The sequence below is a fragment of the Calypte anna genome, chromosome 2 (assembly GCF_003957555.1).
Source record: "Calypte anna isolate BGI_N300 chromosome 2, bCalAnn1_v1.p, whole genome shotgun sequence".
Classification (NCBI taxonomy): domain Eukaryota; kingdom Metazoa; phylum Chordata; class Aves; order Apodiformes; family Trochilidae; genus Calypte; species Calypte anna.
The window spans coordinates 117,243,129-117,462,769 of NC_044245.1; the positions used below are offsets into that span (position 1 = coordinate 117,243,129).

Below are 219,641 nucleotides of genomic sequence, written 5' to 3' on the forward strand. Positions count from 1 at the left end.
GAAGTGTTTTAGTCATCAGTTAGAAACCCAACCAAACCAAATACATTTTTTTAAAGTAGATGGTTCATTTCCCAGACTAGACAGTGCTGCAAGACCTATAAATAACACTGGATGTGTCCCTCCCTCTACTGGGAATCAAGTAATGTTAAAGTACAAGTTGAAGAGCTGTGATAATTGATATTTAGAATGTTGTAGGTTTAGTTCCTAGGCCATGTAAATCAGTCTGCAAACTGAAAAATGTGATCAAACAGCATCTGATACATACCTTGTAACCAGAAAGAGGCACCATCACCACTTCACTTATTTTCAGTACTTAAGACGCTCTTAAACATTATTCTGTCCTACTTACAGTTGCTAAGACAATATTACAATACTGGCAGTGGATCGACTACATTTAAGACATATTTTCCAGTGGCATATCAATGATCTCTTGTTCCTTCAGTTGTGTTCCACAAAATGACTCAACTTGTTCTGTGATTTACTCAAATGTTCCTTCTGAACATTTCTCATAGTTCTCATATTTTTAGTTTTGTGAACTGTGCTGGTGAGCATGATGGCTGTTTCAGAGCTATTCTTTTTGTGGTGCTGCATTAGAATTCCTTAGCTTTTGCTTTTTTTCTTTGGCATTTTTTGCACAGAAAGGAGTCATGTTTAGATCTTTCAATAAGAATAAAAATCATTGCATTATAAGAATTGTTGTTTTCCAATTAGCTGGTAAATGACTATGAAAAAAAATGCCATGAAGAGATGGAATGGTACTCTGAATAATTATTCTGCTATCTGCCATATGGAAATTTCTTACCATGAGGTGGACTGAACACTGGCACATGTTGCCCAGGGATGTTGAGAGTCTCCATCCTCAGAAATACTCAAAAGACATCTGGAAACTGTCCTGTGCAGCCAGCTCTAGGTGGCCCTGCTTGACTGGAGGCAGCTGGACCAGATGCCCTCCAGAAGTCCCTTCCCAGCTCAGCCATTCTGTTAAGAAAAAGATAATTCCTGTATAACCAAAATCCAAACCAAACAAAAAGCTCCATCAAAATAAAAATGAATTTGTTCAGCATAATTGATAATATCAACTATATGACATTATAGAACAATTTGTATTATTTTAAATTACCTAATACTCTAATCTTGGAGTTGAGCTTTGCTTCTCCCTCAGAAATATCCCTCAGCATAAGTAACTGTCAATTACATAGGTAAAGTCCATGGCTTCTTCTGGAACCCCAAGATGACTGCAAAAATTTATCTTGATAATGCCTTAAACCCCCCCAATTATTAACCTTAAAAAATACTTTTTATTAATAAAATTCTATTTATAATATATTTAGTAATAAATAATATTGTAACTTCTTTGTCTTGAAGGCAGTGACTCTAAACACTTAAGAAAATGCTTAGGATTTAACTCTAGTGTTGCTAAGTATGCATTCAAGGATAGTTTAATAACTTATTTAGGAAAGTGATGGGTAGAGGAATGATATACATTTAAATAAATCACTCTTGTTGACTTCATGGTGCTTGCTATATATGTTAACAGCAAAAGGAGAGCTAAGGAGGATCTCTGTCCTTTATCGGTTGTAGGGGAAACAATGACAAAGGCTGAAGAGAAGGTTGAGGTACTCAATGCCTTCTTTGCCTCAGTCTTTCATAGTAAAACACACCAGTTGTTCTTGGGGTACCTGGACCCCTCAACTGGAAGACAGGGATGGGGAGCAGAATGAAGCCCCCAGAGCCCAAGGGGAAATGGTTAGGAACCTGCTGCACCACTTAGACATACACAGGTCTATGGGGCCAGATGGTCTACACCCATGATTCTATCCAGACGACTTTCAACAAGACAAGAGGACATGGTCTCAAGTTGTGCCAGGGGAGGTTTAGGTTGAATATTAGAAAGAATTTCTTTACGGAGAGAGTGATCCGGCATTGGAATGGGCTGCCCAGGGAAGTAGTGGATTCTCCGTCCCTGGAGATATTTAAAAAGAGACTGGATGTGGCACTCAGTGCCATGGTCTGGTAACTGCAACGGTGGTTCAAGGGTTGGATTCGATGATCTCTGAGGTCTCTTCCAACCCAGCCAATTCTATGATTCAAAAGGTACTGAGGGAGCTTGTGGCAGTGCTCACTGAGCCATTTTCCATCATTTATCAGCAGCCCTGGATAACAGGGGAGGTCTGTGTTGAGTGGAGTTTAGCAAATGTGATGCCCATCTCCAAGAATGGCTGTAAAGAGGATATGGGGAACTTCAGGCCTGTCAGCCTGACCTTGGAGCCAGGGAAGGTTATGGAGCAGTTGATTTTGAGTGCCATCACACAGCACGGCCAAGGCAACCAGGCAATCAGGCTCAGTTAGCATGGGTTCCTGAAATGCAGGCCCTGCCTGTCTAACCTGATCTTCTTTGACAAGGTGACCTGCTCAGTGGATGAAGGAAAGGCTGTGGATTTTCTCTGCCTGGACCTTAGTAAATCTTTTGACACTGTTACTTGCAACATCCTCAGGAGAAAACTGGCTTCCCAAGGCTTGGGCTGCTGTTCTCTTTGCCAGGTAAAAAACATGTGGATGGCCAAGGCCAGAGAGTTGTGTTAAATGGAGTTAAACCCAGTTGGTGGCTGGTCACATGAGGTGTTCCACAGGGCTCAGTATTGGGGCCAGTTCTGTTTCAATGTCTTTATCAATGATCTGGACAAGGGGATCGAGTGCACCCTCAGGAAGTTTGCAGATGACACCAACTTGTCAGCCTGAGGGTAGGAAAGCTCAACAGAGGGATCTGGACAAGCTGGGTTGGTGGACCAAGGCCAATTGTATGAGATTCATAAAGGCCAAGTGTCAGGTCCTGTGCTTGGGCCCCAAGAACCCCAAACAGACCTACAGGTTTGGGGAAGAGTGGCTGGAAAGCTTCCCAGAGGAAAAGGACCTGGGGGTTCTCTTCAACAGCCAGCTGAATATGAGCCAGCAGTGTGCCCAGGTGGCCAAGGAGGCCAACAGCATCCTGGCCTGTATCACAAATGTTGTGGCCAGCAGGACTTGGGAAGTGATTCTTCCTCTGTGCTCAGCACTGGTGAGGCTTCACCTCAAATACAGTGTTCAATTTTGAGCCCCCCACTCTAAGAAGGACATTGAGGTGCTGGAGCACATCTCAAGAACGGCAGCAAAGTTGGTGAAGTGGAGTGGCTTAGGAAACTGGTTTTTTTTTCAAACTGGCAAAAAAGAAGATTGAGGGGAGACCTTAACATTCTCTACAACTACCTGAAAGGAGGTTGTAGCCAGCTATGTGTTGGTCTCTTCCCAAGTAGCAAGTGATAGGAAAAAAAGAAATAGATTCAAGTTGTGGCAAGGGAGGTTTAGATTAGATATTAGGGTAAATTTCTTCATGGGAAGGATTGTCAAGCACTGAAATAGGCTGCCCAGGGAAGTGGTTGAATCACCATCTCTGGAGGTTTTTAAAAGACATGTAGATGTGGCTTCTAGGGACATAGTTTAGTGGTGGAGTTGGCGGTGCCAGGTAAATGGTTGGATGTGATAATCTTAAAGATTAGATTTTTTCTGATCTAAATGATTCTGTGATTATAAGGGTTGTGTGGCTGGGTCCATACTGACTTAAAAGAATCATGGTTAGGTAGATCATACAAGTATTCATTCAGAAGTTTTACATTTGTTTTTGTAGTACTATTTGAGTTATTTTTACCTTATTTCATTAGCGATTTTAAATAAAAATTGAGATCTGGAGGATGGTCTATGTCTATATAAAGTGATACTCCTGTTTTCTCCCATTTCCTGCGCATGAGGAGAACAGCAGTATGCAGGGCTGCTGTGGTACAGCTCACAAGAGAAAAATCTTAATTTGACAAATAGCACATTTGCCTGTGTTTATAAATACAGGCACAATTACATTTTTAGAGTGGGAAATCGTTGACATTTTTGGCAGATACATGAGCAGCAGGGGAAGCAATAATTATGAAAAAAAAAATTCTAGAAGATGAAGTATGGTTAACAGCAAGGTAGAATCTTCATGCAAAATTAGGCTGCAAGAAAGGTGATAAAGACATTCTCACTCCAAAAGTGAAAAAAAAAAGTGATGAGCCTCTATGTATGCCCCTAGTAACTTGCCACTTGGACTTTGTGACACTTGGACCTCTGAGCCTGGTAATTCACAGAATCACAGAATGGCTGAGGTGAGAAGGGACCAGTGGAGGTCATCGGGTCCAAGCCCTCTGCTCAAGCAAGGTCACCAAGAGGCAGTTGCCCAACACCATGTCCAGGTGACTCTTGAAAATCTCCAAAGATGGAGACTTTAGAGCCTCTTTGGGCAACCTGTGCCAGTGCTTGGTCACCCTCACACTGAAAAAATGTTTTCTGATATTCAAAGGGAATCTCCTATGTTTCAATGTGTACCTATTGCCTCTGGTCCTGGTACAGGGCACCACTGAGAAGAGTTTGGGGCTTTCTTCTTTACAGCCTCCCTTACACATCATATATTTGTATATATTGATGAGATCTGGCCCTCCTCCCATCCCAGGCCTTCATTTCTCCAGGCTGCAGAGTTCCAGTTTAGGCTGAATAGTCCTAGATACATAAAGTAATGATAACAGATAAAGTTCCTGAGTTACCAAATGGTTTCTGAAAGAACGACACTGTAAAAAGTCTATTTTCTACCAAAAGGAGTGCATGCCTTCTGTTTTGAAGCTGTACATTGAAAGTGGCTCAACTTTGTCATCCTAAAAGCAAAATGACCATCCTAGGCTTATTGCCTTGAATTATGTAAAGATTTTTGAATATAAAAACTACTGCTTAGCTCCTCAAATCAGTCTCTGCAATAATTCTTGTCATTTGCTGGATAAACCTCAGTTCACCACTCCTTGCTGGAAGTCCAGGTACCCCTTCCAGCATTATTAAGCATTCATTGAGCTGTATGCCACTGTCTCACTGAGAAACCAACTGCACTAACAAGTGGTCTGCAAATCTGTGATAATGTGCAGGGACAGCAGATCTTACAGCTGTGTATAATTCCTTTGTAAAGTAAAAATAAAAGCTTATATATTGCAGTAATTTGAAAAATAATGGGAATTATAAATACCGAGGCACCATTATTACTCTAACAGAATAAATCTGTTTCCAAGAAGGGAAAACATATTAGATATTACAATTTACACTGATGGTTATGGGTGTTATGGTTTTATCTCCTACAGTGAAATCCCTGTAGGTATGAGAGTTGCCTTACACTGATACTTTTAGTTTACTATAGCAGCAAATTTGAGTCTCTTTTCAGTGGGAGGCACTTTATGGAAATACTACCAGGAATTGTTGACATTAGGGGAGCAAGGAAGTGAGTTATGAATGCCTATGAAAACATAACAATTAAAAAAAAGCCAAGCAGCAGCCCATATAGGTTGGAGGGTTAGTGGCAGTCAAGTATGAAAATGGAGCTAATAGTTGTTCAGAACCCAGATATTCATGTAATGGTATGACTTAATGGTGCTTACACAACAAATTAATGGTAAACTCCAGATTCGGTTCTTAGCTTACTGCTTCCTGGCCAGTAAGCCAGGTGTCTTCATTAATATATTGAAACATTTTTTTAATTATGGTTTCACATTGGTGACAGAATGTGTTTATGTGCTGTTTAGCCACACATACATTTCTGCTGTTCCTTCCACATTCCTGAAGCACCTGTACAGGAAACTTTCTAGATTCCAAACAACATCATAGTAGCTGAGTGGGAATTCTTACTGTGGAAAATAAAAATGCTACTTCCACAGGAAATTCCAAATCACCCGTTCTGATGGCTGCCTTACTGCACTTACTGCTACACAACCTTTATGGATGGCCCTAAATGTTCACTTTTCCGAGCCTAATTTTTATTCAGATTTTTTCAGTATGTATTACTCAGTGTGTTGTCACTGGCAGGCACTTCTATATCCTGCACCAAGTAAGCTTTTGTCTTAGAGTGGCTTTATATTGCTGCTCACCTTTAACACTTCTGTTAGCCATAAAATGATGCTAAACTTAGCTAATAACCAAGAGGAGATTAATATTGCTAAAACACTTGGCTCTTTTTCAGGGTGCATTGCTTCTTGGCAGAAAAAATGTATTTTAAAATCAGCATAGTCAGCAAGTCCTGCATTACCTTCATAAGGAGAAGCTATTCAATGACAGATGTCATGCTGGGCTGAGTATAAGAACAAGACTGTAGCCAGCAGGTTGAGGGAGGTGATTTTTCCTCTGTTTCTGACACTTCAGAAACTGGTGCTTGAGCACTGGTACCCAGTTTTGGCCTCCCCAGTACCAGAGCAACATTGATATACTGGAATGAGAGCCAACAGGAAGCTTAGAGGGCTGGAAAACATGATGTTGGTTGCTCAAAGACCCATCTGATCTGACCTTGAATGTCCCCTCCCTGGCAGTGCTCAGGTGTCCATGCCCATGGCTGAGGGTTGGGACTAGGTCACCTTTGAGGTACCAAACCTCACAAACCATTTTATAATTCCACATGTAGGGAGGGGTTGAGAAGAGCTGATGGTGGTGACAGAATCTTCTCAGAGTTCTATGGTGAAAGAATGAGGGGATGCAGACACAAGTTAGAACAAGGAAAATGCTGACTCTACCTGGGGGAAAAAACCCATAGGAGCAGAGGAACTCTGGAACAGGTTACCCAGAGTAGTAGATATTAAAACCTCATCTGCATAGCCTGCTAGAACATTACATGCTTTGAGCATGATGTTTGATTTGGAAGTGTTCCAGAGGTCCCTTCTTCCTATATGGTTTTTTGGTTGTATCTTACTGTAAACAGTTCTTGTGCTTTCTTCCAGACCTCTGATATGGGGACCAGGCAAGAAGGATTTTAAAGATCAGAACATGCTGATTAGAGGAATCCTGCCTGATTTACTTGGCTGGATCTGGAGCTGGTTGTTATATGGTCCTAAAGTGCAGGAAAAAGAAACATATCCTCAAAGTCTAGTTTTACTTAGCCAAAGGATGTCTTAAACACTTGTATTATTAGTTATACACGTTAAAACAAAACAAAATAAAGCAACAACAACAACCAAACTTTTGATAGTCTCAAAGGGCTGCAATTATCTTGCCCCAAACCTTGGGACTGTTGTTATCTTGAGCAGTTTCTGCCTGAAGTTCAAGGAGTGCAAGGAGTTGCTTCCTCCATTATAAACAGCAGTATTTGTGTGCTTAACAGGCTTAACACAGACCCTTTTTCCTTAATGAAAGAGTAAGAGAAGAAACATGTACCAGATCCCAGTATTGTTGCTTAATGCCCGACTCGTAGTCACTTATTACAAAGATCAGGTAAACATCTACATAAAAGAGGCTTCTTCAAAATTAAACGTAGGAATCTCAGAAGTGTATAGTTAGTGTAGAAAACTCTGGAAAAGTGGAAAGATTTGTGGTCAAAAGATACCAATTTTGTGTATCAGAGGCTTCTGGAGGAACATCAGCCAAGGAGGAAACCTGTGATTATTTACAGGCTGAGATCCTTCTATTCACAGTGTAACCTGATTTTGTAGTGTCACATATGAAAATTCTGGGAAAAAGAATTTGAAAATAACTTCCAAGTTTAGTCAGCAAGACTTTACTGTAAGACCTAGACATTTGAGTTAAACTGAGGTAGAAGTAAGCATAATACTAAATCCTTTTCCTTTCTACTGCATAAAATTAATTTGATATTTCCATCTTAATTCTTCATTTTTAAATTAAATATAAGCTTTTAAAGTGATATATCAAAATGGTTGTTATGGAAACAAAATTATACAGAGGAGCTGAATAAAGAAGTTTGGCTTCTTAAGAAAAAGAGTTACACATCCTCATGTAACCAATCTTGTCTGAAAGACATTTGTACTGGTCTAGTTGGCATTTTGTAGCTCACTGGAGCTATGTGAATGATGTGAATGTATTGATAAAATAATACACCTTATTATGATAGGTAGAAGTGAAAGCGAATGTTTTAAAAGAAAGTGATTCAGAGCAAATGATCATGTTTTATTTGAAATATTCTACAAACATTTAATATTAATATGTAACCCTTTTATGGCTGAAGAACAAAGAATATTTATGAAGAAATCTGAGCGTTTTTATTTAGCTAATAGAATTTGTTCTAGTAGTGTTCTCTATTAATATTTAATATTAATATTTAATATTTTCTATCCTTCTCCTCCCTTGCCAGAGAAGAAAATTATGTTAGGAACCTGCTGTAAAATAACAACATTTATGTTTGTCCTTTTTCATGCTTATAGATAAAATAAAGGAGTGATAGTTCAAGAGGGTTAGACTGCTAGTCTGTATTCCACTCGAGTCTCTTATGATCAATGAAATTAATGAAATTATGGTTATTTATGTCAGCTGATGATCTAACCTTGTGTCATGTTATTTTGTGGTTAAAGCACAAGGCTTGGTCTGTAAGGCCTTGGCTTGTTCCCTGTTTGGACAAATGAACAGAGAACATCAGAACACACAAATTATACTTTGTTTTGTCAAATATCTTGCTATAAAATAGTAAGTTGCAACTGTGGTAAACTTACAATTCAGATTTAAAATAAAAATATTCTTTTATAAATGGAACTGTTTCAGTTCTTCATATAAACACCTTGTAGCAAATCAGTATTGTAATAGTCCGCTGCATGGCTAGTGCTTTCTGGGCATATCCAGTCTTTCTCTGCTTTTCTGGTAATAACTTCTAATAGCAAAAGGTTTTTCAAGAATTCATTTTGGCAGAAATTTAATTTTCTGATGGTAACAATCCTACCTAGGGAAGAGCATCTTTAGATTTCTCTGTAGTAGTTATCATTTGTTCAGCTCCTTAATAATAAGAAAACAGCAACTATAAAAAAATTAACATTTTCAGTTTAAAGCTTATATTTTCTTGATTGATAGGTCTTGCTAGAACCCTTAATTCAGAATGCTTTCAAAATGCTACTTTCTTTGCTTTCCTACTCTCTGAAGGGTTGGAAATATGAAATATCTGCTTTGGGTACCATCAGCATTAAGTCTCCAGAGTATAATGGCAATCCTTTCTACTTTAACCACTAAACTCAGTATCTCAGCTGTTTTTTAATTATCTATGCAAGTTGTAGCAGGGCAAAAGAAACTAGGAGAATAAGGAAGCTTGGCTGCCACATACTCAATAGCACAAAATTTAAATTGAGTAATCTGTATTTACTCTTGCTTTGGCAGAGACAAAGAGATACACTGCAAGTATCAGTTAAACTTAAAACAAAAAAGAAATCTTGAGACCAGTCAAATGTTGTTGAGTTTGTGTTGGTATTGCTAGTGTTACTTATGTTCTCCTTACATGTATGTGTAGCTTGCTTATAAACATCTGCTTTATGTTACCTCTCATTGCTTGCTCCCTACCCTCCCTCTCAAACTCACATTTACAAACATAAAAAAAAACCAAAAACAAACAAACAAAAAAAACAAAGTAGGAACTGAGGGTTTGGGTTTGGTTTTTTTTTTCCTGTCTTGGGCTTTTGAATGATTAAAATTTAGCTAATTAGTAACCTTGAAGTATTTAAGATTAAGATGAATTTAAGAATTTCAACTAATACTGACAGTATTTTACACTGATCATACAATGACTAGACACATTACTCATCAATTTTACACTTTGAAAAAAGATGAAAAAAACCTCTTCTGAGTCATTGTACAAGAGTAAAAAACATTAAAATGCTAGAGAAATATTCACATTCTGAACAGCAAAATGAAGATTTAGCCTCTGGATAACAGTAGTGAGTCTTTGCACTTCAAGGTTCAAATGTTCCTTACTTAGATGTGATAAGATCTTATCAAAGATATTTCAGGCTGAATGAAAGAGTGCCTTCAGGTGGGTCTACTTGCCATGTACTCACCCAGGTATTATAATATATCTGTGAATTACAGTTACAGATGTCTATCTTAGAGCTCCTGCCACTGGATGAATCTCCTGTGCTTTCCACCTTCTAAATCCTGCAGAATAGTTGGGAGTGTTTATGTAATAGTTCAACCTTTAGTGTTGGAAACTTATTGATGAGTTCCTGTACTTTGAAATAACTATAAACAAACAAATATGCTTCTGTCTTTGGGGAATTCACTGTGCCTCAGCTAACGTTGCTCCTGATAGCAAATAACTGGTTTCATATAATTAGAATATTGTTTTTCTTTTTAACTTAAAGTAAACCAAATGGAAATTTGGTTTCCTTCACATTGAGTTTTTGTTTACTGTCTGTTAAGCTAAAGTCAAAGAAGTGGCTGGATTGTTTTTCTGTCACTATTTCGAAGTAAAGGCTCACTCCTCAATCTGTTTGGTTGTCAAACAGAGCTCCCATGAGCAGATCAAAAAAGGTGTTTCATTGGATCAGTTATGGTTTCTTTCCCATGAAGAACCCAGAGTGATGTAAGTCAGGCTAGCAACATGAAAGGCCTTGGATAGTCTGAAGTTATTTATTTCTCTCTAAGATGTGGGAGTTTTGTTGAGATTACTTGTGTAAATTATATTCAGCTTGCATGGTTTATAATGATTTTTTTTTCAGTTTCCTCTCAGCTTTTGAAAAGTTTGCTAAATGTCTAGTGTAAAGAAAATGTAATCAGATATCCTCTTGAAACTGAGGGGGAGTAATTGTCAGCAGCTGTCCATTCTGTTTTGCTTAAATACTAAATAAGGTGGGTTTTCCCTTTAAATAGGTTTCATCAAGGTACACTTAGCTGGTGTTGAACCTTGTAGAGACCATTTTTTCTTTGTCCTACTGACTCCATGTAAGGCCAGTTTCTTCCTGGGCTAATCAGAGTTTCCAGAAGAGATTTTGCCATGCATTTGTTTTGGTTCATGTTTTTTTAATACCAATTTAAAAATCAAAATTATGTGAACTAACTGTGCTCCTGTCAAGGTTCTGGAGATGTGTTGGCTCACACTAGAATAGCCATCTGAAGAACAGCCATCTGTAGTGATCACTTGTAATTATAAGACATAGGTATCTGCCTGCTGCAGGATTTCTTAAAAGTACAACTGATTCTTACAGAGTAAGTCAAATACACTCCTTTAAGTAAATTACAAATCACCTCTTTTCTTAGAGACTTATAGTCTATATAATCTTTTCAGATTTATTTTTTAAAAAGTAATATTTGGATTGTGCAGTAATTCTTTATATGCTAAGTAAAGTGGAATGCTAAGATTTTGTCTGCTGTTTGCCATGTCCCTTGTGCTGCTGGGAATACAATGTCTGAAGGCCTTGCAGGTAGATAAGCACCATCATTAGAAGCTTGTGGAAAAACAGCCTGGTGAAGCCCATTACATTCATACTTATAAAGTAACACTGTAGCAGTTTGGGGTTAAAAAGGTCTTTTTGGGGGGACCAGCTGTTATTCTGAGTACCTGCAGAAATCTTTTGATTATATGAGCCCATTTTAAACGTTATATTAACGATAATATTACATTGCCTCCACAAACTTAATGGTGCTTGGGGCCACTTAAATGTCTTCATGGTTAAAGTACATCCATCTTCCTTTGAAAATGTCATAAAAGAAGATTACAGAACTGATTATTTTGGTCCATTCTATACAAATAATGAGTTCTCTTTAAAACCTGTGGCTGCAAAGCTGACTTTGTATAAACTCTGTAGTGAATGGACAAACAGCAGTATGTCAAAATGAGCTCCTTGATTTACTCACTCTCCAACACTTATTTCATAACTAGTCCTGTACATATTGACCTTCTCATTGGCCATAGAGGCACCTGTAAACAAACTGATTTTATTCATGTGAACTTCTGAAGTGCTATTTGTTAAGCACATTGCTTGGATTGGTCTCTTAAGAATATTTTTTTAATTCTGGTAAATTCTGGTAGTGAAGATTGCTACAGGAAATGGCTTATTTTAGCTTTGATAGCTATTTCTGCATTGCTTGGACTGTTTAGGGAGGTTAGAATGGAAAAAATTGCTGCATTATCACTATTACCTGGAGAAAAGTGCCCCCTGGTAGTGTTGTTTTACAAAGGGAGTAGAAATGTCTGACTTGTGTTAATTTGTCCCTCTTTTTCACACTTGGGCAAAACTAACTTTGGAAATAGGAAAGCCTTCAGTGTGGGTGAGTGGCCTGCAAAGTAAGCTATCCTGTCTATTGAGACAGCTTCAGAAATGTATTTCAGCTCTCCCTGAAGACACTTTTAAACTCCCAGCCTGACTGAACTGTCCTTTACAGTGTTGTGATACCAGATAATAATGTCCTGCAGAATGTTTGATTTCATTCAGGTGTAATATTCGAGCTGCCTTGCTCTGATAGCCATTGTTCAGGAGCAACTCAGAAACAAATCCATGTGGTTTTCCCACAGAGGACACAAGGTCCTGGCAGATCCTAGAAGTTTAATTACTACCATCTGTGATACATAAGCCTATCTGGAAACTTCTTCCAGGTCATCAGATAGGACCATGAAGATGATTAAGGGAATGGAGGATATTGCATATATAAGGAGAGGTGAGAGAGGAGAAGGTTCATGGGCAATCTCATCCATGTTCCTAAATTACTGATGGGTGGCAATGAAGAACAGGGAGCCAGACTCTTCTCAGTAGTGCCTGCTGACAGGACAAGAGTCAATGGGCACACATAAAAAACCCATGAAATTCTGTTTGAGCACAAAACTTTTTTTTTTCTTTTTCTTTTTCTTTTTTTCCTCTGTAGAGCACTGGCACAGGTTTCCCAGAGAGGCTGTAGAGTGCCCATCTGTGGAGATATTCAAAACCTGGCTGGACAACCTGTCCTGTTTCCTGGGGCAGTCTGCTACAGGTGACACTGCTTGAACAGGTGGGGGTTGGAATAAATGATCTTGAAAAGTCCCATTCATCCTCAATTATATGATTTTGCAAATAGGCCAAAAGTTGTGTGGTGCCCTGTTTTTTCAACAGGGCTCTTTAAACAGAGTTCAAACTTGGGCCTCAAATACCCTTGGCCTGAAATAGCTCTTGTTGCATTCCAAAGTTATAGCATCCCATGGGAACAATGTGATTTTTTTGCAGTTTATCCCAAACCTGTTACTTTTCCCTTAGGGAAAAAGAATTGTTATGTCTCATGCATTAGCATAATCAATATACTATTTTACATTATTTGTATATAAGACAAGTAATGCTATATAATAGTCAGGTTCCCTGACACATTACAGTATATAATCTGCTCTTTATTTGCTTAAAACATTTTCTTTGGAGCAAAATGTTTCATCAAGTGTGTATGTTGTAGCTTTCTTTCATTTTATTCTTTTTTCTCAATTTTGGTGTTGTGAAATCTACAATTTCAGCAATTCAGCTTTTTCCTGAAATGATGGGAAAAGAATAATTTGCCCTTGTCTTTAGTACTTCAGACAGGTTGTCAGGAAAATTTGCTAAACCTGTATGCACGTATGTTTTCCATAGACTGCGTGTGGTACTTTGAACTATTCCTATCATTGCACATCTGCTGTGGGCTTCCCTGAGTTTGGTGGCCTTAAGTGAGTCATAAAAATCTCTTCTCTGCTGTCAGTAATGCTTTTGCTATCCCAAATATCTGGAGCTGCTTGCCTGAATGAAGAAGCAAGAATCAGTTGTATGAGCGCAGCAGGAGTGTCAACTGGGACTTTGGCTTTAAAGTCTCCTGGCAAGGACAAGGCAAACATGTGAAGGGAAGAGATTCTTAGTCCTACAGATGATGGGGAAGAAAAAGGTCCCCCATTTCTGCTCTCCTAAAAGAAATAAGGTGTTTCCTGGCAGGAAATTTAACTAATTTGAGGTATCTGGCTATGACTGCCTGAGAAAGGGCACTCACATTAATTTAGGAGTGGGAAAGCAACAGCATGGTGTTCAGCTTCAGTGGTTTTGGATCCTCTTGCTGATTATCACTTGAGAAAACTTCATCATGCAGTTCAGTGGATACCTCTTTTTTTGTCTTTCCACTATAGCATGAGCCTGCCTGGTGCTACTGCAAGCAAGTGTGAAGCACTTAATCTCCCCTGGAGGATTGGAGCAGATACCACAGAGCTTTGGGTCTTTGGTTCTTGTGTTTCACTGCTGAAGTGAATCGAAGAGGGTGAAAAATTTCAAGCTAGTCATCAGTTGTATTGTCTAATTTAGACAGGTTTCCTAAGGGAGCAAGCTTATTGATGGAACTGTGTTGGCTTTTTCTGCCCCAGTCAGTTTTAAACTCATCAGGCCACTTGAACCAGTTTTGGCAAGGAAGTGACGCCCTTCAAAACACGGAGTTCTGATTTTCATGAAAATCAGTGTCTGGTTTTGGAATGGACTAGTGTCCCATTGAGGTTTAATGTCCCACTGAGGACAGAGCTACAGCTGAGGTCAGCAGGTAAGTTTGCAGGCTCAGCCTACATCCAGAAATGGCTGACCACACATTTTGTAGGAGAACCAGTCCCAGGAGCTGCTGCTTCTTGCCTTGGTTTTATGTGAGGAAGCTGCATGTGTTTGGGAAGGGGAGGATGCAAAGGGAAGTAGGGCACTTCCAAGAAACAAAGCCTTTATTTCTGCTCTTTGAGAAACATCTTGTGGGAACTGTATTCTCGATTTCCCAAAAGATGTCTGAGGCAGAGAGCTAGATGATGTCTATCTATCAGAACACAAAAGTCTTTGCTTATTCTCTCCCAGTATGGACCCTTTTCACTGACTCAGCTTCTATGGAGGATGAAGAAGAGTTTTAGACTCTGGTTTTCATTTTACTCCTTCTTCTTAGGATGTTGCAGGTTGAGAAAGATACTTTGATATGGAATCTCTGAGTTCAAAACTTGTATTTTCTTTCCAGTCACAGATGGAAGAGCTAGTTGGAGTCTTGAAATTCTCATGTATTTCAATTTTCAAGGAATCAGTTCCTCTCATATAGAGTAGTTACACAGTTTTTGTTGTTTTAAAAGGTTATTGAATTATATTTTTAAAACTCTTTATAAGTATCATGCAAATCTAAACTTCCAATACAAATAGGAAAATCGCTTTACCTGGAGCTTTTACAGCACTTTAATAAACAAGAAGACCCTAACCCCTATCTCAGGAAAACTTCTCAGTACCTATTGTAGAATATACAGTTTTTATTTTCTTAGCACATGCTCAGCTGCGTTTATTTGCGGAGTATCAAAGCACATATTTGTAATACACATCAGCTACGACATACATTGTAATAGAGGTCCCGTGGAAAGGTGTGGAAGGAAGGATTGAAATGGCTCTTTTGCTGATGGTTAAACCAAAACAAAACCAACTGCCGACTCTCTGGGCAGCCAGCTTGCTGGGACATTTTTATAATTCTTGTGCTCTGTTGTTGGAGATCTCCAATTAACCTCAAACTGGAGCTGGGAGCTTGTGTGTGAAACAAGCAGCTGCTGGCACGCAATCTTCCTGAAGTTGTTTCCTTTCCTTTTTCCCGAGATTTAGCGAAGGGGAGGGTGGCGGTGGGGGGGAAGGGGTTGGAGTCACATGGATACAAAGCTTTTGATTAATGTCCAAGTCTGTGCTGCTGCGGAGGCTTTCCAACCTCTCAGCTAACAGGGCGAGCTGGGAACCAGTGACCGCTCGTTTCCTCCCGGCTGTGTCCCCTTCCTGACGGGAAAGGAGCACGCACTGGGGTGGCTCCTCGCCTCCGGACCTCGATCCGCTGCTGCAGCTGGGTGAGAAGGGGCAGAGGCTGCCGGGCGGCTGGGGACCGGCCGGAACCCGGCCCGGCCGCGTAACTTGGCGGGGTCTTTTGTTGTCCTTGTCCACAGCGCGGTGCCGAAGCGCTCAGGCAGCGCTGCCTGCGGCCGGGAAAGGCGCCGGGCTGGGAGCACCGTTCCTCTTGCTTGCACCATGACAGAAGAAAGCAAAGGGGAAGGCAAGGGGGAAAGCGGGAAGGACTTGGAGAAGCAGCTCCGGTTGCGCGTCTGCGTCCTCAACGAGCTGCTGAAAACCGAGCGGGACTACGTGGGAACGCTGGAGTTCCTGGTGTCGGTGAGCAACGGGGTGCCGAGCGGGACTCGGGGGGCTTCGCCTGGGGGACGGGGAGCGGGGAGCAAGGAGCGGGGCGGGCTCCTGCCGGCCGCGGGGTACCGGGGACCCGATGGGGACCCGATGGGGACCCGCAGCCTGCGATCGGGATTTGCGCCCCGCGCCGGGAGGGGCGGACGCTTTTGCTTGGAAGGGTGGAAGAGTAACAGGTCTTGAAATGGTTGGGGAAGTAAGTGGTCCTGTGCTCCCCTTCCCCCATCCCCTCCCCGGTCCCCCTGCTAGGAGAACCTTAGACCGGTGATGCCGCTTGAGCATGGATGATCTCGTTTCTCTAGGCATGGGAACTACAGGGGTAGTGTGTCTGGGTTCGGGTCTGCCTTGGTATGAGGGCTTGTGTTCGCTACAGGGCGCCGCGGTTGTATTGCTTGCGATAGTCCTCGAAACAGAGCAGTGCGAGGGGGGATGAGGAGGAGAACAGAGGGGGTGCTGGTGTGCAGCAGCTGCTTGGCATTAAAGCCACATGTGGCATTCCCTCCTGTCTTGTGATACAGGGTCAGCTGGGAAGGTAGCACGTTTTGAGAGAGCTGTGTTGCAGTAGTTTTAGCGTCCTTCTATATCTGACTATCACTGTTGATGGGACTCTATGTGCCAGGTAATACCCTAGGCAGAAAGGCGGATTTTTTCACTCTCTTAAAAAAGTAGAAGTAACAAATTTTAATGGAAGAGATGTGGGCTGTGTTTCATTTGTACGTGGCCTCAGCAGCATCACCTTGGGACCCTGTTAAGTATGTCTAATCAGCTGCAAAAGTTTGCAGAAGATTTCATAGTAACCCCCTCGAACTTTTCTTTCCACCCCTGTCCAATGAGGAGGGGAAATCCTTCAAACTGCAAACTTCCTGCCTTGCTGCCTTGAGATCTGTGAACTTTCTGCTTATTATCATGGAAGAGGAAATTCTCAACTTGGCTGTGACAGGGAGAATAAAAGCACAGACACTGGAGTGAAACAAGATCTACAGAGTAGCTTATTTTCTCCATATGCTTATCCTCAGCAGAACCATGAAAAACGATAAATGGCCCAATGTGTTTTCGATTTAAAAGAAAATAAAAATTAATGTGTTTTAGAAAGTGGCTGTGCGATTGTGTTTCACTTGCTTCTATATAACAATCAGATTTTACCTGTTGTAAGAAAAATACCTGTCCTAAGGGAACGTTCTTCAGTATTTTATCATAAACCCCAAATTTTGTATATGTCAGAATCTTAGGCTAAATTTCTGCAAATTTAAGGAATTTATAATATCTTTAATTTTGTATTCTACTGATTAGGATATAATAGATAGCAGTGTTCAAGCTGTTTTAAAGAGCAGCCTGTACATCTTTCAAATTGTATCCAAATACTGAATTCAGTAATAAGTATTTTTGCAGTTTGGATCAAGATGATCTAAATAAATCATATGGAGAAAAGGAGGAGGTCTGGGGTTAAACATCTGGTTTTACATCACCTTTTTAATGTTTGTTGATGGTTGTGAACAGAGTTCAAGTAATGTTTCAGAGATGTAAATCCTTCACAGGGAAATGTAATGCATTTTAACTGTACCTCAGCGTTAGCTTAAGGACACAAGTTCTGAGCTTTCCTTTGGTATTTCTGCTAGTGCTGCTGTTGAGAGCAGCTGTGATGGTGGATTTATGGTGGCCAGTAGACCAGGGTCAGTGTGGAGACTGTCACGTTTATTTTACATAAGCCATCAAAACCTCCTTTTACTTGTTCCTATGGTTACTTCTTGTTCTGGAGGCCAGATCTTCCCATTTAGGTGTCCTAGGCTTCTTGGAACCATTATGAGTGCTAGGATCACCTCTTCTGAGATGCAAACTCTATCCCAGCTTACTTTTTCTGCATCATGAGGTGTGACAGCCAGGGGCACACAGCCTGGGTTCCTTTTGGATGGAAGAGAACTGAAAGGTTTTCTGTAGGAACACTGTAGCTGCTAATGAATGTGCAGTTTCTGGGACTACATTAGAGCTAGCCTGAAGTATCCCCTCCTTTGCCAACAGTGTGGGGTCCCAGCACTGAGTGTTCCTCTGTCCAAACCCTATCCTGTTTCCCAGGACTACTTCTTAAAGGAGAGGCAGCCTCAGGGATTGAAGTTCCAATAAAAGTTAGGAGTTAGGCTTCTGGGTCACCTCAAAACTCTCAGTGGAACTCATTGTGGTATAAACCACATTTCCTTTATGAGTGAGAAGCTGAAGGCATTTATAGTTCTTCTTACAGCTTGCATGGTGTACCTGGAGTTTACACTGTAGTTTACAGGAACAGAGTATTCACTTACATAAATAAAAAACCCCCAAACCTATTGTTTCATGGTTAGTGCCTATTTATTCTGCCAGGCTACAGAAAGTATTCTTCTACGATTTCTATGGTTCATATGGAAACACACATTGTCACTTGTGCAGTAGTGATGGCAAAGGGAGTTAACTTTTCACCCATTTGGACTGCAGTTTCCATATTCATAGAATCATAGAATCATAGAATCGGCTGGGTTGGAAGGGACCTCAGAGATCATCGAGTCCAACCCTTGACCCACCGTTGCGGTTGCTAGACTATGGCACTGAGTGCCACATCCAGTCTCTTTTAAAGTATCTCCAGGGACGGAGAATCCACTACTTCCCTGGGCAGCCCATTCCAATGCCGGATCACTCTCTCCGTAAAGAAATTCTTTCTAATATCTAACCTAAACTTCCCCTGGCACAACTTAAGACCATGCCCTCTTGTCTTGTTGAAAGTTGTCTGGCAAAAGAGACCAACGTCCACCCGGTTACACCCTCCTTTCAGGTAGTTGTAGACAGCGATGAGGTCTCTCCTGAGCCGCTTCTTCTTTAGGCTGAACAGCCCCAGCTCTCTCAGCCTCTCCTCATAGGGTCTGTGCTCGAGTCCCTTCACCAGCCTGGTTGCCCTCCTTTGGACCTGCTCCAGGACTCGATATCCTTCCTGAACTGGGAGGCCCAGAACTGGACACAGTACTCGAGGTGTGGCCTCACCAGGGCTGAGTATAGGGGCAGAATCACTTCCTTGGACCTGCTGGTGACGCTGTTCCGGATACAGGCCATGATGCCATTGGCCTTCTTGGCCACCTGGGCACACTGCTGGCTCATGTTCAGCTTCCTGTCGATGCAGACTCCCAGGTCCCTTTCTGCCTGGCTGCTCTCCAGCCATTCTGTCCCCAGCCTGTAGCGCTGCATGGGGTTGTTGTGGCCTAAGTGCAGGACCCGGCACTTGGCCGTGTTAAACCTCATCCCATTGGAATCAGCCCAGCTCTCCAGTCTGTATTTTATGAGAATGAGAATGGAGACTCTCCAGTCTCCATTTTATGTGTGTGTGTGAGGAGGCAGTTAAATTATGGACCAGAAAAATCCAGTTTTCTTCTGTTGATTGTTCTTGCATAGGAAAGGGGCAGTATATAAGTGGGATTTGTGTGGAAACATAATGTACACCATACCACACCTAACTCATGTTCCTAGGTACTTCAGGAGATCTTGTGAAGTGAATTGATAAAGTGCATGACCCTTTTGGTTGAAGCCAAGTTACACAGTATGCAATACAGAAAGGAGTGGAAATGATTTATCTGAGTGGTGGGAGGAGGAGACTTCTGTTGCTCATGTGGCCATGTTGAAGAAATGGGGCTTTGCCTGGTACAGTTTGAGACTGGCTCAAGAATGAAGAGATTTTGCAGAGAAAGGGACTTTTTGGTGTGTGACAACATGGCCAATGCTTTGCTGGTTTCCCTGCATTGGAAACATGGTAGATTTATTTAGGTTCTTTTATATTGGAATTAAAGAGTGTTCACCAAGAACAAATTTGTGGTTGGTCATTTAAAGTATTTTTGTTCCCCTTCTCCTCTGGGATTTTTCATCCTCCAGCTACCATCAGTATAGTGAGAAGCTGCTTAGTTTGTGTAATCTGCAAAAAATTCTACAAGGCTATTAAGAACAAAGGAGAAGATTTAATATATTCATTCTTTTATTACATAAATGTAGCCAAGTAGTTGTTTCCACCTGAGTTTGTCCATCTCTTCTGTTTTGTCCTGTGTAAATACTGTGTATTGTTTTAAATCTGCATTCCTCACAGATCAAATCTTAGTGAAAAGGTCTGGTCATATTAATATTATTCTTTTGGATCTCCTGAATCTTGCAGTAATAAACTAGAGTAGCACAGTATGTTGCGACATCAGGAATACTGAGAAAAACAGTTTTGGGCCTGAGTGAGGTATGTAAACAGAGATGAGGTGGATAAACTTAAGTCCACCAGTAGTCACAGCAATGTCAGAGACAGGAGACATGCAGAGGAAATTATGAAAAAAGGCTTGCACTTCTCCTTCAGACATTTCATTATAACATTTGGAGTGCCATGGCAATACCAGAGTTTTTGTTCTTAACATTTAGCATTTCTTAAAAGAAGTACATCTAGTGTTGGAAGAATTTACTGAAGACTTTTACTGATACTTTACTGGCTAAATTAGCAGTGGAGATTTTTCTTCTGCTGGGTGATCTCTTTTGTGATGATATAATCTTCCTATAGCAAGATCTTTATTTTTGAATGAAAGAGAAGCTGTACTTGGAAGGAGACAGGAGAATCTTTTTTTTTTATCAAAATACACTTTCTATAGGCGTAAGAAAGCAACAACTCGGGAATATTTATCTGTCTAAAATATTTATATGCCATACCACTGGACAATTAAATAATTGATATTATCACAAGTATTCATCGTGAAGACTCTTTTAAAAAAAAATTGTTTTTATCAAAATGTAACTTATCTCTTTCATTCTTTACAGCAAATGACAAAGTATCTGTATTGAATGTGCTCTGTGTAAACATAATGAAAATCTACTACTTAGCTCTCTAAGCACAGTTAGCTAACAAGTAAGCTGACATAAATTTTTCTAAAAATTTAAATGGTCCATGACTCTGTGTTGGGGAATATACATGACTTTTTAATGAATGTTTTTTTTAAAAAAAGTTGTTTCATTTTTTTTTTTTATTTTTTAAATTAGCTTAATGTGTTCATGTAAGGTTTAATTTTTAATAAACCAGGGTACTCACCTGAACCATCAACACAACAATAATAAAGAGACCAATAAAACCATGGGTAGAAGTTGCTGAGAAATTAGAAAGTATTTAATAGTAAAGAGTTGCCAGAGAGTGGCTGGCTTAATTTGTCACCTTGTAACCTGGTGTAAAGCTTAGTTTTTATGACTGTACTTTACACTAATTGACCAGTGAAGGCAAACAAGGCCATGAAGAACTTCAGGATGTAGGTACACTGTAGGGAAATAGTCTAGGTACAATAGTAGGTAAATATATATACATATATATATGTCTCTGTGTATATGTAAATATATCCACGTTATATATGTTGGGGAAATACATTTTATTTTGGAATAGAAATTGAACATGTAATGGATCTGCTACACTTGGTATTTCAGGGGATATCCATGGAAGTAGGGTTTATTTTTCTGTGAAAGGGATTGTTTTTCTGGTGCGGTTTCATGTTCTGACAAATTTGACGTTGATGGGAATAGAAGCAGATGTTGGAACTTGTGTAAGCCTTCCAAAACCCCATGGCCTCAGCTGGGGTTACTAGTTAGATCTTGAAGCAGCTGGGGGACAAAAAAACCCTAATTTATTATGTGGACTACAGTATGGTTTACAGAGTCTGTTCCTAGAATATATAAATTTCTGCCAGTTAACTCTCAAATATCAGTTTAATGCTATTAGATCCCTACTGGGCTATCTTCTCTCTTCTGCTTGCACTCAAGTGGTAGAGTTAATTTTCTTTATATGTGTGCCTTGCTAAAGGAATCTGAATTCTTGCTTTTCAACAGGCATAAAGAGATTTTGTTTATAAGGTTTATTGCCCAGTGTTCTCAGTGGCTATGTGGCTCCTCAGGATCTGAACCTTCCTTTTCTCTTGGCTCAATAGGTATTTCTGTGGTTGTTAAGCAGACTAATTAGTTGGACAAGTGATTAATTTGAGATTCATCTTCAGGTAAACCTCAATCAAATTCAGTGTTACAGACCCCAAAGTTAGGGAATTTGTGTCCTGGATTGGAAGCCTTCAAAGGGTTATGCTAAGTGATGGGTTTAGGTGTTGGGCCTTTCACAAAAGAACCACTTTTAAATGGTCTTCTGTGGTTTGATACAGTAACAATGTGTGGTTATTTTGTGTGTATGTGTATATATCACAGATTCATAGCATATCTCAAGTTGGAAAGAACTTGTAAAGATCATCCAGTCCAGTTCTTTAAATAGGTTATATGTACATCTCAATTACAGTAATGATTAGTAACTTCATAATAGTTTGCACTGTTTTATAAAAGGGATTTAAATGAATGGAAGGGAAGGATTTTAGCTGGCTGCATTTTTTGATAAGGTTGTGATTTCCTTTCTCTTCAGGAAAAGAAAAACAATATTCTATGGCTCCCTCATCATAAAAAGTCAAAAGGAAGTTCAAACACAATTACCATAGAAAGTCAAGATCTTTTCCATTCACTTCCAGTTTCTGCTCTTTTTAACTCACTTAAGTGTTACCAAAAACCTGAATGTGTTATTCCGTTCTTATTTGACTTTGCATGTCTATATCAATAGCACCACCTGTGGTCTTTATCTGACTGAGAGTAAAAGCTTAAGAGCTATTTATTTCTTTGTAACTCCTGCCCAAAGGTTGAATGCTTGCTTTATAAGTGGATTAGCAAGAAAGATTATTCACATCTCTACTGGCTGAGCACAAGGTATGACAGTGGTGAAAACCAGAGGTTTTTCAAAAGAATTTTCAAACACATATCTTGTTTGGAAGTGTAGGAATTACACTTTACTAGTTACATTCTGGATATGAGATTCACAGGAGAGAGATGTTTCATATTTTTCAATGGATTTCCTCTTACTGCTCTCAGATATACTTAGACTGTATTTTGAAAAGCTGCTCTTTATGGAAAAAGGTTTTGTTAGCAGCTCAGTGAAAATTTAAAACACTGAAAGGAGAAATCTTTGTGTCATAGCATTTTTCTGAACTTTTCTGTTCATGTAGACCAAAATATATCATACTGCAGACCTTGATATACCTGGGGGTGTTGCACAACTTCTTGATTGAGCTATATTTATAAATGCCATTAGATTTGCAGTGTTCTGTTATTCCTTTGCTTTTTCTGATAGCTCAGGCCTGTCTCTCCTGCCACATACATTTCACAAGTTTGTAATGCGAGCTGCTAATTTAGAGGAGACTATTTGGAGAGGACCATCAATCAATATATCCAGACTTAAGTTACTCCATGCAGCCCAATGATGTTGAGTAGTATGCTGTTTGCAGTGATTTCAGACATTTATGCAGGCACATTTTTCAACCTCTTCAGTATAATTTTTGTCACTGTTTTAAAACACCAAGTGCTTTGAAACTACTCATTCCAAAGTTGGTTTGTATTTTTGGTAGGGTTAGAATGCATAACAATTATGTCAAAGAGGAATTAAAAATTTGTATTAATATTATGCTATAGGGGGAACTGAGTTCTTGACAGTGGAAAACAAAAGGAACTGTATTTTGGCCAAAATAAACAAACCCAAACAAGCTATAGTTGACATAGGATACAAAGAGGGGGGAACAACTTGCAGTGTGTAGAAAGCTATGATTATGCATCTGTGTGTTAAGTATGTGTCACTATTTGGAAAGGAACTGGGCTACCCATAAATGAAGTGTGGACCTGAATAAGATAATAATTTAGATTATTAATTATAATAATTTAAGATCATGGGGTTTTTTTTATATGGGTATCTTGAATAATATTGTACACTTTACTACAAGTTCATATTCTTCTCCAGGAATTTTAATTATTTTTGCTTTGACTCTAAACTACATGTAATGCTGGTTCAGTTTTCTCTTTTAGACTGAGCAAGATAGTCCCTTTCTTTGCTGAACAGATTGTGTGCATTCATGTGGGACTTAAGAGACTGCTTAGGGACAGGCTAATCAGGAGGAATATAAAACCATTCAAGACTGGAGATAGCAAAGCCAAGGCTCAGCTGGCATTGAAGTTAGGGATTGAAAGGGCAACAGAAGGGAATTCTGTAAATATACTGATAGCAAGAGGAAGGCTAAGGAAAATCTGTACCCACTGCTCAGTGGGGTGGGGAACCTTGTGAAAAAGTGCATAGAAAAAGCATAGGAAAAAACCTGCATGCTCTTTCTCCTGGAGTTTTCAATTATAAAAGTTTTCCGTAGGCTTCTTGGAGTCTACTTGCAGGTTTTGTGAGAATGTATCACTGCCCACAGTAGAAGGTGGCACAGTTACAAAGACTTAGGGCACTTGGATATCTCCAAGTGTGAGAGCAGATGGGATACCTCTGGGGAAGCTGTCTGCTTTCAGTGTGGGGCCTGTCTGTCATCTCTGAATGGTCATGGTGCTCATGGGAAGATCTTTATGACTGGGGAAACACAAATGTCAAACAGTTTCAGGAAGGTCAAGGAAGAGGATCAGAGAACCTCTCCTGAGTCTTTAGGGAGGTGATGCAATGAAACGTCTTTAAAACCATTTCTATGCAGCTGATGGAAAAGGAGCCTCAAGGAAGCTACAACGGGTGAATCATTCCTGATCAACGTTATTGCTTTCTGTGAGCTGAACTTCATTTCTGTTGCTTTCTATGACTGAACTTCATGAGAGCTGTGGATTTTTTTTTACCTGGATTAATTGAAAGCCTTTGGCATTGTCTCGCATACTGTTTTTACACCAAGATCTCAACAATTTGGCCAGGATAAATAGGCAGTAAAGTGGGTGGGGAACTCGTGGGACTGTCAGACTGCAGTGTGAGGTGTCAACAGCACAAAGTGACGGTGGCCATTTATGAGTGATGTCCTTCAAGAAACAATGCTGTGTCATGGAGTCAGTAGTGTCCTGAATGGTGGGATTGGAAGGGGCACTTTCAGTAGTCAGAGGGATCTCAACAGCTGCAATACTGATAGTACAGACAGGAGCCTCATGAAGTTCAGTTCAGGTAAATGCAGAGTCCTGCACTTGCAATGGAATAACCCTGTGCAGCAGTAGAGGTTGGGGGCGAGGGAGCTGCTTTACAGAAAGAGTTCTAGAAGTGTTTGTGGACAAGAACAGGAACATGAATTAGCAGTGCACCCTCGCATGGCAGCACTCCAGGCTGTTTTAGCCAGGGTGTTGTCAGTAAGTCAACGGAAGGGATTTTCTTTTCCCTCTTCTCTACAGTTGAGACCTTTGTGACTTAAATGTCTAGTCAAAGAACTAAATTTACCTAGTGGAGGGCCAGCAAGATGATTAGAAGCCTGGAACATACTGCTTTGAAAGAGAGGCTGGCAGAACATAATTTCTTAGACCTTAAAAAGAAAAGGCTCAGTGGAATTTTTATTGTTGTCTGAAACTCCCTGATGGGGGGCTATGGAGCTACACTTTTCTTAGATCTCCACAGCAGAAGAAGGAGAAGTAATGGAAAATGAGAAATTCTAACTCATTTGGAGGGGAGAAAATATTATTTACCCTGAGGATGATTGAAACCTGGAATAAGTTGCCCAAAGGCTGAGCAGTATCTAAATTCTGTTCAGAACTCAACTAGGCAAGATTGGGCAGCCTGTTCCAGTTGACACTGCTTTGCTTAAGTGATTGGGCTTAATGACCTCTGGAGGTCCCTTCCAACGTATAAGACTCATCAGTTTTGTAATTTATTGATGGAAGAAAAGGCAGACTGTCTTGAAGTTTCAGCTTTTCAGGAGAACAGATTTTTCAGGGTTGCACCTGGAGTTTGTTTCCTCTGTCTGCTTAAATTGTAGTGGAAGTGGCCAGGCTATACTGTTCAACAAACAATTATTCAAAATACAAGAGGAACCTCAGATAGATCGACTTTTTTGCTCCAGAGTGTTATATTTGTTTGGGAAATGTAGATGATATGGTGCTTCTGTAATATTTTCTATGCAGAGACCTCTCAATTCATTGCTGTCATTAATAAATCAAATCTGAGTAGTTCTACAAATGAGAAACTCTGAGACAGATCTTGATTTTTGGGTCCCAGTGGAAATTTATGACAGAGCCAGATATATCATCTGATGCCTTGAATCAGTATGCTGAAAGTAAAGCAGTCCTTTCCCTTTATATGGAACTGCTGCTAGAAGACTGGGTTTCTATTTAAAATGTCTGAGAAACTGCAAGGATAATTCTTTAAAGTCAGCTTTTTGTGTGAGCCTTATTGATCCTGTGATTTTCTCATAGATTGTTCACAGCTGGTTATCTCATTGTTGGGACAAAACTGAGATATTAGGGTTGCTAATTTTACGTCCCATGAGACCTTCTGATTCTCCTTAGTTCTTTTGGCAGCCTGGCTGCCAAGTCATCTGGTATATCTCTTGGGCTTTCTGTACATTTCATGTTCAAGGCTGAAGAGCATTTTGGTGTTGAGGAATGGGAAGGAAGCTAGAACTGAAGAGTAGTATAGAGAACAGTAATGGGACGTTGTAGGTTGGTTTTCTTTATTTCAGTGTCACTTGTGTGATGCAGCCCACCCTGACAAATTTGGAATATTGTGCTGAATGAAGCAGAAAATTATGCACTCCTTGGCTTTCCTGGGGACTTTTTGTAGGGATTCTTGCTTGCAAATGAAATTTGGCTGTAGCTCTTGTTTGCACCTGAAGTTTAAATACGTTTTATCCATTGATATGTTTGCTTTCTAACTACAGTTTTAATAAAATAAGCTGGAAAGTACCAGATACAAAATGTAAGAATGGCAAGCAGGGTTTTTCTTCCACAGCCCTTTATACACTTTCAGAATGGTCTCAGGTTCTTCTGTAAACTCAGTCATGTTTTAAGTTCGTAATCCCTACTGTGACATTTGAAAAAAAAAATCAGGCACTAAACCCACAAAGCTATAAAGTTGAAATGATATATAACAAAGTGATTGATGCCTGAGATGCTATGCATTTGTGTAACAAGGCTGGAAAATCACTTCATTTTATTGCTGAGTAGGTGCTAAGTTACCTTACCCTAAAAGTTTAAGCAGATGGTATATCCAGATGCCTAAGGAAAATAGAATATGGTAAGGTTCTTTGAGACAATATCCTCAGATTCTGTAGTGTCAGCATGGTAAAGGGACTTAGCTGTTAGACTCACAAGGGCATTTGAGACTTTAACAGACATGGCAGCAACTGAAGCTCCTCAGTGTATAAGCACCACTTTCATTAAAATGATCCCAAAGCCTTAGAAGGTAGAGGAAAGGAAAAGTGGCACATCCCTGTAGAGTTAGTGTTTTGTAATCTGTAAAATGTGTATGGCTGAATGGTTCCTATTTATCCCTTTATTATCTGTGGGGGACAGTTATTTTGCAGAAAACATATAAGGAAGAGAGTAAATATGTACTGATTCATAGAATTCAGTCTTTGTAAAAATGCCACTCTACATTTCTAATTATACCTGCTTCCTTCCTTCTGGTGCCTGCTGGTTTTGTTCTTGAAAGCTTCTGAAATATCACTTGAAATAGACTTGCATTATAAAGACCTAAAATGAGAGGTGTTGGAAGGAACCTGTGAAATGCTGTGATAGATTTTACAGTAGGTCTATCACCATAATTTTATAAAAATAGTAGCATTGCTTAAGGAGGGTATACTTCAGGCACCTGTGATTTGGGGCAGTCTGTATTTGGATGTAGGGCCTGAATGCAAACTAAGTGGTTTCTGAGTTTGCCTGCTTTATTTTTCTGCAGTTTCTATTTGCTTGGCACCAGTAATTTCTGCATATATGTCCCACAAAATAATTCTTTTTGCTGTTTTTTAATGTCCTGTCTGAAAAATTCTCTTAAGTACTTGTGTCACTATTTTTCTTGTGAAAAGTACAAGTCTAATTATTCCTGTTATGAGATCTCTTTCATACTTCCAGTCATCTTTCAAACTCCTTTCTGGTGCCAGTATCATTGATCTTCACTCTGGTTTTGCTCTTAACCTTTTGCACAACAGTTTTTAGAGTGTAAAAATAAACCTCATAATGTGTGTAATAGGTGTTTGATTTTCTTCTACTTAAAGATGTTAAAAGAATTCTGCTTACACTCTTACAAACTGTAGTTAGCACCTTCCTTAGGCCCTGCTTTGTTCTCTTAATTTTCCTTTGAAGATCAAAAGTGAAATTTTTACAGATTTGGGAAGATGCTTGAAGGTGAGTTGTATCTGCAATTTACTACTTCTCACCATTCTGTTTCGCAGTGTGAAACAGTGTGTGGGAAAAATGTGTGGAGAGAAAAGTGAAAGATAAAAGTAGCCAACAACAGGAATAAATATGAGATGATGTGATGAGAGATGTGAGATTACATGAGAAACTCTGTGCACTGAAAATAGGAGGGAGAGAATACTGGAAATAAAGGAAAAATGCATGAACAAGGCAGAAAAGGAAGAGGGAATACTTACTGATTCTTCTAAAGATAAAGCACACAAAAATGCCTTTGAAACATGTCAAATATGTGATGAGGTTTTCTCATATTGTAGTGTTTGTGTTAAGAGAACAAGCATCACAGGCTTTTGCAGTGTTAAATTAGGTTCCACTAATGATCCCAGAAGCCAACTATGTTGTTGGATGATTGAAGTGAGTGTGGCTGGCAATAAAATAGAGATGCAGTTCCTGAGACACCTTCAAATATGGTGAGCTTGAGGTGTGAAAATACTATTTGCATTTGGTTCTCATGTACTTATTTTAATATATATTTTATATTTATTTTATGATAGGAGTTCCAACAATTATCAAGAGGTAGTTGAGAATTTTGTAATTAAAGAGTACAAAACATGAGCTTTATCTGATCTTAAGCTTACCATTAGAAGAGACCTCCAGGTTTTAGTATGATGTAACTGATGTACCATTTTGAAAGTGAAAATTGCTTCATAATGTTGGAACCTTCATAATGATGGAAACAATATATAACCACCATTAATAATAATATCGGAATTAGTGAATGGAACTTAATTGGATGAAAATTAATTGGATGTGATTACCACAATTAGATACATTGTAGTATACCTGGAAGAATTTTTATGTGGGCAGAGGCAGGAGAGTGAAGACTTCATAGCAATAACTTTTGTTTTTGTTTACTTTAAGGTTATTCCTCATTCATTTATCTCTTTGACATGGTGTGAGATCCTGTTTATTAAGAATAATGCCTGGAAGTTGGCAGTTATATTCTGTATGAGTGTGTTAATTTCTTCCCATATGCTAGAAGTTTGTTCCTCACAGGAAACAGGAACTTTTTCCCAGGTTTAGTTATACTGAACTGTTAGAATTGTCAGACTGGACAGAAACAATGGGAAGGAAAGTTTCCTGTTTTCTGCAGATATTGAAGGGGTCTTTGGCCCCAAGGAAAGTAAAGCTTTCTTCAGTTCAAGTGTGAATGCACAAAGTTTTTTGCAAAGCAGTGGTTACCCCTCTTAAATGGTGTACAGGTAATTTATTGTCTATTTTACCCATCTTAATTATATTTCAGTATTTGCATTTAGCAATAATAAATAATAACAGCAGGAAAAACCTAAAATTCCTTCTTTACAGATGGTCAAATGTACTGTGCTGTGGTTAAAATGTTTTTGGATAGCAGATGAAAAAAAATATATTCAATAAACCTCACATACTTGTATCTACTATTGCACAAGTCAGTTCTTGTATCTGACTCCAACATCCTCAAACAGGAAGCAAAGAAGAGTATGAATATAGTGGAAGCTTTTCAGTATAATAAGGATTTGAACTACAAAAAAAGAGTCAAGTTTCGTTTTTGTGATTTTTGTCTATGATACCAGGGCAAAATTGGGAGAGGCTGGTAAACCACTGTCTCTGCAGATACACTGATGGAATTTTCATGAGAAACTGAGGATAAATTATATTGATATTGCTACAATATAAACTGTGGTTTTCCATAGGCAGGGAAAGACACAGGATCTGAATCTGTCACAATAATTGCTGCAAAAAACCTTTAAATCAAGATTCAGTCTGAGTTCCTAAGAGATTGCTTGTCTTTAAATTTCAAATGCATACATTACAGAACACTCCTGTGAGTTGATGGTGATGACTTTTAGCCACAATTAAAGGTTCTTCTAATTGGAATACATGAAGATAAAAGTTTAAAGAGGAACTTTTGTACTGGTACAATTAATTCATAATTTAATTCAATAGTTCAAGTGAAGAAACTTTCAGTAAGTTGAAAACTGTTTTGTAAAAAAGTGGAACTCTGTTTTATAGCTAAATTAGTTTATCATCTGCTGTAGTTATCAATTTTTAAGCCAATAAGTTGACTATTTGCTACTCAGTCTCTAACTTTTTAAATTGTGTAATGCAGTTTTCGGCATGCATAATGCAGTAAAATGTAGGTTTTCCAGATATATTTGCAAGACACCTCTTCATTACGAAATGTTTTTGATAATGGGATCCTTTTGGATGCATTTTCTTGGGTATGAGTTAAAATATTCAGGTAAATGGATAAAAGGAATTTTCTTCTTCTTTTTCTGTGGCAAACCAATTTTATTTACAACAGTCAGTAATGGTGGTACTACATGAAATACTTCATTCTTCTGATAGTTAAACTGATTTTGTGTAGTTTACTGTATGGAATATGTGAGCAAATGTTGCTCTGCACTAGCAATTGCTGTGCTGTAAAAAATGAAGTTAATTTGGGCATCTTTTGAGACGTGTGCTGGGAATACACTGGATTAATTAGTTTTCATCTGCAGCTTCCAGCAAAGAAAATAACAATGAATTTTTGCACTTGGAGCTTTTGTTAATAGAAAAAATTAATAGCAAGTGGTATTACAAGATAAAAAAAAAATTAAAATACGACTACCATGGCTACTATTAAGCATTTGCAAATTATGCATCCTTGTACTGAAAAACTCTGCATTCTTAACTTGCCAAGCATAATTTGTCTTTTGTCTGCAAGAGCTCTTAGATGTAGAACAGGATTTTGGCAAAATGTTATTTTGTGTCTAAACTGTTTGTTCTTTGTATTTTGTTGTCTGCCTTAATGTGCCATGGCAATAAAGGCTGTAATGGCTATTCCATCCCTTTTCCTGTTGTTTTCCAGTCACCAAACAGTTCTGGGTTAATATACTTCATTGGCCTCTGACTTTCTGATGTATTTCTAAAACCTTTAATTTCACAGAGTAAACTGGCCACTAATAATGGAATAAAACACTCCCTATAGCCATCCTATGACCTTTCAAAAGGAATTTACCAGTGTATCAGCAATTCTGATCCTTTATTCTCCCATTTGTTCAAATTTTATTTACTTATTTTCATCTTGCAGGAGATGGTTTTCTTGATAGATAACTGGGTTTAAGAAGTAGGTGCAACATTCAGTGGCAGTAGGACAGCTGTAGCTTTACTAAGCACTATGGATGGGAAGCAAATATTTGTGAATTGGGTATTCATATAGTGATATGAAGTCTTGTTCAGTGAAAGATTTGAGGGTTTTTTTCTGGTTAATGGAAAATGTAAATGATCAGCAGATTTCTCACATGGAACCAGATTTCTAACTTTCTAAAGCTTTGGGAGAAAATGAAGCATATAACTGGTGCAGGAAAAATTTAATTTTGTTCCTTTTAGTTTATGTCTGTTGTATATTATGTGCATATTTGCTTCTCTGGAAGCTTATCTTTAATATTTTTGTTTTCTTATTTTTCTGGGTCTTGTGGGGATTTTTCTTTTTGACATTTGTGTCATTTACTAAAATCTCATTGGTAATTGAATTCAGGTCTCATACTTTGAATCTGTGGGAAAAGAGTGTTGTATTGTAAACCTTCTCTTTTTATTTAGAAGTGTAAAATTGTTCAGAAAGCACTACAGACCAATGGTAACTCGTAGCGGGATGAGCCTTTCTTGCTCCTGAGGCTCGATGAGCTGCTGGCCTCTCCATTGCCTTGCACAAGAGTGAGCTTCCTCTCTGTGGCTGTGTGTCCCACCTTTATTGGCCCCCTGGTAATAGGGGGCCTGCCCTAACCAGGCACAGGTGGACTCACACCCACTCTTTGGCAACTCGAGGCACCTGGTTTATCTTGTTTCTCTACAGTAGCTAATCTATTTGAGCTTGAGAGCTAAAGGTAGTGGCTCAAAATGTTTAGAGGAAATAGCCAATCTTGGAAAAATCTTTTCTGACAAATGGTATACAGAGATTTCAAACTTTCTGTGAAATCCACAGTAGGTGTTTCTCATGCCTCCAGTTTTCTGTATATGTATAGGCAGAGTCTGGGGTCCTGAGAAGGAAAAGTCAGCTGTCCATGTGAGTCTGCTGTTTCCAGGAGGTGATTTATATCCTGGTAAAAATGGGTAGTTAAATTATGATGTAGCCTAATGCTGTGCCCCAGGTAAGATAAAGACCTGGGGAACCAGACTGCTGGTTAAATTTCAGATCTTTCTCAGATCTTTAGTGCTTCTGGTGCAGGGTGAAGCAATTCATCTGCCACTACTGATGCTACTCCCACCTATTCACACAGGGACAGGGAGGGCAAGGCACTCCAGCTCAGCTTTGTGTGCTTAACATTTGATAATTTTATCTCATTTATAATGCTCTTTTAATGACTACTGTTCAGGACTTTGCCACCTGACCTTGGGGAAATAGATACTGCTGCTCTCGGTGCACAGAGGCTCTGACTTTTTTTAATTAAAAGTTTTTCCCTCAGTGAGAAAGAATGGCTTCAGTGATAAGTATTTTGATAATGCAAGAACGAAAATACGCTCATTTTCTGTAAATAAAATTTTGTACCATAAACTTGTAAGTTTGCTCATGCTTAGGAATGTCCTGTTAATTGGAAATTACAGGAAAACAAATTTAGCTTAGATTCTGGGGTGAGGTAGAGAATGGGCTGTTAATCCCATTCTGTCTAATACCAATTTTATTTCCAGGTTCTTTTTAGACAGAGGCATACAAAGCAATGCTAAAAAAGATTAAATGGAGAATTATGGTTGGATAGTATGGGTATATGAGATACAGACAGGGGTCTGTCCTAACCTGAGGCATCTACTAGACATGCCTATTTTAGGAGTCATTTATCTAGGGAGTTGTTAGGGAAAGAGAAACTGCCTCAAGGACTAATTTGGAGCACCTTTAAGAAGTTTTTTCTGTCTTTTTTTCCTACTAAGTTACCACATTTAGTTAAATACCTTCCCTAAACGCTGACCAATAGATTTTTTTCTCTTTGTGTGATTTATTTTTCTTTATTGGTGTTACTTTATCAGCCAGGATTTCCATCAGATTTGTCTATAAATTTTTAGCTTTAGATTTCCCTTGAAGTGCTTTTATGCTGCAAAGATTCTTTATTCCTTTCACTCTTTTCTGTCTGTCCCTAGTTATGGGTAGAAGATGACAAGTTTTGTCACTTCTCTTTGGTAGCCACAAAAGGAATTAATTAAGTGACCATGAATAATATATTTAAGTTTCCAGAAGCATACTTTGTGTCTGTGTTTCTAAAGCCTTTTAAAGGAGGTACTGTACGAACTTGTAGCTCTAAAAGCACCAAGAAATTAACATTATCCTGGAACTCTAGTGTCATAATGGAAGTGCTTTGCCTTAGTTTAAATAAATATTTACTTTGAAAGTCCAAATTTACATTAGCCAAAAGGACTGTTAATGTGTATTGTAGATTGTGTATTCTGATAATAGTGCTGGATAACACATAATGGCTTCTCAAAATACCACAGTTATTTTGAGATTTGCATGTTATTTACAGTACATTCAGGCTTTTATTATTTGGAGCAACTGGAACTCAAACCATGTTGTTCTTCTCAGTGGGGCCACATCTTGCTCTGGGTGGGTTTTCTGATGACTGCATCTGGAGTTGTTGCTGAATGAAATACAGGGAGGACCAGAGACAGAGACTGATGAATACTACAGCATCTGCTAGCTCTGCCAGTAATAAATTGCAGAAGAGGAGACTTGATTGTCTGAAATTTTATATTCTAAGCTCAAGCATTTTAAAGATTATGGGTAACTCCAAGTTTATCATAGAATTGAATCCTAGAATTGCTCAGGCTGGAAAAGACCTTGGAGATCATTGAGTCTAGGCTTATCCTAGCCCTATTCTCCATGACCCACCACAACACATGTGAATCACCACATCCAGGTGATTTTAAACACATGCAGGGATGGAGACTCAACCACCTCCCTGTGCCAGTGCTTAACAACCCTTTCTGTAAAGAAGGTTTGAATGTGTACTTATGATTGCTGGAAGCTTTCTGAAGGTTTTCTGGATTTGGTTAGGGAAATAGCATGAGGGGTGAGTGAATTTAGCTCTCTTGAAGTGATGTGTCTGAAACCCTGGACCTCCAGCTACTTCTGCCTAAGGTGGATGCCATAGTGCGAGGAAACTTGATGTGAACAGGATCACTGGTATAAGAGAGCAGCAGTAAGAGAAAGAGCAGTAGGCATTGGGAACCTGGCTAAATATTTTGGAAACAGGTAAAGGAGGGAGCAGGTTAATTTGGAGGCATTGCAGAGAAAACACTACAGCAGCATGACAGAAAACACAGTACTTCAGGTGTTAACAATAGTTTAAATATAAAATGCTGCCTTGCAGTAATATGTTTGTGCTCCATGTTAGCAAAAGGTATCTAGATAGTGGTTTATTCTTTTTAATTTAAAAGCCCCCCCTCCTGTTTTTATCTGATGATGTAGTATTTAAAGTTCTGAGGGTGAAAAGAGGTATTTAAATTTTTATATTTTAATAATTTTATAGTATAGAGTAAATATGATCATAATTTGGTACAGCACACTGTGTCATAACTTTGTTCTGTATTCAAATATTGAACACTAATGAAAAGCTTATCTTTTTTATTTATGGCCAAGTCAGTAAAGCACACTAGATTTGCTTTTAATAAGAAGATGAGATGCAACAATAGAGTTCTCTATGTGTTTGTTTAGGAAACTGGCACAATTCTATTCCCTAAAATTTCATTAAACATGAGAGAGAGGGAGGCAAAAGCGGAGAATGTGATGAGGTTATTTTCCTAACGTTGGAGAACTGGCATTTAACGTTGTGTCCAAATCCAGGCAGTTCAACCAAGTGAAAAGCTGGGAAGCTCTCACTGGAGGCTAATTAGAAGCCTCCACCAGCACTGCCCACAGAATCTGCTTGCACTCACTGTTCTTGGCACCCTGCACACTGCTGCACTGATTTCCCTCTTCCTCTGCCATCTCTCTGCAGCTGCTGCTGAACCTGTTCCACTCCAGACCCACTGGCCTGAGTGGGATTTTCCAGTCAGTTACATCTTTGATAGCCTGGACCCTTTTGTTACTGAACCTTAAAGCTACATCTGGAAAGACTTTGTGCCTCTTTTCCCATGTGATGAATGTGTTGATAAATGCAGAATCAGGAAAAAGGAGCATAAAACCAGAAATCAACAGAATTATGAGCCAGGAGAGAGGATGGTGGGAGTAGAAATGGCAAGCAAGCAAGGACTAGTAGGAAAAGCCAATAAACTGTAAGCAGAAATCAATACATAAGAACACTTAAGTGCACTCTGCATAAAACTTGGACTGAAACTCTGGGTTCCTGGGTCTTCCTGTTTGTTCCTTGTCTATTTAGAAATACTTATGAAACACTGGGAAAGTGCTATTTCTTGCTCTGCTAAACTCTGAGGATTGCTTACTTTATTATGACTACCAGTTAAGTTTACTAAAGCAGTAGAGATTTCTGCTCGGAATGTAGAGGCTAATGACTTATGCAGAGATGAGTATCACTTTACATGACAGACCGTGTACTTTTCGGCTTCAAAAATACTAAAATGATTCTTATAAGATAGCATATATCACATTGAGTGAGTTATATCAGGGCAAGATCAATCTCCACTGCAGTGGGGGGTGTTTGGTGAAGTTCTGATAACCCTATTACTCCTCCTCTTTGTTGTTTTCATGGTTGTCACATGAACAACTTCTTTTTCCACATAGGATCTTTACTTGTGTAAAGACATAATTTGTGTGATGCTTTTATGACATCGGGGACATCTAGACCGGTCTCTGCTCCTTCTGTTAGCCAAGTTATTAATCCTTACTTGGCTTCTTATTATATCATATCTTTGCTTGGCCAACCCCATTTTCTTGGAGGCAGGCAGGAAATTGGTTTTACTGAGGATCTGTTGTGTAAGGAGGAATGGAATGGAATTGCTGGCAGTAGAAGCCGCTTGCTTTTACACTGCATCCTTTGGTATGAAATGTTCTTCTGAAGATAGTTTTGAGTCCTGTCTCTCTATTTTTGACAAAGAACCTCACAGTTCTCCTGGAGATTTGCAGTCTGATGCAGCTTTGACTATGAGACAAGAATTGCCATTTGTGTTGGATGGAGAGAGGTGATGGGGGAAGCTGCTTCTGGTCCTCCGGCTCCCTCTGGGAAGCACAGCTGGTCCTGTGCTTAAGAAAGGTTTTTTTACATATGGTGAAGGTCAGTAGCCTTCATTGCACCAGAAACTTCCTTGATAGTTGGGAATTGATCTGTTGAGGTCTTTGTATCTTAATGCATGTTATGTGAGATGCACTAAAGTATAACTTTTTTTTAGTAAAATGGGTGATTTAAAAAGTTTTTTAGGAAAGTAGAAGCATTCATTAATTAAAAACGTAAAACCCCAAGGATTTGGTAATATTTATTAACTGAATGGAAACATATCTGCATAAATTCTTTGGGTAGGTACATAAAAAGAACTTTTCTCCTGGAACAATAAAACTTGGATATTATGTCTGAAATTTATTCAGAAAAAGAAATTTCTGAGAACTTAAGTGATAAATTTGTATTACGTACTTGGAGGTTTAATAAATTCATGTTATAAATGAGAGAAAAAATGGTGATATTTTGTAGTCATGCTTTTTAAAGTATATATATTTAAAATTGTCTGGAGAAGTGCATTATTGAAGTTGTTCTAAGTAGTATTTGAGCATAGTTAAAGACTACAGAAGAGAGCTAAACAAATACATATGACACAGACATTGTGTTTGTTGTTTGAAACTTTTAGTAGCCTGTTCTCTAAGTCTGACTCAGCTCCTCAGTTAATTAAATGAATCACTCGACAGCAGCTGGTTCTTTATCCAGATTCAGCAATATTTTATATTTAAAATTTAGCTTGTTATGAACATCTTTGGTTAAGCAGCACATCTATCACTGATTTTGAAACAAATGTGAAATTTCTTTAGCCTAAATCGATTTCGTATTATTTTCTACCTCCTGAAAACTCAGTGGCTGTTGTACTTTTAATCAAAAGCATATGGGAGTTGATAGGAGTGAACAGAAGAATAGAAACTTTGCTGTTACAGTAGTTGTATGGTAGTAAAGTTTTTTGGGGGGGTTGTTTGATATTTCTTCTTGAGCAGTATGTCCCGATACAAACCCCAAGTCAAACCTGCATACAGGCAGTGGGGTGCAGTCTCAGGGGTCAGCAGTAACTTAGGAAAAGTATGCAGAGAGGTCAGAGATCAGTCCTGGGGCCTATTTATCATGGGACTGAGTCAGGGGGGCTGGCTCACCGCTGGTTCACAAGTTGATTTAGAAATCAGGAGTGTTAAGCCCCAGGATGGAAAGTGCAGCTGAGATCTCTCAAGCGAGTGCATTGATGGCACCGAATGCCTTTCTGGGTCATGGTTGTCTCACCAGCAAAGGGCTGGTTCACTGGTCCCCTCAGCAAAAGGAAGGGTGAAGGCCCCAGCTGGAGGGGGAGGAGGAGGAGGAGGGCATGTGGCTCACGCCATTTCATTCACAAGCAGAAGGATGGCAGAGGGCCCAGACTCTTCATAGAAGTCCTGCACAGCAGCTTTCAGTCTAAATTCATGCCACTGATTAGATGCAAAGTTTCTTTTCATTCATAGCAGCCAATTCGTTCCAGCAACCAGAGAAACATAACATAAAGTATAGAAAACACAGTTAGTGGTTGCCAATTTCTGGGCAGATTAAAACCTTTTTTTTCTGTAGCCTAAGTATGCCTACCATGTAGATTTCCCTCATCCTGACTTGTTTTAAAAGTTAAGCACAATAGAAGTGTGAGCTCTAGTAAGCATTTGGTATGCTTTGAAACTTTGCTGCCTAGCTAATTAATGAGACTTCAGTTTGGAGGATGGGCCATGATGCTGTTGTTTTTTTAAAGGAAAAACTATAGAGAATTTAAAATAAAGCTGTCATGTTCAGTGTGAATGTGATCTGCTTTTTCTAATTTTTTTTTTAATCTCGAAAACTGTCCATACCTGTATCACATGTAACCTTTTTGTGTATGTCTCTAACATCTTTAGAACTGTAAAATTTTTAGGTTTTGGGTTGGTTGTTCCTCCACAAGTTATGTTAATGAATGAAAACTGCTAATTGGAAGATGAAAGTGTTTCCAGTGAGGACAAAGAATTCTATGGGTAGCTGAAGAAATTACAAAAAGTGTTTCAATTTATTAGCTATTCTTGCTCAGAAGAGGGAAGCAGGCCCTATGACTTAAGAAAATCAATTTGCTTACTAGCTCTTGAAGTATGTGGAACAAATCTCCTCTGTAGTGTCATAGCTTTGCTGAGTTTGAATAGGTCTCCAGAACTAGAAAAGTTAACAAACTTTTTCCCTTTTTTTACTTAGTTGCCCAGGTAACAGTCACTTTTTAAATGCAGTCTTTTTCTAGTTTTGTGGCTTGTTTTTTATGACCAGTGTGATGTATACAGTCAGGTTTTGGGTTAGTGCATATTTTGGCTGTTTTGTAAAATGAAATTAAAAACCATGATAGATTATTTTTTGTGTGTGGAATGAGCCTGGACCATCCTACTGGCTGGTAGTAAAAGGTTCTAAAACTTATTCCCAACTACAGTCAGAAATATTCAAGTAGTGATACAGTTATGTATTCAGTGCATGAGAAGAAATTAAATCTTTCAAGGAATTAAAGATGACGATGAGTCAAAATAAAAGATCTTAGTGATTTAAATTCAGAGGATGAGCTAAGTACTGTCGTGCCCAATCGTTACGAGGTCTGACCAGAATAAAGGGGTGTTTGTTTATTATTGCCATCTGAGGACATTCTTCTTCCCCTCTATTGCACTAAGCTGTCTGCACTTCGTTATAATGCTTAAAAATGGAATTAAGTCTTCATAGTTCAAATGTTTTATGTAGCTGTTTTGTTTAGTCCTTAAACATACTAAAATGTTTGGGCATAAGGAGAGGTGATATTTAAATTGTTGGCACATAATAGAAAATATTTAGGAAAAGAGATCCCCAAATTTTTTTGAAAACAAAACAGTGATTACAGCAGTGCCTTGTATGATGATGATGATTAGACCAATATTTCTGCCTTATTTTTTGAGTGGTAAGAAGTGTTCTCATTGTTAATGGGACCCAATTAAAAATAATTATGCTTTGGCATTTCCCTTTCTGATACAATTTGGACTGCAATGAATCTGCATTTTATCCCTTGAAGTTTAGGAGTTTGGGTTAGTTTTGTTTGTTTGTTTGTTTTCAGATGTTTAAAGATATTTCCAAAATGTTAATAATGTATTAGAAATGTAATACATTACTCCTCTCATTCCATGAGTCTTCAGTTGAAGGTCAGAGATTTCAGCAGCCATATATACTGACTTATGAAGCTTAGTGTGTTAGTAAAATTACTTGAGTTCTTTATCCATATGAAATTTAACAGGTAGTTGCAGAACCTCACCACTTTTTTAATTTTCAAAAAGTTAGACTCCATAAATCCAGAACTGTTTGAAGGTTTTTTTTTTCCATTTCTTCATTATACTTGGAGAATAGATTCTGATGCAGTATTTTTTTTCCTAGTGATGCTTCAAAAAATGTAACTCATTCTTCTGGTGCTGCACAGATTACCTATCTTCTTACCTCTGGATTGGGTAATAAAATTGCCCATTTTCAATATCTGTAAAACTTTTTGACCACTGGAGTATTTATTCAGTGGAGCACCTTGGGATCTGAGAAAGAGAAAATAATAATTATTCTGGAAGACAAAAATGGATTTCTTATTTTATTAAAGGAATACTGTAATTCCCTAAATTTAGTTTAATTGCTTCTGAGCGAAGCCTTAGGTTTTTCAGAGATGGTCAAGAGGGTCTGAAGACTGTATCCCACTGAAATTCAGTGTGAATTAGAGAGAAGATCCATAAGATGTCTGGCATGTCTAACAGGAAGACTTTAAGGCATATGTGGCTTATCTAATGAGACTTCAGTCTGGAGGATGGGCTGTGATGCTGTTGTTTTTTTAAAGGAAAGACCATAGAGAATGTAAAAGAAAGCTGTCATGATCAGTGTCATCTGCTAACAAATTACTCCAGCACAGAGGTCCCATGCTGTACGGTTGGTATAAATAGGAGTGCAGTCTGTTGCTGATTTTCATGCTCCTTGTAAGTACCAAACCTCAATGGTGTGAGATAACAGCTTCATTGTAATGGTATTTCCAGATAAACCCAAACCCTCAACTGTTTTTCATGCTACCCCACAGCACTTTAAATACCTATGAAAATGAAGGAAAGGCTAAGAATCCTATAGTGCTTCAACATGCTGAAATTTTATTTTGCTTCTGCAAGGATTTATTAAAAAATAAAATAGGAAGTAGTACCTCAAATATTATACTTAGATTGTACTAAAAAGTTATTAAGTTGTAGAAATCGGTGATCAGACATGATGATGTTATGTGGATGCCCTTAAGTTTATCCTGTACTGTCCAGTACAAGGAGTATTACATTCTCTGTGCTTTAAGTTGATTTTAAACAACAAGAAACTCTGATGCTAATTATAATATTACTAATAAATAAATTCTGGCAGTGCTATGGATGTGTTCCTTTGGTTTCTGTTGTACTGTCACAGCTGTTTGCATTAGTTATAAGTTCAGTCAGAGGGATAAAAACTGGGAGAAGTTTTGAACCTTCAGATTCTGAGGCTATAAAGCAGTGCACACAGGCAGAAATATTTCCGTAATGAAATACTCTAATCAGTACAGTTAATTGGAAAAGAACTCACAGGAGGGAATTTGTTTTTATTTCAAGGATCAGTTATTGCTATGGTAAATGAAGGAAATCCAAATTTATGGTTAAACTTAATAATCTTTGGAATTTGGTCTGTAGGCAGAATATTAATGTTCATATGTATTTATTTCCTGTCCTAATCTTCCTGTAACTTGTCTTACAGTTTTTTTTGTTTTTTTTTTAATACTATAAGTGCTCTTAAATAGTGTTGCTCAGGGGGTAAATCCTTCCACAAAGTTCCTTAAACTGATGGATTTGCTTACCATTGCAGTCTGTTCCAGGCATGTGTGGTGCCTTTTGGACTCTGAAATTTCTGTCTTGTATGTGCTTACTAATTAACTACTAACTGTAGATACTGCAGGTGATGGTGATTTTAGGAAACAAGACATTTACATAGCAGATGTAGCTAAAAACGCTCTTTATACAAATCTGCTGTTATAAATAAATTCCCTTTGTTCTCAGGTGGTAATAATGTAATTTCTTTTTCGTTTAGATTGCAAGAGAGTATGAAAACAATAGTTTAATAAGAAAAGAATTTATTAAAACTTCTCATACTGTAATTATAAGCAACAGTAGTATATGTTATAGCTCTTTTTATTATACAAATCTCCCCACTAGTAATTAAAAGATGTGGCAGGCAGCGGTCGCAGTACTTCATGAAGATGTCTTGGCAGCACTCTCTTCCAGTGTAGCCAGGGGGCTCTCCCATAGGGGGTTATATGTGAGATAATACCAAAAGATCACATTGCTCTCAGAAGGAACTACTAGTGCTTGAGAGTATGTTAATAAATGGTATAGAAAGTTAAAGGCTGTGCTGCTCTTCAGAAGACCTAAAGCAGCTGCTGTTAGACCTTGAACATCATCAGTTGTGAACTAACCACCACTTTAGCCAGTTCTTCAATCCCTGTTGAAGAGATTGGCTTATGCAGGTTAGCAATCATCCTTTTGTGAAGCAGACTGACAGAATTCTCCAAGGCTCTTTATAGGACAGATGATGACACTAGTCATCATTTGACACATCCTTACGAGTGCCCCTTTGCAGAGGTTAAGAATGCCTTTAAAAGCAACTTCTTCCTTTTGAAGAAATCCCATTTTATTCATACAGATGTTTTGGAAGTGAAAGAAAGAAACCAACTTACCACAATTCCCCTGATTTTTATAAAGAGGGTAGTACTGACCTGGTACCTGGCTCTCTGGCTTTGATTGCAGGGTTACTGTGAGTGGTTGGTGTTAGAGTTCAAGCCTGAACTGTCTGCACTTTTCCCTTAGGGCACTGAATTTCTGCCTTGTGTGGAGAGGGCAGATGGTTAATCTTCCTGATATGTCTGGGGTGTTGTCCAGTGTTGTAAAGTGAATAGGTAAAGTAATTAGTCTTAAGATTGTTTGACTCACTTAAAGGAAAGAAACCTCTTCACATCTCAGTTTCATTTACTTTAACAAAAGAGTAGATTTTTCTGGAGACTTTGAGTGAATTGTTCATAGGAAGAGGATAGGCTTTAGCAGCAGGCTCAGAAATGCTTCTTAGGTAGTGTCTCTAAAATGGTGAATTTCATAGCTTCATGGCCTCGTGATTGGGAATGAAAGAAAGATTAATTTCCTTCATTTATTTCTGTCTTGTTACATCTAACATATTATACACAAGAGAAAATTCTTACTATGGTTATTTTCCTTTTAGATTTAGGGAGCATCTCTCTCTTCTATAATCATGTGTCAAATGTAATCCACTGCAGCCTGGTGTCTGTAGCACTGTGGTCTATAAGTTCAGGAAGAGTGCACCATTCTGCCCAGTGCTCCCAGTGTTCCATGGAAGCAGTTAACTGGTAGTGTGGTTAAGGTTCATGATTCTGTGACTCTTTTTTTTTTTCTTTTAAACTGTGACGTTTTAGTGTAACTTAGTAATTATTAAAAAAAGGGGGAAGGAGGACATGGGGGGAAGTTAAGGGTCTCTTCCTGCTAATGACATAAAAATTTCCGTAGCTCAAAACCTAGCTTAAAAAATCTCATTTCTGAAGCAAAAAACTTCATACAAAAATTCACTGTAAAAGCTCAAAGAAGGCCCTATGAGGAGAGGCTGAGAGAGCTGGGGCTGTTCAGCCTGAAGAAGAGGAGGCTCAGGGGAGACCTCATTGCTGTCTACAACTACCTGAAAGGAGGCTGTAGCGAGGTGGGAACTGGACTCTTTTCACAGACGACCTTCAACAAGACAAGAGGACACAGTCTTAAGTTGTGCCAGGGGAGGTTTAGGTTAGATATTAGAAAGAATTTCTTCACGGAGAGGGTGATTAGGCTATGGAATGGACTGCCCGGTGAGGTGGTAGATTCTCCGTCCCTGGAGACATTTAAAAAAAGACTGGATGTGGCACTCAGTGCCATGGTCTAGCAACTGCTCCGGTGGGTCAAGGGTTGGACTAGATGATCTCTGAGGTCCCTTCCAACCCGGCTAATTCTATGATTCTATGAAAATAATGGGTTATTTAATTTTTGTCTTTTATTCATTTGAAAGGAAAAAGCAATTGGTAGGAAGTGGACTGGTAAGTTCTGTATTTCAAGCTGCAAATTTTGTAAAAAACATACCTAGAAACCAGATGCAAACAACTTAGTTCTGATGCAAGAACGAAGGGATGGATTTCTAAAATTAACTTCTTCCAGCACTTAATGCATGAACACTTAGACACAGGTTTTAACAGGTTTCAGAGCTGTATACTTCTGAATAACTTGGGCACCTCTGTGAATTCAGTGTGCATCAACTTCAAAACTATTTGTTATAAAATTTTTCTAGGAATGTAGGAGTGCTCTCAAGCTGCTAACCCTATGTAAATTCTTGTGTTGTGGACACCAGGATAAGTGTCTTCCATTTATATACTCAGTGATGTGACTAACATTTGTCATATAATTTGTGCTTTTTCATCTTTTCTGCAGGGGTGAAAAGCATGTACAGTTGAGTGCTTTGTTCAGGAGGGTTATAGGTTGTTTTTTAATTATTATTATTTAAAAACTTTTGTTGCTATGTTTTTGTTACGGAAAGATGAAATCAAAGGAATGTGTTCTGCACTTGAAGCGGAAGGTGACTGAGACAGGACAAATAAAACATGCTTTATTTCCTGTAAGGACATCAGGAAATGTTTCTTGTACAACCAGTGGCTAAGCTCTAAGTTTCTTCTGCTTATACAACTTAATTAGACTATTTCTTGCAGACAGCTGCAGGGAGCCAAGATAGCAGAAATGTCCATCATAACCATTATGCTGAAGTTTGAAACTCTGTTACAAGGCCTTGTTGGTGATTGAAGCCATATTAGAATTATGTAGAGAAGGTGAATAGGCTTTCAGTTTCCACTTTAGTTTGCTGCAGAGTTGAGTCTGTGTTCTCTGCTAGTTGGAGTTATTAGGCACTGAAGGCTTCCTGCCAGGGTACATTTATAGATATGTGGATCTGTTATGGGACTATGGCCTTAATAATTATTCCAGCTGAACATAAATGGATTTAATGAATTATGTGGCTTAACTCCTGTCAGTTTTGATTATCCTTCACTGAAATCAAGCACTTTTCAAATGTGTCACTTCAGAACTCATTTTTCTTTGTAAAGAATGCCAGTTGTGTATATATATGCAGGTGTGCTTTGTTGCAAATGTGTGGTAGCATCCCTTTTTCGCTTTGAGCTGCTACAGCTATGATGTGCCAAAGTTATTTAATGTTGGAAGGATGTTGTGGAAGCTCAGGGTGATTATGCAGTAAACACTGAGTACAGGATATGGATATATATATATATATGTATGTACATAGAGCTGGCTGAACGCTTACTGGAGCTCTTTCAGAACAGAAACCACAAACCTCTTTTGTCTTTGTAGACTCCTTAGAAGAGCTAAGATGTCATGTCCCGTTCTCACTGCTGGTGTAGCAGAACCCGGGACAAGTGCAGGCTCAGGTTCAGCCCTCTGAGGTATGGGCATGCTTCCCAGAGCATGGCTCTCAAGTCTTAGTTTAAGGATTCTTTTTTTCATAGGAGTTAGTATGTTCCTTTTAAGATGTAACGTAGATATTTTATAAGACTAGATCCAGAATTCGATATTTCTGCAAACATAATTGACAAATGCATGAAAGGAGCTGAAAGTATGGGTTTTCTGATTTTGCATCACTAGCATCGAGTGTGTGGCTCAGCAGGGACTGTCCTTGACATTCACTTGTCCAGAGTTTGCTACCAGCCTCTTACCTTTGAGGTCTGTGACTTAATGCCTTTTTGAGAGGCCTGTTCCTATAGCATGGAAAAAAGGGCTGAGTTCCTGGCTTGCATCAGCACATCCTTATAGTTTTGGCTGTCTTCTCCCCCTCTCCCCTACTTTTTTTTTTTTTTTTTTTTTTCTGTGAGTGGGGTTGAGTGCAATGATTGTCAGGGCTTTGTTTTCATAGAGCTTAGAAAAGAATACTGGAACTTGAAAGTTCTTACAATATGTGTTGTGGTGGGGAAATAAAAAAAAGGCAGAAACATGCCAGTGGTTGCAAGTTAAATTGACTCTGTCAAGGTTTTATCTTTCTCCAAAATTCTACATTAAATTCTGTGGAAAAACAAATGTCTAATTAACCAATACTTTTATGAGCTTTTGAGATTTAAGTCTAGTATGTTTACCATACAGTCATATGGATAAGGAAAAAGCTAGAATAAAACTTTAGTGCTGGACTATGCCTTGCATAAGTTTTGACTGAAAGTTCATGCTTGAAGACTTTCATTAAGATTGTCTGTCCTTTCTAAAAATGACAGTATACCCAAACAGCAAAATAGCTTGATCCTGAAGTTCTAATCCAGTATGAACCCGTCCAGACACTTGGAATCATGTAAGAGTACTTTAAAAGATGTTATAATACTACTGTAATCATCTAAACCAATCTAAAGTGTTACCATTCTGTCTGTGTGTGATGGAGTGCTGCGAGTGACAATATCCTGCTAAAATCCAGCAGTGACATTTTATTTTTGCTTAGAATAGCATAGTTTAGCATCACACATCATGCTTTTAATGGGTAGCATGGCATACTTATAAAAAATATGTGACTGAATTCAATTATTTTCCCCTGAGGTTCATCTCGGAGAACTGCAGGAGTAGGACTAGACCACAGGTAGAGTAAGTGATTCATCAGGAAGGCCAAACAAGGGAACTCACCTGTTTTCTGCAATGGCAACCATACCACAAAAACAAAAACCAAGAACCCAGAACAGAAGATTCTCTCAATTATGAATAATTTTACTCATATCCTGACTGGTTGCATCTATAGGGCCTGCTCACATGAGACAGTGCATTTGTAAATCTGGCCTCCATGTAGGGTGGCTTAAGCCAGTGAAAATTTACTTTACCTTCTAACAAGCTTGGTGTTTCAGGTTGTGGAGCTAGTGTCTTATCCATCAGTCTTTGCTCTTCCTGCTTTATACTATTAATTTTTAAAGAAAGTTCATTCAAAACTGTTCGATGAGGAAGTCTTTACATGTTATATAAAGAAGAAATTCTAAAGAAAGCACTTCATGTTTATAATTTCATGGGTTTAAAGAAGTGCCTAGGCAGGAAATCTGCTGTGGGCCTCTGAAGCCTGAGTAATTGTTACCTAGATATTTGTCTTTCTAACATGTCCCAGGCCACTTTTAAACAAACCTGTTATTATTTTGTGCTTAGAAAGTGTTGATTTTATTTACCCTGGGAACAGCTTTCTTGTATCTACCTGTGAATGTGAAGACTGCTAGCAAAGCACTTTGGAGTGACATTCCTGTGAGCATACTCTGAGGCACAGTGAAAAGTCAGCTTGTAGCAAAATCTGATTCAAGTGTGTTCATGAAGTGGTCAATAAAGGAATTTGTAAACTCAAGATAAAGTAATTTCAAACCGGTGACAAAATGTTAACTTTTTCAAAGTCTCTTTTTGCTGAAATCAGTGAGTAGGAATGTAGGTGTGTAGCACTTTTGTGAGAGCAAGGCTTGGTTCATGAAAGTAAAGCAAAAGCAGATGAGTGTAGATCCTGCTCCCTATCAAAGTTGTTGCAGTTTTGCTTTTGCTCCAACCAGAGGCAAAGAGTAAAGCCAGGGATTTTTTCCCGTGGTTGAAAATTAATCCATTGGCATTCATGTGGATTGCGAAGCACATAAATAGTCTAAACATAGGAGCTGGGTGGGTCGTGTCTGTTAGGCTTGTCTCTAGTGCCCAGGAAGCTCAGAAACCGGACACATTGGACCTTTGTGCAGATTTTCCCAGCACTGGGAATTGTGAGCCTGAATAGGTTGAAAGAAATGCTGAGAGTTTGCTTGTTGTGGTTATGGGAGGTTTCACATGACCATTGCACCCACTGGTCCAGTACTGTGGGCCAAGCTCCTTAAGACTTGGTTATTTTATCTAATTTATGCAAATATATTTATGCAAATATATTATTATTAATAATTATATTATAATATTATATTATAATATAATTATTAATATAATAATAATAATAATAATAATAATAATAATATGCTAATAGCCCATTGCTCAGCAACCCAGCTTACCTATGAAGTACCAGGAACACTTCTCATGAGAAGAACAGTATTCACTGACTTCCCACCTGATACAGAGGGGCTTTGAACTTTAAGAAGCTTCCATCTGCCTATCCTACACTGTCTTGTGTGAGTCAGTGGAAAACCAGTGGTCCAGTTTGTTGCTAAGAAGGAAGAATTGGGACACAAGATGTGAACTTGAAAGAGTTTGAGCTAAATTGTGGAATTCATGGAGAAAATGAGAAAAGGTGCAGAACTTCACCTCAGTTCCTTCATTATGCAGGATGTGAACAAAACAGGACAAATACAGTATTGCAGGCAGGTCCTTTTTCTCCTGAGTGTGGTGCAGGGAGGGGAAACATGCATTCAAGTTCCAATAAATTATGAATAGTCCAGAGAGAGACAAGAATTGTTTTGTTTTCATGTGTTTTCTCAGAAGTTTCCCTGATATGGTAGTCTGAGAGGAACATGTGAGAAGCTGATTGTAGAAGTGGGAAGCTGAAGTCCTTTGCATGCTGCTCAAATGCAGAAGGTTGAGGAGTTCTAGGGATGGATGCCAGCATTGCACAGAGACCTGTGCAAGGTGTATTCAGAAACCCTTCTGGTTTTCCAGTGTGCTGTATATCCGGAACATTTGCTGCTGGAATTTTTCATATACAGAAGGAATTTGACAAAAAATGGATAATGTGGGAGAAGCTGACTGTACAAGTATAATATTCTTCCCATTTATGAGAGCATATTATGAAATCTTTTCAAATGTATGTCCCATTTTGGAAGAGAAAATAAAAATACAATGTTGTGGGGTATTTACAGAATGACTTACTCTGCTTTCTTGAACATAAATAGCAGTGTAGGTAGATATTTATGTAAGTCTGTGCTAGTCACCCTTACCTGTTTACGTAACAGCTGTGTGACAGCTGGGTAGGTACTTCTGGTTGACTCCACAGTCCCATCTCACTGCTAATCTGATCCTTTCCTTGCCTTAGCCCCTGAAAAATGGCCCATGGCCAAGCTCCCTTTCTGTCTGAAAGTACACAGTTCTTGATACTATCACATGACCAGGGAAACTACACTGGCTGTTAAATTTTCTGTTCATTTGCCTTGCAAAGTGTGCCGATGTATTGAAGTTCTTAGGGGTAGCTCAGCCAGGAACAGCTCTCCCTTTACTGGGGATTTGGCTTCAGTTTGGTCCACCTTTTCTACACATGAGGAAGGCCTTTTCCTTTTTTTTAATTCGTCTGTCAGGCATATTTAGTTTATCGTGATCTGGTTGCTCTAATTTGGAGTGCTGTAAGTGTTGCCTATTTCCGAGCACTTATTCTAGTCCAGAAGGACTCAGTATGTTGGAGCCTCCACCCTCCTTTGTTCCTTAGGTGAACTCTGATTTTTCAAAACAGGCAGGAAATTGTGCTCTTTTCCTTTGGTCCATTTCTTTGGATGACAATGAAAAAGAAGTGTCCTTGCTGTCTAAAAGGACAGTTGAAAAACAATATCTGGATGCCACCCATCCCTTTGGAAAATGAGACAAGCCTTCTGGTGCTTCCAGAAGCATCTATGAGCTCCTTGTAGCTCTTCAGATCTGGAAATTTCCACCCTCATATATGACAGCTCCGTGTATTAAAGGCTTGTCATTTTGTCCTTAAAACTAATTGAAGACATCTCTAGAAGGCGTTTCTTTTACAAGGGGTGATGTATGTCTCTATTATATGTAATCAGGATATCTGTCCTCTCAGGATTAGGAAGGAAAATATTTGCCTTGTTATCAAGCTTCCTTGAAATTTTATTTCTGTTCAGTCATCTTGATCTTGGATGCTGAGTTTTCTTTACACACAGAGTGAAGTGTGATATGTTCTTATTGTGCTTCATAGATAATGGCAGAGGCTACAAAGGAGAGAAGGAAATGTTCCTTAATACCAAATAATTTTTTCTCTCATGCTAATGTTTAAACTAATTTTGTTCAGCTGATTTCTGTGATGACTATTTTATATTAAAGTTGCTGCTTTTGAATTGGTCATTGAGAGAGAGCATACAAAATCACTGATAGGGATTTAATTTTTTCTTGCTGTTATGTGGTAGAATTAATCCCATTATCCAGACTTAGATGAGAATTTGCAAAAAAACGTATAAGTGATAGGAAAGGTGTACTGAGCAGTATCCCATGTTGGTTGTCAGAGTTATCTTTGTAGCAGAAACTATAGTGGCAATATTAGGAAGAAACTGTATTATGAACTTAGGCTTTTTTTCTGCACATTGTTGCTGGCAGTTCCGGTGAAGTAGTGTATTAATGGAAAGGAAATCCCATAAAAATAATGTTAAAAATAGGATGAAAATACAACACACAAATAAAAACACACAAATAAAAACCTAATTGTAAACTGTAAATCTTTTTGTTTGTTGGACCTGCAGTGGTTTTATCTTTAAATGACATATCCGATTAACATCCTGTTACCTAAATATTTGCACTGGGTTTCGTAAGTTAATGTCCAGTACATTTAGAATACTTTCACATAGATGTATTTTTGTTACCGCTCTCTAACCAAATGAGCCATAGTTCAGCTATTTCCCTCGTATTTGAGGGAAGTTGTGAAGCTCTTTCTGTCCTACAACACTCTACGTTATCATTGGGATGAAAAAGTATATGGGCTGGGTGTGTTTTTGGAGTACAGGCAGCGAGACTCCAGTGCTTGCCTTGTTAGGAGGACATGAGTTGAAGGAACAGGAACATGGTATCAAAACACAACAAACCAAATGACAGCAAACAGGATGATAAACTTCCTGCAAGCTTGTAGCTTACTGCTCAAGTTGATGTAAAGATAGGTTGGTTTGTGCATTTTTTTAGCTCTTCTTTTTAACTGGTTTCAAAAAACATATTTGTTAGTTTTAGTTGTATCTTTTATTCTATTTAGTTTTACTCCCTTGCAAACTTGAGAAGCTGAGACTAGAACTTAGTTCCATAAAGCACTTAGTTCCATAACTCAGTCAAACATGTTTTAAGGATGTGAGCTGCTGCTGCTGCTGTGTAATTGGCCATACTATTTTCGGATGGAAGGTGAAGGTCAAATCTCCTGGGAATGATGGTTTTGTTTGTCTATAGAGATAGCATCCATTCAATAAATCATTGCACTGCAGTCTTCACAGTAGAAGAGGCTAGAAAAATATTTTGAAATAAAACTCTGTCTCTTCTAAAAAAAATAAATCAACCCCCCCCAAGCTTATGGAAAGTTTCTAACTCTGAATTTGGCAACTTTTCCTCTGTACTTATCCCTTTCTCTTTCAGATACCACTGGAAAAAAATCAAAGTCTACCAATTAGTAACTTTTCAACAGGCAGTTTCGGGAAAGTAAGATTAAACCTGAATGAACAAGCCATCTACTTTCTTTTTTCACTTCCTTCTGAAAGGATTTCAGCCTGTTAATGTAGTGTCCACCTCATTTATATGTGTGAAGTATTAATTCTTCCTTTGAACTTGTGCTTCCTAGTTTGAAGCAAACTTGTCTTCCCACAAGTTTTGCTTCTTCTTCCCTTCATTTTTGGTACAATTGTGAGTACTGCACATTTAGAGTGACATTTAATAGAGAACATCTTGCCCTGGCCTTGCATGCTTGTGTAACTCCTTGCTGCTGGTCCTTCCCACAGGCAGGATCTAAGAGAAAAAGGAAGATGATGAGCTTTCTACTAGGATCATGTGTAGATCTGAAGACTGAAAAACTTTGTGTTAGCTCTTCTCCTAAAGCTGTTCCTTAGCCATGATATTGCTTCTGAAGCTATTTTGCCTGTATTTTCAAGCTAACTCTACCCGTACATTTATGGAGTGCCGTGGATGGGTCATCTCTGAGACAGCCATAGCCTGTTTTCCTTAGTAGGGGTAAGTAAGGCTCTGTGGTGGAAGAACAGAGCCTTGTAGTCAAGATATGAATCTGTGGTCACGAGTGGCTTTTACTGCCCAGTGGCTGGGCCTGGGCATGGCTTGCTGTCTGCAAGTTCAGTACATTCAGTTTGCCCAGGTAAAGCAAGTGATCTCTTATGGACTGAAAGGAAACTTGCAGAGCAGTAATTTCCTCACCCAGAGGAAGGACTGCAGGATCCAAATCAATCGAAGATGTTAGAAAACAATACTTGATATTTATTTATGGTTTCTTGATTTCCTGGTCCCACTGACACCATTGTTCCCTTGTGCTGTTCTTAGAAGTCTGGTATCTGGGGTATTGAGTGGTTTAGATAACTATTTCTTTTTTTTGAAGAGTGGGAGCTGAAAATACATTCCTCACAGCGGATTCATGAATGAAAAAAAAAAAAAGAGAAGTTTCATATCCTTGTATAACCTCATGAGGAAAGACTCTGTGAGACTTCAGTTTGTGTAATCCATGTGGGTGTCTTGGTAAGCAGCAGTGTGTCCTGGTACGAGCAGTATTCAGTGCTGTCAAACTCCATTTGAGTATTAGCAGATAGCACTTGCCACCAACGTGCTCTGCCGGTGCTTGTCTGCAGGGATGGTGGTGAAGGTATTTTGTGAGGAGGCTGATTTATGAGATGTTGTGACAGCTGAATTTTCTTCTTTTTTATTTTGAGTAGTGTTCTTACAAGCTGTCCCTGTGGACTGACTGGGAGGGGCAGTTTTTCTTGTACTATTTTTTACGGAGTTTATATCTAAAAAAAAAAAAAGAAATCCTTGGTCTTCTCTCGCTTCAGCTGGAGGATGGTGTATAGCTTTTGATTATAACCTAGAAGAATGAGGCTCTTATTTCAGGGACAGGTAATGATAAGCTCTCTTGTCTTAAGGCCCAGCATTCAAACAAAAAGATTTCATTATGACGACAACGAAAACTGTACTGTAATCAGGTTTTGTTTTCTGCTCCCTTATAAAAATTAATGAAAGAAGCAAGAATAGCCATGCAGTCTTTGTGTTGTTGAAGAACACATGCTTCACAGATGGCTCAGGGAAATTGTGCAATTATGCTGGAACTCATCAAAGCCAAAGACAGGCTGTAGACCTACATAAGACCTACCAAAAAAAGAGTCTGCTTGAATAGGGAAAGGAGAAAATGAAGGACAAGGCAGAGAAGGAAAGCCTGTGAGTGTGTATGTGGTTATTTCTCCCTAGAATGCACATAGAGTTCAGGTCTATATTTCTTGAAATTTCCATTTGACAGTAAGGCAATGCAGCTAATGTGAGTGAATTCAAATGACATGGGTTTATTCCTGCAGCTCTATTCTGGTTGCGCATATGCTCCATACATTTTTCTAAAATCATGTCCTTGGTGATCATTGTATCCTTCAAGAAATTAAACTTTTTTTAAGGATAAAAACTGAGATTAGCATCTGAGTATCTTGTAATATATCTCTTCAGCAGATCTTTAGATGATAACATAAAAGAACATAAAGAAAAAGAGTCAGAGAACTGAATTTTTAAAATCACATACTCTTCCTGATAGTTTTCAAGGCAATAAAATAAAAGCCCAAACTATTCTTTGCATTTCCACAGTTGGAGCATCTCATGAAGCAAATAATAGCCAGAAAAAATATTAATTATTGCATTTCCATGGATATTGGCTCAAAACCACATAAGCAGATGAAAATTCATGGGACTAATTCATGGCAAGCAGTAAAGACATGTGATAACCTTTTGTTTGTATGAAGCTCTGTGTAAAATAAAATAATTTAATTTTTTATTTGGTTGAATTCTTGTTGCAATGGACTTATGACAACTAACACTGGCATCTTATATTTAGAATCCAGTACTTTCTTCATTTACTGATATTATTCTTTATGTTCTGGTTCAAAGTGAAAAATCAGTTTGTTAAGCCATGTTGCAAGAGTTGCATAGCTGTAATCATAGTTTTTTTTCTATGGATGATACAAGAATTTTTTTTTTGCCAGCACTTGAAAGTATTTGTTCAGAAGTGAGCGCTTAGTCGTGGATCACATAAACATACATGTGCCACTGCAGTGTTCTTTAAACACTTAAAAAAAAAAAAAAAAAAAGTTAAAATTTAGGTCATTAAATAATGAACCTAGCATTGGTCAGCCTTGCTTACCAGATAGAAGTGAATTCCCTGTTGTATTCAGCCTGAGGAAGAGTTCATTGACCACTTGACAAGCAGATCACATTCCAGCTGAGAAATCCTTTAGTCTGGTTTCATTTCCAACATCTGACAAATAGGGTATAAGGTGCAGGTGTTCTATAAGCTGCCATTTGTAGCAGTTAAAGCAGCTTGGGTTTTGTAGACTGGCTTATTTCTGGTTTGCAATGGTGAGGGGCATCCATATCACAGTGTTGCATTGCATTTAAAATTTAAATATGTGAAACCTAGGAGTGATAGTAGGAGCTTTGAGTTTTAACAGGTATTCCATTTTTTATATACAAATGCAAAAGGACTTCATTTGGCCGTGACATTTTATATTTTTATATATATATATATATACTTTCGGTAGTAAAAAATATATATATTATTTCTGTAGTAAAATGTATATATATATAAAGTTCTCTGTAAGTTATTCTTTTACATAAAAATAACCCTGTGTATGTCTATGTTTTCTTAAATATCCACCACAATCATTAATGCTGTCTTTAAATAGATCTATCATAAAATTTGCTGCTGGATAGAGGAACACATTGCTGTTGAAACTACTTTGACATATTTATAAAGCAATCCTGCTCCATGTTTGTGTTCTCTTGTGTGAAAGATGCAGTTTGCTAATGGAATTTTGAGAACTTCATGGCATAACAAAAGGGAGTGGGGAGAGGAAGGAGGTGGTGGTGCTGTGGAATAAGAAGACATTGGAACTGCAGACCCATGTAATTTTACCTAGGCAGGCATATAGGACTTGTGGAATTCAAATACGCCCTTGAATATTTGCAGCAGAAAGTAACAGCACATGTTAAGACAGTCAGCTGTCAGGATGGTTCTCCTGATGCAAACTGCGGGGTATATCGTCTTGGATTTCAGATTTAGTAGCAAATTCATTAAGATGCTTCAGCCACTTTCATAGGAGCTATTGTCAAAGCCCACTTCAATAATAATTTTTGCTGCTTTGCCTGTTCTGCTAAGTTGTTTCTCTGAAGTTGTAATTGAATTGATTTATGGTTAGTGCCACACACCACTGGTTAGGCCAGTGGACAGGTTGCAGGTTAGTATTCTCTTGGAGGTCAAAATTGCAGGAGATATTTCCCCCCATCATTTGCAAAACATGAGTGCAACCAAAATATTTGAATTTATGAAAACTTCTCCAGTGAAATTGTTTCAAATGAATCTTGAAATGTCATATTGTCATTATGAGGCACCTTGCTTGGGATAACTATAAAAGTGTGCATTTGTTTTAGGTTTTTTTACATTTTTTGGGAGCTCAACCTCCTTGATCTTTTTTTGTTTTACCTTAGCTTTTATTGGCAATAGTAAAGCCTTACTTTTTGGTCTGGGATTCATTGCTATGTTTTCAAGGCCTTACGATGACTTACAGTTTGTATTTATTTAACAATTCTTTAGTACTTTAACAATTCTCAAACTAGTGGCTGAGATGTGAAGAACATCTTAATTCTTTGTGAAATAAGTAATTTAAAGTATCACTTCTTAAAGTATCATTTTCTTAAAACCTTACTTTGCCCTGAACTTTTTTCACAATGCATTTAATTAGCAACATTATCACAGACCTGTGTATCTTTGCATTATGCAGATCTTCAGTTCAGTTTCTAGAAGAACCCAGAGTAGATATCATTGTCTGGGAGTTTTACAAAATAAGACTTTTGTCTTAAAAAGGCTTAGAAATGGGACATGTGATTGTTGCATGAAATGAGACGTATTTCCATACAAGCCTGTGGAGTTAGGTCCTGGGATGATCCAATGGTCCAATGTAAATGACAAGGGGTAGGAATTAGGGATCCATATCCCAGAAATTGCCCTATGTGGAAAGCATTCTGGTCTCTACTCTTTGGAAAAGAAGTTAACTAGGAAGTTGCTGCTTCTTTCCTGTTATCAGGAGGCCACATTTAGCAGTACTGTGCTCACTACAGCTTCCTGAAGGTTTTGTGAAGGATTAAAATTGGGATAGAAAACCACAGTTTCATACTCTCCTCTGCTTGGTGTTTTTCTTGGCATACGTTTTCTAATGCAAATGGCAGCCAGAATTGGCACTGAGTGATGTTTGAGAAATACACTTTAATTATACAACTTTGGCAATAAAAGATGTAGAATTCTCAAAGACTCTAATTCCTAATTAGCATCTAACATCATTAAACATTCAGTAAGCTCAGAATTAAGAGCTGTGCAGTCCAGTATTAGAAAAAAAACGTTGAAAACTTGAGCATATAAAAAAGGTTTGGTGGGCTTCCATTGTGAATGCCTGTTAGTAGTTCTAAGCTTTCTTAGTTTATAGGTAAGAAAAAAAATATATATTTAATCATCTGCTTGCTCAGTCATTAAGGATTCAATAATTAATTTTCATTGGTGCTGAGTCACCATTCTTCACCTATTCAGATGAAGTCAGAATTAAGCTTTAAATTTGAATTCTGAAATGAAGATATGTTATTTCAGTTTTCTTATAATTGGTGATGATGTCTCTGTTAATTCTGATGAGCATTTTTGCATCAGAAAAGGCTCAAACTTGTTTTCAAGTATGTTAATGAACTCTGGAAAGATAAAGAAGGGAGATGAGCAGAAAATTACTTTCTTGTAATATTCAGAATTTCTAATTTATCTCAGATTGAATCAGAAAATCTAGAAGATTCTTTCCTAAAAGTAATGTTCTTACAAATGCCTTTCTCATCTTGACCATTTTACACTTTCTGAAACTCATGAGGTTTTTTTAAACTAAATAGAAATAAAATTTGATGTGTAAAATTTAGAAGTTATTTCCAAAATGCTTTGGAAATGCTGAATTCTTTAAAACCAATATTCTCCTACAAAAAAGAAAAATTAGAAAAATCTGCATTTTTTTGAGTAAAAATTATATACAACTTCAAGAAAAAGAAAATGTTTTTACTGATTAAAATAAGTAGAGACATGCATAAAAGGAGCAGAAACTATTCTATGAAGTATAAGGCTTTCAAATATATGAATTCTTTTCTAATGATGATTGCAGTTTAATAGGAACATACTGTTACTTCCAGATCTGCAATTGCTTTGAGGTTTCTTAATTTTTTGTTTTGATTTGCTAGTACTGAACACAGCTGAATTCACTGAGACTTCCCAGTAAGAACCTTGCGTTCTGTAAATTCAGGAAACTGCTGACTTTTATGAGAGGTAAACTTTGTTTGTAGTCGTCATTTCTTTTCCATTCCCACTTGAGTGATATAAGATTGGTTGTATGATTAGTAGCATATTACTCACTTTGCAAAATGCACCAACAGGAGCATATGATGTACTACCAGGGGAAATTCTACACATGTGAATATTTTTCAATCCAGTCTTTTTTTTTTTTTTTTTTTTTTTTTTGTCAGGGCATCTTCAAAATACAATAAAGATTAGCTTTGTACTTCTTCATAAACATGCTGGAAAAAATGTATTCATTAGTATGAATGCCTCTTGTTCAGTTGATTTATCTGTTGCAATCCCAGCAGTCAGTTTGGAATTTGATGTAGAATAAGACAAATCCCTCCTTTTCCTCTTACAGTTCCAAAACCTCTCTGCTGGAGATGCTGAGTCTGGAATCTTACCTGTTTGCGTATTTACTAGGATAAAGGCCCACTTAGCAGCAACCCATTTTGCAGAAAATATTTGCCAAAAATAGTAGACTCTGCCTTCTGCACAGCTTGCAGCTCTGTGTTCACCCCTTACACCAGTGTGTTGCATTTCTCTAAAGCTCTAGTTAAGCTGGCTTTTAAGAAAGGAAAAATGTAGATGGTTTTCTAGCAGCTTTCTGCATGTGGCTTCAGATTGCAGCAGTGTGTGTAAACCAGCCTGACATCCAGCCTCCAGTCTGGCAATTCACTTACTTGGGCTCTGATCTTCATGGAGATGGTGTGTGAGTTACTGCATCCTTATTCCTCAACCAAACCCGTATCAATGAGCAAGAGCATAGCTAAGCCTCAGAAAACCAGTTTCCCAAAATGAAGAGCTCAGATGTGGGTGACAGGATTCTGGACATCTGGGAAGAAAATGGAACAGGTATCTCCTGATTTGGGCCAGGAAAAGGTTGTACTAAATCTTTCTGAGAGTGGCTTCAGTACAAGGAAGAGGGTGGGGACATCTGACTTCCCGCGTGGCTGAGGGGAACTGGACTTGGACTATAAATCTCTTTATTTCATCTGCTGTGGAGCTGAAAGGAAAGAGGGGATCAAAAGTGAAAGCACAGTCACAGCTCAGAAAGGTGACTATAGAGATGTGGGAGATCAGTTTAAGAGGCAGTTCCTTGTCAAAGGAGGAAACTGAGTTAGGAGTCTCAGTGGGCATGTAAAGATTAACAAGATGTACAGTAAATGTTGAAAAATATTGTCAGTGACTAGGGGAATGCAGAAAGGGTGATCAGGACAGGACAAGGTGAGAAAAAGGTTTCCTTGCTTTTCTCTTGGAAGAAAAGATAAGTTAGAGAACAACTTTAGCAGAAAATAAAAACCTGTACATGGGTTATGACTATCCCAAAATTTGGCAGTATAGTCACCTCGTATGAGCAGTTGATGAAGATCTATGTTTCTTCAGTGCAATCTTTTTTTGTGTTTGTGGGTGTTTATTTCTGAGTTCATGTTTACTTTAAGAAATACTTTGGTCAGTTGTGGGAAGGAAATTAGCAATAGAATGGAAAGTATTGCAGATGTGGTCCATCTATTCCCCTGTCCTTACAGGCATCAGAATCTGAAGCCAGCTTTGAAAGTGGCTCTAGGTACAGCTGGGAGAAAAGAAAATATGTGACCTTGGCTGATGGTCTCTCTGCTGCTTGTAATTCATCCAGTCCTGCAGGCAAGATGGAAGAAACAGGTGGTGCCTCAGCTGGTGAATTGTTGGAGAGAGAGGAGTCTTTTGTTCAGTAGCAGGAGCCAGCCTGAGCAGCCACTGCCACTGCTTCTGGCACAGGTTAATGGGACAAGGAGGGGGAGCAGACAGTGTTTACCACAGCTGCTGGTGCTGCTGGAGTCTTCTCTATTGTGTTTAGCTTTTGTTGGGTTTTTTTTTGGTGGCAAAATCAAGCAAAAGTGCTTGGAGAGAACAGCCATGGTGTTCTTCTGGGACCTGGAAAGTTATGTGTATTAATTAGAGTGTGCAAAAAACCTCAGAATCCTGTGCAAATTACTACCTTGATGTCTGGGTGCTCAATTAGTCATGATAAGAAAATACATTTGGCTGGGCACTCATAATCCTGAGCAGTTTTCTTCCCAAGTATAGGTCTTTGGGTTCTCTCTGGGATCATCTGGAATATTGTGACAAGAGCCAAATATATTTTCCACTATCTAGATGCCTACACGTTAAAAATGTATTGAGAAAACACAGAACCCACAAATATTTTAGCTTTGTGTTTCTAAATTTGTGAAGATAAGCCTATTATCATAGACACTTACAAAAATGGTAATATATGAACATTTTACTTGTTGTGGGTTTCTGTCTTTAGTCAGTGTGCAGGAATTTGTCTCTCTTGACAGTATGTAAAATAAAATTTTGTTCAGTTTTAAAGTGCAAAACATCTTGCTAGATTTATTCAACAGGCTTCAATGTAATAGATAGGATGCTTCATTTAAACTGCTTTTCCTAAAGTGAAAGGATACAGAACGTGATTTTAATGAAAATATATGTTTTTGCAGTCTACCTTGGTTTTGTTTATGACAGTATAGATTCAAGGGTAGAAAAAATGTGAAAAGAAATCTGAGGGGAAAAAATAAGTAACTTCTTTATTGCTTGTTATTTTTTTCAAATCAAGAAGAGTATTTCTTTCTAGGCTTACAAAAGTAGGATGATTGCTTTCAGAAAAGTGGTTACATATATTGGGTGATCTAGGTGCTCTGACATAATTCCAGGACTTAATTTCTTATCTGTTGAGAAGGCAAAAACTCTTCTTGCCCTGGGAATCTTCTTCAGACAGACTTCTTTGTTTTCCCTGATTTCATTCCAGATGTCAGGAGTCATTTGTGCTGTTGGCAGCCTCTTGTGCTATCTGTAGCTGTGGTTTGGTTTTTGTTTATTTTTATTTTTTTTTCCCCAACAACACACAGAGCAACTATGGAGAAAAAGCTAACAAGCAGCAAACCACTCAGCACTGCTACTCTTATTTTGATAAGACCAGAAGTAAAACCCCTGTAAAAGGAACTCAGTGTGTGTTCTCTGTGAAACAGGCTGCCTTGCAAAATGGCAGCAGATCAACAGATAGGCAAACACTTCGTGTTTATTTGGCATAATGAACAGATTCTTTTATAATTCTTTCAATTTGGATAGTCATACTTTATGTTTGGATTTTTAGTCCTGGTGTTTCTTTTAAGTGTTACAAGAGTACCAGTCAAAGGGTAGAAGAGTGATAAGAAGCTAGTACAGAAAGTATATAAAAATATCTTGCAAGTAATAAATACACAATCATGAAAGAGGATCTTGTTATCTCAACTGATATTATTAGTATGGGATTTTCTCCAGATTTTCCGTGTAATTCTTTGTCACATTTCTCAAAGGTAGAGGTGAATTCCTCCTTACCGTCATGGTAAAGAAACTGTGTCATAGCCAGAAATAGAGTTTTTATGTCCCCAGGAGGACCCAAGTGGAACATTAATCCTAAAATTCCATCTTATATATTTTATGTATACCTTATCCCCTATTCCAAATGGTCCCATATTTAGGTCTGCAAGTTCATCAGACTTCTAAAGATTGTTAAAGATGTGCCTCTTCATGTTGAGTACTTTTTCAGCATTTGTGGGCATTTCTTCTCCTTCTAATAAACAGCTACACGTTAATCATTTGGATGCCATTTTGTGTTTCCAGAAGGGTGCTTGAGGAAGTTTAGGTTTGTATTTTGAATTTTGCATTTGGTGGAGATGGGTTGTAGCAATCTGAGTGACTCAAGGATATTCCTAGAATGAAAGAAGTTTTCCATAGACAGTTCTAAAACTTGGCAACTGAAAAAGGTTTATTTACTTTTTAATGTAAATAGCAAACATCCTCTCTTTATCTTTCCTTTATCTTTCCTATCAGTCATCTGATCTTTCAAGTTTAGATTGCTTTTCATGGTGTCCAGCCAACTTGTTCCTCTGAAATCTTTCACAGAGATCTCTTTTAACTGTGAATTCAGGAAATGGTCAAGTCTGGCTGGCAGAGAAGCTCAGGGGACCTCTGTTTGCAGTGCTGCAAGGCTGAATCCCTGTACTATAGCACTGTAGCTAGAATGCTGCTAGCACAAGATGAAAATCTGGAACATTATGTTATGTTCAAAACATACAGATCTGCTATTACTTGAGAAAACTAAGATTTGAATGTCAGTTTACAAAAACTCTGGAATCCACTTGAAAAGCTAAGAGAAAGTTGAGGATCAATGACTAGGTGACAAAGGTGGAATCCTGGAGTGCACAGAGACACCTGTATTCTCTGTACCTGGTGCTGTCCTAAGAAACATCTACACTAATACAGATGCATCTGGAAGTAACCTCAGCAAGGCATGCAGGCTACTCTAGGAAACAGTGAGTCATGATCTACTGACGTGTGCCTGATAAATGAAATTTCATTAAATTTGAGCTGGTTTTTTTGCTTTGAGTTTATTTTTTTTAATTGGGGAGGGAAGGATGAGCATGCCAATTGAATTTTCCAGTTGCTCATTATAGGAGCAAGGGCTATTTAACTGTGTCCTTGTAGTTTGTAATACTTTGCTCCTTCACGTAAGGTGGTGCTCAGTAATGAGTCTGGATTTTGAGCACCAGACATAAAGTTCTGGCATTTTTTTTAGAAACCACTCAGGGCTATTTGAAAGGAGTTTCTGACTATTTGTCTCTGGTTCTTGAGTGACTAGTAAATTAGCTGAGATGCCCATTTTAATTTTCTTTCCTTTTTTTACAGGTGGGTTTTTTTTCTATTGTTATTAATAGTTTATATAGTGCATCTTCAAAAGCTTCCATCAACTTTTTTCTGTTAGCTCAACAGCTGTCAACTCCTGAACAGTTTCTGAGCATCCTTATGTATTTTCTGCTTGTGTGTAAGAATGATCTGCTTTTTCATTGTATATTAACTTCTGAAGAACTGTTCTTGGTTGTTGCCAGCTGATGATCAAGTAATTCTAGAGCCTTTTAAATAGTCAACTGTCCAACCTACTGTATGTTCATACAAGTTGGGAGACTTTTGTTTTTCCGTAGCCAGTGCTGGATTAAGGTTATTTTACACTTTAACAGTGGTAATTCTCCATCCTCCTACCTAAGAACAGCTGATTTGTTCTCCCTATCAGAGTCCTAGAGCAGAGGTGTTGTGTGTATGGAGTCAGTGGTCTGTTTTTGTTCCAGGAAGGGAGTTGATAAGAATGTTTGCATCATGGAAACCTGAGTTTCATCATTGCTTTGCATTACTCCCACTACAGCAGGTGAAGTCATTGAAGGGATAGGTCTCGGTGGCAGGTGGATGGAGGCTACCTGCACTCCCCTGAATCTTGTACTCCACTCTTGTACAAAATGTGAGGTTATTCCAGTTATTTTGAGATTGTGGCTCCGTAGTGCTCTCATGTAGTTGCCCTGAAAATTTCAAATGGTCACATCCATTGATTTTTAGGGAATAGTGGTGAGACTTTTTTCAGGAAGTAAATCAGTTGGAAGATCTTTAGGAAAAACTGGCATCATGACCACACCACCCCAGCCATGTAAGTACAGCAACATATCACATGGGCTGCATCACGTTACTGGGAGGGTCTGAAGTCATCCAAGGCCTCCCTGCCTTTATTGTTGACTTGTGTCTGGGTTCTGTGAGAGTTTGTATTTTCCTGGATTCAGTTTCTGATAACCTTCGCAGATGTGGGGTCTGGGATAGTGCAGTTTGGACAGCTCTGTTTATTGCAGCTGATGTATACTGGTTTTGACCTCATGGCTCTCCTACTAGCGTCTTGAATCACTTGAGAATAATTAATGTCCCAGCTCCCAAATCATTCTCAGTTTTTTCTTCAGCCAGCTGAATATTTACCTTCCCCCACAGTTACAGGAAATTAAGATCTTCGGGGATAACATGAGTGTGGATGAGCTGTGTGCTTGGGCAAATAATGTGAACAGAGAGCTAACAGATAGTAAGAAGAGCCATGAGTAGTTCTTGTGATTACTTTCAACCCCTCTCAGTTCTAAAGTATATTAAGTACTGTTGTCTGGTTTAGGGAAAACTTTCAAAAATTAATAGTTAATCAGTTCACTCCATGTGGGCTTGGTTTTACACTGAACAGGCAATGTGCACAGCAAATTCATAACAGGGCTGCTTTATAGTTAAAATGCTTGTTTTAAATTCCAAATAATATTCTGATGTGACTCTATATCCAAAGTGTAAGGCATTTAGGATGCAAGTAGTAGGCATAAAATACCAAAAATTGTTTGGGTCTCCCAGAAATAACTTTTTCCTTATTTGTCTTCTTTCATGCAGGCTTTCCTTCACCGAATGATCCAATGTGCTGCAGCCAAAGTAGATAAAAATGTCACAGAAGAGACAGTTAAGGTTAGTCCCCTAATTTCATACTTATTCTGGTTTGTATGTTCTGTTTTACTTATTTATGTTTTACTCTTTTGCAGTTGTTGTTTTCAAATATTGAAGATATTCTTGCAGTTCACAAAAACTTCCTGTCACTGGTGGAGGAATGCTTACAGCCAGAACCTAACGCACAGCATGAAGTTGGAACCTGCTTTCTTCATTATGTATGCTGTCTTTTATTATAGCCTTACTTCATTTTTGTTTGTTTGGTTGGGGTTTTTTGGTTGTTTTTTTGTTTTATTAATTACGTTTGTGATAGTGAGTGTGCATAGTCATGAGGACAGAATATGACTTGACTGCATAATTTAGAGTACTTTGAGATCATCTCTCTTAGTTATTATCTTTCAAAAAAAAAATAGAGGAGAATGAGGAAGGAACATATCCAATTGACAAAGTTTTGTTGTTTCATAATTTTTGTATTTGGTAAATTAGCCCAGGCTGACAAACTGAGTCCTGCATCATGGGCAGTGCTGGTGCCCGTATGTGACATGGCAGTAAAAGGATCAGATTGGCATGAAACAGCAAAAGTAATGATATGCTTCATTTTTATTCCCCTTTGCTGCTAGGTGAAAAATGTGAATATTTAACAAAGAATTACATATGCTGGGTAAAATATCTGCATTGTTCTGGACTGCAAACACATTTTGCTTCTCACTACTGCAGTACTTCCACAAGTATGTTTATATGTCCTGTAGTAATTGTTTTCTAGGACTATTATTTTTTCTTGTTGGAGCAAAACAATGCCACATAGTTACAGGGCTCTGCAAAATTAGGGCAAGTGAGTTTGCTTTCAGCTGTAGTCCTGACAAGAAGTCTAGGTTTCATTGTTTTTCTCTGGTTAGAGTCCCACTTGTTTGCTATGTCTTTGTTTATTCATTGTGGAAAGAGAAAATTATTAATAGATTATGGAAACATTGTACAGAGGTTGAGTAACATCATTTCTAGTCTGCACAAGTATGGATCATATTTGTAAGGAAATGCTTGCACACAGAATTGGTAATGATGTCAGCAAACAAGCCAATAATTTTTCATTTTCTTCCTGTTTTGTTTTGTTTTTTCTGTACTGTGTTTCTGTGATAGTCCAGCCTCTGCGTTTTTTTAGCAAAACATTCTGAAGTTCAACAAAAACAAATGTAAGGTCTTTCACCTGGGAAAACATAACCTAGGCAGTGCAGCACAGGCTGGGATCTACCCAGTTGGGGAACAACTCTGTGGGAAGGGACCTGGGGATCCTGGTGGACCACAAGCTGACCAGTAGTGACCAGTGTACTGCAGAGGCAAAGGGAGCCAAGAGGTTGCTGGGTTGCATCAGCAAGGGCAAGGATAAAGAAGTCATCATCCCACTTTACTCAGTGCTTGTCAGGCCACACCTGGAGTATTGCATTCAGTTCTGGTCCCTGCTGTACAAAAAAGATGCAGACAGGCTGGAGAGGGTCCAGAGAAGGGCCACAAAGGTGATCAAAGAACTGGGCAGCATGCTGTATGAGGGAAGGCTGAGAGAACTGGGTTTATTCAACCTGCAGAAAAGAAGGCTTAGGGGAGACCTCGTCATGTGTTCCAGTTCTTAAAGGGTGGCCACCAAGAAGATGAGTCTCATGGAAAAGACATGAGGTATTTGGTACAAGTTACTCCTGAGGAGATTTCCATTAGACACAAAAGGAAGAATTTTCACAATGAGAACAGTCAACCATTGGAATATTCTCCCTAGGGAAGCAGTGGATTCCCTAACATTGGACACTTAATATTCAGCCGGATAGGGCGCTGGGTCATCATGTCTAGACTGTGCTTTTGCCAAGAAAGGTTGGACCAGATGGTCCTTGAGGTCCCTTCCAACCTGGTATTCTGTGCTTCTATAACTGAAATTCCCAAGTTATGCTTCCAGACTGTTCATAATTCTAATTTGAGGCTGGACTTGAAATGATAAATGTAGGAAGAAGACCTGATCTTCTAAAATGAAGACTGTGTTAGCTATTCAACATTTAAAAGTGTTCATTCTGTGTTTTATTCATTGGAAAAAAGATCAAAATGGTAAGTGGAGATCAATGTATTTCTTTCTTTCTGCAGAAGGAGAAATTCCGTATCTATGATGAATACTGCAGTAACCACGAGAAGGCACAGAAAGTTCTTCTTGACCTTAACAAAATAAGAACAGTGCGGGCATTTCTTTTGGTAAATAAAATTTAAACTGGTTTTCTAACTCTGTATTTTTTGTCTGGACAGTGAATTGCTAGCAGTGTCATCTTCACCGTGTAACAACTACAAGCACACCTGCAAGGGGTTAACAGGAAGTTTCAGCTGGGGTGTTGTTGCCAGTGGAAGGAGTTGTGAACAGATTTTCACTGCTACACTTGGATTTGTGCATAATAGAGTAATAGGCAGTGTGCCTTGAACTTGCTTGCCAAGAGACAAGGGTGTAAATCCAGCTGTAACTGTAGAAAGGAAAAAAGAATAGGATAAGATTCGAGTAGAGATACAAAAAGAAATTGTAGAAAGGAAGTTGAAGGACTCATCAGAACTGCTGAAGGAGAACATTGACACTCTGGTACTGTAGCCACAAGCTATGCCAGACAGAAAAAATGTTTGGTTATGGATCATAAAGCAGCCACCGTGATTTTAGACACTGACTTAATCTTAATCCCTTTATAAGACAAATAATGAGGGATTTTAAAATTTTAAGTATGACAGTCCTCATGATTTTCTTACAGCAAAGCCAGTTTAGAGACTCTGTGTGGAATGATTTTTTACTGTTTTCTTCATGATGTCTGTGATAACAAGGACATAAAATGTGAGGCATACTATATTGGAACTTAAAAATACCTGAGAAGGTGTCCATGGAGGATAACACATTTCAGAGTGATCAGATCTGATTATTGTGTTTTGGGACTGGGGAGCAAAGCACCACAGATGTGGTTAAAATAAAGATTATTCCAGTGTTGGTAGTATCACAAGTTTTATTTAATTTTATTAACTATTTTTAACATGCAGTATGCTTTCATTACTGCTCTTGACAGTGTTCTTAGTGAAGCTGTCCTATTGCAGCTCAGTAACTTTTTGAAAGATACTGGATCTGACTCCCTTTCCTAGCTGCATCCACTTAACAGCCAAGTTAATGAGCAGTGTGGGATTACTTTATTGTAGGGGGGTGCTGGATGACATGAAGAGCCATCTGCTGTTTTGCTAAGAGTCTCTCATTCAGCAGTGTTCCATTCATACTTAAAAACAGCTTCGAAGTTGTCCTATTTTTTCTTGTTGTTGACACAGTATCCTTCACCTTGCCCCAGACTGTGCAGCTTCACATGTGTGGTTCTTGTACTGGGAGCAACATGACCAGACTCCAGAAGGGTGAATCCAAAAACAAAAACCCCAAAATACTTGAGAGAAAGATTGCAAAGATTTTTTTTTTTTTTTTAATAAGCAAGGATGCCAAATGTGCAGTTGTGGCAGTTTGTGATGTGTCAGCATTTTTTACTGCTGGGCACATGCACAGGGCTTTCACATTTGCTTTGAGCCCCTCCTAGATCAAGTGGCAGAAATCTGACTTAGAGAATAGGAGTTCTCTAAGTACAGTTTGAAAGTACAAATGAAACTTTCTAGCCAGACAGAACAGTTCAGGTCATTAGAGGTATGATTATCTATAAATAATTGCCAGCTGACACCAGACCACTTAGTCTTTTAGTACAGACACAGTTGTTATACAAACCTATGGTCTGCATTGCCATTATCTTTCTTGGCCTTTATCAGAAAAGCTTTTTCAAAGTGAGATCCCTTAGGATAAGAGAAGCTGGTTAACCTGACTACAAAGCAGTGACTTTAAGAGTGGGCGTAGAGATCCCCATAGCAGCACTGGTTCTGTATCTGTGCGTTGTGATTTACGTGTGGACTGGAGGAGCCACTCAGGTGTGGCTGGAGCCTGTGCTCCATCAACGATGTGGCTGCATCCAGATCTGTGGCCTGTGTCCACATACCATCTGGCTGTGTTAAACTACTTTAGTTTAGTGTTCTCATTGAGACATCTTGCTCTTTGAAGCTCTAGATTATCTGATACCATTGCATCACAGTTCCTTCTGATGTCTCCATTAAATAATTCTCATTGCTGTTTTAGGTCCTTATGTATTTATACTTTAATTCCAGAAATTCCAGATATGTGCTGTGACGTCCCTTGCATACTTTGTTATTCCAAATAGCCCTTATTCTTTTCTCTCTTGGTTGCTTTTTCATGTATGCTTCTACCTACTATTTCATGTATTCTCTGCTTCTGTAGTTGGATGTCCTGTCAAAACATACATATTCTTCATCCCATGACTAAGGATATTTTATTCATTGCACATCATGTTTAAATACAGAAACATATAAACAGAATACTTATTTTGGGGAGGAGGGTGTGTTTTTAAGATGGCCATGTTCAAACCTTTCAAATCATCTCTGATGCTCAGTAGTATTGCGAACTGACCTTTTGGAAGGAACAGAACCTATAGTGGTCTGCCTGAATTATTTTTATTTTTGTTTTTTTGAAGTATGAAGCATGTTTCTAGCATTTTTTTTTAATTGATTTTTAAAAAATTTTTAAAAGGGGCCTCTCCCAATCCAACTGGAGGAGGAAGGGAGATGCCTGCATAATGCTATCATGGCTTCCTTGTCATGTACCATAGTCAGTGTATCCACCCATGAATGTATTCAAGTCTGGTCTTTTGACGGTCTAGCAAACCTCCATTCTTAAATATATGTTTATACTTTATACGTAGCTTAGCCAGTATTGGTGTGTACTTATGTCCTTGCCTTTGCTTCTGATAATTTCCTCAGGATTTTTTAATAAATTCTGAAACTGTTCACACTCTAGAACTGCATGCTCCTTGGAGGACGCAAGAACACAGACGTACCACTGGAAGGATATCTCGTAACTCCAATACAGAGAATATGCAAGTATCCCCTTCTTTTGAAGGTACCTACAATATTTTTATTTAGGTCTTTATACTTTCGATATAAAACTGGTTGCTAAGCATACTTCCGAACTGCAGGAACAATTTCTCTACACAGTGAATGATCTCCTTATTATATTGGACCCAGGCTTGCTCTCATTAAAGCTAGTGGCAAGTCTTCTGAAATCAGTATTAAAAGAACTAAGGGGTTTGGCTGGCTCAGGATGATTAGCTCCCTTCTGCATCTAGTTGTAAGGTTGTCTCTCCGTTGTTGAATGGAACTGAGAGAGTTTAATGAGTCAGATTTCAGCTGGGTTTCATCTCATACCCTTGTTTAAAATGCTTGGGATAGCAGAGTTTGTTAGTGACATGCTTTGATGATTCTAATATACCAGCATCAAACTGTAAATGAAAAATGAAGATGAAAATATTTTGTAAGAGAAACTAGAGAGTAATAGCAAGATGATGAAGGTTGCTGTGTTTTTATATGGTTTTATATCTTATTTTACTGTTACAATATAAAACTTAATGAAAAAATGTTAAATGTGCTGATAAGCATTAGACATTCAAACCTCTGATCTACTGAAATTTTTCCATGTTAGGAAATAAAATAATGGAATCATCAGGGAGGTAGTCATTTAAAACAAATTTTTCCTTAACAATATTGTTTATTGTTTCAAACTGTGAGAGAAAATCCAGAGCAGATTCTCCTCTAGAAGCTACTTAAAACTTGATTATTGGAGAGTATTTTGCACAGCGCATGAGTGAGTTTTTATCTGAAACACTGCCAGTGATGAGGGGTATGTGTTTCACTGCACTGACATAAAAACCTAAAAGTAAACATGGTAAAATAAAGGTTTTGAAAACAGGGTAAAGAATATAGTATTTGCAGTGAGGTTTGAGTCATCCTAGGTATATCTGTGGTTTCACAGTTCCCCGGCCTATTTTAGTATTATTTTTATATTCTGCTTTGAACAAAGTATCTACAGACGAAGCATGGGGAAAGGGCTAATGAATTACTGTAGGGGGCAATTACATTAATATGTTTAAGAAATTTAAACACAGGAATTTAAATACACAGGCTTAGAACTCCAGAGGACCATACCCACACCTCAGTCAGGAGATGCACTCTCCATAGTCAGTCTGGTTGTTAATGGGGAGGTTTTTTTGGTTTAGCATGGCTGCCATTACCAGCAGCCATCTGAAACCAGTGAGTCACAGAAGTTATTGTTCAGTGCTCTGGTGCATGGCACTGCATTAAACAATAGTAGGGAGCTAAAGGAAAGTGGGTTTTGCCCTGAGTTGCAGGAAGGGCAGGTGTTCATTTTACATGAGTAAGCCTAACATTTTTAAGCAGCATTGTTATCCTTGCTGTTGAACAATTTCATCCTGTGGAATATAAAAAAAAACTGGGAAAAACACAAAACCCAGAACCTGAAGCTCAGCATGAAGAAGCATTGCTAGGGGGGAAAAGTAGCTGAAATGCACTTCTTTCTAAGTAGTTATTATTTTTATTTTTAGTAATTTATTTCTCTGAGTTTTGGTGTCTGACTAGGACAAAATGCTGGAGGGTTTATTACGTTCACCAGAAGTCTGGTTACTTTCTGATTTTGTATCCTATTTGATTTAAGCCTCTTAAAATGTACATTGAGAGATCAAAGATGGGTTTCTTTTTTTCCTTTTACAAAAAAAAATATCTGAATAGGAGTTACTGAAGCGGACTCCAAGGAAGCACAGTGACTATGCAGCTCTAATGGAAGCCCTCCAGGCCATGAAAGCTGTCTGCTCCAACATAAATGAGGCCAAGAGACAAATGGAAAAATTAGAGTTTCTGGAAGAATGGCAGTCTCATGTTGAAGGATGGGAGGTACTGTCATAGGATTTGTCACTTTGTATATTGAGGAGGGCGTTACAGTTTTCAACAAACATGAATTGCACTGTTTTTTATGTTTCTGAAGTACTGTCAAGTCCCTAGTTCTGTGAAATCACAGCTGGTTTTTTGGGATCTACTCTGTGTTGTCCATAACTTAACACTGCTGTATGAAATAGGCTTCCAGGGAAGAGGGCAGATATCTAGTGTTTGACTTTTAGGGTATTGATCATTTATATAAATGTGTATGTGTGCACACCTACATATCAATATATTCTAATTTAACTCCTGGTCTAATTTTACTGCTGTCAATGCCTGCCTAACAGCATTTTGTCTCGATGAAAAAAAATATTATTATTTATAATTGATTAAGCACTGGGTCCATTAATTTTTGTCAGCTTGTAGGTAGTCCTTTACCAGCTGAGCTAAACTAACATAAATGTGTTTGATGTGTAAGATTTGCTGGATTTTTGTAGTTGGCAAACGGGAGAGCTTTAATGCTTTGGTTTTGAGAAGAAACCATAGATCTATTTTCAGCAGTAACCAGAACAGCCACCCTTTCCCCTAGATACCAGCAAGATGAAGTAGTTGCAGCACCAAAATCTTCCTTTTCTATTATTTTCAGCACTATAGTTTGTGCAGAGAAATAGCTGTAGATAGAGTGTATCTTTAAGTTGCCTTAGGTGTTTTGTGTTGAAATGTCTGAGCTGCCCACACTGAGGTATGAGGGAAAAACAAGTGAAGTCTTATTAAAAAAATATAATCAAGCAAGGTAAGCATTTTTTTAAAAAATTCTGTTTTGAAGTCAGTTTTTTTCAGACAGAAATTTCAACATGGAAGTAGTTCTTCGATTTTTGAGTACTTTTCTTGAAAATACTACTTCTTTTCCTAAGAGAGATGCTTAAAGACTAGAGGGGGCTTTGTGGAAGGCTTACTGGCTGGAGAAGGTAGCAAGAAAACTGTATTTTTTACATTTTAGTTTGATCTTTCAGCTATGTCCTAGGAAATTACCTTTGTATGGTGCAGAGAAGAGGAAGGGTTAGAGACATCATTGGGACCCTGAATCAGGAAAAGCCTTGAGACAGACCTGTCTGAGCTTTAACTGACAGTACTCCCCAAGAAGTCTGACAACTAAAAATTACAATATTCACTAGAAGATTCAATTTTAAGTAGATATTCATAATAATCAATATAACAACAGAAACAAAAAATAATTCCTGCACAGTTCTGTTCCCCCCCCCCCCCTTGAATCTCCTGCTTCCCACAGCTGCTGTTTTCTTGAACTTGCTGTGCCTAAGGATGCCCTCTGACTATCCAGCAGAGGATTTGGTGTCTCCCTGCCTTTCAGCAGACCAGGTCCAGCAGAACAAGCCACTATCTGAAAGGAGCATAACATTTACAGTGAACAAAGAATACCCGTGACACTGCAGAATTATTTCCTGTCTGCTCCATGTGAAATCTCCTGATCCGTGGACTTACGCAAACCTTTGATTTGTTAATTCAGTAGTGTGGGAAAATTTGATTCACTCCAAATGTGAATTAAGGACCTAATTTTACTTTAATGAAAATTCTTTGTGTTTCTTCAGTGCATTGTGGGATTTGATTTGATTGTGGGGTGTTCAACCTGGAGAAGAGGAGGCTCAGGGGAGACCTCATCACTCTCTACAACTCCCTGAAAGGAGGGTGTAGCCAGGTGGGGGTTGGTCTCTTTTCCCAGGCAACTCTCAACAAGACAAGAGGGCATGGTCTTAAGTTGTGCCAGGGGAGGTTTAGGCTGAATATTAAAAACAATTTCTTTACTGAGAGGGTGATCAGACATTGGAATGGGCTGCCCAGGGAAGTAGTGGATTCTCCATCCCTGGAGATATTTAAAAAGAGACTGGATGTGGCACTCAGTGCCATGGTCTGGTAACTGCAGCGGTAGTGGATCAAGGGTTGGACTTGATGATCTCTGAGGTCCCTTCCAACCCAGCCAATTCTATGATTCTGTGATTCAAGGTCAGGTCAGATGGGGCTCCGGCCAACTTGATTTAGGTGAAGATGTCCCTGCCCACTGCAAAGAGGGGTGGACTAGATGACCTTTAAAGACCCCTTCCAACCCAAACCACTCTATGATTCTTTTTGTAATTGGCTTGAACTGGCTGACATAAAAAATAACTTGAAAAAATGAGTGTATGTGAACGTAAAAACTCATTAGACATGCCTGTGCTTGATGATAGAAGCAATAACAAGCTGAGAGCTTACATTATTGCATATTTTGTGGCAGGAAAATTTATTAGATAATCTTTATTGCCTGTCACTGATTACTTTATTATTTTCAACTTTTCAATTAAGTTTTTTACTGAACTATACTGATTAAAATTCTTTCACTTGCTCTCAGTGCCTGAGTCTTACAGATGTTTGTCAAATCCATCTTAATGAACACACTCAAGTATAAAGTTAGAGTATTATTAACTCAGTGCATTATTAGTCAGATAAATTTGTTAAGAACTGACTGTTCTCAGTCCTCTAGCCCTGAAAAGAGAATCCACTTTCCAGCATTAAGTTTCTTCTGGATACTTAGTAGAAAGTTCAGCAGTAGATTTGTTTGTTGTTGGGAATAGCAAAGGTAACAGTATGGAAGGGTAACTATGCAGACAGAAGCATGCAATGCATGGACATAATCCCTCTGTGCTCAGAATGTATTTTGTGAATCGTGACACAATAATTTCCTTCCAAACTTGGGTTTCGTGGTTTTTTGTTGTTGCTGTGGATTTTTTTTGGTTTGGTTTGGTTTGGTTTTTCTTGTTTTGTTTTGATGGGGGTTTTTTGTTTGTTTTTTGTTGTTTTTGGTTTTTTGTTTTTTGTTCTGATTTTTGTTATTTCCCCCTCCTCCTAGATTTAATTTTTAGGATTTCACTTGTGCTTGAACTCTGAAATAGTGATGTTTTATTAAAATAGTTTCTTTTCAGTACAGTAATGTGTTGTTTATTGCAGTTTCTGTGATCGTGTTTGATGTTATATGGCAACCTAGCAAAATTGCTGTGATTTTAATATGCTCATCCTTTTCAAACATAATGCACAGTTAGTCCTTGACATATTAAGAATTCCAGAACATGTATTCTGAAATACTGACCTAACAGTATTTTGAATAATTTACAACAACAATGACCAAAAAAAGAAAAAAAAAAATCTCTGAATGCAATGTATGAGAGTGGATTTAATTAAATAAACATCTGGTTTTCTGCATTGCCTAAAAATAAAGAAGCAAACTTGTTGGAGATTTCCTTCCAGAAGGAAATGCTTAGCACATTGCTTGGCCCCAGCTAGAAGGAAGAAAAAAAAAAAAAAGACTATTTTTAGAATCTGATCAAAGCATGACTTGAATTCTTATACATAATAAACACAAGCTTCATTTTGTGACAGTTATGGTAAAAATACAGATTCATGGAAAAATGGAACATCTGTTTCAAGAAAGAAAATTTTGAGTTTAATGACTTTCTCACTCTATTTCCTAAGTGGTTAAGTGTATTGGCCTGAATTCAGAACTTGTGTAGGTGGCTGTCTCAGCTGGAGAATGGCTCAGCAGCTGAAGGAGTCTGTCAGAATTATTTGTGTGGATGTTTTGGTGAGAGAAGAAAAAATAAATTTGTTGTATTTGTTAGCTGGAAACCTAACAACCCAGTCTGAGTCACAGCCCTACACAGTGGCAGTAGCATGGGGTGTTCTGTTTGATTCCATTCCACCATACCATCAAGTAGTATGTTAGTAGTGGTTTATATTTTAAAGTCCAGAATTTCTAATCCCTTTTCCTATTTTATTTCTCTTTCCTATGGTCATGTGAAAGTATTGAAGAGTAAGTGAGATCTGTAAGAGTAAGATTGGTAATTTCTGACCTTTGTCACTGTGTTAATGTGCTGGTAACTAAATCAGTATGGTTGTGCCTCTGTGTTTGACGGAAATTTGCACAGAAGATGTAGATAAGTAGTCTGTAGAAATGTAGTTTTTTTAACAAGTTAAACAAAGGCTGGTTTTCATCTCAAGGCAATAAAGGTAATTTTTCAGTGTCCCACGTGGGTCTTTAATGACTTAAAGATGCGAGGGATATTGTTTTAAATTTCTTGCATCTACTTCCAGTGGATTTTAAATGCATTTGTTTTGTGATACGGTCATGGTAGCCCACATTTCAGACCTCTTGCCTGAGCTATTGCCTTAGTAGAATGGTAGGTGACTGGTTTGTCAGCCAAAGATTGTTAGAAGTCAGTTTTACCTAAATAGCCTGTGGGCTCAGATCTTACAGGCTTTTAATTTCCACACCAGCTGTCATGAAAAACCACAGAGGCCTTGGCCCCAGTGCTACTGACTGGAGAGGACTTGATTCCACTTAGATGTTTGGAGTCTTCAATAACTCAGTAGGATAGATGGAGGAAAAACTAGTCTAGATTCATAGTGTAAGCCTGCTTTACAGGTCAGTTTTTTTCTAACCTGAATCCTTTTTATGTTTTGTTGGAAGATTATTGAAGCAGGTTGGTTTCTACAACGGAGGGCATTTTGTAATGGACATATTACAAAGATGTTGGTTTCACTGAGAACAGCCCACCAGGTACTTTTAATGTATAGAACTATGAATTGCAGCAAAGTGCCAGTGATTTAACATTTAGGTTGAGCAACTATATAATCTGTCCTTGCAAACACCGAGCATAAATGAAAGCTATGAGGTAGCAAATTGCTTTCCAGGTTCAGATTTGTCATATTTGAGATTTCCCTGGTAAAACATTAATGAAAATATGTTTATATCAGAAAGTTTTGGTAATATTTGTTCCAAAAGTACTGTCTGCAGTAGATAGCCTCACCTTGTTCTGGAACAAGGCTGACCTCTCATCTGTTACTGCACTCTTGAACCTTCCTCCATGAGAGGGACAGCTTGGAGTTGGATAAATGAATTACCTGCCTGGGATGGATATCCAGTGTAGCTTGGTGCTCCTGCTGGAGATCTGTGTTGGAGGTTCAAGGTGTAGCTGCATCCTTCACAACAATGTTCAAGTTGACAGTTCTCTGCTGAATTGCATGGTGGATATGGCAGTACTTGTGTGCTCTCTGCTTTATCCTTCTTCAGGAATGTTTTTGACCCATTAAGGGATGCCATGGAGATGGTTGTTCAGCCCAGATGTAGAGACAGCAGTGCTTACACATGAAACATCCTCTCTTTCTCTTTTGCCCCTTTCAGCTCCATTCCCACTGAAAGTCCAGGAACAGGCTGACATTAACAGTTTTACCCAGGCAGGCAGGGGCAGGGGATTTTTCTGCACTAGCAGTGTTACATAGGACAGCCAGATGTGACTTCTGATCCTGTTATCTTATTCCCATGGACTTCAGCAAATAAAACAGCAATAATAAAATTCTCTGACTTGCAGCCACACCAGCATGGGTTGTGATCTTGTCAAAAGGTATTCAATAAGTGAAGTTAACACTGTTCAGTATCTGGACAGGAGGTCTCCAAGGGAAAAAAACCTATCTCTGTAATGTTTTTTTCACCTAGCAATTTATAGTAGAAAAGGAGGAAAATGAAGAGGAAAACAATAGCAGAGTGGTTATGTCATACAAATAATAATCTCTGCTCTATTGTGATGTTGAACTTGAATACTGAATGAGTCAAACCTTGATAACTGAGGTAGCCTGCATTATATAAATTTAAAATATGAAATACTGTATTTTTATATATAACTTGGTGCTGCCATGGTAGAGATCTTGCTAGGGCTTTTGGGAAAACGTTATGTTTTTCTACAGTGAAAATGAAATTTTTCAACAGAAAAAACCAAAATGTTTTCATAAAACAGTTGGTGTCAAAAATACACCCTTTGTAGAAAGCTGCAAATCTTGAAATGATTTTGAAGCTTTGAGCTGAAACTTTTGGCTGCCCATTAAAAATGCTATTTTCCATCAAAGCTTAAGTTTTCTGTAAAAAAAAAAACAAACCCAAATAATTTTTTAAAATTGAGCTTGTTAAAATGAAAATAATTGGTAATATTTGATCAAATATTAAAAGTAGCATATTTATTGTTTACTCATTAATATACAAAGCAATGACATAAAATGGAAGAAAACACCTGCTTTTCTGCAGTTGTGTTCAGCAAGCAGTGAGTGTAGCCCTAATTTATGCTTAATTTGTATTACTGATTGTACTTTTTAGGATTTGTTAGTGTTTGCTCTAGAATAAAATTGTAATATTAGAATGCCAGCTTCAGGTGCTGATGCTGTCTTAAATGGTGTAGTGACTATAGATGACAAATTTTTGGCTCAGTTGATCCTAAATGGAAACAAGAGTGGGTAGTTAATACTGAAGCTGCTTTTTTTAGAGATCTGAGTTGTGTTTCAGTGTGATGGTTGTGCAATTTTCTTATCATCTCAGTAAACAGACTGCATTCTCCTTAGAACAGTCTGAGGTATTGCTCAATATTCAGGGTGATGACGTACAAAGGATGAACGGACAGATGAAGAGCTCAGAGCAGAATCCATTATATTGCTTCTTGGCTCTTATTAAATGCATTTTTCTTTGCACTACTGTGGTTAGATCAAGAGGAGGAAGTAAATAGTGGTATCACAGGCATAAGTCATTAAGAACATGTGTAGATGATGAGAAAGTTCTGGCTTTTACAGGTTTTCCAAGCTGACTGTTGTCTGCCTCAAGCTAGGAAAGTGGTGATAATGAGTAGGACCACATGGCTGGATGTGCACTTGGACAGGAGTATGGGTGTTCAATATAGCAAAATACTCCTGGGAATTCAAGGCAAGCTTCCTTCAGTGGTAAATTTCTCTGCATAAGGCATAGAAATGTCAGGACTTTTTCACATTAAAAATGCAATATTCTTGGTAAAATGGCCTTCTTTGTTGCATTGGCTTCTTTTCACATAAAGGAATGATCTGCCTGAAGCAAAAATGAGGCATGAGAAGTTTCATCCCAAACATTTAAAGCTCAGCAAAATTCTGATGTTTTCGGAATCAGTTAAGAGGAAGCACACTAGACAGTCTTAGTTGCATGTGCCAGTATTAGCTTTGCCTGTATTTTAAATCTTGCTATTTTTTGATTTTGTGTTTAGCTTTATTTAGTGTAGAAGTATATAAACTTAATGATGTTCAGGTTCCAGGTTGCTTCAGCTTCCAAGTTCACCTTGGCATAGATTATGTCTCGTAAAGTCCTATTTCCAGACATTTCTGACTAATAGTAAAGTTGCTGAGGAGAAAAATTATTGTATAAAGTTGGCTTGATTTTTCAGGAGATATATGAAGCACAGATGTTGTATAATTTGGAAACTTTAGTAAATAAACTTTCCTTCCCTGAGTTAATAAAAATGCTAAATGAATACAAGCAAGTGTTAAGAGTCATTAAGTAAACACTAGACAGTATTATTTAATTACAGTGTAATGAATGTCCATGAGTTTTATTCTTGCTGTTTCCAGAAAATCATTATGATTGGATTTTGTATAAGAAACTTTTCCTTAATTGGTGTAGAATCCTTCAGTTTTTACAGATCAAAAAATAATTTATCTCCAATCAATTTTAGGGATCCAACATCACAGACACGTGCACAGAAATGCTGCGAAGTGGACTACTACTGAAAATTTCTGCAGGAAATATCCAAGAGAGGATATTTTTTCTTTTTGATAACCTTTTGGTCTACTGCAAAAAAAAGCACAGGTACACGATTAATATATACTTTGAAAAAAAATGCATTTTTCTCACAGTAGAGCTAATCTTTTGTATGCTGTTTCATAAGAATATTTGAATAACACCAGTTTGAACAAGTTTTTACTGCAGCTAATTGCAATATAAAAATCAGCATTTTTAGAGGAGACTTATCATCCAAAGAAAATTCAAATGTTTGAAAAATATGGTATGAATGCAGAAGCCAAATTGTGAAGTATAGGAGAGAAAGAATCTGTTTTGTCATCCTTCCTCAATAGGTTATATGTGACAGGCTCACTCTCTTCTGGGAAGAAGAGAGTTAATTTTTAGTTCCTTCAAGTTAGTATTGTAGCATATGGTAAAAAAATCAGTGTCTTCACATTCAAGTGTTTCAAGCCTTGTATTTCTAATCAAAGAAAACAGCCAGAAAGCTATTGCTTGCTGCATTGCAAGAAGCAATTCCTTAGTTCAGCAACAAGCTTCTGCAGATAACGTTTGGTGCTCTTACGCTTCTGAGAAATAAGGGTTCTCCTATCTATAGTGTTCCCTCTTGAAACTGCTTGAGTTTTCTCTTTGATCCATGAACTGTTTTTTAGTAGCCACAGAATACATATTATGGGATAGATCCTTGTTAAATTCGTAGTACATGATAAAGCTTAAACATGCTCTCTCATAGCACTGCTGGATACCATTATATTTGCCTTTGCCTCTACATACTTCAGCACAGTGTCAGAGGAAATGCCACCACTGTAACCATGGATTGATGGACTAAGGTCAATTGTATGAGCTTCGTTAAGGGCAAGTACTCGGTCTCAAAAACCCAGTGTAATGATACAGGCTTGGAGAAGACTGTCTAGAGAGCTGCCCAGAGGAAAAGAACCTGAGGGAGTTGATCAACAGTTTCTGAACATGCGCCAGCAGTGTGCCCAGGTGGCTGACAAGGCCAACAGCATCCTGGCTTCTGTCAGAAATGGTGTGGCCAGCAGGACTGGGGAAATGATTGTTGCCTTGTACTGTTGATGCTACACCTCAAATAGTGTGTTCAGTTTTGGGCATCTCAATGCAGGAAAGACATTGAGGTGCTTGAATGTCCAAAGAAGAGCAACGAAGCTGGTGAAGTGCCTGGTAAACAAACCTCGAGAGGAGCGGCTGAGAGAACTGGAGTTGTTTAATCTGAGTAGAGAAGGCTAAGGGGAGACCTCATCACTTTCTACAACTACCTAAAAGGATGTTGAAGCAAGGGGAGAGTTGATCCCTTCTCACTAGTAACTAGCAATAAGATGAGGGGAAATGGCTTCAAGTTGTGCCAGGGGAGACTTAGGATGGATGTTGGAAAAATTTCTTTACAGAAAGGGTTATTAAGCACTGGAATGGGCTGTACAGGGAAATGGTTGAATGTGTTTTAAAATTGTGTGGATACAGTACTTAGGGACATGGTTTAGCAGTGGGCTGGTGGAGCTAGGTTAGAGTTAGTTTAATGTGGAATGGATGGATGGAATGGATGGAATGGGTGGAATGGATGATCTTACGTGTCTTTTCCAAACGGAACAGTTGTATGATTCTAAATGTGGATTGCTAAATTTGAGTCTCTAGGTGCAAAGGTCCCTGGAGTTAATTGATTTACCTTGCTAGGGAGAGAATAAACATGTGATATGAACCCTTATGCTTGCTGCTGTTTAGGTTTGTTTTAAAAAATATTTTATTCAGTTTTTGATGAGAAGCTTATAGGATAGTAGAAATCCTCATTAGACAGTCATGACTGAGAGGCAGGTAATTTTCTGAGGATTAGCACTTAACTGGAGTGAGTGAAGGTCAGAATTCAGATAATCATTGATTCTCAGGAAATGACCTTTGTTTGATATACAGTATTGATTCTGATTATAGGCCAAAATGGACAGAAAATCATCCCTGATGATTTATCTTGCCTTATCCGAGTTTATCTTAGCTTATGTGAGGTGGGAAAATCTACCTAGAACTGGGATTCTCAAAAGCTGTTGACTTCACTCGAACAGAGTTGTAGCAATGCTAAGTGCTTTGGATTATGTCAGTGTGAAACTTACTCAATTTCAGCAATTCATAGTTATAATCCTTGGTTAGCCCTTATGTCTGGAAAAAAAATGTTTGCCGTTCTTCCATGCACAAATCTCAATTGCAAGGCTGATGTGTGTAGATCAAGATACCTGAAGATGTACTTATTTCATTTTTTTCAATCATGCTACCCTTATGTTGAATTTCTCAACTAGCATAAGGAGGCTTAAAACAGTTGCCAGGAGGGATCCTCCCAATGCAGTATTTTGTCCTTGATTGCAGGCAGTAGCATTGTCAAGGTTTAACTCTGGCAATGAGATAACTGACAGATGCTCTCTATTAACCCATCTCCCTTCCCCAAAGAGAAAGGAAAGTGAGTAAGTGAGAGAGACCTATGAGTTGGAAAATAAACTAAGCAGCTTCGATGAAAGAATAATATGGAAAGAAAAAGAAAATAACGAAATAGAGACAAATATTTACAAAACCAATATTGCACTCTCCCCTCTCCAATAACGCTCATGCCACCACCAAGGCTGCAGGGCAGGCCCTGGGAAAATCCTGGGCTGAACTCCCGGACTCAGCAGCAGATGTGAACTGGATTCAGAAATGCATGGATTCAGGAATGTGTGGATCAAGATCAGAGGCAGAAGAATAGATGGAGTCCTCCCAAGATGCTGATCATGGACAAAGAAAGCTTGATCCCTGTGATTCCTCAGCTTTATACTGAGTATGACATGTATGGGATGGAACACTTTGGTCACTTTTGGGTCGTGTGTCTGGTCTGATCTTCCCTGCAGGAGTGACACAGATGTGACCCCTTTTCCTCCCGTTTATTTCCAAGGCATAAAAAGTTTAGTAGAACCAAGCAGTAACCTTGATTTATATATGAAGTGTAAGTAAGAGCCTTTCTGTGTAACATCCTCCAGCTGTAACTAAAACCATCAAACCTTATCAATGCTAGAAGCAGACACTTACTGAAAAGCATACTGTTAATTTCAGAAAGTGTAGTTAAATAGACGAGACCTAAATTAAAAATAAAATGACTAAAAAGAAATTTTGTTCTATCCTGGCTCTAGCCTGGACAAGCATCTGAGTACCAGTGTCAGAACAGGGCATTTACAGAGTGATACTTTCCTGATACACTCTCGTATCAATCACTAATTTGCAGCTTACTCTTATGTCTTAGAGATAGCATCTCTGTCTTAGCATGAACAATTTTCCTTTCAGCAATGGTTTCCACAGCTCAATTGCAGATGTATACATGGTAACATTGCAGAAAATTAGCAAAAGGTGGTAGGTGATCTCCTCTGTTCTTTCTTTTATCAGGCGACTGAAAAACAGTAAAGCATCTACAGATGGCCACCGGTACCTTTTTCGGGGCAGAATAAACACAGAAGTTATGGAAGTAGAGAATGTAGATGATGGAACAGGTGAGTGTATTTTTGATGCTCATTTACAGAGCACTCTTTAAGGGTGCTGGAATCAAATTCAGCTTCATGATTTCTTTGAGAAAGGAGGATCCTCCTTGTACTCTAGAAAGAAGGAGTAAGATGCCACTTTAAAGGACTGCCTACTCATAAAAATTCTGCTTCTGTCATTGCTTTCATGCATTATTAGCTGGGCTGTCATAGACAACTAGATTGTGCTAACATGAACAGAGAAGTAAAATAAGGTGACATTTATTGCTCATTGAAACTGCATATTTAACTTCACTTTACAGCATTCCAGCACTCTAAACAGGTTACTCCTAGGTATATATCTGTAAAAGCAAATGAAAAGGTTACTTCTGCTGAAATTAAACCTCAAACACTGAAATGAGACATAAGTCTTTAAAAAACAAGGTTTGTTGTGGTTTTTTTTTTTAAATACCTTTAGAGGCATCATCCATAAAACTGCATGAAATTTTCCTGACATATTAAAAAGGTGAAAACCAAAAGTATTTCTACACATGTCAGTTTTTGGTTTAGAAACTTGAGTTTAACTTCGGAAATTAAGAATTATTATTTCCTTACCATTAATAAAGGAGACCTGAAATGTAATGTAAAACTAATGTAAAACTTTAAAACTAAAAAATAAATTATAAGAAACTGAAAGCTGCACTGTAAATAACTAGGTCTGGAGGAAATTTCTGTGAGTTATGTATTATTTCTTCCAATTTTAAAATAACATAAGCTTTGCCCTACGTCTACTATGAACTCTCAGCATTTCTTAATGTAATCTCTTTATGAATTAATGGTAAGGATTGTACTGTTTAAGTAAGCTTCATAGAAGACGAATATTTCTTAAAAATTAAGATTTTTTTTTCTAATCTTGAGTTCCTTTTTTTCCAAATACTTCACTTTATTGTGAAGTAAAGTTGTTCCACTTTACTTTAGACTTGGAGAACAGTTTGACTATTGCTTTTATTGCAACAGTTGATTTTATTGTAAGGCTGTTACGTCTCTTGCCCATCTCTTCTTTTTAAGACTTTCAACCTTTTGTCATGGGTTGTGGGTTTGTTTGGGTTTTTTTTGTGTCTATTGGAATATTTTTTTTTTGGGGGGGTGGGCAAGGGTGGGGGGAGGGTGTTAGTGTTTTTGCATCTTTTGTGGTATGAAGAATCCAGAGCTGGAAGTTTGTTGGTGCCAAGTAGCATAGAATAATTACCACAGTGATGCATGTGGGATGTCTGTTGCTGATCCTAGGAGTGGCTTTCCTTAGAGCATTATTTTTCAGTTTTTTACTTTGTATTTGGGAATACCGGAGCCTTTTGTGCAGTACTGGTGCTTATCCCATTGTGTTAATATTTGAAAGTGTGTCCTAATAATTAATTTCTTTTCTATACTAAATATTATCTTACTATTTCCACAATTTGTTAAGCATTCAGAAGCCCAATCTTGTTCCCCAAAACTCTTGCAATGCTTCTTGCATTCTCGGTTCTGTGAACAACCAAAAGTTGTTGTTCATCAAGTATTATTACTGAACCACATAAGCTCTTGATAAAAGTATTGGATAGAGCACTGTGTTGTCTCTCTTGATGCATTCTCTTTGTTTACTAGACATTTCTTGTAAGAACTCCTTGACATCTCTCACGGACTATGTCCTTCACCAGACCCACCAATTTAGTATTTAGAGAAATCAATGAGTACACTATAGTGAATTTCATCAAGGCTTGTTGACTTGTGTATAATTTATCTTGCTGTTTCCCATTTCTAGCTTGGATTCCTGACCAATTAATAGCTTTATCTATATGAAATCGTAGCACTTTGTTTATGCAAAGAAGACAGTTGAGCGTTTCAGTCTTTTATGTCATTTATTTGTATTGTTTGACTACTTTTCAAATGTTTTTTCTTGGTCTTCCTTATATATGCTTTTGAAATAAAAGACAGTTTTACTGTTTTGATTTTCTAAGATTGTATCTCTTTACTTTCAACTCTGAACATTACTGTGGCTACAGGGGCTTATACTCACTCTCTGATGAATATTCTGAGAATTCTGGAACTTCTTTCTTTGGTTCCAATCCTACATATTGCCATGCTTTTAGCATTGGCTTTAACAAATATTTCTACCTTCCTCCTTCTATGTCTCTCCTTTATTTCTCAAATCTGCCTTAGCTTCCTTCATTTGCTTGTTCCGAGCTATCTAGTCCTTGATCTGTTTCACACTGTCCATTTTTCTTCCTGCCATTGTTTTCTTTCTCAATGAATTTACACGTATACTTTTGGTAAGCACAAATTATCTTCCTTTGCACTCCAGACACCAGTAGTCTAATTTCCTCCAGCCACAGGAAATTTTGCTACCGTCCCCATTTCCTATAATCTCAAACACAGTACTGGAGGCTATCATGCTTCCTCCCTGCTTGCTCTCCTGACCCATATCAAATCTTGTTGCTTTTACGTTTCAACATTTCTAGAATCTGTCCTTCTTTCCACACTTCTGAGACATTAGTTAGACTTGTGCATTTCAGGTTGTCCAGTGATCTTAAATTATTTTTTCTTCTAGATTTTGCTGTTTCACTCCTCCTTTCTCTGATATGGCAATGTTTGTGTTATTTCCCTGGTCTGTGGCACCTTTTTGTTCTCAGTTGTTGCACTCCAGGGAATGCTTCTCATTCCCTGTAGTCATCCACCTTTGCACTATTCTTCTGAAGGTTTTTCTGACTCATCTCATTCCCAAGTGTAGTAATCTGGTCATCTGAACCTCATTCACATTAACTGTGCATATGCTTTTACTTTGCTTTTTTGCTATTTTATTCACCTTAATCATCTATAACCTATCACTTTCTATAATTTTTAATTTAGAGTGTAAGCTGCACAGCAGAGTGCTTGTGTTTTTGTATCTAGACATGACTCTCATGTACTCTTCATGAGTCTCTTCATAGGCATTAAAGACTTGAGTCTCAATGGCACTTCTGTCCACAGTTCATTACTCTAGATTTTGGGATAGTTTGCTCACAGTATAAGGAACCACAGGGCTCCAGGAAGCAGGGTAATAGAGTGGCTACTCTTAGCATTGATAGATGTAGGAATGTGGTCTTCATTGCTGTAAGTAGATGTGCAGAAATAGGGAAACAGATTCCCAGTATGGCTCATTGTAATGCTAATGACATGCTCACAGGAATTAAAAAAGCTTTTTCTGAAAAGTAATTTTTCTTTGATGAAATTAGGGCTTGGCTGAGCAGTACAGTTGGTGAAAACTTTGTTTCAGCATTGTGAAGGACTCTGCCTTTTAATTGTGCTGATTAAATTGGAATGAATATTACCTATCAGGGTGGACTGTTTGTGTTCTTAAAACAGCCACTTGCAAGTATTAGAAAGGTGTCTATATTGTTATGGATTTTTTTTTTCTTTATTCAGTTTTTAAAATTCAATTTTGAGGGAAAAGTATATTTCTAAAGGCTTTCACCAGCCATTAAGTGAATATTACTTAGTTTGTGAAGACAATAACTTCAGACTGAGGAATTACAAGAATTCTGATTACTTATACTATGTTAGTTCTGTCCCCTGTTGTCTTGAAATGGGATATGAAATAGAAAAAATATGATAATAGACTACATTAAAAAGTATACAGAAAGGTAATTGATCCTGGGGGTTGGTCTCTTTTCCCAGATGACTTTCAACAAGACAAGAGGGCATGGTCTTAAGTTGTGCCAGGGGAAGTTTAGGTTAGATATTAGAAAGAATTGGGTGATCAGACATTGGAATGGGCTGCCCAGGGAAGTAGTGGATTCTCCATCCCTGGAGATATTTAAAAAGAGACTGGATGTGGCACTCAGTGCCATGGTCTGGTAACTGCAGCGGTAGTGGATCAAGGGTTGGACTTGATGATCTCTGAGGTCCCTTCCAACCCAGCCAATTCTATGATTCTATGATTATGCAGCAATTATTTCCTTGATATTTCAGAGCATCAGTGCTCCTAAGAGCCTTAAGTCTGAGAAAGTTAGAAGTAATTCTATACAGAGGTTTCTGTTAGGGTTCAGGTTTTTTGTGTTGTGTTTTTTTTTTTTAAGGGAAGAAACAAATTCTAGTGTATACGCCTACATCAAATTGCTTGTTACACATCTCTCAAAAGTCAGTCTTGAATTTTGAACAATATATTACAGTTGAGATCAGAAGCTTTAGTGGATTACCAAGTATCATTACATGATGATGTAATCTTTCATCACCTTTTCTTGGGAAAATGGAAGCTTACTTCTTTGTTAAGCATGCTTGTACAGACTTTACATGGAGCAACTTGAAGTCTTTTTCATTCTCATACAGTTATGCTGGCTTTGTAGATCAGCCTTCTAGCCTGACTGGCAGCTCTGATTGCCTTCCAGTGAAGGGTGTGCATACATCATGTGCAACTGGTCAACCAGCATGACTTTTGTCCAATAACCAGTCCAAAAAAGCTATGAGTCTATATGGGATGATAATGTAATGCTGTCTCTTCAGATATACTACAGGCATGAGGGTACTGGGGAGAACAAGCTGCTCAAGGGAGCCTTGAAGGATGGAAGTCATGAGGAATACGGGGAGCAAAAGAGGAAGCAGGAGTTGCAGTTAAAGGCAGGGCTTGGGGTCAACCTGGGCATCCCAGGAGTGGGTTGCTATTGCAAAATTGAGCAATAACTACCTAGTCTCATCCATCTGAACTCATTGCCACCTGCCTATGTTTAGCAGAATTAGTACCTAGCTAGGTGACTGAGCTTTTCACAGAACTCAGGGGGTTTTTTGGTGGCATGAGATTAATAGGATCAAATTGCTCGTGCTCTTGACCCTGCAGTTGTAGAATTTGCCAAAGAATTTTGCCTCATATGCTAAGGAAGCTACATGTTTAAGATGTCATCTCCAAATTGAAATATTTAAGTGGCTAGATGAACCATTTTTTCAGAATTAAACTACTAAGCTGACACCAAATTTCTATTCAGAGTGAAATGAGAGGATCTAAATACATTTGTGAATCTGAGACTTAATTTTTAAATTTTTTTGCCACAATTTTAACTTCTCTAACTGCATTTGAGATCATATATCACTGCCAGACATGGGTGTTGTCATGATGGAGGAACAGTAACAGAGTAAGACCACAGGAAGAATATCATCTTGTAGTTTTGGATGTATTAACCTCTTACTTTATAAATAAACAAAAAAGGTGCAGCTAGTGCCATCCTGCAGGCTTTGTAAGTTTACACTTATATAATACAAAGAGACCTTAACTTTCCTTCCACCAGTAATCGTCCTGCCTCTGATCTCCAAACTGGTGCAGTCTGTCAGCTGATAGCTTCTGTCTGAGACTTCTTTCTTTCCTCTGACTTTTCACTGATTTTCTGATAGTGCATGAATGATTTAATGGCTACTTTTCAGGGAACTCTTATTAAAGGGACAAAGGATATTATTGTGCATAGGTAGGTGATACAAACATGATTTTGCAAAAATAACTTGATTTTTTCTCTTGTCATAAGACTAGTTTGAGCTGCCTTATACATTCTGAATACTAGAAAGTTTTGTTGGTTTAGAAATTTGCCATCAGTCTCATGATTTTCTAGTAGGTCCTGACATTTCCCAGCCCAGTGTACAGAGCTTGGCTGCTTTCCATCTAATTAAAATGCAGAGTTATTGAAAGGATGCTAGCATGTCTGTTGAGATTTATGATAAATCGTAGCAGGCATTTCAGCAAGGATTTCAGACTTGGAAAATTCCATATCATTACACAAAACAGGGTTGAGTTATGAAAAAGTATATACAAAGTAAAGAGCTCTGAAGTTATTACAGTACTCTAGGGCTGGCTCTAGGACTTTCTTGGCTGCTAATGAAAGCTCATAGTTACAGAAGGCTGACTTTTTTTTTTTTAATATTTTTTATATTAGTTGCTAATCCTACTTTAAATCCATATTTTATGCAAAAAAATTATATTTTTTTAAATCATGGGACACTTATGCCTCACAAATTTCCCCCCAGGAAATCCATGTAATCCTAGTGAAGATTATTCCAAGGTGTTAGTTTTGGAGAGGAAGTCTGTTTAGCTAATTACCGAGTAAAATTCATGGCGTATCATGTTATAATCAAACATAAGTAAAGACAGCAATAAGCAGTAAATAGTCTTCTTTATATAGCATAACAGTTTACATTTTAACAGCCAGAAGTTCAGGAAGATGTCAGATCAGCAGTGGTTACCTGTCTCATATAATGTGCACACTGAGCATAGCGCTGTTTGGAACATAGTTTAAAATACATGCATTTGAATAGTGCATTTTTGAAATAATAGATCTTGTATTATATTTAATTTTGTGTAAAATGTAAATGTATATATTTCTTCATGTAATCAGTGAAGATGCATCAAATGTGTATGATTTCCTTAGGCTCCAAACTGAAATTTTATTTTTCCCCCTGTGTATTGAATTTTTCCCTTGTGTGCTTAGTTTTAAAAAAAAATAAATAATAAATCATGCAGTCAGCACAGAAGCTCAAAGTAATTTAAGGGCTAAAGCCACAATGCTGCTTTTTAAAGAATTATTTATTGCAATTTAACACAAACAAAAGTACTCCTAGTGCTGTGATCTTCTCTTTTAATAGGACTTTATTACTCTTGAGTTTATACCTTCTTCCATATACCAGGCAATTCTCTGTTACATTTTAAAAAGGACATTATTTACTAAAAGTCAAAAGTACAACTTATTAACTTGCAACATAGTTCACAAGTGGCACTGTATTTCCTGAGCTTTGTCTATAATGATGAGTTCTTAATAATTAGAAGAATGATTGCTTTTCAAAGAATTGTTGTTCTTTAAGCCATTTTATCTATTCCCAGCTGACTATCACAGCAGTGGCCACACTGTTATTAATGGCTGGAAGATCCACAACACAGCAAAGAACAAATGGTTTGTATGCATGGCAAAAACCCCTGAAGAGAAGCAAGAATGGCTGGAAGCTATTTTGAAAGAGAGGGAGAGAAGAAAAGGTAGGTTAATAAACTTCCTTGTGTTGCTTTGTCAGAAAGCCATACTGGTTTTTAATGTTGAGATATAAAGTAAAACCAGATGCTAGGAAAACTTGTGGTGTCAGGTTAAGCTGAAGATTTATGAATACCAGCTTGGAAAAAACAACAACAAAAAAATCACACTTGTACTGGGAAGGGCATGATAGCTTGAATCGTATACTTGTCATGAAAGTTGTTTTGGAAAGAGACTGATGATTTAATCCATGATTTACACCTTGTCTTCAACCAGTATAAATTGTTATAATTTCTTTGAGGCCTGTGTAGTATTACGGTTTGTAGTATATGAGGGTCTATTGTAAAAGTTTTGTGGGAATTGTATGTGTTGATTTCTTTTTAAACATATGGACATTTGAATCACTGACCTGAGCTGGTTGTCTGTGTCTGGATCTTAATGCAGATGATCCAATTCAAAATGGTATAGAATCTACCCACAACCCCATCGTTGATGTATTCTCTCTACCCAAGAAAGTAAGAAATCACTGCTGGCAATTGTTTTTATAAAACTGAATAAAGGTGAAAGAATATTTGACAGATAAATAATCCTGTTCTCAACTGTGACCACAAACCCAGCACAAAGTAGATGTAGGGAAAGATGGCATGCCATCATATTCTGTAGCTCATTTCATTTGCAAGATAAAATAACCTAATCAGTAATGATGTTTAGAGCCTTGGAATCCAAAGGAAATGAAATCCTGAGGGTAAATCTGGTATTCTTTCACTAGTCTGCATTGATTTCCTGGGACCTGTGGTAGCAGCCATGGTTTTGTGCCTTGGTTTTAAATGGAGAGTAACAACACTTTATTTGGTCTGTTGATGTTGCTAGGACATCTGCTGTAGGACCAGAGTTTCAACTAGGGTGTCTTGAGCACTCCCTAATTAATAGCACCATTGAGAATTACTAGTGGGAAAATTCAAAAAATGCCTTGAAGGTCTAAAATCTTGAGATTTTAAAGTAACAAATAAAAAATCAGTGTGGTAGAGATGGTCTCAAATACTACAAAAAACAGGTTTATTTACTTCTCTAGGGGGCCTTGTCTGAACCTAAAGCTAAAGAGATTTTTAATAAATCCCATTCCACTGTTAAGTTTCTTTGCTCTCTTAGACTCTTGATACCTTTAGGTAAGAAAGAGTAAGTGGAAGTATTTTATGTTGATGTAGCCTTACTAGTTCACACTGCACTATTGAACAGAGGGTAGCAGAGGTGAGTTTGAACAGGAGAGGATTTGGCACACACTTAAACTCAGTTTGCATCACAAAATTTTCAAAAGTATTTCTTGAATATCTCTGTTAGTCTATCAACTTATAAATTTATCCATCTCCTCCAGCACAGTGATTTTTTTTCAAAATGTCTGTATAAACACCTCATACAAAGCAGGATGCATCAACTTGATTGCAGGTAGGTTACCAAATGACTCAGGAAGCAAAGAAGCTGTCATTTTGGAAATCAAGTATAGTATCTAAATGTAGCTATAAACACTTGCCCATTCACTGTGAACATAAGGATGCTTTAATTCCATGTTTGCTTAATAAGTCGTGGAGTATGTTTATGTGTGTATTTGTATATAGATAGATAGATAGGCAATTACACTGAAGTCTCAGCGGCTGCAGTTGGGAGAACAGTATTTTATCTTCTTTGCAAGTCTGAGACCAACAAAAGCAAAGGAATCGCAGAATAGCGTGGGTTGGAAGGGACCTTAAAGACCATCTAGTTCCAACCCCCCTGCATGGGCAGGGACACCTTTCACTAGATCAGGTTGCTCAAAACCCCATGCCACCTGGCCTTGAACACTTCCTGGGAGAGGAGGAAGCCACAGCTTTTCTGGTCAACCTCTGCCAGTGTCTCACCACCTTCACCGTAAAGAATTTCTTCTTAAAACCTAATCTAAATCTACCCTCTTTCAGTTGGAAACTATTTCCCCTGGTTTGTCAACTACAGTTTCCCTCCCCAGCTTTTCTGTAGGCTCCTGGAAGGCCATTATAAGCTCTCCCTGGAGTTTTATCCAGGCTGAGCAACCTCAGCTCTCTCAGGCTGTCTTCCTAGGAGAGGTGCCCTCTGGTCATCTTTTTGCCTTCCTCTGAACTTGCTTCAGCAGCTCCATGTCCTTCCTGTGTTAGGATCTCCAGAAATAGACACAGTACTCCAGGTGTGGTCTCAATGAACACACTTGCCAGGTCTCTTGGGCTGGGACTGAAGGGCACATAAGTGACTCCTCATCATGCGGTGTGTGTCTGTGCATTTCTTTGTAGTGGTGCTGTAGACTCACATAGAATGACAGATTGCCATGAAGAAAAGATTAGGTAAATACAGCATGTGGAGCAGAAGCAAGAAGTCTCTCTCAAGCAGAAAGACTGCTTGAGTGTGCTTGCTGGGCTATATTTTCTTGCTACGAGAAATAAAACTGAAATTGGAAACTTTTTGCCAGGAAGTTTTTTGCTCAGTTTGGGGGCTTTCCTGTAATCACTTGAGGCATTCAGCAAGTAGAAATTTATTATTGAAGAGAGAATAATTTTATTATTGAAGAAAGAATAATTTATTTAAATGATGATGTGATGACCTCATTCAAATAATCAATACAAATAAAATCATCAACATCCTGTGAGCTCTCAAAGTAGTATTTGGTTATTCCTGGGAATAAATCAGGTTTGCTTTGTGAGACATCACCACTATCTTCTGGTTTATGGATAATGAGAGACACTTTAGCTGTTTCCCATACCATTGTTAGCTTTTCCTCACAACAGGTACATTTTTTTTTTTCTGGCTCCTTTTTTCAGAATTAAAGAAGTGGCTTTTAATATGTACAGTTATAGCTTAAAAAATGTGAAAATCTGAGCAGAAATTGAGAGCTAGAAACATGTGGTTTGTCCAGCATTAGCAGTTGCTTATGGAGGATGCACATAGCTTCTCTGAAGCTTCTCTGAGTGGCCAGTAGGATGCATAATTCAACAAAACCTGGTTTTGTTCATCTGTTATTCAGAAAACATAAAGATTTTCTCAAGATGAGTAACAGGAAAAATGAGCCAGTAAGAAATATTCAACTGTACTGTTTTCTAATTTTTGTTTTTTGGAGGAGATTCTGAAGCAAATAAAAATCAATTTATTAAAATGCTTTTGTGTAAAAGAGGTGAATTAATTTGATGTGACAGTAACAAGTTCAGATAATTAGTTACTGTTCATTGGAAATTTGAAAAAGTTTCCTTTGAGTGAAAACATTTTCTGTCACATGATAAAAGCAAAACTAAGGCCCTTTTAAACTTTAGCAGACATGACTACTCCCTTGCAAACGTTCACTGAAGTCGGGAAATCTCAGCACTAGTATTTATTACTGCAGTATCAATAGTGATGTTGGTACAGGTGCACATTTTCAATAACAACTTAGCTTGACTATGAGGAAATTATAGATAAAATTTGATTATACTTTATGAGTATTATATGTTCATAGATGAATCTTGATACTGAGAAAATAATGGAAAACAATCCCTCTCCTGTTTTTGTACATAGAATATTGGTATTGCTTCTCCGTTTTGGGGAAGATATTGAAATATAATGGCATTATCACTTAATGAAATTTTAATGCATTTTATGCAGGTTTAAAGTTGGGCATGGAGCAGGACACTTGGGTGATGATCTCTGAGCAAGGCGAAAGACTGTACAACATGATGTGCAAACAGGGGAATCTCATCAAAGACAGGAAGAGGAAATTAACCACTTTCCCCAAATGCTTTCTTGGAAGGTATTATATGCATTTCAGAGCATTAATTTTTACCAGCTAAAAACCCATTTTGAATGTTCTTTGAGATTAAGTGGAAAACACGCTTCATGTGTTATGTCTGTTAGGCCCATTTGCCTCCCAGAGTTTATCCAAAATGGAAATTGATCTGCCTGAAATTTATGGATGTGCATTTGTATTCCAGGGTAGCTTGTTGAAGGGACAAGGCTGCAAAGCATGTTGAGTATAAGAAAATGCATTAAATAAAATGGTTTCTTAAAGAAATAATTTCCAACTTGCCTAGTGCATTTTGTCTCTGAAATGTCTAAAGTATAAAAATTGCCTTATTCCACTTAAAAAAATCTGTCTCTAAAATGCTTTATGTCATCCTCTTGCCTGAATGTCAGATACAGAGTTGAAAATACAGGTTACGTTTTTAAAAATCTACCCCTATTGTCATGAGGATTTTTCGAATGTCGTATTATAACTTTGGCCTAAGAAGACTAAATGCAAGAGGAGAAAGCAACTTAAAAAGTTTATATGACAAAAAAATTAGTTTGGGTGATGGAGGGGTTATCACTTATTTGAGTGTAGGACAGTTAAGCATGGGAAGTATTTCTGTAAAGTACAGTGACTGTTGTATACAAAAAATGATGGTGATGATATTCACTGATGGGGTCAAAAGTAGGAATAAAACGGGAGGATTTCATGTGCTGTTTCACATAGCTGGTGAGAAGTTGTTGGCAGCAGGTAAAGAATACACTCATGGTGAGAAGCCATATATTAAATTTTTAAGCCTACTGTCAAACAGCTGCTTTTCTGTGCTGTCTCACCAGTTAGACCCCATGAATGTGAATGCTGAACTACCTCAACATACTGTTCTTTTGATCTGTAACACACATTTGTAACAGGCTTACTGTTCTATCATACTGTGATTATGTTCTGCCTTCCCAGCATATCTGCCCCTAGCAGGTGCTGTAGGTATGCCTGGGATTGCCTTATGGTTGATGGTCTCATCACATAGGGCAGTTCTACTTTATGAAATCCCAAAGCCCCTGGAGATAGGATAGAATGGAATAGAACAGAATGAACTAGACTAGAAAAGAATATTTCATTGGGAAGGGGCCTACAGCAATCATTCTTATTAAATTTCATGTCATTAATGACTATCAATAATCTATCTAGATCCCTCTGTAAGGCCTCTTGTCCCTCAAGAGAGTCACTATCACCTCCCTGTTTGGCATCATCAGCAAACTTGCTAATGGTGCACCTTGTGTAGGGGTAAAACTTTTGTACAGGAAAGACAAGACATCTCGAGGGAAACCATATGTATTTATATTGAGATAATCAAAAAGTTGAAATGAGTGGGTTTTTTAAAGGTGATATGGTACTCTGAAGAACCTTAGACTTAAGAATCACTTACAAGCCTAGTAAGGAACACTAATAATTGAGAGGGAAATGTAGTTGATGTGGTGGTATAACTTTTAAAGTTTGTGGTTTTTTAATCTGTTTTTAATTCAGTGAATTTGTGTCCTGGTTGTTGGAAATCGGAGAAATACACAGATCTGAAGAAGGTGTTCATCTTGGCCAAGCTTTATTAGAGAATGGCATTATCCATCATGGTAAATACAATTAATTTTGACTTACTTTTTTTCAAAGTAATTGTTGTGACTTAATCTTGTTTGACAATAAAGGTGCTCTTTTTAATGCATGAGTGTTTGTTGAATCCACATGATATCCTTGCAGGGACCTCTGGGGGCTATTGTCCATGCCTAGCAGATTTACTGGGAGAGTCTTCATAGGTTTAATCAGATCACATCTATGCTGTTGGGATCACAGGACTGAAAACAGGGACCTAGAGAAACATTGCTGATGTTTTTTAAGCGAAAGAAATTCTGAGGGAACAGAGAAGAGTAGGCTGCTTTTGAGGATTTAAACCTTTTATTAAGGCCAGGATTTTTAGGGATCCATCCACAACTGAGAACTGTAGAAGAGAGCAGATCACATTTGGCTGTTGATAAATGTGCCTGCTCAACTGTTAGGTATTACAGGTGGAGCTCATGGAATCCAACCTGGAATTCAATAGTTTAGTATTTTTAATTTTAAGGCTATAAATGAAATTGTATAGTTAGTAAAGCTGATACTTTTATGCTGAAACTTTCAGTCATCTATCTGCATTTAGCTTATTCTGGGGAGAATGATCACTGAAATGAGTCAGGTTTTGAGCCAATAAGAAGGTTTGATTTCTGGAAGGAATTTGACACTGCATTGACAACATGTTGTTCCATTTTTTCTATTATGAGAGAGCAGGTCCTCATCTCAGTCCCTTTCACAAGGTTCATTCCAACAGGACCATTTCAGCCAACTGGAAAAACTTCAGTTTTTGAAGGCATGTTTAGCTTACAGCAAGTTCAATCACTTAAAAAAAAATTAAACAAATTGTGAAGTATTTTGTATGCAAAAAAATCCCAGCCTAGCTCCATCTTGGAAATTTGTATGGAATCCTTGATAATATAAATTTTAATACCTACAGATAGCAACCAGCAATTAATACTTACTTTATAAGTTCTTTCCCATTATTTTTTCAGCTGCTTTGTCTGGAAAGAAAGTAGGAGGAACAGAGTAGCTGTATGCATTTTGAACATGCATTGTAGGAGGAAAAACATTAAGTTTATTCATCAGTAGTCATGTAGTCTTTAATTCTTTAATGTCAGTCTACATGGTTTTCCTCCACCATCATTCAAATGTCAGATGGTATTATATTTACTACACACAGAGAATTGTTCTTAATGGAATGATTCTGTTGCCAATGAGTCTTCTCCTGATCTTGTAATTTATATCCTAAATACACTCATAGACTTTCTGAATACAGAATTAAATGAATGTTGTGTAATTTCATGAGATAAAAGGGTAATTATATTAGAGCACAGAAATGTGAGCCAGACATGCTACTTTGAATAGGGAATCCAGCTGTGCTTCGGTGAAAATAGAATTCTTAAAATAAAGTTGAATGAACCATCTCTTTTCACTGGGGCAGCAAGGGAGAAAGTTTGGCTGTTATTCACATTGCAAATGTTTTAGAGGGCTTTGTTAGACTTTGTATATTTACTGTGCTGGACTTTTGACTGTATGGAGCTTAGTTCTAGCAATGCCAGACCCATGTTGTGATGGGCATTGTTTTACTTCCTGCTGTGTGAACTCCTGCAAGTAGACAAGTTATGATTTTCCTTTGTTTAGTAGGTTTTTTTCCTCCCATTTTGCAAAAGGAAAAGTTCTGTTTGTATGTTTCTATTTTAAATCCCACTGGAGGCATTCTCTAATCCATGAAATTTCTTACGCCAGCCAGTGAGCTGAGGTACTTTGTCCTCTCACTTGCTGCTCATGACTGGAGATGGAAGCTTCTTTTCAAGGTGATAATGAGCTTCGTTGTCACAAAAGTATTCTGAATATCAGATAGTTTTAAAATCAGTTGGTTATTTCACTGTCAAAAATTACTAAGTTACCATTGAATTCACAGATTTACAAGCTCTTAACTTTACTTATGGATTGGATCTCAGACCAGCAACTTAGCAAATAAAAATACAAGAACAAAGAGAGGACAGTAATAATCTTCTGGTTATCCAAACCTCAAAAAAACCCTGCACCCAGGAAAGGTGTATGAAGCTTTTGCCTGTAGTTACTGAGCAACTGCAGTGGATGCCATTTGTGAATCCTTAACTACACATTCCTGTGATTAAATTTATTTACTGTTCTATAAGGCAGCTAGACAATGATATCCAGCATGGAATGATGACATCAACAGTGAGGAGGCTTGGTGAAGATATTTTCTGGAATGGTGTGCTGATCTGAGTAAAAATTATCCTAGCAAAAAAAAAAAAATATTAGACCAGTTTAAACCTGGATCAGTTCCCCTGTCTTAGTGTATGCCATATGATACTTATGTTAACACGAAGTATATATTGTTGGGAGTGACATAGAAAATGACGTGGGGTTCCTTATTTTAGTGGAAATGGATCATTTAATCAGCTTTTTTAGTGTTTGAAACTGTGGCCTTGCAAATGTAGAGCTGATTTTAATGAAAAGGAAAGCTAAATCGTTTTGGTTTTGGTTTGTTGGGGTTTTTTTGTTTGTTTGTTTGTTTTTTTCTTTTTCAGTTTTCTATGCTAGTGCAGTAGGTGATAGATTACCTAGCCTTCTTCTTCTTGAGTAGAACAAGCCACATCACATCTATACCACAGAAAGCAATGCTTCCAAAAAACAAATAATAATTTACAGCTCACAGCACTCCCTGGATGTAGATGGTATTTTGCACATTACTGTAATTAGAAACATCCTTGCCTGGTTTCCTTCCTTTTGAGAGTTTGGGATGATCCACATCTGTGGACCTGCTCCCTTAGTTTCTGGTGCACTGTGTGTAAGGTGGGACTGCAAAGATACAGCAGTGCTTGTGTTTCTCAGGAGGGCAGACACTGTCATGGGCATGCAAAGATGGAAAGGTGCTTTGAAGTCCTGGTTTGTTTCCTGGGTGTCTCTAGAACAGTGGGAAATAATTTGTCCTTAAGCAATACTGTTCTGATAGTCTGGGGTTTTTGATCTTTTCTGTAGTTGATTGTTTTAAAAACTCTTCATGTAGGCTGATCTAGTGTAATATACTTTTTCTCCAGCAGTAGGAAATTATTTTTAATTATGAAACTAGGAAGTATATTTTTTCCTGAGTTAAGTGATCACAACTGATTAAAATTCATAGTTAGACTAGACATTGCGTATGAAAATTTTGTACTCTCTATATGGTGTATTGAGAACTGATGAAAGGAAAAAGATTTTAAGGGTTATTTTGGATTATCACCTTTGGGTAAGCCATCAGTTCAAGGCAATTGGAATAGTGTCCTGGGCTTTACTGTTAGTAGGTATATCAAATGCAGGTATAGAAGTAATTTTGCTCTTGCACATGACAATGGGGAAGCCACTTAGTATGTGAAAAATAGTTTTTATATCCATATATCAAATGATCTGTGGAAATACCGAGGGGCATGAAGGGGCATGGAAAACAATGCAGACAGCAGGTACCTTGCTATACAAAGTTCATGGTGCCTAACAAAATTTTTGGAAGAGCAGTAGGGCTGATGGCTTAATCACGTAGTGTAGGAAGGTATGCATGGAAGAATTACCTAACACTGTCAGGTCTGTTACTTTGATTAATGAAGACGTTACAGTAGTGTCTTTTATCAGCTGATGACACGCAAATTTAATTTCAAAATTGAAGCTTACATCTGCAGACAAAACAGGAATTAATACAAGAAGATGGTTATCCTAGGATAGTGTGAGGGCCTAGTGCTGTCCTAAGCCATCGAATGTATCAGCTTTTTTTCAGAAAGATGCATTGTAGTGCCATTTCCAGGAGAAATTTTCCATCATAGCATATGACTGTTTTGACAAAACACTTCAAATTATGAAGTTGTTGTATTCTTGTGAAACTCTGGAAATCAGTGTTAAGATTCTTTTCCATGGGTCTTTGGGGAAATAGATCCTCAACACCTTCATAATGATTGCAAGTTTCTTGCAATGATAACCTTCAGAGGATGTTACTTCTCCCTTTCCTCCCCAGAGCAAGACTGGTCAGATGTGTAATAGAGGGTTCGGGGGTTTTTTTGACTCACCTGAGATAGAGAATACTGTGGAACAATAGCATGAATAGTTGCAAAAGCAGCTTTATTTAGCTATTTGGTCAATAAGCTTTGCCAAAAGCACTGAAGACTAGAACAGGTTTCAGTGACTAATTTTTCAGACTGTTCCCCCTGCCTGTTTGTCTTATTTTTTTGCCCCGTGACTTGAAATTTTTTTGTTTCTTCTGGAGTACTTAAACATTGTAAGTAATGATGTCACTGATGACATCAAGAAACTTAGGGCAGATGATCTAATTGGCTTTTCTGTGCTCTCTGTCTGAAGTCTGCATCTGCCTGCTGCTGTGTAGCAGGCTGTTGTTAGACTAAATGATACTGGTCCTCTTCTCTCTTGTTATTTTCTTCAGAAAGTCACCTAATAATACATGATTTTTTTTTTTTTTAATTTAGTTACAGATAAGCACCAATTCAAACCTGAGCACATGCTCTACAGATTCCGATACGATGATGGAACGTACTACCCCAGAAATGAGATGCAGGATGTGATCTCTAAGGTACAGGATGGAAGAGTTTCTACTGTTAGGAAGACTGTATGAGGAATGGAGGTTCTGCTTGTAAAACAGTGCCAAGTATTATGTGATGAAGAACATTCCCTCCCACTTGCCTAACTGTACACTTACATGAATCAAATTAATTACATGAATCAAATTAATTTTTTGGTTTGTAAAGGATGATTTTGGCTTCTTATTACACCTTATAAATAGAAAATTAAAATTTTGTTGATTTTTACTTCTTGTTTTTTAATATTTTATATGCAGGATGTGTTCCCTGTGTTTCTGTTTTTTTCTGAAGCTGGCTTTTCCATCTGTTGTATTTCTCAGTCCATTCATATGAAGCCATACATGGACAATTGTTTTTCATTTTCTCTTAAATCAGAGTGTCTTTTATTGGTGCCTTGAGAAGGTAGTACATCAGTAGTAAAGTAGATGTTTAAACACAGATAGGTAATGCTATCCATCTACACTACTGAGCATAACAAAATGATTGAACAAAGTTGCCTTTAAACTCCGTAATAAAAATTTCATGATTTTCAGGCAGAAGGAAATGTCAGTATTCTGATATTGCATTATAATGTAATTCACTTTTCTGCAGGCATTTGTTAATGTAAGGTATATCTAGAAAAATCTTCAATACTGAACAACCTGGGATGGCAAAGTAGGATGGAATTTAATTTGTTGCAGCTTTTAGTATAATTGTTATACAAGGTTCTTCTTGCATGTTATAAAATAATTGTTTTTTTAAAGTCTGTAAGGAATACTAGTGTGATTCCTTTTTTTAAAGTAACATTTTCTGATAGTAGTTTCTGAAACTCCTCCAAATGTTTGTTTGTTTTTTTTTTAATTGAAAACATTTCCAATCTTTTAGTCTTTTTCTATTGTTTTTTAAAGTGTATTGGTTAATCATAATTTTAATTTGTCAGTTAAGTATTGATGCATATAATCAAATGCAGTGGTTTTTTTTTAAAATTTAATTATTCACTTTATGTGTAGAATAGCAACCAGAGATTGGGGAAACTTTAATGCATGGAACATTGTTTTATGTTTAAGTTTTATGTTCTTTTCTTTTAAAGTACTATGCCTTCAGAATTGTGTTGATGCTACCTTAATCCTTTCTGCATCTTAGTGAAGCTGAGATTGGATTGGAAATGTTTTGTTTTTCATAATTTATTCATCAATATTGTTATCTGGAAATACAGCTTTGGCACATGGAATTATATAGAAATGAGAACAGACTTTTTTTTTTTTTTTACTATCTAAATGCAGAGCATTTAGAACATACAGGCTTCCTTACTGTGTCCGTTTCTCTGATGTTCTCTGTGGTGTGAACACATGGTTAACTAAGCTCATCTCCCTCTTTAACAGGGTGTACGACTGTACTGTCGCCTTCACAGTCTGTTTACCCCAGTAATTAGGTGAGTCCTATTGGCAAATCCCTAGAGAGTCATCTGAAAGAAGTATATAATCTGAATATACTGTGCTGGAATGTAGGAACCTAACCCCTTCTTTCAAGAGTCGTCTCCTGGGAGCAATCAGGGAAGACTTAAGGGCTATCAAGACAAAGAGCATAACTGAATCATTAAATGACTGCTACCTCTGTTCAAAATTACTTTTTTTCACAGAGTTTTAGAACCTTCTGGTCCTGATGGATATGCTTGTATGCTTACCATATAGATTAATACATTTACCCCATTGCTAGCACTTCATTACCTCATTTGGAGAGTTCCAGCTACAACAAAGTAGCTGTTTTTATACTCATTATTGTCCAAGTAGGATTTGGTCAGCCTCCTTTGTTCTATCTACACTTGAAAGGTTTGATTTGCTTTTTTACTCCAGAGGCAACTTCTGAACCATTTCTGAATACTTCATTCATATTTGAATTCACTTGTTTGTGAAATACAAGATTTTTTGGGTTTTTTTCTATTAGAGTCTTTTGAGTTTTTGTGTGTTTTTTAAAAATAGTTTTGTTTTGCCCAGGGATAAAGATTATCATTTGAGAACCTACAAATCTGTGGTCATGGCTAACAAGCTCATAGACTGGTTGATTGCACAGGCAAGTGTACACCTTTGGATTTATGAATGTTTTGCATTTAAATTAGATTTTGAAAGGTGGTGATGTACTAAGCAGAGTAACATGCAGACACTTTGTGTAAGGGTTATTAGACCAGCATGTGTAAATGTAATCCTCTTAAACTAGTAAAATAAATCAGCCATCAGCAGCTATGCTTTTTGTCCATTTTATGCTTATCTTCCTTATTTGCAATTGAACTTTAAATGTTTAAATGAGACTTAGCTTTGTGGTTCAGTGTGTAACATTGTGATTTGAAATAGATAGGCTCTGAAAAACTCTGAATTACTGCTAGATGGATAAAAATCAGTAATAATTTGCTGTCATCAGTTCTGTTTTAAGCAAACTAGGGACATGAACAGGGTATCCTCTTCACTCAGTCAACATGCACCAGTTTTATAAAATGGAAGTTAAACATTTGGAAGCTTTTAGATTCTAATAGGTTCAATTTTTATGAAGAATGCAATTTTGCTAAAATTATTTAAATTATTTAAATTATTATTATTATTATTTATTTAAAATTATTTAGCAAATTTGCTAAAATAGGTATTTGTACCTATAAAGAGTTACTGCATTGAGGGTGCCTTCCAACCCAAACTATTCTGTAATTCTGTGATAAACATTATATACTGTTTTATACATATGCTATAAATGTATCTAAAGTGAGTGATGTTAAATGTAATGTACAACCATTGCCAGCCCTGTGAGGTAATGCTGTTGTGCATAGAATCCATTTTGCTGCTCTAATAATGTATTTTTAAAAAATGTTATGGTTTAACAGGGGGACTGCCGGACAAGGGAGGAAGCCATGATATTTGGTGTAGCTCTTTGTGATAATGGGTTTATGCACCATGGTAAGTAAATGCATTCTGTATAAGCTATGCTTCTCTTTTGTTTAAGGCTGTCTACATAATTTGAAGGGAATGCAGGGACTGGTAAAGAAATTACAGAAGGGATAGGAAGTTGTTTCATTTTATTGCTAAAGAGAACTACATTACAATCTTCAAGACAGAAAAATAGCTGGTTTATATGCTGAAAATGATTTTCAGACCTTTTTCTAACACATACTGAGGAATTCATCCTCTGAAGGATATAAAGGGGCAGTTTTGTTACCTACATTGAAAGTAATTTCTTAATCAGGTAATACATGTTTGCACAGACAAGACAGTAAAAATGTAGGAAATACATAGTAAAGAAAGAGGCCTTTTTGGGGGGGAGTGAAGATAGTATGGAAGAACATGACTTAAAGGGTGATATGGTGGCAATAGGGGAAAACGGACTGTAGAAAAATGAGACAATCATAAGGACATCAGTGAACAAAGAAGAAGCAAGATGAGAGCAGAGATATGTGCAGAACCAAAAGCGAGGTCAACAAGGTCACATTTAAAGCCATCAGAGTCAAGATTTCAGTGAAAGGATTGAAGCAATAGGTCATTTTCAGAAGTGAAAAGAGGAAAAAATTATTTTCTCATCAGCTTGTTTAGAGAAAGAGGGAGAACTAACTTCCTCTCTGGTGCTGTTTATTCTTTTTCCTTTGACTTTTAAACATGCAAACTGCATCCATCTGCTGTTGTAGTTGCTTCCACATCCCCACCAAACCAATTTCTAATACTAAGTCTGGCATGCTTCAGCTCCTGGAGAGTGCCAGAATCTGGTGGTGGACATCTCATCTCAAGCAGCTATCCAGCAGGACTTTTCAAAATAATTTTTTTAAATCCTTCTTAGGAAAAAAACCTTTGGGCTTGACATTTTCACTAAAACCATTTCAGGCTACTGTGTCTTTGTTGACTTGGTATAATCCAGATGCTGTAGTGGAAAATGTACTTAGTGATATGTATCTGTAATGGCCCCAAATAAAAACTGTTATTTATATTAAAAATCAATACTCACACACAAAAATAGTTTTACTAATATTTAATATGTCTATGCGTGTTTAATATTTTATGGTTCATGAAACACATGATACTCAAAAGTTCAGAAAAAAAAAGGATTAATATTTGTGGGATTGTATCGTACAGTATTAGAGAAAAGTGAATTTAAAGATGAACCACTGCTGTTCCGTTTCTATGCGGATGAAGAAATGGAAGGGTCAAATATGAAGCACAGACTCATGAAACATGATCTGAAAGTGGTGGAAAATGTCATAGCCAAGTCATTACTGGTGAGTGAAACTCAATGATTTTATGCTTTGAGTAAAAGATTTCTTGTAGCAACAATAAATTAGCACCATGTTTTGTTATTTAAAGGGAATATTTATGTCTTATTAATAATTTTCTGAAGAATATTTTGAACAATTTTATTTTTCAGATTAAATCTAATGAAGGCACATATGGTTTTGGTTTAGAAGATAAAAATAAGGTGCCAATTATTAAAGTGGTGGAGAAAGGATCAAACGCTGAGGTATTGAGGATTAAAAATCATCTTCCCAGTTTTATTCATTTGATCACAGATGTATGCTTTGTACAACAGTTAGGAAAATCTGTAGTAGTAGAAGGCAACAATGACAATTTTCTAATGTCATTAATTTTTTTTTCCTCCTTTGTGGTTTTTGTTTGTTTAAAATATTGCACTGACCCGTATCAGCTCAGGTTTTCAGACCCGTTTTCTGCTCAGGTAAATTGTTGTATAGATCAGTGATATAAAAGTTACAAGTTTTTTAGTACATTTTATAATGTGATTACATTAATTATGAATTGCACTTGTTGTGAGTTGCCCTTGATGTATTTCATAATAAAGGACATATCAAGCCTTGGATAAAGTCTAGAGTTTGAGAATTTTAATGAATAAATTACAGTCTTGGTTTGTTAGTTAGATGGTCTTTTGGTAAATTAATATTCTGCTGACCTGCTTGGGAGTCTGTATACACTTAAATATAAATAATTAATTTCTTCCATGAGAGAAAAAACTTAGACCTAAGTTTCAGTCCTTTCTAAGTCTCAGGGTAGAATAAAAATTAAAGAATAGATACAGTGAATCAATAATACAGTGCACCCACAGAACTGTATCCAGGGTGATTTCAAGCAGTCAGGTTCTGCCATGATCTTAGAGGGCACTAAAGCTTTGACTGGACCCTGAGCTGCTCTGTGTACTTCCCCTATCCACAGCTTACAGTTCCTTTATGTTTAAAAACACAAAAGTTTAAAAACTGTATGCAATTTGGTTTGCCATATCTTTGGCTCAAAGACCATGAGATGCTTAAGGATATTATTTTGTTTTGGAACTTAATAAATACTCATTTCCTGAAATATTTATCAAGACTTCCCTCATGGAAGGAAGATTTAGTTCCTTTGGGGAACAATGGATGGACAAACTAAGTAATGTCATAAAAAACCCAGCAGGCTCAATGCAAGTTTTTGTTTTATTACAAATATTAACTGTTCTTATAATACTGTCATAAAATGGTGATCGAGACTAGGTCTTGTATTTAGGTTTCTTCAGAATGAGTTTTACTGTACCCTTCTAATGCTTCTACGTCACTTTAAGCAGTTCTAGAAGCACTGGAGTGTGAGTCTTTTGTGCGTGGTATGTGAAGGAGGCATAAAGAATGTAAAGGAATTGTGTGTGTCCTTTTTACATGCATGCCAGCAGAAGAAAACATAGCACTAGTGATTATAAAAGGCAACCATAACAAACAACTGTTATTGTTTTCTAGATGTCAGGCTTGGAAGTTGGGAAAAAAATCTTTGCCATTAACGGTGACCTGGTTTTTCTGCGACCCTTCAGTGAAGTGGATTGCTTCCTAAAAGCTTGTTTAAACAGCAGAAAGCCCCTCCGGGTACTTGTGAGCACTAAACCACGGGAGTAAGTTGTCATTCCTTTGAGGGAATTTTTACAAACTACCACTGAAGTGAATTTAAAAAGACCAGTGGAACTTCGGGCAGCTTTTCTGTAAAGTTATTGCAGATGCTGTATTTAATCTGACTTTGTGTAAAGTCAAGCAATTGGATCTGCTTTGATTTTGTTTTATTACATTTGTCAATCAGCAAAAGCAAAACACCAGTGCTTTAGCTCATCAGCTCTGCTACTTAAAATATATTCAGGAACAGCAAGTGTAAATGAAGTTGCCTTGATTATAAATACAGTTTTGATCACTTATCTCTCACTGTGTTTAATAAACAATTTCCTCTGTCTGGGGATTAGTTGCTGGTTTGGCAGAAGTTGGACTCTGTAATTTAATGGACTCCTTCAGCATGTGTGCTGGTTGTCTAAACAGCAGGAGCAAGTAAAGAGCTCCCCATCTTTCTGTAACAAATGCATTGCTGCACACAGTTTTGACCATGCCTACCTGGGTGAAGTTTCTGTTGTGTAAAAGAAACACAAAGTGAGGCTTAATGCTGGGTTAAGTATAGATATAAGTGAGCATAGATCTACTATTGAAGCTAATGCAGTTGTTAGCAGTTAGCAAAGAAGGGAAGATTAAGATGCTCATTGGTCAGGAATCATTTTGATCAGATTTTGCAGGATAAGGAGGAACCATCCTTCATTACCAGACAGCACATGCAGAGTGCCTTGGAAATGGCCCCTGTTCTGCAGTGGAATGGAGATGTATTTCTCCTGTCAATAAACAAAGATGTCTGGAGAAGTACAGTGACACCCAGAAAAGGAAAAAGAGCAAAGAAAGAAATATGACATTAAGATGATCATCTGGATTGATATGCCAAAAAACCCCAACCCCAGACAAGCAAACAAAAAAAAATCCCCCAAACCAGTAGATTATAGTGTTGTAGTAAGCATAAAAGGTGTATCTTTGCCTTTCTTTTAATGAGGGTTTTGGTTTAATTTGTGACACAACTTGCCAGTGAAAGTCTGCATGAATTTCAAGGTGGACAGAGGTGATTTAGCAAAGAGGAGATGAAGAAATTGTTTCTCAGTGCTACCTGCTTTTTGTCAGAAGCTGTTGCTGGCACAGCAGTGCTGGCAGAAGAGTTTTCTCCTAAATTCTTAGCCTAAACTACCAGTAATGCTCTTTCACAGTACTTTAGCATCTTTATAAGCTATTCACAGAATTACATCTTGTAGAATGTATCAACCTTGTTGATATCTAAGTATAGTAAATTATGCTATACTTCTGATAATGTTTCAAATGAAAACTTATTAATCTCAAGAATGTTCTAATAGTTTAAAGAAATTATGTACTTCCAGTGGGTCTTGGATCTCACCTCTGCTGCTATTGTCTCCAAATGCTAAGCAATAGATATGAGAAAAAATGAAAGTACAAGAAATGATGCAATGGTGTTAGTCGAAAGTACCTGTAAATCAACTTTATTACAGTCCGAATGTATTTAAAAATCACTTTTTGGCATCAATTTGAATTTGTCTGCGTTTATACCGGCCAGCTGAGCTCAGGGCAAAGATCCCCTGAATAATAACAGAGCTGGCTGTGAAAGTAAAGGCTGTGAAGTTAAATCAGTGCAGTGTTATGCATGACCTAACTAGGGCTGATAAGGGCTAATGCAGCTGTGTTGCTTTTTCTGGAAGCTGAGCTGGTATCATGTGGATATGGTCGCTCACTTGGGGCGAGCTCAGGGCTTCATTTTAAGGAGTAGATGTGAGTTTTGATTCTAACAACTGTGTTTTTGTAGGTCATGTTTATCACTAGGTTTATTACTGTTGCCCTTTATACCAAACAGCAGCATGCAGCACAATGTACCTGCAAGTTTGTGTTCACAAACACAGTAGTAGGAAATTCTTGCTTTACAAAACTCAGTACTTTGAATAGCTGCTCAGAAAAACTGCAACAAAGTATTTTTTCAATAAAACTCACCAAGGAGACTCTTGGATATTAAAAATTGCAATATGTATTAGCCTTCACAGTTTTCTGCAGGTCACTGGACAAGGCTGTGCTCCCCAGGCTCCAACCTCTTGGCCGAGAGACTGTCTACCTTAAATAGGGCTTTCAGTGTTATTGTACTGTAACAATTTACCCTAATCACAGTCTCTTTAGGACGAATTTTAAAACTATGGTGATGCTTTGGTTGTAATCAGCATATTGAATTTCCCTGCAAGATAGCATTGCCTTCCTCTAGTTCCAATATCTTAGCTTGCTCTAATTTCTGATGTCAGTTGTGCAAAGTATCTGGAATACAAATTGTGCTGTCTGAAACTTGAAATTTAATGAATATTGTGCTTACATCCTTGTAACCTAGATGTAGCCTAGAATAACAAAATGCTACCTTTTGCTACATTCTTCTTGAATCTTTGCTTGCATCAGGACAGTGAAGATTCCTGACTCTGCAGATGGACTTGGCTTCCAAATCCGAGGCTTTGGCCCATCAGTTGTCCATGCTGTTGGGAGAGGTAAGCCATAAGAGCTGTCAGCAGTAGTGGTAGATATGCATGTGATATCTAAATGGAATAGCTGAAATAAACCAGAACTTGGCCCAATTATTCAGCTTAGTGTCCCATTCTTCTGTTCCCGCCCTCCACCAAACTAACAAACACTTAAGTAAAACCAAATAAGATTATTTTGTAGCATTGAATAGATTTTGTGTCTTTTTTTCATATGCATTTATACAAAGGTAGGAAAGTCAAGGCTGTGCACTGTTTACAGATTAATGAATAGTGATGGATGCAAAATCACCTTCTCCAGTAAATTGGTGTTGGGAGCCACTCACTTCCTCAGAATTAATTTGTTAGGGACCGTGCTGTTCTGCGATGTTCTGAAAACATTTTACAGAAAATGCACTTACCACAAGTCTTTGCAAGAATTATAGTGACCTAGTCTGTGTTTGTACTTGCAGGTGTTTCCTCTTTTGTCCATTCTTTTGTCCATTTTGTGATGTGACTGGCAAATGCATGCCGTGCCAAACTCAGTGTGTTCATGACTGGTGCACTGGCTATAAAAGAAATGGAAGCATTCTTTGTTGCTGTTGCGTGTTGTTAATGGCAGAGGCAACTAACATTGGATTTTCAGCTATTATGGTGCAGTTGTGTCTTTTTCCCCTCATTGCTTTGTAACTGGGGAATTCCAAGTGAACTGATTGGCAAAACATCCAGATTTGAACAGAGCTCAGTGCCTTTTGTTTTTTTTTTAGGCTGTGGTGCCAGAAGTTAGATTTTCATGAGAAAGTGTAATAAACTGCAGACTGTTGAACTGATGGAATAATTATTTTTGCACCTGGATCTCAATTCAACTGCCTATTCCTGTTCATTAAGCACATACTTTATTCCAATTAGCTTCAACAGCATTAAAGTGCTTGCTTGTGTGGTTTGCTAAACCTAAAAGATTTTAAACAAGCATATGCTTAAATACTTTGCTGAGTTGGGACCTTGGGTTTTTTGATGAGGGTTTTTTTTTTGTTTGTTTTGTTAGTTTGTTTTTGGGCTTTTTTTGAGATACTTAAGGCATATTTAAATGTTTATTTTAAAATCTCTTTTGAGGGGGATTGCAGTAGCTGGTAATAGTGTATTTCACTATTCCAAAGTTTTCCAAAGGGTTGCTTTGATACTAGATTTAAAATGTAGCTATCATCTAACCTGATGGTACCTAAAATGAGGGAAATCCAGGTATATCCTTTAGGTTGTTTCTTTGTCATATATGATCACCTGACAAGTCATGACATAGCTTTTCTATTTGTCAGCCCTGCAAATTGAGTTTAAGCCTTTTCTTTCATAGCAACTTGCTTCTGCATCTCAGCCTTGCAATCTCCAGGCAATAGCTTTGAACTTCTCTGGTACCTTTGGAGCACTATCAAGAGAGACATAAGGAGGCTAGGTAGGACATTTAGGTAGCTGGAACTAAAGTCATGTTCCAGCAGGTTGTCTTGCAGGAGTGGGCTTGAGTCTCACTGAAAAGACCTGGAGACAGCTGCTATTTTTGTAGTACCTGTTTGGTGGATAGAAGATTTTCCCAAGGTAGTTATGCCATTGTGAAATTAAATTGCTGAAGCATGTATTTTATGTTGCTCAAAAAGAAAGGTTTGCTTTGGTTTGTTTTTCTCCATGCCAAAAAAATGAACTTGAGATTTCATACTTTATTATATTTAGGCACTCTGTTATAAATGATTTGGTAAAAAGATTAAAATAAGAACAAGGTCCTTGGAAATGTCTTTGCATTTGGATATTTCACTTAAAGTTTCTTGTTAGACTGTAGCATGCTCATTCTCTATGAATTTTCAGAACGTTTCTATTTTATATTTAAAACATAGGCACCTGAAGTAGTCAAGAAGCTCAGACTTGGGGCATGTAAAATAATTCAGAATAGAATCATAGATTAGTTTTGATTGGAAAACTCATTTTAAGATCATCATGTCCAACTGTGAAAGTGGCTTAAGTGGTCTAGAGCCTTTTTATCCTATTAAAATCTATTTCTTGAAGTCAATTTGGCTGATGGGTTCTTGGGGTGCCTGACACAGGGACAGGAGTTGGCCTTGATGGTCCTGATGGGTCCCTTCCAACTCAGCAGATTCCTCGATTCTATGAAACTTTCCACATTTTTTCATACTACTAATGAAAGACTATCCTTTAGAAAGCAGTTTTGTATGTTCTTATGGAATCATCTGCTAAAGAACTCCCATTTTCTTGTAGTCCAACTGACTGCAGAAGCACCCAGAGATCACGGAAAGTAATATTCTGATTTAAAAGATGGGCCTTTTGGACTATAAGATTGAAAGAAGATGTTCAGGAAAAGAAATCTGTTAACTATATGTTTGTTTTGTTTGTTTTTTTTTTTTTAATAGGAACAGTAGCAGCTGCTGCAGGTCTCCACCCTGGCCAATGCATAATCAAAGTGAATGGAATTAATGTCAGCAAAGAGACTCATGCAAGTGTTATTGCTCATGTCACGGCGTGCAGGAAGTACAGGCGGCCAATGCAGGTACCTCTCATTTGGTAGCCTTGAAGATTTTCTTCTAGATGTTATCTTTTGATCAAAGTAAACAGTGTGGTTTGTATCTCTGTCCACACATCTGTTGTGTTTGGGTGGCATGAGGGGAAAAGTGAGGTGATCAAAAGTGAGGGGAAGGCAGCTGAATTGTTAAAGCTGAAGATTGTTCAATATGTTGCTGATGTTCCATTTAATTTCTACAATTAAATAAAAGTAGGTTTATTGCTATTTTTTTTCATATAGTATTTTAAAAGATTTTGCCAAGGATTTTTTTGCATTTCTATGCAGAAAGCATTATGAGGTATATTCTCACCATGGAGAAGGATTTACACAGCTCACTGCCTGCTGAACAGTGGGAGAGTATAATGCAAAAAGCTGATCTCCTTCCAGGATTCTGTACCCTTCAGCACAGAGAGAACAAAGTGCACATATTCCATCTATAAAAGTCTCTGCATTCCCATTGCATTCCAATCTCAGGAAAAAACATACATTCAAGGACTTGATATTTTCCTTTTTTTTACTATAAGCATGCAATTTTCATAAGCTTTTTCACATTCATCTAGGAGAATATCTCAGACTTCCAGGACACAATTTCAAGGAAGCAGGCAAAAAACAGCTGGATTTTGTAATCTAATTTTACATATTTTTCATAAACTATGAACCAATATTAATTAACTTCACAAACTCTTCCACTGCATGTTATTTGAGAAATAGAATCCAATTAAAATCAGAAGTGAAATCCTTCTCTCACAGCTACTGCATAGAGATGAGATGAGAATTGTAAGTAAGAGTTGGAACTGTGTCATGCAAATAAAGTCTCTGTGAAAATGTTTGGCTGGATGTTTGAGTTTAAACTCTTAAGACAGAATTAAAGTTGTTAGATAGCATATCAAGAGCAAGCTCACCTATTCTTTAAAAGCAGATGCAGCCTAGTAAAGAGAAGGTGCTTTGTGTACTAGTAGCAAAACTGAGTAAAAGACAAATTGAATTCTCTGTAGCAGGTGTGTCCTCTCTGTGTATAACTGTGGAGTTCCTGTAGGGATTAGTGACATCCAAAGAGATGTTGTGTTGGCTGACATGCAAAATTATTCTTTTTTTTTTTTTAAACCTCTTGTGTAATACAGAGTATATAACTGTTCCTATACTGAGTATTTTTTTAAATCGTGAAAAGTAGCTGATCATAATTCAGCAAAACACAAATAACTAAAATCCCCCAGACTGACAAGAAAAATGTCACTTAAGATGCAGTGCTATCAAATGATATGGGAGATCTGTCTAGACTGAAATAAATGACAGTATTCCCACTGCTGTCAAGACAGCTAAAATTTCATTTCCTATTCAGAAATTTGAGTATTTAATTATTTGGAAGACTAGTATGGATTTCTACTATTTTGTGCAGTACACTAGCCTATCATTTAATTAATAGAAATATTGCAGTCTCTCCAGTGGTTGACAATTGCATAGTGGAAAGGGGATCTTTTTTCTTTTTCACGTCTATTCCATTTCTCAGGGCGAGGGAGTCTTCCTGCTTGACTGATGCATGAAATTTCATTTTAGATTCTTGCACTGTGAAACTTCTCTTGAATGATGTTTATATTTTTCTGTCTTGTCTGGATAAGGAAAATCTGAATCAGATTTTATTTCTTAGAATTACAATTTCTTTGCAGTAATGCTAATTATGATGCGACAGATCCGTGCTTAATTATTGCCTCTAATGCTTTTGGAGAATATTGCTCCGAATCATATTACATTATAGCTTGTGTTAACTTTTGAAAGGACTTCCAGTTCACATAGATAGTCCTTCTTTTGACATAATTTACAACCCCTATCAAAGATTGGCATGGCAGTCTTAATGCTGCCAAGCAAACCTGTAAGACTCCATAACTGAGCAGCAGGCCTTTAGGAGTACCTGCAAAGAAATGTGGATTTCAGAAATGTTTCAGTCAATCAGCTTGTGCACAGGTGTCTTCCAACTATCAACAGAGCTCTGAAAGTTTACCTTATTTATTTAAAAAATTTCAGTACTATTGAGTGAAAAGGCAAGGATGAATGCAAGAAATGTACTTCGTTAATCATAAAAAAAATTAGTTACCTATGGCTGATGAGATAAAGATAGATACTGAATATTTTTTGTTAGCAAAGCATAACTGGATGTAAGCTGCATTTTGTGTGAAATTTGCAACATTCAGCTTAAACTTTAGCTGTCCTTGCGTAACTTTGAATTTTTCCACAAACTCCTTTTTAACGTTTATGAACTCAAGATTAGTTATAATCATAGAATCATAGAATTGGCTGGGTTGGAAGGGACCTCAGAGATCATCAAGTCCAACCCTTGATCCACTACTGCTGCAGTTACCAGCCCATGGCACTGAGTGCCACATCCAGTCTCTTTTTAAATATCTCCAGGGACAGAGAATCCACTACTTCCTTGGGCAGCCCATTCCAATGCCTGATCACCCTCTCCGTAAAGAAATTCTTTCTAATATCTAACCTAAACTTCCCCTGGCACAACTTAAGACCATGCCCTCTTGTCTTGTTGAAAGTCGTCTGGGAAAAGAGATCGGCTGACTGTCAAACTTCTTTTGAAGTGTAAGGGGAAAAGAAGAGTAGTTTGGAGATGCCATACTTGATAGACCCTTCCACCAAGATGTGATGGGCATCAGTGAGGGGCAGGAGCAAGATGTAAGGCACACAAATGGCTTCTTCATAGGTTATGTGACCAAGTCACCATTCCTGTGCTCATGTGTCAGTCACGTATCACGCTCAACCTTCCGTTCCTTTTTTGGCGATAGTGCTAGTCTGGGAAAAAAGTTAAGATCAGCTAGAAAAGGCAAAATAAGTAATGAAAGCTGTAGTGTGTGTTATTCCTGACACATGGGCAATAGATGAGTTGGATATGTCTTTGATTATATATCTTAGGTTATATATCTTTGGTTAGTATTCAGTAGTATTTGCCAGCAGATTTGTTGATACTCAGTGGATTTAACAAGGCAAAAAATGTTTCTCTTTGCTTTTTCATGATTTCTTTTCCCAACTGCTTTTTGGTCTGCAGTTTGGTTTGAAATGTTTTAAATTATTTTTGGCAAAGACATGGTAAACTGATGGATGCCATACTGTCACAGATTTCATAATGTCTCATGGCAATATATTCTGAAATAAAAAATAAGTTGACAAATGCTTTAGTTTTAGATAGTTTTAAATAAAGCCAAAATTCTCTATAATTTTCAAAATACTGTATTTAACTTGGAGCTCAGAAGGCAATAAAGCTGAATAATATTCAGGGCATTAAAACAACTCTTTCATGTTTGAGAGCAGTCAAATAAGTTGCTATCAATTGCATTTGCAAAGGTTTCCCTAGCTGCCTTTTTTTATTGGTGCTGTTTTCTTTTGGTTTGCTTTTAGCAAGATTCTATACAGTGGGTTTACAACAGCATTGAAAGTGCACAGGAAGATCTTCAAAAAACAACCACCAAGCCCTCTGGAGATGATGGAGGAGATGCCTTTGACTGCAAAGTGGAAGGTATGAGTTGGTTGTCTTGGTTTTGTTGCTGAGAACATTCGTGTAGTATAACAAGGAAAATGTGGGTGGTGGTTTTCTTTTCAGAGACAAAATTGCAGACTATAAAGTGCACTTAGCGTGGGGGTTTGATTTTTTTTAATGTATTCTAAAGATGTATGTGTTCTCTGAAAATTATTATATTTCTCTTTTTCAGAAAAAGCTTCTGTGGACACATTAGAGAAAATCTGTTCAATTTTCATCAATTTCATACATAATCTTAGGAATTACCTGATTTATTTTCACCACTAATGATTATATAAGGCTAAATCAGATACATTAGTGACTACTGCATGAGAAATAACAAATCAGCTATCCCTTAGATTATTTTCAGGCAATTAACATTTAGATCAAACTGCATTCATATGCATCATGCTAATTAAGGACAGTTAATGTGAACTGTATTTACATTCTCAGTGTAAATGCTGATATTCTGGTTTAATTTCTAAATGTTGACACTTTTGACATTAATTTTCTTCTAGTTCACTTATAAGTTCTCAGTTCTCCCTTTTTTATTGCTTTTCTTATGACTGTGGATTATAGATGAAATTGAATTATTCTCTTCAGTAGCTGTCTATTAAGAGAGACTGCTATGACTTGTCTGTTCATGCCTCTTAATATTTTAGCATCTATAAACCTACTGATACTCTGGTTTTTAAATCATTCCGCTGGTAGCTGGGTTTTTTGATGAACATTTCTAAATAGAATGATCAGATACCTGCTCCTAGAATGCTTGCCTGTGTGCATTTTGGTTTGTTTATTCACCAGTCCTCCTCAACTGATTTGTGTTTTTTTTCTTTATTCTAGAGGTAATCGACAAATTTAACACTATGGCAATAATTGATGGGAAGAAAGACCACGTGAGTCTCACAGTAGACAATGTTCATTTGGAATATGGAGTGGTTTATGAGTATGACAGCACAGCTGGAATAAAATGCCATGTGTTAGAAAAAATGGTTGAGCCAAAGGGGTTTTTCAGCTTGACTGCAAAGGTATGAAGCAGTTTTTGTATGTAATAATTCTTACTATGCTTAAAACAATGGAGCAACATCTGGCTCTTGCTTATTCTTCAGTTTATATGTATTTCATTTAATATCTTATAATTGATCACCTAAATCTCTCTGACATTTTGGAGGATGATTGTGTATTCAGGACACAAACTAAGTTATGGTGTGGTTATAAATAGAGATACTAGAGTGAAAACTTTAAGTCTTCTTTTCCTCCTGCTGCCTCCCTTTTCTCTTTAATTATGAAATAAAACTTTAAAAAAGGTCAATGATTTACTGGTGTCAAATTTTGGTGAAGTTAGGCAGTAGTTTCCCAGAGTTTCTTAAACACCTCAGAAGTATATGTGCAACTTCTATAATTTGTTTCTTTTCTGCGTCTGAAAGTAAAACAAAGCTGTGCATTCAGGTGCACACATTGGCAAATTCACAGAGGAAGAAAACCAGCAAGTGCAACTTCAGAGTTTAATTTGGAAGTTTTATTTTGTGAATGTTTCCAAATGATAAAATCTGTGATTGCTGTGAATGGGATGTGAAATTTTTCATGTATTTCTGGTGTTGTCTGCATCACATATACAATGCAGTAATACAGCTCTTTTACTAAGTTTGTTTTTATCTTACCACACATGTATTAGTAAAGTACACCTGCAAAACTCAGACTTTTGGGGATTGTACTGATATTTGAACATTTCATGTGTTGATCTTTCCATCAGAAGTGTAAACTAAAATACTGATCTTCTACTGAAAAGATGGAGGCATGGCAACATTTCTTTTCCCTCACTTATCTTTAGGGCAGGTTAGGTTGGCAGACAGAGGAATAACTTCTTTCACCAATGTAATGAGATCTGCTAAAGCTGTTCTAGTCAGTATTTCAAGTAATTGGCCTGAAAGGTGTTAATTCTTGCTGTAATTGCAGTTTTCATATTAAATGTTTAAGGTGTTATTTCCTAACTGCTTAAGAAATATTTTTTCTGTTGTATGTTTACTTCCACCATGCTGTTTTTGGCCTTAAATATGTAACGTTATCACACTTAGTATTTAGGCTGGCTAATAAAATGTTTAGAAAATATTTACAAATTAAAAAGGAGGTGTAAAGTGACTATGTTAGAATAATAAGAAGTTCATCTTAAGTGATAGTGATCCAAATGACTGCCGAAGGTCCACCAGTAGAAGCAGGAGGTCCTTTGACTAAAACACATTATTAAAAATTGTAGTGGCTTTTAATCAAATATAACTTTGCACGTGATTTTAATACTCTGAACATAAACATTCAGTAAGGTCTTATGCTTCTTTCCATGAGCTTCTCTTTATGCTTGCTGTGTATTCATTGCTGCCTTACATTTTCAAACATCTCTGTCTGTATTATATGTAGCAGTGAAGTGAACTGTTGGCTCCTTTTCTATATTGTGCAAATCTTTGCTTTGATTATTAGAATGAGAAAGTATCCACAGTTATGCTGCAAAAATTAATGCATTCAAAACTAGTGTTATTTAAATGTAAAACTGCAAAAAGAAAAATAAAACCACTTGAATTACTTATATTTGTATTATTAATTTAACCTGACATTAAGGAAGCTTGATAGTGTGACAAAAGTGAGAAGGGTGTTTTGTTGCAGTATTTGGACACAGCAGCAGAAGGGTGAAAGGCTTTCCTTATTTCATCCTGCTGCATACCGGAGAAAAAAAATCTCTCAGGATCTAGTAATTTATAATCTGTGACTTCTTATAAACTTCAGATTTCACATTCCAAAATTTCTTTGCGTTTTCATTTTTTTTCTATACTCCTTAATGAAGCTTATAAATTATATATCATGTCAGTGAAAGTGAAATTATAGTAATGGACTGTAGCAGAAGTGAACTACAGATTTAAGTCCCATTATGAATTAATACTGTATGTCTTGTTTGTCCTTCAAATGTCTCTAAAATGTGAGCCTTTTCTTGTTTAGGTGCCTTCATCTAGTTTTTGGGTGCCTGTTTTAAAAAGTGATTTTGGCTATGTTTTTCAAACGTATCTTCAGGGTTGAACCCAACAAGTAATGGGCATTTTCCATGTTCTGTAAGACAGTAAATTTTGGTTCCTGAAATGCAACTCTAACTTTAAAACAGGGCTATATTCTACTCTCATCTCTTCAACATTTCAGTTTTCTGTCACCATGACTTGCTGGCGCTGTTTACATGACAGCAAGACTTCATTGTTTGCTGGGCAGTATAGCTTATTTTGTTCCCTATTTCCTGTTTATGTGTGCAGAATATACAAGAGGATAGCTCTCAGTTTTCTTTTTCAGTGTGTTCAGTGTTTTTTCATTGTGTTAGTACCACTTATACAGCCAGACCAAAGTTTTGCTACAAGTAATGAGTTAATTCATCAGCTTTGCATATTATGTACTGTTCAAGTAAATACAGCAGCTAATGTATTTCAGAGCATCCATAGTGGTTATACTAGTAGGAAATTAGTAGTAAATCCATTATGAGAGTGTCATGAGAAGCCAAATACAAGGGGCTTATTATGGGCTCAACTAATGGAGGGGGTAAATTTAAAGAAACCTTTTTATTAGTTGTGTTATGCAGTGTTGTGTGTGATATTGAAAGGCAATTGATTATCAGGCTTTTCGGCCTTATTATAAAGAATTATAAATAAGGGGTTAACTAAGAGGTTATCTTATTCATCCAATTTCATAATGTACTGCCCTTATTTTTATCATTTTAGATTCTTGAAGCACTGGCAAAAAGCGATGAACATTTTGTGCAGAACTGCAGCAGCCTCAATTCCTTAAATGAAGTGATCCCCACCGAGCTTCAAAGTAAATTCAGTGTCATTTGCAGTGAGAAAATTGAGCATATCTACAGAAGAATCTCTAGTTATAAAAAGGTAGGATTGTTGTGTCCTAAACTTGATGAAGTTGGTCTTTTAAGGGAAAAACAGGGAATGTGGCACAGTTGGAATAAGTCTTCAAAAATGACTACTGAAACGGCAAAAATATGGCTGAAAGTTTAGCTATTTTGAGTGGTGAATGCTTAAACTGAGTAACTGCCTAAATTGTTTTCCAACTGTGCTCTTTATTATTCCTTTTTTAGACACTGGCTAGATCATATCCTTTCTTGTTTGCTCTGTTCAGTTGTAGATACAATTAACTGCATATTTCCTACAAAACACCCAGGATTCTTGTAAATGCCTTGAACCAACACTCTAGTGAATTTGCAGATGTTAACCAAAAATGAAGCAATAACCGCAGAATTGTTTTTTTCCTTCTAGTGAATCTTAATTTTAAATACCAAATGGTTACTCTTCGATGCATCTTTTATGCCCTGAATATTCATATGACTATTTCTAGCATGTCTGGCAATAGCAATAGAACTGTAAATTGTTAGATAAACTTGGGTTAAAAAAACATTATAGCATGGAAAAAAGGAGAAGGTACTGGCTTTCATACGTTTGAAATCTAAATTAATGAGATGTGAATGAATAAATAACTTAGAGTATGAACTTGAGTCACTGTCATTGTATTTATTTATAGTTGTTGAGCTAATCGGGGCATAAATGAATCAACTATTTGAGAAATTGTTAATGCAAACTTATTTTCTCATCCTGGCTTCTGTTTCCTCTCCCATGCAACCTAATCCTTAGGAGTTTGTAACTAGTTTGAGGTAGGCCCAAAATTGCTACTTAGAAGTGGTTCTGCCCTGTCTCATCTGTGTTGGGATCTGAGTTGTGACATTTACAACCTGGTCTGCTCTGAGAGTTAATATAAAAAAAATTGAAATGAAAAAATGGAAAGGAAGAAGTTCTATGTAGAAGCTTCATACAGCTCTGAAAAGTACATTGAAGGGAACAGATGCTCTCTTTTTTTTCAAAGAAAATGGAGCTTCAGTAGGATGAAGACTAAAATGGGACTTTCCTAAGGTTTTTCAGGGTGCTCTCTGACAAGAGCCCTTAACTGAGGAGCTGAGTGAAAGAAGGAGGCATCAAAAGGATTCTGATACTGCATTACCAAATTTCTCAATTGTTTGCCTGAATCATAAACCTCTATGTTTTCAAATAGATTAAAAATCCAATTATCTTCCTAAAAAACAAACTAACTGGTTTTAACATTATTAATAGTGTATTTAGAGTTCGAGTAACATTGAGGTGGTTTATACCTGTCCTGTAGCTAGAAAATCTGAGCATGATATACAGTCCCTGCACAGGAGGCCAAGGGAATAAATGAAATTTTCTTGTGTTATGCTGGGTATGAAATGAACAGCCTCAGGGAAGTGCTTATACTTTTCACAGCACTTACACTGTCTAGAAGATATTGCTGATACACACTGAACTTTCAAGCTCGTGTGCTCAAAAATCAGTAGTTTCACAGCTATAGCTTTTAATGACAATTAGTAATGCAATGAATTTCAGGAACAGATATGCTGTTTTGCTGGCAAGGTAAAGGTAACCATAGTTACAGGAGATTTTCAGAGTCCCTGAGCACGGCTTCACTGGCTTCACTGTTGAAGTTTGAATTCTATAAATAGAAACCCTCTAGATTTTTGCAGTTCCTACTATTATTAATATTATCAGAACATTTTGCTCATAATAGACCTCAAGTCCAGTGCCATGAGTCCCAGATGTTTCTCAACACATATACGAAAAGAATTTTAGGCCTGACTTATGACCTGATTAAATTGTAGCCAGGCATTTGGTCTCTCTGGAGTAGGATGTGTGGGAGATTGAGATGTGAAATATGTACAGCTTGTAGGAACATTTTCATCGTTGAATGTCCTTAGTGCCCTTCTTAACTATGTGTACATTCTTCAGCCTTCAAACAATTCCATAATTGGATCTCTTGTAAGTCTCCAGATCTTGTTCTGATGCGAAGATTTAAATGTAATTAATCAGTCAGATGTTCATCAGACTGACATAGCATGACACTAAAATAAACAGAAATTTAAATTCCAGCACAAAAACCTGGTATTACTCAGAAGGGGACATACCTTTTGTTCAACTGAAGTGTTTGTCAAAACTTGACTGATTGAATTTTTACTGACATTTATTAGGGAAGGAACTTTGCAAGTTCACATGGAAAATATTTGTATGCATGAGCATAGCTACCATAGCTGAGGCAGGTCTGTGCAATATTTTGAATAGAGAAATACTGTGATTAAAATACCAGTGACCTAGAACTGATTACATCTTTTGCAGAAAAAAATCTCATCTAACAACAAACTGTACTGTAAAGGACACATTTTGACAGAAATCCTACTTATGACTGACATGTGTGTTTTCCAGTGGAGAACTTGATCTCATGACTTTTATGATTCTTAAGCAGATGTATTTTCTAGGTGTCCAAATTTAGTACAGTTAAGTCTTAGCCATTTTGGGTTGACATCATCTCATCTCAAAAGCCAAGTAACTCCCAGCCTGTTCCAGACTGTGCACAAAATTCCTAGTGTTACAGTGAATGAGATGTGGCTAAGCACTGTATGACACTTAGACCATAAAACAGAGGGGAAAAGAGGTTTATCATTGCTGAGCTGATACGTGAGGCACAAAAGAGGTGGTGCACTAGTCTGTAAAATATGGTGCTTGCAAATCTTTGTGTTCTAATGTTTACCAGTTTCACATAGTCACCCAAAATCACAGAATGACTGAGGGTGGAAGGGACTTCTGGAGGTCTTCTGTCCAATCCCCTTGCTCAAGCAGAGCTCAGCACCATGTCCTGGTGGCTTTTGAATATCTCCAGGGAGGGAGATATGACAGCCTCTCTGGGCAAGCCATGGAAGTGCACTTGCTCACAGTGGCTGAAAGGTTCAGAAGGAACCTCCTGTGTTTCAGTTTGTGCTGTCACTGGGTGCCACTGAAAGGAGCCTGGCTCTGCCCTCTTTGCTCCCTCCCTTCAGGTATTTGAATACATTTAATGAAATCCCCTGGAGCCTGCTCTTCTCCAGGCTGAACATTCCCAGCTCTCTAAGCCTTTCCTTGTAGGACAGATGCTCCTGTCCCTTAAGCTGGAGTCTCTCCAAAATGCCCATGTTTTTCTTGTACTGTGGAGCCCAGGTCTGATCCCAGCACTCCAGCTGTGGCCTCACTAGTGCTGAGTAGAGGGCCAGGATCACCTCCCTCCATCTGTTGCCAGCATCTCTCCTAATGCAGCCCAGGAAATGATTAGGAAGCAGTTAATTTTTCCTGAATATGAAATTCATAACTCATAGCTTCCATTTATGTCTTTATTACAGCTTTTTTTTGCAAGACATTAACTTGAAAACATGTATCTCAGCACATGTTTATAAATGTCACCATGTGCAATACAGCACTGGATCACAAAGCATTTCCAGACTTTCACCCCAGGAACACTTAATGTTTTATTATGTTGCCAGGAAAATAAGTCCATTTTGTTACACAGCTACTTGTATTTGTAAATATTATTTACTTCAAAAAACAACCATTCAAAAAAATAAAATGAAAAATATTTTTTTCTTTCCCTTGTAGAAAAAGATGGAAGTTATGAAGTCCAGGCATCTGAAGTCAAAGATGTCTGAAATTTTTTAAGCTTTTGTTTTCTAGTCATGTACACAAGTTTTGTTAGCCAAGTACTGAAGCATCAACAGATTTTGATCAAGTTTTTTTTTCTTTCTCACTTCTAGTTTTCAAGAGTGTTAAAAAACAGAGCTTGGCCTACCTTCAAACAAGCTAAGTCAAAGATTTCACCACTTCATAGCAGTGATTTCTGTCCAACCAACTGCCATATCAATGTGATGGAAGTGTCTTACCCTAAAACCTCAACTTCTCTTGGTAGTGCCTTTGGTGTACAGTTAGACAGCAGAAAACATGCTTCCCATGAAAAGGAAAATAAAAATACTGATCAAGGTAAGTCAATTGAGCTTGAAAGAACAACTTCCAGTTCTTCTGTTAGAGACTCTTAAAAGGTAACTGGTTTAGGCTAATGTCCCAAATATTAAAATTAAGGACAAGTCTTTATGAAATCCCCCTAACTTTGATTCTGAGATGTATTTTAAAGCATAATAAATGCTAGTCATGATTTCACAATAACTTTTTCCTTACAATAAAATGCAAAATTAAATAACTAAGCATGCAAATATTTCAGTGTCTGTTAGGTATTTTACTAACTTCAAAATATATGTTGAAAAAAAGATAATGATTCAACCTCTTCGGATTATTCCCAGGTAAACTGAATCCCATGATTTATGTTCAACATACCATTACTACTATGGCTGCCCCATCAGGACAGTCTCTTGGCCAGCAGGAGGGCCATGGTTTGAGGTACCTCTTAAAAGAAGAAGATTTAGAAACACAAGACGTGTATCAAAAATTGCTGTTCAAATTACAAGCTGCACTGAAAGAAGTGGAAACATGTGTCTGTCAAATAGATGAGTAAGTAAATGTTACCATCTGGACTTGCCTTTAATTTTTCTGTTGAAGATACTGATCAATCTGGGTATCCTTATTGTGTAGTGTAGGATCAACATTGACTTCAGATAGAACTGAAGTATGGCAAAAAACTTAATTGTAGGAAGTATTACATTTTGCTTTTTTTCTCAGTGACCCTGCTATTTTTCCAACTCTAGTTTGAACCTTTTCTCTGGTATGTAGAATGCTAATTATTTTGAGGTGAGCAAAATATGAAGCCCATGTGTCATCTAAAATTTCACTAGGAGTGGAAACAAAGGGCAGAGGTATAAAAATAGCTTTTATTGAACTCCTCAGGTATTGCTGGATAGTCCTGAAGGTGAATTTGTAGGTAAAGCATTTTTCACCCACAGTAAGATCATTAATTTATTAGACATGTTTCAGAAACAAATGGGTTGTAATGAAGGACTGTGGGTCTAGAAAGAGTCATTCTTGAGTCATTAGGACACGGCTTGTATGTAGGAGGCTCAGAGTCTCATTGCAGTTTGTCCTAATTCAAGACAAGAATTTAAACATGCTCTTCCCCTTGTGAGTGAAATGGATTGACTGGAAGACTGCTGTCTTGGGATGAGGATGATAAAAGGTGGTAGGCTTTTCAGTCTTGAAAGATCATATGTGTAATGCAGATGTCAAAATAGTAATTTTGAAAATACAAATAAGATAATTTTTTTGAGATAAAAAGCTAATCTTTCATGATCTCCAGTGTGGACAAGGGTTGTATCATTGTTTCCCCTGTTATCTTGGAGACTGTACAATGTTTTGTCCTTTCATAGTTATTTCAGAGTGGGAATTTTTTGGTGCTTTTCTCATATTAATATAATGTAATAGTTATAGAGTAATAGGTAATTATAATATATGGCATACTTCAATAGCAATCAAAAGAAGTGGTTTCAAATTTTTTTAAGAAAACACAGTTTTCTGTACTTTATGTAGTTCTGTTAATTACCATGCTGAAGATGATGTAAGTTCATTAAATTTCAAGGTAATGACAGTGCTTGAATGCACTTTAAAATCACTGCTTAAGCCTGTATTGTCACTCTTCTTCAAGGAGGTCAAAATTTTATATGCATGTTCAGGCAATATTTTAGGAAATTTAAGTTACCAGCCTGCCACACATTTCCTTTCCACTCCTTTGAGCCCTGATAAAATAGCACAGGAACTTCTGAGCCTTTCTTTCATACTCATGTATATATAGATAACATACACAGATATTTATATCTATATCTATATCTATATCTATATCTATATCTATATCTATATCTATATCGTGTGTGTACAGGTACATAATATTTCTATTAATTTTCTGACATTGAGCACAGGGGTTCACTGTTTTTTCTTTCATAAATTTCCTGTGTACTGACCTAGTAGCAGACCTTGTATAAGATACACAGGTTTATTTAGCAAATTTCACCTTTTGCTATTTGTAAGGTTGAGACATTTCAGGCTTTATTTCTTATGAACTTTAAGTGAATTGCTGGTGTGTAATTACTATGGAGAAAAGCAGTTCTATATATGAAAAAGGGTAGCCAAGGGACCTGCTTAGAAGTGCTGAACAGGAAGGAGGGAAGCCAGAACTATGTGTGAGCAATCCAGCAGTATGTGGTGTATTATAGTAGAACATAGTTACAGCTACAAACTGACTTTTGAGAAAAGGTTAGGACTACTGAAAACCAAAAGATAAAGTAGTAAGATAGGGTAGTCAAACAGCTGTGCCTTAATTGGAAAATTCAGACTTCAGCAGCTAGGATGAAATGCTTGAGCCTGCCAGTCCTTGAAGTTTAGAAAGACTGCAGAACTCATGTTTTTGTTATGACATAGCAACAATAGAATGGATATTCCTATTTACTAGGTTGTTTATTATTATAAGAAGTCCTTGTTATTATAATTTTATCAGGACAGAAAGAACGAGCACAGTGGTACAATTCTAAATTCATATGATATCGAATGGTAGAAAAATTGGGCTACTAGGTAACACCTTGATACCCTTTGTAACAGTGCTGCTGAAAAGCTGTTGCTTTCATGTTACTCGATCCTCTGCTCTGTGTTGAGGTCAGTAATGGTTTCTCTCTCAGCTCTCAAAATGTTGTGGCAGTGTTATCTTCCCAGCTGTCAGCAAATGAAAGTGAACTAACGAACAAGTGTTTCACATGAAAAGCAGAGCTGTGAGAGCTTGTGGATTATAGGAAAGGAATATCTGAGACAAGGTTGTGTACTCCTAGCATCATCTTCGTAATCATTTTGCCATGGCTTGTTGGTGAGATTTGGTTGCACAAGAAATACAGTACTGATGGAGAAAGGTATTCACAAAAAATACACATATCCCCTTTCCACAGTCTCTCAAAGTTACACTCACTCCTCATTTAAATAATTCAGTAGTATCCCAGTATGTCTTTAGCATCAGATATGCACCATTGAGGCTGATGTTATGCTGAATTAAGTCCTTCTTCAAGGTGTTTTCTGTATGGTGAATCTGCTGTGTTCCTAGTTCACATACACTCAGTGTGCTCCAATGATCCCAGCTGTTTTTGGGAAAGTTGTCTCTTAGGAGCATTCAAGAGGTGTGAACATTCTCTGAGTCTTTGTGGAGTATGGAAAAGGTAAAGCAGCTCACAGATTACATAGGTATTTTGTTACTGCCTGTAGCTCTCCATTTTTAATGCTTTGGCTGACCATTGCAGATTTTATTTGTTTCTGACATACTTTTAGAGTTGTGTTGATTTGAGTTGCATATAGGATTAATTAAAAAAATTTTGGTCATATTTAAATAGTGCTGTTTCATGGAAGTTTTCTTCATAGCTACAGAGACTTTTTAATTGTTACTTAGTACTCATTCACATATTTCTCCTAGGAGAGACAGACATCTAAGATAACTTTTTTGGGGTAGTGCCATCTCCAAAGAAAATACAGTGCCTGTGTGCTGTGTTTAAGAAGAAAAAAAACCAAAACCAAAACACTACAAAAAAAAAGTCCTGCTCTTTATTGGATATTTTTTTTTAAATCCAAATTTGGGCTTGTGTGTTTTAGACTCCTTGAACTGAGTTTCTAAGAGCACTTCAGTGACCTCAGGAACTACCAGCTCCAGAACTGTTATCCAGAGTTCCAGTTTTTGTTCATGGTAGTTCAGAAAAAAATTTTTCTTAGAAAAAGAGCCAGCCTGCTGAGAGAAGGTAAAAAGCTCCCTTAGGAAAAGTTCCAGCTACCTTCATCAGTCTTTTACTGAGATCTTGGCAGTGGTGCCTAAACAGTCACATAAAGGAAAAGGATACAATGGTCTGTCTGTGTCTTTACAAATACTCGGGGGAAGATATTTTCAGGAGCTGAAACTGCAGTTCATTGAGCTTGTTTCTTACTCTTGATTATTTTCTTGGAACAAAAAAATACACAAGAAATTATCAGAATGAATCTGCCTAAACCCTGCTTTTATTTTCTATGAAGTGGATGATAATGGGAACACAAGAAAAAGCAAAATTGTAGATTAATCCTTGTCCTTATCTCCCAGCAAGTGTTACAAGGTCTTATTGCAATGGGCTTTTTGTTGTAAAACTGAATACTGATCTAAAATATGGGCCCCATCTTTCTTCCCATTCCCATTGAATCATCCTGCTGACCAGTGACCTAAGTGAAAGGGAAGAACTGAATTGTGATTTCACACTGATTAGAAGTGTTAAGGCATAATCATGTAGCCCAAAAGATGTCTGTCTAGTGTATGACTGGTTTTAAAGTCCAATAAATGACATGTTTTGTATAGTTTTTGTACATTCCAGTTACAGTTCAGATCAGTACCTTTTTCTATAGGTAGGATCAGGATCTGCCTGTTTGTCTCCTGTTAGGTCTTAGCCAGAGAAACTTATGCATAAATGTTAAAAGGATTTGCTGAAAAGCTTTACTTATCATCCCTGTTTTCCTGAAGTTAATGCCAAATCCTATCCTTACGTCTGTCAGGTCATGTTTTCAATGAGACCGAGCTTGATGTGCCATTTGAGGGGTATATTTGTTGCTACACGGTAAACAGACAGCATTGGAAGGGTAATCTACCCTATCACATTTCCAAAGCATGTGGCTTCTTAATTTATTTCTTAAAAATCTGTTCATTCTTGAGTTAGGAAATTCTTTGTGTATACTCAGAGACATTATAATTTATCGTAGTCTTGAACAGTCTTTGTATGCAAGAAGTCCCTTCTTTGGAGTCTTTGGAGAGACTTCAGCTTTCAAGTACAGCTTAGAATGAGGTTGTTTTCTGGTAGAATATCTTTTTCAAAGAAGTAGAGACACTATTAGCTTAATATTAATGTTACTGTGGCTAAACAAATCAAACTTTACTAGGATTAAGAATTAATTAATTCAACTTGCGGAGCCCCATAGAACTGAGATGGAGCTCTAAACCACTTAAAATTGTAATTCCCTCCGTGTGTAATGTTAATGCTGATATGTGTGGCAAGAAAGAAGAGGAAAGAATTCTAAATGCTGCCATTTAATAGCAATTAGAGCAGTATTTCTGTCCACAAACAATACTCATTCCCATAGTTTGCCTCCGGTTGTGAGAATTACATCTCGCATATATTTTGAATCCTGCTGTATCTGATAGAAAGTTTGCCAGCTGACTATTCCAACAGCTCCTTCAATAAAACCTTGCTACTGTGTTAGTACTTCACAGTAGCCTCATTCAGTGTCTTTTCATTTCAGATAGTCAGAAGAGCTTTTGCAAGAAAACCTCTGCCTTTCAAATCCAAGTAGTAGTTTGAAATGTCATTCTAATGGAGTGTTTGCATAGTAAGAATTATAGGACAATTGCCCATTATTGCTCTCCTGATCTTGAAAGGAAATTAGGCCATCTCATTATGTATTAATCACTCAAGAATATGAATATTTTGCTTCCCATATCTGTGCTTTTTCTAAGCGTAGCAGTCTGCACTGTAGCGGGAGGAGCCCTTCTTGCTCCTAGGGCTGATCCTGAGGCCTCGGGGTTTAGCCCATTCCTGGACGATGTCCTAGGGCTGTTCCTGAGGCCTCGGGATCTACCCCTTCTTGCCTGCTCCTGGGGCTCCTCGAGCTGTGGGCTTCTCCATCCCCACTGAAGAGTGAGAGCTCTCTCCGTGGGTGTCAGCTGCTCTCTTATTGGCCCCCTGCTCCTGCACATGCTCAGGAGGGAGGCCAGACACAGGTGAACCCACACCCACTCATCAATAACTCAGGGCACCTGGTCCTGTCTCACTACACTGCACAGTTCTCTCTTCTTGACTAGATGTCACTTTTGTGCTTGTGACAGCAAGCACAAGTACCTTGTAGATTAATCATCAGTTTTCTTAGTGATAGTGGCTTAGACACTTTGAATGTCAGGAAATACACAGATATGTTAATAAAGATTCTTAAATTGCCTCAGTAAAATCGTGTGTGGTGCAGGTTGGCAGGATGTATGGTGCAGTACTAATTGAGAAAGTAAACGCTTTTCATAGATGTACAGTTCCTTTGGTGTGTTTTCTTCATTTGTGCTGAGAAGTACATGGTTCATGTTTAAAAATGGTTACATTAATATATTTGACCCCAAGTGTTTAAGAATGTGCTGCATTTCTTCCCTGGACAGAATCTTTGCCTTCATACAAGATTGAGTATTTAATAATGCTAATAGGTTTCACTGTTGCACTTTTTAACAGCAGAATGTGATGCTTTATTCTCTTGTTTCAAATAGATGTGGACTGAATTAAGATGTTCTCTTCACATATTATAGAATAATAATTGGAGGATGCTGATGAGAAATGTTGTCCTGTTGTTAACTCACTTGTGAAAAATGTGAACTTCTTTTTTTTTGTCTCATAGCCTTCTTTCTTCAATAACATATTCTCCCAAGTCAGAACGTAAAACACCCGAGCCTTTAATACCTGCAGACAGTGATAATGAAAAGGGGGAAAGGAATGGGAAGAAAGTCTGTTTTAGTGTGACAGGTGATGAGCAAGAAGATTCTGGCCATGATACGATCAGCAACAGGGATTCTTACAGGTACCTTTACTAGTAATATTTTTATTTCTCAACTGAATGAAACTTACAGCTTTGTAGAGAGTCAAGTGGCTATGAAGACTATCAGAGTATGATAACTGCCATTTCTAACATGGTACTAACTAGCAAGATATGTTACAAGATGTGTAAAATAATTTTTTTTATGAGTACAGATTACTTACTGGATTTTGGTTTCTCTAATCTTTATAGGATATCATAGCCAGATAAAGCTTTACTTTAGATTACCCATTTTATATAAAAAAATAATTTCTGTCATTCAGAAAAAAATCTGGATAAATTCAGAAATTATATCTGTCATGGAAAAGATTCCAGAGCCACCATTCTTGCTGATCTCAGCATAAATACTTCACCTTCTTCCACCCTAAATATTGGAGCATCACATAGTCTCTAGTATTCATAATGCTTCGCATTTGCTGAGAGAAAAAATACAAAGAATTTTTAAAAAGAAGGAGCACTTACAGGAACCATGAGCTTACAAAGATTAACTTTTGTTGCTTAGAGAGAATCAGTTAACTGCACAATATAAAACCTAAATTAGAATTTTAGCTGCAAGTAAAATAAGGGTTCATTATTTGTTCATTATCATGCCTCATTATTATGCTCAGAAAGTAGAATCTCAGTAGGGTCATCATTTTTCTGCAGAACCCTGTGTTGCTGAGATCTCTTTCATAAGCTAATATTTGATTACTGCAGCTCAGTAGATAGGAACTCTTTGTCAGAGTAGAAACAGAAATATAAGCAGAAGTTTAAACAGAAATAAATGTAAAGATAATTTGCACAGATTAAGCCTGTCTTGTTCTAACCATGTTAAACACACAATCAAAGTGCTGTTCCAGCTGAAGTGTGTTTAGGGGCTTCTGCCTGTCCATGATGTGTCAGACTGACTGCAGGAGTTGCTTCAGTGGCTGCACTTGATCCAGTTGGGAAGTTCCCCAGTTGGGACAAAATTTGTGTATGGAGAAAGGAGGTGTGACTTAGGACATGAGTGTCTCTTAATGATAAAAAATATCTTTTTTTATTCTGATTCAATTAGTTTATAGTCCATTCTGGCTGTTTAGTAATGATAAAATATAGGGTTCCATATGAAGAATAAACATAAAATCTGTGAGTTTGGGACAGTTGTTGGAGTGAGACTGGAAATTTTGTTTTCTGCTTAAATAATTACATTAGGTAACACATAAAATCTCCAGATCCCATTATTCCACTGTGGTTATTATTAGAACTAGTAGGCTAATTTCAGTGGTCAGAATGCTCTCATTTTGTATTGTAAGATTTAAGTCGAGAGCTTGCAATACACCACAATAAAACCAGAATGATATATCCATTGCATCTAATCTGTTTCTCATTTTCCTGTGTTTTATTTTCTCATGCTTTGCACACTCCAGTTTTAAATAACCTTCATCTTCCCTTTGGAGACTTCAATAAATTAATAGAGTTAGTTAGAAAATATTTCTTAACATCCAGCCAGAAATTCTTAATACTCTGTGGGGCTGTTCACCCTCTGTTAGGAACATGTTGTTACTGATGTCTTTTCACCTACTTAATGGATCTGATTATGTTTATATCACTTCATTTAAAAGTTTTCTCAGTTCAGTTACCTGGCTGGCTTCAGGTCCAAAGCATTTACATTTTCAAAAATCAAGCAAGTAAGTAGGGAGCATATGGGTACATGAATAACTGTATCATTATATATAAAATATATGTATTTCTTGAAGAATTGGTACACCCAATACATAAAACCAAAACCAGATTATATATAAATATCCTTTAGGTACACTTTTACATTGTCTTAATATTCACTTCAGTTTTTAAAACTCCTCTGTTGGATAATTACTTAAGCATTTCCTGCACTGAAATGATCATCATGTGGCTAAATGAAGAGTTGGAATTAAAATTTATCATCATGGGATTTTTGGTACAAAAGGATACGTTTTACTCTCTTTATGGTGCAGAAGTAGCTATGTTCTCCATCTGCTTTCTGTACAGAACCATTTATTTTTGGGAGAAAAGAGAAAATGTGTACATTTTAGTCTGCAAATCTTAATAAATTAATGTGGGTGACATTTATATGCATGGAGGTTTTCATGGAAGTTACAGATGTTAATGTACATCTCTAACAAAATGGACAGCTGGAAGAGATGGCATCATAAACTGTATTTTTGCTCTTAGAGAAAAAGTAGCTTGTAATTTAAGTTTTTTCTGCTATAAATCTCTTTAAAGCCCATTATAGACTCTATTTTGCAAGCCATAAACCAGAGTATTTCTATATCTGTATTAGCCTATGGATTAGAAGTACAGAATTTAAATGTGGAATTACTAAAACATTTAAGTCCACGGTTTCAAGAACTCCCATTCATCTAAGAAAAGCTGGTTCATTTGCTTTGAAAGTGTGTATTATCATTCTGCAAGTACTTGTTCACATACAAGGTGAAGGAATATAATTGAATCATCTATTTTGGGAGTCTGGTCCTATAGCAAATTATATGATGGCCTAAGTACAGGGATCTTTATTGTTGATAAAGAATTATCTTTAACTTAAAAGGAGGAAAAGGAAATAATTTTCAGAGCTTTGATACAGAGCCTGTGTTAAAGGAGATTATTTGTTTCTTTTTTTGTTTTGTTTGTTTGTTTTCAAGTGATTGCAACAGCAACAGGAACTCCATTGCTTCATTCACCAGCATTTGTAGCAGTCAATGCAGTTCTTATTTTCACAGTGATGAAATGGATTCAGGTAAGTTTAGAAAAGTGATCTGTGAATCTGTCATCTCTTCCTTTTGCTCAGTTTTATTCTTTTCATTTGCCTGGCAGTTATGTTGTTGTTGTTGTGATTATATGGCATCCTCCTTGGTAATAGAAGGGAATCATTTTGCTCATGCCTAGCTAGTGCTGCACTTAAGAGACCTTCCATGAAACTGAGCCAACATTCCAGAATCTCTGTGAATAGACTGAATTAGTTAGAGCTCTTAAGAGTCACTGCTTCTAACCGCTGTCACTCCTTGACCTTGGCAGTGTGCTATGTTGCACAGAATGAGGAGCATTTTAGGTGAGTGTGGAATCCTCTCCCAGCCTGTGTCAGCACCCAGGCAGCAGGATGCGACTGTGTATTTTTGTAGGAAAGAATGTGGGACCACATAGAAGGACATTCTTGTTTATGCCACGACAAATTGAATTTAAATAAATGCAGCTGCTAATGGGGAAGAGATGGGATTTAACAGCATAGAGTACAAGGTCAGGTATTTAGGGACTAATCATAAAAAAATATTTGCTCTAAGATGGAAGTTTATCGCTTGGGAATGATTTAGGAAAAGAAAGATCTGGGCATGTTAGTTAAATATGAGACACCAGTGAGACTTGGCCACAGGAAAGGCAAATTCTCTATGGAGCATACCATGGAGATGTATTTTCAGCTGAGACAGGAAGAAATGATATTATGTAAGGTATCTGAGGTCCCATGGGAATAAGGCAAATCTAGGCAGCTGCTTTCCAGAAGTGATACATACTTACAGAGATCTGCAGATGCAGAAGAAAGGATGAGGGACATAAAGAATGACTAATAAAGGAGGAGATGCAAAATCTGTATCTTAAGATATAAATGAACAGATATGTAATTGTGCAGCATCAAGCTGAAGGACTGGGGTGCCTAAAAGACCATGTCTGTGGTAGGCAAGCACAGAAGTGATGTTCAAGTTGATAAATACTGCAGCTCGGTGAAGCACTCACGCTCCTGATGGCTTAATTATTACGTGGTTCCAGAGCTAACCTGGTTAACTCCAAATCAGGGCTCTCTGACACAGTGCTCCATCCATTGCAATTAGAATCCTGTGAAGGTTTGTAACTACTGGCTGTAAGGGCTTCTAAAGGACCTTTAAAAATCAAGAGGAGAAAAATGCTATTTGAGTGTTTCAATGACGTATGATAAATTAGTCTAGATTGATCGTGAATAAATTTGGATTATAAATTATCAAGTGGCTACTTCTTATCTGTCACTGCAACAGCAGTGTTAACCTCAATTTTTCACAGCTTTTGGAAGAGTTCAGGTTGCATCAAGCATTGTCTGAGAGAGAGAGAGAGTGACTGAGGGCAGACAAGAGTCTTCCTTTTAAGTCTCTTGGTAAATGATGTAGTATGTAATACTAAAAGCTTCACATCAAATACAGGATTTGGCTGCTGTATTTTCATTAAATTACTAAAATCTCAGAACCATTTAATGAGTAAGAACATTGAGATTATGAATTGTTTGTATTTTCCTGTAAAAATCTTATGGTAAATAGATTTTAGTGACTTTGTGATCTCTTGTGTTAGAATCACAGTACTCTGCTGTTCAGACTGGTGTTTAGGAAGTTCTTCAGCATAGAATTGTGTATTCTGGACCTTTGAGATCATTCAGTCCAGTCCTCTGCTCCAAAACTCATCTAGAGCAGGTTGTCCAGGACCATGTCCAGTTGGGTTTTGAATATAGTCCTTTATGAGATATTTCTGTGTTATCAAGTGACTACTAGAGGCAAAATACGTAGAGAAAACAGTTGCTATGGTCCTGAAAGACATCAGTCTATGTGCAAAACAAGTTATGTAAGCGACAAAGATTTGGGAAAATACTCTGAAACTTCTAAACAAATTTTCATTTTAAAATATTTTTCAGGCGATGAGCTTCCCATAAGTGTTCGAATCTCACATGATAAACAAGACAAGCTCCATAGCTGTTTGGAGCATCTTTTTGGTCAAGTATGAGATGATTTTTCTTGGCTTTGATACTAATGTCCATGTTTGAGCTAAGATATCTTTAGCAAATACTCTTTTTCTTTTTACTTTTGCTTTCCACTGTTTACTGGGATGGTATGTATTTATTAATTCTCCTCCAGTTTTCTGTAAATAGTTCAAAACTGCAAATTAAACAGGTCCTTAAATTTAGTCTAACATTCCCTAGCTTGTTGCTTTAACTAAAACCATTAGGTAAGAATCCAAAGAATCCCAAGCTGCTTTTCTCTAGTCCATGTTCCTTAAAAAAAGAATTTATAATTGTTGCTGTAAAAAAACCTCTTTCTCACAGAACCTTGATCCTAACAGGTCGATTCAATTGTCAATATTCTGAAAGGACCAGCTGTGATGAGAGCCTTTGAGCAGACAAAATACTTCACACCAGGTCGTGGCCTCCAAGGTAACAATTAATTCTATCAGTGAGAATCAAAAGGCAACTTGAAGGGTACATGGATATGCTTATCTGCTCCTTGAGCTGGGTGTTAAAGAACTGATATTGCTTAATCTTGGTGTATTCTGCAGTAATTGATTGTTAAGTAAGTCGTACTGTTTGTTAAAACCTGGCTCCTTACGTTTTTATTGCACAACTGAAAGATTACAATGTTTGCTGGAAAGTCAGCTTTAAATTGTAGACTCTGACTATAGAATTGCTGATGATTTTAAAGCAAGAAACTGGTTTTATATGTTGCAAATGTTTTTATTCCATTTTGTCTCAACTACTGAAGCCATTTCTGATCTATTTTATTACTACTGTCAGATCGTCAGTATTTTTGGTAGATACTTTATTTGTGAAGTTGATCTATAAATAATTTGCAAATGTAAACTTACTGTCACATTATTATTTATGCCAAATATATGGTTATATAAGTATTAGTATTTGTTTATAAAGAAGTCCTGTATGTGATCTCAGATACCCTCCTACCAGTCAGAGAGTTGATAAGATTAGAAATTGGTATCTGTGAAGGAAACTGCAAAGGACTTCTTTAAGTGAATTGAGGGTTTGTTGTGTGGTTTGTTAGTTCTTTTTTTGTTTTGCTTTGTTTCTTTATTTGTTTTAATAGTTCATAGGGAGACTGACTATTATATTAACATGGGTTTTTTTCCTGTTCTGGGACCAAGTAATGGGGATGAACCTAGAGCATTTTTGCTCTCAGTGTTTAAGTACTCAACAAACAGGCTCAAACAAAATGTTATTCTTTCAGTGATAGAATAAATTTTGAGTTAGATGCAAGATATGGACAAATGAGATATTTTATTCACAAGCCATTCAAGGGGTACTTCAGTGGTCTGAAAAGTAGACTAGGTTAAACAATTTGTAATTTTATTTTCAGTTGAATTTTCTCATGGGATTATTTTTACCTCTAGAAGTCCAAGGATTCTACTTGCTCCTTTGAGACAGGAAATTTCTATCATCTGTACCTGATTCAGAAAGATTCATGTTTGGGAATGCTGACTGCTGTCTCCTTTGACTAAGGAGGGAGTTTAGATGACTGTTAAACCTACCACCTGAACTTTAACTAGAGTTAAATAAGTTAACAGTTTCTTGAGCTGTGAAAACATTTAGGGAGAAATATGTCTCACTGAGGCTTTCTTGGGAGGTTTAATCAGAAAAATACTGTTTTTGTCCTTAGAGTTTCAGCAGGAAATGGAACCGAAGCTTAACTGTCCAAAGAGGTTACGACTCCAAATCAAGCAAGACCCTTGGAACCTCCCCAGCAGTGTCCGGAGTCTTGCCCAGAACATCAGAAAATTTGTTGAAGGTTAGTAAGAATAACATGATCATAAATAAACAGTTCATTAACCATATAAAGCCTGGGGAAGGGAAGGCAAAAAAATAAAACTCCTACATGTTGCTGCTAGGCAAGGTTTGCTGAAGACATTGTAGTCTTTGTGCCAGAATGTTCTTAGTAACAAGGCTTTCCTTAAAATTAAAATCCCTTTTTTCTACTACCTTAAATGGAAAGATGAAGACTGTGCAGCATAATTTTTGTCCTGAACCTCGCTTTTATCTTTTGTTGATCTAGAATCATTACCCCCCTGTAATAATGTTCCCTTTTCTGCCATGAAGCTAAACCTCTTCCACTGATTTTCACTTACCCATTCCATCCCAACTGATCCTTTCTCTCCTTCTCCCACACCACCTCCCACCACCTGGGCCTTTGCTTCTGTTCACCATCAAGTGACAATATGAGCTGGGGTTTCCTTCTCTCTCCTGTGGCTTCATAAGAAAAGTATCTGGGATTTCCTCTCCAGAAAACCCTGGCTGTAGCTTCTGCTTTATTTGCTGTGCTGTTGAATTGAGAAAAAGAAATAATGAACAAGATGATTTTTATAAAACTGCTTCCTCTAAGAGTCTTTGTGTGAACAAAACCACGTGTAAGGTCTAGCTTTAGATGATCTGTGTGTGTTCTCATCCTGTTATTTTGTTTGCTCATTTCCATTGTGTCCCATAAAGACACTGGTAAATTTCAGATCACTGGAAAAGAACTTTGTGATAAGTTTTACTAAGATAAACCTCCAAAAAAAATCCAGCCAAACCAAACAATCTCCTCATCGTCTGACTTTTCGTATTTCTGATTTCACATACAATCATATTTTCAGACCCTGAGTTAGAAAATTATAAAAACAACACAAAAATATCTCTTCTTTTTGGAGTTATTACCAGTGTGTTGACTCTCATACTGAGAATATTTTTTTTTTAATTTGAAGGTGTCTGTCACTGAGTGGAAAATGAAGAAATATTTTAAAATTCTTTTTTTCTATAAGTCTGTCTTCAGCATAAGCCAAGTTATATTCAAGTATCAATCATGGTTTCTTTCACAATCCAGGAAGAATGGAAATGAGTCTAGCAGTCCTTCATTGCCACCCTTCTGAAGCAAATTTTCACATAACTTGTGTGCCCATAAATAGAATGAACAGACTTAACCTGTTGCAAACACTGGTCGTATAACTTCAAAACTGAGATGAAGTTATTCAGATAAAGATGGCTTTAAACCTACTACAAAATTTTGTAGGAGAGTTCAGCAAGGTCCTCATGACTTACTACCTCTCTATAATGGAAAACTTTTTACAATACTAGTAGAATGTAATGCTGGTATTTATCAGAAGGAGTCTTGATATTTACAAAACAATAAAAAGGTTGGCATCTTCTAATGTTTTAGAAATTCGGATTAAATAAAGTTTTCTCTGCTAATAAATTATAGTAACTAATGATAAATAGCAAAAGGCTTTTTTTCTTGTGCTGCTCAAGGAGAGCACACTGTTAACCTTACCTTTTCTCATCATTGTGTTCTAGAAGTTGCCTGCCAGTTTTAAATATTCTTGACTCTCCTTTTCCACCCACTTCACATGAGCTTTTGTCAGAGAGATTTCCAACAACTGGCTTCTCTGCCTTCTTCTGCCCAGGAGGTAGTGGATTCTCCATCCCTGGAGATATTTAAAAAGAGACTGGATGTGGCACTCAGTGCCATGGTCTGGTAACTGCAGCGGTAGTGGATCAAGGGTTGGACTTGATGATCTCTGAGGTCCCTTCCAACCCAGCCAATTCTATGATTCTATGATTCTATGATTCTTAACCAAATACATAGGTTTGCATGCAAAATTATCATCCCAGCTTGTTTATTCATGATCAGTCTTTACATCCTTCTGCTTTCTTTAATTTTGTTGTTTGTTTTTTTTTTTTGTCTGGTGTTTTGTTTTGTTTTGTTTTTTAATTTAATTCTTGTGCCACTTACTCCACTACTCCTACCCCTAAACTGGTATCTCTAATACTTTTTCCTGAGAAGAAATCTGGAGAATCAAGATCCAAATCTTCATATAATTGTGATTTGCCTGTGGAGTTGGTGTGATATAATGGATACCTTTTAAGCCTGGGTTCTTGAGGCTTGCCTAGCACAAATTGCATGAAGGAGAAATAGCAAAAATGGAAGTGAAAAATTGCTTCTGAAGCCTTAGTTTCCAAGGCATGTCTGGACAGGTGTATGGAACTCAGTGTTGAAAAGAAGCAGGGCAGAAATGTCCCCTCCAGGCAGTTTGGGAAGTCTGTTGTGATTTAGGCATGCTTAGGCCTGTAGAAATTAAACTTGAGACACAATCAGCAGCTGAATCTAACTGAAATCAGATGAGCATGAAGCAGGGTTAAAAATGTTTCAGCAGGCAAATTTTCCTTTCATATCTTCATTTCTTGTTTTGTCCTTTTCAATTTTGTCATTATGCATTGTGTCACAAATGTACAAGAGCCACTGCCCTGAGCTACCTCTGGCTGGAATCCTAACACATGATATAGAAGTTTACCTCCCTCTTTTCCCTCTTACTCACCTGATTCAGAAAAAACAGAAGTTGTCTCTAATTGGATTGCTTGGCCAGGCTAATGAGAAACTGAACAGTGTCTTGGGATTTTAAAAGTTTGTTTAGAAGTAAAAGGCAGTATTTTAATAACTGAGGAGAGCAGAAATATTTGTCTCTTCTAGCAGACTATAGAGGAATAAATCCAAGGAGATCACAGATACAGCTTTGTTCACCATGGGTAATAAAATTGTTGTAACTAAAGCCTTCATGCTGAATCATTTTTGATAAATGGGGCAGGAATTCAGCAGCCACTGAACAGAGAAAGAGTAATGTAGGTACAGGATTCTGGACATATGTGAGAGACATAGCATGACAATCAGGAAGCTGAGGTATGACTGAAGTAGGAGCCAAGAAAATTGTCAAGATGAATAAAAAGAATGGGACCCTTCGGAAGGAAATAAAACAAAAACTGGACAGTGTAACAGCAGGTGGGTGTAGAGTAGAGAAAGAAGGAGAAATTTCTGTAGTTGCTTTTTCCCAAAATAAAAAAAGGTAAGAATTTTTGTCAGAAGAAAAGATTTGATAAAGCTAGCTAGATTTCCTGTCAGCTTGTCACATAAATGCATGAGGAAGTGCAGTTGTTTTGCTGTCACTTTAAGTTGAAACAGGAAATACTGTGCAACTGAGAAGGTTCAAATCTATTTTTATTTAAGTTAGGAGTGAGGACTGAAGAAGCCTTTCAGTCATTAGATACAAAAAAATATATTTCAACTTAAACCATAAAACATACAGTGCAAATCTCTATATTATTTTAAAATATTTTCAGATCTGAGAAACAAAATAAAACTAAAATCTAGCTTTTAGTGGCAAAGATCAGAATAGCATGATTAAAAGAAAAAGTATGAAAGAATGTTTAAGAATAAAAGATGTTGAAGGCATCTTGCATTAAAAACAGGTAATCTAAAGAGAAATTGCTGCAGAGTTATTCCTTTCTATATGTGATATAGCAAAAAGGGGTGAAAACTTCTATAGCATTTGGAATTTATTGAAAAGAGAATTATTGACATCCAAGGTTCATTTCTAACCACAGGTAAGTCTCTCACACAAATCACCTAAAAATACTCTCTTGCCTGTGGGTATATTTTGAAATGTAGAAGACTTACAGCAATGATAAAGGAGACTTGCAATGTTCTGTAATTTTCCCATAAGTAGGGAATATTATATACAGATACCTTAAATGCTTTGGAATTCAAATGTCCACCAAATCTCCTATAGAACTAGCTGCAAGTAATAGCTTCAAATAGCTAAATTATTCAGCTAAAATCTAGATTTCCCTGCACTGTATTTTCAGTTACTTAACTATTCTCAGACTCCCAAATTGCCAAGTTAATTATGTCTGTCAGTTGGGTTTTTTGTTAGTTTGTTTGGTTTTTTCTCAAATGACAAAATGCTAAGGCAAAGACCTATCACCAGACGATTTTCAAGAATAGCCAGTAATTTTGAGTGTTTCAAATGCTTGTATTTGAGATACCATGGACATGCATTTCAGAAGCATAGGTACTGCCAGCTCTTTTCACAATGTGTGTACAGCAAGGATGAAGGTCAGGCTTGGAAGTTTTTCTTAGTTTTAGGCTTAGGCACTTTTGGGAAGTATTCTGGCCTTTTGTGGATATGTTAAGTCCACACAGAACCCAGACAGTGCTGTTGATAAAGCCAACTCCAATGTCAGTTCCATCATCTGAGTTGTACTGACATTTCAAACAATTTCATATCAAACATATTCAAATTTCAAACCAACTTTGTTAGTTTTAGTAGGGGGCAACATATTCCCCTATTGTCCTATTGTCCATATACACCATAGCAGCTCTGTGGCACTGGCCAACAAGTTTAAGGGTGTATACATATGTACTCTTTATATGCCTCTGGATATGTCTTCTCTACATCTGGGTACTTCTGATTATTATCAGAAGTGAAGAAGTGAAGTTTAGACTCATTACTGTCTTGTAGGTGTAAATCAGGATTGCCTGTGCTAGAAGTTGGAGTTGCACTCGTATAAAATGAGAAACTACAAATTACTTCTTATGTTGATGAAAACACTTTTAACTATGTCCTCAATATATTTTTTTTTCTTTAAGAGGTGAAGGCACGAATACTCTTGGCACTTCTTGAGTATACAGGTAATTTTTCTTGTTTTGAGACTGGGGGAAGGGAATGTGGGTGGTATGAGATGTTTTTTGACATTGCAGATAATATTGCATTTAGAGAAAGGGGAAAAATCTCAGATACGAGAGCCTGATTATAAACAATTTACCCTTGTGTTTACAATGAGGATGGCAAAGACATTTCTAAAAAATAGTACACTTTTTTAAAATCTATTTTGTTTCAATGCAAAATATCTTTTCTGGCCATTTGCTTTGGTTCTTGTCAGATGAAGTAGCTGATGCTTGACTGAGCTTGTGCACAGTACTTATCTTGTCTTTCTCTTTTGGGACTCTTTCCTCTTTACTGTCTTCTGTGTTGTCTCTTCATTGCTGTTTATTTCCAGGCTTACCTTACATTTCCTTTTATTTTTTAGATATTATACTTTTTTAATTCCTTCCTTTTTTGGGATGGGTCAGTTTACTTTGTGTATCGTTTTACCATTACCCCACACAGTTTCTAATATATATAATGGAATTGTGCTGCTGCTAATTAAATGTCAGTAAATCAGTATTTAGAAAGTAATACTTGGGGCAGAAGATTCTCTGTCATTTGTAGTTGTATAAGTCAGCAGTCACATTTGACTAAAAAAGCAATAATTACTATGTATTTTTATTATTTTTATTTATTTATTTATTTATTTATTTATTTTACATATTATTATATTTTAACCAATCTGCAGCACTATATGAATGCATTTTTATTTCATGATTTTGTCATGACACATAATAGCAGTTTTATAAAGGGGTATATAACACTCCTGTCTTGTCAGATTTCTTCCAGATCTGATACATATTGTTAGTAGTTCCTTGAGTGTCATAAATAAGAAGTGACATGAGGAAATACCCCAATCTGATTTTTTAAAAAATCAGTTTTCCCTATTTACATGATTTCATAAGTTGGTGAACTGTAGAATTTATTTTGAATTACAATATTTTTTTGTAAAAAGAGCCCAAAAGTCTCTCGTGTGCTGTATCTGATACTCAAATAGTAATAAATGAGATTTGGAGGTGGGGTGTTGGAGACACTTTACTGCCTTCAGAAGCAGGCAGTGAGAGAAAGGCCCTGAAAGTCAGCTACTGTCAGACAGACAGAGATAAATTTGAGCAAAGAGAGGAGAGAGAATCTGTGTTGGAGACAGAGATGGAGATGGATAGAGCTTTTAAAGATGAAAATTATGTCTGTACTGGATTTTGAACAACATGAGAAATTGGACAGAAGGAGAGGTTAATTTTAATAATCAAAACAAGAAGCAGTGAGTCAGAGTGCAGAAGCAGCAGTGATTAGACCATGTATGCAAAACATTCCTGAGGTACTGAGAGGCTGACAAATAGAATCAAAATGATAGTAAAGGAGTGGTCACTGTTATCAATTGTCAAGGAAAAGGATTGAAGAAGATCTCATAAGAAAAATAGAATTGTGTTAATCTGAGATATACTTGGAGTCCAAGAAAAGCAAATATTTAAAGTCAGTATTAATTTTCTGAGTACAGGATTATTTCTGACTTATCCAGTCATCTCAAGTTTTGTCAGCTCCATAGAGAAGGTGGAAAAGAAGCTAAGCCTCTTAGAGGCAGAGGAATCTAAAAACGAGGACAAAGATTTTTGGCTTTGGAAAGACCTCAATATCACCTAGACCTCTTTTGCTCTGAGAAAGATTAAGTCTGCCAGTACCATTTGTGATTGATGTTTGCCTAGCAGCTCATAATGATAAAAATACTCGAAGACCTTCAGCAAAGAGGAAGAAGGAAGCATTAAATATTTATCACCTCAGTTCTATGCTTTATTGAGAACATGTTTCCCTTTCTAACTCTTTTGACCTTTAGCTAATCTAATGCTTGTGCCCTCTGGAATAATTGATAGGTTAGCTAGTCTCTTAATTTAAATCAGCCTCTGATGGTGCCATGGACTTCTACCTAGAGGCCTGTCCTTGGCTTTCCTGACCCATAAATCTCTTGCAGCATATGTGATGCTGCTCTATGCTTGTTTTATAGAGATTTCATACATATGTATATATATAGAGATAGTATTTAGATAAACTGTGTTCTGGTAGCAACATTCCTATGTGTCCTGTCTACACTTTACAGCAGGCTGTCCATCTGCCCTGCCCAGCTGGTAGCTGTGGTATTGACCAGATGATGCAGTCATGAAGAGGTTCTGACTATCTTTTTTTCTCTATGGAAAGTTTTTGTGCCCAGTTGGTTCTGACATTGGATCTCACAGCAGAGATCTGACTCATATCTGTCACCTTGTAAAATCAAAAGTACATAGAATAATCTTTTCATGGGGACAGTGACAGTTTTGTGTGCTATCTACTGGGACTAATATTAGGCTGTAAATTTATAAGTTACTTTAAAATTACTTGGGATGTTGGCAAAGAAAAAACCCAACACGTCCATTCCTTTGCTAGTAATTAATCTCCTGCTCTATTTTTGCTTTTCCTCTTCTGGATTTACCCATCACAGATAGCGAGATACAACTGAGGCGAGACATGGTCTTCTGTCAGAGCCTAGTGGCCACAGTCTGTGCTTTTTCAGAGCAACTAATGGTGGCCTTAAATCACATGTTTGACAACAACAAAGAATATGAAATGGAGACACTGGAGGCCAGCAGAAGATGGTTGGAACAGATAGCCAGTGCAGGTCTTCTCCTTCATTTCCAGTCCTTGCTCTCACCTAACCTGGTAAGACTCCTCATGTGGCTGTGACCAACACAGCCTGTGTTTTCTCCCTGAGCCAGGGATACAGTTAAACATTCTCGTTTATAAATGTAATTTTCTGTGTCCTTTGTGCTTATTCTGTTACTTAATTAGCTGCTATTTGGAAATTGTGATTAAGTTAATTACAGATCTGGGAAATGTTTGTGATATGGGAAATATGTTTTCCACAAAGGTATTATGTTTGTTTTGAGTTTACAGATAGTGAGTTTACACCTTCACTCCTGCTGTTTCCTGGAATTGAATGAAGTATTAAGCACAATGCAGGATAAATAAAATACCTGGTTTGGATAATTTTATCATCCCCCTTCCCCAAAAAACAACAAGTCTGTAGTAGTTGAAGGACTTCTCCCATCCTAGGGCAAATCCTTGTAGCCTATCAGGTAAATTGGATATCTGCTATTTCTTCACAAAGCCTGTCAAAGAGCCGTGTCTTAAACAATAAAAAAAGGGACATGGTTCTGCACTACTCTAATCCCCTGTTACCCAAAGTGCTTCTTCAGCCATTTAAGCTGCTTCTCCCAATAGATTGGTTCCTGCTAACCTGAGGAAGTGTGCTGCTCAGCCTCTGGAGTTGCATCCTACTGTATGAAACCCATGCAAATAACACACAAAGTTCCTAGTATCAAAGGTCTTCTTTCTTTTACTTATCTCTTTAGCAAATAGTTGAAGAGCGGACCAGATAAACTTTAGAAGCAGAAGGTGTTAATAAAAATAAAGGTATTTCTAAATCATAATAAAGTAGTTCATGGCCTCATTGGAGAGCACTGACTGAAGCTAGTATGGACAACTACCTCACAGGTAGTTGAGGTTCCTACGTGGGCTTATGTGGGACAGGGTATGTCAGGACCAGGTATGAAGCTTAAAACCAGATAAAGTCAAATACTGAGAGAAAAAGGAGGACTCTTTATCCATACTGGGGAGTGTGTGAAGAAAGCACAGAGAAGCTTGGGCTTATGTTTTAGGTCCTGAATACTTTCTAGCACCATGCAGCACCAGCATGTCCCAGTGTTAAAGTCCTCTGAGTCAAAGAGTACATGGAATTGGTTCCTATCTTGTGGATTCCTTGTGTGTAGTTGTGATGTTATCACAAAATAACTGACAGCAGCTCTGAATACTACTGGTTTTTCTTTCAAGATTGTAAAGAAAATCTCTTATAGTGAAAATGGAGGCCACTTGGCTATTTTCACATAATGAGATCCCAGCAGTATGCATTGTCAAATTGAAAATGAAATGAAATTTAGTTGTTCCTGCCCAACTGTCTTAACCGTGGCAAAAGTATTTTAAGGCAACTTTTTCAATACCTTCTCATCACTATTGTGCTTGCAAATGATCTGTATTATTTTAAACAAGGGTATTTGAAGGAAATTACATTCATTATGGCCAGAATTCAGTAAAGAATGAGCAGTTGTACAGATTCCCATGTCGCCAAATGGTTTTTAGACTATTCTGCTGATAAACTTCCTTTGTCCATAGAGATTTCATAGATTGGACCAGGAGGCAAATTATTTCTCACAGCTTTGCTATTTCATACATACAAGGGGTAATACTACTTCAGTATATAGAACAGGGAATATCATTGCTTTTTTTTTTTTTCCTTTCTAGAATTCAGTGAACCAAAGTTTACTCTCACTTTATAGTCAGCTAGTTAGTTATTCTTTGCTTTCCTACTGTTACAGTTCTGAGAGGAGTAAAAATGTTTGCCTCAGATTACCATTTAGCCTTTGCTAACTTAAAATGCTTGGGTCAAGTTGTATAAAGATTTGAATTACTTTAAGTGATTATTGATTTCTACTGTAATTGCTCTACATATTCCTCTCAAGATAATCTTATGGGGAGATGACTATTTTCCTTATTAAAGGTTCAGTAAATTGTCCCAAGTAATTGATTTACTGAGCCTTTTTTAGTAAATTAGCCTGAATCCTTTTAGTTATTTCTTTAGCTCAGGTGTGAACCATAGGTGCAGATCACAATATTGGCATATCTATCTACTTAATTTGCATCTAAAGTTTTGCAGGTGAAGGTGCAAATCACCCCGAGCTATACTTGTTCTGAACTACTGGTTCAGTTATTGGTATGTAGAGTGGTTATGGTGAACTCAGCTGTGGCTGATGAATGAAGTGCTAAAATGATAGCATTTTCTAAAGAAAATATGCTAAAAAGATTTTTTTGCACATTTCTTTTAATTTACAAGCTAGACCTGGTGTCCAGACAATCTGTTGAAGTCTGGTATTTTACATAAAGAATAATCACAGTATTGTTAGAATAAAAGTAATTAGAAATAATGATAGCTATAAATTACTGATTTAGGTTTTTTAACCATAATATTCATTTTAATAATCTTGAAATAGTAATAAAAGGGAAATTGCCAATAGAAACAAAAATATTTACTTTGTCTATTAGTTAATTAGGTTATACACTGCATCACTGTTGTGCAACTTTCTGTAGTTACTTTTATGTCCTGCTCTCACAGTATTTCCGGTAGGGAAAACATCTGGATGAAATGACTATTTCACATTTTCTTTTGCCTTTTTTAGGCTGATGAGCAAGCCATGCTAGAAGATACACTGGTTGCACTGTTTGACTTGGAAAAAGTTACTTTTTACTTCAGACAATCGGAGCCAGAACCACTAGTTGCGAGTGAGTAATTAATATCTGGGCTTTAATGGTCAGAAACACGTTGTGTGTTTGTAACATTTTTCTTTCCTAGAACATTATCTCCCATAGGGAATATTATATAATTTGGGATTATGTGGAATTAGTAGATCTGTAGCTCTCCTAATATTCCAAGATTTACTGAAACACAGCTAACATCAGTGACAATGTAGAGTCATTATCTGGCAATGTCAGTAACTTTGGGGGCAAAAACTGCTGAATCAAATTTTCCATTGGGAGTGTGTGACTGCATCAGGAAAGTCCCTGGAAGATCTCCTTGTTATTGAAGAGCCAAGTGTAAAATAAGCTTGAAGATCTTAATAGAGAAATGCAACTGCGTTGGAGAAGCATAACAAATATTGCATTTTATTGCCTGAAAGACAAAGTAAAGCTTGGAAGAGTTCCTTGAAAGGAGATGGCAAACACTATTAAGATAGCTTTAAGTTTTGCAAGAAGTTTCCTGGGAGAGCTGCTCGCTCAGACGATGAGAGACCTGAACCCTTCCTCCCAATACTTGTCCAGCTAGCAGCAAGACATAGTCTTTGCTGTTTATACTCTGTTTATTCCCTCCTTTTCAGACACTCCCTTATGAAATATATATTCAGCCAGTAGAGGTTCTCCTGCAGTGAACTTTGTTTAGTGAGCAAAAAGCACTCATTTTTTAAGTCTCATAACTCCCCCGGGAAGGGAGAAAAGCATGTCTGCTTCACATCAAGCTTTTCTAAAGCTGGATTAAGACCACACGTGAGAGAACTTCTGCAATAACCAAAACCAGAAGACCCAAAGCTCCTCCACAAAGCTGTTCATGCCCTGAAGAGTTCAGTAGAACAGGGTCTGTAGCCAGGTAGGAAACAGCCCATATAAGGCCATATTTATTTCAAGTAAGGAAACTCTTCAAAGTGTTTCTCTTAAAAAGAAAACCTGCCAAAACATTACAACTTAGAGCAGCATGGCATATGCCTGTGTCATGAATTCTTCATCCTGTCGCATCTTCCATCGGAAGTGTTGATGCTAAAACATAAGAACAATAAATGGGAAGTCTGTGTGTTCTAGGATTGTAATAAATTCTGCATTTCCTCTTCGTTTAAGGTCTAACACCACAGTCATCCTGGCTGTGGTTCCAGAAGAAAAGGAACTGGCAAATTTGATTTTTCTATTTATGATTCTACATAATCAATAGAAGAAAAAAAAAAACCAAACCAGCTTCTTTTAGCATTACAAAAAATAGTGGAAATTGTTCCTTTGGAGTCTTTTCCATTTAGGCATAAAAAAATATACGTACAAAGTGTAAAACTACATATTTTTAATGCAAATCCCTAAATCTTGGTTTTACTGCTTTCAACTTGGAAATTTATGTATGGAAAAGATACATAAACAGGAAATATATACAAAGCTTGAATTGAATTAAACTGACTTCCTCTGAGTATTCAGCTAAATGGAAAATGTTTGTCAGCTTTTGTTAATGGCCATTACTTGTTCATCTGACATAATACACACAATGTGTGCTGGGGAATCATTGTAACTTTAAAATGATAGTGGTAGTTGCCCTGAACTCTACACTAATGTGTTCTTACATTTTATGTATTCTACCACAATACATTTGTTTTCTTAGCTGAGTCCTGATTTTTAATAATAATTTAATGAATATGCTGGTAGCTACTGTATATTAACTTGTATTCTATCCTTCACACCCTCCACGGGTACCCCCTTGCATGCCCTTGGGAGGTTGCGAGCTATGCTGGTGGTGGCATGTACCTCCCATACCAGACATATCACAGTTAGGATGTCCCCTCAGGATTCTTCAAAATGATCATCCTGCTACGTGAGGATCGGGGGGGCCATGTTAGATATGGCAATGCACTCTCTGAATCCTTCCCAATAATCAAGGGTGTGAAACAAGGCAGCATTCTCACACCCACTCTATTAGTAATCTTCTTCAGCACGATGCTCCAAAGGGCCATGGCAGACCTTGATGATCTTTGTTTGTGAAGTCAAGCCATGATCACTCACAAATCTGAGGAGAATCTGAATCTATGTATCACACTGGCCTTACACATCTTTCACCTGAGGAAAGCATGTGAAATATGGCTAAAGGTATCCTTCCAGTGATTTCAGACTATGTGCTGTATGTAGATTTTTCTGCAGGTTTACAAACATTTTTTCTGCAGGTTTACAGGGAACACAAGTAGAATGCTGCCAACTGCTTGTTTTGCTTAGTATTTTGCTTAGTTGCTGCTTTTCTTTTATCTAATTCTTCATAATGGGTAGGGCCAAAGTGACCACAACGTTACTGAACATAATGTAAAATACTGCATGTGTTATTTTTTGGTCTGCAGTGATTTTTTTATCTAATTTTGGGTGCAAAATTTTCAGGAATGTGATGTGTCATTGCTTTTAATGAAACGGTACCACTGACTGTGTTCTTAGATGTACCAATCACATACCAAGCAGAAGGAAGCCGGCAGACCCTGAAGGTTTTCTTCTACCTTGATAGTTACCATTTTGAACAGCTTCCTCAAAGACTGAAGAATGGAGGATTTAAAATCCACCCAGTGCTTTTTTCACAAGGTAACTTGAGGTTTAATTTTTTTCCCACCCAGTTCTTTCACATAATACTCAACTATCTTTAAACTCCTACTTATTTACCCTGATTTAAGTCCTTTCTAACTATAAGGGCAAAATGCTTATATTTAAACTGTGTTTAATGTGAGCATTAATTGAGAACTTTGAATTAAAATGTGAGTTTAAGAAATGCTGAGATTTGTGATTAAAAAAATAGAGGTATGGTTATACATTTCTAAGTTTATAACTGCTAGATGATTCCAACAGCATAGAATTGTCTTTTACCAATATTGTTTTGTTCTTTGTAGACATTAGTGGACAATAGTCAGACAATGAAACTTGCTTTTAAAAAGTGTTAGGCTTACCAAATGCTATCAAATCCAAAATGCTATCATAATCTTGCCAAATGCTATCATAATCTTTTCTGTCACTTCAAGTCTAAGGACAAAAATTGATGTTCCCTGAGAATTCTGTCTCTTTAAAATGTTATGAACACTTAAATAACATTCTCAGGCTTTTGTAGTTTTGACACTGCAAACGTTGCTGAAGTGATAAATGGTTGCACTGATGCTCAGACTGTTCATAAATTGCAAGCAGCCTGCATTAGCTGCAGTGTCATTACGCTCATCAGGAGCTTGGAGTTTGTTTCCCTGAGGTGGTGAATGTGAGGCGCTGATTGCCCTGAGCTCCTTTCCATTTCAGAGGAAGCTGAAAATACTCCCATACCTTGCTAAAGGCTTCCAGGGTCTGTGTGGAATAGGCAGAAGTCAGATATGTGAATGAAGGCTTTGAGGAGGGCTCTGACAGATAACAAGGATGTAAAAGGAAATGGCAAACAAAAGGCATGAACATATAGGCAAATTTACTGTAAACTTAAGCCACACAATTTTTAAAAAATAAGCCCCCTGAAATTAAACAAACTAATAAAGTTATTTAAACAAACTAATAAAGACAGTCTTGAATGGGTTGCTTTTGAACAGACTGATTTCAGTCAGAGGGGAAAATGAGAGAACTGAATAGGAGACACATTTCAGTAGAGCAGACAAAAAGGTGACTGAAAGAGAACAGAAAATGTCTTTCTTGAGATGAAATCCTGGAAATACATTTTTTTTTTTTTTTTAGATTTGGGAAGATATTCAGCATGCTACCAAATTTATTTACAGATTTTACACTCTCTGTTTCCAGAAGTCCAAAATATTTGATTCTTAGTGTAAGGATCTTTGTAGTCAGCTAAAGGAAAAGAACAAGGATTCATTTAAGCATTACATCTGCTAAATAATTTTCAGTAATATAGAACATTTCTTTTTCCTTTATTATAGCAAATTTCTTTACTTTTCAAGGATCCCCCTCCAAAAAAGCCCATTAGATTCTAAGAATAAGAAATCCTGGATAAGTTAAATCCTAGTGTTTAAATCATTATTTTGGATTTTGTTTTCCTCATTAATAAGTGAATGGGATCCTGTTTTTGACATCTTTCCTATGATGTTTGTCTGGGCTGCCATCCGCATCTTTAACTGAAATTTATTAGCTACAAATGTAGAAATCTGTAAGTTCTTATGTGAAGTGGATTCTTGCTTCCCAAGCTTAACAGAGCTAAGCTGTTGCCTGACTGAAACACAATGGTTTATGATGCTTTCAAATGGAACATTTAGAAAATCGTGGTTTTTGAAATATCATCAAAGGCCCAAGTTAGTGCACATCAGTCTCTTTATCTCTGTGTTGCTCTGTTCTGTATTGCATAACTCCATGCCTAACATGACACATCTGTATTTGAAGGAATTGGACTATAGACATTTTTAAGTTTTGAAATGCTTACTCAGGCTACGTTATGCATCCCTCCACTTGTAAAACCAGTTTGTGTGGCCATATACTAAAGTGTATACATTCAAAAGAATCCTGATCTGCAGGACTGAGGTCTGAAAATGTTGAGCTATAGCTCTTGGCATTCAGTTTTCTCTGTTTCCTAAGGTAGAGTTGAGTTCTCAGCAACAAATAAATATAATTAAATGACATTCTATTTGAAATTAATATTAAACTTATTTAAAATTGCTACATAGTCTCTTAGTTTCATAGGCTTTTTTAATTTTAGATTTTAATTGAATCCTAGAGTAATTCTGATTGGAAGGGATGTCAGGAGGTCTCAAGTCCAACTCCTTCTCATAGCAGCATCAGCTGTGAGATGAGCCCAGGTTGCTTGGGTCTTTATCAAGTAGAAAACACCCAAGGACAGAAACTGCACAACCTCTTGAGTAAACTGTTCCTCTACTTGACTGGCCTAAAGTGAAAAAGTGTTTTCTTTCAATAGAGTTGAAGCACCCCTTGTTTCAATTTATGTCCACTGGCTCTTCCAACATGGACCATTTTCAAGAGCCTGGCTCTGTTTTCTGATTGACCTCCTGGTAGCTAATGGCCCCTGGCTAGTAGGTCCTGCCCAGAGCTATCACATCAACCTGAACAAGCTCAGCTCCCTCAATTTCTCACAGAGCATGTGCTGTCTTGGTTACCCTCTAGTCAGCTCTGGATTTGATTAACAGTTTTCATGTACTGTGGAGCCAAAACCTAGACACATTTTATTGGGTGCTATCTAATGAGTGTATCTAGTGAGGAAAAGTGTTTCTTTCAGTCTACTGGCCACGTTTATGTTAATCATGGTTATGTTATGTGCTCATATCCCTTGCTTCTCCTGATTTGGTACTGGCTGCAAACTTGACTTACCTCCTCCAGGTCAGTGGTAAAGATGTAGAACAATATAGAACCCTGTGGTGCTCATATTGGGCCCGTAATGGGATGTGGTCTACCTAGGCACTACCCTTTGAGCCTGCCCATCCTTCTGTATTTTTTTCTAATTAAGTTGTCTGTGCATTCAGACCATAATATCCTATCTCAGATTCAAGAATACAATAGGAGATACGTTTGTAAAGAAAGCTTCCTTACAAAAGAGGTTTCTAATATATTAGAAAAATGTTAAACCTTTCAAAAAGAGGAGCACCAGAGCACATGCTGGGGGATTCCCTGCCAGCACCCATCAGCATGGCCCCAGGGTGCCTGTGGAGGCAGAACTGGGTGCTCCAGCCAGGCCCCACAGATGACTGGGTTTCCCAGTTGGGAAGGCTAATTGGATAAAACCAACTTCATGCCAGTAAAATAAACAGTCTGAATTATCAACTGTTTTCATTAATGTGCTGTTATAAATGGAGTTTTTGTGGGGGCTTTCTGGAGTGATTTAGCACCAAGGAAGTTAAGGAGCAAGTCTGACTGTTGAAATTTAGTATTTTTTTGCACAGAAGTAGAATTGCAAATTCTTTAGTGCAGAAAGGGAGTGTAATTTGCATGTTCTTTCACAATGAATGAATTCTTTATTAACTGGTCATATTAAGCAGTACAAGCAGAATTAATATTCTGTGTGCAGCTGAAACTCTTAGGATGGCAGCATGTTTCTTTCAGAACTCTGCTTCTTGCTTTCATTTTCTGATAGGATGATGAATTCTTAGAATGTGTATGGATTATTAAAGTGGCAATATTCCTAATTGTAAAATCTTTAAATGCTTCTGCCCCAAAATCTGTTTCACCTTATGTTTTATGGTATAATAAGGTTAACCTCCTAATGTGAAGAACTTGATTTTTTCAGTGCAAATTTTTTGAGAACTTTTCAAACATTTAATTTGACCTGGCTGAAGAAAAGGTTAAACTTCTTTGAGTGTCTAAGTTAAAGGGGCTGGGGGAATGATCTTTATGTTCTCTTTTTTGAAAACTATTGCTAGGAGGAGCATTTCAGAATGCAATAGTAGTGTGTTAGGTTTTATTTCCTTTTCATTTCAGTGCAGTGATGATACGAGAAGGATGAAGATCCTTCCATCTACGGAAGTTTTTGTTTACTTCCTTAGTTCTTGTATTGATCCTTGCTTTGGTAAGGTGAATGTAACGGAGGTGAATATAATCAAGTATTTGACATTAGAAACATTCCTTGTCCCTGAAAATGAGCTTAGAGGGCATTTTCTGAGCTCCATAGAGGTTTGCTTTACTTGATCCAGAAGGCACTGACATTTTGAGAGAGAATAACTCTAGGTTCAGGTGCTCCCCAGCTCCCAAAATCAGGCTTTGTAAGAAGCTGTTAGGTCTCCCATTGTGAAAGTAGCTGGTACCTTACTCCTTTTTTTCCTCTACCCAAGCTCATGCTACTGTTTTCTTCCAGGATTTATCAGAAGTAAAATTCACATTTACATTCATAGGGCAGGAGTACCTTAATTAGAGCAGTGGAACTCTATCTAGCACTCTTCTTTGTATTTTCCACACAGCAAGAAATATAATTTTTCTTGGAAATTAAATCTTAAAGAGAAATCTATATGAATTTGATGACATATGGAAACAGCTCAGCAATCCACAATGCAGTAGGAGCCTCAAGGTTAAAAAGTAATTCACTAGTGTATGAACAAAGCTACAAAGAAGGCAAGAACTAAATATTTAATAATGATTTTTCTCTTCTTCATTGTCCTTTCTCTTTTTTTTTTTACAGCATTGGAGAGCATGGAAGGATACTATTATAGAGACAGTGTCTCAGTAGAAGAATTTCAAGCTCAGATTAATGCAGCCTCACTAGAAAAAGTCAAGCAATATAACCAGAAGCTACGGTGGGTGATTAACCAAAATTCCTGAGATTTGTTTGCCAATTTCTGCTTTTCAGCTCAGTTTCTATGACACATCTTTAAACTGAATTGCATTGTATGGTGGTTGGTTTTGGTGGATGATTGAATAAAATCCAAGATCCATGGTTGACTTTTTAAATTTCTGCACTTTTAAGGTATGTTTTAAAAAACAGTTTTCCCATTAAAGCTATAGCTGTAATTAATTGTTGTACTAGTATCTGTGGAAAATGAAATGTTTGCATGATCACAAATGGACTATCAGAATTTTCAGGCATTATGATCTGATTTTCCAGACCATATTGACAAAATTTACAGAATAAGATGTAAAAAATAGTGTTGTTCTCCTCAAAGCTGAGCATCTTCCTCCCCACCCCCTTCCATACTAATGGGAATATAAACAAATTTGGATATTTGCATTAGCTTTGGGCATGGATTACAGAGCAAATAGTTGCCAATATATGTAAAGGTTATGCAGCTGTGTATTTAAATTTCATTGAGAAATTGCACATAAAGAGACAATTTCTGGTATACAAAATAATGTATTAGTTATAAAGTAAAGCAATAACAAAACCAGTAAAAGCTGCTCTTGCATCTCACTGTATCTGTGAGTGTGCTTTTTGACTACACTTATTTGCAGGAGTTGAAGAAAACTAGTGCAAAGGACTGAAGTAAAATCACATCTTGAGTAGGATGGAAATGCTGTCATTTCACTAGAACTATTAGTCAGGTTTTAAAAGCAGCAGAGAACAGGAGATTAAAAAAGAGGTTAAGGACAGAGAGAAGGTGGAAGGAGCATAAACGGAGGTCCATTTTTCCAGTTCCTTCAGCTGTTGGTCCACTCCTGTCTTTGGTAGGTTTTCTTCATGGATCTTGCAAAAGTATTTCTTGAATGTGTTACCAAAGCAGTAGACTTCGTAAATTCTGTCTTAATCTAGACAGCTTTAAAATCAAAAGTGATTTTAAAGCCAGATGTATTCAGTGAGTACTGTATTTTTGTTTTTTTGACATTTGTGTCAGTACAATTCTATGTTCTTTAAAGCTATAACATCTATTTAGTCTGGTTTCCACCTTCTTTTGTTGGGACTTCCTATTTGGAAGAAGTTCTTCCTGAATATTTAATTGACAAGGCTTATGTTATAAATAAGTTTTACAGAAAGGTTTGGTCGTGCTTGTATTTGTCCTAGAATAAGTCAGCTAGTGCTGGAAAGCTATTTCTATCAGTTGGACAAAGCAAGACTTTTTGTGCTGTTTTTTTTCTATGAATAGGCCCAATTTAGCCCCCATGAAAGTCCTTAAAAGAAATTCTTCCTGTCTCTGTGCTCTAGTGTTCCTGACCTTGCTTACCTTGCCTGTTGGGACCTCCATTCATGCTGTGGCTCTAATAGGGTCCATTCCTCTTGTGGGGTTGTGACTCATGGCTCTGATGGGTTGCAAACTTCCAAGGCCTGGTTTTGCAAGAAGTTACTATGAAAAAGCTGGTGTTCAACAAAAATTACCACAAGTAGATTTGTGGATTTTTTTTTTTCCCCAGCCATCTAAGGGCTGATGAGAACATTCAGTAATTCATGTTTTTTGCTTGCTTTCTGGTAAACTCTGCCCATTTCTTAAATGAGACATAAACAGCTTCAGGAATTCACTGCCATAATGCCAAGAAGAAGAGAAAAACAGATGCTTTGTTCTTGTTCTTCCATTTGCTAGCCTGTGTAGGTGTTTGGCCAGGAGAACCTAATGAAGTAACTACAGCAGCAAAAGATATGAACATTTGGATAATCACTCAACAGAATTAAAAATAATAAGAAGTGAAATTGCATATTCCCTGGAAACATATTTAAGTGCAATAATATGATCTTAAACTCTTCATGTGGAAGAAATCCTCTGTGCAGAACCACCTAATCTGTAATAAGTCATTCAAGACACAATCTATAAACCATGCTTTCTCCTTAGAAAAGGAATGCATTGCTTGTTTGGGAAATGAGCATTCAGTGTGACCACCTTACAGTCTCTTGAGTGCTACAGCAAAAGAGACCAAAAGGGAGGAACAGTAAAGGAAAAAGTGGTGGGAGAAGAGGATAGGGACTAGTGGAATGAAGGCACTGGTTGGCAGTGACACAGCAGCCAAGCCATCTGTCGAAGAGGCTTCGTGATACAAGTTCAGCGTCTCTTATTCTTGATGCCTTTGGATAATAATGCTTTAATTATGTGAAGCAGATGAGAGCACTCCTCTGTGTATGATCTCACAAACAGAGATGTTTGCCTAACTTGGGCTATAACCAAATAGGACATTAAAAATAAAAATGAGTAGTGCCTTTGCTCAGATAACTCTTGAATTACTTATAGTAAAGTATTTTTAAAGCTTGAGTACATAAAAGATTTTTGAGGAATGGGGTTTCTTTTGGGTGTCAAATTTGATACTAATATATGCCTTAAAAAAACTGACTTTCAAACCATTCATTTGAATGAATCAAAAGATATGCTAGTAAATTTTTAGTGGATTTCAGGAAAGATAACCGTTATCCATCATATAAAGTCAAGAAACTCAATCCTTGCTTTTATTGCCAGATTCTTGCATAACTATGGAACTGTGACCTGCTTTTCCACAGTATCAGAGGTAATACAATAAATTCAGGTGCAAAGTTATTCTTCTTGACATGTCTCCTTTATGTGAGCAGCATAAATGCTTCTATTTTTCATGGTATTTTCTTTGGGGCTTTTGCAAATACTACCTCAACTATGAATTTGTTATGATTATCACTTTTATGAGAATGCATGAAAGAGTTGAAAATTGGTTATAGAATTTCATGCTTATGTGGAATGGAGGGAGAGAATGTCCTCCATCTTCTGTAAAAGATTTAATCCTAGCTATTTGAATCTAGTTATATAAGGGAACTTTTATTCTAATACCAGATAAAGTTTATTTTTCCTGCAATTTCTGAGGCAACATCCCCTACCCCAGCAATATGGTCAGTCCTTTATCAGAATAAAAAACAAAACAACAGCAAAACAACAAACAAAAACCAGCCAATACTTAACTTATAAAATTTCTTAACCTGCTGGGAAATCTTGGCCCACAATTGTTCTTAATCATGCTGGTTTTATTTCTCACAGTCAGTCAAGGTGCACTTATTTTTGTAGTTTACCAATTCTCTTTCTCTGGCACTGATAAAGAAAAGAAAGTAGTGCTCAAATTCTGTTTGCAAGTTGAACTGGTGTCAATATTTGCCAGCAATGTAAACTAAACCACATTGGATTGTTTGCTAAGAAGAAACATGCAGTACAACCCAGTGAAAGTAATTAGGTCAGCAAAGATTTTAAAGATCTTTGTCACTGTATGTTTGATAGCTCAGCAGTTGTCTTCTTATTTAGAAGAGAACCAGAAAGAACCTGGGTATCTGATCTGTACAAAGGCTGATACTAGGTGAGCTGATTCTATACTCTCCTGCCTCCTTCCCCTTTTCTCCGTCTTTCTTCTTTGGTATTGCTTGCTGTTAGAATAGGCTTTTCCCATCCTGAATCTATCCTTTTTGCTTTTACAGATATCAGTGACCACTGTGCTTCAAAAGTGTAGGACACAATGGTGTCTGAATCCATAACTACTACAAATACAGGAATAACAAAACCTCACAAATACACTATATTTACTTGAACTTGGTTGGTATATGTGTTCTCTTGCAAATCCTGACTCGTGTAATTGTAAAATCACAAGGGTAAACTTTAAGTTTGGAGGCATTATTGCTTTAAGAATTATTTAATTAAAGTACATCCTTCCCTTTGAATGTGATTTTTATGTTTAGAAAGGTCTCTTTCCTGCAGAGTGAGATTCAGTGTGGTAGTTTTTATTATATTGAATTGCATAGGAATAAATCTTATGGTCATTCCATAAGAGGCACTTTAAAATGCCACTTCAGTACCAATGCTTGCATTTAGACATTTAAATACCTTTAAATTTGGTTCCTAATGTTATAGATGAATGGGTTGGGAGCAGTCAAAGGGAAATAAGCAAAATAACAGATAAGGTGATGTTAGGAGAGCTCTGCTTTCCCCTAACTTCTTTTATCCTCAGCATGGCACTTTCTTGTGACATCCCTGACTATATGATGACCCAGTTCTTCAGCCCAAAGATTGGATCATGCTGTGGGAAAGACAGCTGAGGGTTGCTATCCATCCCTGCCACTGGTGTGGGTGCTAATTACCACTGTGTAGTAATTAACTTGCCTGTACATCAATAGACAAAGAAGGTCTGGAAAAAAAATGTTCCTTCCTTCCTGCCTACCATTCTGTGTGATTTGGAACTATTCTTTGAAGTCAGCTGTGTCTAGGGTTATTGGCAGCTACTTTTATAGCCTGTTGTGGAGCTGTAATAGAAGAAAAATTAAAGCAAGCAGTAAAGGGAAAAGGCCATTCTTTGTGGGGTTTTTTTCCTCCATGTTGCTGCCTTCTTAGATTTCATTTTATGAGGTACATGCAAATCTGTTACGCTAAGGAAGCAATTATAATCAGTGAATCTAATGACAAATGATTTAGCTAACTACCCTCGTTAAATTGATCATCTGATTAGGCTGAATGTAGTCTTTGTCATTTTAAAGTGTTTCATTTATAATGTAACTTCAAACAGTTTCTCTGTCTGAATGCTCCTGTATTTATTTCATGGCATAAGTAGCCCTCCACAGAATGATGGAAAATTGAATTTAATTCTTTATTCGAGGATGTTATAATCCATGAGGTTTTAACGTTTTTGTGTTTCCTTATTTCTTTTAATTTTTAAAAAGACAAGAAAGGAAAATTATGTCTGCTCCTAGAATTTATGCAAGCTTGGAACAAAATCTGTCTGAGGAATGTAACATCTTTTTTATTTATACACGCACATATACATGCATAGCAGCCTCTCAAGCTGCAGGCTTCTTGGCAGGCTGATGTTTTCTGTATCCTGTATAATTTAGTCAAGGCAGAAAATAGATGTGATGGCACTCATGGCTTCAGGCTGAACTAAAATCCTCTAATAGTTGCTTTGGTATAAATGCAATACAATGACATAAAGGGCATATCCACTTAGAGATAGTTAATTACTATGAAAGAAAGAGCTTGTCTCTCTCTGGAACAAACTGATGGGTCCTCAAGACAATGCATATGTTATCACAAAGACCAGATCGTGTGTCAATTCCTGGAATAAATGCCTTTAAATCCACCTTAAAACTGTCCGATTCCTTCCCCTGCTGCTTTCAGTGGAAAGCATTTCCCAGCCAAATTGCTCATGTGGTTAAGGAGCTTATGCTGTTTGTCGTTGTGCTGCTGTTCTGCAATTTTATTCTTCCTTTCCTTTCACTCATGTCTATGCACTACAGTGATTGACATGTTAATAAACAACATTAACAGTTTTTGTCACTGCCATCAAATTTAGAAATGAGTAACAAGAGAAGAGTTACAGGTTTATGAGAGTAGTTCTAGGGAAATATTTTCTTTTTGATGCAGTGGGATCTTTATAAAGGAGGTGAAAACCTGTTTTCCTGTTTTCAATACTAGGTATTTGATACATTGCTTTGTGTTTTAAAAAGCAACAGTAAAACGACTGCAGCGGTATATACACTAATTTATCATCTAGTTTATATGACTATAAAAATTGAATATCCAGTGCCTTTTAGTTTTTTAAGATGTGGTTCCAGAGGAACTAGATACTTGTGGCTGAGCTCTCTCTAAATGCAAAATTTTATGAAGGAGGAATGGAAAATTAAACACTCATTCTGAAGGACATAACAAGGAAATAATAGCTAAATTTGTCTCTGATGAACTTAATGAGAAGCAATTTAGGTAGAATAAGATTCATTGCATTTAAGTGAAGCAAAACTAGAGAGAGAACAGGCATCCTGGACAAAGTAAATTAAGTTTGTCTAGCTGGTCTAAAAGATACTGGTAGCTGGCTTGAATTTAGAGGTGTTTTGGGTTTTCTTTTTTTTTTTGGTGGTTGTTTTTTTTTTCACCTCTTCCATTGCTATGCTCTTTCTGTGAGTGTTTCTTATGACTTTTGAGAAAGTATGATCAGTATTTAGTATAGAGTTCTGAAACTGAAAATTAGGTGCCTTGATAGATTATATATACTGAGCCTTTGCTCACTAAGGTGGATATCTGGTACATTCTGCCTTCTTTATCCTGTGAAAATGCGAAGAACGTGGAACTGCAGCGATCCCAGGTGGAGCCTTTTCTTTCACTCCTGGTCACTTACAGGAATCCAGCCCAAGCCTGTAGCTTGTACAGCTTGTAGCTGCAGTAGAAACCCTGACCACCCAATGACTATTTGGCACATTGTCTTTTTGAACAGTGTATTCCATGTCTGGAATATCAGGAGCCAAAAAGGAGACATCCACTGTCTGAAAGGCAAATGTGGAAACAATTATTTAGCACTAATGGGTTCAGTCTGGAACTGGCTGTTTGGATAATGATGGGAGAAGAAGGAAGGCAGCTGTAACTGATCTGTGGCCCAAGAGCTTCCCTTTTTCATAACAAATAGGATGAGTTTTGGTGATCTTAGAAGGTAGAGATGCGAGACTCTGGATTCCAGGAAAAATGAGTTAAAAGTAGTGAAAACATGTGAAACATGCCTACATGTGAAAAGTAGGCAGTGTTGCATAGAGCAAATGGTACTTCTGTTCCATTTTTGTTATTCATGACTTTCTGTCTTCACATTTCTGTGCTCACTCACAGTTCTATGATCTTGCTTGTGTATTTATAAAGATTTGCGAGAGGGCTGTGATGTGCCTGCTGGGATAGTAGGACTGTTCCTTTGCAGGTATTCTCCTCAGTTTGCACCTCAGATACTGGTATGATGATAAATAGCTAGGATAATGCAATGGGTTTCCTGGAACAACAAGCTGGGAGTAAGAGTAAAAACTTGGCTTTGCTTGAATTATTTACATGTACAAAGATGCTCAGGTGTGTGTGTCTACATCTCTGGAGCTTCCTTAGAGTTCTGTTTTCAACATTTCAGATTTTCAGGATTTTATATGTCTAAGCCAGTAACCAGTAAGGTACTTCATTAGGGGAAGCATCAGCACTTCTTCATCTCCTTTGTCCTGAAGTTCAGGAAAAACAGATTGGGAAAGCATTTATCTTGTGATAGACTTGTGGTTTGAAACCTAAGCTGTTACCTCATCCCAGTGTAAATTTTCCCATTATTTGACACTGTTACATAGGAGTTATTTTACAAAAGCAGATCACAGCAATAATTGCTTGTAGTTTCAATGCCTACTGGATTTTCTACCTTTTTTAAAAGGAAGGCTTTTCTGCTACAGCTTGTAAGGCAAAACCAGCATCACATTTGCAGACAAAGAACTATGATTTCATTCTTGTTCATTTCAAATGGATTAGAAAATATTGTGCAAATTGGGCACCATGCCAAGATTGCCATTAACTTTTCCCATAAAGTATGATTAAGGACCTTAACAAGCATTTAGTAATTAAGTGAAGTGCTTTGGAAATTTATGTGCTGTCCACAGTTTGTCATGTCCTGCAAATACTGAGGACAGTTTTTATGAAAAGCAATAAAAATAAAGCACTTGAAAAACATCTGTGAGCATTATCAGATTGGGGGGGGGGAATAGTTTCATTTGTAACAGGATATTTCTATATTTCAAATTAATGTTGTGTATAGTTGATTTTTGTTCTTTAGATTAATGAATAATTTACTGAATTAATAGAGTAATTCCTATAATTCTGTATCGTTTTCTAGTGTCCATGTTGCTTTGTTTTGTACCCTGAGATGATTATTTTCCATGTACTCCATTAATGTGTGTACTGTTCTATATTTGGTTTCTAGTTTCATTTAATGAAGCTAAATTTGCTGAAATAACAGTACAAAGAGAATGTGAGCTCTGAACAGACCCTGAACAAAGCATTTTCCTGTGGCATGGCAGGAAAAAACAGTATAGGCTTTCAGGCTGATAATGTTCAGTGAATATGAGGGTGATGCTTTGCTTTTTAGCATTGCTAACAAAGAAAAAGGTTGGTCTGCTGATGCTGAGGTAGCTTTTATGTGCTGTGGCCACTCATAGTGATTTATGAGCAATTTTCTCTGCAAACCTCTTTTTGTTCTGGGAGTCCTCCAGCTTACTTTGACATGGAGTACATTCAGGATCACAAAACAGGCTTAATAGAATAGCAGAACTAGATTAGCTTTGCTGTGCTTCTGAGGGGATTAAATCAAACCTTAAATTTGAGAGACAATGCTTTTCAAAACTGCAAAGCTATGGGCAGCAAAGTCTTCTAAAATTAAAGGTGGCTGGATTTTTCTTAGGAGCTCAGTTACTGCAGGTTATTGAAGAATAAAACACTGTTCCAGTCCTCAGTCTGCACCTCTGCTCTGCAAATATGTTACAATGTGAGAAACTTCACTCCTGGATAAAACCATTGAAAAAAAAAGGGGGGAGAGAGAGCAATTTTTATTGTTTCATGTTGCATATTTTTGTGACTAGAAGATCCAGGTGATCCAGTCATTTGAGAGTTAGGGTGGAAGGATATGTTCATTTCACTGTTTATTTTCACACTGTATTTCAACTGAAATTACAACTGCGAAATTACAAACTTGCCATAGGCAGGAAAAAACTTTTTTTTTTTAAAGTGATGCTGCAGAGGCAGAGAAACTGTGATCTTAAGGACAGGTTGGATGGGACTTAGATCAATGTGAGCAGCCCATTCTAGGGAGCTGGAACGAAATGAACTTTAAGGTCTCTTCCCAACCATTCTATGATTAACACAAAGTATGTATGGTATTTGCTCTGCCTATGAGATGTTTAATGGTAGCTCATCTGTGGAAAGTGATTGATTTACTTATAAAGTAGAAAGAAAAAACAAATTGCTCTAGAGTCCCTGAGCTGCAGGAGGCAGGGGGAGAGCTTTCTGTGTGCTCTTTGATAGAGTTCTTCCTCTCTGGTGTTGAATAAGAGAATTTTCCTGTTTTAGGAGAGAATGATAGCATGGAAGCCTTCTGTACAAAACGCCAGAATTTTCTAACACGTAGAAATAAGCCAAACTCTTTTTTTAAAGCAGTGCATGTTGCATTTGTCTATTTTATAGAAACATCTGGTATTCATCATTGGTAAGTGAAAGGCTATAGAAGGAACTGGGAGAATGTGGGCTGGTGAGCTTTAATACCCAGTAGATAAACCTAATGCAATAACTATGTTTTCTCTGTCCCATTTTTTGTGCTGCAGGTAAATGACAGTTGTCTTTGGCTTTTAATGTTATACACTAATTCATTGCAAATAAGCGTGCAGAAATTGTGAAGAAAGGTGGTTTGTTTATTATTTGTACACATAGTCACGAGTGCATACGTAGCAAATGATAATTTCCTAATCCTCCATCAGTACTGTGTTTCATGTCTGGGATTCTGGTTTTCTATTGTTGCAGTTATATACAGCTAATATAAAAAAGCTTGTAGTTCAGGAGGCTCAGGCACTTTATATGTCAATTTTCCCTGAGTCACCATTAAATCGAGAGAATTGCCACAAACCTTTTCATGGGTAGCTTTGGGGAAGATCACTTACTGATCCAGTGTTTCTACTGAATAGACGTTAAGATCTGGCACCACTGTCAAAAGTGGTAGGGACATTTTGTCTCCAGAAGAGAAAACATTCTGTTCCTTAATACTTTAATACTTAATACTTTAAAAAAAAAGAATGATAGTGCCTATTTACCCATGCATTATTCCCTGATCCTCTCTTGCATGAAATTTTAAAAATTCCAACCTTAGTTTGGTGTCTAAGAATAATCATTTACATACATGTTCAGGAATCTAAATAATTTTCTGTTTGTTCTTTCAGGGCATTCTACCTGGACAAGTCAAACTTGCCTCCAAATTCAACATCTAAAGCGGCTTATATAGATAAGGTAAATACAAATGTTAAGTGCCTAATTAAACTTTGCATGTTACCATTGGTGTTATTGTAATCCTTTCCTAAAGCTCTCCTAATCCATCAAAGAATTGAATTATTTAAAGCTGGGGTGGAGAGGAGAGTGTGGAAGGGAGGGAACTGCAGAAGCTCTCTTGCAGCATTTTGTCTCATCTTTGTTTTAGGGTTCTGTATAAAAAGCTGTGGCTGGAGGCCATCAGTGTATTTGAGAAAGGAACTGTAACTTTCCTTTTTCTTTGTGCTTTCAGAGCAATGCAATTGCATTAGGGAAGCAGAAAGGTAGGGTGAGGGGACAGCAAGTGCAGGCAGAAATTCCTTGTTCTGGAACCTGGAAGTGATGTTCCAAATTAAATACTCCTTCAGCATCTTATCAGAAGGCTTTCTTCTGAACCCCCTCATTTAGGCTTTCTTCAAATGCCTTAATGTGTTTTTAAACCTCTGTGACTGAGAGATTCCAGGGGCTATGAAAATTCATTTAATGCTCTCTCCTATTGCTGGAGAGTTAACACCCATATTACAGCCCAGCAGGGGCAAAAAGGAAGTTCCTACAATCAGCCTACACTGACTTCAAAAGTGATTGAGCTACTATGGCTTGAAAAATAGTGTTCATCATCTGAACCCTATGACAAAGTGAGTTTTGTGTTGGTATTATTCGGCATGGGTATTAACAGACTGATAGTTCCTGTTGGTTAGAGCCTTGCTGGGCTGCAGGAGAGGGGAGGAGATGTGCCCATGCCTCTTCTTCCTTGGTGCAGCACAAGACATTTAGCTATATGTGCTTGTTTTCCCTAAATGAGTTATCTATATATTTCAGTGAAAGTTCAAGGGCAGGATGAAAGCATCTCCTAGTCTAGATCTGATCGAGGGATGCTTGGTTACATTAATGCATTTAATTTGAAATTGGAGCAAGTTAAGAGTGCAGGATCTGTTTGTGTCTGTGCCTTTTTCTCTGTTCTCCATAGCTCTTTGTTAGTAAATGGCACCAGGTAAAATCAATTTAAATGGATGCAAGTAAAACTAATAAGACCTAAACCAAGTTAAATCTATTTGTGCTTAGGTTTGAATATGCTGGGTGTTAGAATTGATTTACTTGACCTCTGTGCTTTCCAATGAAATAACATTCATATATGAGCAAGTGAAGCTGCCATTTCCCTAATTTGTTAAAACTGTTTTTAAGGGATGAACATGTGTTTCAAAAGATACATTCATACATTCTTTGAGTAGCAAGGGGGAGGTTCTTGGAATAAGTGTTTCTGGAATAAAGACACTAGGAAAAACTGGAATTACAAGGTCTGCAAAACTGCCTTGTGAATGTGTCCTTTACTCAAAGCATCATGAGGTTGTTTTTCATTGCTATATCACTCTCAAAAGTTCCTCTTTTGAGTGCAACCTTCAGGCTGAAGCTTCCTGCTCTATTAGGTCGATCATCTATTTTCTGTACGGTGATGCTGAAGTTATTTTAAGTCCCACTACAAAGTTGACCATTTCTTCTGTGTAGTATGTTTTTTGTCACTTCTATTAATTTTTAATTTTCCATGTTGTTAGTCAGGATTAGGAAGTAGACGTTTGCCTAGAGGACAGCGTTGTCTTAATTATAAGCTGATCTTCTCAGTGAGTCAATTAATCAGTTTCAGCGTCCCTCGTGTATATGTGTGTGGTTGTAGGTTGCCTCTTTGTGGATTCCCTTTTTTGCCAGTACCATGAGTAGAAAAGGCACTGGTCGGTCTATTCAGTCTGCTGAAGTGAAAAATACATTTTTAGGTAGGACTGGGTATGAAACAGTCACTGCCAATGAGAAGTTAAAAGCCTGAAGAAGTTGTCATAGGTCATGTGGCAGAAGACTATGTGCTCTGTGTTTACGTTCTGGAGCTTAGCTACAGCTTTCTCAGACAGCCCTGCTGTTCAGTCTTTATCTGTGATGACCTGCTCTGAAAGATCGTTTCCTGTGCTCTCAGTACCAAATGTTTAAATTTCTCTCTCTCTTCCTCTTTTGCAGCTGATGAGGCCTCTCAACTGCTTGGATGAACTTTACCGCCTGATTGGGTCCTTCATCCGGTCCAAGCGCACGGCTGCCTGTGCGTACACAGCGTGCAGTGCTTCTGGAGTTGGGTTGCTCTCAGTGTCCTCTGAACTCTGCAGCAGGCTGGGAGCTTGTCACATCATTATGTGCAACAGTGGAGTTCACCGGTAGGAAAATTCCTTTCCCTCTCTATTTTTCAGTCGGTCATACAGTCATTGCAGGCTGAAGACTGCTGCTTTGAGGCTTTACTTAGAGAGGTTACTTACTTAGAGAGGTTTTACTAATTATCTGACATCGTAGACTAAATATCTTAACACACTTGTAAGATTTGTGGTGAAATTCTTGAACTGAATTTGCAGTGACTGACCAAAATGAGCAGTAGGATTTTGGTTTTTGTGGTTGTAATGGATGCGTTCTCATTCAAGACAGAAAAAGGCAGAAAACTTAACTGCAAAAGCAGAAAAAGGATGGTTTCCTAGGTGAATAACACATGGTATATTAAACTGTTAACAGGGCAAGAAATGCTGAAATTTGTATGTGCTTTGTAAGGTAGGAGGAATTGTAGTAGAGGTTGTTTCAAGGAAAAAAAATTAAATAGAAGAGCTATGCATTTTTGCAGGTGTGCCTCATAATGCCTAGATATTTTTGCCTAGAGAACAGTTGGTGTCATTAATTCCACACCAAAAAATGAACTGAGCTATAATCAACTGATCTTTATCATCATGGCTAGGAGATTTTAATAGACATATGTATGACAATAGTGTCACTATAGAGCTCTCTACTAATAATGACAGTCATCAAAACCAGCAACATGCTTATGTTTCAGCTGCGCACATTACATTTTTTTTTTTTTGGTACATTATACCAAGAAAAGCAAGGACTACAATTGGAAAAAGGAAAAATAATCCAAGAAGCAAAAAACCAAATGTAAGCAAAAATCCGATACTAAATATCTGCTCTTTTTATACAATTACAAACTGTAGATTACAGGTAGCAATATGTTAAAAATAGGTTCCTTTGTTTCTGATCTGTAAAACTCTATTTTTTAGCAGACTGGGTTATCAGTACATTGTGTTAGAAAGAGCATTACTTTCTCCTTATTTTAAGTAATGTCTTTTCTGTAAAAGAGCTTTAAGAGGAAAAAAAATTCAACATAGCTGCAGTGCAGGTTATCAAGCATGAAAACCAGGAGATGCTCCACGTATACCCAGCACAGTTAAGTTGTATAAAAACAATTCTTGGCATTTCTTTCAACAGTTTTCAACAGATTATTTCTATTACTCTCTGTCACTGATATAAGTGTATATAGCATGCTTTATACTGTACTTGATTTGAGGCAGTAAAAGAAAAGGGCTGTAGTATTGAACACAGTCACTATATAAGATGAAGATGGAAATACTAAATAGCATGGCCTGACATGAGGCTACACATCCTTTTTATGTTGGTTTCATTTTCATGTTTTATGTCATCAGAAAAGACTTAGGACTTAATTCTGCCTTTTTTTTTTTTTTTTTTTGGAGAGCTGAAAAAGTTTGCCTCTGGGTTTCATTATGGTTTCATGGATTAAGTTCTGAATTTGCCAGTGTATTTGAGCCAAAAATTCTTACAGTTAAGAGTAAAGTGAGAGCAACTTGAACAGCCCAAATAAACTACTTCTCTACAGTGTGGGGGTTTCAAATTATTCAAAATAGTTTGATTGCCGAAGAGGTGGTATGCATGAATCTAAACATGAGCTGTTCTTAGATAAAATAAATTACTCTTAAAATTTCTGCTCAAAATTAGGGCTAACTCAATGCTGTAAACTATTAAATGTCTATTAAAGTATATTTAAAAACCACAAAAGATGATAAAAACCACATTGAGTTTCAAGACTGTATTATGAGCAATGAGAATTGGGTTTAAATATGTTGTGTGGGTTTCCATCTAGATGCTAAGGGATTCAAGACCACCTATTTACATATAGTAAAGATGCAAAGCACTTTTTTGCAAAGCATGACAAGTTCTGCTTTACAGTGAGTCCATTTGTGCTTTTATACAAGATACTGTTACTTCACTTGTGCCTTAATACTGCCTTTGCAGCTACCATCTGTTCAGAGAAAGAATCATCGACTCTTGGCATTATCAAAGACATTTTCAGATAGGCCCTGCAGGAAAAAGAAATGCATTACTTGAGACTTTAGAGTTACTCAAAGACGTTTTGACTTGAATTTCCAAAAGTTCAGGAAAAATACTCATGTATTCAGAGGCTAGAAGAGATTCTTGTGCTATTGTATTTTCAAGTGGTAAAAGTTGAGAAAGGCTTTTTTAACAAAAGTTTCCTGAAGATATTGTTATGCATACAAAGTGGGTGGATGAATAAGTTTTTCCTTAGAATCTGAAGTCATGTAAGGTCTCTTTTTGTGCTCTTTTTTCTTTCTGGCCTTCGTAGTCCAGCACTGAGTAGGCTCTGCATTTTGTCATTCTGAAATTGCCTTTGCCCAGATAGAAAGCTTATTTTGTCTCCTTCTAGTACGCTTGCTGGGTGACTTTTGTTCCTGACGTATCTACTGATAAATTCTGCAGCGTTTTTGTGAACTTACTCCCCTTGCTGCTCTGCAGAATGAAACTGCCTTTCAGCACTATGAAATCCTATGAGGAGGACATAAGTGGGAAGAGTGAGGTGCTGGGTGTGATTGAGTCCCATAGTCTTCATTGATTTTGCTTGTTGCCTGGAGTCTTGAAGGCTTAATTCTTCTGGCTTTTTTTAATGTTATTTAATCAGGGAAGTGAATCTTATAAAAAAAGAAAAAAAGCTTTAAGTTGTAAGTTACTTCTTTAGAGTTTGAGCTACTGATTTTTCAGGAAGAGAGGGTGTTTATCTCTGGTTGTTTTCAGCAATGTGTCAAGCACTCTGTATTCTTGGAAATAAGATGCTGTGAAGTGCTTGATTGCAATCAGTTGCAGAAATCCATGTTTTGTAGGCCCAGACTAAGGACTCACAACTGTTTTTTAACACTATGCTATGGATATTAAGTGAGTTGAAAACTGGTATTATCTACAGATGCTACTAGGCAAGCAGATGGAAGAAAGATTTGAATTGTCCTTTCAGATGACACTTCAAAAGTATATTCTTCACTTATCAGTCTTGCCAGTTTAAAAATGATGAATAATCAACTCAGAGCAAGGTTCCTGTATGCTTTCTTTTAAAATCTCCTAGTTTAAGCCTAATTTCTCTGATTAGTCTGTAATGGCACACAATGACTGAGAGTCTCTGAAAGGCTACAGGATGCTCTGCTGGTTAGCATCTTTCTTTTGTTTGTGGCGAATGGGAACTGAGCACATGATTATTTTCTCAGAATTCAGATATATTTAATAGACATTCAACAAGTATATATGAACCTTCCCTCACTCAGTCTCTCTCTCACTGAACTAACTGGGGAACCCTCTTTGGGTTCATAGATTGGCAGGGGATAGTGGGGGAGAGCTCTGTCACCCTTCCCTCTAAGCAGAAGCAAATCTCAAATAGCTTGGGATGGAGACACTGCAATGGCAGTCAAATCCAGAAGGGGCCAAGAACTATGAAACAGCAGTTTTGATTGCTTTGACAATGATTGCTGGTCCCTGGATCAGCAGTATCTTGGTTTCTGACTTCTCTGTGATCCATAATAAATTGCTTTTTACACCACAGTAGGCCAAAGCAGCTTGACAGAGTTCATGTTTTCATCCCTTTATCCAAGATAATACTGGGGATTTTGAATTGCGGGTGATTGCTTTGCTTTGATTTTTATTATGACAATATGTTTACCAATTTACATTAGAGCCTGAAATCCTGTATCTATTTCAGACAGCAGTTCTTTTCAAATATATTTCAATCAACAGAAAAATGAAGATGAGGAAAAGTCTGTCCTAAGTTATATATGAGTGCTACAAACTCCCCTTGGAATATCAGAAACAAACATGCCTTGTTGATAAACATCAGCAGCAGTGCTTATAAATTAGACCAAGAAATCCATAGTTTGCATTTCTGTTTTTCTGTTTTTATCATCCATAATTATACTTCTGGCTGCTAGTCAGCTGTCACCCTATAAATGACTCTCTGCTTTCTTTATTGATATTCGTTGTTGGAAGCTTTAGTCACTCTGTACAAATGTAGGTGATGAAAAGCACTTTTAAATTTGATTGACTCATGATGTTAGCTCCTGTTTGAGGGAGAGGAGTGAGAGTGCACTTCACAGATATGTCCTGTTCTCTTTCCATGCCAAAATGAAATTAGGTGCTGCCCTACAGTCTTGAAGGAATCATTTAAAGCATCCAAATGAAACAAATCCCAAGTTTATTTAAAGTTTTGCATTTCCTGGAGGATTGAGGGGAAAAATTCTTTTCTAATCTTGATGAAGCCCAGAAAAATCACTGTCATATTTTCTTTTCTGAATTTTAATTTCCCTTCCAGAAAGCCTCTCCTTAGTGTTACCATCCTTCAAGCAGTAGGGTTCTGGCTGGCAGACTCTCAGCTGAAGGATGAGACAGGTTTTGCCAAGGGTTGATTATGCTGTCTCCTGTAGCTGGCACAGCTCCTGCAGCCCAGCTAAACCTGCTCCATCTTCCACATAGCAAAGCAGAGTAATGCCATAAGCTGCCCATCACAGCCAGCTGCTTTTCTGTGACTCAGATGAAAAAAGGTGAAAAATAGGTACTCTGTGTTAGTAGTTCAGACATTCTGTTGTAAGAAGTCTTCCTTTTAGATTGCTTTGGAATTTTTCCTGCAGGAATTTCTGAACTCAATGCTTGATGTTTTGCCATCTGCATTTAGTCTGGCTACTAGCTCCACAGTAAGGAGGCTTTCTGGAATTGATGAGACTGCTTTCAGGAGACAGCACATGCTGAAAAAATTAATCCTTGCTCCACCCCAGCCTTCTGATATAAACTGTGCTTTTACACTTATTACCTTTCTGCTTAGTGGAGAGTCTCATCTATTTTTTAAATGGCAGTCTTGTTATGTCTGCCTACCATTACTGTATTGTCCTGATACCTTACTTAGGTGTAAGCAAACATTTAATAAAATAATTCAGGATAGTAGAGTATTTCATGCTATGCTGGTTACTATTTAAAAGCAGATACATAATTGTTAAATATGAGAGAGTTTGTTTTCATACAAGATAAGGCATTTAGTACAAAAAGGTTGTTTCAACAGTGCTGATAAATCTATTTATATCTGTGTTGCCTTTCATCATCATTCTGTTGTATTTTTGTTTTCTTGTCTCTAATATGCATGTGAAGGACTATATAGTTCTTGCATTCTTCAGAGTTTTAAACTCTGAGACACTATTTAGTTTAAAATGTGATCTGAAAATGCAAAGAAGTGCATAAGATGCATTGAGGCAGGTAAGATGGATATAAGTCTTTATTACTGTGGATTTGAAGGTGGGTTTTTTTTTTTCCTGTTTGGATTCCTTTTAACGTTATGGCCATTTAGTAGTGGGTTTGACACTCAACTTGAGTGTTGAGCTCCGTAGAATCATCCTCTCAAACTTCATTTCCTGCAGTGTTGCCTTATCTGCAGTCTGGGTTTTTGGGAGACTGATTCTTCCTTGCAAAAACTGCTGTGTTCCAACAAAAATAGAACAGATACTCTTGGACAACCTAAAATTAAAAACTTATCAAAAACTTATTTAATTTTTGACATGAAAAAGAGTTATGTGAATAACCTGCATTATTATGACAGGAAAGAAAATGCAATTTTCTGTATTTAATTGCCTGTTTACATGAGAAGATGCCCTTAATGTGAAAGACTTTCTGCAAAGAGAACAAGAGCTGAAGCTGTTCACTTCAGATTTTTTGTTTGTTTTGCAAGTATGACTGAGAATGAGCAAACAAAAGGCATAGGATACTTTGAATCTTTTGGAAATGCTGTTTGTGCATCAAACAAAGGATATTTAATGGTGGAAGTGCCTTCTTGCAACATTCCAGCTGATTGAAAGTGGCAACATGTTACAGGAAGAATGTTTGTGAAAAGATGCCCTGTGCAGTTTTTGTAACACTGACAGCAGATATATGGTGTAAAGAAGTGCATTTATTTATTTATTTCCATTCTTACAAAAGCTCTCTATTTTAAAAGAAGGTAGAATCTTCACGTTTTATTTCTGGAAAAAGGTTGAATCATAGAATTCTTTCAAATAAACTACAGGAAAATCATCTTTCTCTACTGAATGTTTCATGATCACATGATTACTAATGCTGAATGTAAAAAAAATCTGATTAAAAACTATATTTGTAAACTGCAAAAGAAGTCATTAACTAAGGTTAGATCTGAAATAGGGCAAATGTATACCTACCTCCCAAGATTGATTCTGTATCTTGACAAGTTCATGCTATCTACTTCAGCTGATCAGAAAGCTGTTGGTAGTTGGATGTAGAGGTGGTTGGTTTGATTACCCCGTCACGGAATGGTAAATTCATACCTGATAAGGGAGTTGGGTTATATTTATTTTAAAGTTTGCAGAAATGCATAATGTGCATTCTTCTTGTGAAGAAAACTTTAGCATGCTGATCCTTAATGGATAAAAGGCAGAAATCTCCTTGACCATGGTCTATCTATTTCTATGTGGTGATGTAGTATCTTCCACAGATAGTTACTTTTTGAAGCATTGTTTGTGATTACAGAACCATCATAATGGAATAAATGTATTTCACATGCAGAGTAATGGCTTTCTGTATGTTGGCAAAAATGACAACTTAAGTTTTGGAATAACTTTTAGTGGATGTGTTCAGTCCAAGGCTGATTTCAAAACCGTGGTCTTTCCACATTGGGGATATATCAGTTTCACAGAGGCTCACAGGGGAACTGAAGCTAAGTCCTGAATTCCAGCAGAATATTGTTGTAATTGTAAAATACCATATTTTAGATTAATGTGGAAACTTCTTCCTTGTTTTCCACCTTAGACTTTTTGGCTGACCCAACTTCCCTCTCCCTGGGAGTTGAAGTTCAGACAGGTTTCAGTATATGGGCACAGAGAATGCCAACTTCAATTTTACTTGCATGGAGACATATTCCCATGATGGGAACAGCTTAGAAATTGTGGGAGAGTCTTGTGTTTGGCTTGTCTATGCTTCCTATGTTTATTTCTTATAATTCTGAACATTTCCCCTCTTTTTTGGGGTTTATTCTGACCTATATTCTTTGTTGTCTTATTCCTCAGAATCAATATGTATTACTCAGCCATCTCTGGTAATTGCAGAGAAATACCCCAGAAATGTTTACCCCAAATTAACTTATTTTAGTACTAAATTTTTAGCTACTGAATCCACTGACATAAATAATAGCTGCTCTATAAGAATTGCTTTTAATGACAGCTGAAAAAAATGAACACTTAATAGTGTAATTGGTTTGGAAGATGGTCAAATGTAGGTATGATTAGCTTAAGACATGTGGAAAGAAAAGTAATTAAAATAACAATGATGCTAAATTACATGTTGAGTAGAAGCTTTAGACTTCAATTAGACTAAGCGTACATACTACCTTTCCATATTTTTTCCTGTTCACATAGCCAGAACATAATTCATTTTGACATCTCTGTCTGTGGCAACTACTAAACCAATTTATTTCACCTCATCTTGTCTATTCAGAGCATTTTTCTAAGGGATTTTTTGATGCATCTTTGGGTGTGGGATGGCTGGAACCTAATTGAAACTTGAGAATGAATTGAATGATTTAAGTCCTTTTTACTGTGGTAACACAGATATACAGATTGCTGAGTGGCATCTCTGTACAATGTGGACATGTACTCAAATTATTTTTCCTTTCAGGCGACATTAAACAAACTGTCATAAAATAATCCATTTATTAGAAAATTTCAGTCTGGTGATACAACTTTTTACAACTCAATTTTTCAGTGTAGATAAATGTCTATCCAGCTGATTTTGTAGCCCCTCAGTAAAAATCACAGCCAGGCAGAAACAAATGGACTATCGGTGATCGAAAATGGTTTAACCTCTTTTGTTCTGGATGGTCTGACCCAGAAGATGTTTGAAAGTTTGTATTTAATCTTCACATCAATACTGTCATGACTGGGAGACTGGAGACAGCATGCAGGGGCTGGGAGCAGCTGCAGCCCCTTCTGTTTCTTGGAAACCAAATGGGTGTAGTGAGGAATTCTCAGCCCAGTTGTGCTGGGAAAGCCAAATGTCTGTGCTGCTTTGCTGCTGTAATCTGTCAAGGCAAGGAATTTGTGATTCTAACTGACATAAATTCTGAGATGATGATGAATTTGATTCTTTTGTTTCTCTAGTGTAAAAGAAAGGATGAGAGGAAAAGCACAGGAGGGAGAACAGAGTTTGATTTGTTTACACTTTAAAATATATGGATTTGGGAATTAGAATGCTGTGAGAGCAGTGAGGCAGTTTTTCCCCTAATCTTGTCTTTGTTTGGTTTGCCTGGGCTGATTACATCCAAATGACCAGATACTTTCAGTGGTCAGAACTGCCTCCAAATTGCTTTGTAAACTTTAATACCATCTGCTTATCAGCTTTCAAAATGGGGCAGAATGCTCAATTTGCACATATTTGTCTTGCACATATTTGCTGGTGTACCATGATACTTTCAGAGCACTAGCATAGTCTTGTCATGTGAGGAATTCCCAGCTTTCATGTTGTTTCATAAAATTGTACAAGCTTTATTGGTTTAAATTTGCGTTTGCTTGATCACTCTGTGCTTGGCAGCCTTATCGTGGGGTATTTGAGTTAGGACTTTTCTGTGTTACCGTCTGATGTTTTGTGTGTGCATTTGTTTCTTCCACAGCTGGTTTCCAGGGGAGTTTGGTTTGTAATAATGGAATAATAGGAACATAATAATAGGAATTAAAAAAATATAAGTAAGTACATGTTTACTAGTGAGTCAGATCAGTATAGCACCATGGTAAGTTTATATGATCAATTTTACTGGAGGTTGCCAGGTCATTGGTTTGGATTCAGCCAAAAGGAACCCGAGTTGTTGTCTTAGAAAGTAGTAACCTTGTTTCATAATGACATGACAAAATCCACAACCAGTAATTTACATTTAATTCTGCCATTCATCAGGCCTTTCATATGCCTGAAGGTAAAATAAGATCTAGTGATATTAAATTGCATCTCTAATAAAATAGTATATTAAAATGCAATCATGCCACTAATGCTATTTTAATATTTTTTACCATGCACTAGTAAGAATGTTTTTTAAAAGAAACAGTAGATATATCTATCCAGCATTACTATAGCACTTCACCTAATTTTCATGTAAAATGTTTTATTAAAGAGGTGTGATAAGAGCTAATGAGAGTCCCCACAACTAATTTCCCGGGATACATTAAAAAAATATTATCCTTAGAATTATTATTCTTTTTTGCCTTGTTCTGAGATCATTAATTTTAGCCTTTGTTTCAGGATTGTACTATAGTTGTTTATCTCCATAGTAGCCTATTGAAGAAATCTTCATTATGCTGTTTCATTTTTTGTCTCTGCTTTTCCCACTCGGCTTTTCTCTTTACCTCCACACTTGGCAGCATTATTTCTGAATCACAGTTGGCAGAGTCAAAGTTTAGACAGCTCATAACGTCATCAGGTTTTGGGTATGGAGCGATTTGGCAGTCTTTTTCCAATCACAGGATGAGTATTTGCACCTAACCTTCATTTAGGAGATTCCTTTGTCAGTTTTGATTCAAGTATGCTGAACATGGGTTTTGTGTTCTTTCAGCCTTCTGGGTACCAAGAAGATGGGGTGTACTTGGTAACTGGTAACTGCTTGAAAGTTGAAAGCTGCACTTTGAGCTCATTAACCTCTGTTATACCTAGAGAGAGACTTTTTACCTTTTTTTCTTTGGGTTAGATTAAACCTGTTGAACTAGTTTTAGATATTCTTGCTTTTTGCTATTGGAAGTGGGATAAAGCTTCCCTTGTAGTCTGGTCTTGAATTTTAGATGTTTAGGTTTGGTGCTGGGAAATGCTATGAGCATGTACTTTATTTGCACTATAGTTCACCTTTCAAAGATAGGATGAAAACCTGCTGTTGAGAATGATTAGTCTAATATTTAACAGTTATATGCCTTAATCAAACAGAACACAAATAGATTTTTGCTTCAAGTCAACTCTGAGGTCAGTGTACACAAGAAACTGGGGAATAAAAATTACTTTGTTACCAAAGAAAATTACTTAGCTTATAAAATTTTAATGAACGGCCATTAGTCAAGCTACGGATCAAATTTAATATCTTCTACACTCACTACTGTGAAACTTTTTACAGTCCATAAATTTGCTTAAGCAGTATTTAAAATGTGTCAGGGCTTGGTTTATTTTTCAGTAAGAAAATAAGTGCAGACACATTTTTCCTCCTACAGATCTTCTGCTCAGCAGGATGAGTGTTTGATTGAAACATATTGTCTGTTCTGTGTGCATAATAGATACTACACAGAATCCTTTGGTCAGGATTTTGCCAAATGGCTACTCAAAGGTCTATTTTAACCATGTGTCTTAGTTTTATTATTTGAACTTGAAATATACAATTTTTGTCTGGGTCTACTGATGTAGGATCATTTTCTGTACGCCTCATCTTTCTGCTTGAAGAGGTTTGATTATTGCAGTACTTTGGTTGGGAACAGAAAAGTCATCAAGCAGCTTGCTGGTGCAGAATGGAGCCCCTCTCACCTCTTAGGTGACAGCAGCCCTCAAACACGCTTTGCTTTCCAAAAAGCACCTGTTTCTACTTAGTTTTGTTGCCTTTGTCTGTGTCTTCTATAGGTTTGGTCCTTATTGTAGGAGAAACCAGCTCTGTCCTTGTCCTCACCATGACAACAGAAACTGGATGGCACGTCCAAAATTACTTTCCCTACTACTTGTCTGGTGTGATGACAGCTTATCCTATAGCATGGTCCTCAGCTATGAAACTCTCCTGATTGCTCTGACAAAACAATTACAGCCTTTTCATTAGGATTTGGTACCATGATCACTTACTGTCTTCAAGTGTTTACTTGAAAAAAATAGGCAAAGTGCAAAAGGACAGCTTATTTGAAGGAATAACTCTTTTCTTTTTTTTTCTTTTTTTGCTTTTTTTTTTTTAAGGGGGTATATATCTCTTAATTTTGGACTGAGCTGCACTAATGTGCCATGAGTATAATCATGTTAAATTAATGACAAGAGGTCAGGATCCCGGTACCAAAGCTAGGGGTCTGCTTTAACAGTGGAGGGTGTGAGAGAACCTTTGCAGAAACCACCTGGAAAGGGATTTTTTACAATTACAAAAAAGTCTTCTTGGGTTTCATCTCTCCCATACACTTGCCAGGGCATAGTTGGTTGGAAGTTTTTATTGTTGTTTGTTTTAAACAAGAAAAAATTAAGGCAAATGCCTTCTAAGTCAGCAGGAACACTTGCTACACTAAGAAGTTTTTTACTTAAGAAACATCTCAGTGTTGAGGCTAATGCCTCCAGTGGGTTGAGGATGGATAGGGGGCAAGTCTACTATATAATCTTTCTGTTTATAATTTTTTTAAAAAAAATATATAATTGATCTAAAAGCAACTATTTTAATCACTGCTAGCAGATAGCTGATGTCTTGTCTTCCATTGCAGCTGCACTCTGAGTGTCACCCTGGAGCAGGCAATCATTCTGGCTCGTAGCCACGGGCTACCTCCTCGCTACATCATGCAAGCTACGGATGTCATGCGCAAACAGGTAAGATGCTCGCAGGGCTAAGATCTTGATGTTTCTTAACAACTCATGTTTTCATTAAACAAGAATGACTTGACCAGGCCTCCATCTTAATAGCATGTAGAGTTCGTGAGTTATCTTAGTTTGAGAGGGTTTTTTTTCTTTTTCTTTTTCTTTTTCTTTTTCTTTTTCTTTTTCTTTTTCTTTTTCTTTTTCTTTTTCTTTTTCTTTTTCTTTTTCTTTTTCTTTTTCTTTTCTTTTCTTTTTCTTTTTCTTTTCTTTTTCTTTTTCTTTTTCTTTTCCTTTTCCTTTTCCTTTTCCTTTTCCTTTTCCTTTTCCTTTTCCTTTTCCTTTTCCTCTTCCTCTTCCTCTTCCTCTTCCTCTTCCTCTTCCTCTTCCTCTTCCTCTTCCTCTTCCTCTTCCTCTTCCTCTTCCTCTTCCTCTTCCTCTTCCTCTTCCTCTTCCTCTTCCTCTTCCTCTTCCTCTTCCTCTTCCTCTTCCTCTTCCTCTTCCTTTTCCTTTTCCTTTTCCTTTTTCTTTTCTCTTTCTTTTTCTCTTTCTTTTTCTCTTTCTTTTTTTTTTTATTGTTGACCGCAAGGTGTTTTCTGAAATAATGAAACAGGATGTTTTTTCATCAGATGCTTACTTTGTCTGTATGTGTAAATGGATCATAATTTGTACAGAGTTATATGATTTCACTCAGCGATTTTTGTGTGGTAACTACTGTGGCATCGCCTTACATCAGAATAATCTTTTGAGGAAGACAAGCTTTATTTTAATATATATTATCCCTAAAAATAACTTTAACTATTGTTAACATAAAGTGACGCATGGTGAATGGACAGGAAGTGTTAGGAAGGAAGGAAAGAAAGAAATACTGTGGTTCTTAACTTTCCAGGTCATATTCCTGAGGACAATGTATTTATTTCAGAATAGTGTTTTTTGCTCTTTGTTCATAATAGAAAATTAAGGTTCATGGGCTCTTGTGGATGGATAACCACTTCAATATGAACTCCTAATGCTAAAGTATGACAAAACCCGCTGGATTAAAAGGCATTATCAACTGAAAGTGGAGGATATGCTCTACTGTATTGGCACAACTTTTCCTAAAATATTTTGTTATCATACAAATACTTTGAAAAGGATGTTTGAAATCTTGGAATGAGTTCAGAGGAGGACCACAAATGATCCAGAGATTGTTAGACAAGGCTTATGAAGTGAACATTAAAGAGTTCAACCTGTTCAGTGGATCAAAGAGAGGTTGGAAATTAATCACTCTGTGTACATATGGAACATAAATCCCAGCTTGTGGTAGCTTTCAACCTTATTACAAAAGCATAAACAAGATACAGGATGCACTCAGTCCTAAAATAAGAAAAGAAATTTGTTAAATATTGGAACAATTAATCACATATAAGAAATTATTTATAATTTCTGGTTTTTAGTTTGCATCTTATTTGATTATTTTCATCAATTGGTATGTATTTAATGCAGCAATCACAGTTTAGTTATGAAAATGATTAAACAGCTGTACTTCACCTCTACCTTACTCTAGACAAAAATGGACATATGCTAGATCAAACCTTTACTCTCTTTAAGCAATTGTCTAGAAATTCTCAAGTCGTATGTTCCAAACAATTATATGTAAGAGCTGCTGCATAAATACATGAGAGTAATCACTCATTCTTTTTCATAGCAGACTTTCACTTAATTCAGTGCATAAATTAAGTTCCTGTGGTGAATAAATACCCTAAAGGTTCCTGAATCAGGTCACGTAGATCTGCTCAGGATTTCACACGTTAACTTGATTTGAAAAGAAAGCTACTGCTGTATAATATACTGCTGTATAACCTGTATAGGTTCATATATTAGCTCTTGAGGTTCTAGAGGAAAGGCAGATCTGGGTGCTTTGCAATTTAAAAATGTGGATATAGTTTTGTGTATGTCTGCTTGCAGGGTGTATTCAATCAAAGGATACATTTTCAATGTACAGTTCAAGACCATTTTCAAAAATATTGATCCATTTATGGATCTCCTGCAGTTCATTAAATGAAAATGAAAGACAAAATGAAAATAAGTTGTATGGTTTTGAGCAGCTGTGGCTGTATTGGCTCAAATAGAGATGTAGAAAGAGGCATCCAGAGGCTACATTCTCTGAAGTAAAACAGCAGGTGATGAATAGCTGTTAAAGATACCAGTATCTCAATACCACCCACAGACACTGCAAAAAAGTCTGCTAGTATATTAAGCCAGACTTTTTTCACACGTTCTTCCTCTTGCAGGAAACCACTATGGCATGTAAGAGAGTAATGATCTTTTGTTATAATTTTAAATTAGTCTCGGAGTTCTGTAGTAGAAATTTAACCCTCCATTAAATTCTAAATATTTTAGAGTAATTTCAACAACACACCATGGTATCTTCTAGAAAGATGTTTCAGATTTAATGTTTAAATTATCTGTAGGATTTAACCTTCAGAAACGTAATGCAGGCCATAGAACTTGGAGGGATAAGAAAAAAAGAAAGCTGCTTACAGTTTTTGATACAGAACATTTTGTTAAGGGCAATAATTGTGTCTTTTATCTGGCTAAATATAAAAAAAAACTTCAAATAAAACCTTTGTTAGCCCGTTTTTACCCTGAATCTTTTGTGGAATAAAGAAATTAGCCACAGGGAGGTGCAAGTGAAAGGAGGTACCTTCCATCTGTTCTTCTGGAGAAGCCAGCAGTGTTAGCTTCTAGCAGTATCAGCCTTCCAAAAGGGGAAATTGTCTCTCCTTGAAGCTGATACCTGTTCCATCTTGGGGCACTTGTGATAACTGGAGACATCTGATGGAATGGATAACCATTGGAAGTGTTTGGGTTTTTTTTTTCTCTTAAATTGAATGAATCCTGTTTAACAAGACTCATAATAGCCCTGACTGTATTGTTGGAACAATTTTCAAAGTAATTGCCCTGTCAGTTATAATTAGGTATTTGCAAGCACCTGTTCTGTAAGAACTAAAGAAAAGAACTAAAGAAACTTGTGGAACTTGGTATGAACTGGGGTCTGTGGGACAGCTTTAGCTATGTGCTTTCTGTTTTTCATCTGTTAATCCAGTCTACATTGATTTTTATAAGAATTTTGACAAAATGTCCTACCTATCTCTTAGTAATGTTATTTACTCATATAAGTTTATTCATGTAAACAACCATACCTACAAAATACTAAAGCATCCTGACAGGAATGTGTCTTCAGGATGCAGCAAAGTGTGGAGAGGACAGAGTTCTAGGGAAGGAGGTGCAGGAGGGCACAGGGCTGTGAGGAAGAAGGGTAACTAAAAAGCTGAAAAACAGAAGAAGCTAGGAGACAACTTGTGTTGTCTTAAGTACACAATCATTTTCCCCTGCCTTTTCATGAGTACAATAACAGCACTACATTTTGAATTGTTCTCGTAAGAATTGTACTGATTTAGAGCTCTTTGAGCAGAACATAAAGAGAATTTGTTGTCTTCATGTAACTGGTTCTAGTGTATAGCCTGAAAATAAACCTATAATTTCTTTCTCATGGCAGTGAGAATACTGGCTTGTATATGAGAGTCTAGATTGATGGTGGTGTCTTCTGAGAACTGCTGGCATATTTTGCCAGTGCTTTGGCAGGACTGCTATGCAGAGGGAAACATTCTGGAGCTGTGTAGGACAATTATTCTGTATGCCTATGTGAGATGAACCAATGTCAATATTTACATTACTGTACCTTTATGAATAATATTGGATAAGTAAACTAGCAATATATTGAAACAGAACTGGTATAATGGTGCTCAGTGAAGACAAAGAGATGTCACGTAGCAAGCTACTAGTAATTCTTGGGGGCTTTTCCTCAACAGGAACAAGAATCTAGTGGTTGTAAGTAAAGTCTAATTTGTTCTCCTAAACAATAAATTACTTGGTTGTATAAAGCTAGACTCCTTTTTCAATCAAAGCATTTGATTTATTATGTGAGCATGATACTGAAATCAATTTGTCTAGTGATTGATGCAAATAAAACCAGGCTGGTTTTGTTCTTAGAAGCACTGATGTTCAGGATCTATATGTGATTAATTTAGATAGTTTTCCCATTATATGCATATTCTGGCTCTCAGTTATGTTAATCATATGCCACTCTCAGCAGTCTGTCATGGGGGGGTTTCTTTATTATGATACAATTTTAGAAAACTGCACTGGGGAAAGGACAGAGATGATGAAGGTCTGGATTTAACATCTCTAATTTTGTATCCAACAGCTGTCCTTACATAATTGATGACACTTGTTCTTAAACCTCCAGTAGTTTTCTTAATATTTTCATTGGGATGTTTTACTTAGTTACTCATTTGAGTAATCTTTTTTTACTCCCCCTCCTCCCCTCCCCTTCAGTTTAAGTCTCTTGTTTTTGTCCAGTATACTGTAGACTTAGAGACCAAATTTTACTCCCTTTTTAGCAGTAGAATTTTAGTATATTGAGTATTTCCAGAGGTGGGGCATCTACAGTCTCTCTAGGCAAACTGTTCCAGTGTTTCACCACCCTTAAACTAAAAAATGTCTTCCTTTTTTAAAATCTGAATCTACTTCTTTCAGTTTAAAACCTCTACCCCCTGTCATATTGCTACCAGCCCTACTAAATTGTCCATCCCAAATTTATCATTGCCCTGTTAAGCCATCAGTTGATAGAAGAACATGAGTTCATCTGATCTTTCTTTTTTGTGTTGTCTTTTCTTACGTAATCATTTTCCCTATTCTGCTCTCAACTCTTTTTAAGTTTTTACTAAAGGCGAGACCTATGAGGAATTACAAAAGGATCTTACAGGTATTCATCACTGAGCAACAAAAAGGCAGATGAAAACCAGTGTAAATAACTCTTAAGTGATGCACACAGATGAAAAAACAAACCTAAGTTCACACTCAAAATAGTTGAATCTATTACATCTCATTTTCAGGACCTCAGGATGTGATAGAAAACATCATCTTACTTGTCAGTAGCTGGATTAAAAAAGCAAATCAGAAGTTATAATGGTTTAGGCAAGGAGAGATGAAAAACTGGAAATCATGCTGTTGTGATGCTTCATTTTGAATTATCTTATGTTCTAATCCCTTCCTTAAGAATCATAGAATCATAGAATTGGCTGGGTTGGAAGGGACCTCAGTAATCATCAAGTCCAACCCTTGAACCACTGTTGCAGTTACCAGACCATGGCACTGAGTGCCACATCCAGTCTCTTTTTAAGTATCTCCAGGGATGGAGAATCCACTACTTCTCTGGGCAGCCCATTCCAATGCCTGATCATCCTCTCCGTAAAGAAATTCTTTCTAATGTCCAACCTAAACTTCTCCTGGCACAACTTAAGTCCATGCCCTCTTGTCTTGTTGAAAGTCATCTGGGAAAAGAGACCAACCCCCCCTGGCTACACCCTCCTTTCAGGGAGTTGTAGTGAGCGATGGATAAGGTTTGGAGACAGAAAAAAAAATAGTCATTGATTTGAAATAGTTTATAGACAAGACAAACAGACAAAATACTCTAGAATTGCTCAGCTTCCTGATTGAAGTAGGATATGGTATGTGGCATTGATAGGGACTGGCTGTTGTCCTCACTGTTGCCCAGCTAAAGGCATCAAATGGAACTTGCAGATTGAAACCCAACGTAAGTAGTGGTTCTTGACACAAGCTAAGGCAGTACAAGATGTGGATGTTCTTCCATAAAGAGATTAGTGATGTGAAATTGTTCATGGGTTCAAGATGATACGGGAAAGAAGAGAATCACTGAAGTCCATTCAATGCATCCTCGTTGCTGAATAGATGAAGTATCAATTGAATAATGATTAATTCTGGAAGAGTTTCTAGAGAAAGACATATGTTTGTTGTGGTCTGTAGTCATGTCTTTTGCAACTGACAGAAAGAAGCTTACTGAGCTAGGTGTAAAGCTAATACAGCCACTTTTTAATTCTGCCTTCAATTTTGTAGGTACCCTGCTTATTTTTTCTGTCTTTGCAACTACTTTTTGTAAGAACACTATTTTCTGCGGCATCATTTGATTTATATAAACTCTGAGAACCCACCTGTGTGTAACCAGCCAGTGTTCATCTTTTGTTTGAGCCCATACCTGTGAATGAATACATTTGCAATTACCTGGGTACCAGATTTCAGTCAAATGCGACATCTGGTCTTATTCTACGTATTGAATTAAAGATTTTACCTCATTTTTATGTGATGTGCATCTGCCATAGCAGCTCTATTTGGAATGGAAATTATCTTGGATGGATCACACTAGTCTAAGATCTCACTGTAAGAATTCTGAGATTATATATTTTTGTTCTCTGCTACTAAGTCCTGAATTTAGGTTGTACAGAAGGAGAAATACAGGGTGAGTCAGAGTACATATTACAGACAGAACAAGTAGTTTCCATCTCCTGTAAAATGTTAAAAAACATAAAGAGGATATAAACATAACATATTTCTTTAGGATGACTACTTTACATTTTTAGAACTCCACTTCAAAAGCTAGACCACATAATTTAAAAACAATTTTTATGAAGTTATTTCGTATGTCTAAGCTAGTTTGTTTGCAGAAGATTTTGCATTTTTCACTATCATGGTATACAAACACTGTGCATGCTTTACCAGCTTCCTCCTTACTGGGTGAGTCAATGAGACAGAAGGAATTTCATTGTTGTTTTTCAAAGGATCAATAGAGATACAGAGATTCCATCTTCTCTAGTTTACTCATCTTTAAGAAGGGTGTTGGACTAGACAGTCTCAGAAGGTCCTTTTGAACCTGATGATATTTTGCAATTCTGTGATTATAAGGAGTGATCAGGACTGGCATTTTTCTAATCCTAATATAGTGTCTCAATTTAGGCCATTTTTTAAACTAGAAAGCTATTCATAGAATATAATCTGTAATATGTTTTTCCTTGTAGGAACTAAGTGACATTTCAGATAAGAGCTTTGTTATCCATGCCTTCTACAAAGAACAATGGCAAAAATCAAACAAATTTAAACAGGATATGTTTAGATTGTTTTAAACCTTAAATGTTAATTCTTTTGAAGTCTTTTATGTTAGTATGATATATATATGTATGCATTTATTTAATAAGTGGGAAGACTTTGTTTCTTTTCTGCATATTTTTCCAAGCCAAGAATAAATACACTGCTTTAGCTTGTTCCCCTCCTTAGAAGAGGAGTGTTGTTTGGGGATATGGACTACATGTATTAATCAATTGTAAGAAATAGTTATGTTCATTTAGAAAGCTCAGAAAACTTCAGAACTTGTGCTGGAATAAATGAAGCAAAATTGTTTTTTTTAATTCCCCAGGGTGCCAGAGTCCAAAACACAGCCAAGAATTTAGGAGTGAGGGATCGAACGCCACAGTCTGTCCCAAGGTAACTGATTGTGTGCTAGGCCATGATTTTCTCTGCTTTGTGCCAAACTCTTTTGAGCCAAGCTGCTCAAAAGCCAACATTAAACACTGACTTTGTTGTGCACTAACTGGTAAGATATATGGCTTTTAATGTACATAGAATCAATTACATTCTCAGCCATACAGTTTTACTTCAGGTAATTAGTTGCAGAAGTTCAGTCTATGTAGCACTTTGAAATGTGCCCACTTTTGGAAAATGAAACCTAGTTCAGGTTAATTATGAAAACACTGGGGTAAGTCCTTTATCACTTGTGATGTTTAGTGGTTTTGGGGAAATTATCCAAAACAAAATCCATAACTCCCTTTTAATGAAGTACTGCACTGCAGTATCTATGCAAAATCATGTTTTAGTTGCTTTTAGAGATAATGTAGTCTTTCTTTGTCTCTTTCTGAAATAGCTATTAGAAAGAAAAATGGGACTGTTCTATATTTATTCAGCTTTTTAGTTCTGTGATGGATTGCTGGTACCTGAAATATTTCTTAACAAGCACAATACTATACACAATAAATGAGTAAATACTCTACACAATAAATGAAACTAACAAAACAACAATGTTCTTAGTTTTATCTTGAAGTGATTTTATTAATTCTGCTCTACTTAAACTTTTGTAACCTGTCTAAATTATAATGGAGTTTTTTTTTTCTGACTAATGGTGACGCACTGAATGAGCTAAACAGAAATGCAGAACACAGTAACAGACCCTGCAGTTTTTAGATTTCAGTAAGAAGGCAGTGAATTAATAATACCTGATAGAGGTAACCATGTGAATGAAGAGATACACTATCCACAGTCTCACAGAAAGAACTGTCTTCTAAGTTCTGACCACTTATACTCAGGAATTTTTTTCTTAAGCCATTTACTCCCCTTTTCTCAGGTGTCCCAGTTTCTCCTTTTTTTTTTTTTTTTTTTTTTTTTTTTTTTTTTTTTTTTTTTTCCAACAAATCAGTGCACATTGGATCCATGCCTGTACTTGATCTTACTCTAGAGAAGGAGTGTACTTGAAGTGTACAAGATATGAGTAAATCTGCAGGGCAGCCACTCTTCTGTTGAGGAGTAACAGGATTTGTTGGAGCATATATGCATCTTGCATAGCCCGTAAAATAAAACCAACAGAAGTACTGATTCTAGAGTAAGCCCATCAGCAATGAAGTCATTGCCTTATCAGCAGATGAGGGCACCTCTTTGTACAGTAATGATTACCTTATGAGGCAGACCAAGACCAAAACTGCCTGACCAGCTGTCTTGCCTTGTGGGAACCTAAGGCAGTAAAATAACATATTATTACATAAAACCTGGGAGAATCCTTTCTGTGTTTTGTTTGCCACAGTTTTATCCATAAATGGACTCTTCCTCCATGGCGTAATTCTGGAGACAGTCAAAGAATTGTTGCAATCCAAACTTTTTCCATTTCTAAATGACAGACCATGTGTCTGTATCTAGAATCAGAGCTTCTTTGATAAAGGAAAAATCTTAGTTCTTAAGGAGAAAAACTTACTTGTGAGACATGTTTTGGTTTTTCATCAGTTGAAAAAAGCCTTTTTCCTTTGGCACTCCCACAACATAGCAATGAAAAGCTGAAGAAAATTTATGAGAGGGCTCCTAGAACATGGAATAGACAGATGTATCCAGCACACTTGCCAATTGGCAGTAACAGCAATGTCACAGGAATATCTCATTGACCTCAGTGTTGGGGCATTTGGTGTACATTAGAGAGATAAGTCACATAAGTTGGAATTGTCACCAGTGGGAGTGATGCTTTATATAAATTACTCTTTTATTATACCAGCAGAATCAAGTAACTCCAATAACCACTGTTTATTTTTCTCCACATACTTGTTTGGATAATGATCAGGCCATCTTATTCTTTCATTGTTATACAAATATGAGTTGCATGTATATTGGCTTATATATGACTCCTAACAAATACATTGATGCCTGCAAAATGTGACCTTAAAGGTCAGCCAAATGCCAGCATGGAAGAGCCCAGTGCTCTTCAGAATCATGATCACCACATTAAGGTGGAGATCTGAAAGCAGGTTTGCAATTGCTTTTGGCTGACAGAACTGATGCTCCCCAGTCCAACCATGCAGAAACAGTACTGCTTGATAATCACTTCCGTGGGATTCAGAGAAAAAAAGCAATTAGCCCATGGACAGTATCCCATGGTTTTTAACTCCTAAGAGACATCAAATCAGAGAAGTGCAGATATCCTGCCTTGCTCTTGCATAGCCACAGGATGCTTTGTCTGACGAGGTACCTAGATGTTAAAGAGTCTTTAAAAATCCATGGGGCAGCCATACATACCACACCTCACATAATTTCTGTAGCAGAATATCATGCCAAGAAGGCATCCATTGGTCTTGAATTAACTGTTTGTGGAGCCCAGCCACATGTACAGATTTTTGTTTTCTGTGTTGATTCGTAATATGGTTTGGAAATTTCTTATTAGCTAAAATGAAGCTATATAAATTAATCTGATGTTTAATTGGCAAATTTGCAAATTATACTAGGAAAACTCAGATACACTGAGTGTTTTAAATATCCCTACCCCCCAAGCCACTGGGCCATTCACTACCCTGCCTGTAGCCTGATCTATCAAACCTGCTGTTTCTATTGCTTTGGTATTTCACTACTGGAGATTCTTTGTGCTAAGTATTAGTGCACATGCTGCATCACTGTCTCTTCATTTTTGGCTTCTGATTCTTTTTCTCCTTCCCATGCCATACTTGGTCTCCTCTCTTTGCTATTCCTTCAGTGATCCCCTTTCCCTGAGGAAAATACATAATCTCCAAATGAGATCATGTCCAGTGCTGGTTGTAATTGCTGTGGTTGCAGGGGAGATACTCTGTGCTGGACATAATTGCAGAACAGAGAGCCTGAGGTCAGAAAACTTGCTGTTTATTTTCAATATTCCTAACAAGATAAAGTATCAAACACTTGGTAATAGCCAAGTCCATGCAAATGGGTTTAATAGAAGTTCTAAAGCCTTTCTAAATAGAGGAGTAGTTATTTCATTCAATACTGAGGCAGTAATTTGAACCAAAGCTTACTGTAGTGACTTCAAACATGTAAAAAATAGAGAGGAGAGAGATTTTAAAAGCTTCATGCTGGTGTGTTGCATATCTGACATCTGTCTTGGGTTCTTCAAAAAGGACCAGTTTTCTAGGGGACTGTGTTCGAGTGAGGTCTAACAGTGCCAAAACCAGAACAAAAATGGAGGCAACTACATTTACCAAGCAGCTTTTCTGATTTAGAAATTCAGAGCAACATCTGACAACTGGATTAGTGGAGATTTAGCTTTCTCCAGAATGGGGTCTTCAGTGCAGAAATATGAAAACTTGACTAAACTGGAATATCAACATAAGATTGCTTGTGGATGTGTGTTTAATGATACCGCTTTCAATGTAAACATTTATGCTCATGAATAAAATTTGACTGGCTTTTAATCAATGTTATTAAACTGAATTCAGTACCACTTGTTTTGCAGTGCAGGAAGACAGATTTAATTTGTGTTTCTTGAATTTACCCATTTGAATAATGATCAAGCTCTCAAAATAACAGTTGCATTGTTTTCTGTCATTGTCAGGTTGTACAAGCTATGCCAACCACCACCACCAGCTGGAGAAGAATGAGGAGAAGTGCTCCAGAAAATAATCCAATGATGGCCTTTGGGATACTGGGACTATATGACAAAATGTTACTGCACTATAGCAGTATGTGCCTGGGGCTTTGATCAATAAAAAATCCTTTACTCTCAGGATAAAGAAAAAAATACCCTAAATACCTTCTATTGGCATTGACAACTGACTTCCAAAATGCATTTCTGGAATCTGTGCGCTCCAACCTTACACTAGTAGAGCAGGAATCTTCCTTGGGAATTTTACACTGGAATGAGATTAATTTGATGTGTCTTGTTCAGCTACATGGTAGGTATAGCCAACAGCCTGAAAACAAAAGTCCTCCAGAGAGAGTGACTTCACTTTTACACTATACAGAATGTGTTCTTGTGGAGGGAATAAAAGCACAGACAAACTCTGCTTCATAATGGGCATGCACTTCATATGAGCCCCTTTGCACTGGTAATCCCATTTTTCCTGTCACCATCAGAACGATGACATTACTGTTTCAAGGACATCATGTAAGTGGGGTTTAAAAATGGAGAACTAATCTCAGAATTGTGTTTAATGGCTGCAGGCAGACAGCAGCTATGAATGTGTGCTTGTTATCAGTGAACTCAGCCATGTCTGGTGTTAGCAATCTGTTGTCACACTCCTTTAGAAGAAGTACATATGGGGCATTAAGACCTTTTTCAGTTGCCATTTTAATGAAGGAGAAGAAGGGTAAGTCTGATCTTCATCCATAGTTAGCTTGAATTTCAGACTCATGGATGCTTTACATTATTACGCCTCTGCGTTTCTGAGTGTTCAAGAGTTGTGGATATCTTGTGTAGTGCTACTCTAGTGAGTCTGCATGAGGTGAGGATGAGGCAGTGTTTAACTGGAAATATCTGGGGTTTAAATTGAATTACAGTTTGGAGATATGATATTTTTACAATACTATTTTTTTTTTTTTTGCTCGGTTTGTTTTGGGGTTTGGGATTTCTTTTTTTTTGGTCAGAATTCTTTCGTATAGCATTTTAGTTCTTTCGCGTGGTAATTGTTACTGATTTATTTCAAAATTGTACTGAGTATTCAGAGGGCCCAGGGAATATGTATTTGAGTTTGGCTGTTCTTTTAGCCAAAGAATTTTCAGAGAAAATTCCCCCAAATGAAGTTTCATGTGTGAACATGTTAAAAAAAAAACCCTATATTCTGATACAGTTCTACTTGTAGCAGTAGCTATGCATTATATTAGAGCAGGACCTATGCTGTCTGAATAATTTTATTTTTTTTTTACAACAGCAGCCTATATTAACGTTGCAGCAATCAAACCTCACAGCATAATTGTTGCATAATTATTTATGAAATCTTCAACAGATATATTAATCCACGATGAAATAAGTGAGAATTCAAAATGAGCTGTACTCTTGCAGAGTGTTTTTTATGTAGGATATTTAGGGGACTTGTTACTTTTCTCCAAAGGAGGAATTAGAGCTCCTACCTTTTTCAGTATTCTTAATATTTTTACAGACTTTAACTTTGCTAAGAAAATAAATATTTTTATACATCCAGTTACATATTTCTGCGCATATATGTGAGTTTCAACATGTATATAGTCATGTAGTCATATCAGTTACTGGTCCAACCTTAAATATAGAGTGTTTGCCTTAAACTGTGACCAAGACATGCAATAATGAACACTCCAGTAACAATTTCACCTTGTGCTTTGAAGTTTATGCTCTTTTATAGTTACTGGAAGCTGTGGGGCTATAATTTTTTTATTAAAAAAAAAAACAAACCTAAACCAGCAAAACCAGAGTTTTACTCTTTAGAAACTTCTTTTTGTCTAGGATGACCTAATGCTTGCTCGTGAGAAAGAGTCACTATTGCTATAGTTCTGTTCTGGTCAGGATCCCATGCTTTTGGATGCATTTTATTCAGAAAGACAGTATTGGCTAGGCTGCAGGCTAAAGCACAAAAAATGTTTCAGTTTCTGCTTATTCAGACTTCAGGAGTACAGAGAAGCCCTAACCTCCTTCCTGGTGAGGATGGTGCTGGTGTCAGCCCCAGCTGTGAGCCCCCCATCTTCCCGTGAGATTTACCCACAGGAGTTTTGGTTTTTTACTACAAGGCAAGTCTACTGTCAGCTGCATAGAGCTTCTACTCCTGTATAATAGAAAATTAGAGGACAAAATCTGTTGCACGCATGCATGTTATTGTAACTAGTAATCACTTTTTTTTTTTTATTGCATTGAAAATATGCCAGAACAGTCTCCCCGTGTAATATGGTAATTGCCTAATTTGTTTTGTTATTGAAAATACGGGGTAATAGACATCTGTAAACACTGAGGGACAAACAGTTAAAAGCCAGTCACTGGATCAGATTCTTTCAGTATTGTATCATGAGTGTACATCACAAATCTTGACCTCTTGTTTTTGTATCTGATTGTTAGTTCTTTAGTCTTTACCCATCATCATTGGTGGCAAAATCAATTATTTAGCTTGGTATCAAAGTAGGTAGGAAACTGAAACTCTGTTTTTCTGGGATTACAGGTGGCACATAAAGACAGGATTTCCATTGGGCATAAATGTTTCACAGATGGTCTATGGAAAGCGAGTGCCTAATTTCTCAAAATATCCCTCAAAAGCCAGTGGTCTCTGAAAACATTGTGAAGCTTTTCAAACTGCTTTTCTTGTCCCTCAGTTTTCAGAGCACACTTCACATTCAAACACATCTGGCTTCTAGTAACATTGGATAGACCGTTAAGAAACGAGTTCTTAAATTGTAAATTTTACAAATGTTCATTATTGAAGCTATTTATCTTGCTTGGGCTATGTAGAGGATGTATTTGTTCCTTATGCAAGGTACACTTGCAGAGTAAAAAAAAAAATCTCATCACACTGTGTTTATTCTCTCATAAATTTTTAGACTTAGAGATGACAAAAGAGGTGATGAACAACAACAGATTATGCAGCCTGTTTTTATGACAATGTGGTGTACTGGTTTAGGGAAAGCATTCTGTATGTAATTTTTGCTTTTTCATCCAAGTATAATTCTTCTGGAAACAAAATAAAGGATCTAAAGGCATGCATTACTCAATGCTGACTACCATGATTCAGTGGTAGTCTGGGGGGATATATAGGAGATTTAAAAGCTGGGAAGGGGGAGTTAAGGACCAAGGAACCATACGGCTCATACTTGTAGAAGACTTGGATTTTGATTTTTAAGGTAGAGCTGATGATGTTTGCTCTGTCTTTGTAACTATCATCTGTGACTAACAGGATGGTAAACAGTTTATGTCATGAGCATTGATTTAGAGTAGCTCCCCAAATTATTTCATAACACTCTTTTTCCTTGTCAATTGTAAAAGAATTTTAAAATGTAGACATCCCAGTTTCTCAATGTTAAACATTTTTGTGTTTAGGGATTAATCTTAAAGTAAATATTCCTGATACCAGCTGAACAAACCAACTGATTATATGTCCACTGAGAGACTTGCAATCCTTAGTGGCTTTTCAGATAGTTTTCACAGAGTATTAGCAAATGCATTGGGTTTCTGGGTTGTTTTGTTTTGTTTTTTCTTTGTTGAAATGCAGTCAATAGTGGTCCAAACTGCTCTTCTACTGTTTTAGAGTCAAAACAATTAAACTTTTTTTGACAAGGATTTATAGTAATCATACTTAATCTCATTTGTTAAGAGTCCTCTAATGGAAGAAAAATGATCCAGTTTATAATCTGTTTTCACCCAGAGAAATTCACAAACAAGCAATAGCATTTAACTCATTTTCAGATGCAGTACACACATTCATATGTATACAAATATATGTATAAATAAAAGACAATTGCCTGAATGTGAGTGTACAAATCATGGTTAAGTATGATGCTCAAAAAAGAAAAGTATCTTTCATTTAATTTTCATTTAAATTGTGAAATCAGTAACTGTTGTATATTGTTGTATTTCCATAAAGCTGTAAAGAGTATGGAGCAGTACTCTTCACAGCTCCTTCATGGCTATGTCTGCCAGCATTTTATGCATATTTTGCACCTTTTTTGTTTAATGTTGTGAAAAGAGGAGACTTTCTCAAGTTAATGGATTGCCTTATGTATTTTATCTCTGTACTTGCTGATAAATGCAGGTAGTGCTTTTCTAATTGTACTCCAGCAGTACACCAGCACTGGTAAATTACATGCACCATACATACCTGTCTCAGGATACCTGGATTTTTCAACATTAGGTTTTGAAGTAGAAAAAAGATACTGAACTCATATTTTTGTATGCTGACAATTGTGTAGGTTCTTTTTGTATACTGTATATATCAATCAAGTTTTCCTAAAGAAATTGTCATTAGCAACATTTCCTTTTTCCTGCTAGAAGATGTGGGTTTGTTTTTGTGTTAGGTATGTATAAATGAATATACAGCATGCCCAGTCATCCAGATATTAACACCAGTGAGAAATTTCAGACTGTCCAAATGCCAGTCAAATAGTTGTGTCTTATATTCTGCTCCAGAAATAACATCTTCATGCTAGAAATCCTGTATGGCTACACTGGAACTACCTTAGCAATAACTTTTGCTTCAAGTTTGAAGTCCAGTAGAGTATTCAGAGAAGCTGGGACAATTTTGCAAGTACTTAAATTTGGACTTCCATGGGAAAACCCACAACATCTTTTGTGGGAGTGTGTATTCTGTCTGTACCATGCACCAGACTTTAAAAGGCTTAGTGGCCTTAATAACTTTTTAACACCATGTATATAGTGTATGTATTTGGTTATTCTTGTGTTACACTTTAAAAAACTTAAGTCTTTTATTGAGTATTGCACACATTTTTCAAATGAAGAATATATTGTTTGTAACGTCTCATTAAGCACAAGAGAGCATTACTGCTTTGAAATAAAATGTTAAGTACAGCCATACACAGAATCTCTCAGTGAGCTTTTATTTTAAAACAGTCAAACTAGCAGCTTTGTAGGTAGCTGACTTTATTAGATGTAGCCTTTGGAATTTAATGTTAAATGTCCTCTAAAGATGGATTTAAGTTGCTTTTTCCTTTTCTGTAAAGTGCTTGTGTAGCATACTTTGAATCAGTTGCTATATTGATTATGGGTTGAACTAATGCTGTGTTTAGATCTATGGTTTATTTTTTTAGTCTACATATTAAAGACTGGAATGGTAACAATGTATTACAAAATGTCAGACAGCAATAAAACCATTCATAATATGGCCAGTGCAAATATCTTTTTTTTTAAGCAAGAAATAAGTTGGTGGAGGAGGGGGTTGGCATCTCCAAGTATGGCTGTCCTAGGAATTCTGCTTCAGAACAGAAATGAAGCTTGTAAAAGAAAATATTAACAATAAGAATCCCTTCTGAGGACTAAGGCCCAATCTAGGTTGATTGCTGACAATTAATGTCAGCATAGATTATATAAATAATAAATTTATAATCAGTGGAAAGCTGGAACCTGTATGAGCAGTTGTCCTTAGCTTTGGAGAGCTGAATTTTGTGGTGGCTGGAAGAGTCACAGGCATGAAAATCCCTTTCTGGCACCGTGGTGCCATTGTGGCCCCATGGAGGTCCATAACATCCCCTATTCCTGTCATTCCCTTGTCTAAAGTGTGATGTGATTGTCATCTGTTCACTGCTGTACACACAGATTCCCTGACAAGCACAACACGGAACGTGGCACTCCCTGCACTAGAAAAATGCCTATAAATGACTGATCCCTTAGAGGGATTAGGGACAAGCTCAAAGCTGCTGTTGAGATGCCAGTGGTTCAAAAGGTTGCACCAAATGTTTCTTTCATGAGACTGAAAGCTGATGAAATATTAGACTTGAGCTGTTGTTTCTATGTTGTGATCAAGATCAATAGGAACAGGAGAGGCAGGACCAAAAGCAGCTACAATGGTTTGTAGAATCCCTTTTGCTTTCCATTTTCTGCTAGCAAGGAGGAGGGTAGAGGTTAGTATTTCTGGATAACTAAACTTCAAAGAATACATTAGTTTCATTTTCTTCTTCTGTTCTATGTATTTATCTCTCTGTAATTGTGTGAAGGACTGCAGCATGGAATTTCAGAAAAGTATTGAGAAATGCCAGTGACCAGGTGATTTCAAATGCAGCCTGTTTTTCTACCCTCATAAGGTAGAAAAGGAGCCTTTTTTTCTACCATCATAAGGTAGAAGGGAGCCTTTTTCAGGGCTCCTAATTTCTATGGTCCTGATTTGCCACCATGAATATATCAGAAATAGATTTTCTCAGTCTGTTTACACAATGAGAATAATAGTGCTTTGAAACAACTTCTGAGAAAGACATCAATGACACCAGGGGTAGCCCTCAGCTGTCCTGTAATTTCTTTGCCTCACACCAAAGTATGTGTCAGTTTGTCTTCAGAAGTTAAGACACTTCCTTTTAAATCTTACTCATAAGCTTTTATGATGTGTGTAATAGTTTTGTCGGGTATTTTGTTTCTTAGGGTTTTGTTGTTGGGTTTTTTTGTTTGGTTTTTTTTTTGTTTTGGGTTTTTGGCTTTTTTCTTATAGCTCAATATGTCATGCAGAAACAGGATAGCAGGATAAATGATGCTCATACTTTGCTTATACTGATAAAGTGGAATTGCTAACAGTTACTTTATTCTTTCTTATTGAATTCCCTGAAACTGCTTTTAGAGATAGTACTTGGCTTTTTTCTTCTCCCACTCATTTCTGTACATTTCTCTACAACTCCATTAAAGGAGGGTGTAGCCAGGGGGGGTTGGTCTCTTTTCCCAGGCAACTCTCAGCAAGACAAGAGGGCCCGGTCTTAAGCTGTGCCGGGGGAAGTTTAGGTTGGATATTAGAAAGAATTTCTTTACTGAGAGGGTGATCAGGCATTGGAATGGGCTGCCCAAGGAAGTAGTGGATTCTCCATCCCTGGAGATATTTAAAAAGAGACTGGATGTGGCACTCAGTGCCATGATCTTGTAACTGCAGTGGTAATGGATCAAGGGTTGGACTTGATGACCTCTGAGGTCCCTTCCAACCCAGCCAATTCTATGATTCTATGATTTTCCTCTGGGGAGCTGCCAGGGTCCTGAAGTCATTAAAAGGCTCTGATTGCCCCAGCCAACCTCACCCCTGTACCTGCTAGCCATGGATCTGAGGTAGCATTCCCATCCAGGTCTGGGAAACTCCTGGCTCCAGCCTCATCTCCTGGGTGGGCCTTGAAATCTCTGTTGTGTGTAGTTTTGCCTCAAGTCCCGTCTTCTGCTGTTTCTGAAGGGACTTTGTGGAGGGCCCCTGGCACCTGGTTCAATGTTTCACTTTTTTCTGATCATCCCAGGAGTGTCAGCAGAGCTTGTGCTTGTACTGGTCTGGCCAAGGGGAGGCCACTGGTCTGTGTTGACACACAGGTCCCAGCTTGTCCTCCTTTGGGAAGTGGACTTGCTGTTACTGCTCCCCAAGAGGAGAGCATCCAGTGCTGGTACAATCCTGGAACTAAGGGTACCATCTAGAAACACTCTATGGCCCTAATTTGGTTAAAAGATTTGAAAATGCATCTCCAGATCATGACAGAACAAGAAGGAAGAAAGTTATTGGTTACCGAGGAGTGCAAAACAAGTGCTGAGCAGTGTCAACACAGCAAGGAAATCTCTTAAAGATTTTACTTAAGTGTTAAGCACAGTTGATTTGCTATTGAACAACTGCATCCTTTACTGAAAACTCAGTGTAAACTCTTACTATTTTGACCCACATCCAGAACTTTTCTTAAAACCTCTAGGATTTAGCTGGTCATGTTTTGTTCTTGTTATTTAGAATTCTTTATCAGGGCAGGAGGGATTTTAACATCTGGAATAAATAATTGGTGTCTTCCTTGTGAAACATAACAGTCTCTGAAAGCAGGAGGAAATCGTGCTAGATATATTCTGGGAGGGTAATCAAATAAAAGGAACTCCAATAGGTTTTGATTCTGCTTTCATTTAAATGAATAACCAAATTTTCATCGACTACAGAGAATGAATCCATAATACTGGGACTATTATGCTAGAACAGAGCAGCTTGAATGCTTGTCAGTGTGTTTAGTTCACCTAATTAATGAAACTATTCATGTCTCAAGACAGAAAGCTGGACTGGAAACGAGAAGCAGACCACATGTAATCAATGGGGTTTTGTCATCACCCAGCCATACAGTAGGGTCTAATCAAACCAATATAGGGCGTGATTGCAAGCAAATGAACATCAGTTCTGCATTAACTGCACTCAGTGCATCAATTTAAAAGTTAATGCCAAAGCATCACCCAGATTAAGACAGAAATAGTGTCTGATCCTGATCCTGTGCTACTTGCCCATACTGTAATACATTGAGTGTATTATGGATGTTGAGTGATGGGTGAATTCAAATTCAAGACAAAGTGAGGCTTGATTGAATATTTAGCAATATATTATATGCTGTTCTGAAAAAAGGAAAATACATATAGCTTTTACATATTAAGTCAGGTAGGTGTTTGAATTTTTTACAGCACACACCCTGGAAAACTGATAGCTTAGGAAACAAGGAAATAATTATAATCATATGCCAATTTTAAAGGACAGTTGTGGGCCTGATACAGACAGAACAGACAGTAGGCTTTAATTTCTGGACTAATTCCCATGACTTTGAGAGAAAGAATATTTGAAAATGTAGTGTGAGAATGAACATTATCTGGATACTCATCACACAACAGTCATTAGGAAAAAGAGAATCTCTCTATCTCTTTTAGTCTTAATCCTTGTCTTTAAAGAAACACAAATTCCCTACAGAATCATATCTCCTATTTTTATTTTTAATGTGAGAAATAATCAGTGTCTTTCTAGAGGCCTTTTTTATTTCCTTTTTTTGTTTGTTTGCTTGTTTTTTTGTGTGTGTGGTTTTGTTTGTTTGTATTTCCTTTTCCACTTAAGAAACTGCTTAAGAAACTGTTTTATTCACGCCAGGTGAGATGTCTTTCAGAGGAACAGCAGAAATCAGGATTCCAGTCATCCTGATGTTATGTATGGGCCTGCTGTGCCTTCAGGTCCTCTCTTAAAGGCCACACTCTGTTTGGAGCTTCCTGCAGGAGCACTTGTCCTGGTGGTGAGCACTCAGGAAAAAAAAGTACTCTAAAAATGGAGGAGTGCTTTCCATTGAGATTTTGGGAAAACATGTCCCTCATTTCTATTGGAGTTTAGCCATGGTCTAAATGAGCTTATAAAAAAAAATACAATTTGGTGTAGTGAAAATAGAATATGAGCCTTAGTAATGGTCTTTCCTATGTCTGATAGTAGAAAAGGAGGAAACATGTCTCTACTTTGTCCCTAGATATAATCAAATTTGCTCTAAGCCACATTAGTTCAAAAGAATGAGGATTAATTCCTACTATAATCAGGATTTCAAAAAAATTCAAAGCAGTTTTCAGTTTTCTCCAAAGTAGAAATTTTGATACAAACTGAAAAACTCAGTTTGTTACAGGACTCTTCCAAGTCCTATTTCCAAACACTAATAATCCTTGAAGCTTCCTTAGAGCAGATTCAGGAAGCCAAAGAGGAAACCAGCATGGAAAGTGGACTCTGCTCTTGTTCAAAGGAAAGAAAACCACAGGTGCTGAAGGCTTTTCAAATGTGCTGAGCCACAACCATTTTCTCTTTAGGTCTGATGTATGTTGCTGAGCAGGGCTGTTGGTGCAATGCAGAAGTACCTGCTCTGCCAGATTATTTTCAGAATTCTGATATGTGGAAGTAGGTCTGCTTTGAATAAGGTGGGGTGAAACGGGGTAAAATCTGATTCCTCTTCTTGTGACATTTGCTGTTTGAATCACAGACAGAACTGTTCAAATAAGCTGCTATGGGGAAAAAAAAACCCAAACCAAATCAACGCAAACATTTTTTGTCTTCATGTTAATGGTCAATTGAAAAATAATCTGCTATCTGCATCCTGAAATGACAGCTGTGTAGTGTTTCAGTTATGAGATAGCAGTGTGAATACGCAGAGGACAGACCAGAGATGATGTTGCAGTTCCTCTGGCTTGCATGCTTCCTAGTCCAGTGCATTTGTAAAGAGGTAGTAGCTTTAAGAGGCTCATCTAGAGGCATATAAAATGTCAGATGAAGGATGTAATATTCGTGGTATCATAAACTTCCTGTAGAACAGAAGTGAAACACCAATTCTTATGAAAAACCTCAATCTTTCATTTACAATTTTCCAGTAATAAGAACAGCACACATTTTTTTCATACTCACGAGAAGTTGCAGTGTTTAATATTGTCAAAGTAACAGCTTTTCACTTATAGCTCAATCCACTGTGAATTTGTCTAGTTTGGCTCGAGTCCCTGCTATAGAGACCTTGCCCTGTAACTGCCAATCCTAGTGTATTACAAGTTATATTTAAATTCTTACTGGCAAAATGGTCTGTTATTCAGAGATTCTGGCTTCTGTTCAGAGGTCTGTTCAGAGTTTCCTCTTTAACCTGCATTCTAAACGTCCTTCAATATAAGTATCTCATCTAAGCACCTAATGACAAGCTCTGGCTGGCTCCCACCCACTAAGCCCCTTACTGCTACTGTTGTATTTGTACCACCACAGCTTCCCAGATATCTCAGTTATCCCAAGATTTTTAAACATTGTGCAGAATCCAGAAGATGAGAACTTGAGTAAATCAGTGTTTCTGTTGAAACAGCAGGGACAGAACTAATCCCTGAGTATTCCCTGGGGATAATGAAAGACATCATAATAACTAAAAGGACTGTTGTACAGTCATCATTCTCATGCTGTTGTTTAGTGCTCTAGATACTACATTATTCTTAGATCCATGTGGAAATGTTAGGTGTAGTCTCCTTGTTCCATTGCAGGATTGCTAGTAAGTTATTAAAGGAGGATAGTTCATGACCATGGCAAAGGATTAAAAAGTCTAGGATGAGTTTCCAATCACTAATATGCTCTTAAATATTTACTTATGGTAAATAATGCATGGAATCTTTTCTGTTTCAGCATCTGCAAAATGGGAATAATATTGTTCCTTCAACCTTTAAGGTCTGTCTGTTCTCTCTATATACAAATGCATGTAAATGCTTCTTACAGGCATCTGTATCTGAGTTTTTGATGCTCTTCACACCAACATACCTTTCAAGTTCTGGTATTTGCATCAGTAAAATTCCATAGTCAAGTGATTTGGGGCATCCCCAAAACTATACAAATCTCTATTGTGATCTAGTAAATGATTGAACCTCTTTGGAAACACAAAGTAGATACTCTCCAGCACATTTAGCTCTCAGGAATTTTATCAGAACACAAATGACAGATCAGAGCTCACCTACAACCTTGACAGTGAGTTAGGGAGATAGGGAGTCCAGCCCAACTATTTATTGATTTTAGTGGCAGTAAAGCACTATATCCAGCTACATGGAAGTGGGGGCAAGGGGTGGGGGAGGAAGATTTATGTCTTCTGGACATTCTGAAGAATTGATAACTTTTCAGAAGGACCAACTGAGAGAGAGAGGGTGCACTGCTGAATCATTCCATTCCTCTGACAGGGGCTTCCAGGAACAACTGAACCCTAATTTTTTCACCATGGAACTATAGGTTATTCCTATAATAAGGGCTTATGTGGGCCAGACATGCCAAATCAGGCCCTTGTCAATATTCTTCAGGCTAACTATTCAGATGGTATTTATTTTGAAGCTATAAAAAGAGAAGCTATGCAATTTGCTGAGTCTCTAATACCACTGGTGATAATGAGTTCTGCTTTGCCCTAGATGTTCTAACAAACAAGTTGTTTGCAACAAAATATGCTCAGCAGTATTTCTGTATTCTGTCTACATTGTGAGCAAGACAGGTAAAGTTTTACATCAGTGTATTCATTATTTAGCATGTTCTTATTCTCTGAGTATACAGAATCTTTTTCTCAAGTGCCTCCAAATTACCTAACTTGGCGAAGAAGAAAAGAGCTGCTGAGCAGGAGGGGGAGATCAATAAGCTGGTAAGATGAGTAAGCTCTTTAGATGCAGGCCATGCTTAAAACCCAGTAAAATTAAAGGCAAAACTTCTCTTGGCCTCAGGTAGCTTAGGAGCCTCCATTTGAATGAGAGTATGAGAGAAAGCTCTCTCATTCCTACAGCTGAAACTAGAAGTATGATCAGAACAGCAGTATAAAACATTCCAAAACTGAGTTCTCACATTAAATGGAGACTGGAAGCTGGGCAAATACACACAGCCTGGTACATTCTGGGAAAAGACAGCCTGTAATCTGTGCTGCACATTACTGTTCCATGAAGCAAAAGAATCACTGGAAGAAGAGCAATATGTTAATCTTTCATGTATCTGTATATTTGAATAGGTTTTGGATTGCATTCAGGGTGATTTTTTTTTCTTCAGAAAATTTGCTCAGATAATGACACAGCTTTGTAGGCTTTTTATGACATGTGCTGAGTCAGTTTTATAAATTGTAATTTTTTTTTCATTCTGCAAAGGATATGGAGGCTTAACTATTGATGCTGTTTGAGGCTTAACTATTGATCCTGCTCAGATGTTAAATTGAAGATTCTGAGTTGCTTGCCATAGTGTTAATGCTGAAGGGGTTTCTGGGAGCAAGATCACACCTATGATCATAAGAAAACAAGAAAACCTTTTTCAGAACTTCTGCCATTTTTTGCTGTGGCAATTACTTTGAAGAGCCCTTGAGGATCCTTAAAGTGCAGAAGCTCAGGTGGCCAAGCTGACAGTGGTTTCAATTTAGATTTCACAGAGTCTCAAAGTCTGTGACAGTTTTAATTTGTTTGGAAAAAAATGTCTCTCAGATGTGTACCTGGAACAAAACATTCTTTCTACTTTTTAGTTATTTAGGGGTCCTAAGTTGTACTCACTATATGTGTGTATAAAAGTTATGAAACAGGAAAAAAGTTTCATATTGTGTGCCAGAGAAAGATTATTCAGGATAGGAATCAGTAAAAGGACTATCTTGCCAATATGCATTTACTTTTATGTCATTGCAGATACTCACTGGGAAAGTAAAGCATTAATGAATTGGTTGCCTCTTAATTTCTAAAACAAATAAAAAAAAAAATCAAAGAGACTGTAAATGTGATGTTCTTAGGACTGTTTAACTTCTTCCTGAAATTTCCTTGATGTGGCTGATTAGTATCCAAAGGACATAAAATTTGGCAATTAATTTTCAACAGTTCTTCAGAACTTGCAGTGAGAAAAGTGAGGTAGAAGGACATGTGCCTGAGGAAACAATATATTTGTAAAACATCAACAAAAACACTCCAAGCCCTCCCCCTCAACACTTAGATGGAAAACTCTGAATGACCGCATTACAGTAAGGAAGCTTTGCTCTGATAAATATGATATTAAGAGACTATTTAAGAGAGAAGGGCTATAGACTGCTGAAGAATTTGAATTACTAAGTACCTGAGACTGAAATCACTATGATGGTATGTAAGACTGGTATTGGTAATTTGGAGTGAATTCCTGTATTTTTAGTGAAGCATTTAAAACACTGAGGGGTCATCCCTCCTAGGAAAAAAAAAAAAAAAAAAAAAAGAAAAAAGAAAAAAAAGTAACATTCTCACATTGTTGCACAGTATTTTCAAAATTCTCAGTCATGTCTGCTACTACAGATTCTGCTCTCTGAAGAATGCTTCAGGGCTCAAAGCTTAAGCTTAAATTAAAACAAACCTAGGGATGAAAATTCACTTCTTAACATTTTTCATTTCAATGATTGCAAAATGAAGTAATTCCAATGGAAGCAGCTCAGCTGTCATGTCTCCTTATCCCTGGAGGAGTTTGGAACGAACCGTGTTCAGGTAAGTGGCAATAGTTTTAGTTTCTTGCTACCTATCTCAGAAACAATCAGGGCTGGCATTTTATAAGCTGTGAAAAGGTTGAAAAATCATTCTTGTCTAGTCAGCTGAGAAGGCATGCTGAGAAGAAGAAGCAATTACATAGAGTTGTAAGATGGAAACTGCACCAATTGTTCCAGTTTTTCATTTGGGAGTGTCTTCTAGAGCTGAACATTGGTTAATGAAACCTAGAGCTTTGTTCTTTGCAGTAGAGACAGCTGCGTACATTTGAATTAGATTGCTTTTATTGCCTTTGGAAAGGAAAAGGAAGAGAGTGCATTTGGAGCCTCAGTAGACTAGAAATGTGCTGGTCCAGTGGTTGCAGAGGCATAAACACCATCCTTATATAGGTCTGCCTTTTGTGCTGTTTTCAGTAGAAGTGCTAAAAATGACATTTCTACTTGGCTGGATTGAAATGGTGGAGAAAGGGCTACTTAGTTTAAGACTATGTGTGTTTGGCTCTGGCTGATGCACTAATGTCCCAGGTAACACCAGTTTTATTCCACTTTTTGTGAATACCAGTTCTGGTACTTATCCAGAAAGTCAAGATGTTTCTTTTGGATGGAAGCTACAATATAGAACTGAATCTGCATTTCAGTGTGGTCTGTGGACTCTTACTGGACACAGAAGTATTATGCATGGTTTTAGATGCCAAAATTGAGCACTGGATCAAAAGCTACTTAAGTCCTGAGTGAAGAATAATAAGATCTATGCCCGATGCTTAAGTTATTTTTTGAAAATAGCACATATCAGCTGAGCTGGTGAGTCTCTGCAAGGCTGTGTTTTAAGGAGTACAGAATATTTTACTATAAGCTTTCATGTAGGCCTGTAGCAAAAAGCATCTGAGGAAAGGCTTGATGTAGCATGATGGCTACAAATATAATATTAAACTGCTACCATTTCTACAAGATTTTTCAGGTAAAAAAGATGTCACATCTTGCATCTGTGTTCTGTGATGTATATCATAAAATATCTCTTCAATGCTTTTACTGTGAAAGCTTTTTGCCAGACCAGAGTTGAATTTTCTTTGATAGTCTAATAGTTTGTTAGATTTCTGACACTAAGAAGACAGAAGATTGGTATTTTGTACTTAAGCAAGACCTGCTGTCATTTGGAACTTTAATTTAAAAAAAATATATACATAATAGTAAAAAAAAAAAAAACAGCACAGATTTTATGGGTGGTTGCCTTGTGTTCACTGAAGTAGACAGTTCCATCATGGTGAAACACTGAACATGGGAAAAATAAGGCTTATCTGCTCATTGAGAGGATTCAAAATTCCATTTGTACACGAAGAAATCTTTAAAAAGTAATGAAATTAAACCACTTTTTAAAATAAAGTTCAATAGAAGAATAAATCCAAATAACAAAGCCTGCTGTCAAGCAATCACAGAAACTCATCCTCTCCTCCTTTCTAGAACAATCCTCAAGAAGCTGTTATTGCACTGATTTCTATAAAGGACAGCTCTACAGAGAGCAGTGTATCATGTGAAAAATCAGCCCTAACTTTTAAAAAAAATATATACTGCCAAGTTTATTTCCAAGATTTCTACAGACCTTTCATGAAGCAAACTGCCAACATATATGTTGACATCAAAATGGGACAATGCAAGTTGGCTCTGTCAAACTTAAAACCAATGAAATCTCTTTTCATTGTAAAGTGTTTTGTTTGGTTTAGATTTTTTGTTGTTGATGTTTTTGCATACACTGGCATTTTAAAATTTTGCCTGACTTCATGTGATAATGAAGTGATGGCAGTCTTCAGAGAAGCCTTTGAAAACCTATACTTTATTTCATACCTTGAGGCTTTGATGCAACTGCATCTTCCAGGAAGCGAGCCCACCCCAGCCATGCTCATAAATGCTGTAAATCTAGAACACTGTTTTCTAAGCAGCTGGTACATGCAGCTGTGTAGAATATTGTGCATTGCCTGAAATAAGAAAGAACATGCCTTCTTCATAGCTTTAATTTTCCAGGAACAAGTGGAGAAAAGGAGACTTCAGCTCCAGACCCAGGACTGTGAAATTTAGGTTGTGCAAGCAGCACGTATTGGAGATCATTCTGGAACAAATACACAGTTAGAATACTGAAGGCATGGGGCTGCTAGTGGCACAGAGATTTGCCATGGAGGCAGTGACTACCAGAGAGATTGCTACCAGAAGGCAAGAGCTCAGGGACATTAAGACAAGTCATAACAATACTTTTGGGAGCTTATTAGGTTCCTCTTCATACCTGAACATTATGCTATACTTAGGGGCCAATACTGTCTGACAGTCATTGATGAGCCGACCAACGTGCACCTTAACAGCAAAGCTGTGGATGGCACCAAAACGTGGAGAAAGCAGTAGATGTTCTGGAGGACAGGGTTCTGTTGTGAGAGGAATGGCTACTTCACAGAGTTCAGTGATGGCAAATACAAAGTCCTTCATGTAGAACAGCAGTGCAGGCTGGGATAATTCATTTTCTAGGTGACAACCCTGGAGCCAAGGGCCTGGGGTCTGTAGTGATCAAGCTGGTCATGAGTCATCAATGCAATAAAAGTTAACAAGATACTGAGCTCTCTTAGAGCATAAATCTTAGAGATCAAGTGAGCCATCCCACATCCTTGGCACTCAGGTGACAACAGCAGGAGTACTCTGTCCAGTTTCAAACCCTGCCACCACCCCAGTACAAAAGTCTACAAAACATAGAGAGTGCTGCAGAGGGAAGACAGGGCTGGAGCAGAGGGTGAGGTTGAAGAATCTGAGCTTGCTTGGCCAGGAGAGAAGGGGATTGCAGAAAAAACCAGACAGATTCTTCTGAGAAGCATAGAGCTGAAGCACAAGATGTCATGGTCACGAGGTAAGATATAGGAAATGCAGCATGACCAGCATTAAGGGGAAGAACGTTTTTCATCTTAAGCACTGGCACAGTTTGCCCCAGACAGGCTGTGAAATTCATCCTCATTCTTGGAGATTTTCATTTGGAAAATGCCTTAAGCAATCTGGTATAACTTTGAAATCATGTCTCTTCTGACCTAAATATTCTGGTTACTGACTAAGTTGCCATAGGTGAAGGACTCATTCACCAGCATGTTCCTTCCAGACACACTGACCCCAGACTGGTTGCCAGCTGATCAGTACAGACTAAGGCCTATAGGCTCCACAGGCTTCCTGAAGGTGCTAGATGTGGTCAGACACATTCTTAGATAAGGCTATCTGCCTCTGAAAATTCTGGACAGGCTTCTTGGTCACACCAGGAGTGCTGAACCACGTGTCTTTGAAAAGTGCCATTGATATTCCTGACTTGGATTTTCTCTTTGTGATGGGGAGCCTGGCTAGAATGTTGTCAGAGAGTCCAGCAGTCAGAGACCTGAGCTGCAGATGGAAATGTCTCCAGTTTTCAAACACCACTTCTTGCAAATAGTTGCCTGGCTACACAGCAATGGCTCATGTTATGCATGAGCCAACTACACTTCAGATGGCATAGACTCAGAAGCAGGAGAAGCAAGAGGAGCAAGAGCAGGCAGCAGCTACTGCTGAACTAAAGCTGGTAGCTTGGATACCTCTGGCTGTGTCTGCTACATGATGTTCCAGCAGGTGTCAAACGAGAAGCCTCTGTGTAGGTGTGAAGATAAGCAAGGTAAAGGAGATGCCAATCTGTACTGAAGGTACCTGGCAGTGTGGATGAATTCGGTGTGCCTTGAACTTCACCTTACCGTAAGTAGTTGGCATCTTCACCCTTTTATAGATCTAAGAGATAATGGAGACACGTATCTACTGTTCTTCACATGCCAAGAACATGATTGCACACCATTTACCCAGTTATTACTTAACTGACTTCAAATGTGTGTGGATGTGTCAGCAGTTTCATTAGACTGTCAAATGAGAGGCAAAAATGTGGTAAACATTGAAGGCTACCTCACTTCTGGATGAAACTATTCGACCACAAAATACAGTAGAAAGATGAATGGAATTTTGAAACTAGTAACATATTTTTGTCTTTCTTAAATACTTCTGGATACCTGCATGGGAGTTGAGAGATGTAATTTTCTGTAGTAAAGGGACTCAGAAGCAGAATAAAGAGCAAAAGTAGGAGGAAGTCCCAAACTATTAAGTACAGTCACGTATCATCAGTTGCCTACAGTAGTTACTTGGACCCTGAATATAGCATTTCTTTTTGACTAGGAAGTCAGAACTTCATTATATAATAAAAAGTTTCAATCCAAGAACATATAAAGAAAAGAGTTGTAACTCATCAAAGTTTTTAGGGCCAGGATATGAGATGAACAGAATCGTAAAACAGAGCTCTAGAAGAAGATAAGGTGTGCATATAAATATAAAAAGCAGAAACATTTGAATTCTTAGTTTTCATTGTTGCCAATAAAAATAGTGAATGGGATTTCTCAGGGGAATGCAGAGATGGAAATCTGGCTAAAATATAGCCTTCCCATGAGAACTGGAAGATTCTTCCTCCCTTTTTGGAATGGTCTTCATTACCTATTGAAAAACTATTAACAGAATACAGAGACAGTGATGATAAGGCATACATGCTTTTAGCCCTGCAGTGCAGCAGCTGGGAACAGCACAATGATTCAATGAGATTCAGAGAGCCAAGAATCATTAGAGAGAGAAAAAAGCAAAGATCAAATTGTACTTTCCTAGAATGAAACAGCACTGTTTTCTTAGCTGCCTGAATATTAAAAAAAAAAAAAAAAAAAGGTTTATTTACCTCAAGTTAATTTTTTTCTGTTAATCCTTTTTAAACAGCTTTTCTGTTTTATTGACAAAAAAAACCCAATTTTTTTTTAAACTGGGATTCTTGTGTCTTGAATGCTGCTACAGAGACGATAGGTTGTGTTTTTCTTCCATGTGTTTTGTGTGGGAGATCTAAAATACCAGCGGGAAAACAAGTGAAAATTAGGAGATGCCTTTTATCATAATGTGAAGAGCTGGAATAGGGAAGGTGTGCAGTTTCTCACTCTGCACGTCTTAACATATTTGAGCAAGCATACATCATAAGTGCTACAAATATAACTGATTTTTGCCCTTGAACCTAAGAATGGTATAAAGGACTCCTTGAAAACCTTTCTGGTCCTAATTTTTGATGTTTTAATGACATTCTAGTATGAAGCTGAGCATGTCCTGACCCACAGACAGATAATGAAACACAGTTGATGTTCATTTTGCATCATTTGTGGTTTTGCACATCTGCTGGGTCAACAGAAAAAGCTCTTTCTTTACTTTGAATCTTCAAAGCCACATTTTGGAACTGATAGCATCTGGTCATTTAGAGCAAACATAAAACCACTTCAAAAGTAACCATTATCATACAATTTCTATTAGACTTGGATGAAGTGTTTATTTTGTGCTAATGTAAAGTTATGCAAAATAGAAGTATGAAGACAGCCATTTTCAGCTGCTATAAATAAGAATGACATTATTTAAATAAATGAAACCATTTCTGCCTGCTCCAAAAGTTATCTGATCATAAGCATTTTGCTAGACAACTGTGTGGGCATTACAGAAGTAAAAAATTCTTGCCTGCTATTGCTTTAGGGAAGATTCTTGCTATCTTACCTACGAGGATTTTGAATAAATTGGGTAGCAAGTAAGATCTAGATCCGGCAAAATGTAGATTGGAACAAAAGTTTGGGAGATCTATTTGTGCAAAAACTGGAACTGCACCCTGTAGCAACACTAAAAATACTTGGCCTAGTCTGTGGAATATGGAGCCTTTTCAAACTAATGATGCTTTGGTGTTATTATTTCAAGGAGCTTTTAACCAGACACGTAATCTTGTATTGCTTTATTTTTTGTTCATCCCTTGGGCACAATATGTACATACAGTATATATGTACATATATACAAGCATGCGTATGTGTATATACATGTGTGAAAGTGTGTGTATTCACACATTTAAATCTTTTCTGTTCTTTTGCATTTGCTCTGTTTTTCTTTTCCACTTGCCCTGTCTGCCTCCATGGATTGGTCTCATGTTTCCCAAGATGCAGACAACTCAGCTCCTGTTGACTCTGTGCTCATGAAGCTGTTAGGATGTCTGAAGTTAAGCATATGTATAAATAGCTTCAGGAGCAAGGTCTCAGCTGTCTCTAGATGCCTAAATTTAAACATCTGGATATTGCTTCCATCTGATCTTTTATTTTTTGACCTCCATTTCAACAAGGCTAAACTATTTGCCTATGTGCTCCTACTGGCCCTGGCTCCCTTATTAGATATTGGGAACACTTACTCAGTACATTTTCCAGTCTTTGTGGATTATCAATAAATTGTGGTAAGCAATTTGTATCTGTGCACCTCACTGTTTCGACTTGACCCTCTTTATCTAGGAGTTACTAACCATGTTTTTCTAAACATTCAGTCTAAAAATTTGTTCCACTGGTCATCACAAGTTTTAGTTGCTGAATTTTCCCTGTAATTTCCATATATGTTTAGGCTTTTCCTATATTGTATGAGACAGGGTTGTTATTTGTTCTCCAGATGCAGCATTTGTTTGACTTTGCTATACAAATTTCAGTTGCTATTAAAAGCATTAGTTCTCTTGAAATATGTTATATGTACATTTATATTTCTATTAAAAATATGTTTTCCTTGCATAGAGAGAACTTAGGTCAAAAGATTTTCAAGGTTTTAAATTAACCTATGTACATAGTAGGAGAAATGCATAAATACCCACTGAAGTAAAGAATAGAAGTAGTTACAATTTTTGTCCCTATTACCATTTGAAATAATTACACAAATGGGACACTAAAAATATTTAGATATTGTGCAAGTACTTTTGATCCCAGTTGATTGAAAAATCTTTTTTTTTTTAATTTCTTTTATATTTCACCCTCCCAGCTCTCATAATTTATGAACAGTCTTCCACCAAATTTCATATACCAGTCCTTGTTTTGCTGAGAAGTTTATACTGTATTCTGTGCTGTACTCCTCAAATTCCTACCAAAAGAGCAATCACATTTTCTAATGATTCCTCAACACTGTTAACTCAGTCTGTAGGGCTATGTTTCTTACAAATGGGCTGCAATTCCATTATAAATGTACTGGTTATGTTCACTCAATATATGATTTACAATTTTGAAGTACCCCTGCAGTCAGGTAGCAGCTTTTACATTTGTGGACCAGCTTCCTGAGGAAATGATAATTTCTTTAGAAAACAAACAAAATGCCAACTCAACCACAAAATAACTCTGCTTCCTTAGAATAGTTTGTAAAATGTTACAATGTGACACAAAGGCAGGAAAACAACAAATGTAAAAGGTCCAGAGATTGATTTAGAAAACTTTCTGAAGTGGACTGGAGTATTTTGGTCATTATTGGTACAAATAGGGGGAATGAAGATTTTGGGAAAATGATGTGGGTCTTCTAATTCTTCCTCCTCTCCCCCTTTTTTTTTTTTTTTTTTTTTTTTTTTTTAGATTTCTGAAACTGATTTTTACATGAAGAGAGCACAGAATCACAGAATGACAGGGTCTGGAAGGGACCTCTGAAGATCATTGAGTCCAACCCCCCTGCCAGATCAGGTCACTGAGAAAGCAGGGGTGGAAAGTTTTGTTCAATTCTTGAGTCTGCAATAGAGGGCAAGTTGAAGCCCTTCAAATAGCCCATAATAGCATCTAAATAGTTAAAGGCTGGAAAATAAAAGTACTCATTTGGAGCAGAAAACTATGGCAAATTGTTGGTATAGCTGTTTATTGTGAGGCTGAAAGATCATGCTGACTGCCAGCTGGAGAAGAGAGAAGAGGGAGAGGTAGGGCAGAGGGTATTTTTTATTGAGTGATAAAGCCAAACACTTTTCTACCTACTGGCCAGTTTCTGCCACACTCTGTGGATTGAATGTCCTTGTGCATGGACAAAAAGGGTTAGCATTAAAGGTACTGCCTGAAAACTTGCAGCTTTTTAAGCTCTAATTGAAATTCCAAAGGTTTTTCTTGCATACTTTTATTACCAATCATAATGTACATCTCCATTGTGTACCAAGCAAACTGAACATCTTTACCTTTGCCAAGCTGGCATTTGTGTCCAGCTTCATTCTATATTAACTTGTAAGAAGAGCTAAAACTTTGGGGTGTGTGGAAGAATGACAAACCTCTCTGTAATGTATTAAGCTGTACCACTCTACATTGTTTTAATAAGAAATGTGTATACCACAGATCTTTACTACTCCCTCCCCCAGCATATTATAGCTTCTTGGAAGATTTCTAGTAAGGCCATTTGGTAGAAATTCTGAACTGGTGATGCCTTTTTCAGCTGCTGGTAGAAAGCAGCACATTTATATGGAAAAGCTCTTCTTATACTGGATAAAGACTTAATACCTGGAAGTCTTGTGGCCTAGTCTCATACAGAGCAGGAAAATTGTTCCCTCTAGAATCTTGACCTAAGAAATTCTAAATTTCTTACAACTGAAAAACTCCCCTACATTATCCAGGAATAGAACAAGGTTCAGGCAAACATAAGAAAAGTGCTGATAGAAATACAGCACTACAGAAATGTCTTTGTAACAAGTGGTAATTATGTTTTTTTTCACCTGGACTGAACTTTTGAGCAGTTTTGCAAATGTTCTAAATGTGACTCTGCTGTGGCTGTCAGCTTGCCAAAGTGTTGTTTAGCATTTTAAGAATCTTTTGGGTGGCATATTAATATCAGACTGCAAATTATAATCACAGTCCAGTTGCTTTAGGAAAATGTAATTGAAGAGAATGTATATGAAATCCATTTGATGACTAGTCTGCCACTAGACTATTTTATATCTATATGGCCCAATTTCTCATTTTTATTTTATCCAAGGTGACATTACTTTTGTCATTAGGGTAGATGAAGCACTTCAATTTACATCTTCCAAACTCCAGTTCCAGTCCACTTCTTAAAAGCATGCTGCCTCTCTTTGCAGCATGCATTTTGCACACATCTTATATCTGTTTTTATTGTAATCACTCATTTCCTAATGTTCCTTCATCTCATATCTTTTTTGCTCTGCTTGGCATACTCCTTGGACTATAGCCAAAATGGTCTCTGATCATCCTGTTCAGTAGGCCATATGAGAAAACACATCTGATCTTATCCCACAGCACATCACCACCATTTTATTCCATATAAATTTCCTTGGTCATGCTAGAATTTTAATTTCTCTTACTCTAAAAATCTAACAGAAACTGTAAGACTTATGAAGTAATCCTTCTACAGGTCACTTTAATGTTCAAGCAAATATACAGGCACTGCTATTCTAGCTCTTGAGGATCACTATTAGTTTTTTGCTAATACATGATGACAACTCTTATCTAGTCGACCCTTTCTTTTGCATCTCCAAGCTCCAGATCAGTTGGGAGATGATCACTGGCCCATAGGTAACTTTACCCTCCAGTTTAGGATGCACGCTGAAGGCTGTGTGCGCCCTCATAGCCTTTAATAGCATTTCTGTAGGGGCTTAGGCATGGGATCTGAAGCCTTTAAAAAAGAAAGGGTGTGTTCTGGGTCCCCAGCAGTCCCTTTGTCACAAGTTCTTGTCTTGTTTGATTTTTAAATGTTTCTCTGATTCTTTCCTTGTGACCTGTCTGAACTTTGCTGGCAGCATGACTTTCTCTAGTGCTCTCTCTTAACTCCATTAACATACTCTGCCACATTACCTTTGCCTTGGAGTCTGCAAGGCAGCATTTCATACAAAGAACATAACATCTTAATCCAGTAATTTTGATGTATATCAGCTTCTCTTTCAACAGCCCTGAAATTATATTATGTTCCCATAAAATAAACTACAATTAGAGTAAATTTCCTGATTTAGCTACTACCCAGACCAATTGCATTATATTTGCCTTTAGAGGTATTTTATACATTAGCATTTCTGATATGCTGTTTTTCAAGCTTCTGGAATGTGAACTGAAAGTGAATTACACTCTGCTCTGTACCCGTAAAGAAAATGTCTTCTTGTAGTATTTCCATTTCCTTCCTTTGTTCATACGATGCTTTCTGTGAATATTTAAAGCTACTTTAACATAGACATTTACAGTGTTTTAAAAATAATTCTCACGTGGCAGTTTCTCTCCTTATTTCCTTAGATAATATCTTCGTGGGAGGCAGGAGTGATTTCAACCTCTTTCAGAAACCAGAATGAGATAATTTTGTAGTATTATGTATTTATTTTAATTTATTGAATAAAAATTTGAAGAGGATGCCCATACTCTAGCCAGCTTTTGACTGGAATCTACTGGCTTAAGGTGCAGCTTAGAGTGGAATGGGAATTCATATTTGAAATATCAGTTTATTTACATTATGAGAAACAATAAAAAACCTAAATGTTTAATATTTCTTATTGCTAACCTGGTATTAAATGAAGAAGAAAGTGTTGTTTCTGTGAGAGTTAATTTTGTCATGAAATTTTTTTTTAACTTGCACTGGTGTATATCCTACTTGAATTTCTGTTAAAATGCATTGCAGTAGAAAGCAGTCCACCAATATGGACCAGCCAGTCATACCTCTGTAAAAGAAATACATCTGCATATAGCTTCATTGCTGGTACACATGATGACTCAAAAGGGTACACATTTTTTGTTAAAAAGAACTAAAAATTTTGTTGTGATCCTAGTAAATAAATAATTTGAAGAAATATTCAAAATATGAGTATTCCAATAAATGCTACAGTATTTGAAAGTTTCATGACTGCAGACTATGGATCAGTTAAGAATGGACACCAACAGTACAAAAGGGGAGTCACTTGAAATGGAAAAGTTCTTGTCAAGAATGGTGGGTGAAAGGGGGACTGAAGAACTTTGAAAATCAGTGCAATATCAATTTCAGTGCAGAGGTGAATATAACTTGATAAAGGAGGGGAACATCTGCAATAAAATAATTCTTTCTACAGGGCTGGTGTTAGACAACTACAAGTATTTTTCTATCCTAAGTAGCTCGAGTAGAAGACTAAAATGGTGACTTCTGGAAGCAGAACTTTACCATTGATGGAGACAAAAGACTAAATCCTGAGGTACCATTTCTTAATGTCATTGAAACACAGTTGTACTGAAGCTGGTTACCTTCTTTATAATTGAACTGAAACATCAACTAATCAACCTTAAAGAGAAGTATCTTTATTACAAATGTTTTATCAGGCAGATAAGAAGGGCAAACAAAGCCTAAAGATAAAAAAGCCTGAGACTCCCATCCTTGGAACATGTTAGCATCTGAGATGAGAGAAGTCAGGGTAGATCCTGGGATAAGGAATTTTTTCAGTGGCAGAAATGCTACGTTTATTCCAAAAAAGGGGCAGAAGGGAAAGTGGGGCATGTAAATGGCCTTTACAGAATAGAAAATGAAAACTCAGTGCAAAGTAGGAAAAGAGAAAGATGCTGATTTTATGGTAGGAAAATGAATTGTCAGCAAACACCTGGATTGTTGTGTGTGATGTGCTTAGGTATGAGAGACCAAACCCCATTCATCTCTGTTTTTTTCCCTGCATTCATACTGAATTTGCACAACATATTTACTAATAAACAATGAAGAAGTAGGTAATCTGCTTATCTTTGATAAATAATGTAGTCATCAATTTTTGATATCTCTTCATATAAATAATAAATGATAAATAGGAAGCGACAAAGTCCAAAAAAACCCGAGAAAAAACCCCATAACAGCAACAAAAAAACCCCCAAGCAAAACCAAAACAAACCCAGCCCCAACCAACCAAACAAACCCCCAAAAAACAAAGGGAAAATCATTGGAGGTACTGTATTTCTGAATGGACTTGTGGATTAATTGATTAGGATAGTGCTCACTATCAACTTCATCTCTGATAACTATCCAAACTAATTCTCCAAGGCTTTCAAAATGTTCCAAGTACCAGTGCGCTTCATCTGAAGGTAAATAATAGCAACCCATGTACATGCTCCCTGTCTGCTTGTGATACTGATAATGCTGGTATCTTTCTTAAATTTTTTCTGTTTTGAACAGACTGCTCATTCATGCATTTTTTTCCTCAAGTGCAGCATGTTGCTACTTCAGAAAAAGGCTGCACCAACAAATCTGGCAGATCAATGTATTTCTGTCTTCTGAAATACAGCTTTTCAAATGCCTTTCAAAGCTTCAAGCTTTCTGTTCTTTTTACCCTGGATCCTTACTGTATCCCTGAATAAGAGACATAGGCTCTGTCTTGCAGGTATGGTTCCCAGTTTCTTGGAACTTTTTCCTCTTTCCTTAGGTACAAGTAAACAAATGTGTTATAGTATAGTACAGTATATAGTATAGTAAGTTTGACACCATTTTCTAAGGAACCATCATACCTCGTATACAATCCTCTCCACAGTCTCCAGAAAATATCTATTATACACTTCCTAATTCTAGTATTTTGCTCATTCCCACTATTTATGTTACTTATGTAGATACTTGCAGTTTCCTCCCTTAATGTTTTTCCAGTCACTCAGTCCTTGTGCTTCTCTCAATGTTTATTCAGCTTCTGAGCCATCATTCAAACATCATCAAAAAGTCCTTATGTAAATTCACTACTTTGAGTATCCCCATTTCTTTGTAAAAATCCCTTCCCTGCAGCATTTGCCAAAAGCTTTAAAAGGCATCAAATGTAAAATTTTTTATGCTTATCTTAAATAATGAAGTCCATAAATGACAGCCTTCTAGCATGTATTAATGCTTACTTAACAATTTGAAAACAGTTCTTGTTGTAAAAAAAGCCACCTTGGTGAATTTCTATACTGTATTATGAAAAATACAGTGTAATTCTACATGGGTCAGTTGATATGAATATTTCTGGCTGAACAAAATAGTCAGGACTCAGTCTGCAAATCCAACCGGAATAGAACAACTGCAGTCCAAATTATGTAAACACACTAGTGACAAGATTTAAAGCAGGTCAGCCAATAAGTACCAGAACATTAAAATTTTGACTCCTGGAACACTTAAAAATACAATTAATAATTAATTGCAATGTTGTTTCTAAGCACTGAATTAATATCTCTATAATATATGTGGCCTACATTTGCACGCTTTGTTCTTTTGAAGGGAGGTTGGTACCAACCCACATATTCTTTTCTTATGTAGAGTTTGGAATTTGAATTTCCTGATATGAACATGACTGAACTTAAAATATTTCTGTAAAACAGACGAATACATTCCTCTATTTGCATGAAAAAGTTACAAAAAATTAACTGTCTGTATCTTTCATTAAAAATAACCAGGCATACAGGTAACCTAAGTTTCCAAATGAGTCTTTCAACTTCGCTAGAGAAGATAATCCTTTATTTCAAAATTGGTTAGGACAATGAAGCTTATGAAATGTAAATTGCTTTTTTGAGTGCTCAAAAAGTAACCCTAGATTAAAAATACATTGAAAATGCTATTAGAGATGTCATGTTACTAACAAAAAACCAAGCTATTTCCTCTGTTTTGGGAGAGGAGACAAATTCAATTACTTTTTTACTAACTGTCTGATGTATGTTCTTATTGTAATGCATATTCTTTCAAATGCTCCAAGTTCATAATTGCTAGTTGGAGACAGCTGTATAGCTAAGATTTGGTGTAAGATTCGATTTTTTGTGAATATGCAACAAATTCTCAAGGCAGCAGCCTATGAAGACCTGCACGCCCATTGCTTTAGGAAAACCAGTTAAAACTTTATGAAAGCAGATAAGATGCAAAAATGTTAACATCCAGTTATTTTCACAGCAGAAATATCAATCTCTAGTCACAATTAGGCAAACCAGTCATGATGAAGTAATCTTCTGTCCAGAATTTTCCATGAGAAATGAACCCCAAGGGGATGGATCCCAAGCCAAGAATTTTTCCCCTTTAGAAGACTCAGATGCCTGTGTGATAGTTGCAGTGCTGCCAAGGGCAAGCATTCAAGGGCACATTCAGTCCAAGGTCCTTGTTCTCCTCTTCAAGGACTGTCATGGCCATTGGCATTAATATTTCAAGGACTTCCTCTAATTTCCCATTCCTCCAAGTATAAGCATTAATTACCTAAGGAGAAATTATTACTGAAAAGTTGTTAAGCTTCTTACTACAGGAAATTAAATGAAATCATTGCTAGCCTCCCTCTTACTAAAAAGCTACACTTAACTGCTTGCATGGATTTTTGTGTGAAGTTAGAAAACTTTAGGTTAGTAAATTTTCAATTCTTAAGCTCTTGTCCCTGTGTGTTATCTTCAAATCCAGCTCCATTAAGCCTGGGAAAGAAGATAGAGCATCGTTGCCAACACATATATTCTCTACCATTATTCCTTCTACATTTAAGGGTTTGTTTTTTTTTCTGCCTCCAGTTCTTGCAATCTAGTGGCTACAACAGAATCTTTACTTTCACTAAAAAAAAATTACTAGAGATCACAGTTTTGTGTCAGGAAAAAGAGGAGGGGAGAAGAGGGACTCAGAGGCCTTGAAAATGTGAAATTTAAAGGTTTAAAATCTATTTTAAGGTCTCTTAATGATTTTGGCTTTGACAGAATTCTTTAATTTTTTTCTTTTTTAAAAATTGGAAGTTGGCATTACTTTTCTGCTCAATGAGCATAATCCTGTTTGGTTTTATGTATGTTCTGGTAATAAAAAGCAAACTCAACTCCTGATGAGTAAGGAGAATCCTTGATTGTTCTTATGTTGTTAAGAGCAGTGGAGCCCAAGCTGGATACACAAAAACTAACTCAAGCATCTGAAAACCAGTTGTCCTAAATCTCCTCTGCCTAGGTTGGCTTCTACACTGGTTCACTCCTGAGCAGCTTTAGTAACTTTACCTGCTTTCAATAGCTTCCCAGAGAACTGTCTTGTAGGATGCTAAGGCTCAACAGCCCTTACAGGGCTGAGATTGATCTCCTTTGCTGTCCCCTTTCCTCTTCACCCCCCCCCCCCCCCCAAAATGTTCATCATCTAGCAATGCACTTTAAATACATTTAGCTTTAAGCACCTGAGGACCTAGGTTACCTGTATGTTTCTAGCTAAAAAACATGCTTGAAATGCTTGGATCAGAGCCTCTGTGACTTTATGACTGCAAGCAATTAGGATACAGCTAGCAGTATAAACATTTGTAATTATTATGCAGTGAGTATACAAACATATTCCGGGTTTATAGTAAGTAAACCTGGCTGTCTGAATGCAATATACAAGCACAAATATTATCGAACTACAGCGTGAACCACAGTTGCCAGATGAGTCAGGTACAGAGGTGGTTCATGGCCATGTCTGAGATCTTCCTCCAAAGCAGTTCAGAATGCAAGTAACCCATGCCAGTAGAGTGTGACTCTTTATTCCCCTCTAGTGGCTGGTCTGCATGATGGAAGAGCTAAAAGAACCAGACATAGACATGTCAGAAGGTCTTCGTTCTGTCCCTACTGCCACCCACACCACCAGAATGCCAACGGTGCATAGACAACTGCTCCTGCAGCCTGGCAGTGCTAGAGAGGGAGGGGAAAAGTGCAGTTTTTAAGGTCTCTTAGTCACTACCAAATAATTAAATTGATATTTGCTTCCCTTGGAAAGGAAGCAGAATGTAACTGTCGGTGTGGTAAGTCTTTTATTTAATTGAGTCCCTGAGTGCTAGTGTAACTGCATATGAATCTGGCTTATCCATCTTTAGGAGAGTACTAAGAGGGTGCAGTGTAATCTTAGCTGGCTTCCCAAAAATGTCTGTCTGTGGCTTTCTGTACTACACTTAAAACTCAAATCTCAGAGCACATTTGTCCTTGAAACGTATTCAATATATACAGTCAAGTCCTGCTCTATCATCAGAATGCTCATACATACTGCTGCTTTTCCTTATATATGATGTTTATGTGTAGCCAAACAGAAAGAAAACAACTATAAAATGGATATAACTGGCAATAAAATCTTGAAAGACTAGTGATTTCTATTAATGGTTGGATTGGTAATATGATATTAACTAAATTTTTCAGGTTTAGACAGATTTTTTACTGAATAAGATAACAGAAGAGCATTTGTGAACAAACTGTTGGAAGCAGGAAAGTGAACATGATGAATGAAAACAAATTACACAGAGCATATGAGAATAAGAGGTAGTCACTCATCCTCCTTAAGCACAGAGTGGTTCATGAATCCTGGATTTTCTAGTGATTTGTTCTTGTCCTTATTGAGAGTCTGAGGATAATGCAAGCTCTTAAGTTCCCAAGGGCTCCTGCCCTGCAGGGAATAGGAAATGTTTTACCACAGAGGCTGTGTTTGTGGCCAAGATCACAATCTATAAAGGACAAAATATCCAAAACTTAGGCTGAGCTCTGTAGGAGAATAATGATGCAAAGAAAGCCTTGCTCTTTGAAACAAACCTGGGTTCAGCTCAGATTTTAAAGCTCCTTGATTCTTGGTGTGAAAAGAAAACCACAGAAAGGATATTCAAGGTTGTCTAAACTAAAACTGATGTTTGTAAGGATATTATCTTGTACTAACAGGGTTTAAAAAAAATCACCAAATGAAATTAAGTTTACCAAATCATTGGCATGAGCCCTCCAGTGAGATTATTCCCAGTTCTGTCTGACTTAATATGGGACAAAAGGTAAGACGGGTATTTCAGTACAATGTACTAAGATGCTTCAATGTCTTTTGACAACATGCTATCCAAGCAGATCCATTTTTAGGGAAATACTAAATAAAAAGCTAGATGGCAGCTTTCTAGGTCAGGAACTGCTAGACCTCCATTATTTTAAACAGCTTGGAGCACTGCAATATTCAGCCTGTGTGTGCACACACGCAGGTGGTTTTAGAAAATTGTACAACAGGGATTTGGTGAAGTTGCAAGGCTATGCCTTAGCAATAAAAAAGTAATGCCTCATGTATAAAGTGCAGGAACTCAGGGATTTTATTTTCCTGAAGGTAACTTCAGTTGCATTTTTTTTAAAGCACAAGCATACGGTAAGAACGTCATTTAGTCAGCTATTGATTAATGGCTTTCTTACTTCTTCATGAAGCAGATAATGACTCTGCATAATATCAAACTCAATAGAAACAGACCACAGTAATGGAAGAAGAATTCTGTGTTATAAAGTTATTACATTAAAGGAAACATTGACAAAATCGAAAGCTTTACCAAGAAAATATCAGTAGTTATGAGGAATACCACTTCTTCTAATGTGCCTGCTTGCTCTTTCCCCCTCCCCCCTAATTGTTCTTTGAAAGGTTCTTCAGGGAATTTCTAGTGATGATTTTTGACAGCTGAAACATGAAGCACTTAATGGGAGCTACAAAGCCATGTGAAGGTCTGTAAGAAATTCATATATTGTCACTATAGATTTCTCTTAAAGCTTAATGTCTCTTTTGCACTCCAGATGCCATCTCAAAAAATAAACTTCTGACAGAGCATATGGATCAAATTTCAGCTAGCAGGGAGAAAACTGTTGACTTGGCACTGGGTATTTGTGACCCACAGAGCACCTCTACAGACAGCCAAGTCATCATTTTCCTTTTCTGCTCAGCAGTGGCAGCTCTGACTCCTGAAGAACACCTTCTTTGCATGTAAAGCCTGAGTATTTTAACTCCAGCAATGATGAATGGGTACTGCAATAGCCCATAACTTCGAAATTCAGTGCTCAGAGTTGGAACTGCAGCAATCTTATTCCTGAAAAATGGATGGCAAGACTGAAATTATGTAGAACCCCAGAATTACTGAATGGGCCCGTGCTGAAGTGAAGTTCTTGAAATAAATAACCCAAACCAGAAACAACCTTCCAAAACATGCACCCTTTTCTCTTGGTGAGAAGAGCAAAAGAAGGAGAAAACCACCCATATACAATGGTGAAAAGCACAGAGCTCAGATATCACAGGTGCAGACAGATTAGTGTGGTCACAAATATTTTAAAATTAGGTCTATTCTTTTGTCCTTCTCCCTGTATTTTTTTATTTTATGGTTTTAATTTTTAATCTGTGTGGTGCACGTAATATGAAATCAGGAAAACTTTCATTTTTTGATGCCTATGTGCAAGTTCTTGCACTCATTTCTGTTCTTGATGTTCATCCCTGAGTGTTACATAGTTGTGCATGCTGTATACTGTTCCCTAAGGAAAAGTATCTACAAAATGAAACAAGGGTCATAGCAAAGCACAATACAGAGATTATATTTTATTACTTGAGTTGTAAAGGTAACTTAGCGTTCCGTTGATCATGTAAAAAGACTGCTGAGATTAATATAAATTTATGCATGTACCAATTGGTACCAATCTAACAGTGTTTTTTTTTTAAATCTGTGACACTTCAGTATTAAAATGAAAGTTAATTTTTAAAAATCTCCATTGATACCAATTTAAAAAACTAATTTAAATTATCTTTATTAAGCTTACAAAAAAAAGGAGGAAAGAAGAGACATACTCAGCTCTCTGTGCTTATTTGCAAATTACAGCTATTTATTGACAGCTATCTTAGTGTGGTTTGTCTTAAGCCTACCAAAAGTTTTTCTGCTTTCTTGGAAAAAGAGGAAAAAATGCTAACAGTAAAGTTCCTTTTCCTACCTTATTGTGTCACTGAGCCTATGATCACCTTCACACCCATACTTCAGCACTCAGATTTCTGTTGGAGAGCTCCTGAGGACCTTCAACTTGAAAGCAGTTAACAGGAGGCACTTGGTAAGGACTGTTTGTGTTCCTGGCTCTCTAAAGTGCCTTATCTGTACCAAAGGATAACCTGTCACTAAAGTTTTATGGGAGCTGTGGGATTATGAGGTGTGCCTGTTTAGAAAGCTAATTCTGCATGTGGCCTTGGAAGCTTTCCCAGCCACAGGAAGATTGCTAGTGTGTCTCCCAAGCCAACTGAAAAGTCTAGGTTATTTGTTTGGGTGAGGGATAGGATGGAAGAAAAAGGTCTAGGGAAATAGGAAGCAAAAATGACAACAGATAGCAGAAAGATCCACCATCCTTGGAGATATTCCACCTGGAAATAAGATAAGCCACCTGGAAACTGCTGGGCAACCAGGTCAGGCAACCTCAACCCTTCCAACCCCAACCATTCTGTGATTTGGTGGGAAAAAATAACCAAAACCACAACCAACTCCCCAAATTCTGAGGTTGTAACAATAACACCCAGGTAGCTGCTCAATACACAAACACAGACATTTATACTATCCTTAAAGACTCCTTCAGTCAGTTCTCTTTTCTATCTATATTGCTGGTAGTCTTGTTATTTATTTTCTTCAGTCCTCTGGTTGGTCTACATAGAGCAGTGATGGCTGGAAGGTCCTGGTGCAGTCAGGTCCTAGCAGGTCTGGAAGTACTGCTGCTTTGAAAAGTCAGGCTGTGTAGGGCTACAGAAACAGACGGTTTCATTTTTGGATCATGGGAGGGAAGCATCATTTTGCTCTTTTGGAGCAGTCTGGGTCCTGGTGAGATGTGTGAAATTTTACAAACATCCTCATCTGATGGGAATCGTTAAAACCACTATAGAGAACACTGGCAATTACCCTTATGATTGTATGCTCCTCATTAGGCTGATTAAACTAGCTTAGCACCATATTATTTAAGTGGCACCAGGCAAAGCAGCTGTACTTTGCTGGAGACGATATGCTACAACTCTGAGCTGATATGAATTTTAGAAGATTAACAACACAGTAAAAATCCAAATTAAAAAAGAACATTTTTTTTAGTGTCTACTATGGAAAATAAACACTGCCTCACTGAGACTGGGATGAGCACTGAAACTGAGCCTGTACCAGCAAAACCATTAAAGAATTCTACAAGCTATTGCTTATGTCACTGGGTGCACGGCAAACTCTCTGTATAATACACTTAGATCTGACCTCCTTCTAGGTAAAGGCACAAGTTTTAGGTCAGAAAGGAGGACTTTGAAGTCAAGCAACTGCCAATAGCTGTGAGAGCAGAAAACACAATCTTTTGACTCCTGACAAAATTAATCTTTTTCTTTAACAGTTTCTGAAATGGGAGAAGCTTGTATTCTTGCATTTGCAGAAGACTACTTGATTGGGAGCAGGCAGCCTGATTCAGAAGTTGTGCTGAGGGTTCCAAATATTCTTCAAAGCTGTTTTGTGCTTCTAAAAAATTGTTGTGAAAAAAATGTCTTTTACAGTTTTTTTTTTGTTTTTTTTTTTTTTAACAGGTGCATGCTGCTAAAGCACAATCAGTTATTGCAGGAAAACAGCAGCATCAAATCCCAAGAAGCATGCTTTTGTTTGTTCTTCTCCAAAGAGAAAGAAAAGAACCTGGTTATGATCCTGCTTCCATTAAAGGTAGGGAACTAATTACTTGAAGTGGAGAAAGAATAAATACTGCTTCTTTGATGTAGCTGCTAACTCACTCACTACTCCCTGAAGCCAGATGGAAATGTCTCATTTACTCCGGTGGGGTTTGGGCAAGAGCCCTTGGTTTGTTGGAAGGAACTCCACAGTGCACCTGGAGATGGCTACTTGAATTACTAAGATGCTTGTCGTTGCTAGTTGGGATTTCGCAGGTCTCATAGGAAAGACAGTATTTTAAGATTTAAAAATAATCGAAACAAAAATTAAGGAAAAGCAGTGGCTGTAGCTTTTGCACCCCTAGTCTCTGCTGGCTGAGTGACTCGTTTCACTCCTCCGCGCCCCTCCACACCTGAAGTTTTCGAGTGCCAGTCAGACCCCTCATGGCGGGCAGCTCATCGGGGTGGCTCCCGGCCAGGCGAGAAGCCTGGCAAAGGGCCGGCTCGCTGGCACTGCTCCTGTACAGAGGGGAACTCGGCGCCGCTGGGGGAGAAGCGCGTCCCTGGGAGGGCAGGGGAGCGGCGGCAGAGGGAAGGAGGCAGAGCAGCCCCCGCCTCCCGCCCGCTCT

At 37.3% G+C, this 219,641-nt stretch overlaps 1 protein-coding gene across 1 annotated transcript; it reads left to right on the forward strand.

Annotated features, from left to right (window-relative positions):
• The first annotated feature begins 15,631 nt into the window (after positions 1 to 15,631).
• Positions 15,632 to 190,311, forward strand: PREX2 (phosphatidylinositol-3,4,5-trisphosphate dependent Rac exchange factor 2). Its single transcript, XM_030445602.1, has 40 exons — positions 15,632 to 15,917; positions 62,894 to 62,965; positions 63,040 to 63,162; positions 65,063 to 65,167; positions 67,836 to 67,937; positions 69,620 to 69,781; positions 77,326 to 77,459; positions 80,802 to 80,905; positions 87,741 to 87,890; positions 91,516 to 91,660; positions 93,158 to 93,258; positions 97,708 to 97,811; positions 99,180 to 99,229; positions 99,792 to 99,867; positions 100,664 to 100,736; positions 101,901 to 102,043; positions 102,190 to 102,282; positions 103,535 to 103,683; positions 106,094 to 106,179; positions 108,561 to 108,697; positions 112,109 to 112,226; positions 113,070 to 113,254; positions 115,973 to 116,134; positions 119,881 to 120,103; positions 120,421 to 120,628; positions 126,479 to 126,658; positions 129,313 to 129,407; positions 131,316 to 131,398; positions 131,741 to 131,831; positions 133,063 to 133,191; positions 137,854 to 137,895; positions 140,382 to 140,599; positions 143,170 to 143,272; positions 145,715 to 145,855; positions 150,363 to 150,477; positions 160,299 to 160,365; positions 162,385 to 162,575; positions 173,979 to 174,081; positions 181,379 to 181,446; positions 185,072 to 190,311. Exons 1-40 carry the CDS (start codon positions 15,777 to 15,779, stop codon positions 185,115 to 185,117), a joined length of 4,818 nt encoding a protein of 1,605 aa, XP_030301462.1. The 5' UTR covers positions 15,632 to 15,776; the 3' UTR covers positions 185,118 to 190,311.
• The last annotated feature ends 29,330 nt before the right edge of the window (positions 190,312 to 219,641 follow it).

Coding starts and splice junctions, on each gene's coding strand:
- PREX2 (XM_030445602.1), top strand. CDS start 15,777: ATGACAGAAGAAAGCAAAGGGGAAGGCAAGGGGGAAAGCGGGAAGGAC. Junction 112,227..113,069: donor CTTTGACTGCAAAGTGGAAG/GTATGAGTTGGT, acceptor TCTTTATTCTAG/AGGTAATCGACAAATTTAAC. Junction 126,659..129,312: donor AGCAACAGGGATTCTTACAG/GTACCTTTACTA, acceptor TTTGTTTTCAAG/TGATTGCAACAGCAACAGGA.